Source organism: Anopheles ziemanni, chromosome 3 (assembly GCF_943734765.1).
Source record: "Anopheles ziemanni chromosome 3, idAnoZiCoDA_A2_x.2, whole genome shotgun sequence".
Classification (NCBI taxonomy): domain Eukaryota; kingdom Metazoa; phylum Arthropoda; class Insecta; order Diptera; family Culicidae; genus Anopheles; species Anopheles ziemanni.
Genome location: NC_080706.1, coordinates 40,044,982 through 40,331,955, shown reverse-complemented (window position 1 = coordinate 40,331,955; position 286,974 = coordinate 40,044,982). Strand labels below are relative to the sequence as shown.

Sequence of the window (286,974 nt, the reverse complement as noted above, 5' to 3'; positions counted from 1 at the left end):
CCGGTGGAGATGGCTTCCGAATTGGGGGATTTTCAGGCATTACAACCTAGCGTTCCGCAAAGGCATTACGAAGCCCAACTGCTCCCGTGGCGTCCTCGTGGACCACGGTAGTATTTACTACTCTGCTGAACACCGCTGACCGTATGGCATTTCGTCATTTATCTGTTCGAACGGTTTTCCGACGAAAGTGCTCGCTCGTAAATCACTACCGAGGATCACATAAATTTGACAGCGACTGCGGATTTCGGCGAATCGCTTCTGCCATTAAATTTATAAGCCACTTTCGAGCCTTGGTGCCCTGGTGGTTGGTATATTTCCTTCCTTTTTTGGTCTATCCTCGTTTCTTCTCGGGGTCGCTTTTTTGTCCTGCTGTTGTGATTCCATTTTTTTCCCCCAACAAGTATCTTGTTTTGTTTGCTTTCGAGGCCTCTGCCGACGAGCCGCTTAGTTGGATCTTTGAGGCCGTTCTCTTCTCGTGCCGTTGGTTGTTGCGGTGCTCCTGCGGTTCGGGTACTTTGCGGTGGTCCTTGGAAGATTATCGATGAAACTGGCCGATGGATGCTTTGGTCGATTGGAGGACCGGCGGACCGTGCGTGGTTGGTGCAGCGCAGACTAATGTGTTTTCCCCTCAACGGAGGATAAACTAATAAAAAATCCTATTTCCTGCCGGATGTCAATGCAAGCGCGTTCACTTCACCCATCGAAGGGTCTTTGGAGGCACAAGAGCGGGCGGTGTGAAGTGGGGGTTGGAGGCGATGGCAGAGTATAGGATTTATTTTATGTGTTATCGTTGGACAAAGACAAAGTTGAAAGTTACACAATGGAAATGCAACTGAACCGCGGGGATCCAAGAATGATTAACATTTTTATTAGGTTGTGATGAAACCGATTATAGGTTGGAGCACGTCGTGACAGAGTTTTAAGTCCATCAAATTGGATTTTGCATCAAATGAGTTGCATATTGATAGTTGTGTTGATTTTTAATCATTTGAAACCTTTGTACAAACTGCAAACATAAATAAATGAACTTATTTCGCAGCATAAATAGAAGTTCGATGTAGAGAGTGCAACCCTGGCTATTTTTGTAGTTGATTTATTTTAACTTAAAAAGTAATGGGTCTCGTCATTTTCCCTTCTTCATTCGAGTTAAGTTTCGATTTTACGAACTTAGACGCCATAGTGTCGAGGGTTGACTTGACCATTATCCCTGGTAATATCCGGATCCACTGGCCGTACACACTTGATGGGAGGTCATGAAGAAGAACAGCGGCACCCGCACATTTCGTGAAAGAAAATAAAACAAACACATTGTTTTGCCTTTTTTAACGGCAATCGAATCGACATCGGCGGACAAAAAGCCCCGAATGGAAAAGATGTTTAATAGTGTTTACAGGCCATAAACCAGGACACGAGGCCAATAAATCGCACTCGAATTGATGGGCTTCTGGTTTCATGAGTTCTCGATCTCCGGTCCGGGTGCCGGTGAAAGTGGGAATTTTTATGCGTGTTTTAGCCGGTTTCGGTGAGTACCACGGTTCACATGTGCTTATAGCTAGTGTCCTGTACCCATCCGCCACCGTCCGGTTTTTCCAAGATATGCGTCGGGTTTCGAGGACACTAGCAAAACCACGGGGATGGTAGGCAAGCGCGGTGTAATGTTTGGCAAACCCTCTTCCCCGCCGAGTCCTTGGAAACCGATGTCCGGGAGGGAGGATGGGGGCAGGGCCTTGACGATGTTCCGTGGTCTTTGGACGCCGAAGGCGTCTCATCAAATCACCAGCGGTCATAATCGAATTTTTCTGTTTATTCAGCACTTTTTCGCCCCATTCCGAACCCAACGGGAACTGTAAAGCCCATCAACCTTCAGCCCATCAACCAAAAAAAAAAAAAAGAATTCACATTCGAAGGGAAGTAGAAGCACACACCACCGAGGGAGAGGAAGGGAGAGAGAAGAAAAAAAAATCCCCAATAAGCCAGGCCCCAGCAAAACGCTAACGATCTTTAAATCCCACTTACTTCAGTCCACGGCTTTGCGTAGTGGGGAATGGCCAGTTTCCCGCAACCACGGTTGGATGGGTTTCATTTTAAGCGTTTCGTTGCGGGAACAGGAGCCTACTGGTGCTGACTTTGGGCCAATTCGTTTTTCCCCTTACCGAAAGTTGACCACTTCCGGGAAAAACGTGAAATCCTTGCCGGTGGCATTATAGATGAAGGACGTAGATGCTAGCAGTTTTAGAAGCATTTACAACCGTGTACTATTTAGCTGCTGGTGGGGTCTAAGGCTGTTACTTACCATCGGTTTTGTAGCTTAGAATTCTACGGGATCAAACTTGAAACAGGATTTTCAAAACACTATTTACCTAATTTTATTAGATATGAATAATTGAATGAATTTTGACGGGATATAATTTTTCCAAGAACAGACATATGGCACTACTAATGAAAAAATTTTTGTAAAATTTATACTACAATTCAGAAAAAAACGCAGAATTGTGCATTCAAATCATTAGGAGATTTTGGAGTGCAAACTATCCAGACTATGAATAACTCACCAGAACTTTTCATCAATGGTTGTTGAAATAAAAAAATATTTTACACTGTAAAATAGCCACAAGACATTGGATAATTACGTTATTTTAATGCTTGTATAACTTCATTCTTTTCAATCAACAATGGTTCTTTTTGGTTTCTAAAAGTAGAAATTATGTCCTAGACGTTCATCAGTCTTTTTCATTACTTGTCTGTTTCAATATTGATGATTGTAATAGTTTGCCTTTTAGTTGGAAAATAATATCCAGCCTAATTTTTAATATGATGTTGTATCCCATCGATGTGCTACTTGTGGTTTTGTTGCTCACCTTTTGGGCATTTAAACACAACTACACATTTCTTTATATATATATATTCATAATTCCATCAAATATAACACCGTTTTCAACACCTTATTGACTCACTCCACCCTCTTTATATCATCGCTTGGGCGCGATAAATGTAAAAAGTCGACCAAGGAAAAGCCTCCGTCAGTCAAGGATGGAAAAGACTGCTGCTGTGGACATCCCAAATGGAAGCATATGGTCAGCGGCGTGTTGATGGCGATCCGATGGGAAAATTTTCGGGTAGCCCGAAATCGACAACGCTATTTTGATGGAGCATCCGGGCTCGGCCTTTCGCTTCCGGATGAGCTCGAGTTCAAGATGAATGGCCCGCCCGAGAAGACGTTTATCGACCCATGGTACTTCGATTCGTCATCGGATGGCTCCGCACCAGCGCCGGACGGCCATGTCTTTCACGATTGATGGATATGGTGATGACTGGGAAAAATGTATCGTCCACATTAGGCGGCATGTTGCTCGATCGTTTTTATTTACTTTTGCTTTTCTTTTTTTTCATAAAAATATTGCCAAACCAAACATAACGGTTGTTCGGGCGCACGATGTTATAGAATAATTATTGACACTAATTTGTGTGGTTACACAATTACTTGAGTGGGGTCGTTCGTGGGGATTACGTGTGATGATAGTAGTTTGCAACATGAATGAAATTTAAATTAAAATCAACTAACGTAATGTTGATGCAATCAACTAACGTAATGAAAATATTATTCAACAGTTCGAAACGATATGAAGAAGCAAACACAGGGATCAAGTAATAATTACAGGTCCTGGTCAACCTAACGGACCACAAAAACAAATTCATTTAATTGGTACAGCTGCGGTTTCGTTATAAAAAAAACACAATTAAAATGGTTGGTTTTCACAATAGGAGAACTACGTTATTCATCGAAACGGTTTGACGTTTTGTGGAAGATGAATAAAAAGTATTTTTGGCCATCGATAAGCGTAATATGTTTTCGACATGAAGATTGTGAATTTTCTCTCAGTTTTAACGTAAATTGTTGCGGGTGGCATTACATGGAACGTGTAGTTAGCTCAAATCAAATATTTACGTTTGATTATGGAAAGTAGCCGCCGGTAAAGTGCGCTGGTGAGCGTGACACGGGGCGCTGGTTTAAACGACCGTTACCCGTGGCCAAAGGGTCCGACCCGTATCTCGGAGAGGACAACCCTGGTTTCTGTGGTCGCCATATGAGGTTGCCGTGGGTTGGTGAGGCGGCCTGTAATTAACTTGGCACGGTGCAACAAGGCGTACTAGAACTACTATGTGGTGTGTTTTCGTTCCCGAGACCGAGTGGCCGTGCCAGCAGCTCGGACCTGGTCCAGAAACCCGACACAGTACGCTGTGACTCTTTTCGTGTGCGTCATAAATCTGACTAATCCCAAACACCATTAAGCATCGTCATTAAGCTGAGGGCTCGTATGTGAGCAGTTTTAGAAAAGGATCTAGCTTCATCCGATGTGTTTTTCGTGCCAGAACTGTAAGAGTGTTCGCCACACGGCATGGTCGTAGCGGATGAGATTGAGCCAGAGTTCAACAAATCAGGGACTTAATCGTGGTAAAGTAGTGAACAACAAAGCAGCAACGCTTTGCACTCCTTTGCGCTTTACCAGTTATCCCACGGTTGGCCTTATGCAGTGCAAGAAATTATTGCAAATGTGTGTGGTAGTCCGTCTGGTCGAATCATACAGTATCGGTAATTTGATGTAACATTCCGGGGGAACGGCTACAACCCGTTCTACAAACAATTGTGTTGAAGCTAAACACAGAAATACAATCTTGACAATTTGAAAACATTAAAAATTAAACAAATTTGACCAAGCGCAAGGACACCAGAAGAAATACATTCACTAATCTACTTTAGTCAGAAAAAAGGCATAGATTGCCGATGGTATTAAGATACGAATATGGAATATTTGTATTTAAATCATTTTAATACCCCCCAAAAAAAAAAAAATAAGGTAGTGGACTTACGAAACTATAAAAGAACGACAACCTACCTACAAGCGGTACGGTAATACGGTACAAGTCACCTATTTAATAAACCTGGATTGTTTTCTGGCCTGAGAAACAAATGTAAGCCGTTTTTGGATTCATCATTTCACTTTTAGGAATAAAATATGAAATATGAAAAAAATATCATTGCCAGGAAGTGGTATATTTCATAGTTACATTTTTGGTAAATTTTTACCCGTTTTTATTTTTCGATGTTTTGTCGAATATTGCTGAATTATATTAAACATGATATCGTACCAATATTCGCATAGAACAATCCAACCAGGGAAATGAAACTCAAGCTTGGTTTGCCACGTAAATTTATCGGACCAGCTTCATCGTTTCCGATGGGAGGCTTTGATTGCAGTCTGATGACTTCATGTTTTGCCAGCGCCCACAGTCTGAGGGTGCATCGGAATCGTTTGCCATTTTGCTATCGCCGTTATGGTAGCTGCGTTCCTCCTGCGCGCACGTGTGTACGTGTGCGTTGCGCATATTTCCACTGACATATTGCGTGCCCATTTGCGATGGATCGTGTGTGACTTCCGGATTGTTTTACGTTTTTACCGTTCACTAATGGAACTCTTGTGTTTGTGTGTTTTGCAGGTTTGCAGCAGCGGCAAGTTCGTCCTCGCAAGCAAAAAGGAAATCGTTCACTCCTGTTTTGATGTGGCTGCAGATCGCTGGGTGGCGATTGTTTTATCACGATTAAACCATCCCACAATCCGGCCACGATACCACGGGGCCACGGCGGCGTCAAACCACACAGCCTGGCCGGCTGAGGGTGGTGTGATGATGGGTGCCGATTGCAGCAACCGGGCTCGATACCCCCGGTGTCCATCACCCAGACCGGTGGGAGAGAGGAAGGTTTGGGTGTTTCGGGTTCTTCCTTTCTTCCTTCGACGATATCCGTTTGGGGAGAATGTTTTTTTTTCTTCTGCCACGCCATTTCGCGCATTTTTCTCCACCACAACTACTCCCGAGAGTGGCATCGGTGGTGGTGAGAAAAATGTGCCGATATGATTTACGCTCCATCGCTCATCGTGTTTTATGACCGTGTCGGAGATTTTTGCTTTTCAGCTTTGTCCAAAATGGTGTAACGTTTGTCATTTGCTCCATTCGTTCGGGGTTCCGACTTTTTTTTTTTTGCTGCACCGAATACGGGTGAAAGGCTGGCGCAACTTGGCACTTTGATATTTCCGTTCCGATGGCATGGTATGAATTTGTTTATGAGATTCACACAGCTACAGTGATGACTAAGAATATTGTTTTGTATCGCTTTTTATTCTGTGGCTTTCTGATATCATGGTTCATAGTGTAGTTTATTTGTTACGTAACTCGTCAGTTTTATTTGCACTTTGAATGTGTTTAGGGTGTTATACACAATTTTGGTTCATAAACATGGAAACTGTTAAATGTGATATTAAATTTTCCGAATTTCTTTGATTCTTCACAAATATTCTCTATCTATTGTTGTACAACGACGATTTCAATTGTTTTCCTTGTGTGCGAATCGTAAGAGACTGGGGAAAAAGTAGAACACTCAATAACTCGTCAGAGGCAATATGGTAACCTAATTCTAATAATCTATTGGGCTCGTATACGTGTTCGTTTTTTCTTCGGTGATCGTTTCCGATCCTTTTCTGTCGCGAAAGTTACATTTACCATTACCGGGCGCTCCGTACCATACTCCGTCCGTCGCCGGATGGAATTGCAAAGAAATCGAGGGTATCACACTATCTCCCTGCGATGGAAAACCCTTCAGGGAGGAGTGGGAGTTGGAAAAAAATGGAATCATATTTATTATCAAACTGTCCCACTAAATTCGAGAACAAGCGTGCAGCCGTGTAGGAGCGCCAGAAGTGAAGGATCGTGAGGATGAGGGCTTCCGCTGGCTGAATGGGTCCGGGGCAAGTGACAGATCGGATATGGGAATACTTCTTCACCGTCCGTTCGATCATTGAATCTGGTACGATTTAAATATTAATGAAAAATTTTCGACATCTTTCCCGTTTCGGCTCGATACGGATTCGCTTCCATTCTGCGGCAGGGCTTGCCTTGTTCTCTGCCACCGTTTTTACTCTGATTGCATGGCAAATGGTAAAAAGATTTTCGTGGGGAAGGTGGAAGAGAAAGCCCGAAAGAGAAGGAAGACGCCACATAGAGAAAGGATGCGTTCGAGATGAGCACCAAAATGGTAGTCGTTGCCATTTTCTCTTTTCCTGCGTGGCGGCGTCGGCTTTAAATGACGCTGTTGGAACACTGGCTAGGAGCGGCTGTGGGAGGGTAGAGGTTTGTTGCGTGAAAAATTTATTGCGATTTCAGAAGTAAATTGGAAAAGCAATCGTGCGAATAAATTACGCTATCAAAGAGAAAATAGACAGCATGCTGCGTGGCCCAGTTCCATTGTGCGTATGCATAAATTGGTGGCGAACAGTCTGTGGTGGAACGTTGTTCGACGAGAAGCGCGGGTTAGTGGGTGGGTACACTTTTCATTGGGAAAAGTTGTAGCAAGGACGGCTACATGTTTACCGAAAGGAGAATGAGCTCGACAAACTAGTTTGCATCAATTGCACTTCAGTTTTCACACGTGATTAACAAGCAGTGCGTCGATTTAGTGAGTTACATGGACGGTCAGTTGAAATTTAATTTCCATGTAACACGTTTCTTTTTTAAGTTGCTTGCGATTATAATTTATTTTGCATTCTAATTAAAAAATCGAAACTTTCTATTGTAAATGAATGAAAAAAACACAACAACTAAAATGATCCGGTAGCTTACGTTGTTCAAAAGATTGCAAAATTTTGAATAATTTTATTCCGTAACCAAGCGGCTTAGAAATTCAAATTGAAATGCTATGTTATGTTTTTGTTCAATTTTCATGATAAACTTTATAATCAACAGGTCATTAGTAATAAATTATACATCAACTGTATTACTTACAACAGCTATAAGAGTGCTGAATAAGTATGCGGCTGTTACGTATAACATTGGTAAAGTGCTTTATTTTTGCACTTACGTGCTAAATAAGTTCTTTTTTCAAATGCCGCTACAGCTTGTATGCACCCAAATTGATTTCCGTCCCCTTTGCCATTCCTTAATTGTCACGTTTTACGTGCAGAGTGTTCCAAAGCGCTCTGGATATCAATTTGGTGGTACCAATCAATTTGCAGCTCATTTGTCACACTATATCGCAAGGATTTAATCTGGTGAATCATTCTGAATGCGCTCTTTCTTCGCCTCCCAAATGAGCCGCAAACAGGATCGGTGATCGACGAGCACATATTGAAAATAAAAAAAACTTTTGGTCCAGGGTAGCCAACAGACACCCAAAGAAAGGGTGGAAGAGAGAGTGAGAAGGTATGAAATTTTTGCAGAACTTTCGTGGGACGGTTCGATAGTGTGATCGGGTGCATATTGAGAGGACGACTTGAAAACCTCCCACGTAACTTCATTGAGTTTTCTGCACTCGCCCGGTCGTCGGGAAAGCGCTGCGTCGTGTCACAGATGGCGCGTTGGTGGGGACCGTTTTTCTTTAATGATATTTTAATTGCCTTCATTTTGTACGGTCTGTGCAGCAATCCTGTGGCAATCAGTGATGCTTCCTAGCGCTTCTTTTTCCCCCAGCCACAGACCGTAGGGTGGGCGAATGAGGATCCCCTCATTGGCACCGAACACACCCGCAAACCATCACGAACCACAGCTGGCAGTCGACTACGTACAGCACGATGAAGAAAGTCTCTCCGAACGGCATTAGATAGAACGGTAGGAATAACCGTTCGTGGTGACGTATTTGCTTACCAAATCCGGATGTCGAATGAACCGATGGTACCCAACTTGGCCGGAGCAAGCGGACGGCAACGATTGGCAAGATAACTTATCGGTGCAATCGGACGAAAACGTGCGTTCTTGTGGACCTGCCGGCATGAATAACGAACGGGTTGGCTAATTTTCCCTCCGAGAAGTTAATTGAGTTAATTGATTGAAATAAGAATTAGCGAGAAGAACCGGGTACGGTTCATTTCCTTTTTTATACATTTTGACCTATTTCCATTTTCCGTAGGTAACTTATTGGATCAGAATTGTCTTTGAAAAACAAATTTTCGACTTTATGTACAGTAAGATGTTAGCAGAATAAGAAGCGTGTTTAAAATTGGAACTGTACGAAATATCTGGCCTAAAAACTTATCCGAGATAATGTTAACGAATCCAACCACTTTTTGTATCTTTCAATAGCCATTCATGTAGAAATGTGAATGTTCCTTTGCTGTTGAAACAATGCAAAAATAGAGTGTTGCCTGGCGAGCGGCCCCGTTCGTTCAGTGCATTGCATATTGCACTGTATGATTAAATTAAATTATTTATCTTCCAAACATGCAAGCGATGTCAATGAGCGTAAGAAAAGGGGAATGTGTTTTAGTGGCGCACCATGCCAATTGGTTTTTTCATCATGGATATTTTTTTCTCTATTCCATGCATTCTTTTGCACCAACATTTTCTCTCCACCACAGTGGCATAATGTCGTGCGGGAAAGCGCATCACAAAAGAACAAAAAACAGAAACGCAGACTCTACTCTTGGTGAAAATGTATGTCAAATTTATGAACAAAACGCTGCTGATATTTGCTATCTGCACCGAACGTTCGTTGTGCTCGGCGGGGAAAATAGAACGAGTCGGTGGTTGAGCATTTGCAAGTATTTGCATTTGCAGGAATCGAATTGGAGAAGGCGTTTTGCAAATTTGGGCGTGTGAGTATGCGTCGGTTGCGGTACGTCATTACCATTTCTACCTGGGAAAATGTAGCAGTTTACTGCAATGAGTGCGTTTTTTTGGGACAATTAATTTTTCAGTTTTTATGCGCTTTATGGGGAATTTTGCTTTTTTTTAGTGTTTAGAAGTCAAACTGTTGCGCAAAGATGCATGCAAAGTAATTACAATTGAAGCTAACGATGTTAATAAAATTATCTGATAACTGTTTTTCGGTACTCCACTTTTTTCTCGAGCAATATCAATTATGCGCCAGTGGGGCAAAATATAATTACCAAACTTTTTTTATCAAATGGTTTCAGTATTTATAATCTTACATTGGTTCTGGTTAGATTTGGAGTCGAGAACCATTTGAAATGAATATTTGTTGTTATCATGAAAAATATTCTTAACATATTGTAGATATTGTTAATATAGAAAAACGTTATTAAACGCGTATGTTGCATTGAAAAATCTTGGTTTTGTTTATATATTTTTTCATATTAAAAAAACTATTTGTTTTAGTTCATCAAGAGGCAGCTTTACTTCGATACATATGTGAAATTTATGAATATATTTCATGTTGTGTTACTGACGGACGATATGTTTTGTTCGTGATACCAACGGATAGAAAAATTTTACCCCTGACCGCGAGTAGAAAAACAAAGTATAAGAAAGTAAAGAAAATAGGAAATTTTATGGGACAAAATTCTTCCATCACAAGACGAGAAAAGTTAGAACAAAGAAAAATGGGACAAAGAACGAAGGAGCGAGAATGACGCAATCTAGGAAAACCCGAAATATTTGATGTTTTCCAGATGGAAAACTATGCGTGCATAGCAAGTAGGAATACAATCGTGAGCATTGAAGCCACGTGAGATCTTTTAGGAATAAGCGACAATGCATGATGTCGCAAGAGAACGAGCATGCATGCGCTCGAGAGACCAAAAAAGGTCAATTATTAACCAAAATGTTTCACTCGATTGATAAACTTACGAACCCCAGCATAGCCACGCCAGCGTGACGATAACCAGACGCCCCACGCGATGAAGGGTTAAAATCTTAGCGCGATCAACGTGATCGAGCGACGAAGCGTCAAGTGGGTCGATATCGATCGACGCTGCGACCCCTCGTTTTCTCATTAGGAGAAAGTGAGACGTTTAGGAAAAAAGGACGCGTGACAGGAACAGAACACCGCGTAACTTTCTCACGATGCGCAGGGGGCAATCTGGAATTAGAGCGAGATCTTCTATCTTGTTTACACTTATTGATCAAATGTAACCGAAATAGTTTATAAGCGCTCGAAAATTTGAATAAACTAGTTATCTTCACCAGGACGCCTACGAGTAAAGTACCTGAAATTCCTTACTCAAGTTCATCCGAAATCAGTTCTCGAAGTACCCAAACCCTTCCGAACTTACGCTAGATTCTGCTCTGTTCAGCGGCACGTCACGCTGCAGACCGGCTTCTCGTAAACCCTTCCAAATACTTAGAGAAAATTCTGAAGGCTTCTCTCCGACGTCGGCAAGTCACGGCTCGGACGGAACTTTAGAAGATTCAATAAGTTTCCCGCTTCTGCGTGGTCCTCTCCGCTGCCGGCAAGTCACGGCTCGGACCGGTCACGCTGCCAAGCATTCCCAACTCCTCGTCCGAAAAGAGTTAAGGACAACTCGCGGAACACCTCTCCGTTCAGCGGCACGTCACGCTGCGGACCGGGTTCTCGGTTTCCCTTAATTTTAGATCAAGGTATCACACGCTGTTTGCACCGTTGTTGGCACGTCACAACACGGGCCGAACACGTTGATACCGAAATCGACGGACCTCCAAATCCGGTGAAGATTCTCGCGTTAGAACGACGACGCACTCAGTTGAGTTTACCTTCGCGCTCGGCTGGACAATCCGCTTCGTTACATGTTGTTTTCGAATCTTTCTATTTTTTCAAGTTTTCAAGAAAACGATACTGCTCTGAATCCATTCTTTATAGTTATAAAGTAATTCAACTCGTTGTGAGACAAAATAGGATCTCCATTATTATTTAACTTTTCTTAACCGAAGTTCTTTATTCATTCAAGTTGCGGCCAGTTAGTAAGGAAAGTTTCCCCCTAATTTTGAATCGGTACAAATAATTTTACTTCATATTTTGTTCATGATCCTTTCCAGTGTGAGTTTCGACATAAATTTATGGGGGAAAGGGAAATCATAGGTTTTTGTTTGTTGAGTAATTGCCACCACACATTTTGCACAGTCACATTTATTCGGACTCAGGGAAAACGGGCAAAGTTCGAGAAATTCCCAAAATTGAACGTGATTCCTAATTATACAAAAGTTTCGATCGATGTTGGACGATAATAATTTTCAGAAAACAACCACCCCCCTCCCCATCGTTTATCCTTTTCGAAGCCGAAACAGTAGTTCAGATAACGCTGATTTGTACGAAAAGCTACGTTGCACATGGAATGTTTCAGTTTATAGACTCTTTCACATTCCCGCGCCCGTGTGCGGGCGTTCGAACGGGAAGGAAAAAGGATCGTTCAAACATTAACTGAACCGACTTGTAGAACATTTCTCTCCTTGCTGCTCAGAGCCGCCCGCTTGGTGGTAGGATGCATCGCTTCGGATCTAACTGTTGCACCCGTGTTCGAACGGGGAACAGAATGGTATTATGCTAACCAGCTCCTTTTTCTCCTCCCAGTGCATTCATTTGCATTAAGTGTTGCAACATTGCTTACGTTACCCGACGGTGGAAAAGAAAAGTGGTCCGAGAGGATAGGGGGAGAAGCGCAAGCGGGAGAGAAAAGATAGCAAAAAGATGGAGTAGCCAGCTAAATTGAAGAAAAACGTTTTTCACAGCCGTAACACGAAACCACCGGCGAATGCCAGTTCCCCGCGGAAACTACTGGGCGATCCTGTTTGTGGGTGAAATCTATTTTGTATTTGTCTGACGCCATTGTCTGAAGAAGCGTGCAGTTGGCCGATCTCGGGACGGTCGTGGTAGTGGTTCGCTCCTTGAAGAACGTACCCAGCCGGGCGGTAAGGATAATGAAACGAACGAAAAGTGGTGATAAAAACAGGTTCCTCCTTGAGTTTTTCCTTGTTCCCGCTAGCGCACTTACTCAGCGACCGCCCACTCTTACGCTTCAGCGTATCGGTCGCCTGGTCCTCCTCATCCTCCTCTCCCTCGCACCCCTCGAATGGCCATAACAGTTTTCTAGCCTCATTTAGGAGTTTTCATTTTCAGAATTTATTTTTGTCGGCTAGCATCGGCCACCAGCTCGCGCAGCGATACAAGCGCTATTTACGGCGGAAATGAAAGGGAACGAAACGAAACGGTAGTTTGGTGGAAAACACTGAAACAGACAACCGAGGACCTGTGAATTGATAAACTGAGTGCCTTAAACCACCCGCGCGCCGGAACGATTGGACCGGGGGAGGGGGGGGGGGGGAGGGGCGGGGTTTGCTTCGTCGCCCGTTCTGCTCCGAGTGAAGCTTTTTATTCTATCATTCCGTATGTATTCCGCATTTTTCATTGGGTTTGTCAATGTGCGGCCATATTTCCGTGGAACAAACTGCTTCACGTTCCACCACCCCGGGTGTTTCTTAATGCTGCTGGAGCGAGGAAAAGGGAAAAACGTACCCGCCCGCCCGAGTGGGAGTGTACTTTGGCCGACAATTTTGTGCTCGACTTTATCTCGTGAAGTGGTGCCACAGTTTTGGTTCACGTTCGCGGCACTTTCGGTCCCTCATTTTTCCGGTGTGTTTTGGTTGGTTTGTGTTCGGTATTTTATTTTCTCCTGTCTCATTGCACTCGCTACCGACGTGGCGCGCAAATGATGTTGCTTTTGCCCGATCATCAACATCTTCTCACCATTGTCATCATCGTTAGTTGGTATCGAGTGTTTCGACCGCGACTATTGTTTGTGTCTTCTCGATGTCGGGCGAGCGCAACGAGTCTCCGTTGGTTTCCTTTTTCAGTGCCATTGGCTGTGGCCTTTGTTTTGCAAATGGGTTTTGCGCCTGGTGCCGCCGTCCTGCGGGAAGATAAGAAAACGGCTGAGGTGTTTTGGTCAGCACGAGCCGAGGCGGGTGTGTGAGGAGGATGGGTCGGTGAAGGTGAAAATTCACTTTTGAGTGGAAAATTATGACAACTGAGAAAATAGAGACGGGTAGCGGGTGCTGCCGGTTTGGTGTGCCAGCATCTTTTGGGCCGCTTTCAGGTTGGGCGCTCTTCAGCTTTGCCAGTGGCAGTTTTTCGCTTGGCAATCTAGCATCAAGATGGTGCTGGGGGCTTGCAAATATGCCTAACCCAAGGAGCATGTCCCCGGGGAGGGGGGACAGCGAGCGTGGAGAGTTCACGGGGTTGTTCCAGCAAATTAATTTTCATAATTTCATTTTATGTGCACAGGCTGCCCGGTTGACGGTACTTTTGTTCGGGTTCGTTTCGTTCGGATGTTTCACCGGTGCTGAATGCAATGCATGCAAGAAATAAATGCCAACGAAACAGACAAGGATAATGCGCTTGGAGCCGGAGCAGCACGTCATAAAGAAGATGGTGGCGGTGGTTCGACTTTTCGCAGCACGATGCTCACGTCGGAGAGTGGGCTACTTAGGGCTGAGTGCGCTCGGCGTGCTTTGCTGACCGCCTTACGTATCTCGTGCAATCGAGAAAACCCATGTCGAACCCGCTTGCCCAGCGTTTTTCACCCCGCAACATAATCCAGCACTCGAGAGTACTCTGGACTAGTTTAATAAATGCAATTGCTATGGGGTCATAATTTTTATAAGGGTAAATTTTAACCGAGCTATCAGGTGAGGAAAATGCTGTGAACCATGAGAAGAGCAACGAAGATAGGGGTGAAGATTCGTACCAGGGTCGTCAATACATCGAGTGCCGTTGAACGTGGTCCTTCAATGTTGTGTAGAAAAATTATGTACCACTCAGTGGAATGTGATTGGCTCCTTTATTATTTGTTTTATGGGGTCTTGAACCGAAGAGCTTCCCGCAAACTGTCGATAGATACTGGAAATAACTGTAAATAACATAGAAAAAATAAATTATTGTTAGACCAGCACAAGCGCCAAGAAGCTGTTGCATTAACATGAAATTAAAACTGGTCTTTGGGTGTTTTCCAACTTCTTCTCAACTTTATTGAATCTGATTTAATGTGAATAAAAATGCAATACAAAAACAAAAATCCGTAATCCCTGTCAATTTCTGCATTGAAATTGTTTAGATCAATTTAACTACCACGTTGGGTATTGCTTTTGTTTATTTAATTATTTCTGAATGCCACCATGTGAAACAAAAGAATTTGTTTGATGTTCAACTTCGCCAGTGGCACATAAACGACGGACGCAAGGTGTTAGTTATCACGCTACGTAATCTTAAACTGCGCGAAAAGTTGATGGAAACTTCCCGGTGCATTGTTCGGGCTTAAGGTGTTGTTCTTAGAAACGATCTAAAATTGCGAGCACATGCCAAAGGTGTCGCTTGTCTGTCATTAAAATTAATTAATCGATGTTGATTCTGCCTCTTACCACGGTTAAAGTGCTGCTTAGCGCATCGTGTAAAACGATAGCATTTTAATGGCGAGCAAAGTAATCAATGCTGAGTTCGAAGATGGCCACCGACAGATAACCGCGGGGTGCGATGGTGGAGGGGGGAGGGCTTCTCAGGGGTGAGAGAAGTAATAAAACATGGCTGGGGAGCATACAAGATGGGAAAAAATGAGTCATCGTAAAGCATTGAGTTTGATTGATGGACGAAAATGAGAATCAATCTTAACGACGGAACCCGGAAAATGGCGGCTGGATACCACGTGGCATGAGGTTTGAGGATGAGGTCCTTCAACGGATGGTCTCCTTGGCAACTATCCTGTTTGCCCCCCTCCCCCTCCCCCCACCCCATCCCACCGATGACCATTCACAATCCTACGTTGTGCGTTGCGGGTGATTGAGAATAATTTTTCACTTAAACACCCATTTCGGTGCCCCTCGCCAGACCCCCTTCGGGGTCTTCCGCCTCGGTGTTCGTTGACAGAATGGTTCGTGGGTGGCGGTTTGCAAGCAATACGCGCCTCGAATGCGCTGCCACTATCGCAATGGGCGGTCAGGCATCATCGGCAGTTTAATCGCGCCGAAAAGCGGCGAATCAACCATCGATTTGTGATCGATGAGGGACCGAACGAAGCCTATCGTTAGCCCGCCCGGGGGGCCGGAGAACGTCGACTGCCATTAGACAGTCTGTCATTGCGTGACGATCGATGGTGCAATCTTTTTCGATGGCAGCTTTTACGGGTGTTTTTTTTTTGGGTGAAAGCTCGTCTTAGCTGACGGAAGAGGTCAAGATTAATTGGTTCGCAATGGTGGAAGTATGATAAATGGTTATTTGTTTCAAACGCAGAATCTGATTTATCACATTGTGTTTGTTAATTTGCCCTTAATCGAGCGTACGACGAGCGGGGAAGTGATTGAAGGGACATCTCTGCTGTTCGGTTTGGGAGCCCACTCCGACAGTAGATTTCTTCTTGTTTGCATATTAAGTGTTGTTAGTGGATAAGGATATTGTGGTATATCGCACAGTCGAAAAGCAGTTGTATAAACAGAGTAGTTGATGAAGAATATACTTATTTTTAATGACTGGATCTTATTGGTTTATGGGAAAAGGTTAGGAAACCGTACAGTAAATTCTGTAAGTGTCAGTGAACGAACGATCGTCTCCCATAGAAATTCCAGAACGCTTCTTTGAAATCGACGCATTTGAAAAGGGAACGGAAAATTTAGATGGCAGTCGAAAAATAAAACAAAAGACTGCAGAGTGCTACTTGTTTTGCATGCGAGCTTAGGAAAACCAAGTTTTAAAACGCTGGACGCTACCCCCGTAACCAAATTTGCATCGTACAAGTGGATGTGCTTTGCATGCCTGAGGTAAGGTAGTACCATTGACATACGAGACCCGGTGACCAGTGCACGATGCACTTCATGATTTATCGTCCTGTCAGGTGGAACGAACCGTATGGAAGTTTTAAGTGTACCAGCTAACTGACGGAGTCACTGCACAAAGACGTGAAGGGAAATTTAATTTTCGTAATGGAAAATGGTTGTATGATGACGGCTCGCTTTCCTGTGTTTTGCTGGAGCTTTGCTGGATGGACAAAACGGACGTTTCGTCTTGTTGGAGTGAACGTTTTCCGCGTAATTTAAGTGTGCGTTTTAGAAGCTGAGATTTTATTTGTTTGTCTTAAGAACCACTGTTTGATTTAAAAGGGGTTAAAAAATAGCGTTCACATGTTCTTTGTTTAAATTTTAATAATTTGCATTAAATAATTTGGTGCAAAAGCAATACAATATTTATATTTTCCATAGTCTTGCGTATAACACAGTTGTTTGTTTATTTTACTTCTACCGTTTTATTGAAATTTTTCTATTCTGTTTCTGTCAAAAGCAAAACATCCTGGACCACTATGAATACCAATGAGCCAAAACTAGATCCCCGATTATGCCCTTTTAGCCGAATTGTGTTGTATCGTTCAAACCACCAACATTGTGCGTTGCCCCTTTTGGTTACCCACAATTACCTCCACCTGGGTCTCGGACGGGCAAAAAAGGATTCATTCATTTGAATTCGTTTTCTTATCTTTTCACCAGCAACCGTTTAAGCCTCCACGGTGGAGGTCACATGCGAACTGGCACGTGCGTAAGCGAAACGGAAAGCGGCCTCGAAATCCATTAACTCCCGGCCGGAAGATAGCCAGGGCACGGATTGGAAGATTGAATTAAAATTCAAACGCCCTAAGCCTAACGATTATGGTGGAGGTCTCCGCTGCCTGCCTGGGGCCCGTTCATGCAAGACCACGGGGAAGGAAAAGAAACCAATAAGGCAGCCAGTGAGGCAGGAAAGGGTTCCGGTGGTCTTTTCGATGGGCGTTCCGTTTCGATGATCATAAAAATGGGTTAAGCGATTGGGCAGTTATGCCGCCGTTTAGGAAAAAGCCCGCTTCCGGTTACAAGAGGAACGCGAACGCGTTGTCTTATGGGTTTTACAATTTCCAGCTGTCCTTTGGATATGGCTTTGGCGGGAAGCGATGGCGACGCGGGGTATGCCGGTGTTTACACTAACCATCATCATTCGAGGGCCTATGGGGTTTGGTCGGAAGGCAAACCTTTTTCAACCGAGTTTACTGCACGCGAATATTCGATGAAAATGTACAGAGGCACGTTGAACGGCCACTAGAGTACGAGGCATCAAAAATGGACGACGCATTTCTTTCGGTTTTATTGCGATCGCGTCTTGTCTTTATGTTAACTACACCAAATTCATCGGAATTGGCATTGATTGTTGTGGTGTCTGTACTATCGTTAAGACGCAGTTGCGTTAAAGGCGTCGTTACCGATTCAGGAACATCCATTGTTGTCTTATCGCGGAAAAGATTTTAACGGTTATTAGTAGTGGCAGTTTACTGGCGATTTATTTTACGGATGGTTCGAAAACTAAGAACGAAACATAGGGACGAGTGAACATGGCCGTTAGTTTAAGAATAAGTATTTTTATGGTAGCTGTATCCAAGATAACTTGGAGTATAACAAAAAAAAATACTAGCAATAGTACTTGAAACAATTAAATTACGGTCCTTTTTTCATAGTTTTTCGAAATAAAAGTTAATATTCCATTACTGTTTGTCAGCACAATCGAATGCCGTATGTTTCAAGAATCAAACGAATTATTGATACATTAAAAGAAATCCCATTGCGATGAGACGCAAAGCAAAATCTTTCGTTCTTTGTTGCTGATCCGTTTCAATGGTCAACTGATGGACACTCAAAGTCACCACCGTCCAGCGTCCAGCAGATTTATGTGATTTTTGTGGAATTTACTTTCCCAGGCTGGACCATGTAATCCTGGTCGCTCTTGTCGCCCTTCCACCACCCGTGGTGAAGCAGAAGTTTTCATAGTTCGGCTTTTCATTGGACATTGGAGACGCACACGTAAGCCCGGAGCTGGAAATTTCAAACGCCCGCTTTCTTCGCTACCGGCAGGCAGACAACATTCAATATTTTCATAGCGTGTGGGCTTGAATTATTTTCCTTACGACTTGAAACCTCCGTGCGTCAAGGCGGGTGATGGACTTACGGCAACACGTATCTCGAATAAATATACACGACGGTCCGGCAGTTTCTTTTCGTAATCATGTTTTTTTTGCGCTCTGTATTCCGCCGCACGTTTAATGGCTGAGTAAGGGGTTTTTGCTCTTCTTTCGCTTCGGTTTACCTTCGTTTTATTTCCCCTCGCCAAAGGAGGCAAAAGGAAAACCATTCTTCCCATCGCCGAGTGCTTTTTGGGACAATAATTTTGTGGATATTATGGCTTCTTTATGGTAAATGACGGATACGGGGGACTTTAATAAGACACCATTCAGCCGAAGGAGCCCTTTTTTCGGGGTTTTCGCATTTATCCGTATGCGCCTCGGCCGTCCTTGCACGATTCTTGCCTGGCACAGAAATTGATGACAAAATAAGCTTAAGATTGCCGGCACGCTGTACGAAAAATGCTACCTTCTGAGGTAAATAAAGTGGGATTAATCATGGGGTTCCGAGTGGCTTCTTTTAAATGACTATGACGAAGGGTAGCTAGATTACGAAAATTGATTTTCATTCGGTATACAGCATACAAATCGGAAATCGGTTGCGACGGGAGGGTTCCGTTTTTTTTCCTATTTTCTGTTTCTTTGCTGGTACCTGCGTGGCTAACTCGAATGGATGCAGCATTGGAGTGAGAGCGCTTTTAAATGCTGCAGGATTTGGAAATACTTTTGAAGTGGTTGGCTGCGACATCTTTTGGATATCCCTGCAGAGTGTTCGATTCATTTGTCTGGGACATTTCGTTTTAAGTTTTGAAAGGGAATGATTTTTAACTCCTTATTGAAAGGCTGTTGCATTATGTTAAATAAAAGCAAATAGTTTGCATATGTGTCTAGACTCTTGATTTACATTTGTTGATTTATGATTTTTTAGATAATACTTCAAAACGATTTATAGTAAACTGATTAGATAATTGTGCAATATCCCGTGCATTATAATTTTGATGTCTATACAATAAAATTATTTTTCACATAACAAGTTATGCTGAGTTGTATTTTTAGTTTAATAATTTCATTGTAAATAGTATCAACTAACACGTAACGTAACAAAAAATGACGTTGATCCAGTTCATTTAATTTCATATGAGAAATGGAAATCTTATCAATCATTCCACATGTAGAAACTTCCCCTAAATTCTATTGATTCATGTAACAAATTTTCAAGCAAATGTAAATGTTTCGAAGAGATCGTTTAACACAAACTCAATAACGTGATGTCTATTGTAGGTCGTATGAGCTCTAGAATGAAAGACTGAATGTAAGCAAGAGAACGTGTCACATGGTATGGAACTTTTGCGGAAAATTTAATAATCGACAACGTAGCCAGCACGTACTTAGCAAAATAAACATTGACTGCAGATTGTAGTCACCTACACGCTAGTAAGAAAAGTGGAAAAACAGTCAACGACGTCATGTAATAACGCACTTGCACCACTGCATAGTTTCCCCGAATAAGTGCATGTCGTACACTTGTAAGTTAAATTATGCGGTGTTGGTGCTTAATCTTACCCAGACCACTCAGGAAATATGCTTCCATGGCAGATTGCTTCCGGGTGAAATTTCGAAACAAAACGGCGCCTGGGGTGAACACTGGAGAGGGCAAAGGTAAACACATGCCTAGCATACGGTTCACTTCCTGACGAGAGGCTCACAATGGATGTTATGATCACCGGTGCAAAATTCATTGTCGCTGAAAGCTGTTTGGGAGGGTCTTTGATATGTTGAATAAAACATTGATTGCATTTGGCACTTCCAGGATGTCCTGACTTTGATCCTTTCAGAGGCCATTTCAATGTTTGGTATGGGTTGGTTTGAGCGACTTAAAAAATTAAGGAGTTGAGAGTCGAGGACCAGGGAACGAATACTGTTGGTAATACTGCGGGGGTTTCGTATAAAGAAGGCATGTAAAAGTTGCTTGAGGGTTCTAGAGGTGACTTCTTCTTCTTCTTCTTGGCGTAACGACCTCTTGGTCATGCCTGCCCGTTAAGGGCTTACGAGACTTGTTTCCCTGTTGTACGTGGATAGTCAGTCCTCTCGTACAGGGGAGGGTCCGGTCTCGGTTGGGATTCGAACCCACGCCGTCGAGGTGGTGGTGGTGAGCCCCGGCGCTCATGGGCCGATTTTCTAACCGGCGCTACCGCTCGGCTGTCGCGGACCCCCCCTCTAGAGGTGACATACACTTGATATTGACTTCAATGAGATTTCGTAGTTTGTTATAAGATGTCGAACGATTTGGTGTGCTTTCGAACAATATAGTCTGTTTGTTTTCAGAGTTGTTTTTCTCCCTAGAATAGTGTTGTCCACTTTATTTAGTGGGTACGTAGTTTATAAGTTATCGGTGGTTTATCTAGTTCATAGCTTTTTCAGTCTTGTAGCATGTACACCGATGAACGAGTAAAATTTAAATAGAGAAATAATTGAATTTGATTTAGCATTTGCGAATTAGGAATGCTACATTTCAAATGACTTGAGTTTATTTTCATTCGATTTAATTCACCGTCAGTTCCATGCACAGTGTGTTGTGTTAATGCTTCCCAGGAGCCAAAGGTCACCCCAGGGAATGCTTGAAATGAGCGAAACAAAAAGGATGTCGAAACGAACCATCAAAGCATGGGCATGGAAAAGCATAACGCCACTCGAACGGTAGCTAAAAAGACGTGCGGTGAAAGACGGGAATTAAAGGCCAAAGGTCCGTAGTGGCAGATAAAGACACTCCGAACGAGCATAAATCAGAGCATAAAAGCTGAAAACGCGCTGCACCGACAGCATTCCAAGTTGCCCATTCGTTGTCGTGTAAAATTCAGCCCATCTCCAGCCTTCCCAACCCCCTCACCGGAACTTGTCTTGGAAGGTGCTGCTCATGGCCGTGGACCGAGCGCAGAACAGCTGATTAAAAATCTTCTTTCGGGCTGTTAACCACCGCATCATCCTTTTCGCTACTGCTTCGTCGTCCCGTGGGTCTCCGCCTGCCTCCACTGGACGTGCGTCCGGTGCCGGAAACTTAAGCCGGCTTTTACGATCGAGACCTCTGCCGTTCGGTTTCATCGTTGTGAGCCCAGTTTTAATGAATTCGTAATTGATATGAGACTGAACTCGTGCATGAATGATGATTAACAACTCTTTCACCTTTGCCGCCTGCCGCCTTCTGCCAGTATGAAGGCTGGTGGGGAACATTATTCAGAAAATTATCAAATCCCACCACGCAGGCGGGAGCACGGGTGGAGGCAACGATGGACGCAACGGTGAACCGAGCTCGGCGAACAAGACGCTCCGCTGAGGGATGGGTTTTTCATCTGTTCGACTTCTCATCTGCGAATGGATTTCGCAGTATGTCTTGAAGCAAGCGAGTCTATCGTGTTCTCTCCACCAGTTCCACTATTATTCCATTCCTCTGCTTTGCTCTTCTTCCTTCCTTCTTCTACCTGCAGCCGGCTCAACATGAGGTGAGTGATTTAATATTTCATTAAACCAGTTCCTGTAGCACAGGGCCCGGTAGAGAACCGGGACGCTGGGGAGATTTTACGGTAGAACACAACGAGCTTCAGGAGAGCGGAACCTTCAACAATTACCTAGCAAGGCGATAAGGAATTTGACGGGAGGCCGCAACGGGCCGGAAAGCATCCTGGAAGGAAGTAAAATGTTTATTTTAATTAATCTGTATGCAAAGATAAAGCAACACAGTTGCCGATGCCGTCGGTTTTACGCCGGCTCTCCCAAACGGTACGGTTGGTCCGGGGTGGTCGGATTTTGTAATTCCCACCAATGATCGGTGTTTGATGTTCCTAACCTCAGCCCTGGTCATGACTTGATGGCGTCTTGCAGCAAGTCAGCCTTAAACGCCACAGCTATGGCAGGAGTTTCCACAAAACTGACGTTACCTAGTTTGCCGAATTCGGTGCAACTTTGGCTGGCATACGGCATTCGAGTGACTTTCGCAGTGCATCTGGGATCACTTGAGCAGCACGCGTCCGGATGAGCTTATGAGCGCTCCTGCGGACTGCTCCGGGGGGTAAAGTTTTGTTATGCAAATTATCAAGTGGTTCGAATTTTCACTCCCTGGAACTACAACGCCCCTTTTCCGGTGGAACAATGGCCATTTACGACGGCAAACGACACGCGCGCCTAGGCGTTGCGCTTTTGGCGAAGAACATTGTCTTCCGGGTTCGGTCGGTTGGTGTTTGCTCGAGCAAGCGCACGAATGGATCAAAAGTCATGACATTGAATGCGAGCTGAGGTTGGGATTCGGTAGCGTGAAGAGTTTGAATAATTTAGTGGCAGCAAGCGTTCCCCAATTCAATGTAAACGTCGGTTCGGGAATGCGTCTCCCGCCAGCAGGGAACGATAGGGGTGAATTGAATTTACATTGGAAACACACCAACACCGAAGTGGTACGCGATTTTCCGCTCCCAAAAGTGATAAGGATATGGAGAAAGGTTAAGCGCACGAGGTTCTCGGAGGTGGAATGTAGATATCCATTTGCTCTACACTGACCACCGATTCCGTGGAACACAGGTTCCCAGATGTAAAACTATGGCTGGAGCTGTTAAACGTAAATGTTATTACATTCATTGTGGGACCTTTTTGCTCACCAGGTTGAAATTGAATTTAATGTGAACAGTAATTAAGTTTAATTGTTCGTCCAATTATCGATGGCACTAATCGTTGCTCGATCATTGGTTTTCAGCTGTAATTGATAAGTTTGCCGCGTTTGTTATGATATCCGTGAAGCCGGCTAATTATTGATTGTTTTCAACTTTCATAATAAACGTATCAGGAAGCTAAAACATTATTTGGGGTTTCGTCGACCGCAAATATGCATTGTGTTTCGTAATTCTTCGAAAAAAACTATTTTCTAAGTTCCATGTTTGTTGAGGAAAATGTTTCACGGAAAACGGTAAAACATAATTCTAAACGATGAAGCAATGCTAAGCTTAAATCACTATAGATCAATGAAAGATTTCAATGAAATGTGAAAATGTTTTAGAACTGGTGGTTTTTATTCCTGTAATATCCTGTCCTGTCACATAATCCTAAATAAAATATTATGGTAAGAGAATTACACTGTTTTCAGGGCCAATTCGTCGGCATCAAGCTGCTCTTTGTTGGTAGTAGGCAGTCAATTGCACGCGCACGGTTTTTGTTTGGCATCGTTAGGAAACACTTTGGGCTTGTTAAGTTTAACTTTGCCATTATCGGTAGCAACATTGACGCGACGAGAAAAGGTCGCGTTGTTGTCGCGTCAATGTTGCTACCGATAATGGCAAAGTTAAACTTAACAAGCCCAAAGTGTTTCCTAACGATGCCAAACAAAAACCGTGCGCGTGCAATTGACTGCCTACTACCAACAAAAAACAGCTTGATACCGACGAATTGGCCCTGAAAACAGTGTAACATAACCATTTTTAAAGAGACTTGTGTTATAAATGCGTTATTTGAATTATTTTTCATCCAGTTTATCTTTTTTATTGAATAAACATTTGTTATTCTATTTAAATTTTCATTACTTTTTTTCGAATGTTTAAGTCAATTTATTTATGCTTTTAATGCGGTGCGTCGAACAAAACTATGTATGTTGTTGAAATTTCGCAAAGTTTCAAAATTTTTTACTGAAAGTTATTCACTTCACAAACATCGGCCAAAGTTTGTGCGGCCACGACGGGTGGTACGATCGTATCTGCTTCTTTTATCTTTTAGTTTACGACACTTTCTTCCATTAATTAATATAAGCTTTATTTATTAATACATGCGCCCATCGAATACCGAGCAGCACCGATGTAGCATTCCTAGCGGTCCGCCGGGCAAAGGTTATTGGTCAACAATAAATTTGTGGTGTGTTCGTGTAGCGAAATATAATTACTTTGCTTTATCGCTCGTGGAGCAGAATCGTCTCCGCCAGGTCCGGTGGGAAGGTGGTTTGGAAAAATGCTTACTTTTCACCGTTTCCCTTTTTAACTCCGGCAGTGGAAACAAACAGTCAAACGCACCGGAGCCGCTTTCTTTTCGTTTCTCATTAAGTTTGGAATGCGAAGTGCATCGGGAGAAGTGCAATTCGCATGCAGTGGAATAAATTTCTCCGTTTGTATCGCCATCTTCGAACTTCGTTCTCGCTAAGAAATGCTAAAGTAAATGGGGCGAATACGATCTTTCGCTGCTCGGTTTAGGGGTTTGCAATGTCCGCTTCTGGCCATATGTTGCGGGTTTGCGTGAGGGAAATAGTTCGTTGGTTTTTCGTAGGGCACGCTCGGATGGAGCAATGGCCGGATTTTTTTGTTAGTTAGCTTATTGAAAACTATCAATTATACCTTATGGAAGTGGTCAATTTGGAGGCTACACAGGTTCGTAGGTGCACTGCTGTGACGGAAAGCGTGCAACAGATCTGCCAATTGAAAAAAAGTCTGCCACTGTTGTGGTTGCATTGGCGAAAAGTGAAATTTAAATTCAGAGGCTTTGCGTATGCAATAGGAGTTCCTAAATGTTCGACGCAAAGCAAAACAAAAGTTAAAATCTATATAAAAAGGTTCAACGCACGATCCGTGCAAATCCAATAACGCCGATCCGGCTGTCCCTAATCTGGATGGCTTAGTTCGGTTGGAGCATGGATGCTGTTGGGGTTTTTTAGATCGAATTTTATCACTTTCGGATGACGGGCATGGTATCGGCATCAAACATGGCCGATGCAGATTGGGTAGAATGAGGTACGTCCATGTTTCATTCCTCCTACATCGGCTACGTCTCGGTTCCGGCGAAGAACCATCACAGAGAGTGAGTGAGTGAGGGAGAGAGGGAGAGAACGGTTGCAGGACGATATAGGGAGGGTTCATAAAAATGTTTGATTTATATCCAGATTGCATCAATCCTTGCGGCCCCGTTATCGCCCCGGCACATTGCGTTATGTTTTGTGTCCCTTACCCCCGGCGTCAGTGGGAATCAATTCCGATTCGTTCCAAAATTTTCTCCTGCTCCATTTTCCACCATCCTACCACGCTCCCTTCGCCGCCATCGAGTGCGTTATCGAAGCGGTAACGAGATGCAACTGTTACGAGCCCGAAATAGTTCGACCACGATTCATTTCGCGGTGGGATCCGATGTTCCGGTGCTAAACGGTGGGAAAAATGACAAACAAAAAGGCAGGTTGCCACCAACGGCGGTTGCGCTCGCAACACAAACACACACACATACGCACGCGGCTGTCGCTTTCCATTGGAGGAGGCGAAGTGCAGCCACCCGTAAATAGCACACGCTATCGTCAAAATCGCATTTGGAGCTAGTCAATTTTTTTACGTTCCACAATCATCATAAATTTGCCTTTAGCGGGGTCGAACACACGGGGATTATCGGGGAGTTTGTTTTCGCCGGGCTGCGTTACTACACTTTTCGAACTGCTTTCGAATGCTCGACGTTTTCACCGTTCGATTCGACCCGCACGACGATGGTGCAGTAGTGGAAATCGAACAGAAGTCTAGTGCGAGAAGCGGGCCACAACTGCGGGCGAGAACTCTTAAAAAAAGGGGCCGCCACGTGGCATCGCGGTGCCCGATCGGAGTTGGGCGTAACTCCTTTTCCCATCCTTTGGGAGGAGTTTTCTTCACTGGAAAGCACGCTAGAAGAAGCAAAACTTGCGAAAGCCGGAAAGTTGGATCAATAGTAACCACATGCACACCGCAACCAATCGTACGGAATCGTTTGTCCTCGACCTTTTGTGGAAGGTATGGAATGGGACCTTAGAAAACTCTTTTTGTTCAACACTTCCCCAACTCCTTTCTGCTTGACCAGTGTCAGTGTACCATCTGCCAACGCTTGTGCCATTGCATAACATGAAACGATGGGGTGATCAGCACTTTTTTTTGCTCCCTACCAATTGCAGGCGGATGCAACAGTGGAACGGAACGAGGAATAATTTGCACGAGGGTTTCAGTAATAGCAGCACTAACATGTTCTCGCAGTATTCATGGGAAGCTCGCTCGCTCGTTGCACTCGCAAACATTTATTTTGCAATTTTAACTTCGTGTCGACCCACGCGATCAGAAGAAGTGGACTTTTTTTTTCTCCAACTCGTTTACTTTTAAGGTAAAGTGAGGCAATATGCACCTCCATAAAACAAGATTATTAATATGACTCACCCCGTTCATAATTATTAAAATAGAGCTCCTTGTCTGATTTTGATATTTTTTGAGCATCAATAGCAAAACAAAAGGTACACATTTATAAAAAATTAGGTAAATTTGGTTCAAACTTTAAATAAAAATTTATTGAAATCCAAATGAAAATTTAAAAAGAAATCAAAATTGAAGTTTTCGTGAGATACGGATAAGGAAATATCTACATTTTCGAGTAAATTTAGATAAATAAAATTTGGAAAACTGGTCTGGTTTCTCTAACATTTACACGGGAGCATTCAGGCACACATAGGGCAGGCATTTTTTCTGTAAAATTTTAAAAAGAATCATAAAATACAGATGTAGGATATGTAAGACACGCAAATTAACATAATTCATTTGTTAATATATTCTGAAGTTGCTTGATTCAACTTAAACCACGCCGATGAATTTTCAAGGGTGTTCCTGTTTCTTGCAGGTGTTTCCTTTACTTTTCCATCGCTATTTCATTCAGGAATTGACTGATTTGTAATAGTTTATTTAGCTTCATTCGGCCCGTGTCGCCATTCTGCCTATGACTAAGTATATAAGTTCATGTTAAACTTGTGTTAGTTTTAAGATATATTTGTATAGCCGTAGAAGAAAGCTATTTGTTACTAATAAAACATTAAATAATTAAATAATTTCACCCCAACGGTTTATCTTGCCCCGAGTTCACCCTAATACGTTCATTCTGCGAGAACCTTTCTTGCACAACGTCAGCGGTAGGACGGTATCATTATCGAATTTTACTAACGCATGCAATGGTTCTATACAGCTTTTTTGTGTATGTATTTCACTTCTCACAAATTTTGTGCTTGGTCGACGTCAGCTAGCGCATGGTGGTGCACTGAGAAGATGCACACTTTTGATATTATCGGTTAAATTATTTTTCGCTCACAAAACCAACCGCTGGAGGGGAAAACTGTGGTTGAAACGCGATGCACGATAAAATAAAAACAAATGAAAAGGCAACCGGGCGGGAAAAAAAATGCCAAAAAGGTTTGCTGAATGATATGAAGAGATCCCGAAAGGCACACGAAAGGCTCCCCGAGAGGTGCCACATGTGTTCTACGGGATCCTGCGGGATGTAAGGAATTCGTCCCATAAAGTTTGTTCCAAAGAATAACGCCAACCGTGCTGGTTTGCTGTGGCGTTTCCTTTGCTGGTGTTGTTTTTGTCGGTGTAGATTTTCTTCGCCCTGCTTGGGCATTGGCGCAAAAATTCTAGCTTTCTGTAGAAATTTTGTTCGATGGGAGTTTTATAAGAGGTTTTTAGTGACGTTCACATGTGGATGAGCAAGGTTGCCAAAAAGTTAGTTCGTTTCACCGTCCGTTCTACACAGATCAGTTTTGATCCGATAGCGTAGGACAGTTTACTGCACCGTTGTGATTTTAAGCTAGTGATTATGTTTTATTTTTTTTACCGATATCCTCTTTTCGATAAAAATGCTCCTCAACTAAGAAATCTTGCGGATATATTTAAAAATTAAATCATTATTTTTCGAAACAAAGGTGTACGAAGCACATGTTCGTAGAATGAAATATGCGAAAATCATGTATTACTAACAAGGACCCATAAATTGTCCATCGAGTCCATCCCCAGCCCCAACCGGGCCTGTCGCTGGCAACACTGGCGTCGGTCCAAAGCCATTTCTCAATTCCCACTCGCTGGTTCCCCGGTGGAATCCGTGCGGTCATGCATGAGCGTTTTGCGGGCAGTAGCAGCTTTTTAGCGACCAAATCAAATACGAATGAATTTACGTCGTGCCGGGTTTCCACCCCAAACCTACCTCCTCCTCCCAGAAGGATATTTCCTCCAGTTCGCTACCTTCACACTCTCAGCCCTAACTGGCAACATTATTTGGCAGCAACGTCGTGGCAGCAGTTGTAGTGGACCGGTGCGATATTGTGTGCCGGCAAGATGGAAGTAAGCGGAACGAAACCGTACGCTTTTAGCTGCAGCAGACGCTGCGACTCCACAGCACTGGTTGTAGGCAAAAGAATGGCAACAAAAAAAAAAGGATGAAAAGCAGACAGGATCCAACAACATCCCCATCAGATGACAGTGGAGAATGTTGGGAGCCAAAGAAAAACGCACACACACACACACACACAGTCATTGGGAACAGTTTCTGGAAGCCCGCGCGGACAAAGCCCGGTAACCCGGTCAACACTTCGCGTTCTTCGGTGGGTTTCAGGTTTCCGGGCGGTGTAATGTGGCGGAGGTTTCGGTGTTCGGTGTCGTCATGTGTTTCGCCAAAAACCACCGAAACAGATGTGACACCGTTCGGGATGAAAATGAATGAGATTTCTGGAGGTTGGGCATGTGGGAGATTTTTCCCCCCCCTCCCTACCACCGCCCGTTTGACTAAAACGCATAAAGGACACACACACACGACGTTTTGCAGACATGCGAGAGAAACTTCAAATTTTCTTTCTGTGGTTGTGTGGATTTTTTCCCATGGTCTTCTTCTGCTAACCTTCTCGAACGGACGCGGTACCATCCAGCTTCGGTGTTGGAAGAATTATGAGCTAATGTTACATCCATCCGCCAGCGGACGCGGTATCATTACTCTGGTTCGCCGGATGCCAGAACCAGCTGCTTCGCTGCTCAACTGCTCAGCTCACCGCCTCGGCGTCGCCCGCTAAGCCCACGCTGCCTGGGTGTTTATCTTTGCTGAGTAACTCGTACGACACGCAGCGGGCACGTTTTCCTTCGCGTCTGGTGAAGGTCCCGGAAGGAGAAGAAGAGTTAAAAAGAGTCATATCTTCACCACTATCACCACCGTAATGTGTCTTCCGCTGTGCAGCATCCACCGTGTCGTGGAAGAGAGAATTGGAACGAATCCGTGGAATCCTTCCTGCCAAAGTCTCGCCTCGGAATGGGCGGTGGATACGGAAAGATAGTTTAATTCGTGCAAAGTGATGTCTCTCGCAGTACGAGCGCGTCACAGCGTTCGGGCTGTCGATCGAGGTGTAGGATAAAGTTTTTAATAGTCTAAATCGCACACCAATTTTGCGAGTGCATGTTTGCCGTATTCTAACCGGCAAGTTCAAGTTGGCACCAAACGTCGATGGTTGAAACGGTGATGGTTAGGTTGGTTGGGGAAATGGGAATGCGGATGCGTGGATGGACCGGCAAGAGAACATGACACCGACCACACTTGCCGACTGTCCGCCTGGTGCTGGTCGAGCTGGGGAGCGTCCTGGGGGGGCTGTGTGGGTGCTTGTTGCTCTCGTCAGTACCCGAGTGCCAATGAACACGACCAAACCGTCAATTGACACCACCGTGCGAGACCGGGGTTGGTTGTTTGTGGGGTAAAAGTTTTCCCACTTGTAATTAGCATGTTCTGTATGGTTCCCACCATTCCTTCATCACTGGGCGGACGTGAGCCCTGCAGGGGCGCTGGTGTTGCTGGATGGAAGTGATGGAAGGAGAATTAACCCTTTTCGCCGTGCGCTCACCGTGAAGGGATCCGTAAGACTCGTAAGACGGCCGCAGACGATCGCACCACAACCGGCCCGGGTCGCTCCAGCGCCACTCCGGCCACGTTGATGGCGATGGCGTGGGCTTCCGTGCAGCTGTTGTTCTGGATTGAAGATTTTGCCCGCGCTCGAGTAGATAATCCAACGCTTTGGGTGTGAAAAATGTATTTTCACGCCGGAGTTCATTTGGCGTTGTTGTGCGCCGAGAGTTTCGTCCGCCAGGTGAAGCGCCACGGTTAACTGGTTAACTGGCGGCAGTGTGTTGGCTTAACGTTCCCCGCAATCCGGCACATGTTTGGTCGGTCCGTTGGGCAAAATGGGAGGCAAATATGGTGGAACATTTGAGGATAATTCAACGGGCGACGTAATTACTGCCAGAAGGTAGGGAGTGGTTGAAGCTGCCTCGGCAATTAAATGGTGAACATGGTCGCTTTAGCAAAACGCAGAGAAACACGAGTGGAAAATTATTTTCGCCATAGTTGAAATGAATTGATTTTGAAGCGACTTTCAAAGCATTTCTTTCAACAGCTACAGAAAATGGGTTTTAAGGTTATTACTGTTTTACTTTTTAAGAACTTGGCGTGGAGGAAATTTTATATTATTAACTCAAAAAATAAGTTTGAAACCATGTTAGGTTGGGTTTCATATCCAAAAAGTGTGTAGACCACGCACAGGGTACCAGGCGCCTCCATCTACAAACTTTGTTTATCAACCTTTACATACAATTTGAAGCAATTTATTTCATTTGATCAACCTTGTTTCTAAAATCAGTTTTTTAAAAGCGAGTTTTTTTTCTTTCCCGTATTTATTGTTAAAATAGTTTCAATACGATTCTATATTCAAATTGGATACGAGTATTATATTGTTCTATGCGGTTTGAATATTTTTTATAGCTTGTCATCTTTCAAATAGGCATGCTTGATACTTAGAGAAGTTGTTCATTTTAATTTGATCATTGAAAATTTAAGCAATGTTTTTGCTTGCTTTAACGAATTGTAAAGCTTACACTGGACTTTAAGTTACCATTTGAGCCAATTAATACATAGTTAGTACAATCATAAAGATAAACATGTTCGATTAATTTGGAACAATCTAGAAAGGCTCTACTATATCAAAATATTCCTACGGAACCTGAATCTCATAGCCAGTATTGAGGTTAGGTGGATAAAAATGGGAAAAATCACTGACGGTAAAATTAGATAGAGTGTTAAAGGATCTTGGAATGAATATAAACATTTCACTATGTTATACTTAGTGTTATATAATAAGTTTCAAACGAACGTAGTTGTAGATGATTTGATGTAGTTAAAGTATTATTTCAACACCATCACTTGAAATAGGGTGTTATTAGATATTGAGTTTATCGTGTTACAATGCAATTATAATAAAATGAACTTCCATAATCAGATCGCTGTGAAAAAATAACACATCAACGTTTTCCGTGACGTTTTTAACATGAATTTAGAGGAGGAACACTCATTGACTGCAAATTAAAGCAAAAGCAACTGTTCAATCAACAATCAATAAAGCATTTAAAGTTTAATTTAATGATATCTTTCGTCGGTGTGCAAGGGAGGTCAATTTATGTCAGTGTTTCTTCTTTCATTCAAGTGGTTAAACTGGAATGGAATGGAATACCGTACCATACATTTATAGAATACTGGTAAATTTATTGAACTTTATGTAAAAGAAAAATGAGCAGAAAACGTCATCACAGTTTATGCTAGCCTCAAGAACAAATCTTAGCTCAAATAGCATCTTTTCGATATTGCTCCATAAAAGGCTCGGATTTGTATGAGCAATCATTCAGCAAAACAACTTCAACGTACGTAATCACCCTCAACAATGGAAACTAATAAAACAAAACATTTCATTGTGCAACGATGCAATTGGGCCATCGAACGAGGCGCTCGTTGGCGTTTGGCATGGCGAACAAAACAATAATTAATTAAATGGTTTATGACCGGTGCAGTCGTTTCGAGGGGGAGCGTTTGGCGGCGCAGAAATTCCATTCCATTTGCGATCCATTGCGGCCCGATGGAAGCAATCGCTTTCCCCGTGGTACACTCGAGATGTCGGGCATACGGCACGGTCGAAGGCTGCAAATGGCCCCTGGCAACCGCACCCGTCCGGCCCCTTTCCACCGTCGTAAGGATATTCTTCACCGAGGCGTCCTATATTTGAACAGCGATCTGCGTGTTATGGATACACCAGACGAATTACGTGGCTGTTTGTCTATTTTCGTTTCTGCTCGATTTATTTTTGACCGTTTTTCGGAGAAGACCGCAAAAAAAAAACCACTTGAACTTTGCAGGCGTCAGAAGGCAGAAAAATTCGGGCGCGGGTTCCTTCTTTCCTGCGCTCCGTCTTTCTTTCTACCAAGATGATTGCTTCTGTTCATGAGCGGTGGTCACCTTGAGGGTGAAATCCTTCAACGAAAATCCCTCCTGGTTTCGGAAAACGGTTTTCAAAGCAAACTGGAAACCGGCTGTGATTGTTTTGCATCCAGAATGGGGAGGGCATGTGCCTGTGTGCTCGGTCAGTCGCCGTCACCGCACGACGGTTATTGATTTGTGCTCCACCAACAAACGGGCCGCTCGTCAGACTCGAGGCATTTGTGTGTGTTTGTGTGTGTGCAAGTTTGGCTTGTTTTATTTTTTCCTCGCTTTGTTGGCAAGATCGTTGAACATGATTGTATTTTTGGTGCATCTTCCCGACGTAAGCTATTTTGTTTGCCAGAAATAGACGACACCGATTTTATTATGAGTTCGTGATACATCCATATGGGGTATTTTTCTACGGCGAAACAGATGTTTATCGAAAGTGGCCTGCGTGCTCGAAAAGATTTATTTGTTTGCCCCCTGGGCAAAAGGATGACTTCCCGAGGAGAATGTTTGGATTTTCCTGTACTCGCGTTTGTCAGCGGAGTGCAATTTATTTTTATTTTTAATCTAAAATATTGTAAATTAAATTTATCATTGTTGTGTTTTACATGGTTTAGGTTTGTGTAATTCTATTTACACGTTGTAAGGCTTTTAAATATCGATTCAATTTAATATAGAAGTAAACATCGCAATAAAAGTGTACATAATGGTAAAAACATAAAGCAGATCTATGATGGTTTATTGTTGAATTCTGGCAAAAAAAAATGTCCTTCAAACTTTTAGGACTGTTTGAAGGACTGTCGAGTTTCAAGTTAAGTTATAAATATAATATTCCTCGATATAGACACAACCAGAAGCAGGATAGTGAGTGCCAGAAAACGGTAACGGTCAAACATCTAGTTGATCTAATTGTGCACGGTTTAGGCTCGATGGTGGCTCGGAAAATCTGCCACGATCAGCGCAAAATGTGTGCCCTAGTTGGAAGCTCCTGCGAAAATGGTTAACGACGCACAACAAGCCGTACTATCCACGACACGGAAGCGGGAAAAAGTCTGCCCTCGTTAACGATGTCCAGTCCCCCGTCCGTGTTACACCTGTGTGCAGTTGTGTTAGTGGGCGCTGAAGGCTCGCCCAGCGTATTGGCCGAGTTCCGTCAATAGAAATATGATCGTGTGAAAAGCGCTTACACGTCTCCAGATTTAGTCACGAACTCTCGAGTCAGTCTTTTCGTTTATGGCCCTCCGGTTGCCATTTTGTCGTGGTGCAACTGTGGCCGGCGACCGGATTCGGGCGACCGATGCCTACGTCAGTTTGCACGGGGTTTCCGGCTAGCACGTCGCTAGCACATACCGGTCCACCGGGACCAGAGCACGGCGACGGGGCAAGTGTTTTACAATCTCGGAAGCATAAATTTTAATGACGGCAAACATTTGCCGTTACCGCCCGGAGTTTCCCGGAGCTATCAGCCTGGGAAGGGGTGGGGTCTCCCGAGAACGGAAACGCCACGATACAAGGGTTGCAGCGGATCTTTGTTCGCCTGGTTTGTGTTTCTGTTTGTCATCGGGCGAGAGCGTAACGGGGAAGCCGTGTGTTTCAGTGTGTCAGTGGGTGGATGCCGTGTATCGACAGTCATGTTTCTTTTCGGTGAAGCAGGAGCTGTCTGGTGGAACCATTGGTACCGTCTTCTCATCCGGCTATTGCCGAAAATTCCATCGGAATCAAAGGTATCCTCGTGCACATCGGGCCGGAGAAGTGTGCTGGAAGCTCTCGGGACCTCCCCGACGTCCTTGACTTCCCTGTTTCTTCATAAATAAGGAGTAGGTTGCTCTCTACAGGGACAAATTACGACGCGTGTAAATTACGAGTAAAACCACTTTTATCCCAAACCGTGAGCATGCATATGGCGTATAAACAGTACAGTCATCGTTGGCCAATCCGCACCGTAGATGTCGTCGACGAACGCGGTGATGCCAAAGTTGACTACCAGGGGGAAATTATTGCTCGGTCAGGGAAATGTGCGCGCTGCCTTCTTCAGTGGACGCGTAAAACATGGTAACAATTTTCCCCAAGCACAAAGGGTGGAAAGCGTGTTCAGATTGGCAGGTCTTATTAGACAAGCTAAGAGAATGCGAGGAGTACAAACAGTAAAACAAATCGAAAAAAGGACGCCTTTTTATCTGGAACAATATTGAAAATTATAAAAAGTTGTGTCGTATTGCTTTGTTTTAATAAAATAATTAATTTATCTATGTATATTTGTTTCATATTTAAATACATTATCAAAATTATTTTCAATAAACATGCCGCTTCAAATCAAATTTTTAACATCGTTTATGTTTCATTTGTAAACAAAAAAGTTCTGACAATTTATCTCTCGATCTATGCGACATATATTCACCGTTGAATGGTGAGTAATACAAATACTTTTTTCCCTAATAAAACAATATACTTTCTCAATAAAAAAATATACTTTCCTAACATATAATACCTTTCCTTTTTGTTGCGTTTTGTAGCAAAATTCCGTTCGTGTATTTCATATCTTGCTTTTTGTTTTGTACGCGAAGGAAGGATTTATTTGAAAACAAGATAAGAACTCAATTAATGCTATCCGAAATGGTTCTGGATGGGATGTTAGCTGTCCATTTTAGTATGCATATTTATTTGGACGTTTATAATATAATGCAAAACTTGCAAACATATTCTGTAGATTGTGGTTATATTTATTTCTTAATACTACTCAACTCTATTTAAGCTTTTATAGCTTGAACTAATATTTATGTGATCCATTTTATTTGTTCACGTTTGTCTTATAAATATCCAAATATATTCTAAATGTGTAACTTAGAACTGTTTCTGATCAATGAACATTTTAGTCCAACAAACCGTTTGAACACTTCTGAAATACACGGTTGGAGCATCTCTTTGCTGAGTGTTCTATTGTACTTCATTTTCAATCCCGCTCATATGAAGCACAGCGCAGATGGAGTGCAATGGTCGTTAAAAGTAAATTAGAAAACATTACTTTGCTTTCTTTGCAATTAACTCATCCCTATCCACTGACCCAGATGGTTTAAAACCAATCCTCGTCTCGACATACTAGGACACGCTTGACCAGCGCCCTTCGGTGGGAAGTTTCAGTTTCTGCAGTGTAATAGAAAAATTCACCAGATGTACCACTACCCGCCCAGCGGCGATAATAATTCGCCAGACAACTGCGCTGTAAGCTCCGCTGTTGGTTTGCAATGTTAATTAATGTTAACAATGGCAATTTGGTTAACGTGTTCATGAGTGAAATGTGACGTTTAGGAGCATTAAACCAATTTCGAAACAATTTCAATAAAGCGCAGCAATGAAAAAGTTAGATCCATTATGACGAACCATAAATTCACAAGTGTTGCGCTCGTAAATTATTGGCAGCAGAATCGAGGTGGATCTGATGATACCATGAGTAAATTAGCTTAAAAACTGGTGTTCGTTTTACAGATCAAAATCATTTGGACTACTTCACGATTCAACTTAAAAAAATTAAAAATCTCGAAACAAACACGTTCAGAACGACTTACCGGTTTTAAAAAACCCATGGAAAAGTTCTTACCATGTTTTAAAAGTTGAAAATAAATATTTTTAATATTTTTTTATGGTTATGTTGAGGTCGTTGTACAGGTTTAAGGTGTCAACGAATAACAAATTTGTTTTCAAATTCAAATATACATTTATTACCATCAACTAACTTCGATGAATGAGAAAGGAGTTGAGCATCATGATGCATTATTTTTGCAGCGTATTTTTCTTTATTGTTATGTGTACGAATTGCAAGATACAAAGACTAGCCGCCCTGAAGAACGGCCGTGAAGATTCGGAGCGTGTCCTCCCGACACTCGGTGCAACCTTGAAATTCGACGCCAGTAATTGGCAAACAGGTTGGTACGGTGGTTTTTGCAGCAAGTGGTAGTAAACAAGGGAGTTGTACATTACGGTGCGTTACCCACCTAAACGAATGCTACTATTTTTCAACCTCATTCCATCCGGTTTCGATCGTTTGCGTTCCGGAACGGTACTACCGAACGCCACACAAACGGGGACGAGCAGCAGCGGAGTGAACGATGCAACCGGAACTCGGAATGGAAGTAATTTACTTCACGGTCCCTTTTGGCTTCGGCCCGCTGCTGCGGGGTTGCGCTGCTGGTTGTTATTTTCCTTTTCCGTACACATGCTTCCGCCATCCTTCGTCCATCGTGGTCTGCCTTGCGTGTCCAGAAGCTCCGTTCCGGTACATCATTCAGCAGCAGCGACTTCGTATCGCAGCGAACGGTTTCCCAGGCCACGCCGGTTCGGCAGCTGGTCGGTGCGTTTGGCGCTCGATTGAACGCAGGACGGCGGAAATATCGAGCGGCGGTTATGCCGGTACCGGTAGTGTAAGATTGCGTTGCTCCTTTGAAAGTTGATTCCTTATCATTTTGTCAGGTACTCCATTTTCCTCGTGGCCGGGTGCGGCACGATGGCCATGGGTACGCTGGCAAAAGGGGAAATGAAGTGAGTGAATCAGTAACATCAGCTCGAGCAGTGCCGACGGTCACGAGGATAGGAATATTGCGCCGCGGCGACAGGTAAAGTATTCGGAATCCAATGAATAACCACTTTTTCCGTGTTCGGTGTTCCTGCACGGTAAGGGAAGCAAGAAGAAGCCGATGGGAAATTGATAGTTCGCTTTCGTTGCGAGCGAGCAGATACTTCGCTGCAAAAGTCATCGAAGCTATGCTAGCGCAGGAAGAGTGGATCACGGTGACCAGCCGGTTTTTCGCTTGCCTCGAAAGGAAAACAGCGTCCCGAATTTCAAATTAACTGCACCACCTTGGATCCTCGGAGCTCGGCAGCTAGCGCGTGGAGTCGCTTGATTGGACTGCGGCGTCGGCCCGTAGCGCGGTCGATTCTAATGAAGCATGATAGTTAAGTGATCGATGGATCTTTGATTAGTTTCTTGCGGCGTGAACGACGGCCCGGCCAGACGGGTGGGCGGGCTAATGGGATGCAATCTGGTGTAAGTCGCAGACTAAGGAACTATTTCAATTACGCCAGCAGTAGGGATGCACAATCATGCGCCGCGCGTTTTGATTAATATGCATTGGAATGGAAGCGCAACGTTGATGCTGACGGGTAGAATTTTCATTTTGAACATCCATGTAATGAATGTTCGTTTGCGAGTGTACAAAACAATACTAGGGAATCAGTCAATGATTGAGTTGATGAGTGCAAAACAGGTGAGCAATTTTTACAAACACATTCTTGGAGGATATTTTTAAAAAGCAAGCCAAAGCCAGAAATGCCAGAAATGCTTATGTTCTTCATAGAAATTAGATTAAAGTTTGATTCGTTGATGTAAACTTGTAATCGTCTCTTGTCCACTGTTTCCTAATCCTTTTCCTCGGCCCCTATCCCGTACCCATTATTTTTCCTTTCGTCCATGTTTGCCCATCTGTTATGTTTTAAGTATTCGTACTTTGTATAGCCAATATGGCAAACAATTTTATAATAAAAATAACAAATAACAAAACTATTTTATTAAACTGCGTTTTAACAACTTTATGATCCTTCTCTGGGTTGTTGATCAAGGATCGTTTTGCCATTTTAAGGTAGGTACTGTTGCAATCAATTTGTTTTGGTTATAGAAATTAATATCATTTTGCTTTGCAGTAGGATGTGCCCTTATTGTTTGAATTGCAATCACGTAAGTCTTTTAAATGAAACTATATCAGCTTTGAAAATATTAGTAAAATATTAAAAGACAGAATCGAAATGTAAAATTATAATTCCTACTCATTCAAATGCAAGATCAACATACATATTAGTTTTTGTTTCATTTTATTTTCCTGATTGTCGTGTCTTGCCGTTAGAAAGTTTTGAAATTCTCGATTACATGCATGAACATTGCTCAAGGCCGCTCTTTTGAAAAACGGTTTGCCAACCTCTGCTTCCGATACGGATGCTGCTCCAAAATGTTACCATCCTATAAATCCTGGAGAACGAAACGCACATTTCCCGGCGCTACGTCAGAACGCTATGATTTGATCGTTAATGATTCAATCGACACTCTGTGCGCACATCGCTGAACGAAACCAATCCGAACCGCAGTAGGATTCTGCTTTCCGCTTTCCAAAACTTTGGGCTAACGTTGTCCGAGGGAATATTGGCAAGGGAAGGTGAGAGAGGTGGGGATGGACCAACGCTACCATGCCATTATTGGTGCGCTTACGCACCCACGGTGATGATGATACTCATTTCCCCATTCGAATACAAAAAGAACGCTTATGAAAGCATGAAATTATGTGTGCATATTTTCCGTGTGCTTTTCCCACGGCCCTTTCCCTAGCATGTCCCCGTGTATCCGCTGGACCGTTTTCGCGTGTTTCGTGAGTTTCTTTGTAGTGAAATGGCACGAGAGGGCGTTTTGTAAGCCACGTGATGTTTGCTGGTATCGTAACGCAAACGCAAGCGAGTAAGTACCTGAGGGGGGAGAGAGAGAGAGGGAGAGAGAGAACGTGAACAGGACGTCTTTTTGACCGCAAGTGTGAACAAATGGCCAAATAGGCAGTGGAACCATCCGGTCCGGGTTGTATCCGGATGCAGGAATAATGATGTATTATTTCGAATATGTTGATGGCAAATTTCGTATAAATCATCCCATCCGCACACCGTTCGCAAATCGAGCCTCACCCGGGAGGATGACTCAAGCAAGAACTGCCAGTAGATGCGCTATGGGAGACGCATTAGAGATCCTGAAGCGGCCTTTTGGGTAGGACAATGCTGAGTAAATGGTGTGCCTTTGATGCGCGTTGCGTACGGGTGTGGAGAGACATTCTTCTCATTTGACAGGAATGCATCTGTTTGGGGAAACGCAGCAGGATGGGCGGAAACAGGAACGCTGGGGATAGGCGTAATGCGCGCGATGACGAGGAATTTTCACACGGCACAAGCAACATCAGCTTTCTACTGACGAGAAATCAAAAGTGAGCCAATCGCAGAGTTGACACGTTGTAATGTTGGTACATACATATTTCGTTGATTTTCAGAATTAATTTTGCATTCGATTGAATTTTCATTAATATTTTAACGTAAATTGTTTAATAAGAACATTTTAACATATTTTCTAACATCTCTAGACCAAATTCACTGACCACCACTGTACCGAAAACTCCAAGGTTCGAGCGAAAACAATGAGCGAACAGTAAGCGAGTTTGGGTAAGGGCGCGTGTCAATCGCAGCGACAGCAATAACCGGATGTAGCTACCAGGAAGTCACGGTTCCGCTTTGAGACCATTTGTGCGGAAACAAAGCCGCGAACAAGGACGAACACGGGCAGCACCCTGACCACGACAGCCGGCGGCTTTGTAGTGTGGCAGCAAGTGAAATATGATTAAATTTGGCAGTAAATTATTAACAATTTATTGATTCTTTCGACCGCCGGGGAAACAAAGTAGAGCATTGTCGGGGCAACGGCTTGGTTGCAAAAACGAATGTCTCGCTCGGGGCGTTCGGGTTTCTTACATCTGGACAGAACCGAGTGGCAACATAATGATGGATTCGTCGTACAAGTGTGCTTTGCGTTATACAGCTTTAACAAAAGAAGCTAACGAAAAGAGCAAAATGTTGTGCAAACTATTAGTTTATGACAGTGATATTTATAAAGTCCCCTCGAAAAAAAAAAAAAGAAATACGCATTAGCATTTTAATGTATAATGTTTTCTAAAAAAAAAGACACATAAAATTTATTGCTTTTTCTTTATTCAGGATCAGACTTCAAGTTATTTAAATTATCAGTATTCAACAGTATGGATACCTACACTCAGTAAAGATAGAAGCGCACCGCTATCCGAATTTCGATACTAATTGTGCTCTTCCAGTTTGGAATGTTATAACATTCAATATTAGTGGAACTTCGTATTAGTGATGTTATTTTTATTTCGCTTTCCTTTTTCACGAATTATTCGGTTTGAATATTGGTATGTACCGAAACTGATTGCAGTAACGTTATCGAAAGTATTTCCAATAAAAAGGCCGTGCTATTTGCACTTCGATGGTTCTATTACTCATATGGTTTGGTGCTAAAGAGTTTATCATAAACGTTTCTTTAATCAAATATTGGATCATTTTTTTTATTCAGTTTTCAGATTGATTTAAAATTTACCTATTGAGATTTTAACTACGGGCAAACTATCTCCAATTATTGTTGGTTTTAAATGATTTCGTGATCTAGTAATTTGGTTTCAACAATTACGAAGTAGAGAAGCTTTTGTGTTTAGAAAACTCGCGATCTTTTTGTCTTTTCTGTTTTTTTATAAATAAAAAGAAAATCAATATAAAATAAGGCTAATCAATTTCAGTTCAAAACTACAAAAACTGCTGAATATTTTTTAACTATTCTTCCGGTTCTTCAACTACTTAGGCAACTCCTTGGTCCTCTTCGAATCATTTGACGTTCTGCTTCTCTCCATTCATTTGCTATGCGGCTTACTGTTCCAGTGACACATCACATTCGGATGAAACGGAACGGGCGCTTCGCATTCCCATGGAATGGGTCCAATCGCTTTGCTTGCCCTTCATGCATTTTTCTTTCCACCCGACTTCGCGTCTCACTAGCGTCTAGACAATTTGATTACTTATGTAGATTAGAGCCTCTGGTGCGCTGAGGGGTTTCGTTTCACATTCGATCTCGAGCGCACCAAAAAATGGAAACCAATTTTGTGTGTGTTTTCCCTGCCTCGTGCCGTAGCCTCCCGGTTCGTGGTGGCCTTACAAGCTCTCGAGTGAACTGCTCAAACTAGCAGCACGCCATGGTCGAATAGTCACAGTGTCACTACATCGATGCTTTCCAAATGCCGCTGCCCACTGTATGTTCATTGACTCTGGTGAACTTGACATTTGTCTTACATTCATTTTTTTCTAGTCTGCCTCGTTCAAATATTCACCCAAGTCGGCTTTCTACAGTTAGCTGCGGGTAGCACCATTTTGGTTGAGAGTGAGCATAAAAAACAGACACATAAACTCACTTCGTCACGGTTAACGATGCATGTTTCAATTAAATTTGAATATTAACAGTGGGCAATGTTTTGGGCTCCACAAGAACGCCAGAACCGGTGGCGCCAAAGATAAAAAAGGCTTATTGATCACCATGTTGCCCCTTTATTGGTAAGTGTTTTGCATAGATTATCTTGGAAGCATTTACAATGGTTTAAACATTTTCACGTTTTGTATCTTTTATCAATCCTAATATCGGTGAATTTCACGACATCAAATATAGACAAAAATTAGCCGAAGCAATTCGCATTCCGTAACAAGGTAAAAAAAAGTGTCAAAAGCAAAAGCATTTTTTTCACTTTATGCGTAACTTGCTCGTTACAACTTAAGCGAGACAATCGCGAAGCAAAACATAAACGATACATTGGAAAAAGGTCAACTAGACGCAAAGAAAACAGTATGATAAGAAAGTAAGAACTTCCGGATAAGTGTGGAAACCGGACTAAAACACCTGCTGGAAGAAAACGACACCGTGGAGGTGGAATGGAAAACTGGGTGAGCAAAACTTTCAAGCTCTACTCAACCCCAACCATTTCACGGTTTCCTACCGTGCGCGCCCTTCGAGCTTGGTACCGGTTTTATTAAATTACAATGTAACAAACTATTTTAATCAATTTTCCTACCTGTTAGCAACCGCTTTCGGGGGCAAAAAACTCCCACCAGAGATTGTTTTACGAGCTTCCAAGTTTGTCTAACAGCGGCAAGAGAGAAAAAAATGGAAGACGATCAGAAAAAGATTCAGGTTGAAGTCTCCGGTTTCTGGTCGGGTTGCACCGACCTGATGGTTTTGATGTTTCTTATCAACCCTTGGCTCGGCGTGGTGTGATTCCGTGGCGAACTGAGAAAAAATACGACGGTGTGAACCATCACACACACACAAACACAAACATACATACAACTTTCCCATACGTACACTAGATAACGAACCAACGTTGGACGAGATCATCGCGAAACTCCGTCAGGAAGGTAGAGAAATGAATCACGGAAATGAAGAGAAGATTGGCCGGTAGTGGTGGCAACCCCCGGGGGGTTTAGCGTCAGGTAAAGGAAACCCTTCGGCCGCCTTTGGCAGAAGCGCCGACGTCAACCGAACGCCATGGAAATCCATATCTGGAGTTTTTCCTAGCTTGAATCGCCTCTATTTACCGGAATGCAATGTTGCGCGCGACCGTGTGCGATGGATGGAAAAGTTTCGCCTTTCGAAGCTAATAACTCCTGGGATATTTCAATTAAAAGGGATGGAAATTCTTCTTCCCGCTCCCTCGCTCCCTGCAGATCGAAAAGTAATCCACACGATCGATTCATGCGGAAGCACCAGTGGGAACCCGCGGGTGATCTGCTCCCATCTTGCATGTTCGTGTTGGAGTGAAATTCCGTGTGCGAGGAGTCTTTTCGGTGAAAGGTGTAAGTTTTGAGCCCGGTGCTTAAAGTGCAGCGGTACGCTGGAGTCTCCCGGAACCTGGGACAAAATACGGTGCACAAGATGTGTGCGGGTGGAAACGGGCAGCTGAAGGGATAAAATCTGGCCACCAGTCAACAGTCGAGCCGAGGGGATGAAGCTTAGCATGTTTAAGCGAGGGTTTTGACAGGGAATGCAAAAGTGAATTTGTCACACCAGCGATTACCTCGGTGAAAAAGGGTTACGATCTTACGATTACCAACGTGACACCCGACGTGGTTGCGTGCACGACGACGATGGCGCCCGGGGCCGGGGAACGGTGGCGAAGTTGAGGCGAGCGTCGGTGCACACTAATGGTATGGAAAAGTCTTTCCATTGGCCCAGATGGACGACAGCCGACTGTCGGCTGACAGTCGTTTTTCTTTCTCCGGGGATTACATTTTATGTATAATAAATGTATGCAGATTACATGCGAATAGCGCGGCCCGAGTGCGCCCGACCCGGCCGGCGGTTGTCGTAGACGATGGCACGAAAAGCAACGTAGCTGCTGGCCGCCGTTTCGTCGGATGCGCCAGCCAGTGGACAGTCGCGAGATGGGAACTGTCAGCAGGGCTTCGCCGATGGATGGGCAGAATAAAACGCTCATTGTAATATGGCGTCGCTTCGGCAGCGGCCAATCAATATCGATGCGCGGGTGCCATGAGCTGGCAATAAAAATGCTACAGTAACGGTAATGGACCCAATTGCGATTGACAGCCATGCTGGAAATATGTTTCTATGTATGAATAGGCTTTCGAAGGAGCTTATCGATGTGCTTTTATTGAATTGTAGTGTGTGGCACTAATTCCTTGCTGAATGCAAATTGCGTTGCGGCTGTTGATTGTTTTCATGATTATCATTTTACAAAAAAAATCGACATATGTACACAGGTTTAAAAGAAAATTAATTAAATTAGCCGCTTTTTCTCAAATTTGTGTTGTTTTATACCTTTAATTATATTGCCCACTGTCTCCAATATTTTAAATAAAAAAATCGGGCTATAAATTTAAAATTCTTTTATCTGGCTCATAAGAAATTCTATTAAGAAACTAACTTTTTTTACAAACTGTCTTCAATGCACTTCTACGAGATAACATGACATTTGGCTTAAAGTTTATGGTTTGTCATTAAGAAACACAAAGGATTTCATTTATGTTTCACTTTTATTGTATGTCTCACTTTGTATTGACCAAATGTTTTATGCGCCCATGTTAACAGCGATAAAGTATGTATAAGTAAACTGTTTGATTAGGATCTAAAATATGTCGATAACAAATCACGATTTTCACAATCATAACATTCCTGCAAGAATAAAATTGATAAAAAATTTGAAAAATGATAAAAGTAAGTAAGTCATTCTAAATTTCGTAAAATTTCGTTAAGAATTTTGCTTTGATTTTATTTGTATGTTCAAACACTTTTTAAATACTTTGTCCATATGGCGTCTGATGTATTTTGTATGCACGAGTGCCACTGTGATATGTGCTGAGTTTGTGGCAACTATTGTTGCCAATAATATAAACTGTGAGATTGGCTCTCTTGTGCACTATTTTTCTTCAAAACAATCGTTTTAGGAACTTCACAATTGCTGTGATGATTACCACTGCGCCAAGCGTAACCAAGACAAACACTTTCCGCTTGTCGTCCTCTATTCCGCCCTTGCTGACTGTTTGAATGGGGACGGTGTATTCCTTGGAGCAGCTGCAGCGATGATCTCCAACCGAAACACTCGTCATGGTGAAGTTCATCCAGAGATACACGGAATCGGGAAATTTTGCAGTGATAATTTGGCGGAAGTACGCCTCGTCTTGTGCCGGTTGCCATGGTCCACGGTGGAGCACGAGCACACCGTAGGTGTCGGGCGTGCTGGAACAGCTGACCAGTACCACGATTTCTTTCGTAAGCCGCAAAACGTTCACCACTCGAAAATCGGACACTTCGTGCGGGAACTGCCTCTTGGTAACGTACTCCCCGTCGACACGAGTTAGCAGGACATACGAGTGCAGTGTTTGCGCCCCGAGGCACATAAATTCCAGTAAAATCACCCCAAACTGAGTGGACAACACGTAGCTGTAGCAGTTCCGGTTTGCCACGAGGTCCTTCGGCAGGTGGTACATGGTGCGGTATGGAAGCCGGGGTTCCTCGAACGCTAACACGTACCAGAAGTAGCTTCCCTGTTCATCAACCATGTAGTTCAGATCCGTGTAGAATTTTTCGTGAAAATTGTGCAGTATACAAATCGATCCGTGGCTTCTCGTTGGAAGAAGCGCTAACAGCACTGAAACTGAGGCGCACAGGGCAATCATCACTCGATTAGCGTTCAGATACAACTGACTGCTTCTGTTTGAATGGAAGTATCAAAATGGGTTGATGATGTTTACCACATTGGGTAATTGGTCGCACATAATGGTCTAAACAATATCTAGGCTTGTTGCACAACACCTTATACAGCATTTTTTGAGTGGAACTCGTTCCATTGACAAAATAAATCGCTTGTATTTTCCTTCTAAAAGATGGTTCATGTCGTTACAAATTTTTCTTGTTTTCATCATTACCAGGAAGTGAATAAGAAATTTATCTTCAGTATCTCGTTGTGATTTTTATATCAAGATAATCTAACGTTTTATCAAAATTTCATGTCCAGTTATGTGCTGGTATTTTTTATTAAATTTAAACAGGAAAAGAACATAGCATGTGGAATATGAGTGTTTCAAATTGAAATTAATTTTTGCAAACAAAAATCAAAGGTACATACGTACAGGAATCAATAATAATCTAATCTTTTTTGGCTGCTTCAGAGATACTAGGCGTCTCCATCGCGGGAAGTGACAATCACATTCATGTTATTGACTCGTTTTTAAATCATTTGTATCCACCCTTGGCATGGCCAAATCATTGTTTAGAAAAAGAACGTCTTTTTTGCAGGTTGAGAAATTTTCAACTTGTTATTTTTACGGACCCGATAATTTCTCAGCGTTTGGCCCACACTACGCTATCAAAATAAATATTTTATTTCCAAATTAGGTACAAATATACAAGAAATGTCAGCAGAAAAGATGAAAGAAGAATTAGCATCTAAACTTAAATCGTGATATCGGCGAGTTTATCAATTTAATTTTTTTAATATTATTTATTCTTCACAAACACGTGCTGTTAAACGTTATGTTATAAAACTGAAAGTTTAAAGCTTTATGGTTTCAAGATTGCTGGTAGTCTTTAAGAGTTGTTAACCCTTCGTTTTGATGCAGCGTTTGTGAGGTGAGTATCTAATAGTTCTGTAAATTAATTTTCGAAATTTGATCGGAATAGTAGATGTATTTATTATGGATTTGAAACGTTGAAGTATATAAAATGAATACTTCTCAGAAATATTGGTTTTCATGCGTGTTTGGTACTTGCAGGTTGACTAGCACTTGTTTTGTTGATAAATTTACTTTATATTTCTATTGTTAAGAACTTTTGTCGAAAATTTCTGATTTTATTTATTTATGAAGCAATCAAATTTCCAACAATCTACAGAGTTAATCTCACACTTTATAAATTTTCAATGCCAAGTAAACGAACCGTTTACTTAAAATTTATACTTTTTAACGTTTACGTTAAATTCAATAAATTCAGAACCGAAATACATTTGCACACATCTCTGTGTTTCATATGCTCACCTCTACTTATTACGGATGCAAACCACCGTCCACAGGATAGCGAGCAAGATAAAAAAAACTTGTCTACGTGCAATCTGCTTCATGCAAATATTCGATAAGCTTTGGAAAATTTTAATCAATTTATATTATGCTTCATACGTTATCTCCGAGCGTAAAGTCTTGGGCCGTGCTTCGTGCTCAAAATTCCATTAACATCATCTGTTTCTAATCGCCTGCTCCGTACAATGCAATCGCGCTTCCGATACTTCCTCCGGCGATCCACGCATTCGGCATCGTCCAACGTGATCGAGAGTGCCTCTAAAACTTAGGCACGTACCGGCGGGGAAATTATTTTCCTATCAACGGAACGGAAGTCATGTCACATACAGCAATGAAATTAATGCTGATTAATCCACTTGTACCGAGCGTTCGCTGATTGAATGCACATTTTGAGTGAAAGCGGAACGTGTACCGAAAACGTTCGCATCTTCCCGCGTGGCGCTTGCATGACTTGTGCATCGGTAGCGGGTGTCGAATTTCCTCGCGCTGCTCCTCGCCACTGGTGCTGGCAGCATCACTCCATTGGCTCTCCGATGGTAATTTAATTACCCACCATTAACGGTCTTCACATTCGTGTACATTTCGTCGGGAGTGTTCTGTGTGACCACGAATGTCGGTAGGCAACATATCGTTCAATAATCACTCGATCTTGATATACCACCTCCCGGCGGGAGGTTGGCGAGTCCGGTCGCTCGGACCGGTTTCCAGAGGCCCACCGGAGACACATTACGCCCAGGTACCACCCGGCGATCCCGAAGATATATTTGCATAATTGTCAAATAATGTATCTTCATAAATCCATGTTGTGCCTCCGCCGGACCGACAGAAAACTCGCGCCGGGATGGGGACAATCTGCTCGAAACGGGCAGCCATGCTCGCCCACAACAACGACAACTAGCAACAGCAAATGAGAAAAATAAATAGTTTTAATGGATTCCTCCCCTGGATTGCCACCTCGAGCGGCCTGGCCATTGCAGCCGTACGCTCCCGGGCAGAACTCCTTCCGGGCCGCGACCACCGGAAGCAAACGTAACAAACTGTGACGACAACTTTGTTTTATCTCGCTGCGAACAAACAACGATTTTCCGCTGGGACTCGCAATTGTGTATTGGTGTGTGTATGTGTATGTGTGTGTGTGTGTGTGTTGGGAAACGAAACGCGGGCTGGTGTTCACAAAAATTGCCCAGGATTCCGATGCCACCCGTGTGAAGACCGTTGCATCGTGGCAGGGGGTTTTCCGAAAATTCTCATTCAACAACGTCGTTGTTTCCGGCGTGGTTCGGTTTGTTAATAGGTATTTATTTACTGCTACCGGCTGCCGGTGCTAATACTGTTCCGTCTTTGACCGCCGGCCATCGGGGGGGGACCCCTTTCTGGACAGCAAACTTTTGAAGCTTCGTTTCAGTTGTTATCGCTGCATTTCCTGCTGGTTGGTACCGGGCGTATGTGTGTGTGGGTGGTGAATCGTTTTGCACTTAGACGTCAGCCACCGGGCGCCTCCATTTCGGGCAGAAATATTCGCGGACGGAAGCGCTCCGGACTGCGCGCTACCGGAAAAGCAAGCCCGAACTGTTGCACCGTTGGCTTGGAGGAGAGGGCTGTGGAGCAGGGGAAAGATGTTTGCATGCTTCGGGGGCGTACGGATGCAATAAGTTTTAGAATCCGCAACGGTAGCGGGCGCACGTGGGAAGAACCGGAAGCGAACAGATGCGTTGGCTGTTGATTGTAGATATTGGAGCGCAGGAACTATGGGTTCATTGTAACTAGCAGTTGTGAAATGTATCGGGTTTCCGTGGGGGTGTTTTATGTGGCGAGCTAACCGCGGTTTTGGTTTTTGTTATGCCCATGATTGCGTATAAACTACAGCGGCAGCAAATTTCCCTCCGTCAAAATAGTGCTTCGTAGGTCAGTTTTATTTAAAACATAGCAGAAATCTCACGTGTCAAATTTGTTTAAGAGCAAACATACAACGGTATAATTGCGTGCCGAAAAACTCTGTATAACAAAGCGTCCTTGTACATCAGTTTGTGAATACAGATCATATATTCTCCGTTAGTCATCAGAACTAGTTCAGGCTAGTTTGGGAAGCGTAAAAACTGTCTTTTAAAAATATTCTTAGAGAAGAAATTTAAAATAATAATTGTGATTCGTTTAGTTTTATGTGAATACTGTTTTTCCTTAAGCTTACACCTTTGAATTATTTGTTAATTAGATTAACCGTGACATCAATTAGCACAATGTGGTAATTGTCAACTTTTGAGAAGTACCAATGATTGTAGATTCTTTTCGAAGCTTACAAATGTTTGAATTTCTCTGCTACGAACTGAATAATGCTGTTTTGTTTTCATGATTCAGTCTTACTAAAAAAATTTATTTTGTTTGAAATTAAATTAGTGTGATTTAAATTTTTTTTAAATCTTTAGAAAAGCCAATTTCGCAAACTTTATTGAAATGACAATTTTAGATTTGGTATGTAAGATTGCAAGAAAGTTTCAAAGGATAGTTGCATTTATAGGCCGCTTAACGGAAATATTAATGTAGGAAAATAATTGAAATTATTGACTGGAAATAAATAAATAATTAAAATTAACTGGAAGGTTAGGACCATTTTTTCTGTTTCAACATCAACTGTTTTCGAATGTACCAAAATCAGCTACAGTGAAATATACTTTTCAAACCTAGTATTAGTTTCTTTGCCTCGTGCAGTTGTCCAAAGCTGGTGAACATTCATTATCTGTCCCAACCGGTAGAAATGTGTGTTCACCCGTTTCTGCTCAGGTTTTTGTCTAATGCTGCCCGCGTGGACAGCAAAGCATGGCAAATGCATTTGGATGGAATAGAATTTCAGCTGCACCGCGTTGCATTTACCCGGGCGGCGGGAAGGGGTAGGCGGTGGGAAGGTCCTTACCCACAGTTCCACGAATGCAGCGGTTTACACCTATTAATGGCCGTGTGTACTTTCCACCGTTTCCACGAAAAAGTGTTTGCGACGGTTGTGAAATATTTCTTCGTCGCCTTAGCGCGCGCGGCACAAGTGCACCCTCTGAAGTGGTGAGTTCTTTGCCGAAGGGTAGTCTCGTGCTTGCTACCTGTCGTTTCGGAACCGGTACGGCTAGGGAAGGTGGACGGGTAACGACCAGAGGCGGTCCCGGTTGTGGTATGCTCTTATAAAATTATAAATGACTGATGGGGTCTAGTGTGGCGAGGCTCTCAGCGGGTGCTGTTCGTTCGTCGTGTAGGGGATGCACAGTGGATTTTCCTTGGTTAATTTTTTTTGCTTCGGTCATCCGTTTGCCGGAACCTGCATTTGCTGCAGGACGTCCCAGCAAGGTGGGAAAGTGTGGCGATGTTTTAGTGGCCAGACTCGAAGTCGTTTCAATTAGACCCACAAGCATAAAAAACCACGGCCGGAATCGGGCGAGCTTAGGAAAATTGTCTCTCTGGCGTGTGTTTGGTTCCTTCTTTAATGAGTAGACTTTATTGCGTGCTGCTTTTTTGTCCCATTTTTCCGCACACGGGGCACATTCTGGAAACTTGCGAAATGAATGAGCCCAACATTTGCACCAGTGACAGCCGCCGGGAGATGGATGACGAAACTGATGGCAGTTGAGCTCATTAAAGTAAAAGGTAAACCAAAAAAATTGGAAAAAAAAACAATAAAATGGGTTGTGAAACAGAAACCGCTGCACATCTGTGTGATTAAAGTTCTAAATGATCTACATCTGAAACAAACAAACCGCTGGTTAACTATAATTGAAGATATTTGTGTTTTGTTTTACGAAACAAGCCTGGAATGGAATGTGTCTCATTTGTGATGTCAGCAAACGTAGTTTTCTATAGAACGAGGAATGCATCAACGCAGAAACGGTGCATAATGAATGCCATGATTAATTTATTTGAGTGGAACGGTGAACAGTAAAATCTTTCGAACAATCAGACAACTATTTAGTTGATATTGCGAAATGGAACAAATATGGCGTGGTTAATGTTTGGAGATAAAGATTCTGGTTTAAAATATGCTTTTGTTGTATAATAGCATGCAATCGGATAAACACCAGATCTGTTTTATCGTTTATACTTTCCTGCAAATTTATATAATTATCTGTTTCCTCCTTTTGTGACAATGTTCCGTTCACAGGTGAGTGATTTTAGTTTATACTAGTGTCGTCCTAAGTTTTCGAGTTTTCAAACTTTAATTTTTTGTTGCAGTAATTTTTGAATACTTTTTTATATTGTTTTTTTTGTTGGACGATTTAATATATCAACTGGATTACTTTATACTCAAGTCTATGGACTTGAAATGCGAATAAAACATAAAACATAATCCAAAATTAGCAAAATAATCGATATTCATTCATGATATTTATATTTCTTCTTTCGATTAACTTTTCAATGGGGTACCTCTTGTTTGTGTAGGTTTTATATGAATTCTGTGGAAATGTACAACTTTATGGTGATGGTTTTAAAAAATTTCCATTGCTTCATAAATAAACAAAATTACTGGATATACGAATGATGGCCGCCTCTTCAGAAAGTTTGTCCATGTTTTTTTTCAGTTCTAATATTTTATTGGTTGGATTCTCTGAATGTGTTTAAGCTAAGTTTGCTAGTATGTTAGTTTGTTAGTGTTTGTCTTATTATATACGGGAGGTTGCTTTTTTAAAAAAGTATTTTCAAAATTACTATAGTTTTAACGAAAAAGAACTGTTCCTGTTTAAGGATATTCTTTATTTTTTTAAACAAATTTTCAAGAACAAATTCTAGTTATTTAAATTACTAATTAAGTCATTACCGAATCGGCTTCGCACTCTAGCACTGCGGCTCACGGACGCTCGATGCTGTTTGGTTACGGCGGCTAAGAACAATTCGGCCGCCATGTACGATATGCTCTCCGTTATGTTGCGTTCCGTGTCTATGCTCGCACCGTCTGTTTGCTCTGTGAAAATTTGAGCTATTTTCGAATGCAACCCCCACATTCGTACTCCACCACCCATTTTTCGAAAACCGCCCCCTCGTGGTACGCGTGTATACCCCGAATGAGTGTTCGACTCTTACTCAACTTCTGAGTGTTATCGCTTCGCACGGAACGTGGTCTCGGTTTTATCGCGTCGGGCCGGCAGCTTCAGTTAGTCAGCGTGCGTCCCCGAGCGGGTTCGAGTATGGTTTCGGAGAGCATTTTGTGTGCATCCGTCAGGCAAAACAGGGAAACCCATGTCGTGAGCATCACCTCGTGCGTGAGATGAGTGACGAGGACGGGCACTTCTGATAACAGCTGTTGGCATGCGCGCACTGGTACACGTTTCTGCACACGGTGTGATGGCACGCGCTTCGTACAGGATCTTTTTCCCCGGAGCGGCCGTCGGAGATGAGCGCCGGCCGGAGTGAGCGAGTGCATCAGGTAAAAGCGAGTGATCGGGGGAAAATTTAAAGGGCACCCAAACTCACCGACCAATTTCGAGCTCGCTCACCCGCGTGAGCGTGAGAGCGAACGCTTTTCCCCGAGTGCCCGGGGGAAAATCGGTCGATGGCTGAAAAGTGCCACGGCAGGCGCCACGAGTGACCAGACGCGTTTCGAGTGTGAACAGAACCGCACGGGAGAGCCATTTTCGCGTGTGTGGTGCGTACGTTCAAGGTGCTACCGGAAGGCGACTTGTGCGGTGCAGGTGGAAAACTCGCACACCACAGTCCGTGGAGTTTTCATCGCGCTCAAGCTCGCCATCAGCAACTTATTCGTCGATATAACCGCCGTACCGTCAAAACCGTAGTGGCACATGCAATCGCTAGCTCGCTGTAAGTGGTTCGTAGAGATACTAATTGCGCTGACATTTCAATACAGCCAGGCCGGCCTGGCTCCGTGTGACATATGCGAGGTGTATGCGATATCCGGAGCACTCGGACCCATACAACCGTCGAGATTAGCCGTGTGCGAGCTGCCGTTGTTGTAGCTGGGGGATGGGGATGGTGATGATGCTTTGGGGAAAAAGTATGTGCAACGAGGCGGTCTCGCTGTGTTGGTGGCGCGTATTGTTGTACGCAGACCGGAGCGCTCGGTCGCTGGTTCAAGGTTCCGTACGTCAGTGGCAGCATAGGCGCAGGGAGTGGGCTAGCGAGTACGAGCGAGACTAGTGCGGAGTACAACAAGCCCCTGGCTCAAGCTGTTTTCACGGAGACCATTGTCCATCGGTGCGCGTAGGGTTGGACGTGCTTTTCTATACGGTTATTTTTGTAGTGAAAAACACTTGTGTGCAGCCAGTGTTGTAATTCGAAGACGAAAAAGCAATAATCTCTGCCGATGAATATCGCCATAAAAGTGCCAACCTCCGGAATTGAGTGTATGTGAAAACGAGCCTACACTGTGTTGGACTGTATGGGTGTTTCAAGTCCTGGCTGGCAAATCCTGACTGTTGCTCAAAACTGCACCTAATCAAACGACCAGGTGAAACTTTTGACTGTCGCAAAACCTATCGTATGTCGGATGGAAAAGTGTTCGAAATAGCGGCCACAGTTTTGCCACAGTCTCTCTGGTCGCTTATCAGTTTGGCCTGGTGACGTTCGGCCTTGTGCGGTGGTGTGCGTTCCGCGTCGTGTCCGATATGCGTAGCCAGTGTGCTCGGTTGTTGACAGACGAAATGTGTATGCTTGGTGGCGTTTAGGCAATCTCCACTGGGTGGCCCCTCCGGTCGAGAACCGGGATAGCTAACGGGTCCACGACCATGTCCAATACGCCCGTTTTCTCGGTAGTTTTGCTACGCGCACGGTGACGACACTTCTCGGCGCTGCTTATCTGCCGCCGATAACGATTCAGGCGGCGTGTTCGCCATTGGAAGTGGGTTAGTGCGTCAAGCTGAAAGTGGTTGTACCGAGGGGCACGTGAATATTGTGACTGCACTGCTGCAGCACCCGTCGAACCATACGAAATACGGCGATCACCTTGCGTGCGTGGCATTTGGGTGGAAATATCAAGCGAAAAAAAAAAACGAAGAACGAAAAGTCATTCGGAAAAGTGCCCCCATTTTGCGTACCTACGGGACCACCGTACAGTGCAACCCCGTATTGATTTGTGTTCGGGGTGAATCGGTGACGTACGAAACCATTCAGCACACAAAAATAGCTCACTGTTTTGACAGTTTTCCTTTCCGAAATCAACATTCCGTGTAGTTTTCTCGTGCCAGGACGCGCGCGTGAGCGGAAAAGTGTTCATTCACACGAGCTGCTGAGCTGGGAGAGCGTTTCTTAGGAGCACCCTCCAAGGGTGGGATCGAGATGGAGTATCCGAGTGGGGCAAAGAAGGAAAAGGATGGCAACAACGGGGGGACAATAAGAGACATGCTCTACTACGTCTTCGAGACGATGCACAAGAGTCAGTGCCCATTACGGGGGGGATGTCAACGATCGTCGGGAGGCATTGAATGGACAACCGAAACAGGACGGGTGTAAGCAAACCCAGAAGAAAAACTAACAAGAAAAACGGAGTGAGACGGCATCAAAATAGATCCGATTGCGATAAAAAAGGCTCAAAGAAACAGGCTAACCTACAGTCGAGGCAAGTTTTCCGATTGATTTTTCACGCCGCAATGTTGGCATCGCTGAAGTTTGGCAACCGACGCGGTTCTCTGTCGCACGTCCATTTTCCATCCCTTTCCCTGTGTTTATATCTAATGGCCGTCTGCTCTTTGGCTGCCGTTTCGCTGCCAAATGAATGAGGTGGAAAATTTACTCACGGGATACCGTTCGAACTGCGCACACATACTCATTCGCTGGGAAATATCAAACCCCTTTCGTGAGATGCTCACTCCATGGTGAGGGGTCCGATTTTCCCGAGGTGAGCTCTCACGCACTCACCCTTTGTAACGCTCTCCTTCTTTCACACACTGTTTCATACAATTTTCATCCCTTTTGAGCTGCCGCATGACACGCAACGGGTAAAGTTTTCCATCCTAAATGCTCTTGTATACGCGTAGCGATATAATGTTTCCGATTGGTGCATCGGTGTGTGTGTGCGCGCTTGTGGAAAATCCGGTGCTGCTCTCCGGTTCTCGGTTGGCATGGGAAAAACTCTGGCGGCGTCGTCACTCGTGATAGTGTATGTCCCAGAAAGGACGTTGCGATTTCATTCTTGGTAATGGTACTGGCCCGTATGTATGTACGTGTGAACTGTTTACAGATTATTTGACATTTGGCGATGGCCGGATTGAGCAGGTCCTTCCTATGGAACCGGTGCCTGCCTAGTGGGTTTAGACTCGTGGCTCTATGTGAATACATTTGAAACAAGTTTTAATGGATTTAGACACAGTTTCAGTTTTTTTCTGTTAGGGAATTTGTCTGTATGTCTCTAGCATAGGATGAAGTTTATGTCTCTTTTAAATAATCTAATATAAGATGAAAATTTCCTAATTCCTTTTTATACAAGTTTATTCATAAACTTGTACAAGTAAGGAATCACAAAGTTATATTAAATTTTAATTATCCATTGCTGTCCACTAACTTTAAAAGAAAAAACATTCTGGATAGCATATCGTAGGCACATAAGAAGACACTTACAACACCAACTTGGAATGTATTATTAATAAGTCAGTAAATACGTTTTGTTTTACATTACTAGGACAAGTACTTTGTTTTTAGTGCCCATGACGATAATAATAAAAACAGTTGCTTGTAACATTCAGAATTAATGGCAAGGCGAAGATTCTAGTGCTCCACCAGGGAACGATCGTTATTAACCAGCTCGGCTACATATTTTAACGGTACCGGGCCAATGTTTGCTTGCATGTTTTCTAATGCTGCCAATGATTTCATCATTGCCTATAGCTTTGGACAAACCGTGGACAACACGCCGATATCCTGCCCCTAATGACGCGCGGGCGAGCGTCCTGGTTGGACTAGAACATTTTTTTCTCATCCTCCCACGCTTTCCTATGCTTCTAATTTCGATTTACCCCATCCCCAACACTCAACCGAGCGTTCCGGAACGCATCAATCATAGTGGAAAATTTCCTATCATTACGTTCCCGTTCCGGTCGCCTCTTGACGGCAGGGCCTGCGACTGCACAGCTCGTAGGACAGAACCATCAGCACGGTATCCTAGAGTCTCCGTCCAAAATAACCGAATTGTCGTCCCTGCGTGTGTGTGTACGTGTTTTCCTTCTTTTTTTTTTAAGCTGCCGTCATTAAGACGATGAGTATACGGGCCACAAAAACGCTTGTCAATGGACGGTGAGGGGGTAAGGGTGGTACGAGGCTCGATCGGTGGCACAATTCGGTTCAGCCAACATTTCACTGACGTCAGTAGGCTTCACAGTTGGGCGAGCGACCGAGCTCAATTAGACCACCGTCTAGACGCATCCATATAGTCTGTGTCGCAATGGCACGCACGTACACCCGGACACAACTGCGTGTAGACGCGGGTCTCTGCAGGCCGGACACTTTATGTTCCTTTACAAACACACAAACACCGAACGGTATCCTGCCCTTCCGGTCCTTTTGGTGAGACGAGAACTCCAAAACTCGTCCCCAATTTCTCGAACCTCTCACTCAAGAGTGTTCGCTCACTGTTGGGGTGTTGGGGTGCCGGGAGGGAAAACTCGCCAGAGAACTTTCCTCTCGAAGCGTTCCTTGTGGGGTACCGAAGTGATCCGAGCACTCCCACGCAAGGGCTCATGAGGAGTAGCAAAGGGCGCATGTCAGCGCGTGGCGTACACGCAATGTGCTGCCATTTGGGGGCCGACACTCATGATGGTACTCGCGGCCGGTCTAGGTTTGTCGGTCGGTCGCACGCTCGCCTGTCCCAACACCGAACCCGAGTTCACTAGGGTACGGTGCCACTGGGGTAAATGTGCGTTTGTTTACTCTCTCCCCGAGCAGCGTTACGGGGGTGGGTGGCCCAAAGGATCCACCGTGTGTGTGGGGGGGGGGGGGGTACGACCTTTCTCTCGACTGAGTGCCCGAGCATCGCTGTCGTGACGTCGCTGAGCATCCTGGTAGCATCCTGGTTCGGGTCGATCGGTGGATGGCGAAGCCTACCATCCCTTCGGAGCCGTCGGGTGCAGGATAGCGAATAAAACGGAGCCAGCGCCACCAGTTTGTGGTCAATTCGTGTCGCTTCGTTTCAGAACAAGTTGATCGCTGTAGCTCGACGGAGCGTTTTATAGGCCGGGCGCGCGCTGTACGTAACAGAGGAGCACGGTTTGAGCAATCTCGCCGTTACGCCAAGCCGAGTGTTCCCCTCGTGGTTCGCTGGAGCGATACACACAGCCAACCGACACACAGCACAGGGTGCAGTCGGGAGACGCGTTTTCCCAAAACTTTTAGAGCACGATTTTACCTGATACCGTTTAGCGAAACCTATGAGTGTTAAGTTTAAAGAGCGCCTACAGCTACTACTTTGCCCAGAGTCTATCGATGTGTGCTTGTCTTCGTCTTTCTCGCGTGTGTTAGCAAGCTGTGAACTGTTGAAAGTGTTACACCTAGGACTATTTTCTATCGTCGTTACTTAGCAACCGTTTCGCCAACCGTCGGGATGTACTGATCTTGGGACAGACTACATCCCGAGGCTCAGTGTAGTTCATATCGCGTTTCTATCGATGCTGGTTGTTAATTCTGATTGATTCTACTTTCGTGCTCAGATACTTTATCAACGCTGGTGACGACCGTGGTGCTGGTAAAGGACCTCTTTGCCGTACAATCGTGTGTGTTTGTGTGTAGTGTAACAATGCCAGTGCAGAGGTGAAGTGGCACAACTTACCAGCTTTCAAAGGTGTACATCGCAAGGCTGTGTGTTTGAGGAAAGTTAGAAAATTAAACGTTCTTGTTCTGTGGTACGTGTGAAGCTGGGCATCAGCATCGAAGGAAGCATCCGATGGATTTCTCGACCGGTGATTGTTTGCGAAAAGTTTAACGTCTAACTGATTGACACTGTTCGGGAGGAAGAAGTTATAGAAGATAGAAGAGAAAAATAAACCGTACTTGGGAAAAGTTCCGTGCTTCGCGGTCGGTAGTTGTGAGTTGTGGTTTGTGATTTGTGCGTGCGTTCGTGCGGGTTTCGCGGGTTTTTGGTGAGCAGGCAGGAGGTCGACACCACCAGCCAGGTGCGTCAGTGTGTGCCTCCGCAAGTCCCGCAAGTAACGGCTGGGGAGGGTCACAAACGTCGCGGCACCAGCAGAGGAATCGGCGGGGGACGGCGTTGCGATGGGTGACTTTCTGTACTCGAGCTCGGTCCTGGCGAACGAGTCGTGCGTGACCAACCCGTCGCTGCTCGACACGCTCAGCATCAACAATCTGCTGAACATCAAGCATCTGACGGCCGGCGGCGGGGCGGACATTGGCGCCGGGACCGGAGTGTCCGACAGTCTCGGCACGATCGGCGAATCGTCGTCCTCGTCGTCGTCGGTGTCCGGGCTCGGTGAGCGCAGCAAGAACAACAACGCCAGCACGATCTCAAAGATGGCCAGCGGTGGCGGTGGTGTTGGTGGACCCGTCGGTGGTGGCCTGTCACTCGGTCCGAACGGGGCCGATGTGGACGGCCAGGGGCTGCTGATGACGTCGAGCGTGGCCGCGTCCAGCTGCGGCGTGGGAGGGCTGTCGTCGGTGTCGAGTATCATCACGACGGCGATGTCCTCGGAAGGTTGTTCACTTTCGCTGGCGCTGGGCTCGGGCGGCGGTGGGGCGGACCACGATGGGACGGTCACGTCGTCCCTGCTGAACGGTGGGAGCATTACGTCGCCATCGATTGGCGTCAATATGGGCAACGCGAACGGCAACAACAACAGCACCGGCCATAGTCACAGCAATAACGGCAGCAGCAGTAACGGCAGTAACGCCAATAGCAATGGCAACGGGGCCGGCGGCACGGGAGGCAATCCGAACAACGCCAACAACAATCTGCTGCTGGACAGTGCCGCCGACCAGCTGCAGCTGCAGTCGGTCGCCGAGGAGCTCAGCCTCAAGGCGTCGGATTTGGGCTGCCTCAGCGTCACGTCCAACCTGATGAATGGCTCGTCGCACATCGGCTCGTGTTTGGCGCCGAGTGGGCTCGGCTTCGGGGCGACACCGGACCATTCCAGCCCGTGGTCTACGGGCCCGGACGAGGCAGGACAGGGCGGCACGGCCGGGGGTCACCTTTCGATGAACGGATTGGGCGGGTTCCAGAACTTTTCAAGCAATCTCTACAACGGTGCCGTCGTGGCGGCGGCGGCGGCGGCTGCAGCAGCCGCTGCCCAGCAGCAACAGCAGCAGCAACAGCAGCAACAGCATCAGCAACAGCAGCAGCAGCAGCAACAACATCAGCAACGCCGCGCCATTACAGCATCACACGGTGGCTTCCCGAGCCACCATCATGGCATCTCGCCCAATGGTTTATCTGCCCATAGCAATGCGATGCTGCAGCAACAGCAACAACAGCAGCAGCAACAACAACAACAGCAGCAGCAGCAGCAGCAGCAACAGCAGAATCAGTATAAGAACTCGTACCCATCGTGGTCCAATCCGGGACCATGGTCGCAGCAGCAATCTAGTCAGCAACAGCATCACCAACAACAGGTGCACCAACATCAGCAGCAACAGCAGCAGCAGCAGCAAAGTGCTCTGTCTTCCTGGAACAGAGGTCGCTCCGTGCCGAGCCTCAACGCGTCCAGCCTCGGTCCGAACGGGTTGCACTCCCGCAAGCCGCCACACTCCGGCAACCAGTCCCTGTCGCCGTACGGACTCGGTAACGGTGGTCATCTGCAGCAACAGCAGAGCTCGCACCACCATCAGCAGTCCCAGCAGCAGCAACATTCGCACCAGAGCATGCAGCAGCAGCAGCAGCACCATCACCACCATCAGTCGCACCACCAGTCGAACGCACTGCAGCCACTCCAGTCGAATCTGGCCAACTCGCCCTCGCGCTATCGCCGCAGTACGTCGTCGGCTCAATTCCCGAACAAGACGGGCTCCCTGTCACTGTCCTCTGGCGGTGGCAGCGGCAGCAGTGGCGGTGGTGGAGGTGGTGGTGGTGGCATCGGTGGCATGGGGGGCGGTTTTCCGGGCCCGCTCGACATGGACGAGAACCGCGATCCGTTCCTGTCCTCCTATCAGGTAAGCGACTAAGTTTGCCGAGTTTGCCTTTGCATCTCTGTTTTGAACCGTAGCGTAACGTAACGTAACGCGTGACGATTGAGTAATGTACAACAACAAGGCGGGCCAATACACGCGCGCGCTCTTGATGAATGGAGGAGGAGGAGGGGATGGGGAGGGCGGGGGGGGGGGGGGGGGGGGTGTAGGGAGAAAGCAATGGCCAATTTTAGACCAATCGGTACGACTGACCTTGAAACATTACGCTACCTGCGATGGTTGAACCACACGACCAATACCGAGCGCATCGTCCACAAACGAGTAAGAAGGAAAATCCGGCGACAATTTTCCGAGTTCCGCACCCTTCGTCCGTTTCGTGTACAATGTGGCTCGCGATGAACGCGCGGAGATGGGATGCACGTTGTTTGACTTTATTTGTGCCGGCCCCAGGAAGGTAGAACAAAGAAATGTCATAGAGAAAGAGGAGTATGATCGGATAATAACAACGTGCTTTGGGAGATGCGATCTTGGCTTGGCTGCCAAAAAGATGCTTCGCGGCAATGTTGGTTTTTGCCACAGTGTATGCGTCACAGGTGTAGGGGCTTTCTTCCTTTGTTTGGCCGTTTGATGACCACAAGCTTCGATTTGGGAAAAATCTGGATGTTGGCTTCGAATTGGCAGCATAAAAAGGAAGAACGGATTCGAGCACTTCGAATGGCACCTTTTATTTGCTCGTTAAGCAAAAACGAAATGGTTAGCTGTGAATCATGCAGTAAATAGTCATGGACGAAAACCACCGCAGAAAACTACAAGAGCAACGAGCAGAAAGTAAATTGTTCCGTAAACGGTTTAGTGGGCGCCAGCTGCGAGCAAAAAGAAAACTTCTCTGCGAACATGTGCTACGGCGACGGTGGTTTAATTTCACTTTTCACCATCTACGTCCCTCGTCACTATCGATTTCGGTGCAGTTGAGACGGTGGGGGTGGTGGTCGATGGTGGCTACCGTCACCACCACCACCCCCACCATCGCCCCAAGTGCTAAGAAGACGCCACAGAAGGAAAAATTACTGCATCCGGACGTAGCGTCGGCGAAGACTGTATGGCTTTCCTTTTGTTGGCGGCGACGGTGGCCACTGGTTGTTGTGCGGTTTTGTGGTACGGCTGTGTGCGTCGCGTACCGAAGCAGATGCTAGTTGGTAGCAATTTTCCCCAACTGGCTGTACGGTTTATTTTTATGCTCGATAAAGAAAACGAAAACTCAGCTAAAGGTTTCGGTGAACCTATGGAACCTTATGTAACTGCTGTACCATTGTGGGGAAACAGGAGTTTTTCCGTTGCTGTTGGTGTGAATGTGTGTGCGTGTGTGTGTGCTTGTATGGGTGTGCAGGTGCTCCGTTTGCGCTAGCCAATGATGTTGTTTCCCGCTTTGGGGAATGGTTGACTCAATGGTGCTAGAAGGTAAATTGTATTTAAAATGTGGAAAAAAGAAACACCACTCAGCTGGGAAGGGTATCGTTTAGTTCGGAGAATGGCAAAATTGTCAGATGGTTTTGTTTCTAATTAATTGAAAATGGTTTTATGTTATTTGATATTTATTCAGCTATATTGGCCATGTCAATGAGTTTTCTACTTAAATTGTTCATGCCATTTTTGTGGATAGTTGTTTAAACTCAATGCATACATCGTGGTTGAAGGGAACGGAAACTTTGAAAATTTTGAAATAATTATACTAACTGATGAAAAATACAAAAAAAATTGTTTAGTCTTGTTTGTGATCATCTCTTCTGATCAAAATCTGTTGCGTTTTTATGTTTAAAAAACAAACTTGATGAAATGCCATCCAATTGATCTCAACATAATTTGTGAAAGTTAATAACTCAAAGAATAGTAAACGAACAATGGTGACTGCTAACTTTTTTGTCACCAAGCAGTTTTGTTTTGACAGGTTCATTCTGACATGATTCAAATATTGCAGTGCTAAAAAAATTCATATAATTGTTGTAAGTTTTTTATCATCCATCTCAACCCCAAACAGTTATAAGTTGAAGGCCCCAAAAACATGTAATACATTCACCATTCAGATTTATGTTACAAAATTTAAAAAATTTCAATTTCGATTCAACCACATTTTTTTGATAAGGAATCGAATTTAAATTGAAATACAAATTTCCTAAATAAAATTCAATTGCAAAGTTTTCATTGCCAAAAGTCTGATTACTAAGCCTTATTTCATGAGAATCCATAAATAACTTAGTAAGAGAATTATTTTCCACGATGATATTCGTATATTTCTGTATATATTAAATTGACAAGTAATTTGTTAACTCACCTTAAATGACTGTTTTAGGTGATTTTTAAATTTTCATTCGTGAAGTTTTTGAAAAAGTAACAGCACAAATAAGATAAAGTAAAATTACTATTCTTGCAAATGTGCTGGATATTACTTTTGCTAATCCATGTTCATTATCCTTAAACTATTCTGAGAACTTTCCTCCTCTTTAATCAAATCTTTGCTCTGGTCTCTTTAATTTACGTCAGTGCATTAACTTCATATTTAAACCAAAAAACACAGCACCTGTTCTGCATCAAAACATAACTCATATAGGTTGGATCATCCTAACATTTTTGTTTGGAAGAAGCTCTTCGGTATAAGTTTTTTCTAAACTTTACTCTTCCGGTAGTTCAACTCGTTAATGTACCAAAGAGACGTTTACTGTCCAAGTTTTAAGGATGAGTGAATTAAGACAATTTTACAGCATAAATCCCAGCCAAAATCCACACAGTTTACAAATTAACTTCCCATCGCCTTCAGACGTGCCGAGCTGAGCTTACTCAATGCAGTGCGTGTCATGGCACTCCTACTCGAACGCATTAAATCTAGCAATCCCAGCACGATGCAAATCCGGCCAACTTTTCTGCACATTAAGCAAACACCTGGAGCGGTCGGGTTTGACCAGCTGGGGCTGTTCCCAACCATCCAGCTGCCCGATTCAGACCACTTACATGAAGCTCCGGGAGCGCTGGGCCCACAATCCCGGCGACACACTGTTGCACCGTTTGCCCGGGGGCGTGCGGGCGTTAATGAAATGCATCTGCCATTAATCGCAACCGGTGCCAGTGCATCCATCCTGAAAGCAGACCGATAACGGCACCCCGTAATGAGGAAGCTTCCTGCGAGCCCTGGCAGGTAGAGTGCACTTTTCGCTTCCGGGGCTCTGTTGGAGTGTTGCAGAATTTATAGCACTCGTGCTGGCTGCCGGAACCGGGATGGGTTCGAAGGATTTTCGTGTGAAAAGGGGATAAGCCATGAGGATTTTTGCGCACCGTAGCTCCAGGGATGAGAGAGGGCGGATGAGGGAGGAGGAGGGATGGCAGAGGTTATATTTGGAAAAAGTTCCGTAAGCTTCCGAGATGAGGTGCACCGGATGGATGGAGTGGTTCTGAATCGGTGATGAAGCCTAAGATGGACAAGTGTTAGTAAATCTGTATTACGCACTTACTAAATGCAGGCTCTACTTGTGAGTCCTGCTTTCGCCCAAGGACGGCCTGCGCGCAATCGGACTTCATTGGGAGGACATTGCAAGTTTATTTTTTAGTTGCTTTTCAGAGTGACAGTAACGACGCCAAACATGACGACTCCGTGATGGCAAGGATTCGTGATATTCGCTCATGAAACCAACCAGAATGGCTCGAGGCGATTGATGGTTAAGTTTTACTTTTGCTTCCATTTGAAGTCTACATTCGAGCCTTACTTACACTGTGTGTGTGTGTGTATATCTCTACCACCTTCAGTTGTGTGGAGCGGATGAAGAAGATAAAAAAGTAACGAATCGTTTGAAATCGGGAAAAACACCCACCAAGGAGGCCCGCTCGCGGAAGGCGCATAATGGAGCGTGGGAAGGAACAAGCGTATTCATCGTTTGCCACATCATCGTCAACGTCACGGCCGGGCGCAGGATGGCTTGATGCCGGATGGAAAACCTGGTGGACGGGATGATACGGGCGGGAATTAAGGGCCGAACCGGGCGGCCCTGAACATGAAAGCCTTGCTGCTGGGCGACGCCAGCGCCAGTAGGGTTTACATTTTCCGAGACGGAGAGAGGCAGAAAGCGAAACAAAAGCGAGTATGGTGGAGGTGAAAAATAAAAGAAACGCCAAATAAAACCTCGGGATGATGAGGCAGGCATATTCCTCAGTAGGTGTGCGTGTGCGGGAGCGGGGTGTATTTCGCAAAAGCTCATATACACATTGCAGGCTTCACATTTTCCACCATCATCATCGCCGTCGACGTGCCTCCCGCTCGCCACTCGCCGGGAAATGGAACGCTTCGGCCCTCGTGAGGTTATTTTCTTATGATGAATGCTCCGGTTAGCGAAACGCCGCATTTAACCGGCTTCGTACGGTGGATGAATTTAGATATAGGAAAACAACAATGGCACAAGATGGAAGGCATAAACAAAAAAAAAGAAAGAAACCAACACATAGACCACGTTGCCCGGACGGAGAGCAGGATAATGTGGGCCTAGGATAATGACGTCATTAAAAAGCATCATTCTGACCTACTTTTCATTCGAATCGCATCGAAATCCACCCGGACAACAACACTTTTGCGTTCGGGTTGGGGTAGGAAAGTGAAATAAAAAGAAAAAAAACGGGATAGCCGATTGTGCCAATGGCATCGTGTGCCACAGCAACAAAAGGCCTCAATCATTCGCAAAGCCCACGCAGGATTAATTTCGTTGCGCGAGATGCGCCCCACACGCGTTTTTTTCTTTTTTGGGAAGCCGTCGCACAGAAAGTTCTTACGACGTGCGACGTCGTGGGCGGATTTTGTGGAAATGGTGGTTCCGATTTCCCAACGGTTCTGGCTGTGGCTTTGAGCGTGACTTTTCCCTTTTCTCGGTGTTGCCTTGTCGACGGGTTTTTGGCTTAAATGGTGCCAAGAGAACTCAGCAAAAAAAAAAAAACAACGGTGTGAAAGATGCGGAGGCGAAACATGTGGTCCTTTTTTTCCTCAATGTGTGTGCTCAATGGAAAGCTTTCACGCTGGCAGGGGGGGTTACATGTATGGTCCGGCGAAGCGATTTAAGCCTCCTTTCGTCAGATGTTTGTGGGCAGAGTTATCGAATGCGATTGCGAAACGAAATACCATCGACCGTGAGATACACAGTACATAACAATTGAAGGAAATGTAATCTGGAATCAAAATTCGTACGAAAGTGAAGGATAAGATTGCTGTATTAGCTTTTTCTTAAATTTTCGGGGTATATCGGTCATATGTTCACTTGTATTAGACCGTTTATTCCATCTACTATTATTGCTTCAAAAAGAACTGGTGGTCTTACGCACAGGAATTAGTGTTACAGGCACTTTTAACGAGGAAAATTTCTAATGTAGACCATCATCAACAAGGCAGGAGGGCTACTTACAGTTTAAATGGATTTATAGGAAAGTAACAAATAGGACACAGAAACTCTATTAAATTAAAGTTAATTATTTCGCCATAATGAGCTTAGAATCACATTAGATAAAATAGTTTTGTTTATCATTAAAGATTTTCAACTAGCAAAAGAAGTCGAAAAAATTAGGAACAATGCTCTGAAGCTGAGTATGAACTCGGTACAATTTACTTTTGGCGACTGCAGGGAAAAACGAATGAATCGTTTCTTCCGAGAACAATACAGGAAAAACGGAGCGAAAAGTAAAAATTAGCCCAAAAGCTAATACGTGGGCGAACGGGGTTTTCCCGTACCGTACATTGATTCTCAACCGGTATAGGAAACGTGCGGGCCATAGGCCAATAGTGTTGGACCCCGGGGCTCACGAAGGAAAGGAAGGACAGATTTTGAGTCACAAAAAATAAAGCGAAACAAAAAAAACACAAAGTCAAAAACAGAACCGGATCGCACGCGAAATGCAGAAGGAATCGGTTTCGGTCGGTCTGGATGAAAAATATGTCCTACGTGGGATGATTATGGAAATTTTTCGTCCAGGAGCGTTTTTTTTGTTGTGCGGGGTTCTTTTGGGGAAAATGTTTTTCGTTTCCCATTTCCCTTTTCGAAGGAGGGACTTTGTTTGAGCTGGAGCTGGTTTTCACCGTCGTTTTCTTGCACCGTTTGCAACATGCCATACTGGTCCTGACCCCATTCCACCATGTTGGCCACCTTTTCGAAGCCGGTCGCTTCGCCCACGGTTCAACCCTTGTGACCTTTGATTAGTTAACTTCCGCTCGGTTGGAGCGGCAGCGGAAGGACTTGCTCCCTGGGAGTGGGGGGAAACAAAACGTAGGGTAACACGGGGCCGAAACTAATGCACCGTAGAATTAGATAATCATGTCGGAACACATTCCTCTTTGCAACGCGTTGCTGGAACAACACATTCGAATGATAAAGGACGCATGTTCCAATTTGAATGATCAATAATTTTTAAAAAGAAAAGGAACTAATTGCGAAGAACATCAAAATGACTTGGGAAGAAAAGGAATTCATTTTGCCTTTCAAAGGCCTTGCGAATCTTTAACCCGTTTTTTCGGTCGATTCCGAAACACTAGCACGCTTTCCGTAGTTGTCGTAAATTTTAGAACATCAAAAGAAAGGACAACTATGTAGAAAAAGCAGCAAAGATTTAAAATAAAATCGTGCACGAGGCTTGGTCTTCTGTTTTAACCGGTTCGGTTACAACATTTTACTCACTCCTTCGGAGGCCAAGTTACCAAGTTTGTCGTGCACGAGGCGCTTAGGAATGTCATGTCGTTCGAATGTATGTGTGTGTGTGTGTGTGCGCTGACGATGGAGCCATCCTTGCCTCGTATTCTGGTGTTTGCCAGATCGCACAACCGTCGGCTTCACGTCGCCAGAGGTCTCTGCCTTTTCCAGTCGCTGGTTGTAATTTATTCACTATGTTTTTCTGTCGGGTGAATGTTACACTGGTCGATTTGGTTGGTTCGCTTTTCCCATTTCCCAGCCCTCCCTTTGGTAGCCGATCCGTTACAGAAAAACATCGAGTTCCCTTGAACCGCAGCACAGTCCCCGCTGTTGGTGCAGGGAGTATGGAGAAAATCGATGATGGGCCGATGTTACTCGTTTGGAAAAGCGAACTATGCTTGTTCGATGACAGGAAAAACGCCTCGATTGTGTTGAAATCGTTTAGAAAATTCGCAACACCGAAATGGAGTTGCCTGGCCGTGTTCTGCCGCTCGGAAAGCGCTTGTTCGGCTGACCGTTGCATAATGAGAGCCGGATGGAAGCATTGCGTCGTCGGTGAGCCAGTCGGTTTCTGGCCTGGGTTTGCGTTCGCAAGGCGGCGAAACATCGAGCAACACGATCGGCTACGAAAGTTTCGATGGCAAACTTTGCCTAGCGCCATAATTTAGCGTTCCATTTTCCAGCATCGGACTTTGATACAATATTTACGTTTTTCAACTAGGTTCATTAAGGCCAGGATCGCCAACGGCTGGCGAGACTGATCTGGTAATGACACGGCGTTTGCGGTTAAGTTCCTGCGTTTCTTCGTTCTTAAGTTTGCTTTTTTGTTTTGCAGAAAACTTCTTTCCAGTTTCTTATATTTGTTTTGTTAAGCGTTATTTTATTTACACCAAATTTATTCGCTCAGTTTCCAGGCGAACGAAACAATCGTCAAAACCGAAAGTAAACTCCGTTGGTAGTTCAAGTTTATCTTGCTCTCCCCGGTCTAGGTTCGATTCGATTCCCGTGTTTTCGCAATCTTTTGCGTGAATCATGCAAATGGCTCACTTTGAAAGTTTTCTCTGCCCGCTTTTCCGCCCGAATTGCCGTGCCTGCGGTGGGATCTATTGCAGAAAAAATTCTACAGATTGATTCGATTGTTTATCGAGACCGGTTTCCATCGGTGCCTTTTTCACAACGAATCTGGATCACGTTTATTTTCTTTCTGAACAAAATAGATAAACAAAATTGACTTTACCGATGAATCATCGGGTTTTAGCAATGAAATTTACACAAGATTGTTTTTTTTTGAAACTGATCTGCCTTCGTTTTATCTTTCCAATTGTGGTACATGTTTCAATCAATTCGATATGTTTTGCAGTTGGTTTAGTTTTTGTGGAAATGATTTGCATTATTTACGCCAGAAAAAGCTATTTATCTTTCATTGTGAGGTTTCGATAAATAATTGAACATCCGCTTGTTTGCGGATTGAAAATGTTGCCACCTTTCGTGGCTTCCAGATGGAGTTTCTCAACGCCGCGCACCACATGTTTACATGTATCCCTTTCCGTCGATCCTAGGATGGGGACTGGTCCATATCTCGTCGATGGGGCTTCTGTTTCGACAGTAGGCGTGATTGATTATCACTTGCAGGCGTCTTATGTTCGCCCGGCAGAGGAGACTTGAAAAGAGCACAAACTTTGTAGCTTCAGTTACACCACCACCCGCTCCCCGCATGAACTAGAGAACTGTGAGCTCCTTTCAACTCTGCGCTGTGTGTTCACCCACACTGCGTTACCACTGCAGGCGTCAAACGAATCGATCAGTTCGGTTGATCCTTATCATGGCTCGCCCTTCCCCCAACGTGCTTCTCCCGGAGCGGCCCAGATCGTTGTCTGGCACGGATCGAAGTAAAAACGAGAACGAGAACTGCACCATCCCATCCCGGCCAGCCACCCAAGCGCCACCCAATGTTCAAAGCTTTCGCTTCACCGTTCGTCGCTCGATGGCCGGCGGGAATGACGGGACGGTATTTGGTTATGTAAATTTCCCTCCCTCCTCACCTTTTCCCTTCCTTTCCATCCGGACCCGGAGTGGTTCCTGTGAGAAAAGCCACCCGGTTTCGCCGGTCGGAAGCTTTCGACGTTTGTTCTTGCGCCAGTCGAAACAGATGCGTTACTCGCAGGCGCACTTTCAGGTTCGTCCTTCCCGGTTCGCTCGGTTTCCCGGGTGGCCTTGCATGCCACGTTCCCGACAGTGTTGTTTCTGTGCGGGAGCGGGATTTCCACACTGACTCATGGAGTGCCGTTAGTTACATTCTCCCCACACTCCACATATACACACACATCGGTTGGCTTAGTGACGTCGTCACTCTTTTGACATAATGGTGATGGCTTAGCTTTCTGTTTCTATTCTCATCCTACATCGGGTTCCGAATGGCTTCACTGCCTTCCTTTCGCTGTGAAACGGTATAGTTTTTTGTTGTTGTTGCTGTATTAGTTAGAGGTTTGCTTTCGTTACACTACAAACACCAAAAACCAACGCCTCGAGGAGGGAAAAAAAACACTAAGCTCACAACCACGTTGGCGAATGCCAAACGATTAATGATTGCATTACGGTGCCCCTAATAGCTTGCGGGGCCGTCCCTTCCCTCTGCACGGACCCTGTCCTTACACGGGAAGGTATTTTTTGTTACGAAATCATAAGTAACGTTTCTATCCCCTAGCCCACCAGTCAGTCCTCCCTCTCCGCGTTCGGTTTAGTTTCCAAGAAAGGAAGCCTTGAATATTGCATCCACGCTTGACACATTACGTTCACGCCTAATCCAAACTGATGGAGGAACTTTCTTTGTGCTGGCTAAGTTTAAGGCACGACCGGGTTCGGTTGCTTCCTCCGGCCCGGGGAGTTACTTGGCCGTGGCCAAAGATGAGGGAAGGGGCTCCGGGCTCGAATGACGAAGACACTTTTATGGCCCATTTGGAAGTGTCACTTTTTCGGCAAAGTTTGCCTTTCATGCGTTTGTGATCGGTTTTTGCTTTCATCCGAGTGCCAACGGGATAGATTAAAGTTAGCGAGAGGGAAGCTGTTGGAGCTGGGATGACCGGTGGATACCGACGTATTCCCCCATCCGATCCGATCGCATCCCAAATCGAGGACCGATAATGTCCCCGGGTCTCAGGGGTAGCTGGAGTGAAGTTGCCACCACCAGCCTAACTACTACTACTACTACCACTACTGCTACTATCGAAATGTGCTAAATGAGTCACGTTTCGGTAATTTAGCGAGCGACGCATTTTACGCGTCCGACTTCTTCTTCGGGGGCACGGGTTTGGCGCAAGACTCGATGTCTCCGCCGATCGAAGGCGTTAAGCATCTTTGCGCTTTGATGTCGACGCGTTCCGAGAACCTTTCCACCGGCCGCGTGGCGGGGAAACATTTCACTTTCTTTCCCAGTTCATTCACAACGCATTCTGCTCGGCTCGATTCCTTTGTCTCCGAGCCAGATCCTTTCGATTTAGCTTCGGTTAACTGTAACGCGCGTTCGAGCTTTTTCGTTCCTACTCTGCCTAATTTATACTTTTCTCTTGGCAACGTTTCAACGGCTTACGGCGCGGCAGGGATAAAGAAAACACATCCCATGATGGAGAGCAAGCGACAAAGAGAGGACATTTTACCGCCAGCATCCTTCCCCTTTCCGTCTCCCGGCCAAAACCGTTTAGTATTCCAGGAGGATACGTTGGCAACGTGTTTTTTTTTTCTTTCTGTTAAGGGACTTAGTAGAATCTCCTATTGTTTATTACTATTTTATTAGGGATTCCAAACACGGGAACACGGGATGCCTGCCGGGTGGCGGGGAGCTGGCCCCGCCACACCGGAGGGTAGCCAATGCCACTCCGAAGAAAACCACGCTTATGAGGCAAGTTTCTTAAAGCATGTTTCATCTTCCACTTCTTGCCAACCCTCCGATCCCTTTGAGAATTTTGAGTGCCGGGAAAAAGCGGGAAATTGTTTGCTCTGTTTTTTCCCGGTGTGAGATGTCTGCCTGTATGTATCCGTGTGTGTGTGTGTATATGTTCGTGCGCTCCGTGTGAGAGAATATTTGTTTATTTTCCATTCCTTATTCCGTTTCTTGTCAGCCCTCCGCCCTCGGGGCCGGGTTTTGGGGCAAAAGTTTACCCGCTTTGCGCCTGGCTTTGGCAACAAGAAAGAAGAAAATTCTGCCAAAAGTGTCCACCGCAAAACTTTGCCCCGACTGTTGCGGGGCTAACGTTGACAAATGTCTGACGGGAATGCTAATTGGCTTCTGGTAAGCTTAAGACTGGAGAAGGTTTTTTTTTTCTTGTTGTTACCGCTTGTGCGCACAACTCCTTACCAGTTTTTCGCATTGATTTGTCTTTATTCTTTGAGCTATATAGGATGAAATTGATATCGTTGTTTTGTGTATCGATAAGGAGCATTGATAGTAATTAAAGAATTTAGAACATTCTCCAGGCAAACAAAAACCTTATCCTATTGTTTGATGTGATTGCTTTATGGTTCTTTTTAGTCGCGCATAGATTTGCACAAACTGATTTTTCTGCACGATCTATAGTGAATTATCTTATGTAGATAAAAATAGCTTTAACAACACTTGTTTAGAAAAAAGCGTGTCGGTAGATCATTTTATTTTTACGGATCAGGCAGTTGAGGTTTGTACGATGTGCGGTTTTGCCCAAAATTTTACATTATCTCGTTACCAACCATAACCCAAGAAATACTAACCGAACGTTAGAGACCACTTCCCGAAAACTACCCGTAACTACCATTCGCGGTTCTTTTGGGTACAGGAAGATAAAGCTAACGCAGCCCCTGGGCATACTTCCTGTTCATTTTACCTTGACACATATGGTTTCCGACACTTTCCGGGACTTGTATGGTATGGCCGCCGGGGAAAAACTACATGGAGCTGCGTTGCATGTTGTTTTTACTCCACAGGTAAACCTGTATTTTGTTTTTACTCTATCAACCGGACTGTGCTATCTTCAGCGTAATCGAATAGTTTCCATTGCTTCACTTTGCTTCCCCTCTGTGCTGCGGTAAAACGTTGCTGTGAATTTACCCTACGCTGGGGCGGAAAAAACAAGTAGATTTGTTTCAATTCACTCCAACAAATTCTCTCTCACACACACACACACACACACACTCACCCACCTATGCGCACATTTGTACGATGATTGGCTACTGTCGATGGTCCTCCGGTTACGTACCGAAAGGGCGCATTTCGGTAGAGAATCAAGCGTGAAAAAGCGTTAGGTGAATTCCCCGGTCCATTGAAGGTGGTGCCAATTTGTGAAGCCCGAACCACTGGCGATCCAAGTAGTCGGCTCCTCCAGTGCAAGCTCTCGCACCCGTTTTTGCTTCGCCTTTGAGAAAGACCCCGGGTAAAGGTTCGGTACCGGATGTACCTGGCGCTGGTCTCGCCGGTTTTCGGTTTCATCCGTAGAGGGCTATAAATTTTGATAGATATGAACGGAAAGGAAATCGATTGGAAAAGCGTCCGAGGTCAAGTTATGCGATCATGATTTTCCAGCCAGCTGATTATTGGAGAGCACTCGAGGGGGGGACAAACATCACCTTCCGAGGGTAAAGGTAAGGTGCTCAGCGAGAGCGGAAAATATAGTTCCGGTTGATTGTTTGCAATTAAGTAGGGTTGAATATAACCGTGTATTTTAAATGCGTTTACTTCGTACGATTACGACTGAGGCATATTTGTAGGTAACATGATTACTTTAGAATGAAATAGAAAATCATGTTACGTGGGGATATACCATGAACTTTGACCACGTTAGTGCAACATCGTTAACATAAAGTTTGTTTCAATTACCGACTATGGCAAGGCAAACAATTTGTAGATCAATTACAATGCAAAGAGTTGTTAAAATCAATTATAATGTGTCTTTTTCCTAGTTTGATTGACTTTATAAATTTTTGAATGTATGAAGTATGTTTTAAATTTAGACTTTCCTTGAGCCATCAATATGTAGGCTAATTTATTTTATAGACGACCAAATTTATGTACTGTAGTAGTGAATAAAGTTTGCATAGCTTCAAAAAGATTTAACATTTCAGATTACTACATTACATGTTACGTTAAATATTTTACTTATTTTAGGATATAACGTTTGGCATAGATCATTATGAAAAAAGCAGCTGAAAAGAGAAAAAAATTGATTATTTTTTTGTTTGTTCAATTGCCTTAAATATTACTTATCGGAAGAAGTTTTTACATTGGCTGCATCCATTATATTGGATGTTTTTAAATAAAAAGGAAAACAAATACAGATTTTTTCAAACAACCGAGCAACTTCGTTTCATATTAATTGATATGAAACGTGCAACAACTACAAATGCTCGCAACACTTTTTAACATTTGCTAGCTTATATTTTTTATTTATTTGTTATATTATGTCATTTTGTTTGCTGATAAAATTGTTGTTTATGTGTTATTGAAATGAACCCATGAACGATGCTTAATTAAATTATGAACAACTTATGGAACGCATTGATTATTTGAAATTTAATTCGCAAAAGGGGAATTTTATCGCCATCCCAAAGCCTTGTGGAATTATTGATTCAATGTGTTAAGTGGAAGGTAAGATTTCCATTTGATTGTCATATGTGAAATTGCAATTTATTCTAACTCTTGTAAATATTCTAAATGTTTAACCACGAAGGAAAACAATTGAAATGTTAAATTTGCAACTAAAACCTCTATTACAACCGCTACTATAACATGTCTTCTAATCTCAATAAATGGTAGTTATCAAAGCAAGATTCCAGGGACCCATCGTCTAAACGCCGGGCTCTTAGAGTCCAACGTTTGGTATTAGCATTGCGAGAATCGGAAAATTTAATTAAAACTTTTCCTCCCTATCGTGCGATGGAAAAAAATCAAGCTCCTCCTAAGTGTCGTTATTGAGACGCTGAACTTCACGGTGGCCACAGCCAAGGAATGGGCAAAGTGCTGCCAGCTGTGCAAAAACGGCTTTTTGATAGGAGCCCTGGAGACGGGTACGGGTTGGCTTGCAACGTTGCCAAAACAGCATCGCAGATGGAAATGCATAAGAACGGGTTCACCCAGCACCAGGAACCATCCGCCCGGAATATCTGCCACGGACGGAGCTATAAGTGTATCTTTGGCCACGAACTTTGCTACGTAGTTCGCGTGGTATTTCTTGCCGCGGGACGAGATCGACCCATGGAACAAACAATCGACCGATGGGGGGAAGTGGAACGGCTGGGAAACCTCCAAAAAGCAATCTCGAATTTAATGCTTATGCCAGTGCAAATAATTGAGATTCTTTTCTACGTTTGAGCCGGAGGTTTTAATCATACCAACAACGTCGGTACTCGTGCTTGGGCCGGGGTCTTTCTCTCTCTCTCTCGCTTCCATTATCACCTTCGCTCGAGCCATTACCAGCCAAATTTCGATGCACTGTTTACAGCAACGATACAACGCCAGGGACACCGAGATTGTACCGTTTCCATTACGCTAGGGAAGCGCTGCGGTAGTGCCGGGGTGGTGGTGGTGAAACGCCCGCGATGCACTAAGTTTAAGCTGGCTGCACACAAAAATATGCACACTCTGGCCAAGGCAGAGAGCAAGGCACGGCGGGGTGGCGGCGCACGAAGGCACACTATCGCTATTATTTATTCAAAATACTTTCCAACCATACAGCTTCTTCGACATCGGTTCGGTGGGAATGCATTGCCGCGCGAACGCCCGCGGGCCGTTCCGGTTTGGATGGTGGTGGTGGGTTTGTCTAAGGATATGTGTTTTGTTTGTTCTCCTAAGCCGCCGAGAACGGCTTACTCCACACAAAATCGTGCACTTTTCCGTCGCTTTCTTGCCGCCTATTTTACGGTAGCTTTAGCGCAAAGTTTGCTCCATCTCTTTTGGATCCCCTTTTCCAGACCTCATCCCAATGGCGCTGTCTTTTTCTGTTCGCGTTACTCACCTCGGCGCATTCGAATGTACATGCCTACTCAGTTCGCGTCGTCCGGGCGTTCGGGACGGAAAGTTGATTGTACACCCATTGCAGCCCCGTTCGAGTTCGCCCGTTCGCCGCTAGGGAAATCACACACACACTCCCCCTGCTCACAATGGGGATGGTTTTCCAAAGTCGGCAAATGTTTCTACTTTTCGTCGCCTCGAGCCATCGACCGGCGCTCCAGAAAGGTGGAGAGTGTGAAAAACCGCACGAAAACTAAAAGCTTTCCACTGCTTGCACTGGTTGCGGCCGGTGGCAACGCGGTGAACGCTGGTGCGCTCCGGGGACCAACTGGGTAAAGAATTCCCGTCCCTCCCCTCCCCCTGTTCGTCCGTCTCCTCATGAGCCTCCATAGGACGTACCATTACGGCCTCGCGAGCGAGTATGAAAACAGTCATTAGGGATGTTTCGCAACAGTATTTCTGCTAATAGTTTCGCAAGGTTTGAGCTTTAATTCATACAACATTCTCTTGTCGGTGGCTGCTGTTCCAACTCCCCTCCCCTTCCCACGGTATCATCCAACCGAGAGAAAGCAGCTTTCCTCCTGGCCCCAGCAGGGGACGAGGTATTGGCGAGGAACTAAGTTTCTCGCTGGCTGCAAATTATGGCCACCGTTGGAGTGTCAGTTTCATTTCCCTGTGGCTCTTTTTCAATTCTCCAGTGGGTGAAACTGTCCCGGCAATGGTTTTTATGGAGGTCAACAGGCGAAATACGGTTTTCAGCTGTAGGTCACCGGAACACGTGCATCTGTTTTAAAGCGGTCTGTGGTGAAAGTGAGGGGAATATTTGCATTGGCCTGGTTGTTCATACCAGGTTCATTGAGCAGAAACAGTAGTTAACATAGCAATAAGTAGTTTGAGGTTCAATAACTAGTGTTTTTAAGCAGTATATATGTCTCCTGAAGATATTTACATAATATTTATACAGAAATTTTTTAGTTACTTGCTTTGAATATATTTTTACTATTTTGAACAATAATTAAACACAAGATAAGAATCAGTCATATATATTTCAATTGTGTTAGAATTTGTTTTCCAAATCTTGCATAGGCATCACTTAACGTGTCTTTGATAAATTATTATTTCGTTTTCGTAGCTTTTGTACTTCGAGGTGCAAATTAATGCTTGTTACCACTAATCGTAGGGATTTAATAGTGCTTGTGTGTTTTCTACAATACCTCATCATCAAAATAAAATTTTTGATAAAACCTCGTTTTTCGAGGAGCACAACATTTCTTGTAAAAATTTTGATTGACTATTAATTGCTTATTAAAACGTGGCTATCCGTGGAATTGAAACAAGTTTTATTCCTGCGTTTTGTTTTATCAGCAGGTTTTTATTGCTTACTGAGAAATTGTAAACGGATCGTACGTAATACAAATGGTTTCTCGTTGGAATTTTAAATGCCCTTGACGAAAAAAATTACTCGAAATTGTTTGCTGGTGGATGTTGGGTTTCATATGATGCTATTGTACTTGATTCGCTTTCAAGTATTCCTGGTAATATTGTCATTAACTGAATGCAATCAAATGGAATATGATTGTTGTTTAAGAATGTTGTTATTGAAAATTCATAGCAAATGTGATGCATTTTCCAGCAGTGAATGGACAAATTTTGCAAAATAAATTACATATTCCTTATTATTTGGAGCGGGTATGCACAAGATTTTGAACTGTGTCCTTATTTTGCGGCACGTATTCTGGTTTACTGAACGGTTTATAAAAAAAAAAAAATGGCAACGATCTGGCACAAACATCACGGATGCGGTATAGAAGGAGATTAATTTCTTCCACCGTTCTGTGACTTTAAAGCAGCACACAAAAGACAGCGATCAAGGCTGAACATTCTCGTCCCGGCACCGACGACGAAAGCGCACATAAAAGCAGCTCCGGCTCCGGCGCCCGCACACAATTGAACAAAGTGATGTGGTATTACTTAATTCCCGTAATGGAACCGATAAGCTGCGTCTGTCTTTTGCCTCCATGAAACCTATCCATTCGTCAACCGTGGAGTGTTGGGCGACGCTTACCACCGATGCCGGCGCACGTGGGGGGGGAGGGGGGGGGGGCGAAAACAAAATGTCTCGGATATTGCGCCACCTCGGTAGCAGCGAGCGTCAGGCACCAGGCGCCTCCATTCGCATTCGGCGGAAGGCACGATGGCGGTGCGGCATGCCCGGCTCGTCCATCATTCAAACCGCTGGGGGTGTCGGTGCCGGCTTCCGGTGCTTCGGTCGTCGATCGGTCCCGGGCAGGAAATGGTGCCCATGGTGGATAACGAAGCTGTTTAAACTTTACTTTGACGTAGGAAGTAAATTGATTGGCTCCCCCGGTCACCCGTTGGCCCCCCTTGCCTGAGTCGAACGGAAGGCTGGTGGTGGCAGGGGATGGATATGGCTGCATCATCACGGATAACGAATCGAAGCGAATCGGATGATTCTGGGCACGGGTCGGCGGGGTTCCGGGGCAGTCAAAGATTTGGCATGGCGACCGCATGTGCCATGTTGTGGAAGCGGATGGAAAAGAAATGGCGCACGTCTGCCGCGCTCGCGTCGTACGTGCGGACCGTCGCAGTGTGTTGGGTGGCTGGCTGGCTGGCTGACTGGTTTTTGGGGTGTAATTTTCTTTCAAGATTTCCTCTTCGTTCTTGCGCTCGCTGCGCTTTCACCGGCTCACCCTGCGGCGAAGCAGACTGGCGACAAAATTTGCGACTGCCAGCCCTGGAATGGTGTGCTGGCTGGCTGGCTGGCTGGCTGGCTGGCTGAAATGGTGGCTAAATATATATTTTACTGCTTATGAACTGTCGCCACATAGCGATTTGCCTTTTTTTTGGACGAAGCACACGGTGGCGCTGCAGGGTGATGATGCCAGCGAACATTCGGCACCGATTGGGTCAAAGGCGAATTTATTACCGATGGAGTGTAACGTTACAGCGTTACTTGGAAAGAACAAAAAAACCAACGGCCCGGTAAAGTGAGTTTCAACTAGCTTAAAGTTCTCTTTTGAGCCAATTCCAAAGCTGAAATGTAAACCCTTTTCTTGGTCAAAGGATTATCGTGGCTTTTTCTCGTGGTTTAAAAAATAGCTCAAAAAGTCTAATCTTGATTTGTTGGTCCGATTGTGTGGGCGAAAGGTCGCTGAATTCTCGTACCTTACCCTTTTATTTAATTATTCTTTTTTGCATTAAAGCTGGCTCACCTTGGCTTTAACATTTGCCTCTGTCTTTATTATGCAACGACCCGTATCTAAAAAAAACCAGAAATTTTCAGATCTGCAAAGCGCTTTTACCTCGATGCACCGAACCGGTGCAATTCTGCTGAATAATTCAGTGTGCTTTCTTGCGAGCTATGATGAGCAGCAACAATGCAACTTATTAGCGACAAAATAAGTTTTTCCCAGAAACCTCCAGGGGGCTGGCACAGATTCTTGCATTTGCCAATTCTTTCCCACGATGCGGCCCCGCAGTGCACTGGAAGGTAGCGGGGCGGTGGGGAAGGCGAAAAGTGTGTTTCTTGCTGGGTGATTTTGTTTTTTCGCTTTTTACAACATGCTAGAAAAATGTAACGAATTTTCGCTCCGCAGTCAAAACATGAAAAAGTGGGGCGCAATTCCCAAGCTCATCCGGTACGGATACATAACAAAACAGGAAAGGAAGCCATGTTTTTCTCATGGCTATCCTTTCCGTTAGTTTCAATGGGAACCCAAACCGGTTCTCGTCCGTACAAAATGCAACTACTAGCTGTGGTGAGATTTTTGGAAACTTTAATTTCGTACATCAGTTTAGTTTAGTGTCAGTTCAGTTAAAGTAACCAAAGGGCTATTTAATAACCGATTTGCAATTTTACAAGCAAATTTTTATGTTTTATTTTCATGAAAGGCAATTTTTCATAATTGTTTATGACTTTTTATATTATTTTATGCAAATTCAAAGAAAAGCGAATATGACCGAATTAATAATATTATATCAAGTTTGATCACAAATATGTCACAAAACCTTGTTCTTTTACTGTTGCTAGGGCTTCCGTTACTTATAGCTTACTTTTTATCAATCAGAACAAATTACAGAAACACCTTAAAACAAATTGCCGGAAGAGAAAACGTAAGCGAGACGTAATATGTAAATCTATCGAAGAATTCTCTAACTGTAAATTGGGTATATAATTATTATTTAGTTTGTAATATATGAGCGTTAGTTTAACCTTTAAACCGTTTTCTTCGTACCTAATCATATTTTGTTTTTGTTTTCACAGCTTTTAAAAGGTTTACGTAATTTAAAGTAAACCGTATTTTTTCATGAGTGAAAACATGAGACAAGCATTGAAACGAAAGGATTGCAAATTCCAAACCGCGTACACACTTAAAAAAAATGAAATAAACATTACCGGGAAAGTAAGCAATAGTGGGAAGCAATATGTAAATCCCTTCGATGAATTTGCTCAATTGTCGATCGGGTAGATAATTAGTTTACCGTTTATGAGCGTCGGCTTGGCCAAACTATTAGTTCTTCGAAACAGATTATGAATGGTAGCACTAATAACTTTTGCAATAGAATCAGCTGCGCGTTGGTGGTACTGACGTTGTTCTGACAGCCGGAAAATGATACCAACCACGAAGGGAGCAGGAAGTGGCCTCTCAGCCGATGTGACAGCTCTGCAATAGCTGCAAATGCATTTGCCGCATCCTGCTTTTGTGCCAGCCTCGCATTCGAGCGGTATATTAGCTTGACGTATCATACTTTGTCCGTCACAGGACTCCTTTGACGCAGTGTATGACTGAAGCAGAAGCGAACTAAAAGCCGTGACACCATTTTTCCCGTTCACCACACGTCAAACCGGGAAACGGCAAAACCGTGCCACGACTGATGATAATAATAGTAATGATGATGATGATGATGATGATGATCATGATTAAGGTAACAATGTCTGGCCGGGCGATCATGCACATCTACATTAGAGAACGAGCGAACACAGGAAGGAAATGAAAATAAAAGAAAGCTACTGGGGAACCGGTGACAATACTTGTGGCACTGTTCCTTGGGCAAGTTTTTTGTTCTTTCCTCAAAGCAAAATGAAAGCACCTCAAAAATATGTTTCCCAAGTGCCACCGCGTCCCGTGCGGTGCGCCAAACAACTACTTCAAGCCATCCTCATGGTCCGGTCGGTAAGCGCCTTCAGAGAGAGAGAGAGGGCGACTAGAGCACAAATCGTTGGTTCCGTTGAAGAGTTGTTTAGGAACGGTTGGACAGAGGGTGGAAAAAAGCGCGAAACGTAAAAAAAAACAAAATGTCCAAGTGTAGTCGGGTGGGCCAATCGTTGAAGTCTCGGGTACCGGGAGCTGTTATAAAGCAATTCATTTGGAGTGCACGGACTGAAGAAAGGTAGCAGTGAGGGGGAAATTTGGAGTTAGGTACCACCGACTGATGTAACGGAAGAGTGGAAAACAAAAACCATAGAAGGGAGCATTCCCCGCCATGGAAGGATGTACTGGAGATAAAGTAAAGAATAAACGTCCGCCGTGTGTAGCGTGAAATCAGAGCCAAGTCCTTTGGGGTGGAAATGGTTCAAAAGTGAATTGCTTACGTGGGGGGGACCCGTTGGAGGAAGAAAGCAATTCCGCGCACACATACACACATACACAAACACACACACATACACATATGAACCCCTGCAATGGCTCGGCACGGGTTTTGAGTCACTGAACGAAGAAGGACAAAACCGGTTTTCCTAGAACTCCGGCGTAGACCTGAACGTAGGTGCATCTCAATCACAAGACGGCCGTTGGGTGGGTTTTTGGGGGCAAGTGAGACAGTGGGGGTAGGGGGTGGTGATGAGGAGGGCTCGCAAGCTTTGTTGGTAACAAGATAGCGATTGTTTGAGCTACAGTAACAAGAGTCCCCTTGGGGAGGATGCCGGAAACACTGTAGGGATCTTCTCCTGTTTGTGAATGGGAAAAACCCCGTGCCGGAAACGCTTGTTCTTAGCACCGGGGTTCCCTCGTTCCCGGGGTTCGGGTCGTGAGAGATGGAGTGGGCGGGAATGGAGAGGGTATGCCTCTAGCGCGAGGAGCAGTAATAAAAGCTGGTTGCGGTAACCTCGATAGCTCGAGGTGAAAATCGAAATTTTATGAAACTCCACTGAACCGTTACGTTACGTCGAACGGTTATTGAAATGTGAAGATGGGTTGGAATTGCATTGATACTGCACTTGCACCCGGTTCTGCTCGGGCGTGGTGGGTGTTAGGGTGTCGCCTCGATGGTTAGCTTTAATGAACTACACGATCATCGACGCGTTGACAGAGCGTGTAAAACAATATAAGATTTCATCTTGGCTGTGAGGGGCACTTTATCGTATTGAACATCGTTACAGAAAATTGCAGATTCGTTCTTAAAGAGATTTACTCGTATTGAAGTTGCAAGGTGTAAGATTTATTTTAACTGAAAGTTGAAGCTTTTGATTGAACTAATATTTAAAACAAAATTCAAATGCTGCAGTTATTTTCAAAAACTTGTCGGAAATATTGTTAACAACAACAAATATACGTATACACTCGAAGAGAAAACAAATACGGGTCAATGCTGTTTCATTGAAATTTGGAACAGGAAATTTGAAAACAAATTGCATTGCATTGTTTGATCTGCTGGCAAGCCGAAAAACTAACCTTTAAACCTTTTTTCTTTCTTTGTTCTCTCGCGCAGGTGAGTTTGTCGTCTCATAGTGTTGGAAAATGTGTGCCATTAGCGTAAGTACCGCAAATAATACATTCGCCCGGAAAATCCGACCACATGAACAAACCGCATTATTTGAACGTTTTTCCTTGCCTTTCGCTGTCGTTCTTGGGGAGGCTTTCCACTGAATCTTTGCACAACACAGCAAACCCAAACACTCGTCCACATTCTTCTGAATGCAGAACTAATGGCTTTCCCGAAAGGGATGCTGCACCCTTGTCCTGTATGCAACGAAAGAATGTTGGGTAGAAAATTAATTAAAATTGTATGATGTCCTCCACGGTCGCATCGTGCTTTTCGGTTGAGCTTTGTTTTTTGAAAGCTCTGAATGGTATGAAACATACATCATCACTTCGGCTGGCCTTGATTTTTGTTTTGCAAACTGTTTGCTGGTAAGTTTCTAAATTATTCATTATTTCAGAGATCTCGACGTCTTTGTGTGAGTACTTGAGTATGTTTTGGTTTTTTGTTAGATCTGCGCTCTTTCCTCCTCTTTCTGCGATCAAAGAAAATGCGAAAGTGTAAACAGAGGGGAGTTTTTTTTAAATTATACCCGCACTCCAGTGCTGCTTTCCTTCCGCTATTTGAAAGACAAGGAAACCCAAACAAAGAGGCGGGATTTTTTTTCCCTAATTTTACGCACCATTTTAGCCCCAACGACGGCAACACGTAAACCTTCCAGGTACCGGGGCATTATCAAACACGATGCTAGACTGATGATCTTTTCCTGACAAGGGTATAATCATGTCTTGAATGCAGCGGATGTTCATTTTGCCGACAGTGAGCTGAATTTTGACGCTCGCTGTCTTATTCGTTTTGAGACGGCCGGACGCGGCCAAGTGTTGATGTTAATGTAGCTGCCTGTTTCGGAGAAAATGTTTCATCATCAAATTACATTGTGTTTTTTTGTGCTGTTTTCTACTTGATGCCGTACACTTACCCGTATAATCGCTTCGGATGTGCACTGTGACGTTGATGTACGCAAAGGTTTTTGAAGAGTCTCTCTCCGTTTCGAAACTTTGATACTAAAGCGATTAAAAGAAGTAATGGGAGAAGGTTTTGTTATTTTTGCAAAGCAATATTTAATTAATTTTAATTTAATTGTACAATGCCTTATAATTTGAAACTGTTCCAGTTCCTTTGATTTTTATTGTGATATTATTTTATTTAAAAAGAATTTTCCGTCCAGAAAAAAAGACAGATAATTGGAAAAATGTTTACGTCAAATATCATCAATTACATTTTCATTTGTTTGGCACACCATCAAACCGATTTCCCCCCAAAGGTTCTTTTTTACCTTCCGCATGGCTGCGAAAATCAAATTTACCTTATCCAAACCCATCCGACAGTTTCACGTCTACGTGAAAATCGGCCGCAAGCGATCAACATGTGAAGGTCGGAAAAACCAATGCACAGGAAACGCTGATGATTGCGGGTCGGCCTTGCGTGCGTGTTGCATGTCAATGAGCTCGATTTGCCCAAGCCACAATAAACATTATTCTAATACCGGAATTGATTGCCGTGCGGCACCGTGCTACCGTGCGGCTTCTCCCATCCTCCTCCATCCTCCGCCAGCTCCGTTTTGCTTTCATTTGCAGCCGTCCGCAAAGTGCCAAATAAAAACCGTGCAAAAGAAATTGAAATCACCACCTGTTACTGGCGCACCTGAGCCCGAGGGGATGGGGTGAGGCTGAGGTGGCCAATTTGCTACCCATGAGCAGCCTAATATTTGTATTCGGTTCGGTCGCGGAAGGGGTGATGCCCGAACTGACTGCAGGCACTTTTCGAAAAGAGGAAACGACACGAAAAGGTGGGCATATTCTGGCCGGTTGAAGATTCATTGCTTCTTGCGCATCTTGCTGGCCCCCCTCCCCCCTCGAAACCATCTGCATGTTCATGCATATTAATGTCATTTACCATATCCTACCTTTGACACCTGGCCCCGACCATCACGCTGATGATGAGGCTGATGATCACCGCCCATCGTCAACGCCGTCATCGTCACCCTTCAGTGGGCTTGCCTTTTTCCGAGCCGCCGCGCTGGCTCGAGGGCCAATTTTTGCCACTTTCGGTTCAGGCGTTTTTCCTTCCCTCGAGCCATTTGCATCACGCTGTTTGCGACCGTCCCTTCCCCTTGGGCGGTGGAAAAAAAAAGAAAAACCTGAAGCCCATCAGGATACTCCCCGGGGGCGGCCAAAAACCGTGCGCGAGTGATATTAATGTTGATGTGATTTGTTCCTGCGGGTGCCACTTCGCGCCATTGCCAATTTGGTGGCCGCGGTGGCCGCCGACCGAGCGAGCGCGTCCTGTCAATTCTCTTTTTCGCTCGCTTGAACCGAAACCGGAGCACGGAAGCGGTCGGACGGAAGCTACTTTGAGTGACTTTGAGCGAGGGCCCACCAGGGACGTAACGTTCGCGCGTAGTTCGGGGAAATTCATGCGCCGTTGGAGAAAGAGGTTTGCGTGAAGGGTGGGAAATAGACCAGGAGAGTGTGTGTGTGTGGGTGTGTGTGAGTATTGAGTTAACACGGCACGTCAGCTCCCCTTTGGGACGTTGGTTGGCGTTTGGTGGTTTCCACGCTGGTGCCGAGCTCGGGGGTGGATCGAACCGATACTTTCAGCGGTGGACGAGGGGCAGGCTGAACCAGAACGGGAGACGGCGGCAGGTCCCCGAGCGTCCATTTCCGACGCCACGGTAAAACCCAACGCGTGTCGGTGGGTCGGAATAATTTGAGTTGATTTGATTTATGTTTTTCGTGTCAGTGTCATATTTAGCATTTTCAGCTGTCGTGATCTCTGCTCACAAGCGGACTCACGCCCACACCAAACAACTCCCCCTCCCCCCCCTCGCCCTCCTTGTCCGCGCAGCCCAAAACAACACTCCGCGGGGCCAAGGCTTGAGTGCAGGACAACACACAACACTTGTGACGTTTCGTTTTTCGACACCGAGAGGTGCTGATGTTGGACACTGGAACATTTGTTTTCCAGTTTGGTTTGGGAGGGAGGGAAAAGGTGGTTTGAGTATGAGTGTGTGCTTTTTTTGCTGAATTACCGACCTCACTCAGAAAAGGCCGAATGTAATTAGGTGGTTTACCGACTTGTAGAAAAAATTAAAAAAAAAAACGCATGGGAAGCTTCCAGCAGATCCAAAGGATGGATTAGGGTTTGAACGGTGCTTTTATTTTTCGTTCGGTTTACGTCATTTGGTGTTACGGGGGAAAAAGTGACCCGTATCATTGGTTCCGCTGGCTGGTGGCTGGTTTTTCCTGCAAGGTGGTTGGTACAATCGTATCGCTCTTTCACCTACCAACCGAGCGTGTGTTGGCCAAAGCTGTGTGACAAGTAGTTAGGCGTCGGATAACACTAATTTTCCCTCTCCTATGCTGCGGGGCGTTTGCCGATTCCCCGGACCTCCCTCCCCCCCCAACCCCTTTAGGACCGCTAATGTTTGGTCCGCAGCAGTTCCAGCGCTAAGTGTTTGCGTTCTGGTGATGATGTTTAATATGATTTACTTGCATCGTCCTGTTCGGTATGTTCGCTACAGTGCTCTCGGTGCGGTTTGTGACCGGGAACTAGGGTACGTAGGGTTCGTCGGTTAAGCAGGGCTCGAGGGTTACGTAATCGTTGTGGCCCCAACCGCCTGTGCCAATGGTGATAGCCAATTAGGGACGCTTTTACAGCTGAAGTTTTGCAAATAGGGTTTCTGTTTGGACTGCACTCGTTTTTTATGCACGAGCTGAGGGATTTAGATTGATATTTCATTGAAAAATCCTACGCAGCGTAGATAAAACTGCGTTATTTTTTATGGTAATAAGTCAGGAGAGAAGCTGTATTACACATTCAATTAAACATGGCATTGATCTACTTTAAAAAAAAAATCCTTGTGTATGGAACTTTAACATTCAATTAAAACTAATTATGGAAATCACGAACGTAAATTGTTTAAATAGGGGAATTAGACTTAAATCAACGGTTTCATGTTTTAGAAGCTAAAATTTGCAAAGAGACATTAGGAATGTTCGTTGTAGTTAAGATTTTCTTCTTTTATTCGAATCGATTAATTTGAGTAAAACCATGGGCGATATTTCTAAAAGTGAATATTGTTTTGGTTAATTAGAATGAAAACTAAATTTACAAAAAAACCCATGTTTGGGATTCACAAGTTGCGTTAGGGAATGTGTTTTAGTGCTTATATATTAAATTATTAAATGTTTTATACATGCTTTCATGTATATAGCATACAAGTTGAACATTTTGCTTAGCTTCGTCAAGAATTCGATCGAAATTATTAAGCTACAACGTGTTTTAAATTGACTTTCTTGTCAACAGCAGCTGGTAAATAGGTAGCAGAAAACGTAAAGAAAAACCATCCGGTACTTTTTGACTGTTGAATCGACTTGTAACGTTTTTTGCGGTTTAGTTACAAAAGCGAAAAGAAAAAAAAAATACATCGCATCGCCATTAAGCGAATGAACAATTTCGAGCTGGCGTTTACTGTCTGCAGCCGATTCTATCGTTTCATAAACATCGCTTTCCGATGGCATTACTGTGCAAATAATGGGAACGAGTGGGCAAAAGTGGCGCGATGGCAGCCTGGGACGGTATTTTCCAAGCGGAGCGACGAAACGAAAAGTACGAACCCTCATGCTCAAGTGGAAAGCCAAAAAAGTTCCCTTTGCGAGCTCCACTCAATATGGGCGAAATAAGTTCGGTTTATTTGATCGTGTTGTTTTTTTTTTTTTATTTTGCTCCTGTCCACATCGAAGTTTTCCTACCACCCACACCACGCTCGATGGCTCGACGTGAGTGCGTGCAGGTGTGTCGCTCGCTCTGTCACTCTCGGCTCGCTAGCCCCATCTGCCCCATGTTGGCTGACAGTAAAGTTCGTCGCGTCTAATGATACCAACTACACTTGCTAAACAACCAAAAACCTCATCGTTTGTGGTATTGCGAGTTTTATTTTGAGTTTTACCGAACTTTTCCACCCGCGAGTTGGAAGGGTGGGTGGTGGTTGTGCCCTTTGCGTTTTGCTTTGGATGTCGAAAGCTGTTACAACGGTGAATGGATTATAGTCTTCAGGAAGCAACAGGGAAGCAGTGACGGTAAGACAAACAAAAGAAAAGGAAAAAGTAAAAAAAAATATCCAAGAAGAGAATCGTGAAAACCCAATTGTCATCACAACGCTGGTAACGACGGTAATGTTGTGCTGCGAAAAGCCTGCGTGGAAATGGTGCGGCAGCATGGGGGGTGGAGGGGATTATGCCATGCGGCCATGGAAAATCAATAACTTGTGCCGCTTTACACACTCTACCACGCTACCAATCATGCTTCCCCGCGACCCGGGGGCGAAACCTCGTCAGCCGGCTTGGCACTGATTGATGAGAAACACGAGCGGGGTTTACGTTGTGAAGGACGAAACCACCCTTTAAACGTACCCTTCGCACACCCGATTGCTTCCCAGCATGCTCGCGATATTTCCTCCACCCTATTCCTCCGGGCTGTGGTTATGGTGAAGTTTTCGCTCCGGCATCGTCATGAATCATTCTTGTTTCTTCACTCGATTCGGATTCTGTCGTACCTATAATCGCTGTTCGGAGCGCAAGCTCGGGGTAGTTTTAGGTTTACGCGGCTTTGAATGCTTATGGTCTTCGGTGTACATAGCGTTTCCGAAGAATAACAATAACGAACGGATATGATTGCTTGGTACAAAATGGAAACCTTAGGTCCTGAAGGTTTGATGTACTTAATACATGTGAATTTATGTGTTGGTTGAGGTTTCAATTGGTGAAAATGCTTCAATTTAACCAGGAATAACTAAAATTCCTTGATCGCAAGCAGAAGGCTAGCCACAAATCCATCTCTATTATGTCAATAAATAAGTTTGCGGGCTGACTTTGCCCATTTCCACTACGCGCGGCACTGGAAATTAGTCGAAACGGTAAATCGTTCGTAGCAAAGCTCGCGATTAAAGCCACTCCACTGGAATCGGATGGGTAAAGCTTCATAAAACCCGCACTAATTCGCTCGCCTATGTTTGCATGTTAAATGTGTGGTGTTTTATGATTGCTGCTCGAAAGCTCACCCCTCACTGGCCAACGGGCACACGTGCCGCACGGGCGGGAGTTTATTTCTGGCTCATCAAAACCTTCCGCCCGCCAAGTGAACGACCAGGCGTCTCCATTCGGCGAATCCCCCTTTTTTCCCTCCATGGAATCGCAACCGACAAGGGGTTTGTCGGGTTGGCCACGAAGTCGGATGGGCGCAACAAACGCATGAAATCTATTCTTGGCGTACGTGCCCACCCGGGGCCCGGCGCGGGAAGGGTGGAAGGGTGGGAAACTTTGGCGAACATCGGTACTCCGGTTCGGTTAGAAAAGCATACACATAAAATCGAATGATAACGAGCTCCGATTTTCTTGTCCCACTTCGCAAGCAGCGTACCTACCCCCCAATGAGACCTGGGCGGCCTGAATGCAACGGAAACGGAAGCAAAATCACGGTACGTGCGCGCACACAAGCAAGCATACAACATGCAGGCAACGTGTTCACATACGCCTTCTTTCATCTCGCATCCTGCCAACGGCCCCTCGGTAGCCCCGTTTCCGCATGAAGAAGAAAGAAAACGCACACACAACCTCACACATACACACACGCAGTATAGTGGGTTCATAACGAAGGCACGTGGAGGGAGAAAAGCTTGCTGCTAAATAAAGCATGCACAATACGAGCGATGAGGATGCATTAAATTATCTATGGATTCTACTTGCGTCTTCGCTTCCGTCCCGGGTGAATAGTGTACCCGCGTGTTTCGGTGTGTTTGTGTGAGAGGGGGTAGTGATATTTTTTCCCCCACATAGATATAGCTCCACCGCACACGTTTATTTGCAGAGCATTTCACATCGATTGCAATCACGACGAAGTCGTGACTGTTTAAAGCTGTGATAACGGTTGTGGAAGCACTTGCGTTTTAAAGGAACACCTCAGGATTTAGCTCGTGTTCTGGAATGTAGCTTATGCTTCTGTCGCCTCGGTTAAACAATCCAAAATATGTAAACACTGTGCTTTGCTATGTTTTCATCCGATAAATGTCAACAATCACTTTTAGCGAACAACTCGAAACTTGATTGGTTGTTTTGAGTTGGGTCGAATTCCTAACGAATAATAAATGAGAAGGAAAATAACTTACTAGAGCAGTATAATGTTAAGCAAAAGGTCGATCGACTTAAGTTCCCCCCTATGAAAAAAACCCATGTCATTTCTTACACTTGCGTTGGCCAATTCATCTTAAGAAACATTGTTTTGGTGGATTAACATTCCTGGTTAGCGATTTAATGAAGCTGGAATATGGCATCCATTTGTGATAGTGTTTCTAATTTAAAAATATTTAAAACGATACAGTTTGGATATCCTTTTGTCAAATTTATACATATTGTATCTGTTTTTTCCGCTGACACTTTATAAAGGCGACTCGATTTGAATAACTTAAGTGTAGCTGAGAGATAACTTGTTCAAATCATATTTTTAGCTGAGAAGATCGAAATAATTTGTCCGCTGTGTACTTTTATTAATTTTAATATTTTACTACCTCACAGGGAATTTTTAAGGTTCACCGTAGATTCTATCACACTTTTACCTTTTTAAGTGATTTTTCCGTGGCGAAAGATGATAATAGTTATCGTCCTGTTTTTTGTTACTTAAGCATGCAATTACTCAAACATCCCTCTCTAAAGCGTAGTGCTTCTAGCTGTATAAAAATTTACTCTCGTAAAGATTTCGCAGATTAAGCATGAATGGCGCAAAGGCGAGGAATTATTTTAATCACTAAACTTACGACCGGTTAGTGTTCTTCACAGTGCCCTCCCGCCCGCTCGCCCACCAGGACGTCGTTACGTCCGGTAGGTTGGCCTGTTCCGTCACGAAAGCGCCTGGAATGTTGCTGCAGCGAGCTCCACCAGGAAGGGTGATGAGTCTCGTTACTAGCGGAGGGGCTGTAGGGCTCGTCGACGACCATTCAGGAAAAGATAACAATCTATTTGATTAGGCTTTTAATTATTTTCTACATGCCAGTTTATGGCGCACAAAATGGATCGGGGCCCGGGTACATCGGCACATCGTGCGCTGTTTGTAGCCGGGAGAGTCCCGGGCAGCACTTGAAGCGGCAGGAGTCCCGGAACGGACTGGAAGCCACAATGTTAACACCAACGATGGGTACGCTTTATGAGCGCTTTCCCTTCCCCTCCCCAAGGCACTCTCTTCCGCCCGTTTTTGCTGCCACCCTTTCCACCCGGGAAAGAATGTTCCGTTCGGGCAGGCGAAGACACATTCTAGTGCGGTGCAGCAATAGTGGCGAGTGGGGACAACGCTGTTTTCACGACACAACCATAACTTGTGCGCCGAATGGATCTCTATCATCGCCGACCCGGTGCCAAATGCTTTCAATCTCCGTGGTCCCACGTTCGACGGCATGGTGTCCTTGCGATGGTCTGGGGCTGGTGATTTTTTGTTTTCGCTCTTCACCGTTGTTTCCTTCTCTGGCCCCTCATTTATCTTCCACCAAAGTGTCGAGTGGAAGATTTCGGCAAGTTTATGAGTACATAAAAAAATCTGTAAACCCTTTGCTTTCTAATAACTACGGCCGAAGGGAACGTGGTCGCTCTCGGCTCGCTGTCACCAACCATGCGCTGTAAGGCCGTCGGGTAAATGATGGCTTTTAACCGACCACTTTTCACTTTTACCAACAATGCCACTAGCTGCCGCTTTGGTAGCTTTGCTAGCCGGCGTTAACCCGAACTGGCCCGTTTGTGGTGAGTATAATTGCGGGAAGATAAATTTCACTCCAACCAGTCCCTATTAGCTCTAAATATCGTTTGCGAGTTTGCGACTACTCGTTCACTTTTGCGCGAAATATTTGCGAAACGATACAATACAAGTTGTTTTCCATCGCATGGTGGTGATGGTGGTGGGTGCTGCTTGATACAGTTATTATTAATAAATGTTTAATTATGCGCTGGATTTTGTGCTCTCGGAAAGTTTATCCAGCCAGCAGCATTGACGCCACCATTCCGGCGACGGTTTGTGGCGGTCTATGCAAAGTCAAAGAATCACCCGAGTCCGGTCACGCAGCACACTTTCAGCAGCCATCCGATGGTCGGTGGCGGCGCTAGGAAGCACCAGGCATCGCAACCACGTTCCGTTGGATTCAATAAATTTTGCAATTAAAGTTACCCCACGTTCACGGCAATAAACTTCAATCGTTCGGCCTGAGGACGCCTAGTGATCGGCCGTTAGTAAGTTGCAACCGTGGGTTTTTGCGCGCTGCTCCCTGTCTGGTTGTACTCTGGGGTTGGGAAGGAAAGGATAGTAGAACATGAAATAATATTCCTCCGGGTTGGGTGTGGAGGTTGACAACTATTAATATTTTTTAAATGAAACAGTTTCGCAATTTGTTTGATTACATTCTCGTTCTCACTCATTTTCATTTCACTTTTTTTCTGTTTGGGTTGTAGTAAAAAATTATTTGACGATGAACGTGTGCTTTGATCAAAACTGTAAGTAAATGGTAAAAGTACTGCATCAAAATGAAATACAGGCTTAAAAACTGAAACACAGGAAAAATACAAAAGCATTCACCTGCGTGGGCTGAAAAACATTAATAACTGCCGATCAAATAAGTAGTGTCAAATGTGGAAATCACTCGTGTCTGCAACAATCGGGCATATCAACAAATTATTGCGTGAGACCATACGTGCGAATATATTTCACTTAAATCAACTTTGCTTTGATTCATCAAACATTGCATACAAAATGAAGTAAAGGGTTATATAAAATGCTGTCTCCATAGCTTCAATCGAACTTTCAATTCACCAATCCAAAGAACCGTGGTTTTCAGCACAAACTTCTAATGATATTCAATTAAAATGGAATGATTTACGGAATGAAGCTGTTTAAAAGGCGGCGAATAGTAGCGCACCGGATCCTCCTGTTTATGAAAACAGCTATAGAAATATTATTGTATGGATCCCTGATTCGGTTAGAGTCATATAAACGTCTCGTTTTCTATTTCAACATCCTATTAATAAATATTTATGTCTGTTAAGGTCGAAGGAAAAAAAGTTCAATTTCATTTCTCCAACAGCGAACCATTAGACGCTGCTGCAACCGTGCAGCCAGGAAGTGCTGGGCTGGTGTTGGAAGAAAACGTTCCTGACGGCAAATTTTCACACCTGCCTTTTTAAAATCTTTACCACCACATTCTGCAAAGGAGGGCCGTCCCGTTGCTCGCCATTACACCTTTCGTCCACGTTGTACGTTTTGCGTGCCCTGCAAGCCCGGCGAAACTCCTTTCACTCGTAGTAAATGCTGCACTCTGCTTGAGGATGGAGTGTAAAAAAAAGTTTGCCAGTAAAAGTTCCACCCACCCGGAGGGCGCTCGGGGTGGGCACGTAGAACTAGTTGGCCCAATGAAACCGGTGTCGGGTAGAACGTGGCGTGCGTAGAGCCCGGGATCGTATACTTCAGCAGCATTTCAACAACAATGGGAAAAGGGATGTATTCCGTAAGAAACATAAAGAGGAGATAAAAAATACCTTCTATAAAAGGGCTACGAGCAAGGAAGAGGAATAACTCGTCAGCTGAAACTGCCGGTAGTGGAAGTGGGGAAAAGGCCCACCAGGTCCGCCGGTATCGCCCGAAAACTGAAGGCACAGAACTAACGTGTACTAGGAACCGCAGCGCAACGTCTTCGAGGGTTCCCAGCCGAATCGTTACGCGAATGGCGGGTACGAGGCTGAAAGAAAACAAGAGCTATAACGCTTAGCAAAAGTTGGTTTTGGAGAGACGTGCACATAAATTCATCCATAAAACGCGCAAAGAACGCCTCTTGGATGGCTGGAGTGCAATGGTTGGAGGTTTTTTTTTTTGCATTCGAGGGAGCGCTTCGTTGTGAGCCAGCCAAGGTGGAAAAGAAACCATCCTTTGCTTCGAATGCATTCGCCAACGGAGCGTTATTTAAAGGAATACACTTTTTGATGACCATCGCTCCTCGTGGGGCAGAGTTTTCCGCAAAGATTCCATCATCGATCCATCCTTCACGCTTTTCCTTGCTGCCTTCGAACATTTAAGTGCGAAACTTGTTATAAGCGCGCTAGTGGACGGGTAGGGTGGAAAGGGTAGTCATCGGGATGGAAGAATAAACGAAGCATTTAACCCGTCTGGTGGAAGCCTACGGATTTCTGGATGTTTGCCCGTCCCAAGGCTTCAGAGGAATGCAACGCGAACTGGTGGATCCTCGAAGCAGCCTCAGAGTTGAAACTCTAGACTGCTTTTCCCCGAACGCTCTCCGCCTCACAGTCTTTGAACTTCCCTTTCCCTAGTAGTGGGCTGTAAACCCTAGTGGAACACCCATTTGTCCGGAACGAAGAAACTCGTTTCTGGTTTACGGTTATGTGCAACGAGGCAAGTCTTTTCCACCCGCGTTATAGTTGAAGCTGCAGTTGCTTCCGGGAAAGTACCACCACCGGGGAAATACCGGCTACACTACCAAACGGGGAGCAATAGTACTTTGGCCGATTGTTTCAAGTCATGCTCACAAGTCTGGCCGTTTAGAGAGCCCTGCGAAGTGATAAGGAAGACGAACGCCATCACACAGCGTAGGAGACCGGATACTCTACCTGGAATCGTGGGAGCGTCGGGAAAGGGCAAAGAGAAACCATGGAACCAGTGCATAAGTGCATAGCATGAAAATGGGAGCAAACGTTAGAGCTTCCATTCACACCCTCGCACGCTCCAAAGGGTTTCTTACGCCCCCGGCTTAAGACCACAGACGGATGGATCACTCGGTGCCGAAGGCCGTTCTTGATGTTGCACTCGAACTTCGCTCCCGATTGACTGCATGCGTTCTTAAAAGTTTTGATTAAATTCCGTTCGTGGCGGTAAGAGTGGGTTCGATATTGCATATGGCTTCCGATGCACCAACGGGGTTGTTGGAATTCCTCGTACGGTACGTCGTGACGATTGGTTAGCGCCTTGGTGTGTGGATAATGTTGTTGCAGATAATAATCGTAGCGGTAGGTTTCCGTGCAGGATGGCAAGTGTTTTATTAACAATCACATTCTGTTTTTACTAGACAGTGAAGACTCTCCGTTTTCTGTTTTGAGTGTGTAAAGACATCACAGTGAATGGAGGTTTAGTTGGTTATAAAAACTTTTTCGGTAATAATTAGTAAAAAATTTATATGTTTATTAGAATATTTTAGCATCACTAACATATTTCCCATGCTGTATGATGTCCTTATGTCCTTAAAATGATATCATAAATAAAACTCAAAAAGAAAAATTTTAGTTTCAACTGTGGTTTCCTTTAGGATAAAATCATGTATTATACATGTATTCATGATAATTTTCTATAGAGCACACAAATCTTGCAGTGTATGTTGAGTAAATTTTGATTTAAAATGAATAGAGGTTGACAAAAGTAAACGGAAATTATTTGTTTCTTTTTGTGATCGTTTGATAAATGTTTTAAGAATAGTTTTAGTTCATAAGTCTCTTCTCATAAGAGTCTTCTTTTTTCAATAAGATTTCTTATTATTTCTTGTGTTGTGGTCCTACATGAGTGATGAAAACGAACGAATTCAGGTTGTTAGTTCGTAATTTTGCGAAATTACACATCTGATAATAGATTCTTTCGTTATAGTTTGAAGGATATAAAAACCGTTAAGCCATTTTCATATTTATTATTGAATTTATTAGTTAAAATTAATTACTTAATAATAAAATTAAGGATATGTATGTACTTAAACGAACAAGCTCATTCGTTGTGCAAAATTTTGTTAGTCTTCAACAAACGTTTTGAATGAGGTAAAAACGCATGACTGAAACATGGACTTGAGATTCTATGAAAATATGGAAAAAGTTTCTTAAAAGCAGCTAATAATTTCTTTTGAAATTGGGTACTTGATGTTTAGCAGCTTAAATGCACTTGATGCATAATCTGTTCAAGTCAAATTGTTTCGTTTCAATCGTTTGACAGTTGAATTCAAACACCCGGCACACCGTCTGAGATAAATCAAAACGGCTCAGTAACGTTTAGCCTCTGCGTACTTCCAATACCCGATCGGTGTACAACAAATTGGTACCATCACGGTGAAGGCCTTTGGGTTATGAGTGTACCCTCGTCAACGGCCGGAACCCCGGTCGTCGGTAGCAGCGGCAAAAGATGGTGACAGAGCCAAATAGCTACAATAACAGTGCCAATAATCTAACAGGCGAGCTCGTACGTCTAAACTCTGCCAATGACCGATAGCATCATATCCAGATAATGCCAACACGGACGAACGGGATGGATTGCGAAGGCAGGCTGGGTTATGATTTGCCGTGTCGCAGGACTGAGGATGAAATCGGTAACTGAGGATGACAGTTACCGACCCGCGATAGGCATGACGCTCTTATGCTGCTTTTGGCCATGCTAAGCATATGAGGGAAAACAACGGATGTACCGCGAAATTAGGCCGTAGTTTCACTGGTACAAAACCAGCCGAGTTTCAGCCTAGTGCGGGGGCATCTCTCACCCATCCGGTTCCCGTTCCGGAATCGAATGAAAATATCAACTGTCCAATTTTCGGTGCACCTTGCACCGTCTGATTGAGTGGGTTATAGAATTTTAATGGTTTTATGAATTTTTCCTGAGCCGCGCCAGCGTTTGGTACGGTTCCAGAAACCTTCGCCAGGCGGGAGGTAGTCCGAAGCCATCGAACACCGTAGCGTTGGTGGCAATCAGCTATACGTAGGTGAGCCTCCTCCGTAGGGTGGTCCGGTTCGCTATCAGGAACTGCTAAACAAACCGTTGCTACGACCCCTTCTATCCCGCACAAATCGATTCTACTACGGCTGGTTGGACCATCGGTGGTCCATTGCCTCTGGTGTGTGTGATTTCCGCACAAAATTCCACAAACTCAACATATCCACCGCTAGGTGGCGCCGCACGAGGGAAGCCCGTGCCGTAAAACTTCGGATCGGTTATCCACATTCCGGGGCGGGTGAGTTGAAAAAGCGAATTGAATCGTTCATAATTGATCAGCCCCCAGCTACCCGAGGGACCTCGGCGTGGCTTGCCTTTGGTTCGCCGGCTGCCAATTTTGGGTCAGCAGCGCTAGTTCTCTGGCCCCCCAGGCAGGCGGTGCTAGTGTTGGTTCATTCGTCGAAATGTGGTCGAAATTCTACCCTACCTACGGCACGGTAAAATGAAAATCCACGTGGAATGAATCCGTGCTGATAAGGTTGTGACGGGCTGTCGTGAATTTTGGGATGCGTGTAGCAGTGAGCGATCGCGTTGAGTTCAGAATTTTGCCTAACCCGCTCCAGGACACCAACACTGTACTGAACTGTATTTGGTGGAGTTTTTTCGTTTAAGAGGAACGAAACATTTCTGGCCTAGGATGGCTTTTGGCGTGTAGCTTTTCGTTTTTGACGCCATCGGGATTGATTGAGTTAAGATTTTTGAGAGGTTTTCTATCGACTTCAAACAAATGATTTTCAGATGAAGTTTGGAAGTAGAGTGAAAGTTTTTGTGAATTTCAATTGCAATGGATATGAAATATCGCGAAATTGATAAATTTCCTTTATAGACGAATTGAATTTATTCTGCTGGTAACTCGAGCATCTACACTTGAGAAAATTTCCTGGTACTCTCTAATATCATAAGTTCTACACACATTTTTTTTTTTTTTTAATTTTAGAGATTTTGACCTATTCGGTCATTCATCTCTATGTTCTACACACATATCTCCATCAAATACGTATGCCCCCGTAGATGGCTTCGGTGACAGTCGTTGACACAGATATTTCCGGCACGGTCCAAAGTGTCAGACCTTGAGTGTATCGATTTTAATCAATTACGCCCCTTAGTCAAACATCAATCGAAAACGCAACGCAAACGGGAGAAGCTGTCGTTCGGCACCTGTACGATATTTGTTTTTCTCCGCCCTCCAGCAAGTAGGGAAACATCGGTTCTACCGGGCGAAAGAACGCACAAACGTTCAGTTATTATGAGAACCTTGACGAACCAGCTGCCTGATCCAATCAGCCCGTCAGCACACTGCGTTGTAGCGGTGCCTGGCGCCCTTAGTGGCGGCCCCAAATGGAACGAAAGCAAACGCAAACAACATGACCTACCTGCTAGGCGCGCCCGCGAGTAACGTGCCAAGATTGGATTCGTTTGACATTCGATCTTTGGTCGAGCCCAAATACCCTGGTTCCCGGAATTATTTCCGTATGTATTTCTCCCGGTTTGTTTTTCTACGATTTTGCTCCCAGTTAGTGGCCATGGTTCGTCTTTTCTGTTCCATTTATATTTGGTTTATCAACTTTTCCACTGGCTTTTTTTTAGCGAGGCGTGGAAAACAAATAGAAATGAATCGAATGTACTCTTCGCGATTGCCATTGTGGGATTGGTTTGGTTTTGCTTGCGATGTTCATTCGTGGTGTTGACTTTTACTTGTTGGTATTTAGTTAAAAATATTTACCAAATACTAGATTGAATTCAAGTCGGCTTGCAGAAGATTTATTTGTTTTTACCAAAAAGAAGAACATCTTCAATAAAAACATCGTATGTCGTTAGGTGTACTCTATGCTTACAATTTTTCAATTTGTTTTATAAAATTTATGAAAAGTCTCTTGTTTTCACACGGCAAGCAATAATAAAGAAATGCTCAAAGTATGGAATTCGGAAAAAAGGTCCAGAAAATAATAATCGTACCACCACACAGAGCTCCAAGCCACATGCTACGTTTATTCTGCAAATTCCCATCCGCGGGAAAACTGATCATTTACTTCGATCCACTCATGTTGGCAGTACGAGTCATGGAAATAAAATCCGGCATCAAATGCATTCCACATGCAGGAGCTCCCGCGGTTTCGGGGCGTATTCTAGCAGCATGTGTGATGGCCAAGCAGTCATTGCCCAGGAACCGGCAGGGAAATCTATTTACTTTTCCCCAACCTGGACAAAACCGAGTGCAATCGATGGGACATTTTCCTGCTAGTTCTCGCATGTAAGGAATTCTTTGGGCGAATGAATCGGAAGGTTTCCCGATCCGGGTTCCAAGTTGGAGAAGATGGGAAAGTAGGTTTCGTAAAATCCGACATGCAACAGATAAAAGGACGAGGGAAAATTGAAAAGTGCAAGAGTTGATGCAGAAAAGGAGCAGAGGACAACTGGAACTTTCGCCATCTCTTCGCATTCGTATGGTTTCGATCGGTGCTGGATCGCTTCGGGAGATTGATAAACTCATGGCCCGACCTTCGGATCCTGGAATGGAGGAATTGCACAGGCCTCATACCTAAGCCTTTTACCGGCTGGCGACACATTTTAAATCTCATGGAAAAAAACACATAACGACATGCACATTGGCAGGCGCACAGGAAGCTGTCTTGACTGGCACCGCACATCGTCATTGACTGCCGCCATCTTTCTGGCACTGAACGGCTGAACTTAGCTCGATTTTCACAGCTTTCCCGAAGTGCGCGAACGGTGGTGGCACATACGGACAAAGCGGCCACGGTAGGACCGTCTGACATTGGCTTAGGATCGGCAGGAGAAGCAGTGGACAGACACACACACACACACACACTCGCGGAGCACAGACTGGGAAGTACCGGGCGGAAATATTTCATTTAAAATCCAATAAGAAAATATTTATACGACCCAGTTTTGCCATTCCGTGGATGGTTGCATGGCTAGCGAGCGAGCGTTGGTATTATGGCAGTGTCCTGATGCTGCCCGTGGCGTCCTGTGTGTTTTTTGCTCCACCTCCGAAACGGATTTCCCCATCTTGTGTCATATTTGCTGCTGGAAATATTTGCAGCAAAAAAAAAACACACACACACACACATTCAAAAATGCCGTGCAGCGGGAAAGTCACCCGGCGCACAGTGGTATCGTTCGATCCAATTTAGTGATTTGACGACTTTCGGAAGGCATCCGTTTTGCGTCCGCTTTAGCCCATACGGGGCGCAGTTTTCTGAGCGCAAGTGAAATTTCGTGTTTAATATTTTGTTCGGGGGCATTCCGCACGGGAAACATTCGATCCTTGAATCGATGTCTCGAATGTGGGCGCTAGTGATCCATGTGGATGCGGGAATCACAGATTCCATACGCTTGCAAGCGTTAGATATTTCTTTTATTCAATTGCCTTTTTGGTGCGAAATTTCTGATTGCCGACACCTTCTTTGTCCCGGCGTGTACGATTCATGACGGAAAAAGGCGGATACTTCTGGCAAGTATCAGCAAAATCAGCACAAACATGTTTTATCCTTTCTTGTACTTTAATGAGAAGAGCAAGCAATGGAAAAATGATGATAAAAATCTGCGCAAACAGTGATACTTTTTCGTTTTTTATAGGCGATTTTCTTCTATCGCTATTGATATTATTTACATTATTATTCTACTTAAATTTATTTCTACGTTGAAGTTTATTAATATTTTAACTTTAAAACTGATTATCCAACACCTCATTTCACGCTCTGATTCGAGAGGTTGCTCATAAACGAGAAGTAAACAATGGGCAAAAACGTTTAAAATGTAAAAATTTCGATACAAACAGTGTAGACACGTGACATTAAAATGTATGCTGCCTTACTTATGCCACTACAAACTAAACGTCATTTACTTCGCTTGTTTGAGTTGGTTTTTGTAAAATCATGCCGATCGACCCAAATCATTTTGACCGATGTAAGCGTTACCTTGAACTATTTCTTCGCGCATCTAGCTTTCACAACTGAGTTTTTGCGCAAAACTTTGCTTTAAACAGGTACGACGTGATAAAGGATCAAACTGGTTTCACTTATGAGAGCAAGGAAAACATAAACTATTATGACGTTTCCACTCAACCTGGTTCTAGCAGGCCGTAGACAAAACATGACGGCATAGGTTCATCCTCTTTTCATACCTCGAACCCGGTAGAATGTAAAGTAAATAGACAACTTTTCAAGGGCTCCCAGCTAGAGAACTTTAGCGAGCAAATACCGTTGCGCAGTGGTATTTTATTTCCCCAGCATTTTCCTCTACGGGCTGAACGACTCGCTCGAGCGTGAATGGTGTATGAAAGTGAAACTTATCTTGGCTAACCTTTTTCGAAATTAGTTTCTTCTACCTGTCGCTTCCTCCCACCCACCGGCCCGGCCCCAGCTATTAGACGCTAGGTACTGGTCCAACGACCGATCCGAGTCGGTTGGTATCTTCCACGGCCGAGACGGTACCAATTTGCCATTTGGGACTAAATTAACATACACGAACTTATGAATGGGTTCTCCCCCCCCGTTTCCAATGGTTGACCTTAGGCGAAAGACACTCATTTGGTGAGGACCAAGGGTGGAGGAGAAATTCTGGTCTGGGCGAAGGCCGGTGGGTAGGCAAGGCAGATTGCACTGGCTTAATGGCGTTGTCGCTCGGAGGATGTGCTCTCGGTTCGCGGCTTGAGATGGAGGGTAATGCTGAAAAACTTGGCCACAAAATCCATTAATTACCGTCGCAATCTTAACTTCACAGTGTTTGGACCGGATTTTCTAACAACTTTATTTCGTTTTTTTTCCCTTTTCTCTTCTCTCCCCCATTCCGTCACACCACTTCGTCACCCGGCGCCAGGATCGGACGGGGCTGAGCAATGGTTTGGACATGCGCTCGCTGGAGCACTGCCTCAGTGACATCATGCGGAACGTGGGTGAGGCCTCGCAGCCGGATCATCTGAAAGGTAAGTCCGCTCATCCGTGAGCCCCACAATTGAATCACCGCTCGTCGGCACCGAGCGTTCGCAAAGTTTCACCGGCCCGGGTAATAGTGCTGTCATAGGAAACTTTTATGCTTTTCACACTTTGATTCACAATTATTTCGTGAAGACCGTTTAAGAAGCGGCCGGCACCTGCGCCGGTTTTGCGGAGGCACACACATTTCCCAGTAATCTTCAATCGTTTCGCATTGCGAGGTATGTTTGCCATCCAGTTTGAGGGCCATTACCATAGGATACTTGACGCTAACCCTGCTCAAACTTAACCACCTTCCGGCGTGCTGACCCGAGCCTGTGGCAAACGTGGGCGGACGGGTAGGGTTTTCGGGTTCGCGTTGCCCGTACGGTTGTGGGTACTTTTTTTTATGAGCGAAAAATTTAATTAAGATTGGATAGGCCTTTATGACAGGGACTGTCGGGGAAAGAAAACGGAACCCTTGTGCCGTATCGATCGTGCGTCATACACTCCGCTCGGCCTCAGTCATCCGTGAGCTTTTTCATTTCTTTTTTCCCGCCCTTTCCCGTCGATGATATGTTGGGACGAGTTCTGAGAGACGGTTCTTTATTTTTCTTTCACTCGGAACCTTTCCTCACTCCATACATCAGCCATTTCCCTTCCCCAAGGGGGCTTGGGCCATCTTTGCTGCCTCCATCCCCAGCCAAGAGCTAGTGGAGACGGTCTGCTTACTGGCCGGGCATGCCGGGCTACGATGTCCTGCGAGGAAGATTTATGGTTCGCCCATCGGCAGATCGAGCAGATGGACGAAGAGAGAGAGAGAGAGAAAGAGCCTTGTAAGAGATTATTGAAATTTCTTAACGATCGGAACGTAGAACATTTTTAATCATCTGGTTTTTGGTGAGGTTTTAGCTATTTTCACTGCCGCCTTTATTTTGAGGGGAAGCAAAACTAACACGACAAGGGAAGGGAAACCAAAAAAAAACAGCGGTTGCAACGAAAGAACCAAGAAGCGCTGAGTTTGGGGATGTTAATCTGTGGAGCGGTTTGGAATGTTAATCATCTAATATTTTATGGCTTTGCTCTTTGGCCGCACGACCGATCTATTGGTTGGTAGTATGAATCAAGTGTGAGTTCCAGCGATCTGAAAACGTGTATGGTACACACTTGTGTGATGAAAAATGGTTCACCGATGGACAAGGTTGTGGAATTCAAATTAAGGAATTTTTGTTTTAATTTACTTCGAATTCCTCTGAGGTTTTTTTCAAAGTTGTGTGAGGCTTGACTGGATATTGAATTTGATATTTCTTGCCGGAAATCAATTAATATTCGGAGCTTACAGCAATTATTTTTTCTTATTTAAACTTGTAACCGTTTGGCAGTAACTTACTACTATCGTTTATAGCTACACGGTAATATGTGTGGCCGCATCTCAATGTAATAAGGAGCAAGGAATAACGGATGGTGCTACAAACTTGCAGCATTCTTGGCTCCCGTTAAAACAATCCCAGCACGCATCCAACGTTTCCCGATTGGCTCTACCTTGCACGAACCGTCGCTAGTAGGGGCAAGTTCAGGGCCTAGCCTCAACGGAAGCCGGCTTGTGTTGCCACTGCCAAAACATACATCATGCCGGAGTGCGAACAGTTGGAGGCAACATTTCCCGCAACACGCGTACTTCGACACTTCCGCTTACAATCGTCCTAATTTGTGCTCGCGCTCGCCTCTTCGGTGTGCAAGGTCTGCAAATGCATGCCGCTCGCCAACTCTGCATTGCGGTGGCTCCGTTAACGACGTCTAGTGTGCCGGCGAAAATGACGAACGTGTGCACAGTGTGCAGCTGACATGGTATGGGACAGTGGAAATTTACACCAGACTGTCGTTGGAAGCGGCATTGAGAACGGTTTCTGATGTGTGCTACGATGGTAGTTTTGCTTCCACGTTCGCTCTTAGATGTAAACCCTTTTACTTAAGCGATTTATAGAGAAAGAATATAATTTAAATGATGTTTTAAGCTAGTAATTAGCACAAGATCTGATGGAAAATGATGTAGTCTCTTTGTGCGTTTAAAAGAAAACAGAAAACTGGTTTATTTTGTAAGGATTTTTGAACCAAAGAATACATATTTTGACCTATTTCACTTAAGCACTTGACATGGAGCATACATAAATCCCAGAAGAAAAAGCGGGAGAGAATGCATAAATAAGACGCCACGGGTGGCATTGTTTTTTCCGTTGAGATTTACTAATAAGCTCATTTTATAAAGTTGCATTTGAACTTGCTAGTTCAAACAATCCTAAGTTCACTATTTTGTATTGTATTAAGTGTCGTGTTGTGTTAAGATTTGAATCCAATAAATGCAACAAAACGCAACACATGATTTAAAATCCTTCTAAATATTCATTCAAATCAAAATCAATTCAAAAATCATTCAAATCATATTCTAAAATAAAACGGTTCCTAATTATTGTAAATAAATGGAAAAGCACAAAAATTGTTCTGGATAAACTACTAGCCTCAAGTCGTAGAAAGAAGTACTGTGAAAAATCCGGGTTTCAGCATTCATATTTCTTTTTACAATCTATGAATCGGATATCCAAGAAATAATCAACTTTAAAACAAGGGAATGATTTAACATTTGAAAACATTTGAAAATTACTAAGCTTTTGTGGCTTATTTTATGATGTAGGTTTAAACGAAACAACTCCATTAGAAAATCGCAGCCTTACTTCAAAGGTTTTCTAGCTGCAAAGAGCAATGGGAAATGTGAAGCTTACATCGTTGCCTCTGAACACGTGCTAGAAGAATTTGAATAAAAAAATTGACACTTAAGTAGGCACACCGTACACGGTATGCTGCCAGTTTCCTGATCCACCGTGTCTGGAAATGGCAGAACAAAAATAAACGGTTTAAAATCAAAGAACATCCTATTAATATGCATGGGAAATTTTTTCACTCAGCATCAAAGTGACGGAGACTCCCGTGTGGCATTTCCGCCACCTAGGGTAGGGAGGAATGCTCCAATCCTACGACTACGAACATCGCCGTTTGGCCGTGCTTGGCCACCGTCTTCCGAACTCGATTCAGCTTCGATTTTCCACCAGCTCAGACGGTAGAGATTGAATTCCGTATCACACCGGCTGTCTTTGGGGATTTGGATGCCGTTTGGCTCGACGGTGTACGTCGTTCGCACTGTCCCGCCGGCGTCTATGTGGCCGTAGGCTGCGTTACGATTTTCTCTTTTGGGGAAAATTTGAATTATTCCACACGTCGTCATCGACGACGTCGTCGCTGGAGCTGTCATCGTGGGGACGCCATCAAGGCCACTTTTCGCACGGCGGCGTCCGATGGCGAGATGGAACGAGAAAAAACGAAAAATAAAAAAGTCCATCCTCGCGCATGATGCCACTGCGATGTGCGTGAGGAAAATCTATCACCCGAGCCGAGTGCGCTATCTGTTCGCCATTTCCACCGACGAACCGACACATTTGGCCGAGACGCTGATGGACACGGAAGACGCATCGTTCAGTAATAACCTTTTGCCGATGAATCTGTGATTGAGTGTGAGTTGATCGAATTTCGACACTAACATGGTCGGGCGTGACGCCGGACGTGCCTCGAAGTCGGCGCTGTTGACGAGACGAGATGGTGGACGAATGTGAAACGCTTTCCATATATTTCCGTACTATTGTCGTGTGAATTTCCGGGAGCATGAATGGCACGCGAGGGGGCATGATAAGGAGTGAAGGAAATTATGTTTTCTTTCCCGGGCAAAATCCGTACCCCACTTGGGTTGCATTTGTCTTGCATGTGTGTGTGTATGGGTGGGTTTTTTTTCGTTCAGTTCTTTACATCTTCCCTCCACTAGCGCCCGATTGGGATAAATGGTTACCGAGCACCAATGGTCGGGAGGTGCGATAAATTTTCCAAAACTAATCGAAACCTTCACTGTTGGGGCCCGGTTCGCCCGGAGTGCCATTGTGTGGCCCACGACGCCGAAGTTACAAATAACCCCCAATGAAATGATACCCATAACTAGTGCGCCGAAATGAACTTTGTCGGTTTTCGGTCGGAGTGTATTGTGGCCGGACACGCCATGTTTCCTGCCAGCCGCCCGAAGCTGTCCCGCAGCCGATCCGATCCGGGTGCCGGTTTTGGTGGTTTTTCCTCAGCACAACCAACCGCTGCGTGCTTCACGGGTTCGTTGGTGGAGATGCATTCAGCTCGTAGCCCTCCACCCGAAATATGCAGCCCGGAAGTCCGGCTGGAAGGTTTGCGGGGGTTGACTACGTGCACCAGGAGGAAGGGGGAAGGGAGACAATGCATTCAATGCAGCGCCGTTATTGCCGCTGCACCGCTGGAACCATTAATCATCTTTTCCGTGCGACGGAAAAGACCATCCAGCAATGCGAAGGAAGTGGAATTTCGTCGTTTTGCGAAAAACTTTTGGCAAACGGTGGTCTCGCGTGCTGGCGGTCGTGGTCGTGGTGGAAGAGCGGTTTGATTTTCCCATGGCGCAGCGGTTCGGCACATAAGGCGGTTGCACTTGCTATAGCCCGCTCGGGAAGAAAACGCGGAAAGCGCAATGGGATTGAGAAAAATGGCACGAAATAAGAACTGCGCCTTTCTCTAACCCTCAAAACGATCCCGAAGAGTGGCTTCCGGTTTGAGGTTTTTCGTGGAAAACTTTCTTTCGTAACTGGCAGTACGAAGAGGTGGCAAGTAAACTGGACCACACACACGCCCACGTACAAACATACACGGAGGGGCACGCGTGCCCTCACATGCCACGTTCGTATCGTTCGTGTGTAGGTAATTGTGAACACTTCGGAACGGAACAGCTTGGTAAACGTTTGGTTGTTGTGGCCTGGGTTGCATCACGGGTCCTTCAAGTCGTGTGACAATGGCCACGGCACGCACTTCGCAAAAACTTTCCCGTTGCGGGCTTGCACTCGGGAGGTTTTCCTGGTTTTCAGATATGCACTTTGCTTCGATACAAACGCCTTTGGTTGGTGGTGGTGGTGGTGGCGGTGTAGTGAAAGTTATCCCAAAGAGAGATATCCTTCGGGAGTTTGTAGAAACGAGGGAGAGAAAAGGGAATGAATGCTTTAATGGAAGTCGGAAGGATGCCTTTCGGTTGGAGTGGTTTGGGTTGTATTAAAATTTCCCTCTAGGAACGAAGTTATTTTTATCTGTCACAAAACTTCGATCGAATTCGTGCTGGAGTACGCTTTGAATAAGTTTCTTTTTATACTACCTAACCCTAACTTTTCAAACATTTTGAAATATGCAACAGAACGTTGATTCAATTTACATTGTCTCATAAGCAGGTGTCTGAAAATCTAAACAACTGTTTCTTCAACTATTTAAAATTTTCGCATTGATTTATCCTGCATATAGATTAAATGTCCTGTTCCATCCATCATGGAGACGCCTGGTGGCTGATAACGGTGTAAAAAACTGGAAATCCGGATCGATGGTTACGAAATGTAGGGATATTTTCATTATGATATAATAAAGTTGAGAACAATTCTTAAACAAGTACCACAGAAGCGTTGCCATCGAACGGCAAACAAGGGTAAACGTTGGAATGATAAATAACGATAATTTATCTTTTCAGAACTGAGAATTCAAAAATAGAGTATTCCTTCACAACACTGGAATGGTTTTTAAATAACTAAATGTGTTTCCCTTCTTTATTTACCATTAAAATTGCTGTATGAATTCTTATTAGTTTTGTTTTGTCTGCAGCAATCAACATAAGCAACATTTTTAAGCAAAGAGCTTTGTTAGCCTTCTTTGTTGTAGAACTTTTGTACATTGACTGCGGCTCTGGTTTAGCAGAGCCAGTGTGTGATTTGTACTTTCTTTAGTTTTTTCAAATGACTTCAACCCAAAGGTGCACACAGCAAGGTAAAAGGAAATTAAATATAAGCTGGCATACGTCATTATGAAACAATTCGGCTCTGACCCAGGCACTGAAACTTTTTCTAATCTTCATTCAACGAAATTATTCTTAGATTTTAGTAATGTTCAATGCATATACATCCAAGTGAGAGCTGAAGAAGAAAATTCGTTTTGTTACGTGAACTACCTGCTTTTTTAGTAATCGATACAAAGTCATATTGATTTACTACTCCTTATTAAACTAAACAGTTTTAATTCATATAATTCATGTTGTAGCCTTGGTTTTGTTGCAACACTTTTGGAAATGATTTTGAAAGCAATTACAATAAATGGAGAATGAAGAAATGTGCAAATTAAAACAAGCGAACATAATTATTCTTTGAAACAAATTTAAACAAAAACCAAGCAGAAAAGGTGGAACAAGAAAATGACGGTTAAAGTAGCATGAAATGTGCGTCCTGCTGCATGATTATGCAAATTTATTCGTTTGTTTGTTCTTGCCTACCTTTCCGAAGGAACTGTAACGCACCGCTGGGAACAGTTGGGCAGGCAGGCAGTCTGCTGTATTAAGGCTCAGCAGTAGGTATAAAACACGAACGAAAAACATCGTCGAGAAAATCCGTTTCTTCCGACACCAGGGAAAAAACTTCCGATTGCTAGCTTCCGATAGATTGCAATTAATTAGCAGCCAAGCATGGGCAGCGAAAAGGTCACCTGTCCGAATTACGAGACAGGATAGCGAGCAGCTTGAGACGATGCAAATGAGTTTGCCTCCTGTTTGGACGTATTACTGAGACGACGCGTCCTCGGTCGGCGCTCGTTTGGTTTTCCTGCTCCAAGGGGGGCAAACATCGTGTCACGCTTTTCCGTGGTGGCCAGATTCTGAATCTCTGTATTGCTTGCGGGCAACGTAGCTGAGATTGCGTGCAGCCGAGCAGGAAATTACAATAATTTCGATTTAAATGTTTCGTTGCGTGCCCACCCTGTAACTTGATGAATGCACATCTTGTAGCTTCAAAGAAAGAAGAGACGAAATAAATAAGATGCGTTAGTCTGTTAAAAAAATACAACAATTTTAATTGAATTATAATAACGAATGGTTTCCTTAAAAAACCACGGTTAGAAACTTATAGCTAATTTTTTTCGTACATTTTTCAATAAGAATTATTGAAACGTTACGTATACAAGTTTACAACTGTATACATTACTAACAAAAAACCTGATCCATCAAAACAGATGACAAAACGTACACACTTCTCAGCTGTGATAGCCGAAGTATCCGTTAGCAAGAAAAGTGCAAGAGGGCGGCCAAATTTGCTAAGCCAATCGTCAAGAAATCGATCGACCAACCGACGAGGAAACTTTTCCCTTCTCGTGTTGTTACAGTCGAACGAAGAGAAATGGCGCATGAGGAACAAATTTGAGGCAATTTTCCCGAGCTTTCGCGGCCGAATTCACTGCGCGCATTCCAAGAAGGATCGCCAAACTTTGTAAACTGTTTTTTGACACTGGCTGACTATTGATCGGATTGAGTTCGAACTTTTCGCATTAAGGGTGCGAAAGTGCTTTGGCTTAAGCGATTTCACGGCGGCGTAACAACAAGTTTTACCGATTCAAACTGGTGGAGATGACAGTCGTTCGCTCAGTTAGTTATTCATCGAAAGTGTGTGGATATGAAAGCAGGAGAATATTTGAAAATTAAAATGACAGTCGAATAAGTTTATTCGTATGATCGAAACTTTCTAAAGGTTTTGTTTGGCTTTTCAACCATTGCGGAACCTTCAGTCGTAAAATCCTACTATAGCAACATTGATTAATTATTTCTTTTTCTGCTTCCAGGTACGTGTATCCTATTTATGAGCATTACCCATGAACATACCCAGCACATACTGGATTTGTGAGTTTTTGTATGCTTTAATGTATATTTTCTCTGAAATTATATCGTTGTATACCGAACCTTTTCATTAGATCAACAATTTCTTCTCAACACTGATGATTTCAATGAAAACTATCGAAAACTTGAAACGAACTTCCCAGTTCTGCAGATGAGTCAGACAAAAGTGTGGACCTGGCATAAAACTAATTACCGTCCAATTAGTTGTTTTGCCTCCGTCGTCGATGTCGCCCGAGCATTCGGCACAATCATCTCTTCGTCTGCTACGGCAGTCGAAACGCATCTTTGCTTTCGCATTCGTGCCCGGTTCCCCGATGACAAATGAAAAGCAATCCACTTGATGTTGCATCTGGGTCGCACACCTCTCGTACCCACCTTTCCAGCGTTTGCAGCTGCTCTTCAGCACAAAAGTTGCCGGTATGACGCACCGGAACAAAAAGATGGTTCCCGAAGCGCTCGGCATCATCTTGAAGCATGGTTTGTGGAACTGAAGAAAGCCCATCCCTTGCATTCACACCTGGGAGCCGCCGTTTTTGTTAAGTTGTTTTTAGCAAGCCATGGTTTTCAATGGGGATACTATTTTGATCACACTTTTTCCTCCTCCCAATTTTTGAGGAGCGTTTGGGTAATTTTTTCTTTTCGTTCCGCTCGAACCGAGTGTTACCTGTAGCCGGAAGGGAGAGGGACTCTTTGAAACCGGGTGGGAAAGAGTGTTTAATTTTGTGGAGTGCTTTGTGACCTTGTTTTTCTCACTCTCCAAGATGAGGTGCGCCAATTCGTGAGGCTATGGATGGCGGGCGAAGCTTGATTGTATTTCCGGGTTTTTCTTCTTCAAATCGAGCATTATTAGTAGCAGAGAAAAGACGGTGACCATAGCCCATTCTTCCAAAAATACCTAACCAACATTTGTCCAGCGACACTTTGTTTTTGGTTCTTCCAGCTTCCAGCCATATTTAGCGATGGTCTACGGCGTTCCGGAAACAGATGCTCCATGCAAGATGTGATTGCTACTTTTCCTGTGATTAATAATGATTTCTTGCTACGGTCACTAACAAACGTCAGTGTGGTGCTTTTTTGTTGATAAAATTCGCAAAACTGTTTGCTCGGCAAGAGTATCCCGGCAGGAGGGGGTGAAAAAAAGCTTAATCAAAAGTTCCATCGCTTTTGTCCAGATGTTTACCATAAAGAAGTGCTAGTTGTAGTCGTCCCGGGTTCGGGGAAGTCCTTACTTCGTGCTGTGTGCAATTTATGATGCTAGCAATAAGCTACAGTCATCTTCCGTTTCCACTTCGTGCTGCAGAAAATACGGGAAAGAATTTACACATGCTCCGGTAATCCTCCAACATCAAAAGAAACCAATATCTTCGAAGACCCTATCAGAAGATTACGACGACAATCTGGTAAACAAAACAGATCGAACAAGCTTGGGCCAGATTACCGGGGGCTCGGGGACCGGAAATGAACTGTCTCCGGTTTTTGCACCGGGTGAAATTTCATTACAAATTCACGGATTAATCACCGTGACATGCTTGTTTCGGAGTTTTCCCTCCCGTCGGTAATCCGCTTAGGGCTGTGTAGGGCTGCGAAACGAACGGGTAGGACGAATCGAAACGCCGCGAAGCATTGTCACCTGCGATGGGAGCAGCATCAAACGTCTCGTTCACTAAAGGACTTTGGCCGATCCGAACAAAATGTGGCTGATGGCAGGGAAAGGGTTCCGGAAAAGCGAAAGGAAGTAGCAGCACAAAGCCGCTTGCTTGACGATAAGCCGCCGATAGTGACGGGAGAATAATTCTATGTGATTTATAATTGGACAACCATCGTTCGGAGGTTTTATCGGTAGGATAATCTTTCTTCGATCTTCAAATGGCACTTGCCAACAAAGAACAAGAGTATTTACGAGGCGTCGTGTGGGAAAAAGTGTTCCAAAGCGTTGTTGCGAGTAGTTGAACTTTGTTTTTAAATATCATACTCAACATTACCAGAAACTAATCCGATTATCAACCAACGCCATGTGTGAGAAAGTTGATTTGTTTGCGGATTGGACTTAAAAGTCGCAATAGTTGAAGGTACAAATACATGAAATGAAATTGAAAAATATTGTAGAAACTATACCTTCTTTTTAATCCTTAAATTACCAGTAACGAATTGGCAGTTTTTAAATGGAAAATACTACAAGTTGACCGTAACTAGTTTTTACGAATCAATACCCAGTTGCTGATTCTTCGTTGGTTCCACAGTTGATATGTTTGTTGATTCATTAATGGAGCTCATCATCAGATAAAACCGGGCACAATCGGCGACAAATGAACGTGATGAATGAAAATATTGAAAGTATCTCCCGGATTACTTTCATTATCGCATCCATCAAGCTTTTGAACAGGAAGCCGCACAGGAGTTGTAAAATCGTTGTATCACATTCGATACATTCATTCCCGGTGCAGCTTTCGGTGTGGCATCAAAGTGAATCGGAACGAAAATGAAATTCACCGTAGTGCACGCGACTCGAAATTACTCAACCCGATAGCGGTGATAATCGAGACTACAATTCATTAGGTTGCCCGTTGGTTCGTTGCTTCGGGCGCTGCTTTGATGCGTGCCCGGGAAAACCTTGGGCAACGGTGGATGCTGGCGTGCCCTCGGAGTCGCAATCGAACCCGGGAATCGGTTTCAGTAAATCACAATTATCCCGTTCATCCACCCCAATTTACATTCGACGAATCGGTTCGATTGGGGTTTGCGTCGCTATCGGGATTTACTGCTCCGCTCCTTTGTGCTGACGGTGGAGTTTTTTCTTGCTCGTTGCACTCCACTATCATCCGCTCTATTTATCTTGGATTCTAGCAAGCTCGCTTCGGTATGGTGTTTGCAATGTTCCAGTGGTTCTGGTAGCTCCGTATGACCTAAAGCCACACGTTACCTACTACGAAGCTACGGAGGGGTTTGCAACAAACGGACATGTACTTTATTTTCATGTAAAATTTTCCCGGTCGGTGGACACGTTCATTGGTTTGTATTTATCAGTGGCACGATTACACGTTGCCATGCTTTGTTATGTGATCGGGGTTTTGGTTTGTCGAACTGCTTTCTCGCAATTTATTTGCTTTTGTTTCGCCCATTTAAGTGTTTCCTTTATCCGTTTTACTACCACCGCTGGACCATTTTCCAATCTCACTATCAAGATCGTTTCTTGTTTTGGTTTTCCTGGCCCTTTTTTCTTAACCTCCACATCGATCGTGCTTTTATCGAGAAGAGAGCAGCTCGCATTGGCGCTGGTTGATTTTTCCTCTTTTGAACACAGAACAACACAGGAAACCATCATAATGCCAGTAAAGCTGCCATTTAAATCCTCCAGCCTGGACGTATTGCTTTTATCATTTCCAGCTCATCGAACAGCGTTTCGGGCCGAAATCCATTGCGAGCTAATGTTTGAGTTCAGCCAAACAAATCGATTGATTAAGTGCGAATATCTTCCGGCTCAAATCAAAATGTTGGCCCACTAGTTCTATGCCAGCACGCTGCTGCTCGCAGGCGGCAACTTGGGCTCCACCATCCCCTCCATCCAACGATGTTGGTGCAGAGGAAGCCGGAAAGTTTCTGCCATACCCGATGGCGCTGGACAAAGTTACTTTCTCTGGCAGTTTCTTTGGATGAACGTGTCTGCGTTGGTTTGTCCGCATTCCGGAAATCGAAACACTAATCTCATTGCCAAAGCCTATTTACGCGCTTCGGTGCCTGATGGCTTGACTTTTCCGTTGCGTGCCCACACATGCGAGTGTCGGCAACAGTTGGAACGCAATGGACTTTATGAAGCTCGTAATCGGCCAACTCTTAGCCCGTTGGATGTTCTTCCCTTTCACCGGAAAGTAGAAAGGGGAACGAAAATCCGGGTTGGAACGCGGGCGGGATCTTTTGCAAACTCGCAATCGGACTTCGACGGAAGATGGCTGCGCGAAATTCGGACAGTTGAAAGAGGGAATATAGGAGAAAACTGAACGTAGGATGATTTTTTTTTCCTAGAGTTTCCTGCGCATGTAGGAGTGTTACGACGAAATAAACGAGCTTTTCCACGCCGACGTGAAAGAAACGAACAAACCGACTCGTAACGGAGCCCAACACTGGGGAAGTTTATTGAGATTTATTGGAAATTGAATTGCAAACACACATCACCATTCAACCGATTAGGGAGCAGGAAAACGGTCTTCCCTAAAACGGGAACGCGTCGGTGCTGGATGAGTTGGAAAAACAAATAGCGGGGGAAAAAAAGCGAAACTAAATCGGAGCCGCAGATAAATACACACACACTCGCGCGGCCAGTGCGCCAGCTGGTGGGTTATTTGGGGAGCCATACGTCAACAAGTGAGCGGCTGAGAAGCAAGTAGCGTGAAAACCGGCATCAAACCGTCAACAGACAGCGGAAAACAGATCCTCGTTGCATGTTTCGACCGCACCCTTGTTCGAGGGTTTCCTTTACCGTTTCTCTTGACTCGTGTGGGTGAGCTTTTTTTTTTGTCCCTCCATCGTCCCCCGCTCGTCTGTCAAAATCGGGATGATTTGGCTGGTTTACTTAAGACGTTGGTGAAAACATTCGAACAACCTGGTCCTGGGTTTTTTTCCCTCATTCAATTCGTTCGTATTTTTGCTTCACCTCCCACCTTCGCGATTCCTTCGCTGAGCGGCGGTAATGCTGCAGTACTTACAGCAAAATTCATTCTGACAAGGAAGGATTTGTGGCTGTTGCTTTTCAGCGCCATGCGCCGGCCAATTTTTTTCCACTTCCGCGCCCAGCTTCGCGTATCTGAGCGACTGTAACGGTACGGTCCAGGAACGGGGCTACATCTGTTGCAGATTTATTTACACAACAGGTGCTATGGGAATCATTTCGAAGTGGATTGTGCAACCTTATCTCGACGGATTGCTAGAGCTGTAGAGTAATTCTTCGCAGATATGCGGCCTGGATTGGTTATTTATTTACAATATGAATTCGTTTTTCATCCCATTTCTAAAAGAAATATAAATCCGGGTATATGATTGCCACAAGTAGTCGAAGAAATGATAAACTAAATACAGTGGGATATGCAGTAGGACCAGGATGAAGCAATATTAAATGAAAAAGACATATGTATGCGTTATTTAAGTTTATCTTACCGAATTTCTTTCTCGTACTCATATGGTTCATCTCGATAATCGGACGAATATTGAACTTTTGAAAAGGGTTTACAATGATTATACTAAAATTACAAATTCTAAATACTAAAATTTTTAGTATGCCTTGCATTTTTCGTTTCTTTTTTCACGACCAGAGCTATCTTATTTCAAAGGATTGTCTCGGGTTTTCAAGTTTTTAAAATGGACGAGTACTGTCAGCTTTACGTGAATTTTCAAAACAAGATATGTTGTTTAATATATACACACAACTATTGATGGAGTATCGATTCTACACTAATCGCTTTGCGTGTAAAGGATCAAACATTTACATTTGCAACATTTTTATTCGCTAGTGAAAAACTTTATGCTTCTCTAGCTTCGTTCCTTCGCGCTAATAGATTTGTATGTTTCCAGCAGGTGTTTTTCAATGAATCTAATAATGGTTAAATAGTTTGTAGGTTGATTGTTTTAACTTCTTGATATTTTCTCACAGTTGTTTTCTATAGGTGATAGCAGTATTGAATTGAATTTCACATGCTTTGCTTTGTTTCAGAACACTCCGAAATATTCGTTCACTCGTGTTTGAAAAAAAAGCTAGCCTTAGCAGTAATACCATGATGCAACGTAGAAAGGGATTTTTGATATTGCTTTCTTTTTCGTTAAATTTATTGAATGCTCGTAATAAGCTCTTCCAATGCACCACTGATCGATCTACCGGAAAAAATGCTATGTGCATAATGTGCTTTGCTGGAGCAACACTTCAAAGCACCACTTAGTTATTAAATTTGCTGGCTTAAACTTTCACACTAAATTGCACAACATACGGTGTAAATACGTTTAACACCTTTCGCCTGTCCCTGTTCCGAAGTGTACACGTTGGGCGAGTTAATTGACCAATGAACCGTAAAACATGACGCCGTACGCCGGATTTGTCCATGGTGAAACCAACCTTCGTCACCGGACTTTCCTCAAACCGAAACTCGGGAAGAGTTTCAAATTGCTGCTGCTGGTTTCCCTTTTCCACACCTGCTGCAGCGGGGTTTTCCAAAAATAAAGCCACACTCCTTGTGCCTCCAGTGCATGTGCATGGGTAGAGTTTTCGGGGACCGTTTCGCCCTTATCAGCGCCACTCTACCATCGTCAGCACTGCGCCGCACGGAGATACACAACATGTGGGCTCATTTGTGGCATGGACGAAGTGCAAAGTTGCCAAAGTGCTAATAGAATGAGAATTAGTAGAAACTTTGTAATTTGCCAGCAGTGGTGCGATTAATGGAGATATTTTCTGGACCATAGGCACGCGTTAGGCACTCTTCAAAGCCAACACTCCAACATGCTCCTTTTGATGCAGATTAATGAGCATTTGGGAGTGGTGATCCACAGAGTACGGGTGTGCGTGTGTCGACTGTTTAGAGTTTCTATGATGTTGATTCGAATGTTGCTGCATCAACAAAGAGAGAAAAAAAACCCTACTTGCTAGCCAACTCGCGTACGTCGTCTCTCGGTGGGATGGTAAAACTTTTCCTACTAACACCGCTCGTGTGGTCCGACAAGACCCCAAACCGCGTTCGACGGCGCTGTCTTTCCCCTCCTCTGTGCGAACGCCGTACCGATTCGACGGAAAAGTTGTAGATGATGACGAGCTTGATGCGCTTTTTCGGTGAAAGACGGCCGGAAAATTGGTCGGATGTGTGGCACTCGTGTGCGGATAGCACGCACCAGGCGCCTCCATTGGATGTGCCTGTGTGCCTGTGTGGGTGCGTGGTGTGGGGATTATTTCGTAGCTTTTCACCGCTTTAAGGTACTTTCGATGTCGAATGCACGAGTGACGAGTCCCCCCCCCCCCCCACCCTTCGTTCCTACTCCCTAAGAGCACTTTGTTTTTCCCGGTACCATCGGCCCATTTGGCCATTCGTCGGCGAACCGCAGTTGCATGGGTTTTTCCTTTTGATTCTACTTGTGCTTATTTTGTGTTTGTTTTTCGCTTTGCTGTTATTGTGCTTTCCCGCTGGCTGAGTGCACGGCGTTACCAGCGAAGGCTGCCCGTGGACGTGATTTTACTGCTAATGAAGTCACAGCGGAAATTCGGTAACGGTAATGAAATACGAAAATGCAACAGGATTACTTCCGATGGAAAAAGAAACGCAAAAGCTGACCCGCGACCACCTAGCACCAACGTCCTCACCGTCTCCCCCCCAGAAGCCCCTGAGGGAATGCCGAACGTGAAGGCGATTTGTTTTCCCGCGCGCGCGTAAAGTAAAAACCCAACCACAAAACTACATTTGCTCCACGCTGCTGCTGGCGCGGAACGGACGGTGGGTTTTCTTTTCCACTCTCCGCGATTTCCCAAACAAGCGCCCAGCACCTCACTAGCGGGAGCTGTGTGCGTGTGGTTTGTGGCCCCGGGCATGGGGGGGTGGAGGTTTTTCCTTTTATCCTCCCGATACCTTTCGGCCCGTCGGTTTTTCGGGCGAGATTCATTTCGTGGTTGATGATGGTAATTTTATTGGGGATTAGTAAAGATTTTCTGCCACACCGTTATGGGAGGAGTGGTTTGGTGTTTTTTTTTCTGTTTTTGTTGGTTTTGCTCTCCGGGATTTAATCTTTCCCGCCTGTAGTTTCGTGCTTCACCAGGCGCCAGCAGCAATAAGCCGAGAGGGCATCATTTAAAATTGATTGCCAAAGTGCATAAAACCGAACCGGGGCTTTCGTTGAAGTTGTTGTAAAGTGGAAAGCCTTCATTTTATTATGCATTAGTTTCTCAAGATGAAACTTTAGCAGGCAATTTCATTTAAAATAACAAATTCAAATTTCCCCATTCAAAATTGCTCCTTGGAAAACCGTCCTTATTTCATCTCATTAAAAGGTTTATTTACGCTCAATCAAACTTTTTTTGCAACTCGGCATTGATTTATTTGAACGCAGCTTACCATTTCAAATCAAACATGTTTCTAAAGAAGATCAACTGCAAAAAAAAAAATCCCAAATCTCGTACAACCACCAAGCCGGCCAATAAACATACACCTCGGGCGGTTCATCATCTTTTCCGGCCCCAATCAAGAGTGGTTTGGCAGCGAAAGGTCGACTATAAACTTAAGAAAATTAACTGCAGTTAGGAATATCCATCCAAGGCGAGTGGTTAATTCCGGCGTACTACAAGTCACTTGCTCGTGGTGGAAAGAGGAAGATTTGCTCTCAGGGGGGTTTTTTTTTGGAAGGATAAATGTGCGGGATTTGATTTCCGGTCGGTGGGAGGGGGGAGCCAGGATGGAGGTTGGAAAATCTTCACCGTAGAATAAAGAGCCGGCTCGTAGATCGCTCCGATGGCCGTCGGGGCCAGCCGGTAGTAGGTAGCATTGATTTACGGTCACCGCAAGACGTATTTCATGCTTTAATTTATTTATGAGCCCCTGGCCATTGGCTTTGACCCTACCATCACACCTACACCCCTTATCTACCGTTACCTTCCAGCATCCTTCAAGAGCGTTTCGGGCTTCGACCGTTTGGGGGGACGAGAAATTTATCAACCATAACCGGCGATACCCCTCCCGATGAAAATGGCCCCCTCGAAAAAGATGAAAATGGCTACTATTTATGGGATCGGGTGATGCCAGCGGGTGGGTGGGTGTGTACGAGTCCGTGAGTGAGTGTCGGGATTTGTGCCGCTATCATCCGCCGTCTTCGGGCGGTGGCGTCGTCTTTCATCTTCATGTGGTACGCGTGTGTGTGTATGTGTGCTGCGTGCCATTACCGCCTTAACAGCGCCATCAGCATCATCACCACCCGGCAGCGTGTACTCGACGCCCTCGACGGCCCACTCCGAGCGGAGGGTCTGGGTGGGCAGAAGAGTGAAAGCAAAACCTGTCGTCAGCAAAAGTTGCCACGCTTCGGCCTCAGATTATCGGGGGGCGCGCGATGTGCGAACCGTGGATGTTACTACAATCGCATCTCCAGTTCCGTGCGCGGTATCGTGCGCTCGTGACTATAAAGAAAATCAATTCACCCATTAACACCCCGTTATTGCCACCAAGCGTCCTAGGCTGCACGCGCCCCGATGGGCGACTCGGGAGGAAACCAATCGAACGGACCCGCGGGTTGCTCAACATGCCTTCACCCCATTCGGTTGTACTCATCGTTTCTAAGCTTGCCACTACTTCCCGGACACCACTAGACACCACCTCCCGGGCGGGGTGACATTTTTCATCCAACTTCGATTGCTCAAAGGATGGAGTAATTTACCATCGACCGCTCATAACTTTCGGCTTGAACGCGAGCGCAATGGAGCTCGTCGATCTGGGGCATCAGATGTCTCCCGGCACTTGTGATTGTGTCCCATAACGAGGATCTTTTTCTTTCCCTCACCATTCCCCACAAGGTGCGGGGGGCTGGTTGGGCCATATAGCCGCGAGGTGTACGGAAAAAGTGCGCAGGGAAATTATTTGATTTGATATATTTACCGATAAAATCTGCCGCTCAAGGATTGTGCGGGGGGCTTAGGGTTTCCATTTGCCGTATGCAGCCAACACGATTGCCTTTGGTCTCTTTACTTTCCTGCAAATAAAAAAAACCAACGATGGAGAAGCCACGTAGAACGTCCTATGTCAACGGCGACGCTCGGAGATGGCAGAGCAAAAACCGACACTGTTTATATCGATATCCTCGACGCGTGTACCATATACAGCCGTCTATTTATTATCCCCGCCTGGGCGCTTCGGTTCGATCGGGTTGAGAAAACGGAACGAACCGGAGCGCGATCTGGTTGATAGGGAGAAAACCCAAACCCCGAAGGCAATGTAACATTCGGTGGCGCTTTTGCTTCTTTCTCCACACGGGAGAAAAGGCATCATTTTTCACACGATTTCAATGAATACGTATTGGTTCATTCGTTTTCGAGGCTAATGGAAAAAATAAATACATCTCGGTTGTAGGGGAAGTAGGGTGATACGGACCACTTAAGTAAATACAATATTTTTTCCAATCCAAAAAAATATCCCAAATTATCACATTATATTTTTTACACACTTGCATATAAAAAAGACACCCCAGTACGCTTTATCAAAACTTTTAATTTATAAAATCATAGAAATTAATGAATTTTATGTGTAATAGCACAGTGTCGTAGAACAAAAACTTTAAATAATGATTTCAAAGTAATGTCGAGGATCACAAGAATTTAGAATCAAAATGTTGTCCATACCAACAAAATAAAACAACATGATTTTGCAATAAATGTTTCAGTACAAATGTAGAACCAAAATCATTAAACAATTTAAGGATTTTAATATAATAATTTTATTACCAGAATTTACATAAGTTGCGTTGGTTTTGTAATGAAATTTACTCGTAATAAACTTCATAGGTACAGAGACAGGGAGAATGATATGGAAGATTGCATTATGCATTCATATTACTCGTTTGTAACATCTTATCTTAAAACATCATAATATAATACTTTTTTCCTTGTTTGCTCTATTCATGCAATAATAATAAGCCCTGCTAGATTCTTGAAGAATTGAAGGATTGAAGCTAGAAATGAAGCTTGAGCCCCCCTTAATTTCAAAAAATTTAAAAAAGGAATACGTTTTAATCTGTTGCATTCAAATTATTGTCAGATTTTGGAACCAGAAACATCGTGAAATTTTTGTTGATGATTGTTTTTTCGTTGATTTTAGTTTTGGTTGATCTTACGGATAAGTTAATTTTTAAGACCTAGAAGGGATTTAATTTACATATTAAGTTATTGTGCTTTACCGGTGCAACTAAAAATATTGTGCTCTCCCGGTGCATCACAACCCACCTTCCCCTACCTTATTTGAATACAGCATTTTGCGGGACCAGCATAAATGTGCCAGCATGGCAGCAAAATCCACGAAATGAATATTGAACAAATGTTTGAACGGTTTCCCAACCTTCATTGTGTGTTTTTCCGTGAAACAACTTAGTTATATCCACAATTTCACAGCCTCACAACAGATGGTAGGATAAAAAAGGGTACACGCTTTGATCGTTGCTTTTATTAAGCAAATTTTAAATTATTGGATCATGGAAAGGTCACCATTAGTGGACTTAAATGTCATGTTTCTATTTTTGAGACCGGCTTTCCCGGCCGTAGGAAGCCGAACCGATACAAACACGCAGCCTTATTGTACGCCCAACCTCCCACGGACAACATCAACTGCAAAACGAAGGCCTCGCGGTATAAAAAGCTTCGTCAGCCGGCATTTTCTCCCACCCTACGGCTGGATGGAGAATATTTCAGGCCGACGGGCAAGCTTTAACGATTTTGATTCCATTGACAGGCTGCGCATGGAAATGAGTTTCTGCCGGGGCGCACCCTTTAAACGAAGGGGACGAAAGAAAAAAAAAACGAACCCAAGGCGGCGTTGGATCGGTTTGCGAAAAGAAGGAAAATCGAGCAAGTTATCGATCAGAGACGGGTCGAGTAACGCACAAGGGTCCTGGTTTTTCTTTCCACGTGCAGTGTAGATGTGCGCGTTGGTATGTGTGCCTGTGCGTGTGCCTGAAAACGGTGAATGATGTAGCATTCCACTGTCACGTCTGTCTTCTCTCCGTAGCGTTCGAAAGCGGAAAATGGCGCGCCGGATCAAGTAAGATTGATGTTTATTCGTATAGTTTTATATCTTTGCTTGCCGATAAAATCATTCGCACTGTTTGGCTGTTAAATGTATGATAAAGTGTTATTACTACTTTGCTGGTCATAACTTTTGTGATACGATTTTCTTTCTCTTTTACTATCCAGTGGTGAACTGAAGTACTGTTTTCAGTGTCATTCAAATTTGTTCTCTACGTTATTTTAATTTTGGTTAAAATTAGCTACCTCCTTTTGAATAACTTTCCAATAATAATATTATCCCTTCTACGTGCACCCAATCCCTCTGTGGGATAAATCATTTCATATTATTGCTTTAGGAAAGTTGCAAACTGCTTTCCCGTCGCTTACGCACCAAAACAACCCAGGCTCTAGGCGAGCGAGTTCCCGCGTGTGATAACAATAAACGAACAAATTTCCCTGCCAACTAGATTTCCCAGGTCGCAACATCAATTGCCAGCACGGATCGCACCTCGGATGGTGCTAGAGCACCGTCTCATCTCAAGAAGTTCTATCGTAAGCCCCGCTTTATCTACACTTCCATCATAATTTCAACCGTTCTTGGGACAAAACTTTGATACACACACACACACACACACCGTTACTGCCACTAAATCCAGCTATCGTCTAGCTGGAAAGAACCGACCGCTTTCTCGTTGGTGAAAATGAAAACTGTCCCAAGACCCAAGAGTTTTCCTAGTCCCGATCCCACCGACCAGGCCCTGTAAACGGTGAGCTTGTCAAACCTTCGGCCGAACGATGGATGGTGTACCCGGGGCCCGAAACAAACCTGACATTTATCAGCACCATCTGTTATCATCCCGTTCGTGTCAATTCAACTTTCTGCTAAATAAAACTTTATCCCTCAACTCTTGTGTGCGTGTGTGTATAGGTGTGTGTGTGTCCTGGGCCGTGGAAGGAGTTTGAACAGATCGGCCGGGACCGGGGAGATCGAGGAAATATTTCTTCACCGTCCGTAATCTTCATTCCGAGAAGGAGAAACGCAAGACCGGTCGGTTTTTGCAATCTACGTTTCTATCACACCCACCCCGAACCACCGCGGCTCTTCCTTGCCATCTTCTTCTCGGCCGGTCCCCCCCCCCCCCCCCCCCCACCTTGGACCAAACTGCACGTCATCAGTACCGGGCGGAGAAATTGATCTACGAGCACGTGGCAAGTTATTATCCCTCGCACCGGTAACCCTTCCGATGGGCGGCCAACCTGAACGGACGGTTATTACTTTTTCCTCGACAATCTGCAGCCTCATTCCAGGCGCAAGTTTTGCCCACGAGTGAGCTGACTTTCGGATTGGAAGAGGCTGCCGAGACTGCCGATGGAATCGGTTACATCTGATTTTCTTGGGTGTTTCGTTTCGCTTTTTTTCACTCCTTCGGCGCGGGACCTTCGTCCACTGGAAGGAGGGGGAGATTCTCCCACCAGTTGTATTGTGCTCCGTAAAGTAATTTATCTTCTAGCAACGGAACGCAATTCGGCTCTGGCTTTCATCAGTTTTCTATCACTCAGCAAAGGTGTGGAGATGGGGGCGCGCACGGAAAAAAGGGCCCAAAGAAATGATCTGCCGAAAATAGACGTCAGCAAATAACGGGACGGGGATGTGAGAAGCAAGCGGATAAGTTGTGGAGGCTAACAAGGTGAATAAAAATACCAGGAAGATAAAGAAAAATAGGAAAAAGGAACAACAGCAAATGATTAGCAAATATGTGATCTTATATTTCATGTTCAAAGAAGGGCTCTTTGTTCTGCATGCTGGTGCTATGACAATCCCCGGACAGCCGATGATGTTCACCCCTACGCCTAGGTCTGAAACTTAGGTTTGGACCTAGGTGGCAGATTAACAACAGTAAAGTACCGCCTGTCTGACGCCGGATGTTGTCCCCAACCGGAGTGGACCGAAAAAACAGCCAAGAGCCATGGAAACAAAAGGATGGCTCGAAAATCAACACTATCTTGTGCCTAATAATAGATCTAAATGGTGAACAAATGTAGTTTCCCGGATAGTTGCTGATGAAATTCGGAAGTTTGCACTTCCTGGGGCCGGGCGTGCCATGGATAAACGGAGACTGACCGGTTGGAAGCGGGGGTTTCATGGGTCACTTTAACGGACTCGGGATGGCTTCCACTGTACTAGCTTCCAGAAAGGATAGTGCCAAGCGTGCCAGCAACACGATGGCTTATCGCATCTAATCATCTCCAGCGCAGGGCCAATCCCTCCTGGGTTGCTGGTGGGGATCGCTCGGAAAACTTGGTGCACCGGATTGGGCGGGGGATCAACTTGTCCGGCCCTTTTTTCGGAGCCCTGATCCTTCAGGAAACACGTTCAAACGGGCACGCGTGCGGACCGAAGCATCCGGAAGCGGATTACCGGAAACGACGTTACGTTTCGGGCACTTCCGGTCACTGTACCCAATAGGGGTAGCAACCAGAACAAAGAAGACAAAGAGGAGTTTGAAGCAGCAAAATGCCACAAAAAACTCCCTCCCTTCCACCTGAAAAGTAAATTATCACAGGAACCAACAAAAAAATGTATGCATACTTGCACAAAATCACCTCCTGTCCAGCTGACGCAGGGATTTTCCGTCAACGAATGCCAGGAGCGGAAATTTTAACCTTCCAGCCGGCATAAAGGGCTGTCGATTGTCATACCACCCGTCGTTTTATATCGGGGTACAAAATGAAAACAAAAAAGAAAACCCGGAACTCTTCACCGAAGGATGTTACATTTTTAATGCTTAACGTTAAAAATGTGGGATTTAATCAACCACAAACAAAAGCGTACGTGACGATGGTGATGATGAAAAGTTGCTGGAGAAAAAAGTGGCCTCTTCGCTCGTTCGTGTTTGGGAAAGCAAGGGAAAGGATAAAATAAAAAAGAAGAAGGAAAAAGAAACACCAAAAAGGTTAAGTCGCAACCTTTTTCGCAGTGGTCTAACAAGCTGCAGCTAGTCGAATTGCAAATTTTTATTCACAAAAATATGGTTCTAGCCAGCGGATTAGGATTTGCAAGCGGGATGAGACTGTTCTTTTGTGCTGAGCAAGCTAACGTGGATAGTAACATTTCATTACAAGCTCGTTTTATGGAAGAGGTTTTACGCAAGTAGAATATGACCTTCAGTGAAAATCACATTTTGCGCGAAGGAAAATGGACGTTACATAGCTTATTTTTGATTAACCAAAAGGATAAATACGATTGTTTCAATTGGGGGAAAATGTAATTTTCGTTCAAAACATCCAATTTATTATGAATCTATTTCACAGAAGGATGAACAAATGGGGAATAATTCAATTGAGGGTTATAATGTTGCTCTTACAAAATGTACGACTACATAATTTGCGATTGTAATAAATTAAATAAGAAAATCATATTACGAAAAAGCGGCTTATATCCTGAACAACTTTTAAATGCCACTTCCTATGGGTGCGATACCTCCGGATTTATTCCAGTCCGCTACACTGCACCTTTTTGATCTGAAATATCTGTGTGGCTGAGCATTTACTCCCTCGCTTCCCGCTCCGCTGGAATGGCTACTTTTGGGTCATCAGCACCCTATTACCCACCGAAACGTGGGCGAGATTTGGAAAATCGAGCGATGCCGGGAAGCAATTTAAAAATCCACCGACCGGCCAGCGATAATTTGCTAAAGGCCATGTTAGCCAGTGAACCCTTTAATTGGACCCGTAATAGTTTGCTTATAAATTTTATCACACACAGGCAATCAGGCCGACGGAGTGCGGCACGGTCGGTACGATGGACCGGAAGATACCACCGCGGCCGGGATGGAGCAAGCCCCGGGTTGGGATTCCGGAAGAAAAATAAACAAAATCAAACTTCAGAAGGTATTCGGGCTCGGCCGGGGGAAATAAAGTTCGAAGAAATTGATAAGGGCCGTGGCCCTGCGGATGTTTCCGAAATAAGGGTCAGCCGGGGCTTGGAAAGGTTTACAGCTCGGCCGAATTGTTACGGAATCGGTATGTTTTATTTTTATATTTTATTTTTTTTTTTTTACTGTCGGGTTCCCTCATTTACACCATGCCGTGGATTTGTTGGGAATTGTGGAAAACGGCAAAAGTACGGTTAGTATTTTGCTGAATTCTTTTTCTTGGCGGTCCTTCTTTTTTTTTGGGTTGTCCCATCCCTTCACCGTCCACTCCAGGCCAGTGCTCTGAAATATCACCAGCAAAGGTATGCAATTTGGTTGATCCAAGCGAAAATGGAGTCCGAGATTGCGTACCCGCAAAAGGCCGACGCGGTACGGGGGGAATTTTAAGGTCCACCAAAAGGTTGTCACCCCCGATCGGTGCTTTAAAACGATGGGGTAAAAAATGTAATCCACCACCAAGACACAAGTTATGCGCTTTAGGGTCAACAAAACTGAGCTCGGCCCGACTAAGCAAAAAAGACACCCGCATCGGGGTTGGCAGAGCGGCGCACTGCACATAAAGCAACGGTCCTGTAACAACCGAAATTGGGTTTGTATTTTCATCGCTTTGCCTTTCGACTTGGTGTGCCTCACAGCGGTTCATTTTCCGAGTCGCTTCCAAAAGGCCCCCTCGGAACCGAGGGAAAATGAGTCTGGGGAGAAATTTGTGTTTTATGTTGCACTCGGGGGACACCCGAACGGAAAAAGGAAATTCGTAAATCAATCCGACCGGATGTCAAGTGCCCGTTTTCCAATCACAGAGCTTGCACAGTTGATGGGTTTAGTGAAACTACAGTTCGTACCGGGGCGATGTTAATTTTCCACACATACTACAAGCGATGGAAGTTCGGAAAAAACAATTCGATAGTACATGTTTCCAACCATACTGAGTTACTAGAATATATTTTTATCTCAACTAAAATTGACTCCAGTGGAAGAACATTGAAGTGCTTTAATTTTTACGTACATTCTTAAAGCTAAAATTCATGTACAACGAAAATTGACAAGCAAGAAAGAGTAAAAGACCCATTTATGAATTTCAATATTTTAAATTGCATCTTGCACCGTCCGGTGCTGGAAGTTATTAATTCCGTTCCGTAGAATCGCGGCGATGGCGGCTAATTATGAGCGATTGAATAAATCCCGTTCCCCTTTCTCGTTCGGTTCTTGCCTCCGGTTCGGAGCGTATTCGCCATCACGGCACCGCTATTGTGTCGCCCGATGTTGCAGATTGGTGTTAATTTTTAATCACTCGCAAAAACCCGTACCCCGCCCATCCGCCGGCGATCCCCGGGTACCTGGCGCGAAGGAACAGGGCATTGGGTCAATTATGTCGACCGAACACGACTTCGAAATCGGTTCCCGGTGCGAGGACATTACCGGTGATTTAAATTTTTTCGGTGTTTTTGTTTTGCATTTTGCTCCATATGATACGCTCTCGTTTTTCCACGCGTCTCTCTCGCCGCTACCTGTCCCACTCTTTGTCAATCTCGACGAATGCAACGGTGCTGTTTGGTGAAAATGGTTCAATATTTTACGATCGATTTCTACATTTCCACGATAGCGTTTGACGCATGGCACAAAAGTTTGTCAACAACTATATGCCTCTGCAGGAAAACGGAATGGACGCGAGGGAAAAGTGAGAAAGCGAGTGTGAGAAAGGGGCCTGGAATCCTCCGAGGGGTGTTTTAATTCCAAGCTGAACTGAACTGAACTCGCTGGTAACTCCCACTGCGAGCAGAAATATGGCTGATTTATTCCTGCATTCACACTAGCGCGGCACTGGTTTTGCCAATGGAATAAAAATGCCATGTTTATTGAACTCATTTCGTATCATTTATGTGAAGTGCATGCTCAATATGGGAGGGTTCCGAGAGCGGGTGTCTGAAATATGTCCCTTAATTAAAACATCGCCATAAGCAGAAACATCAATCAGAATGTGATTTCCCCACCCGGGTGTGTTTGTGCTATTTAGCGCGGTTTGCTGTGAATAGCAAAGCACAACCCATAAGCTTGTGGGGTGGCTTCAGGGTGTTTTTTTTTAAATCGAGGGCGCCTAGCATTGGGAGCATTTCATAGAAGTGGTGAAGAATATTCGCTCGAAAGGCGCATACAACCATAATTTACCAATTTTGCGAAACGAAAATTAACGCATTCATTTGTGCGCAAATATGTTGGAGAAAAAAATAAAGCGCACCAAACTCATTTTCTTCCACCCCCCGGGCGAAGGTGTCAATGCCAAATGGCGTTGCATTGCCAGACGGTGCGGCGGATCCGGCTGGTGTTGTGATTATATTTTTATGCTTTTCTTTTATCTGATTGTGTGGGTGTGTATGTGAGTTGCACGACTGCAGGGACAAATTCGATGAATAAATTAAAATCAGCAATCGTTGATTGATTCTGAAGCGAGCCGTATGGGCAAATGTCGATCGGGAAACCAACAAGCGCACCGGAACCCTTCTTCTCCGTACAAGTGTGCCGAACATGGTTGGGATAAATCAATGCCCCTGCTGGACAAGAAGGTTTTCCTGCAGTGTTTTTCCCATTTTTCCAATATTTGTTTGGCACAACCTCTTTATCTCGCATTGTGTTACGTCAACTCACACGTGTTTCTGCCAACGAACGGCAGTGATTGCGCCACATCGTCGGAATGGGAAAAATCAAATCCATTTTATTTCTGTTTCATATATGATACACCTCATTGAGCCTGTTCATTCTTTTGCAAATTTCCTCAACGAGTAGGAATTATGAACAGACGGCTGCAAGAGCACACGCTCTGTACGCTTTTCAATTTGCATTTGCTGTAGCCATTTTGATCGATGATAATTTTATTTTAAATTGACCTACAAAAACGTTTCGACCTTGTTGGAAACGCAGCCACCGACAAGAGGCATTCTCACGCAAGCATTATAATGGATTGTCAAGATTTTCCCATTATGCTTATTACAGCGTGCACCGGTTCCGCCTTTTGATCTTTTCCATCGAAGAAGGAACGGACATGCGAAGACACGTCACGGAAGCGCGCTCTCTCACCGCCTGTCACTCTGCGGTGTCAAATATGTTAATATTGATTTTATGGTAATTGAATTTATACGTCATCGTCTTCATTAACCTTGCCCCGACCGACCGTGTCTAGCCAGATTAGGGAGTCTCCGTTTTCGCTACGCCTATCATCACATCAGCTTATCGGCTGATTGGACGAGGAAAATAACTTCAGGAGTTGGCGGATGTTTTTTTCCACCTCTTCTGCTTCACCGTTCTTCACTTGGTGACGCTCGCCTATTGCCGTTCAACCGATCGGCCACGGAGAGGGAATATCCTCTCGAGTCACGTTTTTCGCCGTGCAAGGACGTACTTATGGAGGCGCACGGTACATTGGGGTTGGGCACTAGGGAAAGCTAAACATTGGCAGCGGATAGAGCGTTCGTGAAGCGGTCCCGGGCTCCGAGACAATTGAACCGCTGGCTTAGGTGATAGAATCGATGATTGTGCTCGAATCGCGCAAAGCGATCGTTAGGAGGCAAATGAGCACCATTTAGTTTTCGATACAATTTTCCTCTCGATTTGAAGAAGCTCAACGTTATGAGGGCTTAGTCGGTCTATATTATTTTTTTTAATATCGTCAGCCATTCGGCAGATGTTTTTCGCTGCAAAAATAGAAAATACCGTTTTTTATATTTATATTTAACAGGATTAACCTAAGAACAGAAGGTTTAAGGCTGAAAATAGAATGTTCAATTTAAAAATTGATGGTCATTTCTTTTTTATTTAATGGTATCAAGATTTAAATAAAACGCATTAACTCCAACAGCTCACTATTTACGATTGATGAATTCAATGATATTTTATGGTTCATTTTCAATCATCCTTCGCTTAATATCAGTTTTGAATTATGCTCCTAAAGAATGCCACACACAAGTATCCATTTCTTATCATAAATATAGGGTAAAAAAGTGGCTTGGCAACCGAAATTTATGCTCAAAATTCTGTTAAACTTGCACCTTCTCCGTACAGGAGTCCTTTCGAAAGATTGTCTTACGCCTGCCAGTGACACTCTCATCTGACGAGCAGATTAAGACCGATCAACGATGAGCCTTGCTTTCAAAAGGAAGTTGAAAGGATGGAAAATATTGAAAATCTGTCACTTGCTGATAAATGGGATCATGTTGACGTCTGTCTGACCAATCGTGTTTTCCGGCTTTATTCGAGCTATAATCTTTTACCGTCCGAGCGAACCGAAACGCGTGTACCGATTTATCATCTTTATTAATCCGAAACGGAAGAGACGCTTAACTAGTTTTGCTGAAACTTGATGATTGCATAACGCGTTGGTATCGAGTCTTTTTGCTTTTGCTTCTGCTCGCTTGATCGATCGGTCTACCCACTTCACCTGAACGAAGGGATGTGATTAATTAAATCAAGGTGTGCGAATCCGGCAGGCAAGCAGTTGAATTTAAATCCTCATGAACGGCGCAGCACAGCAGCGCACGAATGAAGCTTCCCCAAATGAACCTTTAAAAACAGCGGCAATCGATGCCAGGATGCCGGTCTGCGCTACCGAAATGAAAGGAAAACAATGAAAATCAACAACGGAAGCTCATTTTTCCTAAATCGAAAAATAACATTCGATCATCCGACGTCGGTGTGCGGACGACGCAAAGCGTTCCGGAAAGGAAGAAAATAAAATGAGAAACGATCCGTTCAAAGGCATGAATCGTTCACCTTCTACGGGGTTGTTCGAGCTTGTATTTTAAGGGAGTTTATCTTCCTTTTCTGAGGTAAAGAAAGAGCAGGAATTTCAGGGTGAAAAACATTTCCCGAAAAAAAAACGGGCTACACAAGGAAGCCCTCCAAGAGTGTATGGGTGCGAATTTATTTGCTCCGGTAATGGTGCCAAAATACGGCCGCCGGTTTCGTGGTACTCTTTTGGTACGGAGTTTCAAGCAAAGAATACCATCTCTATCATTTGAGTACCATGAACTCGGGGCTGTCACGAATCTTCACAGGAAGCTAAACCGGGCGTTCCAGTTGGAGCGTAACGTCGTTGTTCCCATTATCATCGCCATCAGCACAAGGGCGGCCGGCATCGCCATCGACGATATTCAGCATCCAGCATTCTTTGTCCGCTGTACGCCGGTCAACCGTGGAGCCTGGTCGGTTCAGCTACTTCGACGCGATCCGAGGGCGCTAAAAGAGAACGGAATAATAATACGGAGCTACGAGCTGGACGTCGACATCCTCCCAGCCATTGGCCTTGGGCCACCAACCAACCACCCAACGCCAACGCGCGGGCTGCCAAGTGTTGCGGAAAAGTTTTCAATTAGTTCTCAAGCCTAATTTGAGCGTCGAGTAGCGCGTCGACGACGGCGTGCGTCGGTCCGGCCGCCAACTGGGTGGAGTAAATCGAATCAATTAGGTTAATATTCTTCCGTGGGCTGGAGCGGAAGGATCGGCTCGGAAGGGAGAGGACAGGCGAAAGGAAACATCGGACCAATCAATGATGGGCAGGATGAATAGGATTCGGGGATTCCAATTAAGTTTACATGCGGATTTGATTATTTTAAGGCTCCCTCTCCTTGCGCACCCGCGGTATTTGCGGGAAGATAAACTTTGTTTCAATCAGTTCCGTTACGCCTTTACTAAACTTACCGTTAAAGCCATTTGTATAATAGTCCACTGTCGGTCACTTGTAGGAACTTACCGACAACGTTATTCTTCCTGTTGTACTGTTAATGTTTTATATAATTTTTCTTAATATCATTTCACACTTCACAAATTATTATACCGTGTTTTGTAAAAAATATTAAATATTTGTTCTAGTTAAATCTTAATTGTTATTTAGTTCTAGTTCAATATAAATTGCCAATTTGCTTTTATAGGATAGTTTATATTCTATTAAAATTAATTGATTTTGTATTTCAATTTAATGAAAAGTATTGGTTGTTTCCACTGTGGGTATATTTGGTATATTAATTTAAAATAATATAGAATGGATGGAAATGTAGAATGCTGTGTAGACAACAAATTTCATCTTAACTTAGAACAATTTTAAAAACATATTCATTTATAATAATGTATCTTTTTATATTTTAAAACATAACATAAAACCGATAAAATATATCACTATAATTATGCTTATATTATAAATGGGATTGCGTAGTGAACTAACCTAACTAAATAAGATTTCCCCAAAGCTTCACCACAATGTTTTGGTAAATTGAGTAGATTTCATTCAAGACCATGCATGGTCGTTCGCTTACAAAAAACACAGATTGCAAATTGTTGCTTAATTTGCGGTAGCTGGTTCACGGAAAGCGAACACAGAAGATAAAATGAAACGAGATAATAAGAAGGAGCAGAAGAGAAAATATGCTTGACGGGTGTATAATTAGCGAGGGCAATTAGCAGAGCAGGATGCATGGCAAACATAATTGATGTTATCATCCGATCGTTACAATGAGTGCGCTTGCATGTACACCTACGAGTACAACCGGGTTCCGTTGGCCTACGTTAACAAAGATATGTTATCAGCAGGATACGGGAGTGATTGTTCCGATATTCTTGAAAACTACAGGTTCGCATTCAACCTGCATTGCTATTGATATTACCATTCGAAGGCCGAACGCTTCCGTTTACAACAGTCTCTGTAGGATTTAGTTTAATCGGGTAAACTGTTGAACGAGCACCCTGTTGGTCAGGGTCGGAGTACTACCGATACGTACGATGACCGGCGTAGGAGCAAGATGCAGTTGGTTGATCCCTGCAATGAGTAACGAACTCGCTCCTAGGGTTCGTTCTAATCTCACTACAAACCTGAACCACGTGCTTCACTGCTGCCGTTCTCCAGGGTACACCAGCTGTTGGGAATGGGTGGGAATGGCTTTGCGGTTACTTTGAAGCAGGCATAACTGGGCACCGGATGAATGCGGGATGCATCCAATCGAACTGTAGCCCCCATCCTTGGGCTTGGGGAAACATTGCCTCCACCAATGGAGAGATTCCTGGTTGCAAAGGTTGTGCATCTCCTACTGACGACTCCACCAGGAACTGTTCATGCAATGTGACCTCGTGCATTTTCATTCTACCCAATGATCGTTTTAAATCCGGATTAGGAATAAGATAGTTCCGTTTGCAAAGCGGTAGCATCGAGTGAAGCGGCGTCTTCCAGAACGGTTGTTTGTTATTTGAAAGAAGTGTACTTTAAGGGACACTTGTCCGATTGAACAACGTACCCCGAGCCCCCCCCGTACGGAAAAATATTATACCGGCTGTCGTTCGTAAATATGCTTCTACGTACATCTGACGAACGCTACCATTTAGTCCGATAGATAACTGGGATGATAAATGTCATTGTGTGCTCCGGGAATATTGTTGATGTTTCAAGCTTGACAGTACAAGCTGACAATTAGCGTCCACTCGGGTGGCAAGCTGGTGTGGAAGCGTTCCACAAGACCGTGCTCGGCTCGGCTTGTGAAATGTGTTCCATATTTCATCGCCCTTGGCAGGGGCTTCTCCATCATTTGCTCACCTGAACCGGCTAACTCGAGCTGCCCGCACGAGGGCCCTCTTGTGGCTCACATGGGCACCCCGTACGGGTGCGGGTGTTGACAACGGCCAATGCATTTGCTCGATGACCTACTTTCGCAAGTAATAATTTATCTTCCCTTCTGACTACACTGAATGGCGCGGGCTACGGGTTCTACACCGAACTTTCGAAGGTGGCACGACGGGCCGGTTACGTCGGTGAAAAGTTGTCGGCTAAGACGACGGTTTCCAACGGCACCGGAAACAAAACAAACCGGAACCTGCAGGCTGTGGTCTCCGGGGTGGTGGTGGTGATAGTAGTGGTGGTTTTGTGTGAGTGGTTGAGTTGTGGTTCACCCGGCCGAGGATGCAGTTACCGATGCAACAGCATTTAACCATGATCGACCCATAATATCCTGCATGCCATTTAGAGCTGAAAATAGATCGGAAAAGTGCGTTGGTAGGATGAAAAAAAAAACGATGAACCTCAAGTATAGCACAATTGCATTGCATGAATTGCATCCAATACGAAATACGTTTCCATATATTTCCTGGATCAATTTGAACCGGTACAAAACGATAAGCATTCTGCTTAATGCCAATTATCAGAAAAATGCAACTACAACCTTTTGCAAGTACAAAGAATGCATGCAGACATACCTATGGTCATGAACCATTGAATAGTCTGTTCAATTATGTATTGTTATCCAACATGTTGTTCTGATGGGATATTGGATGTTTTTATAACAAAAAATTTCAATTAATGATGTTTTGAATTTTATTGTCACTGTTGTTTAAAACTTCGTTTCGATTGTTGTCTGGGACAGTTAAAAAAGTTGTTGTAGTACTTTTAACTTTTATTCCATATTTGGTGTGATTTGACTTACCATTTAAGCCAGTGGTCGGTGAAGTTTCAATCCACGGAATTAACGATAACGTTTAGAAATAGTACAAAATTAAACTATCAAAATTGATTAAACTAAAACAAATCCCTATCAAAATTGGAGGTTAAATTTAAAGCTTATTATTAGAGTTATTTTATCTAATTATTATGTTACATTACGAATTAGAAAATAAGTAATCAATTGAAAAATAGTTTAATATCATCTACTAAGCATTAAAACATCGATTAGTTTACTTTGCTTGCGGTTTTGAGCTCTTTTCATCATCTGGAAAGTTCTCTTGCAGGCAACGAACAAATACAATCGTAATCGAACTTGAAATAAAATAATGTTTCTAATCATATTCGTTTTGTTTCGTTACAGGTAATGGCCACTTCCAAGAGCTAACTACTCTATTCAAACTTAAGTACAAGTACAAAAGCTGATATTTTACATAGAGTTTTACGTTACGTACATCTTCCCATGAATGTTTGTTTTTGCAAACAACTACAATTTCCAATTCGTCAGTTATATTATTTGCTTTTAATGAGAAAAAGAATAACAGATTTAAGGTTCAGTGTGTAATTTGTTCTGTAAAGGAGCAGTGTAGCGTTTAAAGTTATAGTAAAATTCAGCACAGTGTAGCGGTTGTGGCTGATCCGCCTCTCCAATTGAATAGATGCACTTGACAAATGTATATAAGCGAGCTTGCCGAACAATGCAACTCATATCAAACTGAAACTTGTAAGAGCTATGCAAACAATTCTGTAGCATTATTGCAACATTGCAACCGCTTAGGATTGGTTATGCGCACGAGGTATTTACTTGAATGCTGTTCTGGTTATCCTATAGTGTGCACATTTCTTAGATAATGGGTGGTGTCCCTCTACATATACTTTTTACTATTGTCGAAAACATTCTTCGGCTATTTTGAATGATAACAGTGTTTGTTTCCCTTTGTTTACTTTACTTGGCATAATTATCGTAATTCCATTTCAGGAAGAAATAAACATTTTAAACAGGTTTAACTGCACTCGAATAAAACTTTGTTTGCCTCCGATTATTATTTCATACCAGCAAAACACGAGGTTGATTTTTGAAAACTTTTTGTTGGTTGCACCATTCCTTAGAGATTAGAGGTTTGAATGTGGTCGAACAGGAAATCCCTCGCGGATGACCTCCAACTGCAATCGCTGCAGCCTATCAAAAGAAAAGATTCACACAATATTTATCCCGGTATCCGGCGGTTTGCCGTTTGCGACACGTACTCGGCCACATTTTGATTTCAGCTCGTTTCGTGCGCAACCTGTCCGTTTCATAATTTTCAGCACATTTCCAATGGCACGAAACATCTTCCTCCCCTTGTTTGGCCCGGTTCCCCTTTGGCTACGGGTTTCCCTTTGGCTACGGGTTCCCTGGGAAAACCTTGCAACTTGCGAGAAACGTTGGCCGGGGCTTTGGGCGCAAATGACATTCGACGATTGCTCTGCCTCCGGCAACCCCCGAGGGACGCTCTTACTATAAACTGTCACGTTTCGGAATGGCGACGTGCGTGTTCGTACTGCGCTCTCTCGCACTGCTTGACGCCAGCTTGACCCAGTCCGGGGGCCAGCGAGAATGTGCCGGTACCGGTTGACTGCAACATTTTATAGCGAACCCCATCGCACACCCCGGCCATTATTCTGAAAGGAAGAAACGACGCTGCACTGAATGCTGCGAGCTGCAAATAAATCGAGACAGTCGCGTCCGTTGAACGTGGAGAAAACGTGGAGAATTGCTCGTAGGAGTCGTTGTGTCGCGTGGAATGAAGTGATTACGAGCCGGGAAGAAGTTGATTTCAATTTCCGACAAAAGCTAAGCCGCTGGGAGACATTCTATCACCCCGCAACTTCCGGGCAAAAATAACCCGTTTGGCAATCAGGAGCAAATGTGCGTTTGGGTTTGATGGTAGAGGGTGGGCGTGGTTTTTTTTCTTTCTTTCTTGAACCCCGGGAAGGCGCCATTATTGGAGCCTGGTACGTGGTAGTGAGGACTTGTAATTGAATTTTTCTCTTCTCCACTGAAACCCGGCCTCGGCAACCTCATTTGTCACTCTGTTTTAAGACTTTCGAAGCATCCGTGGCTTGTCGAGAGTGACAGTGTAACAGTTTACCGAACAGCCTATCGCATGGTAAAACTTACTAACGCCGGTGGTGATAATGAGCGAAATATTTGGCATATTTACCGATTTCTTCCACCGGCTTCACCGAGCGTCTCGCCGGGTGGGCGCTCACTATGCCGGCAGGAATGTGCCGCTGGATTGAGAAAATTATGTGATCATCATCGGGCTAAGCATTGGGCAGAGTGAATTGTTTCTGGAAGTTTATGAATTCCAATTACAAGCCTGCCGTCGCCCGGAGAGTAGATGTTTCATTTTATTAAAAAGGCACCGTCACTCTATCTTTAGTTTTGGCCAGAGTTTCATTTAAAGTCTGACGATGTGAAAATTCATGGATTAGAAACTTAGGTAACATTTCCAAGATAGTTTTAAAGGTGCAGTGCAGTTCGTTCCCAACTTAAGGAGAAAACTATTTACTAAACTAGTAATTCGATGCGATTAAAGCAGGGTAGAAAATAAAAGATAACAAGTAAAGACAAATTTAGGAGAACAATATAGAATAGCTTTAGCTTTAATGATTAAAATACATTTTATTACTTATTTTTGTTTTTTTAATTCTTGCAAACAAGGTTTGAAGGTTTTTAAAAACAATTGAAAAATTAAATTTAAATATCACATTTACAAAGTTTCTTCTAGTCAGTTTCAATGGTTCAAGCTAGTAAAGCATGGTTAATTATGTGCTGTGCCCAAACAAACCTGTATCCATTATGAAAGAACAAAAATTACTTTTTCCATGTTTTCCATGTTACTGTATTGTAATCAAATTACTTTTCCAAAGTTTAAAAAAAATGTTTTAAGTTACTTTGGAAACGATCATGGTAAAGATCAATATAATAATTGGTGAAGTAATGAACTTCTCATACATCTTCAAGTTCCTATGGTCATGAGAGCTTGAAATTAACATTTGAAATACGTTTGAACAAGATAGGTTTATATTTTAACATAAGTTTAATAGTTTTTAGAATCTACATAATTTTTGTTAAAAAAATAAATATCGATGTCTGGTTACAGTATCACCTGATAGAAAATATTCCACTCCAAACACCCTGAACAACTGTGCAGATAAATGGGAACGTATTTTCCCCGTTTGGGTGTATTCTTTTCATCAATATTCAACGCTAGACAACCTTGCACTTGTCAGGCAAAGGTCTGTATTTTTCTTCGCCCCGCAAGTGTGATGCATAATTTAAGGGAAACAAATTTTCCCGATACTCATAACCATGTCGTGCACCTCGAGTTAACCTCTATCCCACCAGCAAACGCCAGATAACGCCCCTTTAGCGACTCATCCACCTGGTCGGGATTACGTTCTTCTCCATCTTGGTTGACTCCGGCACCGGATTAGCCGTCGCCGAAAGCCACCGTCGCGCAAGTGACGGTTGCAAATTACTTTCAATTCATTTCATTTGCAAACTTCAGCCGATCCGATCGGCTCCCGGGACCGTGCGGCGGATCGCACGCTGTTGCACCGTTCGTTTGCATAGCGCTCGTTATCGCATCGGGTGCATTTGCATCAGAACCTCGCGGAACCTGCGATAGTAGGGCACGGGCCGGGGTGAAACTTGCCATACCGTTCGTTAGCCAAAGTACTGGCGAAACGTCACGCCAGACCATGGCTGCTTTAGACCGGGACATGGCTATGACACTTCGCCCGACGACGTTACGTAGCACGTAAGCGCATGGGTTAGAATTGGAAGTAGAGAAAATAAATTCTCCACGTCGCGGCACCTCCGTTCCTTACCTACTTCGTACACGTTTCGGCTAACCTTCGTTTAGTTCCGACGGAACTTACGGCGGAGCGCGGAAATTGAACACATACCGACGCACGGTGACAATGTGCAATATGACATCGGACTTCATCGCACGCTCGAGTTGCATCATCGTTGCCTCTAATGACCCTTCCATACCGCTTCACCGCCTCTCCGACGCGTTGACCAGTTCGATTCGTTTGTCCCAATGTCAAACGCTACACGTGAGACGGGATGTAAACACGGCGTCGACGGATGGCCACCCGGATGGCAGGGTGTGCGTGAGGGCGGCCCCGTTACACCGGTATATGCATTCGGGTTGGCCTTCCCATATCCATGATGGCAGCTCCCAACAGCAGTAAGCTTTCATCCCCCATCCACCCTTGTTCAAGGAAACTGTCCCACGTGGACCGAGAAGTAGAAACCTGAACCCTCTCGGGGGAAGGTGGTGACAGGGGCAGGGCAGGGTTGAAATTGATACCATCACACATACACCCGACACGCACTACCTGTTTCTCAGTTCCGGCGATGTTCAGATTAGTTTTTCGGTTCGCCATTGCGCAGCGACCATTTTTCCGCCCGCTCTCCCCCCGGGGGAATTGCAGGACGGATGGACGGACGAGTTCCATCGGGAACTCGTTACTGTGACCTACTTAGGGTTGGAAAAGGGCATCCGGCAGAACATCACTTAGTGCGATTACTGCCGGTAATTTGTAACCCACAGAGCGGGCGGGTCAAATCGGGGGTTCACTCGAGGGAGCTTGAGGGAGTGGGAAAAAGGGCCGTTTTTCTTCCTCCCGTAAAGTACCCTGTTTATAGCCCCTGCTATGGTGACACTAGTTATGATGGTCTTTTTTCTATTTTGTTTTTCGGCATGAAGGTTCTTCTTTGACAAATTATGTAATAGAATTCATTCTTTGAATGTTCTGCACATGTCCTCGAAATTGGGGTTGAAATAGAAACAGGTTTTTGGAGATGCCAGAAATCTTTCTCCACTATTCAGCTATGCACGTTGGGCGACGTTGGTTGCTACACCGGTACATCTGAGACAAGGCTGATGATCTTGAAATATGACTCCCCAAAACATACCAACCTTGCCAGCAACAAGATTTTGTAGACAAATCAAGTCCAGAACTCTAGTGGTAATTTATTTGTAACAATTGAAACCGTAAAATTAAGCTAGAGCCAACCGTATGATTGAAGGCCACTTGGAGGTGGCCGGATGGAGATCCTTCCGTGACTCAGATTCGGTCCATTCTTCCTACGGATTGGTGTCACGGACCACTGGCACTGGTGAAAGTGTCTGTCAGTGTCAGTCGGATGACGGTATCCGTTTCCACACGGTGGGTTCCTCCACTTGAAACGGACGATTTTAAAGTTCGCAGGGGCAAGTAAGAACCGGTGCAAAGCTTGGGGAAAAAGTAAATAAAACAAGGCAAGTTTTAGTAAGGCATAAATTTGACATATACTATGAACCCACATGTGACAGCTGTCAGCCGTACGTAAAGCTCACAATTCCGGGGGAAGTTTTGCTAGATTTTGTTGGTTTCTGAAGGAAACCGCTCAAACAAAGTGGCACATGAATAAGGGAATATGTGTACTACAATCGGTTTCACGTAGATGAATTGTTAAAGTTTTGTTCGTCGACATGCATGAAACTTCTTTCCTCGTAAAGGAACTATCAAAAATATAATAGTAACAAAATGGTTTTCTTACAACGGAATTTCAGCAAATTTCAAGTCTTAGACTTTAATATCCCCCGTTCAGACTAATGGTAAAAAAAACCAGCTATCACAACCTATTTTCAACCCCTATGTCGAACCTCTTAACTGAGCACTCGTACACGAGATAACCTGAGCGGTGCCAAATTAACACCTGAGCGCAAATCTTTACAACGGAACGCGAAACGGAGCAACCCATGAAAGTGGCGTAGGGTTTTCCACCGTAGCTGTCGTCGTCGTTGTTGTTGTTGTTGTTGTTGTTGTTGTTGCTTTATTTTATCTTTTTCCATTTTAAACCCGTTGCCAGCCCCGGGTCTGATTGTTTGTGTCAACGTCTTCGGGGCGACAAAATGACAACGCCAATCCGTTGCTGGCCGAACGTGTGATAATTTGCCAACAGTGTCGGGCAGAAGCGGGAACTTGAAATTGGATACGTGAAATAGATTTCCACACATCGCCAACGGGTGCGCGCGTAAGTTAACGAGGGTTACTATCTGGCACGGTGGTAGCATTGAAACAGAACTACAAACTAGTGACATTTTGTTGCTTTTGCGGGGTGTAGCGAACAAGGAAGAAGAATCAGTACTGTTCGATGTACTAATTGAACGGTAAATTACACAGGTAGAACTAATGTTTGGAACAATAAAATCTCAGTATTTACATTACGCTAAAAATTATTTCAACATTTTATTTAATATTGAAGTCTGCATTTTGTTTTGCTAACAGCTTCAAACCGCTGATTAATGAAACTAAAATGAAAACATCGTTAACGCGTACCTCAAAACATTTCAACATGCAATACGACAACCACCCCTTCTTGACACCATATGTGTTCTTGAACCTCCAAAAACATAGTACCCCCCTCGCTCCACCAACCTTCAAAATGGCCGCTAACGATGTTTTGATCGTACTTGATCGATATTAGTGCCATGCTAAGTACCGAAACCGTTGATCTTGACCCATATGCACGGGGGCTGGTGGCGGCGAACGGCTCCGTCTGCGCTTACACAGTCACATTAGCGCACACACTCGCCGAGCTTATCGTGGGCTCATCGCCGAAAGCTTCCGTAGCGCTTAGTTCGCCGTGTCGTGGCGGGGACTTTCCGCACCAGTAACTTTTCACCCTGCTCCCGGTGTGGCGTAACAGCTTCTCCCCGGTGATATCTTGTCAACGCGGGCGCACATCCATACACACACACACATGCTGAATAGGGGGGGTTTTTGGATGATAAACGAAAACAATGTGTCCGACCGTGCGCACCGGTGACGTTCCACCATCGCACCGGCGCTACGATATCGAGCCCATCAGGGCAGCCCGCGTGTTGTTGTAGCTGTTTAGAGGGGGGCTTGTACCATACCGCCTCGATCAAGACCAGGGGTCGGCACACGATTTCCAAAACGGGCCAAATGATCAAAGAGCCCTTACCTTAAACAATGATTACTACACAAAGTAATACTAAATCCCCTTGAATAGAGTATCAACTTTCAAAATAGTAAGGTTACATAAAAAGTAATATAAGCTAAAATATTTGAAATTTTGTCATTGAACTTTTTTAAACATTTGCGTACTTATTTTCGTTGAATTTTGATCAACATATACATTTTAGTTTATTGTACTGTTCATTGCTTTTTTAAATTTGTACTTGAAATTAATCCTGTGCACAAAATATTTTAAAATATCTTAGTTTTACTAGCATAGTCTCTGAATATTTAAAATATGGGGCTTCTATTTTGGATGAAAATAAACGATTTTTTGCCGTCAGATGTTGGAGACTCACGACACTAGGAAATTTAAAAACGATTAAAGAAAAAGTCTAACAAAAAGTATAAGAGAAAGTTATGTGGTACATAGCAACTCGTCCAACAATTTTAATCTTAATTTTAGGAAAAAACAAACCTGATATCGTGAGCAAATCGGATTAGATTCGGAGATCGATTTTTTGTATGAAGCACTTGAATTTTATTACGGGCCGGACAAAATCAGTAAGCGGGCTGGACTTTACCGACCCCTGATGTAGACGATGTATGGCACACTGTCACAAATAGGGCCGCAAGAAAGAGGGAGCCAGATACCGTCGCGATGTTTGTGCTTGTGTGCTGACCCTCAGCCACACCGGTATGGAGCACGTACGTATATCGTAGTTTACGTCCCGCGGTTCGCGTCCGCCACCCCGACTGCCGTTACTGTCAACGTCGTGGTCGTGGTATATGTCTCTCGTCACCATCTCCACGGGTTGGACGACGCCGTACGATGCGGAGCTTCACCGCTTGCGTGTGATGATTAGTGGTGTCGCACATCTTCGCGTACGGTTTCCCCGTTTCGCGCAATCGCTCCAAAGTGATCGCGTGCTGTATGACAGTTCCAAGCCCCCGTTACCCGCGCCCCGTCGTCTATGGGGTGGCCCACTATACTCGCAGCTGTTTGCCGTTGCCGTGAGTATGGCGAGTCCCCTGCAGGCGATAGTCACACGGGAACTATTCACCCATTAACTGGTGTGCTCTCCGGGGCGGCTTTTCCCTTGCAGTTCTTAGACTCCGAAATCCGTTCCACTTGTGCGTTGCTGGTGCACTATTCCTTCTTCGTCCACTTTCATTCCACGTGATAGGTGATCCTCTGATCTGCTTACAGAATACGGTAGAATTCTACACAGGTTGGGTCAGCGATGTTATGCAACTTACTGCAACGAGATAGTGCCAAGTGTTTCCGTTATCGGTGATCGCCATCCGTTCTTTTCCAATAACGTGTTTTCCGTATACTTTCGTGGCCAAGGGTGTGTGTGTGTTTCGGGCCACCGTTCGGTCTGTGTGTGTAATCGATATTAGGTTGAAAAATTGATCACCCCTTTCGCAAAAGTGCAACTGTTGTTGAGCGTTGTTGTTGTGTGAAAACGTTATTTCAAAATTGTATATCCAGTAGGAGCCGAAAGAAGGCCAAACTTTGCCCTGAAAAGAAACGAACGCCAGCGAACCAACATGTTCCGCGCGTATGGTTCACTTCCGCCGAGCGAATGCACCTCGCCGCTGATGGCATCAGCTGTCACCGGCGAACCGACGAGGCTCGGTCCGTTCGATGTTCCGGATTGGCCACAAGCGCTCGATCCGATGGCGCTGGATCCGGCGGTGAGCCAGTGCGAGAATGCAGGCGGTGCCATCGGCACTAAGCCGCTCGTGCGTCGCTCCATTTCACTGTTCGACAGTGACTCCCAGCGTGATGTTCACGGTTCGATTGCTTCGGCCTACGGCCACCAACGGCATCAACATCAGCCACAGCGCTACCACGAACCGGTGCGCCATCGTTCCAAGTACCGGTCGGACAATCATCTACCACCGGACACACGGACGCTGACCGGGATGCTGCTGTCGGACGAGCATCTTTTCCACGCCGACCACGGCGCGCTCGAAGGTAAGCAAATAAGCGCTCCGGTTCACATTCATACCAGATTAGGGAAGCAAAACTAGGGTACAACAAAATGAAACTAACCATCGGTAGGCACAGATTCGTTAAGGTAGCACTGCGTCAGAAGACGAAACGGCATACACGGACCACCGGACGGAACTAGGGCGAGTGTGCGCTCATGTGCTCCAACAACACTGACTTCCACGTAGGGCGCGGGGAAAATATCAAAATCTGCCAAGTTGTCATATCAGATATTTGCCGGCACATTGGATTCGTAAGCTTGGGATTAAAGTGCTTTCTCGAGATCCCAGATATAGATATGACATCCGAATGCACCGCTCTACCGGGCTGAAGGCTTGTTACCTCCTATGCCCTAGATAGGAACAAGCTTGCACTAGCAAAAATAAGTTCGGAGCAGTTTTGAAACTTCTTCTTGGCGTAAACGACCTCTTGGTCATGCCTGCCCGTTAAGGGCTTACTAGACTTGTTTCCCTGTTGTACGTGGATAGTCAGTCCTCTCGTACAGGGGAGGGTCCGGTCTCGGTTGGGATTCGAACCCACGCCGTCGAGGTGGTGAGCCCCGGCGCTCATGGGCCGATTTTCTAACCGGCGCTACCGCTCGGCTGTCGCGGACCCCCAGTTTTGAAACTATTTGATTTAAAATGTTGATAAGGTAGAATGGTCCATCGGCCACGTCTTTTTTACCATCAGCCGTACCGATGTAAATCTCCAAATTCCAACTTTTCCAACAGACAGTTAACAAACAAATTTCTAGTGATTTGAAAATTTTGGGATTTTTGCAATGTGAGAAAACTAGAGAACCAAAACTAGAAAAAGTTTAAGCACAAACAGACTCGTTACCGAACTAGAGAAGACAATGTAATAACTTTTTACTTATGGTAAGCTCTGGAAACTATTACTTTTTCTTCAACAAGATTTGTTCTTTGATACAAATATTGGCTCGTTAATGGTCAATTTAACGTGTACTTCATGCTAAAGAGTTTTAAAACGTTGTCATATTGTATTCCTGTATTTAATTTACCTTTACCTCGTTAACTGCCATTAGTTCTGAAAAGTTTTTATCCCATGAGTAAATTAAAATTCAATATAACAATTATATTAGTATAAAACACTTATTGATTTGGAATCTAAGTCTTTGCTTTAGCCCTACAAAACCGTCGATTTTATACATTACATAAACAAATTTCATAAACAACGAGTGTACCAAAAAAGTGTGGCAAACCGTTTTGCGATACTTTCTAAAACTCTATGTTCACCCTTATTCTTTGTTTATTTAAAAAAAAATTAATGGAAGTAAATCCAAAATATCATATGCACCTTTCAATGGATAGCACATAACAAATCTCACATTTTAATACTTTATACCAGGGATGTCAAACATACGGCCCGCGGGCCACATGCGGCCCGCAAGAACATCGCATCCGGCCCGCGATCCCTTTGAAGCAATACATCAAAAGTTTGGATCTTTGAGTATTAGCTTTTGTTTGAATAGCAAAATTTGTTTTGTTGAATTCAATGAATTGCAAGAGAACTGAACGAACGTCAATTTCAACAATTTCTGTAAGAAAGTGATACACAACTTTGATCCACATCACGCCGATATATTGCGGTTGACAAGAGCAAAGATTTCACACAGATTTTCGAGACAAGCGAATAAATAGTGTTCATACAAAACAAACGTCGTGAACTACAAGAGCATTCTAAATAAAATAATAGATGTGGAGCAATAAGTTAGCTGTAGTAATAACGCTCATTTACTTTTTTTTAATCTTTACCAAAATGCACAGTAGTGTTAAAGAAAATTTATATTTTGCTGAAAATTGTAAATTTTATAAGAAGTAATATAATATTTAAAAAATTTGAAGGTGTTAAACACGATTGACTGTTTAGATCAAACCACACTGATAAGAACATATTTTTATCAAACCAATCAATTTTACGTTTTGGCCCGCGAACCTATTTTGGGGCGAAATGTGGCCCGCGAGGTCAAACGAGTTTGACACCACTGCTTTATACAATAACTGACTGTTTCAGTTTTAAGCAGTGGAATGGAATTGAATCTAACCTTTCTTGAATTGATTTTAAAATGCACCCCGAAACCAAACTGCTCCTGCTTGTGCATTATTAAACGTGCACGACTAGCTGAAGGCTTTTGGTCGCCCCATGAGAAGCAGCAGAAAACAAAACAACAGCCACGACCATTTTCCTCTTTCACGTCACGTTTCATCTCGTTACGGTTTGTTATCAAAATTAGCACTCCACCGATTACGCCACAGCACGGCCCGCCTTGTGTCCGAGAATATGTGCTGGCCACGTTTTCGGCCGGTCACTCGGTATTCCATCTTGGGTTTGGATTTTACAACCTTTGGTATTGGTTTTTGTTTTCACCGTTGAGGTTGACCATCCGCTTTTTTTTTTCTCCCAGTTCGCCCTGATGCGTCCTCTTGCCTTCTTAGTAGGAGGCCAAGTTGCAATTCGATGTCATCAGCTGTACGCCGCTGATACGCCGTCAGTGCCACTTGGCCGGCAATCACTTGAACAAACAACTAGACCACTACCCTCCCCCAAGCTGCCTCATTTTCCCCACGTACACCCCGCTACAGGGGTGTTCGGCAACTTTGCATTCACACTAGAAAAGCTGCATCCGCCTCTGCCTTCGATTGCAAGGATTTGCTGGGAGTGGTTTTGGCCGGTGGGCGGACAAGTGAACCACCGAATCAGTGGATGGATGTCGGCAAGCAGTCGGAAATTCGCTAACAAACTTGCACAAAAATCACCACCAATTCGGGCGGAGTTTTTCCCGTCCTATTTCGATTAAACTTTCGCTCGTTACGTGAAGTCGTCATTGCCACCGCGGTAACGGTGCCGTTTGCGAATTCAATATTAGATTAGCATCTTGCGCTTGTTTTCCGCTTTGCTTCTTTTTTTTCTTCGACACGAAATCTAAACGGCGGGGGCGAAGGACAGCGAACATCTTTCACCCGGTCCCGGTTGAGAAACTTCGAATTGAGAAGATAAACATTCGCGACTCAGGGCTCGTACGGGAGGAGGCCTCTGCTGAGTCTAGCGATTCGATGGAGCTGGCCTTGACGCGTGACTCATGCGTTACGTATCGGATTACGCGTGCACTTGTCTCCGTGCACGTTGGTTGGATTGAACTTTAGCAACGGAAGCCGCTAGATGGAACCTTCCGTCTGATCTAACATTTGCATCGGCGTTATTATCCGTCGACTTGCTGCCTCGCTTCTGCTCTGATCCGTACCTTTGTCAAGCCATGATAGACACAAACGTTCCACGTATTATTTTCAAATCAAAATTCGTAAGGTTATTTATTTTCAAAAACAAAAATAGAAATAATAAATACTGTACAAATAAAGGAATCAAGCAGACCTTTTTCTTGCTTTTTTAGCAAATTTTGTTGAGCTCAGATCCACGAATTTACAATATACTGACATCTTTATTTCTTGTCGTCAAGTTTGATTGATTTAAACTTTTTGAGAAAACATATAGAATGTGACCTGGTTTGCGTAACTGTCCTTGAAATGTTTCTACCTAGTGTATGTCACTCGCTTTTTATTCGTTATCATTCTTGGTACCATATAAATATGAAGATAATCAATGAACCTGGATGGCTTTCTGAGTAGAAAGAATATTTCTGCTTCTATCTCGTAATTTAAAATTTCTCACAAGCCATTACGCTTCCATGAACAGAACAAACGTCAGCAAGGCTTATGGAGAAATGCTAACATTCATGGTTCATATTCAAATTTCTGAACAAATCGCCCAGTTCTACCGATCGTTAGGGAATGATCCTTTCATTACTTTTGTTCCATGGCGATTACAGCAAATGGAAAACGATACCCGCACACAGATGGAAGAAAATTATCCTCGGCACAAAAACACCTTTTTTGCGCATTTCGATTGTACGTAGATCGAGTTTCGCTCGGAGCTCAGCTTGTCATTCCGCTCATGATTTCATTGCTACGTGCTTATACAATCAATATTTCTGCCCAGCCCTCGGTCCAAAGTTTGATCGCACGGAAGCATTCCTTCCCTTGATAACCGAAACCCCTGGGGGTCCCTACCTTCAACCCCACCCCCTCTTCGCCTTCTGCTATGCCTATTCCCGGCCAGAGTTTGCCGGGTTGGGAAACAAACAAACGATGCGATATGATCCCTCCCCAAACAACAACGAACACACACAAAGCCTGGTGGAGAAAAGAAAATCAACCTCACCCTAAAACAAGAGCAACCAAAAAAAAAAGCTTCCAAGAACAACGCGCCGCAACGGAAAAGTAAAACCGGAGTGCATAGTGTACGCTGCCTTGGCTCCGTGGCTACCGTTTCACCGTCCCTCGCCATCGAATCTAAAGCATCTTCATCAAAATTCCGATCAACATTCCGTTCATTCGTCCAGCCAGCCGTCCATCCGACGCTGCTGATGATGATGACGACGACGACGACGACGACGACGACGGAAAACTTGCCGTTCGACCACGGCCCGGTCGGCTTTCCCTGGAGGAGGTCGTTGGCCGGCCGCGGGGTTCACAGTGGGTGGTATGAAAAACACAGTTTTTATAAAAATTCCTCCCGCGTAAGGGTACGGGACGGTGCGCAGGGTGAGGGTAGACCGGCGAGCCGCAAACCCGTGGAAGGACCAAATTTGGTGGCATTTCGTTCGACGGAAACGGGGGGAAGGTTATCGGAGAACTTTTGGGACTCGGAAGGCAGGCGTAGCGGTAAAGGCAAAAAGTTATTATAAATATTCAAAAACTCAGATTTATGAGCGCGTGTGTATGGGAATATTAGAGCACCGATTGGTTCAGCCGGACGGGGCGAGTGGGTGACGGGGAAACGGATCGGAAAATTGTGGGGTGGAGGTTGGCGATCGGTCGATTTCCCAAAACAACTGTGCTTGGGTGCTGCCCGGTTTTGCCTGTGGGATTTGGACGGTGTTGTCGATTCTCGTATCCGAAAGTTGGGTTCACGCGATGGAGCTGGAATTTGGCATCTTCTTAAAAATATGCAAACAGGGGACGAGATGCTCCGTTAAATGAATGAATAACTCAAGAGAGCCATTTGGGGGGAAAAAAGATATCCGGTAACGAGGATACACTTACGAACTTAATTTCATTTCATCATTTGAACCATCTGTAGACGAACTGGTCGTATTCGGTTTCTTTCATCTTCAGCTCAAATTGTGTTCAAATAATCAACTTATTTTCAGTTGCGTAGTACGTGCGTTTTACGCTCAAATATGTTTCAACAAGTTGAAGTAATTCGAATGATATCTTGTTTAAAGACTTGTGCAGCTGAAGAAACTTAATTAGCTACTTCAGCATGTTTTATGAGGCTGCTTAATAGAAGAGTTACGAAAGTTATGTTAGACAAATTTAAACATCGTTTTATCGTTTGAAAGCCTAGGCAGTGGGTTATCTGTTCAATCAGATAACTAGATCAGATAAGAATTATGAAAATAGGAGTATGAAAAGAAGGAAGAATTGAAAGACAGATTGAGAACACTCAATGTGCTACAAAATAAATTGTACACGTTGATAAATCATTCGGAAAGTATAGATAGGAATAAAATACTGAAAAGCAAAAATTGTTTTGGACATTGCAGTTTGTTACTCTAACATTGAAAAAGTGACATTCCTTTACAACATTTCTTTAACAAGAACAACAGTTTTTAACAAGAAAAGCAACAACCTGTACGATCTCAATACAATTGTTTTTTTTAAAGAAATGTTGAGAAAGTTCATTTTAAAGGAAATGAAAATATAATTTGTAAATTAAAAATTCGGTGTAATTTTGATGATATTGGATATTGGCTTACCCCAAATTACTAAACATGGATTGCTATCCCATTTAATTGTGTTTCACCATAAATTGCTTTATGAAAACTTGATGTATATTTTTATAAGTAAAGCTTTCTTTTGTTCACCGACGCATTTGAACATGAATACACTTAATCTAGCTCAGTGCGTTTGTTTAGTAAGAGAAGTGACTTAAAACAACATAGATTCTGTCTTATCCGAATTACGTTTATTTAACCCCAAACTTTTGTAAATACGAATACTTGTGTAATTCCTTAGCTTAAGTCCTGCTTAACGATAATATTTATGTTCGAGACTCCTGATACCATTGTTAGCCATCTCCGCTTGTAACATAAATCGTCATATCCTTCACATGGAGCATTTATCTACGCTCGAGTACAATTTTCCCAAGGAAGGTACTACAGTCGTCTCTACTGGTATTATTTCCCTTACCAGGCCTTGTTTTAACAACAGTTTGATGGCTTTCCACACATTGCGAGGGTGCTCGTGTGTGTTTGTGGGTGTAGGGATGATGTTTTATGTCATAAGATGATAGATGGTCTCTTCTGAGGCGCAAGTAATTCCCGCACTGTGATGGTAGAACACTTTAAATTGATCCACAAACCTCATCTCAGTTTTCCTTCGGCGTGTGCGTTAGGCTCATGGGCTCGACGTGGTGAAGGCCATCGTAAGCAGCAAAAACGAGAGACGTAAAGAAACTGAAGCGGTGAAACAATGCAAACGAAACCGCCTGCCATGGGTTGGGTTGTGCCACAAGGCCACATTGAGGAAAAAGGCAGTGCTTGTGCGGAGTGCCTTTCCATTAGCTTTCCTTCATCGGCAGTGGTTTGGAGAAACAAGTCAATCGTGGCTCGTGTGGGGGTTCCACAAATCTGTGTTTTTTCTGCTTTTCCTTTCCCCCGTTTTTTCTGTAAAGTTGTGTGTAATGTATCCGGTGAACCGAACGCAAGATGCGCGTCAGAAGCAGCGCGTTTCTAAAAAGCATCATCGTTTGCGAAGGAAACCAAACAAGCATAATCATCCCGCGTTCGCCATTATCATCAACACTAACACTGTCGCAATCAGGCCGTTGCCGAAGCTTTTAAATCTGCATTCACCTTACCAGCCCGGGGTGTGTATCCTTCTGCTCGGCGGATAATCCTGCGCCTGGGACAGTAACATTCTCCCCGCCTGTCGCTTGCAATACGCTTCTGCGCTTCGTCCCCCAACCCAACCACTGGGGGGAGCCTACGAACAAAACCTGCCATCTCCAGGGAACATTAGCTCTCCGTAAGCATATGCGCCGTACGACATAATTCACGCATTAAGGTTATAAATAAACGAACAGGCCGGCGGAAACCGGAAGCCGAGCGACGCACGAATCTTCCGTTCCACCCTCGGAAGCGATCCGCCGGAACGTTCGCAGCCATTTCCCGCGAGAGTTCCTCGCACCGGTGCGGCCAATCGCCTCGTTCGGCCCGAGAGGGAACACTGCGCCGATCTGGGAGACGCCGACCGAGCCTACTGAAACAATCATAGGACATTTCATCATGACGTCCGCCGGTTTTTCTTCTCCATCATCATCATCATCGTCGTCGTCGTCGTCGTCGTTTCCCTGCATGCCACTACATCAAATTTTAATGATGATTGATCTTAATAACACACACTCACACGTCGTGCCATCGGCTCAAGACAGATGCGAAGGCGGACCCTTTTGTGGTCCATTTGTGGCCGAACCCGAACCCTCCGTGGGGCGCCTCCGGGCTATATGGAACACAAATGTACTGGCCAATCATTCATTTCCTGCTTCCCGGACGCGTCGAGTACGGCAGATGCGCTTCTAAATGGGCCATTCTTTTTCCTTGTCCTGATGGGACATGATTTCTTATGTGAGAACAGAATGTTTTACTTTCAAGCGCTCTTATGAAATCAAATTTGTGAAACATCTTCTATTGGTTATTAGTTTGATTTCACATTCTTTATTTGTTTTGACATTCATAAAAACCAGGTTAAAGTTTAAGTCTCACACTGCGAAGAAACACTGTGTGCTTCCTCAACACACGTTCCGAAATCCTTGCCTGTCCTCTGCTTTTTGGATACATAATTTTCCGCTCTCGGCGACTAGTTCCTATTTGCTTTCGGTTTTCTTTGGGCACTCGCCCAATGCCTTCGATGCCAAAAGGCTTGGAGCTTTGTCAATCCAACCTGGTGTAAATACATACGTGCGAATTTAATAACAAGCCAAGGCGGAACCTAACCCTCATCCGAACCCATGCCAACCTGCTGAAGCCGCTCCCCGGCATTAGTGAGGACGCAGCCCTTGCTTCGGCAGCGATGAAAGTTTGAACAGGAAGCCTCCGCACGAATGACGCCTCACGCCGGTGAAAGCAAGTAATTTAATCTGATGGATTAAGGCTCCCGTCGCTCCCCCACCTTTCCCCGTGTTTACCTACACCTCGCCACCAGCGAACGGAGCACCTGGGATCCGGATCCCATCCTGCAGCACGTAACGTTGAAGCCCGGCGCCTTGGCACGGGATGACTTTCAGTTTCGCCCGGCAAATCGACGTTCCTGCATGGGGCATTTTCCGAGCGCCCGAATCCTTTTCATCTCCTTCCAGTTTCGCGCTAGGACGGTGCTCCAATGCTGGGGAGACTTTGCTGGGCCGAACGTCTTTCAGTTTCGTGGCTTTGGCCTTTACCTTTACGGGGGAAAAGGGGTGGAAAAGTGCTACCCCAAGGGGCATGGGAGGACCGGCGTGGAAAGTGACTTTTGCGAACACAATTAAAATCAACCTCAACTAATCGATCAGAAACCGAAGGAGGTAAACCTCGCCGCAAGGGATTAACGGCTTCGGAATCGATTGGAGAAGGGGTTGAAAAAAGACGGGGAACGATGGGCCGGGCTGGGTGATTGTAGGGTAATGCTGACGTCAAAGCAAAGGAAATACAGAAGCAGGCGGAGGAGGGGAAGAAATAGGATTGATCGTAGAATGATTATGCTCAAACGCCGGGTGGATGATGATGATGATGAGATTTTGAGCAATCGTGTTTAAAACTGCGGCCTACCGTGGTTTTGTAACCCATTTGGTGGGCGAATGTTTAATCAGCTCTTAATTATTATGCTTTTCCACCATCATCAAAAGCAAAACTGGGTTGTTTGTCATTCGTTTTTGGTTGTTGTTTGGGTGTGTGTGTAGAGTGATGTTTTTAATCAATTACAATCGTTTGCTCAATGTTGAACATAAGCACCGTGAAAGGCTCTTTCGAGGACGTCGTATTGGAAAAGCATGAGCTATGAAACAATGGAACAATTTACTCATTAGGCTGACAGGGACATTGCTTTACGTGTCGGGGCAAAAAAATACACCACTCATTGAATGCTGATTCCATCCCGGGCATCGAGCGTAACGGACAAGCGTGTCGGAACCGCAATGATCAAAAGGTGATTAACGTTCACGTGGTGGTGAAGGTGTCGAAGGTGATGCGTTTTTCCACAAATATCACTGCACCCACATTCTATTACCTTCTGCGGTGAGCGGTGGGTGCGGTGGAAGGTGTGAAAATAAAGGATTTCCCCAAATTGCACCAAAAACCACGCGGTGGGACGTGAGACGATATCCGCAAGCACGCTCGCCAACGATAGGGTTTGGTCACGCGACAGCGATAACCGGGAGCTTCTCCGTTGTCAACCATACGTACTGGCCGGTGCTGAACGCATTCCCATTTTTCCGGTGCGGTTAAACATCAAACTCTCACACACATATAAATGATCGTTTTGGAAGGACCAGCAAATGAAGAAGGACGCGATGGCGTGCGAGCCGTCTCGTTCGCACCGTCGATCGTAATCGTAATCGTGGCACTCAATTTGATTACGAAACAGAATTTCCTCCTCAACGGCTTTACAGCCGTACGTACGCTCTGCTATCCTTTTACACACACACAAACCGGATTCGTGTCACAAGGCCCGTGAAGAATGGCCACGCATTCGCACGAATTCAATTCACTCACGACAAACGCGACACAAACCGTCGGCAAAGCGGATGAATGAAACTAACGTACGCAAATGGCGTCGTTCACCGCGCCGGAATCGGAAGCGAGTAATTATTTGGCATCGTTTCTTCTCATTTCGCGGAAATCACGCATCGGAATGGATGGCAGATGAAAGAGGGAGTGAAAAACAACGCTTTGGAACGGAAAGAAACCATTACTAATGGGCCATGATGGGCTTTTTTCCCATCGCACTTTGCCCGTGGGTGGTGGAAGTTGCTTCCGGGTTCAGACACTTTTTCACCAATTCTCTGTGGTGGTATTCAAAGGGAGGAATATTTTTTAAATAAAACTTCTGTTTCATTTTGAAATCAAATTTTTAGTACTTTGGGTGTTTGAACTACCATGTAATTAATTAGTTGATACGGGTTTTTTTAACATTAAACTTTTCATGATTTCGCTTAGGCAAATATAATAATGTCAATTGCTATTTATTTTACCTAATATGTCGAATTTGCAGAAATCTGCACATTTACGAACCGTTTGTACAAATAGGGCTCTTTTTGAAATTTACTACATCAAAAGGAGTATTCAATTAGAATTCTAAACAACTGTTATGTATTTGTGGGTTTTTTGATTGCATAATGTTTTGTTAAAGTTCAATCGAAAACATCATGACCCATTTAGCTATACCTATGTGTGAATTCTTAGAGAGTGTCTTCTATTTGAATCAAAATTCGGAGCTGCAACTGTTACATGATGCTAACGACTAAATAAGTAACGCATAAATTGTTTCTATCAAATTAGTAATAATGTTGGTGTGTTTGTTCATGCGAACCTTGTTGGATGCAAAAAACAAAAAAAAAGATCAAATACTTACAAAATATTATTGCCATTAACTGATCATTCATGACATAAGCTTAAATTCAATACTTTAGACTAGCTCACCATCAACATCAATCAATAAAGAAACACCTTTGAAAAGCTCGTTAAAAAATGTGCAGTTAATTAAGCTTGCTAAATATTCCTTTCAATAATTTAACACTTCATAAAATGGTTATTTTTATCTATTTGAAAGTTATTATATTACGAAGAACAGCTTGACGGTGTAAAATGGATAAAAATGCCACTGACTTTTATATGATTGCTTCATTTTGTTCATCTCTAATGGCTTGGCACTTCATTGCTTCGAAGAAAATTGCCGAAAGACCACTCAAAGCAGTTCAATATTCAACTCAAACTGAGCTCACTTAATCGTGTTTGCAGTTCATAAAACTTGTTTTAATTGCATCGACTACTCGCGAGTTCATTGCCAGATAGCGGTGTATCGCTTTTCCCCGCCCATCCAGTCGTACGTCGGCCACGTGCCAGCCGACCGACTTGATTAACACTTTTGAATTAGTGCCAAATTATGCAGCTGCAAATTTAAACCAGTCCTTCTGGCACGTCCTTCCCGCAATTGGAATTGCATTCTGCGCCCGTCCCGCAAAAAGAAGCCCAATGGGAGTGGGTGTTCGAAATGCAAATAAAAAAAGGAGGAACAACAACATGCGTTACTAATGTTCCACCGGTGAAATGGTGAACGTATTTTCGAGCGTAAGCCGCCGTGGATAATGCTTGCGCACTTGAGCGTTTGCCTGCCGGACTGAGCCCGGGTTCTCGGGGATTTAATTGATATTCATTCGTCAATGATCCTTTCGGAGGGGCGATGAGCACGATGGCAGGCAATTGAAGTTGGACCTGGACCGGGCACCTCACCGCAGTGTTGCGTCGATAATTAGTTGAGCGTGTAACTGCGAACGGTTATTGCTGTTTTGCAAATAAATAATTAGGAATTAATTAATAATAATGTATTCAGCGGCTTGCGAGCGAAGGGGAGTACTTGTTTATTTATTTATTTTGTGCCCCACATGCGCTGATGTACGCGTCCGAAGCGAATTTCCCTCGGTTATCCCTCGCGCGAGCAAATGACGCTCGTTTGGTGTTGTTTTTCGCAATCGAGAATCATTTATTAATGGTGATACTTTTCGGGTCATTCGGTTGCGATTTTGCTGGACGTTTACGAATGATAAAATCACGAATCAGGCCAGCCCGCTTCTGCTCGCTACCGCCATTTCACTTTCCCTCATGCTCCTCCCACCCATGACTATCGGTTGTGGTAATTATTGTTCAATTATTTCTGCCCCGAAACGGAGGCGATCCTCGGACCGGCTCAAAAGTTCCCCCGAAAACGGTGGCGAAGAGATTAAAACGACACAAATAAGTTTGTTTCCCCGGGTAGCCGGTGGGTGCTCTAGGGAAAGACAGTGGTTCAGGTCCACCAGGTCCTACCACCGGCCGGGCCCGGAAGCCGGGGTTGATTTATTTCGGACGCCATTACCACGGGGAGTTACAGGCCCGACGGCGGTCCGCTTATCGGTCCGCCATCCGGAAGCGCCTCTCCCGTGGGGCTATTAGGTGGCGCAAGTGATAAAACGAGTGGAGGAAACGCTGCCAGCGGACAGGGCAAAAAAAAAGGAAGAATTTAAACACACGCACACACACACAAACACCGACCGCACACCTTGTGGCCCGCGGGGTTGGGGAAGTTTCTCTGCTGATCATTAGTTTATTGGGGTCGGTGCGCGATAGTATCAGTCGCGGTTGTAAATTGTAATTAACTATCGCTGTTACACCATTTTATGGGCAATCATCGTTGACTAACGTTTGTTTTCGTTTTTGCATACTGATGTCCTCGTTGTTTTTTTTTTGGTTTTACTTTCGTCTGTTTAGCTCCTTCTTTTTCCCACCAAAACATTCATTTGTTAATGTCCTTTGACATACCTTTGGGTTTCTGTCGGGGATTTGGTTGCAATTTTTTCGACAAAATTTATTTTTTCCCAAGCCCACAGCACCGGTTTTCCGAATTGCACGATTACATGGCCACCATCTTTCCCGGTAATGTTTGTTTATGGCTTGTTTTTTGTTCGGCGCGATAATTGAAGGTGATTTTTCTCTCTTGAAGGATAATTTGAATTCATTGAAGTGGCACTGGTTCCAGCAAAGCCTGGGCGTTGGTGTTCATGCCGACGCCAATGGTGATGTTGGTGATGATGATGATGATGATGATGTTTTGCCGAACGATAGTATTTGGAATAGCCCAATTAATTCTTGCCGCAGTTGATGGCAGAATTGGTGGAGGGAATCGCTGGCAGGAGCTTTTGATGCCAACGGACCAGATTAACTTGTTATTTCTGGTCTTCGAGTTTCAGCGGAAGTTTACATCACAATACCTGAAAGTGCTTTACAGTCCGCTTTTTTTTTTTGTTTCTATTTATTTTGCTTATTGATTCATTTCAAAATCGATCAACCGTTTCGGGGATGCTAAAGAAGTTTGATCATCTTCTTCAAACTTATGAATGACCATCGACATTTTCCAAATTTATTTAGAAATGTTGCAACTTTAATGATTTATAAAGCGACATTTACTAGGGGTATAAACTCATCATCATTGTATAATAAAACTAAACTGTTTAATCATTGTACCTTGGATATATCTGTGATTAAAACAATTCAAACGAACAAATAACTACACTCACTAATTATTCAGTATTTCACAATATGACTATTGTATTGATTCAGTATTAGGTACATACTTTACCACCATTAACGTGATTGTCCATAGTGAGCTGTTAGACGATGAACCAGTTTCTAGTTCATTAAAGAAACTCTGAATCCAGAGAAAAGTTGACGATATTTATGCAGCTGGTTTCGTTCCTTTCTTTTGATCATCAATCCTCCCAACAATCGATTTGAAAACGGAGCATTTCCCAGAACGTTCCAGTGTGGCACGTGCACTGGATATCAATTTGACGCATTCTGGATGTGCAACCCGAACGAGTGGGCGTTTTGTAAAATATTGAATAAAACTCATCGACCTCAAGTTGAAATTTTGTGGAACACACCGTTCCTAATGCGAACGGAATCGATTCTCTAACGATTTCTACCGACGTTCGGTTCGGCGAAATTTAATTACGGGGAACGACCATAACTACCCAATTCGACCGGCGAGCAACGCCTTCCACCGATGTTTGTTTTAAGAGTCCATTTTGTGTCTGCCAGCTTCCCTTCTTCGCCCTTCCGCCCTGCTCGGTTCGCCTCGGTGCAAATTTGTTTCCGGCCCGACCGCTCCAGAAAGGACCGACCCCAAGGGATGAATTATAACAGAAGTCAATAACGAATTCGAAATGAACGACAAACGAAACAGACGACGGTCATTATAGAGAAGTGTCTTGGAGAAGTTTACCCGGCCACGTTGGGCATCGCAGATTTATTTGTCTGTGACAGCAGTTTTCTGAGTGGTTGTGCGAAATTCATGTCAACTAGATAAGGGCAACGGGGTGGTAGGAGTGTTTTACAGCGAACGGAATTAAACGAACTCCGAATCACTTTAAGCTGAATGTTTCTTGAAATGACACACAAGTTTTGTGCGCTCTTAAAATATTATCAAGACAGAAAACGTGGCGCACAGACAATGGAATGAAAGGAGAGATCCATTCCTGAAGGGAAAGTAGGAGCCATAAAATAGACCCGGGGAAGGATTTACCAGGCGGCCAATCGCCGATAATGAGGGACACGCCATTTATTTCAGTTTGAACCCTGCAGAACGGCGCCTCAAGCTAATGCCCGGCCACAACTTTATCAAATATGGATAAATCAATTATCATAATGGCGTGCTCTGGAAGCTTTTCAATTAACTCTATGAATTTTCAAACTCGATAAGGTCCGCCCGATTAGGGATGGGTTTTACGAGGAGCCCTGAACCTGAACCTAGGGATTTGTGTAGTGCATGTGTGCATGATTCATACCACAGTCGGTTTCAATATTTTAGACGATATTGCATCCGGCCATGCGTGGTTACGAGGTGATTAAGATTGACATGGCGCCATGGACGTATTGAAATAAAAAAAGACGGGGAAACACAACTGTTGCTAAAAATACATCAAATGCTAAGACTTGTAGAGCTGTATACATATTGCCTTTAAAATGGTACTTTGTAAAAAAGATGAGCTGTCCCAAAAAAGAAGCTTCAAAGAGATCAAATTAAACTAAATACTTGAAGTATTTTAACTAAATTACACTAATTTTTATAACAGTTTCAAACGAGCCGTTAAGCAAAAGCGTTCACAATGCGCCTAAACAGCTGAAATCCAACGCCCCTGAACTAATGTACCTCTTAGCGATAGGCACCAATTATCATAATTTAGTGCTTCTACCGATAAAGTTATTAGACGCGTCGCTACCATATCCCCCCACTACCCAACGAGCTCGAAAATGTATCATTTCAGCAATAGATAATGAACTCTTTTCCTACACAAATAATCCGTTGTATGCGTGTGTCCTTTCAAGGTTACCCCGGTTACGCGGTGCCAGCGATTATCCTTCCAGCACGCACACACGTGTCCACCATCCTAACCTGCCTTTCCCCATTACATACAAGCTAGCCGCATAACGTTTAAAGTTGCCTTCCTAATTATCCTGGCATGGGCCATAAACGAGCTTGTCTCACGGTTTAACGCGCCCCAGCGCCATGCACAACAAATTCCGCAGACCTTCAGACGCAGGATGTGTGAAGTCACGTTCGGGACTGTCATTGGGTGAAGGGCGAGCGGAGAAAAAACGTAGAAAACTTTTCTACACGAATATTTGAAATTTAAATTTCAACCGTTATTCACCCTCCCTAAAGCTCGTCCCTCTATTACGCCCAATTCCGAAGATTCTGGAGGCTTCCTGGAGCTGGTTTCCGCTAAACGCCAGTCTATGGAGCTGCATTTTAAGCGGGATGAGCACTTTATCGCCGCTGCGCCGAGCAAAAATTTAATTAAACTCATAAATTAAACATACCATAAATATAAAATACGCACATAAATTATTAATGCATAAAGTTGGGCGGGACGACCGAATCCCGAGATCGGAACGGCAATAATGACAAACTCGGAGACATTTTGAATCAATACATGTGCGGTGCATGAGCAAGCGCGAACAAAGAAGTTCTTAATTTCTGGGTTTTATTAATAGGCTCGGAAGTGTGCTTGTATGATAAATTAATGTTTGATGAATCAGTGCATTCTTAAAGTTACGTAACTAGAGATAGTAATAGTTTTCAAATTGAAGAATATAACTTATCGATTCTGTATTTTATCCGAGATTCGTGTCCCATTACATAACTAAGTAAACAGTTCAATTTACAGAACTATTTTTGTTTAAATACATAAATGATCTAGTTTACATTTAGTAAAAGACCTTTTAAAATATCATACAACATATAAAACAGGCATATTTGATCGTCCAGATGTGTCTTTTTTGGGATGCTTTGTTTGATGTCTTGTGTTCCGTTGTTATTCTCATTGAATAGTAGAATCGACGAAATAATCATCAAATCAAAAAACATGTTTGAAGACGGCATGAGACCATTTCATTTGAAGAACCAAGAGACGTTTAGTTATCAGACAGCTATAAGAATGTCATAAAACACAAAAAATATGTATCTTTCTGTTGATGAATCACTCATCATGTTGAAGATTGTTTGAAGAAGACATTAGTCCACTTTAATTAAATAATCAAGAGACAATCAAGCTTACACATAAATAATTATATTAATGGAACTATAATACCGTTTCTCGACAGTACTAACATCAATGTTCATTCAATGCAATGATCAGACAGTAAAACAAAACCTTTAAAAAAAATCTCTAAAACTTGTCTATTGTTAACGTGAGAAAGCTGAATGCCTTCAAACATTGTTGCGCTGGTTTCTGCCGTTTTTTGTTGGAAGGAGTTACAGCAACAGCCGTAAATGGAAACACAAAATAAGTGCAAAGTATGTGCTGAGCGTAGTACTAGGTTTTCAGTAATGGAAGGGAATTGTATGGTTTTAGAGAAAAAAGAAAATCTTGCTTCTGTCCCGCTGACGCCACTGTATTTTCGAGTGCATCCTTTGTCAAGCACTCCATTAACTGCATTTGGTCATTAACAATCGTCCGCCAGGACAACGAGCTGCCAACTGTCAGTTCAGGAAGCGACCACCGCGAAGTTAGTTTCGCGGTTTTCACACTTTCCGTGCGCTTCATTTTTCATTCCTTCCTTTGACATCGTTCAGCGCTGGCCAAAAGGTGTTTGCCCAGATTGACCTCTCCGGGCGCGGGGCGAGGATCGGTACCGTAACGGGGGCAGGGGTAACGATGAAACAAATGAACACCTTAAGAATTGCTGAAATTCTCATGGCCCTCGACCCTTCCGGGGCCCGTTTCCGGACCCGGATTGCGCATCGCCACCCTTTTCATCCGCTTCCGAAGGCCACGGCTGACGTCAGCCCTTGCCGGTTGCCAACCGGAAGCTCCGGAAGCGCCATCCGCAACCTTCGCACCGGTCGGTCATGAAACGAATTACACAATAGAAATTCGCTTCCTTCCATTTGGTGGCCTGGCACCAAGCAACATGGACGGGTGGACGCCTATAGCATGACTGCTAGCGCTGATCGGTTGATGGTGTCCACCCGTCACCTCTCCAGGGCCGGTGGGCAGCCGGGGTTTTTCCGTTTTCCGGCACCGTCCGAACATCTCGAGTGTAATTAATCACATCGGTTACCTTTTCATATTGGGCTGGCGTGAGGATGGCGTGAAACGTACTCGGCATACCCGATGCCCTTCCCAGCGACACCTTTTTCTGCAACCTGGGATTTGGAGGAAGCAAACGGTGCGCTGGGAAGGGAACATACAAAAGAAAAAAAAAACGCAAGAGCACGAAAAACCAAACCATGAACAAAGATTTTGTACCAGATTTCCCGGTACGATGAATCTCCTGACCTCTGCCCTGGTACGGTAAAAGGATCCTCAAAATTGAATACTCACGTAAGCAGAAATTAATGAATTCCATTTCTCTTCCATCCAGTTTCATTTTTCCGTAGAAGCATTTGCCAAGCAAAAGTCCCACGAGTTAACAACTTCCTGTGTTCTTGGTTTTCATCGTTTTTCATTCGAAATGATAATCATTTTCTATGATGGTAAATTTAGTTATTCCTGTTTACAAAGGTGTATTAGGTGCAATATGCTAAGGAAACAGTATTAATGATTTAAGTTGGCATGATTTACTTTATCAAAAGCATTTTGTATTTTTTCATTCCAAACACACAACTAACAAATCCTTTATTACCAACAAAGAGAATGCTTCTTTTTTCAAAGTATGTTTGTTTCAAGTTATTGCAATTGGATTTATGTTCATGTTTGAACACCTAGTTATGTTATAAAGTTTGAATAACTAGGTGTTCTGAAGTTTCACCAGTTACCAGCTTGAGTTCAAACAACGATATTTCGTTTGAAATATCGAATTTGTTATTGTAAACCTCTCGTCTCTGTGTCCTCTTCTTCCATCCTCAACGGGTACCTTTAGGAAATATGATACTTTCGAAATGTGTCACTGGTGTGAACAACAACTTCCAACCGAGTGCAATCATTTGCAATGCGATAACAGCTTCACGCAAAAACACAGAATGTGAAACACAGAAGGACACAAACCCGACCAATCGCTCGAAAGCTGTTGAATACCCGGCGGGAATACAACCTTAGTGGCACGGCACCGTGTTCGAATCAAAGCGAAAATGCAAAACAGAACCAACGAGTATCCAACGAGTGGAGGAAAAATTACTTTCCACCAAAGGGAGGACACACACACACACAAACCACGCCACCTAGATGAAAAGCGGGGAACGAAAATAGAAAAGTTTTAGCGTGTAGCACGAGCGATAAGAGTATTGCAGCTGTCACCTGCCACCGGGGCGGGTGCGGGTGGACAACTGAAACGATACTTATCGTCCGCCCGGAAGTATGCAATTATCAGCAACGAGTCACCGGAGATAACTCGAAGAAAATTTTCACCATTTTCCCAAGCAACACCGAGGAAGGGGGGGAGGGTTGAACGAAATCCGGAACCCTAGCTTATCGCTTAGTTTCCTTTCCCTCGACGCACGAGAGCGAGTTGAAGTTTTGAAAAAAAAAATATAAATAACGAACACGAACTGTACAGAAACTTTTGGAAAAAGGATGGAAAAGAAACGGCGCACAATTTATCGGGGCGCAGGACACTTCCGTACACATATTTTCTTGTGATACGAACCAAACCGAAAAAAAAGAAGAGTGGTCACAAACGAACAGTGATTAGAATACAAACACTGGCATCTATGTTTCTTTCCCACCGGGGGAGATTGCTAAGCGATTGCATCTCAATCGAAAACTTTACGGCGACCGAAACTCTCGATATCTGGCTGAGAGAAACGAAAAAGTAGGAAATCCTTTTTTCCCTCTTTCCCAGGGGGATTTCAGCTCGCTAGCAATATTTCGGGAATTGTGACCAGTATATTTAGATACAACGAGAAACTTCACTCCGCCCTCCGTACGTAAGATGGCCCATTTGAGGCCATTTTCAACGTTCTTTTCAAATGCATTAAAAAACTGAAGCTAGTTTTGAACCTTTTTTTGGCGTTCCCTTTCTTTCCTACACGATGAAAAGGGTTTGGAATCGTTGGAAAGCCGATAAACGTAACTTCCGACGCGGTGCCGATAAACTCTAACGCTGTTTAAGATCCCGCTGAAACAAATGGGCAATCGGGGTTGCGTCCATTAATTATAGCGAAGGGATTTATCCCGAGCTAGGGCGCGCCGAATGAATCGAACGGACGTCACCAGCCCGTCCAAGATGGCCGATTAGCCATCAGGGACGCCGATTGTCGTCGTGTCACATCGTCGAGTTTCCTTCTCCTAATTGGCGGCGTGGAAAAGTCTCTCGCCGGCCGACGGTACTCCCGATAAACGGTGTGTCCTCGAGGCCACCGCTCAGTGAGTTTTCATCGAAACCGTTGGGAAAGGATCCCGAATTGTCTCGCCTGGTGGACATCCAGTCCTGATTGGATGCTGTGATTTCGTTTTTTCTCTACCGTAAGCTGTTATACAGCTCGTTCTCATTCCGTTTATCCATTGTGTTATGGTGAAAACACATTTTTCAAAATGAGCCCACCCTCGCCCAAACGGATCGGCTCACCCGGGAGAAGAAAAGCAACTTTCGGTAATTAGCGATACTCGAGTATCAATCAGTTGGGTTCGCTTCTGTCGGGCGTCTACTACACAAACAAGGGGGGGGCCCTAAATAATACGCACACAAATAATGCGCCTGCGGGCCACACAGTTCGCTATTTTCGTCCCCCCTTCACCACCTTCCCGGGGTCGCCACTCGGGGGAACAATAGAATTCGTTCACCGGGGAGGGTTCAGTTCTCGACAATCAATCAATTGACAAAAGGCGATGATTTTTGGCCGTTCGCTTATTCGTACGATGGGGAGAGGCGGGGAAGGAAACGATGGCAACCGATGAAGAAACTCTTTTGTGTCGGGGCTTTGGGGCGGTTCCAGGGTAGAGGTTGCTACCTACCCTGGGAAGTTGGACAGCCCGACCCCCGGTTAGCTTCAGTGGGTGCTTGGGAGTTGTTGGTCGTGTACGTTGTTTCTGTTGTTCGATTGATGGTTCTGATTTCGCTTGCTTCCTTTCAGCATGCGGGAAGGTGATAATTGATTGGAGCTAGTTTCTATTGTTCGATCGTTTTTTTGGGAGACTTCTTCGTGGATTTGTATAAAGCTTCAAACACTTCAGAGAACAGGAATTTCTTAAATCAGTTTTAAGGAACTACTTTTTATAAACTTCAATAAATATTGTTTAAAACATAACAGTTTGGAATGTTTGGATAAGTTACCAAATCAATCGATAGCTGTGTAATTTTGTGATAGCTGGGTCAAAAAACGGATTCCGTTATTTGCCATTGCATCAAAAGCTACTTTTTTTTTTTTTATGTGGCACGACATCCCCAAGTGGGACAAGGCCTCTCTCCGAAGAGAGTTTGTGTGATCGAAAGACGGTATATTATAGATCGGTGGTCAGCCGTTCGTAATACCGGAGGATGCCAGACTCGAGATTCGATCCCACACCTGTGGTGTGGTGTTTCTTCGCGCTACCGCTGCGCCATGGGCACCCCCCATGGCTCAAAAGCTACTCCTAGATGGAAAAAACATATTAATCATACTTTTCCGATTAGATAGTTACAAAGTAGTTTCATCAGTAAAGCGACTAAATTTGATTACATTTTATATAGTATAATTGCTGTATATTAAACTTATTTTCGCTCAATCTTACAGAAAGCATAATTTTGGATGCCTGCAAAAATTTGTATATTGAAACCTATAATAAATGTCTTGACTGTTAGTAATTATTTAAATTTGTCATTTTCTATGTTTTCTTGTTCGAAAGTCTAAGTTTTGAAACATTTTCATACAGAATAGGAAGCTATTTTCAACTGTTAAATTTATGTGAGATTTCGAAGTTGTTTCATCTTTCCGGCTTCCCATAAAGGGCTTCCATTTAAAGCATTTTATTTCTTAAATATATTAACTTTCTTGCCTTTTAAAACTGCTAATAAAATAGTGTAGAAGTGTTTCATTATCATCAGGTTATTTGCAGACAAAATTTATATTTTCTAAAATTTTACTAGTAACAAAATTTGTATAGAAAAAAGTGTTGATTCTTGTATTGTTTATATTTTTAAATACACCTTAAAACTGGCAAAATTGAATCAGGAGCAAAGGTATATTATAAACAGTTGAAGGTACTATGTCATGTTTAGATATTCCCTCAAGCTTTATTGTGTAATATTGTATGTTGGCGGGTTGAACTGAAAAGGTGTAACTTATGTTTTATATGCATTAAATTGGGTAATTTTTGCCTACAGCTGATGTCAAACTTAAAATACACGTTTGAATATTTCTGTAGTACCGAGAAGCCCATGGATGATTGGCTTTTCTGCGCCATTCTCGGAAAGTTGTCCTCCTGCTAATGCTTTTCCCCGATCAACGGCGCAACCTTCAACTCTCTTCGCGACGCTACATTTAATAGGCGGTCGACACAAAGAATCCATCACCGGGGATTCCCTGTCGTAAAAATAATCCTTGACGGATTAACGGTCAATAGCGTTTTGGGGCGGAGCGGGGAGACGAAAGTGAAAAGAAAAATTGTGCAAATAAAACGCATAATACGTGCGCGGCCCGCACGAAGGCTACGGCGTAGAATAAATTGTTACACCCAGCGCGTGCCCTTTCTTTCCTCCTTGTTGGTGAAAATCTGGACAGAAAAAGAGAGAGAAAGAGAGAGATAAAAAAGAGAGAAAGAAAGAGTTGTTCAGCGTGAAACCAAAAAATTAAAACCCAACCGGGCGCGGGTTTAGCTGGCGTTTTTCCAGGCGAAAGAAGTGTCCGCCCGCGATTAGATGCCGTTTTCGCCGAAATTGATGGAACGAACAAAGCTTAGTCAACTTTTTTCCCCCTCCTTACCCTCCTCCCGCACTCTCTCTCTCCATTAAAGTGTCCAGGCAAAGTTCGTGAACCATTTAATAATGCGCGAAGAAATCACCCAAGATTCGCCCAAGACCACAGGACGCACACTTTCGACAGCCTTTTGCACTTCGATCGAAACCACGATCGGGAGTCGGGTGTCATAAAAAAGCTTCTTTGCCTTTTTCCTCGTGATTCACGCGCCCGTTACTCGCCCGTGCGCCTTTTTCCAAGATTGCTGTTTTCATCCCATCCTGATCCAGAGGTGGTTGTAAATAATTACATTTTCATGTTCCATTCAACCTGTTTTGACCATTAAGCGAATCTTAAGTAGGGTCGGCCCTCAGGTTTTTCCAATTTTTTTAAGCACACACACACACACACACACACACAAACAGATGCAGGCAGACAACCACGGGGAAACGTCTTTAAAAGGGTTTTTACGCAAGAATTCGGTGGTTTCTTTTAATGATGTTGTTCTCATCAAGGTCCTTTTCTCCCTTCTGCTTGTTATTCTCGTTACAGGATTTTTAAACTGCAACACCAACACCCTCCAATCGCTGGCGCAGCTACACGGTGAGTAGACAAATATCCTTTTTGAGGCCGAATCTTTTCTACATCGTAAAACCCGTCTCGTCATCGCGTGAGTTCTCGTCTTTTCGCTCCAAAGGCCTAATGATTCCAGCGGGTTCCCGGTTGTGCGTCGGAGCGCAAAATAATTTTCCCATTTCGAATCGTTTATTAACCACGAATTGCACAAGCACACCGTTAATCGGTCCGAAGTTTCTTTGATGGTCAATAAATGTTAACACACGGCCGACGACGTGGGTCGTAAAAACGTACCGCTTCATAATTACGTCCATGCAAACGGTACGGTTTCATCTTTGCATTTCACAGGGCGGGTGGAACTGGTGTGGATAGGTGTGGTGATGGAAAAACCGGCAACATATCTGACGTGTGTCGATTCGTATGGCATTTCCAACTTTGCCGAAGCGAGTGTGAAACCGTGCGTGGTCGCGCGCGTTCATGTTCGCTTCTTTTCGCTTCCTCCAACCACCCGTCCGTCAACGTGTATTTGTGTGTGCGGTAGTGAGCGAGTGCCAGTGCAAGGAGCACTTAGTGAAACGGTAGGTCCCTCGGCAACCATGTTAAAAGTATGCAAATTAGTCCATTAACACACCTTCCCGTGCCGTGTAGCTAACGTCGGAAACAGTCGTGCGTAGAAAGTCACCATGGGTTTAGGGAAGAAGGAGGAGGTTGGTTCGAAGCGGGTGGGGTAATCCTGCAGACGGGGCAACTGGGGCACGAATGCTTGAGGAAAAACTCGCTACCATCACCGAAAGCCAATCAGTGCCGCCATACCATTGCACCTCGAGTCGAGCAGTCTTCTGCCGGTCCAGGGGACAGGTGAAGAAAATGTTCGATAAACTTAATTAAAAGTCGACTAACGTTTGTAAAGCCGTTTCCGAAACACTCACCCAAGCTCAAGGAAAGAGGGTGAGGGGAAAAAGAAACAAGTCCAAAAGAAACGCCCAAACGCCTCGGAAAAGTCACATAAAAAGGGATACTGCAAAATAAACACTTTTTGACGACTGCGGCTGTTTGGCTAACGATGCAGTGTCGAAATGCTTACGGAACCGTAATCGGGAGGTTGGAAAAATTAAAAATCATCCACCCCCCCCCCCCCCCCCTCCTCTCCTTCTTCACTCCACACCATCATGCTACACTTCCTTGCAGTTTCCGACCCAGTGAATGCGAGGTGGGAGCGGAAAACAGAACAGAAAAAAACCCTCCCCCGACTCCACGGCTAAACCCCGTTCGTCGTGGTAACATTTTCAATTCCGCAAATTGCCCATCACGTTCAGGCGGGTGAGTTTGGTTAAAGTTAGAAACAGGCACACGGACACTCTTTACCGAACCCGTCGTTTCGCCTTTCCTCATCCACATCCCACACCGGGGGAACACGGCCGAGCCCAGGGACAGGGCAAGTCGATGTTACCCGGAATGAATATGTTCGGCAAAAGTATGGGAAGTATTTTCCAGCACGACAAAAAAAAAGATGGTAAATATTTTAAAAAAACCCACGGGCCCGAAATAAGCTAACTCCGTCCAACCCTCGGCCCCCGGTTGTCATTCGGAACGATGCTGAATTGGTTGGTGTTAAATGGCGCAACCGGGGACAGGTCGTCAAAGCGAGCCGCGGCTGAGGAAGACCAGGAGACCAGATGAACCATTTACATGTGCATAATTTTTATTGTTATTGTTACTGTTATTGCACACCTGCCCGCCCTTTCGGGTTTTGGGTGAGCAGCAATAAAAGAAAAGTACATTTAAATTATGATGCTACACGAACACGTGTACGAAGTTTCACGAAACCCTTCCACCCCATAGTCTCACCGCAAAACGAACGCATTCGTTGTGTTGTCGATCTATTGCCGGCTCTTCCTGGTATCGCTTTCGCCAGAAGCGCTGATGTTTCGACTTTCGACAATCGAGTAATTTCATACCAAACACACTTTATGCAAACGGGAGTATTACATGAAGATGGTTGTAGGTGGGTAAGTGTTTTCTCGTTTTACTGCTGCTTGGGTCCGTGTCAACATTATTTTGTATTGTACTCGTTGAATTTGACACTCAATAGTTTACTTTACTCCACAGAATTGGTAGAATTTATGAAGTTTCTTTTCTCAGTTTTTCTTTTTTTTTCTTCACGGGTTCTTTCACGTTGAACACATGAACTGCTATCGGTTTCATGACAGGATGTCTTAGTTATTATTTTTGTTATTTTATTTCAGTTTTAACAATTACCTTTTGGTTGATGAAAGATCCCTAAAACTAACATAGAAGCCCGAACCAAAAGCTGCACGGATGAATATGCATCAACAGATGTTTCTCCTGATCCTGATCGTGACAGTAGAAATATCCCCTCTTTATGTGCATCAATATGTTATAACTTACTTAGTATTTATTACCATACGCGAACATCGTTTTCATAAAACCAGTCTGCTAAAATTTCACTGGAAACAATTCTTACTGCTATGATTAGTTAGAAATATATCATTGCTATCTATGTGCAGATTAAATGCATATTTTAGTAAGAGTCAGAGCAATAACCAATTCAAATATTAAAGGAATCACATTTTCTAGGAAATGCAGAAAACAAATTCTATCTTAATATTGATCGATTCTTATAACTTACAACGCTCTCTAGCAAACCTCATCCGTCTGTTTTGTTACTGATCCAGCCAATTTGATTACTTTTTGTGTCAATTGCTCCCACTGGGACAAACTGATGTTGTTTGTGGGATAACCCTAACGTCTACAACATAACCGAGTTTGGTTTGTAATTTTTAGCATTAATAGTTCTGTTTCCATGAGTCCCAGCTTCCTGGAACTCTTTCCACGCATGATATGCTTTCATATACATGATTATTTTCTCTGAAATGGAAAAAAAAGTTGAGCACATTTTTATGTTTGCTATAACATACTCTGGTTTTCCATACTTTTTGCATGGGGATCGATGGATTTTTGTGGTACATACAATTTTAACACAATTTTTTTTCATATCCCAAAACATTTTGTCGATAGTGTTGATTTTTGTACAGATCGGTTCTCAAGTCAAATTAATTCTAATGACCTTCTTCAACAAATATGTTTTGGTCTACGGTCCAACTTGTCTCCTACTTAATTGAGTCTATTTTGCAGAAGAATATATCTATCATGCATTCATGCGTACACAGATAACTGGTCTCACTGAATTATGCAATACCAATCTGAGAATATTTGATTCCAAACCGGCCTCTGAAACCACCTTCCTTTGCGTTGGTGCTTTGGCCGGGTGTGTTTTATTATTTTTTATTTGATTCCTGCTGGACCTTGATGGACCCGGCACGTACAACATCTTTGTTTCGAGTAAGCCAAACGACAAATCAATAGCATTTTTTTTTCGTTCCTGCCAATGTCTCGTCAGAGAACAACGCCACGAACGGGAAGTTATAAACGAATGGGAAAAATCTGCGTGCAGTCCCGGAGGGACTCCCCCGGCTGCCCGGAAGAGGCAATAAAATCAACGATTAAAAAGCCATTACCGGGAGAACAGGTAGCCGGGAGGTTGTGACGTCCGAACAAAGTACGCCATCCATGTGCGGCACTCAATCTTGTGGCCGTTGGAACCTCCCCCTCCGACCCATCCACTTGTTCTTCGTGTATCGCAACCATTCTTCGCAGCCAAACGTACCGGTCTCCTAGAACAGCAAAAGGCTTGCGTCAAATGTTGCCCGGAAGAGGCCAACCGATGGCTTCGTTCAATTGTTATTGACCGCACGTGTTTGGAATGCTACGCAAGAGGATGTAAATCTTGGCATACCACACCGTTGCGTGACAACCTTCTTCCAGCCTTTGGGAGGCTTTTTGCCGGCGCTCAATTTGAACCATCTCATGGCGTTTTCCGAGTCTACCTTGGAACTCTCTGGGATCCGAAGCGACGTTAGGTACCAAAACCGTAATTAAATTCGCTTCAGTGGGCAAAATTTGGGACGTAAGTTGCGAATGCGTACGAGTTGCGCCCCAACCGGACGTAGCATGTGGAAATACATTCATCGAAACATCCTGACTCAGTTCCTGCAGCACACCACTGCACAAGTCTCGTCGTTACAAGACATAACATAGTTTCTTCAGCTCTAAATGCCACCATATGGTAAGATATGGAGTTTAAAGCTTCCAAAGGACCTTCCAAACCGACCAGCATGGTCGTAATGATTTCACGGATAATTAACCTTAAGATGCCATAATCCCTGCCATTCCACGATGGTCTTCTATATGACCAGCAGCGTCGACGCCTCCGTGAGGATAAACAGGCTCATAAAGGTATCGACGGTCGATCGATACGCTTTCTGATATTTACTTTCCCACCGGAAACACTGCGTCCCGATACAACCGCGGACAAACTCTCGGAAGTATTTTTCGCACCGGACAGATTGCTACAGTTTTAACAAACCGGTAAGAAAAAAGTTCACTTCAAACGAGCTACTTCTGCCCTTTCACTGCTAGCCATTGAGAAGAAGCATTAAAAAACGAGACACCATTTCGAGAGCATTATAAAAACCCGAATTCCACCGTCCGTCCATCCGTTCGTCCCGGTTTCGATTTCCGCTTCGGCTGCGGGATGTTTCTATCCGTGACATTTGCTGACCGAGTGTCGCAATAAAAAGAATTTCCGATTTTTCTCAGATTATGAACCGGAGCTCCGGAGTGGCTTCGGTGACAACCATCCGACCCGGACGCCGTTCACCAATTCGCCTGTGTATCATTTCTCAAGTTGAAGGCAATCGATTGAAGCGTCGTACTTTTTGGGTCGTTCGGACAGGGGTTTTTCCTTTCTTCCTATTTTTACTCGTGTCTCTTGGTTGTTGGCTTGGGCAGGAAAGTTACGAAAAAAAAAACAGATAAAGCTTTGAATCTCCGACGAGCTGGGACTTGTTAAGCTTACCGGGGGGCGGATATGAAATCGGGAATTGAAGACCATCTGCTGTTATTCGCCTTTTATTACACCGGGTTACTTTTTGTTTTTTTGAGTTGTCGAATCTAGTTTGGTGTAAGGAAGTGTTCCCTGGGAAAGATTATTGGTTACAAACGGTGTTTCGTTGGTTTCGGAAAAAAACAAGGCACCAACAAGATTGATATCTTTAAGTGGTACATCCGATTGGCTTGTTGTTTTTAGCAGATGCTGTCATTCGTTGGAAGCTCAGTGAATATAGTAAGTGGATAACGAACTTTTCATGGAATGATGCATCTTTACTAATTTTCGAAATGTATGACTTGTTTCAACAAACGAAAATTTTACTTATATGGTTTATTACGGTGCTTTTGGCAAAGCAATCTCAAATAAAATAATTGGACATATTTTGAGTACTATGTAGCATTGTGAATGCCCAGCTTGAACATTTAACGAGATGGATATACAGCCTTTTCGCTTGTGTAATACCTTATTATTCATACTACAACGCTTTTACTGTAGCTTTCATGCAGCAATTTCTGTCAGTTCATTCCTGTCAGTCTCTATTCCTCTAAGTTGAACCTCATATTTTTGAGTGATGTTTTTTAATGTTTATTGATTGGATCAAAATATTTAATGGATGAAATAATTTTAAAAATCTTTCAAAATATTGAAAAAAGTTAAATAACAATGTTGGAACTGAAGTAGATTTTGTACATTCAAAATTAGCAAAACCGAACTATTGATCAACTGGGACAAAATTAGAGACGAAAACAAGAACAATGATTGGTCACATAGCATGGATAATAATTAAAAAAAACTTGTTTGTCCAAACAAATTCCAAAACTACTAAGCCCAATGCAACTATTAAACTAAAGAAATGTTTCAAATACATTAGCTTTTGTTCAAACAGGTGTAACTTCAGAACTTAATTATCTGTTCTATGGTAACATCAATCAAAAATATTTGCTAATACGAAAATCAGCTTACTCGTCATGACCAATCAAAATGAAATCTCCGTGGAGATACACCAGGTGCTCATACTATACTATAAAGAGAAAAAATCTTCCTTCCCATGAGAGAAATTGTACGATATTGGAAGCTCCACCAACCCTTACATCCACAACAGGCCATCCGTTCGTCGCTCGCTCATTACCAGTGCAAGCGACAGACAGTCGAAGGCCTGTAACACTAATTTCCATCACCAACGAGGCTTCTCCCAAGAGGCCACGAATGGCCCATTCGGACACACAGTGTCCTTCCGTTGTCATCCTCCTCCTTCCGGGCCAGTGCCAGTAAAATAAATGGTTCATGAATCACGATCGTTCACGAGCAGCGAGAATAAATCCATCACATTTGCTAACTGCCATTAATCATTCCCCCAGTTGGCGGGAACCCGGCGGCCTGCGATGGCCAGTGTTGGCCGGAGACCACGCATCCCGTAACTAGGCCACTGCAATCGGGCTCGTACATTGGCGAGATAAAATGTGTGCACACCGGAGGCCACGTCAAAAGTGACACATGTAAAACAGTTCAACCCTCCCTCTCGAGCTCGCTAAATAGCGAGTCCCTTTTTCAAGCTTCCTTCTTGGTATGCATCCTTTTTTCCTGTTTCCTGTTGTTTTCCAAAAAAACTTCCGGCTTATTGCTGAATTTGATGTGCTTCCTAGAATGTTTCTCAAAACAAATCGAATGCCTTTCGTACGCCATAACAACGCCTGTATACCTCGAACTCGAACTTTGTGTTGTTTGAGAAAAACTCGGATCGTTGGAAAATTCTCCGATCGATGTAAATTCCCAAAATGGAGCTAACCAAACCAAACAACCACCATTCGATTCGCCGCCAAACGCGCCCATCACAAACGGCCCTAGGATAGCTCTAATTTATGCTTCCCACCCCAAAGCACGAGTTCCCCGGAACCAACGTTTGCTCCCGCAACCAACAATCGATTGCCTTTCCAGCTTAAAGGCGGCGTTCATTATTTATCAGCCTCAGGGAGCCGAAGAAGCCCGAGCGAAAAAGGGGTTTAAAGGGCTGCATCTTTGAAAACTACTTAAATATTCATGATCCAAACTTATTCAATTACTTCTTCGGCGGACTAAGTGAAGGCGGTAGGCGGCTAGCCGATGGCCTTTTCCGGGGGTGCCGGATGTGGCCAAACTAGTGCCAATGAAAAAGTAAAGCGTGAGAAAGCAAACACACCGGACAGTGAAGAAACAAATATAATTTCGAAAGCAAAGGTTCCGTAGTACAATGGGCAGCGAAAAACGGTGAAAGATGAACGAGAGGAATCCGTGCAAGGGCCACGCTTACCCCTTAGGTGGGGGAAAAAAATGTCCACTTCACCTCTCCGCCGCAGGCGCCACTGGCACGGGCCGGTTTGTAGTAGCAAAACTTGTTCCTAATTAATGCGATAATAAAATTGAATGGAATTAAATTCGTAAGCATTAGCTGCTCCCTTGACTCCCGCTACGGGAAGTGGTCGGAAAGAGGGTGCCAGTTTCGTTGCTCCAGAAACGAAAGTTTCACCATTCCTCTGAGGTCATTCCGGTTCTTTGCTGTATTTTATTTTTTGCTCATTTTTGTTTGCTTCTTTTGTCGTACAACTTCTCAGCAACTGGATTTGTAAGATGCTACCATTGCTGTACAGTGCGAAGTGTTTTCAGACTCCACTTAGCCATTGGACTTAGGAAAGTATTCGAACAGAAAAGAAACACACAAAAAGGGAAACAAGACACAGCAAAAAAAAAAGTGAAGCTTCCCCTTTTGTTGGGACCAAAGTAGGCTAAACGATGAAAGTGAAACTGGCGGCAAACAACAGCACCGACAACAACACCAACATCAACATCACAACAACAACAACAAAGAAAAAACATACTTTCAACTTACAGTCGGACTGGGGGCGAGTAATTTGAAGGTAAAATGGTGACCAGTACCATCCACAAGACTATTCAAATGAGTTGAGTGTTTGCTGTTTACTCCGCACTGGAAAGTCCGGTTGCCTTTGACCTTTGGGAAACTCATACACAGGAGTGAACAGGAAGCGAAGAAGAGAGAGAGACGAAGAAAATGGGTGACCCGGGAGGTTCGGGGAGTTGATTCAAAACACTCCAACAGCGCTTCCCTTTCTCGGTCGGCTTCATTCCCTTTCCCGGTTTACGTCGAACGCTTTCGAGTGGATGAAAAACACAACATAAAAGCGGGAGGAAATTTCCACCGAAACCAACTCGACTCAAATGTGGCCATTCGGGGAGTGCCCTACGGAAAACCTTTAACCGGTAATCCTCGGGCGGATAATAACCATTAACGCGAATCTTCACCGGGCGGGAAGAAACTCCGGACCAAACTAAACCGACCGAGGGGTCACTTTTCCTCCACGCGTTCCGTTTTTTGTCCCTTCTGCTGTCCGTTCAGACAAAACAATTTATCCCCACTCTCATGCCCACTTTCGGGCCAGCAAAAGCGCCATCCGGTGGGAGTGTTTTGCCCTAGGGTGGGAACACTGTCCGGGAAACTGTCTCGCTGCGGTTTCGAAGATGGTCCAAGGAAATCTGACAAAAACAAACATGTTTATTATGGTAACTTTGGACACTTTTCTCCGACGCCACGAGGGTAGCTGCGGCAAACCAGGCGCTATTGCTGGGGGACGAATGGTAATGCGAAAGTTTAAAGAGCAATCATAGCTTGCCTAATGAGTATTTGGCTCCCAAATGAAGACGCATCGGTTGGGAAGGGTCCGCTAGTGGCCACAATTTTGGGTGACTGCGTTGGTTGACTCTTTAAAACGATGAAGACTTCAAAGGTTCTTATTGTTTGGCCACAAAAGGATTGTTCAAGCAATTTTGAAGTGTGAACTGTGATTATAACTCAAAAGATGTACACATTTTGTGAGAAAAAATAAAATATCACTCAATAACATGAATTATCGAGACTCTCCTGTGTGTTTAATTTGACAACTTGAAGAACATAAATTCAAGTCAGCTTAATTTAGGTTTAAAATTAATTTTCAATAAACTATCATCATATCAATCACAGTATTTAGAAATGATAACCGTATTTCTTTACTTGGAATACACAATTTTTTAGTGCATCTATTCTTTTGTCAAGAATTTAGCCAACAACAGTTGTCTTCAATTGTTTGCAAATACTCAACCTTAATCGGTTTAAAACTGTTTTCGATGGATAGAAAAAACTAGAAATATTCAAAAAATAAATTCCACGCATTTAATTGATAAAATAGATTGTAGTATGATTCCAATATTGAACGCTTACGTTGTGTTTGTGTCGTACGACTGAATTTCAGCGGTTGGATCTAATAAATAATATGTAAATACCATATGGGTTAGTTGTGGTTAAAGAATTTTAAAATTTTTACCTTTTTTTCAATATGATACCTATGATTTTTGCAATATGAAACATACTTCAGATAAAGTTTTCAATTAAAAATCTCTTCACACTGTTGATGGAGACGCCTGGTACTTACAAATATGTTCAATGCTAATGGAGGCGCCTGGTTCCTGTTATTAAAGCTGCGAGAAACCGTTGTCTGGTTCATAGCGTAGGCTTGGAAATTCATCTACTTTCTGTTGGTGTTGGCCAATTATAATATACATCGTATGACAGGCATATGAACATGCCATGAAACGGGTCACACAGCCTGAAACGGGTTAGGCGAAGCAGATTGTGTGGGAAAAAACCCATGAACATGTTCAATTCATGCCTACCACCATGGGGATTCTTTTCGAATGGAACATTTTCCTGGTTCCCATAGAGTATCAACCATCTAACGTGGGTCAGTAAGACCTTCTAGTTCTACTACACTGACACGAGCGAGTGATGTGACATGCAGGCTTTGTGGAAATTTTTGACAAGCTCGCACAAAAGACCACCAGGAGCAGGACGTATGCAAATTGTTACCTTCGGTCATTATTCGGTCCAACCCCGTTTGGTTGTTGAGCTTGAAAAACAACCCGAAAACGACATAATGACACCGACAGATAACGACGCCGACTTTACACGAACCTCATTCCCCAATGAAGATATCTCCAACGCCCGCTACCCGTGACGATGATGATGATGATGATGGTGGTGGTGGTGGTCTTGCCGGTGATGGTGGCACCTGATAATAAGCAAATCGGACGACACTCTACACCTCGGGATCGCAGCGACGGGGCCACCCTCGGAGTGAACCTCGTTTCGCACCCAAAATCAAACAAATCCCTTGGGTGGTCGTCCATTTTTTGACTGAAATGTCGCCATTCCGTTTCGGAAAGGATAAAAGGAGACATTCTACGAACACTGTGCTTTATTTGCCCTCTCGGTATCTTTGAAACTCTCATCCCGCAAAGAAAACGGGCGTTGCCTTTTTTTCTCCCTTCACAAGCCTTCACCTTCACTTTTGTTCACACCAACGCGGGGGTGAGAGCTTTCGTTCAATTGGTCGGTGACATTTCGTTTCTAAATAGGAACCTTCGCAGAAGAAACCCCGTCACCACCTTGTCAGTCCCCGGTCTCCCTTTCAATTCGATCGAAGCGGTGCGCTTTGTCGAATGGCAAGTGAAAGAGTTAAGCAAGCATAAAATTGGACTGTCACTTTTCAATTTCAAAGCACAAACCGTCGTCGTCGTTTTTCACCATCACTACAAACACCCTCCCCCACCATGTCTTCCACTTTGTTTTCAAACACTCGAGGAAGATGATTTTCTCTATAATCAAATGCCGGTGGGGGGAAAACCATGGTTGCATAAATGAGCTACCGATTCTGTGCCGATTTGAACTATGGGTGGGATGGAAAAAGAAACCCTTGACAGTTGGCAGCGCTCTCGGCTGCCGTTCAATTGAATTTGTCAGTTGTTTTCATCAAACATGACATCCGAAGAGGCGTCTCCATTGAACGGTGGAGTGAAAGTGAATCAAAGCCGCAGCCCGAAGCTTGATCGATTTTTCACGTTTATGTCTCTGTTTCTACTCCTTTTTTTCGGCTTTTCCTCAAACACTCCACCAATCGCCGACGAAGCGTTGGTTTCGCCTCGGTTGGCTAGAGAAATCAAAACCAGTCGGTCATCAACCGCAGAGTGTGTGCTCTGGCTGACCTTTTACGGCGCTCACCCCACAACAACAGCCCAACAGGGTTGCCTTGGCGATAAAATCTGAACAGTTTTCTGGCAGCAGCAACGAATTTGCTACGAATTGCTAGGATCGAATTTTCGTTTCATTTCGGGCAGTTTTTTCGCTTTATTTCCCGTAGAAAACGGTTACCTCGGCACAAACAGATGCTTTGATACATTTCATACACGAATTACGATGCCCCTTGCGAGTCCGAAGCGGAGGCCTCTGGTTCATTTTATGAACTCACAATTAATCGCAAAACCACATGCTTTTGATTGCATAGAGGTAATTTTATTTTATTCATCCATTTATTTATTTGTTAGTCTAAAAAGCTAAACATATTCCACACTTTTCCCAAAGTTATTGTACAAATGAACATAAATAGATGTTGTGCTATTGAAGATTTATGTTTAAACATTCCCCGTATTATTCGTTCGGCTAACAAATATTAGAAAGATGAAATTACACTTGTTTCAGAAGCATTAAGTTTGTAGCGTTTTACATAGTTATAGGTCATAAAAACGAGCGTAGCTTCCTTTTATAATATAAAATATCTATTTCAAAATTTGAATCAGCCAAATGTTCAATCTAAATAGTGATGTATGTACGTCGGAAATCTAATTCAAACCCTACTTTCGTGAAAATAATTCTTCTGCAAAGTGGTTTCACACTCAAATTACGATATAGATTTTCATGTGATTCCATACGTCATTATGTATTGTTAACGAGTTATCGAAAATTATTTATATGGCTTAGCGCAATTTTCGATAAATATAACGATAACGACAAATAAAAAATATTCCGACGTGTTTCTTGTACTTTTTTTTTAAAATAATAATTTTCCATGCCAGTTTTTGACTTAAAAACCTGAAATTGAAGGTTGAAAATAATTTTCTGTTTACTTGTTATACATCCCAAAAAGAATTAGATCACACTGGTACATTTATTCCGGTCGCTAGAATTTATTCCTTTTCAACCTAGATAGTTTTTTTTTCGCAGTTCTTACCCGTGGGACATTCAAATGGCGGCCAATAAGAGGCACCCTCTATTGAGTTTAGAAAATTAGACTATGCAACGGAAACAAATTAAAAACGACTAGTCAGTCGACGTCCTGACGGACTGGCCGTATTACCAATCCTTCCTCCACATTTTCCCCTCCCGCGCTCTTCCTTTATTCCCCCGTCTTTGGCAGGGTTCAGTGTTTGGCAAAGCTGAGCATCTCACGTTTCACTCGAACTCGGTAAGCCCCTCTTTACGGCTGATGATGCCTGTCTAAATGCCACTAAGCTAGCAGAGGCCAAAGTGTGGTAGAAGAAAAAAGTACAGCATCCCAATCGCGTAAAAAAAACCAACTTGGCATGTGGAGTATCTTGCAAAAAAAGCGAAATTCAATTCGATCCTTCAGGATCCCCAGTGGGCTTATTCTACAACGCTACGGGCAGCCACAAGCCGTGTAAGAGCGTCCCGATTGTGCCTCCCTGCAACACATAAACCCACAGGCACACATACACCGTGAGCCAACCGATGTTTCCCAATTTGGGTCGATTGAATGGTTTCAGGGCGAAGCGCGTACCCCACTCCCGCGGCCCTGTCTTCCCGTGGCTACAATCGACTATTGATCACATTTCCACTTTTCCTGCTCGTACAGCAAATAAATAAAATGAATAATGAACCCATGCCAACCGTATGCCTGGCCAGCGGGAATGCACTGCCGTCCGTGGTGTCTCTTGATGGAGTGCATTTTTGTTGGAAATTCCTGTGCCGAAATTCGAGATTCTTATCGCACGGCACAGTCTCGCTGAGTGCAGTGTCGGATCGTATGTAGCCGGGCTAAATGAACTGTTCATGACCATGGTTTCCCTCCTGGTGGGCGAGTGTTTGCAAGTATGCTGTGCATTTCGGAGGGAGGTGCAATTCGGCGGGAGGATTTTCAATAGTGAAACTATAATTGAACTTACTTCCTTCCACAACCCGTGTCTGTCCTGGTGAGGGAAAAAAAACATCGCCCCAAGCTCCTCCAACCTCTTTCTACCATCTGCTTTCGGGTACCGAGCTTTTATTTTCCATCCCAGTTTTCTCTTCTGCGCCCGGCAGGGCAGGGACAGGATTGTAGCAATTTCCTGCAGGCACTCACTGGCCCGGTAAATGGGTATCGATATTGATTGGAAATCATCAAGTTACACGAAAGATCCTGCTGATCGATGGAAGCAGTGGAAACACGTGAAAATAGGACAAAATATCGTGATTCGGCAGCGGGAGATATTGAAAAAGAAGAGCAGAATAAGCAGCAAATTGTAGGAGATTTGGAAGCGATTGGGAAGTTAAAAAATTGAATTATCGACTGTCAGCGCGAGGAATACGAGCATCCTACAACTGGTGGGCTTTTTGCCCGCTAGCAAGCCGATACAGGGAACATTAGATGTTATTCCTGAATGCACAAGGTAGTTTTAAAATTAAAAACCGTTATCTGCTAGTTATACCTGCTTTTAATTGTTAAGTAAAATACGATTGTATTGTACAAAAACTATGACGATTACAAAATAGGGGTTTCTTGAATAATAAAGTCTTTCTCTAGAAATTTATAAGAAATAGTGTTGATCAATAACAACACATCATTGTAATTCTGTTTGAATTTAGTTATCAATGGATGAGATAAAATACACGAAATATTAATTCAACAATTTTTACGTAAGAAGTTTCGCCTTGACTGTATCTGTAATTTACTACATTAACTAGTGAACAACATCTCTCATATTTCAAATTAATATTAGTCCAATATTAAATAAATCGGATAAATCCTAAAATTTAGAGTATGGCATCAATAATAATAAAAAACATTGGTAAATTTATGTTTTATTCAACTGGGAACCATTTGCTTCCGCAAGTTTAATCGTGACTTTAAGAAAATAAACAATTTAAGATGTGCTTCAAATCAAGAATTGCACACCAGAAAAAAACGACTGTTCATAAAAAAACAAACGTTAGCTCAAACAGTAGTATCCTTTAAATTGCTACCATACCCTTAATTAATTCGAACAAATGTGGAACAATCAACTAGAGAGATATATTGGGTATTAACAAGTGCTTTAGAAGCACCACGATTTTTTATGAGAACGAATAATCTTTTCAATGTATGTACGCGCAAAAAAATAACATATACAGCTCTAAAAATATTACAATTCTTTTTACATTTCGTTAGATTTGCTGGATCAGGAAAGAATCGAAACTGATGTTTATTATCAAATGGCGTGATTTATGACGGCACCCATTCTTTCTGCCTTCTATTTCGAAGATGATTTATGCCAAGAGCTGTGGAAAATCCGATCGCTCTTTAACCCTAACTAGGCTATATGGCTTGAAGCTAATCTGGAATCGAGCTGCCATCACTTAAATTATCATACGAATTTATGATCGGTTCATCCGCTGTACGCTGTTTACTATCATTTTGAACCCCGCTACCGAACGTTCGACGCTCCGTGCGGTTCCAAATCTGATAAAACAAGTTGGGGGGGATTTTTGTAACCATTTTCTACGTCGTTAGCTTTGCTTTATACCTTCCAGATCCGGGCAACAGTTGCGTGATTTAAAACTCAGCCCGTGGCCCGGGACCGCGTGGCAGATAATTACTATTAGCTAGCTTAATAATAAACGTCCAAACCGACCGTCCATCGGCACGATAGAAATCTTAATTAAAATCCAATCCAGCACCGACAGTCCGGGTCCCCCCCGCTCTCCCCATGCGCAGCCGGTGTTGTCGGCCATGTTTGCAAAACGGCATCATTTTCACCCTTCCCGGATCAAGTCTCTCACTGTGGCGCTTTCTCTCACTCGCACTCGTGGATGCTTTTCACGCGCGTACGGTTCAGGTAGTAACGTTTGCAAACGAAAACGGAAGCTCTGCCCGGTTCATTCGCCAACGGATGCCACTGGATGGAGCAGCGCGTATCGCAAAAGTTTTAACGACCAACCATCCTTCCCTTTTCCAGCTCTCAAAACCTCCCAGCGCTCGGAACCGCACCGATCTGTTTGAAAAAGCGCCATAAATTAAACATTCAAAAACCGGAAGACAACAAAACAGAAAAGGCCCATCGCGAAGCGAAAGCTGGCTCGTCGGAGTCGACCCGGGCCGCAAAGGTCCGGGGGTTGGTTTCGTTTATCTTTTTACCCTTTTCTGTACCTGTGCACGATCCGTGATGCTTTGGGAAAAGAGTGGTCGAGTGTGGAGGGGGTAGGGGAGAGGAAGAGAAATTGAGGTGCGTTAGAACAATCCGCCCACTGCATTTCCTACACCACCCCACACGTCGAGATAACTTTCTCGGTGTTGCCTCCAACCACGTCAACTGAGCAGGCTCCGAGCTGAGGCTGCCAGATGAAGATAAATATTTTTTTATTGTTTTTCGCTCCATCCCCCAACACATCCCCTACCACCCCCCTGCCAGCCAGTTGATGATTTCTGGGCTTTCTTTATAAAATCTATCAACATTTCAACTTCCAGCGCAGCAGAAGTGGTGCGGCGTTTAGAAGAAAGGAAAACTCTTGATAGCGTACTTTATGCAAGAGAAAACAATGGCCTCCAAGAACTCGACCGTCTTGATCGGTTGTTGGCCCGTGTCTAGGTTCATGGTGGAAAAGGATGCAAGAGGATGGCAAAAGTGAAGTTAGTGGACCGTATCGCACTACGCAATACTGGCAAGTGGCTACCACATTTCCAGCCTTTACAAAAACAATCATCAAGGGTTGTGACTTTAGTAAATGGGAAAACGTTATCCGACTGCACTCGTCGTATTTCTCACTTTGATGTTCCAAGAAAGCCATGTTGGTTAGTTGGTTTATTGATTTTAATTTTGAACCAAACCTCAAAAACCAAAGGTAAAAAAAGCAACGTTTATCAGTAAACACAACACTTCAACGCTTCAATTATGTTTCAGTCGAACAACTTGCATTTCAAAATGAAGCTGAACATTTCAAAAGCTGAAGTTAATTACACTCCAACTTCTAGTCGTTATACTCGCCTACAATAACTGGGTAATATAAGGCCTACAATAACTGGGCCTCCCAATTCAGTGGTGGAGAATCATTTTACCATGAAATTTCTGGAAGGTTCTTAAATTACGAGCATTGGATTCTTACTTGACGGTTCGAAAAACCCCTTTGGATTCATTTCAAAGTGAAAGCACTGTTTTCAAGTGGACATTTCTCTCAATTCCGTGTAGCAAAATGCTTTGTTTGAATAAAATGTTTTTCTTTCGAGTTCTTCTGCTCTATTTTACTCAACAGTAATCTAGAAAATTGTAATAAATTTCATCCATACGAAAAATTGTAAGAATTTACCATCTTTTGTTATCAAATTGATCTATTTTGCTTTATAACCAATGTAAAATTGAAACACATGAAAATCATATTATTATTTCATCGAGGTACTCACAAATTAAAAATACTACACCAATTTAGAAAAAAAAACATCCAAGAATTATTTCACATCCATTAGCTGTACGGTTGATTGGATTGGTTTTATGAAATCAAATTCCAATAGCAAATTTCGCAAACTAGGAAATTCCTATGTTTTCAATGATATTTCACTACGTTTTAACATAAAATTCCCTTTTTTACTGCAGTCGCAATTTCTAACATATAGCTTTTGTTTTTTTCTTTTCCAGGAAAACTCGACTTCCACGAATTCATACCAGGTAGGTGTAAGAACGCACAGTTTCATTGGTTTCCCAAATATTGCCCAGAAAATAAATGTTCACATTCTTACAACTGCACTCCGGTTACATGGTTTCGGCATTCCGGAGTCATTGTGCTTTCTTCAATCAACGGCTGTGTCGCTCGGCAGAACCACACCTGATCTGTCTAAATGGTACTTGTGTAGAAGTTTTTCCCGTCCCATCCCCTGGTTTGGCCCGTTTTGTTCGTGTACCCTGCGCCAAAGGGCACCGTCGGCACGAAATTCTTTGCCATTTCTTTACCGAGGCTCCAGTTTCCAGTCACTGAAAAAGACATAGTAACAGACGAAATAGAACAGTTGAATGATGCGACCCTCGCGGAATCGAGCGTCAAAACTTGATCCCTACTACCGTCGAGTGAAAGAATGAGGGAGAGGGGACTCGCTGGGGGAGGCGCAAACGAGTGAAGGTAGGGTAAAAAATGTCAACAATTTCCACACTTTCCCGCACTCGCGAACGATTTCCTCTCCTGCCAATGACATTTTCGACACGTACACACGGTGAAGGTGCGGAAACCGATTTCTCAAATCGTTTCTTATCGAGCAGGTGTTTGTTTCTTTGTTCCTGTAATGTTCGCATTCATTTTGGAAAACATCTAACGAAAAAAAAGCAAACACAAGCAACACCGCAAGCGCCCGTGTTTTTGGCATGAGGCTGGAAAGCGAATTCCCCACCGCCAACCAAGCGAGAGAAAGAATTCGTTGTCTTTCGATTCGGCTATGGCGCGAAAGAAGGAAAGTAAATTCTCTTTCAAATATTTGTTTATGAATAAAACATGTACCTGTAGCGTAGGTACCACGGACGATTTTTCATGGTGAGGGATGGAGCCAGGCTAAACGAGGAAAAGCCAGCGGACTGTTCATCCCTCTTGCTCTCCTATCGCTTTCCGTTGTTTACTGGGCCTTGTGTGCTGGAGAAAATGGCAGATGGATCGACCTACGGCAACAAAGTTTGCTAAAACTAGGCGTCTCCATCAATAAAAATGGATTCCACAATCAAGAAGGACAAACCTAGGATCTATAACATATGCAAAGACCAAATTAAATACTCTTAAGCAATTCTTTACCTAGCTTCACTTGTTCGCATGGAATATATTCAACATAAGAGAATATTTTTCTAGATTTGATAAAATATTTCAATTTTCTTAAGATAAATATGTTCACATTTTACGCTACAGTAGTTCTTACATATGGAGTTAAAAAAATCGATCCAATTGTGTGAAACAAAGGCGAAAATGCTACAGAGTTTGGTTAAATTAACGGAATAAAACTTCGTGTTATTGTTTTTTGTAGTGAAATCACTATTCCTTACTTTTGATTGCATATTTCTATTACCACATAAAACAATATCCACCACCCTTTCATCACACATTAAGCAAATCATTTAAACTAGCATATTTGTAACATGTTTCGTTCAATCCATATTTATCTACGTGTATCATTCTATGTGAAATAGAAATTCAAAGAATCAAAGTTATAGCATTAGCAGACTGAATGATTATTTCATTTCTCAAATACAACTTTGAGTTCCATGATTTTACCGATTTCCAACATATCTTGATTTTGTGCTTTTTCTGTAGTCTAATATCAATTACTAGTAGTAACCTTCATAGTTCATCAATTTTCAATCAGTTTTTATGGCAATTATATGTGAGCATTGGTTACAACTTTCGCTCAGTCTTTTATACGAGTACCGGTCTATGAGAAATTCAAAGTCAAGCTTTCATTAGCACACTGAACGATTATTTAATTTTCAAAACACTTCCCAGCAATCACAATACTTGCCAGCGCTTTGCACAACTTTGAGCTCAACTTTCCTTATTTACGTATCACATTTTATTGCCTAGCATTATCCACCACGGAAAACATTCCTGTTCCGAATCGTAAATTCGCTAGATTGCCGTGGAATATTGGATTTAAAGTTGAAATCTTTTCCTTCCCGGTAAAACTCTAAGCAAGAGAACCAACAACAACACACACAAAAAAAAGCCGACACAGTATGACCTGTGAATTTGATTGCAAAGTACCTACGCACTGCTCGTAGGCGGGGGCCTCTCATAAAATGGCAAAAATATGGACAAACTTTTCCGACGCTTCATCGGGACGCCAAGTCATTTGCCGAGAGATGGCGAGGAGGAGATGCAGGAGGTGCTTGAGTGAAAGTGAGAGCAAGGCAAACAGTACCCGCGGGAAGATCTCTCACATGCTTCACAATTGGCCGCACGCACTTGAAGTGCGTGAGTGCGTTGGAGGATGAGGCAAACGCGTCTGACCAAAGTTTCAAACCGGTGGACCACCCTAACGATTGGAACGAGTGGGAAAAAATAAACATCGAGACTTTCCACCCCGCCACCTCCTTCCCACGGTGTGAGAAATGGCTCCCCGAATAACTAATGTACGCCCGAGAGAAAGAAAAAAATGGTGCCGGAAAAGAAGGGACCAGATTTTATCGGAAGCGGAAATTTATGGCTTCCAAGCAATCGAAAAGACGCACGCGGATTTGCCGACAATGTGGGATTTATTCGTGGACTAACTCCACGCAACAATTCACTACCGCCGCCAACCCACCGAACATCGTCCCACCCGGGAAAGTATGGTGTTGTTGCTTTTCTTTTGCGGATCCACCCAACATTTTGCGAACGCTCGGAACGAGGGGCTCAAACTCAAGCAGTTTGGCGTAGCCGTGAGCTTGCGTGAATTTTAAATAAACAACACACTTTACCAGAGCAGCAGAGGCGGCGTTTGTGAACACGCACGATCCTGCCGTTAGCTGAGCAAACACACATACGCATATGGACACCGGAGGAAGGATAGCGCCGCCAGCGCAAAGTGTGTCTCAAGTGTTTGCGCTGCTCGGGGGCGCTTCAAGCTTCGCTACAAAAAAGAAGTTCTTTCTCCCGGAAAAGCGGTTGGCCGCTGAGGTTACGGAGCATTTGATGTAATCACATTTGATGCCGTGGGCACGCATCGGTATAGCATTTTGTTTCGTTATTTTAACGTTCTCCTACACCATCGACTTTATGTTTGCGCCTTATTGCAAAAGCTTGGCATCCTCTGTGCAAACATTATAAATTCACCAAAGCTCCATTTGCAAGTGCACCACGTTGTTGATTTGCTTTGCTTAGGACGTTTAGGTGTTTGTGTGTTTGTGTGTGTGTTTGTTTGTGCCCTCATTTCGAAAGTGAACCTCCCCATTCATCGACAGTCTTCTGCGAAGGTAAAAATAACGGCCGGAAAATTAAGTAAAGCCTTGCACCGCGAACGTTGTTTGCCTGATCGTCATATTGGAAGGTACGGGGAAGAAAGAGGGTAGGAGAAAGAGAATAAAAACGAACACAACGATACGTTCCGTTTTAAGAAAAGCGATTAATTTGGGAGGAGATTTACGATTTGCCACCGGGCTAGAAAGAAAACCCGCGTAGAAGACGGTTCCTTCCAAGATACCTTCCGAATGGCGCCTGAAAACGGGCGGAAAATGGCAAGCAGATGAATGGGCCAACCCCGTGGGTCGGGTTTTGTTGATGAAAACAAATCATACCGCGCGTTACGGTATTTTCTTGCTTTCATCATCTTCACCATCAGCGTCATCGTTAGGTGAATGAAGCGTGAAAAAAAAGGTCACCACGTGGCACATGGTGCTTGAGGGGAATAGATTTGGCAAATTTGCCCACCCTCCCCCCGCGCCCAGCCCGTGCCCATTCGTTTGTGCTTTTTTCTCATTTTCTGTAGTGGCACTTTTCAGTTCGAGCGAAAATTGAAGTGAAAAAAAAACATCATTCCAGCATCAACATAATGGAGCAAACGACTCACTGCGGATGGGCATGGTTTGCAAATTACAAAATGGAACCGAACCCGAACGAATCCGGATTTCGAATAATTCTGTCTAGCTTTACGCGAATGGATGAGCCCGGCGAAACAGGGTCGGAATTATATGCTCCAAATGCTTCTGCGGCAGCGTTTAGTGGAATTGATTTCTTAGATTTTTTACTGGCTCCCCTTTACAGTGAAATTAATTCCGAAGGAAATTCCAATCGATGGAAATTGAAGTTGATTGGATCTCTTTAAAAATGCATTAAGTGTTTGTGAGGAAGTAGATTAAATATATGGCTGGACTCGTTTATTTCAAGATAAAGGCTAATACAATATTATTTTTTTCAGGTACTATTTGACAGACATTATTTTCAGGCGATTGATTTAGAATTCTGAAAAAAAAACTTTTTATGTGAATGTTTCTTAGAGTAGTGTTTTAAAATGAACTGTTTTTACCACTTTAGTTTAGCTAAATAACAAGAAATTTTGTTAAATGTATTAAACACAATCAAGTGGAACTGATGGAATATAATTTAAAATTTTAATGAAATGCTTAAGATAAACTCTTCAATTACCAAATAAACAAGAACAGCTATTTTTTGATGAAAAAGTGATAATCTAATCGAACTTGATTACCTAACTCGAAAACACATACCACAATAAACCTTACAGGTTAAATGATTTTTCAGAGATACAAATTTGGATCATATTGCCAACTTTTATGATATTTCTACCAAACCAATCATGAAACAGTTTGTTTCTGTTAAATAATTTGAACAGTAGTCAGCAAAGGTCTTTACTATTATGGTTTTGATACGTTGCCGGCTTTTGATTTGCGCGTTTTTATTCTTCTATTTAAGTATTTAGAAATATTCTATGAAGCACAAAACAGCTCTTCAATTCATTATGCGAAAAGTATTTAAAATTGTCTGTATGCGAAAGGTTTATCATTATAATATAATACCGCTCTAACGGATCAGCATTACAAATATCGGTAAGAGGCACTTTGGTTATTTTGTCCAGTTATTCTAGCTGTCTGTATTTAGTGTGTGTGCGTGTTTTTTTTTTTTTTTTTTGTAAAATGCCAGTTAAAATTTCTGAACCCGAAAAGCTTCAACGTCGAGCATTTCACGCAAACCAAAAGGCCATCCTCCATCCCCTAAACCCCGGCACCCCCTTTACCGTAAAACGCAGCCGAGAGTGCACTCATCTTGACACTAAAAATAGGTGACCACTTCGAATTATTGATGAGCGTTCGAGTGCCCTCGGTATCGATTGGACAACATCTCCATCGTGCACAACGGAAATACCGACTGCCGCCGTACGTGTGGACACTTTCGTGCGGCTCCATTTCCGCTGAACCACTTCGGGTCCGCCCGCCAATTGGTTGACCGGTCGGTTTGCTGCGCTGCCGAGATTTCCCGTGCGCCATACGCTTGCTAGAACGAATGTGGCAGTAGAGCAAGTCCTTCGACATTGCACTCGACACGGGAAGCACTAATCAACAAATGAAACCCCTCGATGGTGGCGAACCGGGTCCTCCGGAAACACCGGTAATTCAGCCGAAGTGCTCAACCACCCTTGGACGGGATTGATGTCGGATGTCGAATGCGTCTTTTTCTGCTCCACCAGGTTTCCTTCCCCCGCAGTAACACTTTTCCGGCTCGTGGGACTTTGCCGTCAATTTTGGAAGGAAATCCGTTGATTTGAACCGTTTTTTCCCTACATTTTCTTGCCGTAAATTGAACGCACCACAAGCAGATTTTACTGCCCGGAGCTTCGGAACCCGAAAATTTTCTTTGAATCCGGGGGTCAGAACCCCGTTTGTAGCACTTTCGGTTCAAGAATTACCAATCTAACGATTCTGTTTTCCGTATCGCCTCGAGGAACACTGCCCTGTTGGAACACCCCGTTTCGGATGAGCTGTGTGATTGCTTGTTAGCGCATGCATAATTTCTATCGTTGTCCTTTAGGGTGGGGTGATAATTTTTGCCAGAATTTGACTGTTCTTAGTTCTTATACCCCTCGAAGAATATGGACAAACAGGTATCCTACAGTAAACGATCGTATCAATAATACAATGTTGGGTTGAATTCTGCATCAATTTTACAATTAAAAACAATAAATAATTCCTCATGAAAGAATATTACTTTTTACTCTATTCTTAACAAGTATTTAATAGTAACCGTTGGACTTTAAAAAATCGTTTTTAAAACATAGCTTTTGATATGAAAATCAGTAAGAGCATTGTAACAGAATTGTTAGGTCGCCGTTGTTTAACATTTTTCGAAATAATACCCACACTACAACTTCAAAGTACATTATTTCAAAGCAGGTGCTACTTGAATTTAACTCAAGAGATCTAAACAATATACATTTCATTGTTTATATGAAGTTTAACATTACTCCTGTGCGGAGCTCATTGGCATGGTATTCCAGCTAAGGGATTTTACAATTAAGTTACATTGTGTAGCTCGGTTTTGACAATGTTAGCTGCCCGGGCTAGGGTTCTACATTAATCCAATTTTCAAGCACTCCCTCGAAACGGGGCCGAACTTGCTCTACATCAGTTGCCCCCCCACCCTCCACGCATCTGACAACTACATCGTTCGCAAGTCACGCGCGGATATCCAGGTGAAGGGGGAGGGGGGGAGAGAAGAGGGGAAATTTCCCTTCGTTTGAAATCGTTCGCGCCGAAACGGTTCAAGACGGCTAGCGAAGACGCTCCGTTGTCTTCGGCAGCGGCTTCATCCGGTCCCTCGGCAGCCGGCGGAAGTAAGTTATACTAGGACGGAGTAATTTATGGGCACGTTTTAAATTTCCTCATTAAAATTCCACAACGAAAATTCACCACTCGCCAATCAGCACACCAGCGAAGCTAGTACGGCGCCAACTAGTGGTCTGTTTTTTTTTGTTTCACTCCCTTTTTTGCAACTTCCGAAGCTGGTAAATAAGTCGAAAACGTAAAAGCCACACTGTAGGCCTTTAGCTTTCGGGCAAGGTGCTTGAAGGGAAGTTACGATGGGCTGTAGCTTGTCTGACTTGGTCCAGTGTTCGTTTCAGCGTGATTTAGTTCCGGAAATATGGGTCAGGAAGAGGTCCTGTAGGGTAATCGGAAGCGGTATACTACCATGCAGATCCGGAACTATATGTTTTTCTGGGCGTACTTGAAGAGCTAATGATAAAACATTCATCAATCTAATGGGTACTAGCATAGTGGACTTATTTCGTTTTCACTCATGCAATACAACAAAAGTGACTTGTATGAAATACAACTTAAAACTAACAGTTTCATCATTTTATAAAATGTATTTCCGTATTAAATGTATTTTTTTAGTGCAAACCTATTTACATCGAACAATAAGGGTTTTTATGATTACCAACAAGATTCAGGCCACCAAAAGAATGCAATAACGGAATAAAAAGTCATAATTCTAACCAGAGCCATAATAAATTTAAAAGAAAAGGATGTTCCATGACACTTTTAAAATCAACATCGTGTGCCTATGTTGCCTGTACGCGCAATCCACAAAAACGTCTCAATATGTCTTCGCGCACCCTTTTTCGGCCAACTTTCGCAACACGTTCCGCAAACTGTGTCATCCCACGTGTCACATACATCATCGGATTTGCCCAACTCGACAAAGTAGGCCAAATGATAAAGTTTTTAGGAAAATTTACATGTTTCCAGCATATCTTTTTACTCGCTTACTTTTTGGCAAGTGGTTGAACGGCTGCTTCAGCTTGTTGTATTTCATTTTCTCTAACCCCCCCGAACTGAGGGTCCAATATAAAACACGAAAGAAACAGTTGCCCCGGCTGAGGCTGACACTTTCCGTGGCAGAAAAAGTGGAAAATTATCGCCCCCGTCACTCGCGCGCCAGGGGTCACACAGCTAATCATATGCGCGACGAAAATCAGGCAAAAAGTTTTGGGTTTTCGAGCTGTCAGTCGGCGCAGCAGCAGCAGCAGCAGGCACAGCGGCGTAAATCTTCTTCCCCCTGCCGACTCGCTTTGGGATTCGTGCGAACTTTTCCGGACCACGGACCAGGTGTCAAAGTTATTTTTTCCTTCCCCTATTTGGCGAGGAATGCGATGGAGTAGCACTTTCCCTCACGCATAATCCGCTCCGAGTGCTTCCAGATTCCAGAGTGTTCAAATGTGTAGAAATGTATCTTGTGTACTTAATGATTATCTATGCATGAAAGCCTATACCTTTTTATTATCTGTTCTCTGATTATTCACAATTCGTGTTGTGAATTCATTTCAACATTTTGGAATCATTGTAATATGTATGGAGCTTAGATTAAAAATTGATCAAAATCCAATACAACAATTTTATCTTTTATCACAAAAATTTTGACTTAAGTTTCATTCTCAATTATTTTCAATTTTTTATTCCTGCACTGCAATTACGATCAATTTAAGAGTCAGAGAAATACTCTTTACAAGTGAAACCCAATTAACGCCAGTGGCAATGTTCATTTGGATATCAATTACCGTATCAATATTTAAACAACCAATCTTAATCGTACCTACACATTGATATTTTTATATAACTGAGTTGATACTCGAGCAAAATAATTTCAGTAAATTTGTATTCAGTAAAAAGTTTCTATTCAGTAATTTTTTAAATTATTAATAACTTCAATCCAGTTTGTGTGATAAACTGGATGCAGGTTTACGTTTTAGGATTAGAAGCTTAGCTGTTTCAAGCCAGTAGTCTTATTTTCGATCCGTCGTCCACGCTTTATCATTGAGTGGTTTTCTATCGTTGTTAAGCTAATGTTAGTGAATGTGATGGGGACACCGACCCGGGTAATCATTTGTAATCATTCTCGCATCGTCAGCTCCCTTGTCGGTTGGACGTAAAGGTTCGTTTCTTGTTCTCTTTATGTAATTAGCTAAGTAGGCACTTATTTACTAAAATAATGGTCATGAAAGTACAAAAACCAGCGTAGGAGTATTCTTCAACACAGCTTATTTTCTAGTGTCTACACCTTTATGATGAACAATAAACCTGTTGATGGATTAAAAATCTCACCTCACTCGAGGCGCGCCATAAACTTTGCAAAAGCCAGCTGTCGGATTTGCTTAACATTTCGCCAACTAGTTGTGCTCAGTTTGCCAAACTTTGGCTCGGTGAAACTGACACCGCTGCGTCAGTGCGGAAATTACTGGAGAGTCAAGAAGCCGCCCCATGGGTGAGCGAATCGCGCGCGAACTTTGTTGCACCCGTTGACGCAAGGCGAGAGGACCTTTGGCAGTGCACGGCAGTCAAAAGATCGCGCCCCTTCGCGCCACCACTCGCCAGGGGGAAGGAAAATGAAAGCCCCGATAAGGAGCGATCCGTTTGATTCGCCTGCACTGTGAGTACCGTAACGGCAGTTGCGCGAAACTTCACTTAGATGCCCTCTGCCTGTCGGAAACAATGGAAAACCGTTGGAATTGCATGAAAATGCCGGTGCACCGGTTGAACCCGGCGTTACAAAACAATGGCGTTGGCGTTCGTGCTGATGGCAGAGGACGAGCTTGGAAGGGTTCGGAAAAGTGAACGTAACCTAAGCTTTTGTTTTAAATTGTTTGCTCACTCACACCTGGTAACCCTTGAAAATGTTAGTACGCCATGCCCCATCTCTTCAGGGCTTACTATAAGCTCGCATTAAGAGGAGCGTATTCATCGGAATGATATGATGTAGCACTGGATTAAGAGAACACACGCTTCACTTTGCCACCAATGAAAGCTCCTCGAAGAGGGCTAAGTTTGTTTAAGTATGGATTTACGTTGGAGTGCACTAGAGCCGCACACATTTTCGGGTGAATATTGTTTTGTATTTTATAGATTTCCCAAACTCATCAAAAGCCTCATAAATGGATACATGATACTCGTATTCTAATTTAACTCAATTTTACATCAATCTCATACTCCATGCACCAGCCGTTCTTTCGCATAACCGTCCTCGAAATGTCATAGTAGATTGAAATTATATCCTGCAACATAACAATAATGGACTCTCAAGTTCCTCAAAATTAATGCCCTTTGCTAATGATCTCGTTGCTGGAAAACATCAAACAGGTTACAGCCTAGCGTTAATAACAGTTTCTGGACAAATATTTGAATAACTTTTAACACCAGTTGTAAAATATTTTGCAGAAACCAATTTTATCTTGACTAAGGATTGTCCTTGATTTATACTTTGACAGTAGTGTAAAGCTAATATTTCTCATTAATTAGAATACATTATATTATAGAAACTATTAGTGACGCTTATAGAGTGTACCTACTATGTTTGAATAAATTATTAACTATTATTTTAGATTTCAAACAGCTTATTTAGCTTTAAGAAAGCTATTCCGTGCAAAATATAAATTAATAACGAACGAATAAATCATGAACATGTTCTTATAAACCTTCATACCAGTTAATTTAACAGCTGTTATGTTATTTTGAATGATTTCTAAAGGCATATGAATAGTAAATTGGGTGATAAATGTGATGAAAATGAATTTTGATGTGTAAAAGTGATACTATATAATATTCTTTACAACTGCTTAAAATGTAGGAAAAAGTATGCATTCTGTCACAATGGAAAATGCATTGTGTTTCAACTAAACTATTATATACCACTACACATATATACAAAACCACAAAAAAAAAATTAAGAAACCTAGCTTGGCTTGTATCGATACCCAGCAAATCAGCTTCTAATGGACGTGAGCCGCAGATTGCCATCGCTTGAAATCACGAGCACGAACTTCCTCCGGCACTAATGTGACTCCCTCGAGACAGCATCGATCTCCACTTTGCCTACTTTTTCCTTCCGTATCGACCACATCATCCGAAGCATCTGTCGGCTTCGGGGACGCTTTTTAGAGGCTTATTTCCAATCGATCCATAAATCTTTTCGCCGAACCAGAGCGAACGTCCGAGAACGGCTGGCGGAAGCGGTCACGATCGTCAGCGGTAATATCCGAAACATTTACCATTTTGTGGTTCTTCCACCACCAGTCACCAGCCACCAGCCAGGCGGTTGTCTGGGTCGGTGGATCACACATACGTAGATCCATACATTAGGACATTCAAGACGGAGACATGTTTATCTTCCTCCTGGCTAGACGTGCGAGGGCGGCAGGAAAGGCATTGATGGACGAACATAAGGAAATCAGAGCGTTACCGCTGCCCCGATTTCTCTTTCTCCCTGTTCGTTGGCTTCTTCCGCATCCGGCTTTATTACATTTTCATATCCTGAAGCCCTTTAGGACCAGAGACCGCCAATATTGGTGCCCAATAGCCGCTTCATGACGCCGATCGTAAAAACGATGAAGATTACGTCCTACCATACGGCGCTGGGACGGTTTCGTTGGGGGTTTTCCGGTGCGCTGGGTGGCACCGAAAGTGGGACGAGAATCGACCACTCACCTCGCGTGTTGAGCTTGTCATCTTGGGACAGCATTTCCGGTGCCCATCGGACCTCATCACAGACCCCAGTTACCCCTTCCGTTGGCACAATTCGTTGCATTCTTATTTGCGCAAAAAGAAAACTCATGTTCTCGGTACACTTCACGTGCATAACCAGATTTCTTATGCACTGGGGAAAAAGTGCTCGGCAACAGTGAGTGCTTCATCATAATCATCAGTCAGACCTTCGTGGGCTGTCTCGTTTGCATCCCCGAGATGGTGACGTTCCGCCGCGCCAGGTTCGTGATTCACTTCATCTTTGTCGGGGCCAGTCAGCACCGCCGCGTGCACCGGGGTATATTTTAAAGCGAAGTGAACAAGGACATGAGATAAAAAACAAGAAACCGGCTGCCATCGGAACCGGCGACACCGAAAGGAAGGAAACAATTTTCTTTTCTTCGCCCGCCTTCGGAGAGTTAAACGTTGTTCACAGGAAGCAGATGCGCGAAGTCAGTGATGGCAAACGCCAAATGTTGTTGGTTTTCCCACAAAATCTACCAAAGCTGTCCTTATTCTGAGTTAAATACAGAAGTTATTTCATTATTGAAATTACTTCAAGATGACATGAGTACAAATGTTTACTGAAACTGTTGTCGAATTACAAATGCTAAATGATATGAAATTTAAGTATAACGGCATATTAAGCTATGTATAAAAATACATAGCATCATTCTCGACTCATTTCATTATCCATTTCACATGGATAAGAGGTTTTAAAAAGGAATAGTGTTACCCCCTATAATTGAATTTCGAAACGTACATTTAAAATCACGAACGTTTTTGTTTTTAAAACTGTATCGAAGTAAAAGTGTCAAATATTTATCGGTTTCCATTTACTAAACCGATTGAATATATTTTACTATATACTAAATTTGTTAAGCGACGGATTTATTGGGATTTGGTAAGTGAAAAATTGTGTATTCAAATTCCATGTGTTTGAAAATGCACGGACATTGTTTTTAAATAAACCGACCGTTTCCGGTTCGTCACCACTGCACCGGAGTTTGTTCTTCCTGCGGCCAAGTCAACTAAGAGGCTAGCCGAAGCGAACGAGGAAATGATGGCTCCCTTGTGATATCCTGAGCATGTCGACTACACACGCTCCGGGGTGTTGTAATCGGAGTCGTAGCATGACACACTGCAACCGGAAAAGGAAAAAAACGGAACCTCAGCGTGGTGTGTCCTAAGTGTGTCCTCCAGCGTGTTACGACCTCCGGCCCCGAAACACTTACTCACACACCGTCACGCACTTCAAGTGCAGCTGTGTGTCAAAACATTGCAAAACAAAAAAGCAGCTAACACACGTCGCCATGCATCTCGAACTTCTTTGGCCCGAAAATGTTGCACCCAATTACATGAGGGTGGCCTCGTGTGTGTCTGTGAAGCATGCTCTCGCCTGCTGCCGGAAAATGAGCATCAGCCCCATTGATCAAAACCGGCACCCGTCCGAACCGTCCCGGCAGAGCAGTGTGACACCTTTACATCCCTTCCGGTCATCGCCAGCCGTCCGATCCCGATGTTCGAGTAAACACTTTTTTTACGACTGATTGGAAAAGTTTCGTAGGTTAAATTAATAAATTTCTGTCAGAATGTGAACCCCCGTCTCCCGAAGGAAAACATACCGGAGCCTCTATCTCCGTACCGTCCGATTCGATTGATTTCCCCCAACCCTGCATCTCCTCTCCAGGAAACCATCGTTCAATTAGAAAAGTTTCCTCCGGACAAAAATGTATGGTGTTACCGAAAACACTTTGACACAAGGTGACACATTAGTACCGAACGTAGGCAAGTTCACGTATTTTGAACACTTTTACGCTTCGATGGAAAAGTTGTCCCACTTGCCACTACCTAGCGGCCAATACGGCTGTACTCCCAGTTAGTGTTTCATGTAACTGAAAACTTGACGATAGAAAGTAATTGAGTGTCAAAACTGGATGAAGATAGGTGCAAATTCAATTGCTGTTTTGATATTGCCTTCACCTACAGGTTATTGATTGGAGATTGTTTACACATACTCTGAAACCCATGTTTAAAATAGAACAGTTCACATGTCAATCTTTAAAATGTTATGGACAACTGAAAACCCCTTTCGAAACAGTAGAAAAAAAGGGGAAAACACTTACGTCCAATACTTTACATTTTGAACCACTTTATGGTCCCATTTTATCACTGAACCAATAAACTTTACGCGTGCAGTGAATTAAATGTTCACAGCGCATTCATAATACCAAAAGGATCATGAAAAAAAACGGTTGTAACAAGATGCTGAAAATGCAATACTTCAAATGCACCCTCCATAACTTTCGCTTATAACGTGAATTGTCTTATCCACCCATAAAACTCATGGTTGTTTGGCATTTATTGTACCAATATGGCCACCTTTTCGTTTTGGAACAAAAGCCCACAGCCTTTTTAACGATGCACCAACGAGGAGAAGAATGCGCTATGAAAAAGTAACAGTGGGGATCATCATTGATGGAACCGTCCTCTATCGAAAATTGAGCGTGGCCAAGAGTTATTTGTATTATTCAAGAGATAGAATTTTAATTATACACATAATAAATAATAGAATAATAATTTATATAAAACATAGGAGTTGCTTTAAGGCTTTTACACAAAGTCTTGTTTTGCTTACGGTAATAATTCTTCCAGAACAGTTTAAAAAGAATTTAATAATTAATCTAATAAATAGTTATATTGAAAGCTGGGTCGGTAGTGCTCAGTTTCAATGCGATTTGTGTTTAAATCCAAACCAAAACCATATCCCTCAACAACTCACCAAACATTTTGCAGAATTTGCTACTTTTTAGTTTTGCTGATTGACTGAATTGAAATTTTCTTTAAAAATTAAATACCAACAAGGCACAAAAATAACGCCCAATATTTTCCAGACATTGTGATAAGTTGGAAAATATGAGAAGGTTGAAGGGATGAACTAAACTCCAAAAATAATTATTTTTATACCAATTTCCATTGAATCCGTATAAAATTCTCAAGAAGTTTAGCTAATGCCCTTGATTATACCATTGAGGAGGAGGAAGTAATTAAAAGCGTAAATAACTTCGAAGGACTCTCCCTTTTTTCTACGCGAGGTAAACCTTCCAACACTCCAATGCCCAACTAAACCATCGGTTAGAGCGTCGCACACACAACGTATCCGCTGGTGCCCTCTCCCACTGGTTCGAGCAACATTATTGGACAAGTTGTGTGCTTTCCCGGCTTTGTCCAACCAGAAACAATGATAAACGATCTACAGCTAACCCCGCCGCAAGCACGAACAGAGGATGGAAAAACTTCCGAAAAGCGAGTTTTCGGGGGACGCGGACCCACTCGGAAAAACATGGGGACAAATTTTCCAACCTCCACCATTTGCATGCTGCATTCAGGCGCCCGGGCATGGGGCGTTGCGCCCACGCAACGGTGATAGTTTCAAACACACATTTTATTAATGCACTTGCAAATGTGTCTTTTGCACTAACGGCTCGCTCCCTTTCCCCTTTCGACTCTGCGCGAACCGAAAACCAATGTCGAAGTGATGAAGTGCTGCCGGTCGGATTTACCAACAAACAAACGATACAACATTACATACCAAGCGGAGCTAGAGCTTAACCCCTCCTCGCCCCCGTCTCTTCCACCCCTAGAGCCCAATGGTGGGGAGGTGAGCATTTAAAATCGCTCATAAATCTTGGCCGCTCTTCCGGCGAACGGCTGTGACAGTTTTGCACTTGGCCGGACCCTGTTCACACAGCTTCAAGTGCACGTGGGTTGGCAGCATCAGTTTCAGTATTTTTGCGAATCACCCCTCGAACGAAAGCTGTTCCACTTCGAGTCGAAAATATAGAGCGGCAAAAAGAGAGAGTGAGTGAAAAGGGGCTTTAAATGAGAGCTTAAGCTTGCTTATGATATTCCTTTAAAAAATACCAAAAAACCCGAGGCAGGTCGCTCAAAGGCGGTTTAGCGTGGATTATGCCCTTCAATAAGGATGGTTTTGGATGGCGCACATTTTCCGACGGTATCGCATTCGCTCGCTTGGCAGCAACATTCACATCGGTTTGATGATGTGCGACAGTAACCGGTGGCAACCGGAAGCTGTCGTACGCAAAAGCGAGCCAAAGCGAGACGGCTTCCTTTCGCACCGAAACCGTTCGGCCTGCTCGCTCGCACGGTTGCTGCGGCTTCAATCCCGTCTGTCGGCCCTTTTTCCTACGCCTAGAGCTACGCTGATTTGCACACACATCCGGGCACGCGTGGGACCACGAGCTTAATACCCCTCCTCCTGCTAGTACCGGGCCGGGCTCGAGGCCGCCGGAACCGAGGTCCATAATTTTACGATGTAATTGAGAAACTGATTTCGGTAACTTCCGCCAGCGAGCCGCACTTTCAGCAGACCCTTAAAACTTTGAAGTAACTTTCCGCCTCGGAACTTCAACTCTAATTCTCACTGCTACTCACGACTTGCTCCCCCGCGGCGCTCCTTATCTCCCCCCTCCTTTCCCCGGTCACCCGGCCGGTGAGGTTCACTCTCGATCTTTCCGCCTCCCTCACTCCCTATCTTAATGAGGCTTTTGGGGTTTAGGCGATAAATTAAGGTCGTTCCGGGGTTTTTACGGTTAGGACGTTGGTAAAATATCTAAACTCGACGTACGGCGAAAGTGGATGTGCCCGGATGGCGCCGACACAATACAAACTCTGCTCCATGCTCGTGGGTGTATTTAGTTGTGTATGTGTGCTGTGTGAGTTGTTGGAAGAAATTGCAAAACTTAATTTAATTCTTTCTTTTCCCGTGTTCATTTTCCGTTACAGGTAAATGCAGCCGATTTTGGGACCGCCGGGCCATACGTACATTGTTGCAGTGAGTACGAAATGCTTATCGTGGGTTCGCTTATACTATCCCAAACCCATTCCCAGCCGAGGTAATTTTCCTTCCAAACTTTCCCAATGTTTCGTGTAGCTTGTACGGTGTAAGTTTAAAAACCATCGACACGGCGCACGACCGGCTGGCAAAGCATTCCATTGCCGTCCGACCTCCGGTCGCATAAATTTTGTCTCAAAAATCCCTCTCATTTGTACCGTTAAGATACGCCCAAGCGCCTCGCACTTTTACGATCGGCCAAAAAACTCAACGCCGAGCGATCGTAATAAGAGTTATGGATTCGGTTTTATTGCTGCCCACCGCTATCTTTGCCCCGTTCCGTATCGCGCGCACTATAAATCACGAGACCAAATACCATCCCGGTAAGCCATTCGGGAGCCATCCGTCATAAAGCTAACCAACAATCCCCCCTCATCCATCGCTCCTCGTCCTCCATCCTCCGGGCGAGCATTTCTTGTGCGCATCGGGACATTTCAACCGGGCTCGGCCGGAAGAACCCGTCAAGAAATGTTAATGATTGTTTTTGCGACACCAGGGGACTCACTCAACCTGACGCTATATATTTTTCCAACATTCGCTCGCGCTGCGAACACTGGGAAATAATAGGTAATTTCCAGACGTTTGCTATCACGCCGCTTAAAACCTGTGCGTAACAAATGGCTTGCAGTGGGGGTTTGCAAAGATAATGTTCAATATTTTCTTGCACACCGACGGAAAGCCTCCGGAAAGCTTGTTAGTATCCTTATGGCAACGGAAGCAAAGAACTGCGGCTTAAGTCTCGAATGCATTGTTAGGCACGGGCACCAACAATACGGTACTCCCAAGCCGTAAGACGCTCGTGCACACAATGGAGGAAACCTTTTCCGATTGTTCCCGTGAAAATATTGTCCCGCGGCAGAGCCGATCAAAAGCTGCCGAAATTGCCAATCGGTTAGCGACGATAACGAACAGCCGCGGTATTAGTGATGTTTTCAATGTAACTCCATTGTAACTTCCTCGATAGTGACGCAACGAAACCTGACGTACAACCTGAGCCGAAGCCACCCACTTGAGCTCCTAGGCGTGCTCCTAAGCGTTTCGGTTCCTACCGGGGAATGAGTAGGCAATTTACAATCGGTCGCCTTTTCGGGGCCCTTGTTGCCCGGTAACCCCGTGATTGTTTTAAGGGTTTCGATACGAGCCCGGTGCCAAAGGCACGAGTACGTTCGATAACGCCCAACCTCATAAATAGCGGTCTGTACACGCGGCACTACATTTGGCGATAGCATAGCGCGCCGTATCGATCGCTGATACAGTTCGGGAGTAGTTTTACCGTCTACCGTCAATTTGTTGATCTGTGTAGTGCCACTTTTGCACCATGAAGACTTCCATCGTGCTGGTCGTCGCGCTGGCCCTCGTTGGCATTGCACTCGGATCGAGTGTCCTTGAGCTGCAGCAGGAACTGAACGAGCTGAGCAACGAAATCGAACGGGCCGTGCAGCAGAAGCGTGAGGAGAATGGTGACGCCATCCTGGCCACCAACAACTATGTCCTCTCGATCATGGGCAACAACACGGCGGCGTTGCGTCAAGTTGTCGCCTTGAAGCGCGAACAGCTTGAGCTCGACCAGTGGGAGCGGGAGGAAGACGCAAGCGTTTGTTTCGACGAAGCGTTCAACCTGTGGAATACGTACGCGTATCTGACCGGCTGGGACATCAGCTGGTGCGCTGTGGTGGCCTACGAGGAAACGAACGCCGACGCACAGTACACGTTCCATTCGCACGCGCAAACCATCGTCCGTGAGGCGGCCCGGGCACTCATCCTGGCCACCGAGGCGTACAGCACTCACCAGACGTTGGAGGAGCAGCTGGAGTACCTGGAGCTGGAATTGGACTACCTGCGATACCTGTGGGGCAACTACCAGAACGTGCTGCAGTCCGAAATCGATGGACACGCCGTGGTGGCCGAGGAGATTGTCAGTACATTGAGGGTGTGCTTTGACGGTGTGTTCGACGATGTCGACTACTGGTTCAACTACTTGGACAACGCGTTGGAGACTTGCCTAGATGCTCTGGACTAATCAGTACGTGAATGAGTACCGCTTGCAGAAGAATAAAGTAACAAGAAGCCTTGTGATAGGATCTACACGAAAGATAGTTTTATTTCTACTAGCCTAAACGCAGAAGAACTCCGCGTACCGAACCGTGTACTCCACGTCCTCCTGACTGGTGTTGATCGTCCGGTCGATGCACTCACGCATATAAGCCTCGATGGCTTCCTGTCGTTCGTTGTGCCGCTCGAGTTCCTCCTCCAAATCCTGCAGCCCATCGATCCACATCTCGTTGAAGTGATCCAAGCTAGCGTCGAGCCGACTTTCCACTTCCGTGGCATCCGTGACCGGGTCGTCCTCGGAAACCACTCCGACGATCGCGTTGACTACCTCACTGCTAACCCGGTGCAACTCGAGCGCCCTCGGATAGAACCGCTCCCGGGCATCGTCCCTCATCCACTGCGAGTAACCACCGTACGCACAATCCTGCAGATCCCACTGGGGCAGCAGTGTGTACACGTACACGAGCGATTCAACCGTCTCCCAACACGCACCAGCACCTTCCGTACCGTTCGGACGAAGGTTGGCGATCCGCTCGATCAAATCCTGATTCGCGCTCCGGATGGCGATCGTGCCCTCGGCCAACACCGGCAGCAGCTCCTGCTCGATCAGGCCAGCGTTCAGCACACTGTTCTGCCGGAACCGCTGGCCAATTTCCGTCTTCATCAGCTTGTGCAGCTCCGCCAGCTGGTTCTGGTACGTCAGCAGGAAGGTACCGTGCACCAGGGCGGGTCCGAGGCACGCGAGCGTACAGATGACCGCAAGCTTCCACGATGGCAGTTCCATGTTGATGGCGCGTTGATAGCTTCTTAACGGCTCACTGAAGGCGTATCAATGCGTAGCGATTATTAAATATCCACCCGAAGGGGCCGTTCCGGCGATAAGATTAGGCCGCCACCGCGACGCGGGGTTATGGTTGCTGGCATCCCTGTACCCGTCGAGGGGCTTATCGCCTTCTGGGGATTGTGTTCGACGACGGCGACGATGTCGTAAACGACGTCGTTTTATGACCATCAATTCCCGTGTGACCCCGGTACCTCCCTGGTGGCCTCCACCCAGGGTACGAAAGCATCGCTTCCGTCCGTAATCCGAGGCCCACGATGGTCGCATGGTCGCATATCGGCGCTGACCGGATGATCGCGCTTCGCCCCAAACGTGATGGCGCGATGATGTGGCCCAGTATGATTGCAGTGCCATAAAACTCCATCGGCCTCCGGTGGTATTCCAATGCGCTGCGTTGTTGTGTTTCTTCGTTTTCGCATTATATTTTTCAACGAGGGAAGCAGCAAATCGAACGAACGAACGAACGAAAGGCGGTTCGGTAGTAAAACAATTTCGGCGGAACGGGAACGCTCGATTATCATCTACCTGATTGCGCGCTATGAATCCCGTGCCGGCTGTTGGAGAAGCCCCCTTCGCGAGGGGAAAAGGGGGAAGATTTGCTTCCAGAAAATTTAACATACGCGAATGTACCACAACCGCTCGTCAGCAGCGTTGGAACGATCCGCTTATCGAAGCGGAAGTGAATCAACTATAAAACCTTTCTCGATTCGCACAAGCGTTTGTTATTGGCAGAATGGGTACGGAGAGAGCGGAAGGGGAAAATGAAGGAAAGGCAATGATTCGTCAAGATTTGTCCGGATCATCCTATCCGCTTGAAATCATGGCATTTGTTTGCGAAGCAACTTAAACGACTCCCGAAGAGACGATTCAGGCCATGGTGCGTAGGTAAATGTAAACAATTCTCGTGACCTCACAGAAATCCCAGTTTTATGATGCCCTGCAATCCCTCCAAATGCTTCTCGTAATGCAAAACTAGCTAATCCCTTCGTATTTGCTCATTCCCATGCCATTACAAGGAACCGCTTAAGAGCCGGGAAATCTTTACCACCAAATTCCCGCTATTCCTTCCCCGATAGCTCATTTGCTGCTCACCTTTCCGCACCTGTATACTAGGGAAAGCTGTACAAGATGTTCCCTTGGGACACAATCCTGTGCACCGCGAGAACACGAAGACATCATTGATTAATTAGTTTGCGGGTGTTGAAATTTTAAGCCTCTTATCGAGCACAAAGCAAACAAACGCGAACCGTCTTCCTATCGCATAGTCATCTGCGTCCCAGTTTTCTTCTGTCACTTAAAACCAAATGGTGGAATGTTTTGGTGGCTTTGAAGTGTTGCGCATTCCGCAACGCAATATCATACAAATTCTACCAATAGTAAATTATAAAATTAAACTGAATAATTTTCCTTGTTTTACACATATTAAGCTGTATTTCTTATAATTGCTGCAGAAAATTTAAATGCAGGAAAAAAATAAATGCAGCATAAAAGCAGTACACATTTTTCATTAATCGAGTACTTTAAGTGAAGTAAAAATAAACTACTTTTAACAATGTCAGAACTCTGATTGTCGTTTCTCATCGTCTATATTATGCTTTTTTTATAGTTTATTTGAAGTACCATCTTGACATTTATTTGACATACCAAATTTTAGAAAACAAAATGAAACTGATACAAAATAAATCATAGTGAACTAATTCCATGGCACGAAAGTTATTGTAACAAGACGTATTCATTTTTCATTAAAGGCTCTTTCTGATGAATATTGTGACCATTTAATTCAACCTCTTTCAAATCGTGTAGGAATTATTGGATTTAGTGTAGGTAGGGTATCTAATCCGGTGCTGGAAAATTAAAAATTCATATTCTCTATGTGCTGAAGGATTGACACGTGGCGCGTTTACTAAAACTGTTAACAACAGGTATATTCAACAAATTTATACACTGTTATCCCTGAAATACTTACGGGACGTATTTTGGCACGGACAAGCTCACAACTGAACATTTCATTTTACCAGCTAGCGATATCTTCATAGATTCTGTGAAATGGTTGTAACAGCACTTGAGCGTCTATCAAGACTCTTTATTTTGTAGCCGGAGTATGTTCTGTAAAAATTTTGACAAATTGTCACACTTCACACTTAAGTAATGTTATCATGGAAATATTTCTGGCATAACAATATATACATAATTTCCTGTAGTCAGTTCTTCATGTTGCTATCGATGTTTCTATTGCGAAATAACACATTATTCTAAAAAATTTCGTAATGCAATTATAGCCTTTAGTAAGAAACCATTTATTTAATACTCTCTGCATTCAAAGTTGGGTCCTATGCATATTTTATGGAACGGTAGTTTATTTCAAAATAGCATACACATCCGTTACTCGGCACATCGAAATGTTTGTAATATTTGCATTGTGTGTACCACAGACGGTACAAATTGCATCAGACCCTTCACACATGGGAAGCGAGAATTTGCGAACAACGGTCTAATTTACTCTACGCCCGCATCCCGACACGCGATCAGTATCCGGTGCAGCGAAATAACTTCACCAACAGAAGAATAAGCTCATGAACATGCAATCCAGTTACTTACTAGCTGTCCACCGGACACCAAACGCACCCAACATGGTTCGCTTCACTGGAGAAGATTTGTGGGCTCGTTCGAGCGCGGCGCTACTTTGTTGCATTGCAATTAAAACACATTATTCTCTCGAAAACACACTTCACCGTGCAGTGGGTTCTGCTGGCAAATGGGTGTTACTCCCGGTGTCCTGGCAACACTCACTCATTGTGCACCGTGTTCAATTGCTCCAGCTCGGGCTCGGGTAGCTGAGCTAGCTGAAGTGTGAAATTGTGTACGGCCATGGTTTCAAAACTAAACCTCCACGTGTGTTGCTCCCCGTGCAGCGATCGCCTGTCGGTTGTGCGGTATGCTAACGATCCTGCTCCATTTTCCTGTCGTTCACACTGCTTTTTTCTGGCTTGACTCCAGCTCCGCGCTTTCCCACGCTTATCCACCGAGTCCGAGTGTGTAGTTCGAGTGCGTGAGAAATATTTTCAAACATTTACAGTTTGCCAAAACCATGTTCAACCAACCTACCTCCGCACCGCACAGCCAACCAGCCAGCCTGCAGCCCCGCAGAGCAAATAAAATATTAAATTTAATTAAATTAGGAGGCAAATAAAATGAAACTCAAATATGCTTTCGGGCCGGGCGGTGTTTTATCCACTCGCTCGTCACCTGTCTCGGGCACCTCCGCACGTTGAAGCGATTCTTCTAAATGGGTACACGTGTCCTAGGCGTGCATTCAACCTCTCTTCATACTCTCCCTCTCTCTCTCTCCCTCTTCCACCGTCACTCCCTTTCTCTACAACTCTGACAGAGTAAAGCCACGGTTTCGTGTGGCAGGGAAAAGACATTGAATAAACAATAATGGCTGCATACAGGGGGAGGCTGGGGTGCCTTTTTCCTAAGCGAAAGAGTGGGCAGAGGGGGTAGAAGCAATAAAGCGTTTGCCATACTTTTTTATCGACTTCATATTCGTTCTCCATAAACATGCTTTAACACTGTGTTTATGCAGTGCAGTTCGCTATTCCTTTGCTCTTGCAGGACGAACACAATTTATTCCACTTGCGCACACTTTTCTACATGTGTGAGTTTTTTTTATTAAACCATATTTTCACTCCACTCACACTCCACTTGTTTTATTGTACTTTTTTCTTGCTTTACTTTCTATTGTTTTCGGTTTATGGTAATGCATGATAATCTCAAAATACGTCTGCCTGCGCCACATTCTGACCAGCAAACAATGAAACCGATGAAGCAATAGACGAGAAGCTGCCTCCAGAATCCGTTTGATGATTCACGTGTATGTGTGTGTATATTTTTTTATACGAGACGGATGTGTGCACTGCGCTGGAAATTATTGCGCGTAATTTTATTATTCATCCTTTGCTGTGTTTTTTTTCTTCACCCCCGAACGACGCGTAAAACGGGACTCGGCGCAACCCCGTGCGTCATGTAATAGCTTTTGGTTTTCGTACGCCCCGTCGGGCGGAAAAGCTGGCGTGAGGTGAAGGGTTAATTGTTACAATACAACCACGGTCCAACCGGGTGGTCGGATTCCCGGGCCCTACACCCCAAAAGAGTCGACCGATGGTTACGGTAGGCTTGAATTTATAGTCACGCTTGATTAATCTTCAAACCATACGTTATCGCTTTGTCATGTGGTGGTGATGTAACTGTTCGCGTGTGTTGTTGCATTTGCGAGCAGATGTTTTTATTACATTCGTTTTTGACACATTTTTCCTACACGTTTCATTACGGAGTCCCCCTCCAATTGCTGTTTTTTTTTAACTTCGCACATAGTGTGTGTCTCGCATAAAGCGCTTAAAAACGAAAACCCGAAACGATCACGCAAGGAAATAAAACACGATTCTTCCTTCCCCGCCACCAGCGTCCCCACGGTGAATTGCACGTCCACAAACCGGTGGCAATAAAATGATTCAAAATCTAAATGGTTGGGGCGCCAGACCATAAAACACAGTCCCTGTCAAGTGCTCAAATGGGACCCGGAGAAGATTACTGGGCCAAGCAATTGGCAGTTTGTTAAAGCCACTAATTTTGGCGACAATTACTCTTGTGGCAGCTTTCGTGAGTGAGGCTGACCGTGGGGGCACGCGTATGTGCATGACGATGGAGGCGCATGGTTGTCGGTGTGTGACGTACCATGCGCCTCCATCAACGTTCGAGCGAAGGCAAATAAATAACCGAACGGTGCCGAAACGGAATGAAACCCCGCGTCGAGCGTCATGAATGTTGGAAATCAGTTTTATTTCCCATAAACCCCTCCAGTGCCACCAGTTTAAGAAGTGGAAAAGGGGTTGAGAGTCCGTCGGCTTAATGAATAAATCATATGTTAAGCAGGAGTTCGGGGGAAGAACATACTTTCAAGTGAATCGGTTGTCGACAAGGAGGATATACATAATATTTCTGCTCGTGGCATCCGTGTGCAGAGCATCATAAATGAGAAACCAATAAAAGCAAATCTCTCATTGTCAAATATAATGTTTCCGCTAATCAATCATATCGATAACGTAACAACTGCCAGCAAAACGTGTCAGAATAAAACCACACTGCTACCTCGTCGCCCTTCTCACTCACTGGTGCGATTGCACGAAGGAACCCCACTCCCCTCATCATTACATAAGTTACATCTGCTTCGCCGTGCCCCACAATCCGGATCCAGCAATCGTAAACGGACGGAACAGAGCGAATATTTTTCCGCTACTGCCACCGTGCTGGACGATTTTGAGTTTCTGCCACTTTTTGCTCCTCCCTCCCCCGATCGCGTTTTCTGCCTTCTTCGTGGCATCACTTTTCACTTTATCGCGAAACTCCACTGGCTTGCAAGACGAATCGGTAACGGAAATTGAGTGATAAGGGAACCGCACGGAACCCTCCGTCCGATCGGCGTACGCAGACGCGAGGAGAATGGTGAAACCAATCGCCGCCCTCTGGCTCGGTGAGGAAATGTAAATTTAAATTATTCACTCGCTTTCCTTCCTTCCGGTGCAGCACGTTCGCCCGGCATACCCGGCGCATCGTTTACTTTTCTTTTTTTTTGCGAAGGCAATACCACGGGGGAAATCGAAGAACGCCAGCGATGAAACTTTGCTTTGGGAATCGCTTCCACCCCAGACCTGTCGATTTTTTGTTTCTCAATCGATCAACCACGTTGGGTTTGTCGAGGGAAACCGCACTCTATCTTCGGCTGCAAAGGGGATGGTTTACTACTGCAACGATTTTCTCCGTCTTTTCACCAGCTAGCTGCAATGTTTACAAACAGGATCGAAACGATACGAACGGCACGTCAAATACTGCGAAGTGAGGCAAAAATAGAACCGAAGCATGCCACGATGCCGCCGGCTAATAAGCCACCCGCCCACCGCTTCAGCCGGTCGGAAGGAAATCGTTTTTGACAGCTTCGATTGACAGTAGCTATTAGTGCCCTCTATCGGTACCCAGGCAGGCCTCGGGACGGGGTTTATCATCGGTCGGCGTGAGGAAAACAACCCGTGGCATGAGATAAACAATTAAATGCACAGATATTTTATGTACTACATGGTTGTGTATGTGCGTTTGTGTGCATTGAATGTGGGAAATCCATTCACAGCACGAACAAACGATGGCCAACACCGGGGATGCCGTATACTCACACACACCGTCTGCATATGACAGCTGATCATTAGTTCCCGTGAAGATATCGACCACACGCTGTGGGCACAAAAAATATATGTACATCACCGTAAAGCACACACATACACAGGATATCGTTAGTCAAAAGCTATCTTTACCCTTGGCTGGCCAGAAGGAAATTACTGGCTGGGAAAGATGGATACCGAGGGCGCTAAGTTGGCTTTTTGAACGATCATCTTTTGGGGTGGCTTATTGTGTATGATGTAAGAAAAAATGATGGCGTATCCCTTCCGCTAATGAGATGCTGGATGGAGCAGACATCGTCACGTCTACGATGCGGCCCACGTGCAGAAATCAACTTTATATCTTCCCGCTCGGAGTGGTTTGTCATACACCCCACAATGTTCTCGCAGATAGTAGCACATTTTCTTTAATACCACAAACAAGCATAGATTATGTATACAATCAACATTGTTCAAGGAGATCAAAAAGAAAACTCGTTACAGAAGAATTAGAAAACTTATTTGTTATGTATTTTTCAACCCAGTGTGATTTTTAATGTACTAGTTCCGAAACACATGAGAAAATTTTAAGCGATCGAAAATCCTGTACATTATCAATATATACACAACAGTGAAATAGCTTTGAAGAACAAAACTTGCCAAGCATTAATCCTTGTCCACAACTACGACAACCTTACCATTCTTTTGCAAATTGTTTTCTTTTATTTTTTATTTATAACATGTAATGTTTGCCAACTCGTAGATTGTTGTGAACACTTCTTTAAACACCGAATATTCAGCTCCAGTAATCTCAACAATTGACATACGAAACGAATGCAAGGAAAAAAGGCCTGGTTTAGGATTCCATAGCTTCATGTAAGAAACCGGATCAGTTTACGGATCAAATTATTTACAGCTTGCTCAAATTGTGTTGAATAAAAAAAATAAAAATTTGATTGTTGTTTGAATATTTTCCCCAGCTTTACCTTGTTTACTGCCTTGTAGCTACTCTTAATGGGATTACCAAAGTTTGCTATTCTTTCTCAATCGTTTTACCCAATTAATATTGTCAACGGTTTAAGTATTATTTATAAAAGTTGTCCATTTCATGCCTGATTGCTCAAGGAGAGCTAAAAAATCCTATCCTTTTCCATAATGCTAAACATCGCTGCAGGACACAATTTACATTGCGTTTCAACAGTAAAACGAATAACTTTAAACTTACTATCCTAAGCAATTATTATCATGTTTTTGACTTAAAGGAAACATAGCAAATCCTTGTGATTATCATCTGTATACCACGTATTCTTATACCGAAATCTTGAAGCTGCTCAAAACTAATTCCACAGTGAATTTTATATTTCAATTGTGAATTCATAAGTATCAAATAGAACTGGATCGCCTTAAAGCGCCATCGACCTCAGCGCAAACGTTGAACTTTTGATCAATAAAAACAGATAATCGGACGAACGTTATTCGAATGCACGTTATTCGTACGATGACGTCCAAGCTTTTGCATAAAACTGTAACAAAAACTGAAAACAAATCATTCAAACTGTTGCATTATTCCAGCCCGTTACGCATTCCGTTCGACGTTCACATTGACGTCAATCATACTTGACGTTCCGGGCTTCAGCTTTAACTTCACGATGGACAACTGAGCGGTCGATTGAAAGAGCATCGACTTTGTAGAAGCTATTGGCTTGTGAACTTTTTGCTTCTCCTTGCCACGAGTAAACATGCTGTTTAAAGAAACATCTCACAACGCAAATGTTGCCCGAAGAGAAATTGAAAGCGAGTTTTTGATTTCTGCATAACTCTCACTTTACTTGGACAATCTGTATCGTGTATAGATTGAGAACCGTGAGTAAAGTTGCGGATCAAATCTTGTGTCCTCTGTGCGTGTTGAAGGTAAATAATAAAGTCAACCAAAATATTACAAATGTTACGTTATCTACACAAACACTAACAAACGGTAACAGCCACGTCGTAAGACAAAGACGCTGGAGGGAATGGAGAGGCGTTTTTTCTTCGGTCGCAAAAGGGCTTGATTCCCTTAACACGACTCGGTCGTCCCTTTGGCGTGTCACGTAAATCCATTCGCCGGAAAACACATTCCGACATTCTCGAAGGTCGTTGTTGATGAAGGTTCCTCCCAAACGCGTACGCCCACTCGAAGACGCAGGGAAAACGTTTCGGGTAGGAATGGCCACCGAAATTTATGAACCTCTCCCCCCGACGTGGCTAACCCCGGGGTGTTTGGGTTGGGGTAGAAGCCTCCCGAACCGAGCCGCCGGGTTGACAAGGCCTGCCGGTGATCATGACGTGCGAGACAAAACCGACAGTCGACGGGTTTTGCTCAGATCCTACCCCGTTACTTCCCAAGACCAGAACGGACCCACCCAACCGCCAACGCCCGCCCGGCGCTGCAAGCGGAAAACAAATTAGAAGATTTATGAATGTGTCATAATTTGTCTGCCGTTTTTCTTCCCGGACGCCTTCCCTCAGTCCTAACGGTGACCCGCGGTGGGCCGAGCGCGTATGTGCGAGGGGTTGGGCCCGCCGTGGAGCGTTCGACGGAAGAGCGGATTCCTAGCCATTTTCCGGGTGGAAAGATAATTAATTGCTGACCGAACGGAACGCACGAACTAGACGGCTGAATTGTTCCAAAAGCTTCCCAAATTGGCGCTGGTGGTTAGCTAATCGGTTGGAAATATCAACTGAAAGAAACATTAAGGATGAGTTTACTGAACTTTCGTGATGTTTCTACCTAATAAAAGTTGATCGGCTTAAAGTACATGTAAAAAAGTTCTACAATACAAGACTTGTAGTCGCTTAATAAAATCGTCGACTTCGGTATCATTTTTTAAATTGTGTTGTGAATTCTGTCTGGTATAATTTCAATAGCACATCGATATGGATAGCTTGGAAAAGTTGATTTTCCAAACAACGGAGGAACTGTTGACCTCCGTTTCCCTAGTCATTCTGAAAAACAAGCGCTCTGTTAGATAAGCTTCGCAAAACGTTTACTCCTTTGGTCAAAGAATCGGTTTTGTTTCTGGTCGTTGGTCATTTTGCACTAAACTTCTTCTGCTTCTCCTCACACCCTCACCCAATCCATTTTTCCATTTAATGTTATTTTTGTTTAAATGATACTTGTTGTAAAGTGTAGGTTTGGGACTAACAGAAAGCAAAGATAAATTATGCACAATTTGAGCGAACTTAGTTCTGCAGACTTTTCATCAAAACTTTTCTTGTTTGACCACATATTGAGAAAAGTTTAAATTTGTTTTGATTGAATTGATGTAGAATGGGCAAACATTGTAAGTATAAATGTAATGCAACGAGTCCTAATAATTTTCGAAACGAAACTGAAAATGGCAAAAACGATTAAAATTACACTTCAGCGTTCAAATTAGGTATGGTACCCTAAAACCCGATACTTTCCTTTCATGTGGCAGCAGATGTCGTGGACCAAATAATTTATTTCAACGCCTATTTTGAGATGTTTTGAGAATAAACAATAATAAATAAACTTTTTTATTCAATTTTCTACTACTGTTCTCATTTGGACCCAACTCGATGGACTGTTTGTTTTCAAGTTTTGAGTAGTTATGCTTTTTTGTCAAATATATTGAAATTTATTCCGCAGCGTCTGTTGACTCGAGCGTCATATTATTTATTTGTCTTTAAATTTACAAAAAAAAAAACAAAAACCATGATAATTACAGAAATAAAAACTATCCCTGCTAAATATTCATGAGTGAAAACCCGACAAAAACCTTTTCCTATTCATCTCAAAACACGAAAATCCACTGCCTGGATTATGACCCAGTTTTATCACGCTGGAAACGTCGAACATAAAGGTAATTAGGATACTCCGTCAATTTATGCCATTTCCGTCGCGTGTCAAGATTTAATGGCGCTAATTTCGATTCCGAACCCGACCCACAGTACTCATCAAAATCAATAACAGCTGCTAAATATTCCGTTCATTTCCCATGTTGTTTGACAAACGAAAACAAAAAAAGGCCCGGCCGAACTGGCAACATACACACACACTAAGCTCCCGAACGTGTTCCACTAAATCGTCCCCGTGGAGCAGCTTTTACGGCGTAATTCTATTACCCAAAACTAGCAAATAATAAATCATCGAACTATGCCGATTGCGTGTAACTGCGAACCGTGGCTGCTGTTGTGTACGCACAAACAAGAACCCACACACACAAAAACACAAACACACATAAACTGAACGATACTGAGCAAACTTTCCGCAGTTTGCCGGCGAAACTTTGGCCCATTTTCGATTATCCGAGTGTTGGGGCAAGTTTTACCACGGGAGCATTGCAACCACCCAAGAGATCGTATGGGAACGGTCGAGGGGTAGCAGCTGAATGGGGTGGTTTTTACACTCCACACTCCATCCATCCGGTGAGAGTGGGTTGGGGGGGAGTGATGGAGCCCTTACTGCAACGGCACGGAACATCCTCCGGCACCGAAAACTAAACACATATCTCATAATTTATTTTCATTTCATTTCGATTCACTTAGGAGATTTGGGATTTTCGTGGTCCTTTTTCCACTCCAACATTCTGGCGAGCGGTCCGAAAATGGCCAACATTCCAAGCAACGAACGGTTGTTCGGTTATGTTTGTAAGGAAGGCCGTTGAATTTGTGGGTATTTTTTTTTTTTGCCTCGTTCGCCCAGGACTATTGAATCCTTCGGCTGGGTACGACTAAAACTTTTCACGTCGTGGCCATGACCATGATTGTCCATACCCGAATCATGGGAAAATATATGTGTAAGTGTGTGTATGTGTTTGGTTTTTTGTGACTCTCGACAAGTACACAGATAACGGAACTTATTTTTTTTCGGAAAGTAGCAACAGCTCTTGCGGCGCAACTGGAGTCGTCTGCGACTTGGGAAAACCTGTTCACAGAGCATTCGGCAGGTCGTAGGTAAACAGTTTTCACCGCCATCACACCACAGGCAGGTACACGCACACTCACACACACCTGGCCAACCGTTTCAGGGTCGATGCGGTCGATGTTGGCAGTCTCCCAAAAACCGAAAAACCGCTCCGAGCCACGCAACAGAACTTAAGGTGTGCTCCGTCGGGTCCGTTCCAGATCCGGCAGCATTTGCGTGCTGTTCGAAATTTGGCGAAGGGGCTGTTCGTGGCGGTGGTGAAGCAGATTGGATACATTTATCGCCGCTCGCCGCCATCGCCATTCCCCCCCGGGAGGTCCTGGCGTATCCGCACGGAAAGCGAGAAAGCGGACCGAGTCCGTCCGCCGGAAGGTTTTTAATCTATCCGCGAAAAAGTTGGATCGCTTTTTCCCACACCCACGCCGTACGCCGTGCGTTCCGAGCCGGATCGGGTGTTGTGGCCTCGAAGCGGGTGCCTCATGGCCTCTGTCTATTTTTAGCCCACGAACACTTTCCTACGCTGCTGAGCTTGCTGCCGAAGCCCGAATGCCTGCTTCATGCTTCCTTCCGTCGGCACAACAATGGCCAGAGAGGGTGGTGAAAATTCTGGAATGATGGGATTGGAAAAATGAAAACATCGAATCATTCCTCATTCGACAGGCAGCGCGTTTCGAAAGGCTGCATTGTGTTCCATTCGTTGGCCATAATCGCAAATATAGAGATTGCAGAAAAGTGTTGACTTCCTGTAGTTACAATTGTATTGTCAAGTTATTTAAAAAATAGAAAATAATTGGTCCTGACTATCCCAGAAGATACTATCATAATAACTTCCCTGTTAATCAAGTTCATCAAAATTGCTTCAAAGATTAATGAAATGGTATGACGATACTGTCAAAATCAATGTTAAAAATATCTAATTTGATTTGGTTTCTCTCGTCTTAGCCATATATTTAAAAAATATTTAAATTAACAACTTACAAGACCAGTCTACGTGCAAGTTACAAATAATTTTTCTTATCAAATATTTACTTTCCCTACATATTAAACACGTTCCTTTTAATTTCAATAGTGTAACAAACTCTTTCAAATATAGCTCTCAGTGTTCTCACTTAGCTAACTAACTTAGTTTAACTCAAACTAAGTAATAACCCATAACATAAGGGAAGCTTTTTAAATTTCTTCCAAAACCAAACAATTTCAAATACAAACACTCGTTATGTTAAGTTAGAGCCATTCACTGATTTGCAAACGAGTCAAGTAAGTATAGCCCACTATCTGTGGATTTGAGACGCCTTAGGAGCGTGAGTGTTTGTGTTTTTTACTCCTTCCGTGCAGAAGAACCCAACCCCGTTCCGTCCAACCCAAGGCCGAAACCACAATCGCTGAATGTTTACCTTCCGTTCGGTGCACACGTGTCTATTAGCAAGCCATTCTTTCGAGTGCGCACTTCAAACACGGACTGACCGGGAACCGGGTGTTTACTTTGGATTCGCTCGATTACTCCACCCCACACGGCCACAAACTCCGAAGCCCCATCGGGCAAACGCGCCATAACAAACGAAAAAGACTTCTCGCGATCAGAGAAGCACTGCGCAGCCGAAATGTACACTGATAGCGATAGATAAAACACGCAAAATGGGGAAGAGTGGACTGCAGGCATCACCAGCATGTCAAGGAATGTCGTCCAACCGTCCCGAGGCAGAACCGGCCCCGGTGACGATGCCAACGGTTACCGAATCGGCACGAAATAATCTCACCCACTGTGAGCGAGAGTTTTGCTCGAAACTTTCGAAATCGGTTGATTGATGGTCCTATCTTTTCGTGGCGATCGGCTTTGGTCCAACTCCAAGGACAACGTGGTTCGAAGCTTTCGGACGCGTCGCAATAATCAACTCACCGAATGTGACGAGCGACTGGCCCACTAGCACTGGGACAACCGAAAAGGCAAAACAAAAAAGGTCGGAAAACCTCCTCCACAGTGAAAGCAAAAAAAAAACTAACCAATTCGAACCGGAATTATATCTCAACCGGGCGATCGTTTGCGTTTTTCCTGCTCGCAAAACTCGGTCAAGCGGTTTAGCGACGGTCCATGTTTGCCCAACGTCTCACCAAAGAGGATTTACTCGCACAAGCCGGTCGGGGAGGCCCGAAAAAGCGGGTGGTGTCTGAAATTGAAACCAGTGCTTTTCCGGCCGCCCGCTATTCTCGGAAAAACCCGGGGTCCCTAGTTTACCTAAAATCGGAGCAGAGCATACATAATAAACACCCTCTTGCTTCCGTGCGACAAACCCGCCGGTCCTGCCCTGCCTTGCCACCACCACCCTTCAACGTTCCCGGCATTGTTTACGTTCACGATTTTCCGCATGCACACACTCGTGCTCCATCTTTGAAGGATTGAAGTTGAATGTGTGCGTTCGCAGTGGGCAGCTTTCGTCTGCTTTTCGCTGGCGCAGAGTGACGGGTTCGTTCGAAAGACAAACGATGATGGATGCCATTTTTGTTGGTCCGGCTGGACAACAACAAACTCCTTCCAACGGCGTCGTGCGCCGAAACTTGCACCGCCGAAAGCTGCCCACCCACCGGTAGGCACCATTTTCCCAAGCCAAACACAATCACAGAGGCGCATACCGAGCAGCATAAGTATTCATCCGTCTTTTTCATGCTTTTCCTTTTTTTTAATTTTCATTTACCTATTCCTACGCTCTCTTTTCCTCTAGCTTGTGGAGCGTCTCGTTCGAGCACACCATTTAAACTTTCCCTTTGTTTCCACCGCTTCAGTCTGAATAATGAATGTACACACCCATGAATATTTGATGGTACTTCTTTTTAATGCTACGAATCTCGCATTGGCCAGTCCATTTTCAAACTTGCTCACAGAACTCGTTGTTCATTTCGTGGGCTCACTGTTTGCGGCCAGCGCACTGGAATGAGTTAAACCTTGTTGGTGGCCGGTGTTCGATCCTTCGGTACCGGGAAATGGCCAGCGGTGCTCAGTTCTGAGTGGGAAACCTAGAATGCACGTGCTTGTGTGGGTAAATAGGGCAACACTTTATGGAGGGATTTTTATTTATTACGCCTAACCCTTTCGCCAGTGAAAGGAACTCTACAAGCATGAAAGGTTAACATAGGCAGTAGAAAGGTGCAATGATTTTTCAGCTGCTTGATTATGTTTATGCAATAAAAATGATTGTGTTGTAGTTTGTTAAACTGTTTCAATTGGTTTTTAATTTGATTTTAATATTAAAAGAAATGAAATAAAAACATATTATTCAGCCCAAATGAACACAACAATTATTCTGGCGTCAACTCCAAAGCTAAACAATATGAACAAAATAATAAAATGTGAACCCTTGTCTGCCGCAAAGAAAACACAGCGAGCTCCAAATATGGTAGGATGCAGGGAGAAAAAAGCCTGTTTATTGTTAACAAACCCTTTGGAAAAACACAACGGTAATGGAACAAATTCCCACACGAAAGAAATATCATACCAGTGATGGCTTTCCGGGTGGGGGAAAGTGACCAAAAGAAAACAACACTCCAAACTTTCCCGCCCTCCCAACAGGCAAACAAAAATTGAATACACAGCCCTACGGTCGGTACATTTCCAAAACCCGATTAAAACTAACTATTAGCCAGCTTGCAGGCGATCGACCGGACCAGCATGATGGTTTAAGTTTGCAATGCAACGACTAACACATAAACACAAACTGACTGAAAAAAGGAACTGCATTTCCCCGGGCTGCGTATTTATTTCTCTGGTGTGAACGGCCAAACGGGTAGATTGTATCCTCAGCCCCGGCCTACACAAACACACACACACATGAGCAAAGCGACGTGCGGGGGAGGGAAAAATACGAAACCATCCCGCAGTTCCACCAATAGAGTTGTCTCCCGGCCGAACGAAGGATAGACTATTCGAAAGGCTTATCAGTTCCACCGGCAGGGGAGGAGAGCTAAAAAAAAGAGGAATCCGACAGAAAATGCACCAATTCTGGCCAGGCATACCGTACGGCCTCGTGCATCGTTTCCCCGGGACGATTGCTGCTGATGCTGTTATGGCGTATTAGATTTTTTTTCGTCTCCCAGTTTTCGATTTTTCCGAAACGAAACCCACCCGAAACGTCCCGGGGACGGATTTGGGAACCGGTGAAAAAAAAACACCCCACGACGAACGGGGGAAAACTAGCTCACCCCTAATGCATTCAAACACGCTACAACAACGCCAAACGTTGTCAAACGAAGCCAAACCGAACCACAAATCCGGCGGGCCCTCGATCCCCGAGCAAAACGAATTCCAAAATCCCAAACTAAACTGAACCCAAACGTGTACGGTACGGGTTTGTGCGGTGCGGCAACAAGAGCAGAGAAAACATACGAACCGCAAAATGCACGATGCAATAAATCCATACGAAAACATATTCCAACCAGATGGACCATTTTAATAAATCCACCAGAGGTTTTTTTTTATTCGATCAGGTGGTACACATAACTCTTACGAAAACGGTCTTTCAGTCGGTTTATTTTGCTGGCGTAGAATTATTCACGAACGATTTCCGAAACGTCATCCGAATGGCAAATGAGGACGGAAAATCACGTCAAATGTTGAGCTTGTATTTATGAGTTCAATTTTAAAATGATAGAGCAATGCGTTTTCCGCAGTTGATTAGTATGGGAATCTATCCGATTTTGGGGTTTTTCGCTTCGAAAATTGTTTTCTTCTCTACATTATGATGATGTTGATATGAGCATCAACGAAAAGCTAGAGACTTTAGCTAACTTTTCGCCGAAGTAACTCTATTATTTCAGACTAATGGAAAGGTTGGTTTTTTTTTTGTCACAAATTTCCAATTTTTGAAAACTTATTAGTTTTATAAGCTTTTTTGAGCTGTAAAGTATTTTTTGACGCAATTTGGACAAAGAAAGTGGCATTGTGGTTCGAAAAAATAATATTTTACCGACTAATGGCCAAACCCAACTTAACTTTTAAACCCAAGAAAACAGGTACAACTAGGAACATTCAGTGGCCAACTACATTTGAACTTGACATCACGTTAGAAAGTATACTTGATGCACTAAATTATAAAGTACGATAACTGACTTTTCCAACGGTTAGCTTTCAATTATCTTCCTTGGGAAATTTGTGCAATTTAAAACATAAACTTCTTTTAACGAAAAAAATCGTTTTTGTAATTCACAGAAAAGACCAAATGTAAGTACGCTTGGTATTAGGTCTCATTATGTGTTGGGTTGAACTACAAGTTTGACAGTATTTAAAACAGTCGCATCTGTTAAGGTTCAACAGTTATTAAGTGTGACCCAAAACCGTGCACACTCCCTTACACATTGTTTTATTTTTTAAACCGAACTGTCTTATTCCTAAACCAGCTCTTGATCTGTCGCTTTTTATTACCCTCAACATGGGTGTACGAAAATAGTTCCACCCATTTTCCTCCGTTATCCTCGAAGCACACGCATAAGTACAACCCCTCAGCACAACGATATAAGCAAATTGCCATACGCTTCGGTCGCATAATAGTCAACTGATGTGAACGTTTTGTTTTTCTTTCTCTTCTTTATCTACTTTCAGGTAAGTGGATCGTTCAAGCGAACTAGTTTCACCGGAATCCCGCCCCCACCGCCTCTTCCCCCCCGAGGGCACTTTCCCTTTCCAAAGGGCAAGATGTGCGACACGAAGCTGGAAAAGGATTTACTTGACCGTCGACGGGATAAGCCATTTTTCCTAGTTACACCGCTTTGGGATCGTCGTGTAGGTGTCCAATGTGTGTGTGTGTGCGTATACACTAAGTGAAATATGACACCGAGCAAATATCCTGCGGTCGTATTTTGATTAAAAAAAAAAGAGAGTACCACCTAAACGACGCCACCGACGCACGGGAAAATTCGTTCCTTTTTCCCGGGGCGGGTGATTTTCCCGACTCGTCGACTAAACCAGCCCCCCCCCCCCCTCCCGCGACACATCGGGACCAGATTCACACCGAACACCGGTCGCAATAATGATGTCGGCCAGTAATGGTCGTAATCATGGGACATTATTATCCTCGCATCGTTACGTCCAAAGTTAAGCCAGCGCTGATCCTTGATGACACACGCTTCACTGAGTAGATCCCGCCCATGGATTTCCCATTTTAACGTCACCGGGACTGCCCAGAGACAAGCACACACACACACTCACACACAAACACATGCCTGGGCTGGAGGGTGTCCGTTGGTTGGTTGGCCATCGGGGCGAACCGGCTTCCAAACGATGCGAATGGAAATCAGCTTTGTAATCGTCTTTGAATGCGTGACCTCAATGCCGTCGTCCGTCCCACCGGGGATTCCGCACTCCCCCGGGCGAGGCGGGCCGGCCGAACCAATAAAAGGGAAAAAGTTGGGAAGATTTTGTTTGCGGAAGTTTTTTCCCCACACCCCCCATCCGTCCGTCCCTCTTAGCCATTTTGCCGTCTCGATCTCTTCCCACGAGCGGCTACATTTTGCAATTCAAACTTTCGCTCACACTCCCGGCCCCGTGTGAGCGGGCGATCCGGAGTGATCCGGAATACGGCTTCCGAGCGGCTACCGAGTCTCTTTTTACTGCCGACAGCGAAGAATTGTTACAAAAAAAAGGCAAAACCAAAACCGAAAAAAGCCTTCGCCACAAGAAACCTTTGGAAGATCCACCATAGAAAAGTCGGCAGCGCTTCTGCGTTTGGCGATGTGAGTCGTTAGCGTTACCTTCCGGGCGTAAGCTTTAAAAAAAATTAAATAGAGAGAAAGAGAGAGTGAGAGAGTGTGAGAGAATGGCACAATTTAAAATGAAAGCCATGCAAAGGACTGGTCGAAAAAAACATGGGAGTTTACCATACTTCAGCTTATCAAACCGACCACGTTGTCACGTCCAAACGAACATACCGTTGGATGGTGCGCCACTGCTCGGGACGGTATCTTTAGGTTCTGTTCCCGTTTTTTTTATCACCTAGTTCCGGACAGCCGGAGAAGGTTTTTCTTGTTTCAGTATCACTGGGCAAGACCGGAAAGAAATCATTCATCGAAAGCGCGCCGAGGACATTTTAAGATACATTTATAAAAGAACGAAGATGATTTTTCTTTGCTTACCAAGCGTTGTTCGACAGACTAGAGTTTTACATTTCAAACATACTCCCGTTGGAGCCGGAATACCGGGAAATGGAAAATGTGAAACGTCAAAAGTAGTTCACGCCCATGTCCCGGGTGGATAAACGGATCGGACGACGCGAACGGCTGAACCGTCCCACGTGCAACCACGCTCATTTCGGGTTGCAACAGTTTGACCGGCTCGTTAGGATGCTGCCCTCGGTGAGCTCGAAGGTTCATTCACCATTCCCAGGAACCGTACGCGTGGCTGTAAAGGTTAATGACGACCAAATTCGGACGCGGTGGCGTGGAAATCGAATCGAGCAATCGAACCCGGTCGGTCGCAACCGACGCGACGATGCAACTGACAGTGCATTCAGTTGCAAATGCTGCAAACCGTCCGTTTACATTGCACTGCGCCGCCCACCGGAAACGGCACCGGAATCGGACACATGATGGGAAAATAGATTTTTTCGCCCCTTTTCCCCCCGAAAGGACCCCGGGAAAGGTGTGCTATCTAGCACAACCGGACAAGAACGGGCACCAGGCACCCGGCCGATGGCCACATACGGACACATTGTTGCACATCGGGTTGTGGCGTTGGTGTATGTCCGGCAGGACGAGTGTGGGTGGGTTCGTAAAATGACAGTCGTTCTTCTTATTTCCGGTGTGCTGCAGGTGGGAGGGAAGCTATGAAAAGCAACACAATTACGTTTATTGCACGCTGGTACGCTCGTCCCGGCCCCACAACCTTGGCTGGACAGTTCCTCCCATCACCCCTTGGTATAGACACACACACATCCCTTGGTGGGGTTAGCTGCAATTGTGCCAAAGGTCAGCCGTATGATGCCGGGGATCGATACGGATTGGAATCGAACGAATCGAACGACTGTTTGCTTCCTTCGATGAAGGATTGCCACCTCGAACCTCGAACCAATCAATGCCGTTGCGTCTTCCAACCTGAAAACTCTGCGCCTGAATGAAGAAGAGTTGATTCCATTCAGCAAACCGCCGAGAACGACGCATCTTAACGAACGAATCAGTACCATTGATTTATCGCAAGCGGTGCAACACTGGCTGAGGGACATTTTCCAAGCGACTGTTAGCTTTACAAGTAAGGTCCGTACCGTACGTTTGGTCTCAGGATATACCATCACGATCGCCTCTGTGTCGTACAACATTGTGGTTGTTTTAAGCACCAAGAGCAATTCTGTTTTGAGTTGTGGTAACTTGAACAAATATTACGCAAGTGACGTTCGTGTTAAAATCAACATCAAAGAAAATTCCGTTTTTCACAAGATAAATAAACGGAATGTACCTTAATTTTTGTTACATTCATTTGACTTGTTTTTACGGCATTTTTCACAAATAAGTTTCTAAATTTGATACGACAGCAACATTAGCTGAAATACAGCTGAAATAGCTAAACTTTCACAACGTTCGGTCCAATCAAAGTGGTTCAGATGTTTATAATCTACTATAAGTTATAACCAACAAGCTTTACTTTCGTGCAAATGGTTTCTATTCAAACGTTTGAAATCCACATCGAAATAATTGCTAACTCTGCACTATTGTATAAATGTCTATTGTATAAACGTTCTTTTTTTTGAGAATTCGAAATTATTCAGAAAAAATTACAAAACAATCAATGTGTATTTTTGCTTTGCAATTAACGTTCTATTTATCAAAAAAGCAATATTCTAGCCTCTGGAACATACTATGCTGTCAAATATAATTTATTATGTGTCTTTATATTAACACTTCTATATTTTCTCGTTATACCAATATAATTATAAATACACTGCCGGTATAAATCCTAAAGCACATATGACCGTAAAATATTGCAAATTGATCCTTAATTTCAAATAATTACGAAGCAATCGTGAGTATTCAACCTGGTTTCGAATCCAAACCAAAGTAGCAGTGGACATCTTGTCATCATTTCATGTTGATATGACTGATTAGGGTCTGTAGACCGACAGTACGGCCTATGGAAATACGTGGAAAAAGACACTGATACAGGTAATTAAGCGGACAAAATCAATAGTGACTTGGTTACAAGGAAGAATCAGGCAACAATTCAGAACTGTAATATGCAATCAAAGCTGACAAAGGCTTTGATCATTCTAATGAAACAGTCCTTTAATGTTTATATTGACCCTTTATTGCATTTTTTCAAAACCAGTGCTAGTTTTAGAATTGCACAGCATCTTTCTAGATATGTGACCAGAATTTCAGTGTTGTTTGTGAGGAATGGTCCTGATATCAATCAGTTTAGTGTGCATTTCCATCGAACTGTTAACGAAAAGCCATCAAGCGTGAACAAACAAAAGCCTGTAAGCCAGATGATGTATCCGATTACTCCGTCGATAACACGTGATCGCTTGTTTCATAAAGGCAGCAGCATTATACGCCCCCAGTTCCGCAAAACCGCGTGCCACTTTTGGGGCGCACACTAATTGAACGCTCCTTTCCGGTACGATTTGCAATCATTATGATGATACCCGAGTTCGAGCCAAGCGTGCGGGAGCTAAGATATCGGGCGCGCTGATGAGCATTCATTTGCGGGGGCATTACGAAGCCATATTTAATTCCATCAATTATGCTCAAGTACCCAAAATGTATTACCCTGGCGAGGCCATTATCGCGCTCGCCACCGTGCTCCACCCCGCGGTCGTGCGAACGGGCCAATTCTTGGCGTTCTGCGGCGTACATTATAACACAACTCCTCCAACGCTCCAACGAAACGCGCGAATCGCAAGCACCTGCAAATGCGCTCATTCGCTTCTTGGCGGCGTAGGAGGGTTGGAGAAATCCCTAACCAAGCAACGTCCTTTCACCCCGTACCCCCGCTCGCTTCGGCCACACTCCATTTATCGATTTACCAACCATCATTATCTTTAATGGGGCAGCATTTCATCGAAACGAAAGTGAAAAACCACAACCACCGGCGGCGGGCTTGCGTACTCTTGCGGGCTGATGATGTTGCCTTGCCGGGGTTGGACAAATCAACCCGGACCACTCACCCTCGGTGAAACCCCCCCCCCACACACACACACCCTTGGGGGTGGCCCATGGTAGACATGCTACGAAAATTGATACTCCTTTCAATCCTCATTATCATACCGAGCGGGAGAAGCACACCGGCAGCATCGATAGCAGATAGCGGTGTACCCCAAGCCGGAACCACCCGCACCGGGACCGCAATCCGTTTCGCTTCCCTTCCCGCACACTACCAATCTTTGCTCCCAAAAACGTGAAAAAGAGGCCATCGACCATCGGGCGGCCCTCTCCCCCCGGGCAAAGTAGAACGAACGAACCAAGCCCGGGATATTGTCTTCTGGTTTACCGAGTTGTGAGTGCTGAATACTACGCTTGTGTACCTGCGTACCGATACTACCGTCCCACTCGCGGTACACCTTAAGATGGCTCCAGGGTAGGATCGAATCCGGATCTCCCGGTTCGAAACCGTTCTCCATCTGGTTTTGGTGCTGGGGGGAAAAAAAATAACTGCCTGACCCTTCGAACTCATCCGTCCGGCTGTGGGCTTACGGTGGCAAACGGCCACTTGAATTACGCCGAGATTTAGAGACTCGCCCCATCCCTCGTACATCCCATCCCGGGATGATGAAAAGGGCTCGTCCTTCAAGTGAAGTACGGTTCTGCCCCGGATGGGATGCAATGTTTTTCCCCCGCAGCGAAGGACGAAAGGTTAACCGTTGGTAACCCTCGGACATACCCTTGGACCCGGGGGAGAGATCGAATGCTTATTTGTCTGCCGGAGTTGTGGACTCTTCTAACGCTTTCGCCGAGCACACTCTTGACGTTCGGCGGGCTCCTTCAGGTGTGCGCTGCAGTAAATAAGTTATGATTTGATTCGGACTTATGAACATAAACACAAATTATAATGCATGCCATGGCATCGTGGAAAGGTTAAAGCGTTTTTTTCCCATCCCGAAGGAGAGGAAAAAAAGGGAGGCTACCCTCTTTCGGACGAGAGCCGAATGAGCGGTCGCTGGAGATGAGATCGTTAATGCTTGAAAGATTGAACGGACTAAGTGAGTGCTGTATAAGCGGTGAATTGTGTTGTTGCTTTTATTTTTGCTGTGGTGTTCTTTTGCTGTCTGTTGAAACCTGATTACGGTCGACACCATACCAGGGAAATTGGTAGGATATTGCCACGTGTTTTGGTACGATCTTGTGTAAAATAAACCGTTGACAAGTGACTGACTTCCCTGCTTTCCATCGTTTCAAAGAAACCTTTAGTAAATGGGAACCATCTTCACCGGTGTTTGCAAGACTCTCTCCCGGTAATTTGTCCCGAAACTATGCAACCCGAGAAGAAAATGGGACATTTCCCGTACCATCGATAAATGCACTTTCATTAAGCCTAATTGTGGCAGTGTCTTTCCACCGCGAAAGGTGGTGCAGCCTTTGCGCCCGTTCCTACATACACATTATTATATACATGCAGCGTTCCCGGCTAACATTGACTCAGCGGTCCCGGGACACGAGATTTTCACCCGGGCGAACCTCCGGACGCTGCCGGAGTTGAATTATTCATAGGACCGGGCCCGGGATGAGCAATACGCATCGTTCCCCGTTATCGCCGACATTCTCGGGCGCATTTGAATAACTGTCTGCGATATGAAAACTTTTCCCGTCCCCCGTTGCCCAGTTCCCGGCTGCACCGTTTTCCCCATTTGAGGGGAACCCGGGTTGAGAAAATAGGGATCTTGAACCCCGGCTGGAAAAGGCGCATCTCCGTTGTGGCTAGAATGGTTCACACAGTGGGGAAACTCGGGTTGGAATCCGCACCACCGGACTCAGCGGGATCTCCGTTTCCCTTTCGCCCCGGCGGAAGGTAGTTGAAATGACAACCACTTTCATTTGAATAAAAATTTGTTACTCTTGTCGTTGCCACCGCACGCCCCACCCGGGCCTCCGTTGGCCTGTTTTCGCACGCACTTGCGAAAAAAACGGTCGGTTGGTCTGCTCTCATCGCCTCATCAGCCGGAACTCATCATCATTGGTTTGAAATGCTTGTCGTCATCTATTGAACTAACGAACAGCGGTGAGGATAACGTAGGGAGAGGACAGTGACGTCACACGAGACGTGAAACGATGACATAACTCCGCCTGTTGGAGAAATTTCCCCCTTCCCGGGTAATTGAATTAATTTATCGGTACATTTTTCTTCACCCTCCGGCTTTTTTTTCTTTTTTTTTGGGATGAACCATTCCGTCCATTGTCACCGGTGCCACATTATGCTGATCCACCGGGATTCGTGTGGAGGGGTTTTGTGAGGAGTTTTCGCGGTTAAAAGAAACCCCTCTCATGTGAAGGAAGCTAACCAAACCGTGAAGCCGAAGCACGCGAGCCGACTTCACGAACGCTCCTCGATTCCGTCGGTGCGTCGTTGTAAGCAGAAAAATTACGGGACCCCCGAAAAAAGAGGCACTGGAAAATCCCGCCGGAACCGGAAGCCATCGCACCACCACTGTGCCAACTGGTAGGCACGGGACGGGGCGGCAAAATGATGATGATGGTACCGGCGCGCGGGCGGGTACACGCGGGAGCAAGAAAGATTACATTATCTGATAACAGCGAAATGATCGGACAACGAGTAATGCCAACCGTAATGGCAAGGCAGGGCAAGAGGGTGGAAGAGAAACGAAAAGCGGAAGAAAAGGAGCCTAAGGAAAGAGTGTGGTGTGGTGGGGGCGGGGGAAAGGACGAACGCCCTGGAACACCCCGGAATGCGATCCTCGGGGCCCCGGGCTCGGGCGAGGTAAAAGCATTTGCCAGCCGGTCCGGACGGATCAAAAGTTAATAGGATGACATTTACATATTATGCTCCGGCTGCCGGTGTTGGCCGTCCTTTGGCGGTGGATTCCGAGATTGCTCACGTCATCGGCGACGCGGGGAACGGCGGTTTTTTTTTCGCTTCCGTTTTTTTTCCTGTTTTGCCGCGGCGCGAATTAAAATTTCGAGCCCCTGCGTGCTTCCAGCGTTAGGGAGCTGTTCGGGGAGGGCAGGATGGAAAAAATTAGCAGGAAAAACGAACCGGCACGAATCTTCAAGCGTCCTTCCTGGAGGGTAGAGGTTGTAGAAAGTCCCAAAAAAAAGAACGACAAGCTCCGAGGCTTGTCCATTGCCTGCGCGCCGAAACGCGTCAAATGGCAGCGCGGGCCACGCGAGCCATCCTGCCAGTGTGCCTTCCATGAGGACACAGGATCAGAAGAGCGAGCTGTCACGGTGATGTTTGGCGAGTTGGACGAATTCACACCGAACGCAAGCCACAGAGGCCAGTAATTCTCAACCGTTGGGTTGCTTAAGGTACAAATGTTAAAGATGGCTTAACATCTCGTAATCGAAAACATCGGTGAACAATCAGGAAGAAACTTTTCCTACAGCTGAAGTTAGAAACTATGGTATTGAAGAAAAAAAGCCCGAGTTATTTTAACAATGTGTCAGAGTCAGAGAATATTTTGCAGAAAAGTTTTCCAAATGACGAGAATTATTCTCTTAATATTTAAATAAATAGAGAGAAGTCAACTCACAAATCTCATAGTGGGAAGGTGTGCCATTAAAAACAAGCTTTGGGATGATCTTAAATCTATAAATTCACAATTTAGCAAATAAAACATTGGGAACTCTGTAATTTAATTTTAAATAGCAATATAGCATTCTACCCATTGTTAATTTGGCAATAAGTAATGAAAAGACATAGATTTAAAAGTAGTGTGCTCTGCAAGTTTTATTCCTAGGTTAACAAAGAAAATTTAGCAGTTTAAACAATTGGAAGATGCAATCTTAAACAATGTTTATTACATTTTGTTTCGCTTGTTATACTTTTATGTCCTTTTAAGTTCTATATTTTCGTCAATTTCCAAATGAGTTTTGAATTGTTTCTTTGGATAAAATATACTGCTTTAATTCAGATAGGGTAACTGTACCAATAGTGGTGCACTTAGTACTGTTAATACCAAATAGGTGTAATTTATGAGTGTTAAGAACACAATATTCTACAAATTTGAATCAATTATGATCGAAACATGACTTTTCTTCTGAAAAACATCCATTTTCACCGTAAACCATACAAAATACACGAAAAAAGGCGTATTTTTCTTCCTAGTCGGTCGCTCCTATTATGGTGGTATGGTTCCTATAGTTGTGGTATCGTGTTCCTATAGTGGTGGTAGTACGAAAAACTTGAATATATTTTGACTATTACTTATTTTTGAAGCATATTTCAAACAGAACGGTAAAATACTCCTTGACCAATGCGTTGTCATCAAAAAGACTGTATTGTTTTACCGAAATATGTCCAATTTTAATTCATAAAAAATGCTCTGAATATTAAAGCTAAAGCTATAGTATATGCTTTATAGGGTATCCTTCGCTCGCTTTCTTTTTTCTTTCTTCTGCTACTTCTGCTGAGCCTTCTCTCCAGTTCCGCTTTGTTTATTTTGTAGAAACAGAATAAAATCTCTAAATTTACCTGATCATATTGGCCAAAACCGGAATAAAACTAAAATATACTTGTGGAAAAATCTATGGCTACTATAGGAACAACTTGGCTTTTTGTGCCTATAGTGGCACTATAGTAAAAACTATAAAAATATAATAATATTATGGTAAAATGCACTAAGTTCGTATAAATCAATTATATTGGAGTATGTAAGTAGCGAAATCATATGGTTTTAATGATTTTGTAGTGATTTATAGCCTTAAGGAAATCATGATATTCGTTATAGATTCTTAAGGAATGCAGCATGTTGGGACAACCTGTTTAGAAAATATGAATATTGGAGCTTATATATTACGGAATGAGATGGTTCATCTTTTTAACACTCCGCAGAAGATCAAAGAACATTTCATAGAACAACAAATAACTCCATTGTATATATATCGGCGTAGAGCTAGGATTTTATTCCACTACAACCACTATTGGTACTAGCTCCACTATGGGTGCACTTACCCTACATTGAGAAACTCTGCAATCCGATTTAAGCCTGCGCTTGCGGACGTGAAGCAGCTAGCGAGCGTAGCTTTGAAGTCAGATACAGTTTTTATTTTTGGACCGCCTGTGCTGCACACATCCTCCACCACGCCCGACGCACCCGATGGCCCAAAAGATGGCCAAAAAGTGTGGCGGCCTGAACAAAAAAATTATCACTGACGGATACTGGAAAATTGCGTCAACGCAAACAACGACAGACACCCGGGTGCCAGAAGAACAGCAGAAAAAAGGAGGGAAATGCCAAAAACAAAAACCCTACAACACATTCCCACCACCTGGTGCCAGCCGTTCGGCAGGCGACATGGCCGGATAATGTCACGCTGGTAGATATCTTTTTATATTAGTGTTATTATTTTTGCTGATTCGAAAACGAGCAGCAATCACGGGGCGATCCTTTCTTTCCCCGGCCACCACCGGTTGGCGATTCCGTTTGTTTCTCCAGCGAATTTTGCTGATTTGGGTGAATTTAAACGGGACCTTCTCGTGGGGCATTTTCTTTCAATTGGTCGCGTTCGTTTCAGCGTCCGAAAGTGCCCGTTTTGGTTCATTCCAGCCAACCCGCGTGGTTGGTCATGAGGCAATGGCATTGTTTGGCCGATTGAATCCGGCGTCTGAGTGTGAATAAATGTACTACATGGTTCGAAATTTTTCTTCACCCACGATGAGTACTGTTAAAACACATTTTGTGTATGCTCCCGTGTCCTGCCAAAGAAAAGGACATATTTATCTATTTCTTCCCGCATCCGGCCCCCTCATCCGCCCGCCAAGGAAGCGAGGTGATTCAGTGTAACAGCATGAAAAATGGCTGCCATCAGTCAGAGCGTGGAACGGTAGCATTCCCATGCACTCTTCCGTGGCTCGATGGACCGTCAAGGGGCAGGAGGGGACTGGGCCATGAATCAAACGTCGCGGTACAAATCTAATGGCAATCCAGTGTACGAACATCAATTACAAAAGCCCGTCACACACGTGTGCAGTGTTCTCTGGTCTCGCATTGCCCCGTCCCGAAAGCATTGCCCACATCCAAACTCACACTCACACGGTTCAACACCCGTGCACAAAAGGCTCTGCGGTGCGGTCGTTGAAAAGGGCCAAACAAATGTTGGAAAAATCTGCAAATCAACAGCACCCGCCCGAACAATCCCGAAAAAAAAATGGGAAATTCTTACCAACGCCACATTTTCCCAGGAGGTGTCCCAGTAATGGCAATTTTCCACCTTCACCGAGCTGCTAAGCCAGAGGAGAACCATGTGTTTTTTTTTTTCTTGGCGCAAAGAAAACCCACACCTACACGACGTCGTCGCTAACGCAACCGCGCGAGCACGGATCTCACTTTTATGTTCCCAATCAATTTCCGGAAACAGCGCTACGATGACGCCATTTTGCTAGCGCCCAGGACGTAGGACGTGGGGGAGGGTTTGGAAGGTTTTTCGGCTCGATAAAAGAGTCATTGCTTTCAATCAGATGTCGTTTGGAAGGGAATTTACATTGGCTCGGCTGGTGCGGATCGAGGAAATTGAGGTTATTTCACGTACCGGGCCGTTCCCGTGTTGCCGCGAGCGTACTAAAGCTTTATCGCTGCCATCGCGTGGAAACGGCCATCGCCCCAGCTTTTGTTGTGGATCGCTGTTCAATCAGCCAAGGTAAAGGATGACGATGTGAGGAGATTTTGTGCCGGTGTGTACCTTGGGTAAAGGTGATAAATGATTGTTTTGTTTGCTTTCAATTGTGCATCGTAAGCGCATTTATGGGCCACCGTGAGCGTATAGGTTTCGTTGCATAACCCACTGCTGCTAGGAAGGATATCAATTTAACGCATTGGTCCATTATTCGTAAAACTCAAAACCAATTCAACGGTTTTGGAAAATGCCAACTGTGTGACAATAATCCACATTTAAACTACGTATGAGTTAGAAAAAGTGGAATATACTACCAGTTTGGGTTTTACTACATAAATTCAGCCAGGATCAGTCACAGCCCTAGAAAAAAAGTAGATTATTCCGATCAAAGATTTTACACATTTTATTAACTTTCTTATTTGTGAACGAAAGTGGGAGTTGAATTTGACAATTATTAACCTTGCTGCAATAGAGTAAAAAATTCAAACAAGCTATGGTAAATTAATTTTATGTGAACTCTAAAGCAGTGATGTCAAACTCGTTTCACCTTGCGGGCCGCATTTCCTCCCAAAATAGGCTCGCGGGCCAAACCATATAATTGATTGGAGTGATGAAAATATGTTCTTATCAATGTGGTTTTATCTTAACAGTTTTACATTTTCACATTTTTTCATATTATATTACTTCTTATAAAATTTACCAATTTTGAGTAAAAGAGAGGGTTTGTTGCTCAATCGTTTTCCAAATTTTAACGAATTCAAATCAAGTTTATTGAAATATATGTTGCAGTTCAACACTATTGTGTATTTTGGTAAAGATTTTAGAAAAGTAAAGGTATATAATTACAATAGCTAACTTATTGCTCCGCATTTGTTATCTTCTTTCTTTCGATATAATGTTTCAAAGGGGTCGCGGGCCGCACCCAATGTTCTTGCGGGCCGCATGTGGCCCGCGGGCCGCATGTTTGACATCCCTGCTCTAAAGATTCTCAAAAGCTGTAGAACTTAAATAAAAATACAATTAAAAACGAAAAATAAAAGCAGTACGGATTTTAAATTATTTTATTTACTTCTTTAAAAAACTTCTTAAACAAACTGTATAGGAAACATCAAGGCTGTGTAGGACTTAAAAACATGAAATAGCAATGTATATGATAAATTAAACAAAACAATATTCATTCATTTTGTTTTACAATTCAGGTTATGTGGGACAACGGGGCCAGGCATCTTAAATCAATAAAATATAAAATATAAATACAACATTGAATATCAGTTTTAATTTACATATGTTTCTTTACGCTGCTTCTAGGAGAGTTAATTTGACGAAATTGGAATCAAAGAACTTGCGCATTTTATTTTTGATGCCTGAAGAAATATTTGCGCTCGTAACTTTTCATAGTTCCAAAAACTGGAGCGCAAATTGTGCTCCAAAGTACCTTCACCTAGGAAATACGTCCGGAATGCGAGATTTTCTTGAGGCGCAATGCCGCGACGCCGAAGTCACGGAAATAGTCAACCCCACGTTCGTAGCTAAGCTGGGAGTTTCTAGCGAACGACACAAGGAAAAAACACAAGACGAACAATCTCCCCAACCCCGCACACACGCACAACGCTGCAGAAATGGCTGCGGGGCGCAAAAAGCTGCCTGCAGTAACTTTTATGAACCATTTCTCGAGCCCGCGGGTGGAAAATAAAAAGATTTGCCCCGAAAATATTATCATTATCATATTTCACCGCTCCCGTCTGGCGTCGTGGTGGTTCGTTCGCATTTCGTTTTAACGTCTTCGGCTTGCCAGCCGACGCGGCCAGCACCAGAGATTGCGTTTTGCTGGCTGGTTGGATGCTGAAGGGATGGTGAAAACGCTTGACATTCCGACATCCGACCGAACAGCATACGCGAACCGTTCGCCAAACCCGCGAAGCTCACGGAGCAAGCGTGTGTTGGAACGGATTGCATAACCCCCCTCCAGGGCGGTTGACGTCACCCTCGGGCGGTACATATGGGGAAGCGAAGAAAAAGAAAAAAAGGACGATCCCCAATCCCGGTGCAACAACGCCTTTCCCGTGGTAAAAGGAGGCAATTCCGTTCGAAGGCTTCGTGGTACTATGTTTTCCAATACATCTTTTTCAGTTTGTCCCTAACCCAGCCCTCGTTCTCTATTCGTTTTTCTTATATCTTTCTTTCCCTCGCTCAGTACGGTATGCTAATAAGTGAACTTCCTGCCGTTAGGCACCACCAGCTGGTCCTCTCCCACCCCATTTTTGCCGGCAACCCCTTCTCCGGACAATAGTTTGCCAGCCACGGACCAACGCGGGCCACGCCGTTAGCCTGTTCATGAACCGTCCGAACTAAACGAGCGAATGAATGAGAGCGCCGGGGCCAAAGAAAAGCGGTGTAAAATATCACCCCTATAATCATATTTTCTCTTCCGACCACGCGCACCTGTCGCCCACCGCGGGGGTGAATGTGGACACACATTCACATGGACCGAGCGATCTGGCCACGGCTGTTCAGGCTGCCAGGAGGAATTTCCTCCTAAGGTGTCTAGCGGAAGCGACGGCACAAGACGACGACATGCTGAAACCATAATCTAGCCTGCCAGCTCCCATCCACCTCGGTCTCGGTTACCGTCCGCACGTCGTCGGGCGTAGAATCATTAACAGTGTCATCCGTCGGACCCCGTACGCCGGCCCCGTATGCTCCGAGTGCGGGACTGCCTGGGATGCGATTTTTCCTTCCGCTGCATCCGCACCGGAGGGGAGGGTTGATTTTATTTTCCTTCACACTTCTGGGCCAAAACTTGCGCTCCAAAAACGTCCCGCACGAAAAACACCGCGGAAAAACGGAATGAAAAGTTATGGAAAATTTGCACTAAAAGATGCCATAATTTCAGTAATAAAATTTCGCCAACCATTTGCCGGCTTCCTTCCTTCCTGCTCGTGCACTCGTTAATGCGAACGTTTATATGTACTTTGTTCCTTGTTTTCCGCGTTCCCTTCGCTCCCCTCCCGGAGGTGTGGAAAAGTTTGTTACGGAATTCGGTTCCGATGCTTGCGGCTCCTCGCGTCTTCAATACGGCAGCCCCGGTAACTCTGGTAGGATTTTTTGGGGGGAGGTTTATCGCCCTCGATTTCGGTGCTCGTTTCCCCGAGCGCTCCGGGTTCGCTTCTTCTGGAGTGTCAAAAGGGCAGAGCAAACACGCAAACACGGACCACGGGAGCAGTGTGGCGGAAGTGTAAAATGTATGAGGCACACACAAACCCCATACACTCATACACACCTACAAGCATCCCTGCACGCGACATCCCCTCGGCGTGAAGGGAAAGCAAACTTGGCGAGGCAACTCGGGCGAAAACAACGGCTACGACGATGGTATACGAGTTTCTATCCTATTTTGATTATGTTATTTCGGTAATCTTTCACCGCATCGAGGCAGAAAGAATGCGCTTAAGTGGAAAAATGGAGCAAAGCGGCACCACTTCAGCCTCCGCCATCGGTCTCTTTAATGATCACAATTCAATTTAAACGTGCCCGAGGTTTCTTCCGTGCTGTGCCAATGCTCTGTCTCACTTTGCCACCGCGGCAAAGCTGGTTCGGCAAGAGGAAAACACTCCCCACGGCCAGCGTCGGGCCAAAGCGATCCATCGGGAGCCCATAAAGCGCCAAGCGGGGCGCACGAAGGCACAGCAGAGGGTTGAAGCTGATGTTGATTAAAAATTTGCTGCTCCACTGAATTTTGAACAGCCGGATTTTTACTTTGCGCGCCTCGCACGATAACTTACCTCAGCCCCGGGCAGGCATTAAAAGCTACAGCCGACCGAATCGTGCCGCCTTCTCTCTCTCTGCGCGCGAAGGAAAAAGCCCAATCCCACCCGTAACCCAGTTTTTCCGGGAGCTTTCCAACCCCGGACCGTGTGGAAAACAAACGGAATCGTGTGCGATACGTGCACATTTACGTCCGTCCCTCCCGAGAGACGGATAAGGCGAGAGAGACACAGAGAGAGAGAGACAGAGACAGAGAGAGAGAGAGAGAGAGAGAGAGAGAGAGAGAGAGAGAGAGAGAGAGAGAGAATGAGACACTGGCCCATACTGGGGAGACAATTTCTGCCAGTCGATTTCAATCAATGTAAGACGATCCGCGTGGGAGCGATGAAAATGTTTACTACCGAATCCATCCGTTTTGCTACTACGGCGCCGAGTGGGTGTACGCATTCCAAACCCGAGGGTGGGCTCGGGTGCGATGGAGGAAATATTTCACTACGCCTACACACAGAACAGACACAAGTGGCGAGCACTTCATTTAAACACTCGTTAGGGTTTATTAGCTCAACTTTTAAATGTTTCAATCCGTTGTAAATAATTGCTTCAACATGTAACTACCACCAGGCAGCATTACACTGGCGGAGGTTAATAACGTAGCAATTAAATCTTCAATTGTAGTACTCTACAATCTACTCCATATTATGTGCCTCAAGATGATAGGCAAATAAAAAACTTTGACATATTCTATCTAAATTACTTTTAGTTTATATTCCTGTGTAATGGTGAGTTAATTGGAGAAAAGCCAACAGATATATTTCATCGCATTTTAAAGCACAATGGTTGCACCCTCTTTTCATGTAAATATTGGAGTTAGCGTTGCTTTAGCACTAATTAAATCACCACATCATTATGACAAAATTTATTTTTTTTTTTAATCTTCGTTTCAATTGTCATAAAAGTCGTGATGGTGGTCAAGCTTTATATTTTGCACCTTGGACATAATTTCAAAAGATACACACCTTCTTCTAAGAACCAGTAACAAATCACCTATTTATACCATGCACGCCAAATTTGAAGGCACTATGTTGTCTTTTGTATCTTTTTTCCTTATAAGGATATTTTCAACTTTGGAAAAGGTCGGATTGGAGAGAACTTTATTTTCTGAAAATACAAAATAACAAAACAACCATGTTTACCCCAAGAAAATCGAGTAATTAATTTAGCTGTTCTTGATACCATCGACGTGGGTGAAAATTGTTTGGAACTTCAACACCGTTCCAAACTGATGAATACTTTCAAAAAAAGAGACCATTCTGAAAATTGGAAACTGTTGTGAAAAAATAATTTTAAAACTTTCCTGATATGCTGTTTTGATCAATAAGTTTAATTTTGACGATTAGCAAAACGCTGAAACTTTGCCGTTTATGACAACACGTTCTTTGTTTAGTTCGTCGTCGGAGATATCATGAAATTGTATGAAGTTCATGATGATGTAAAGTGATACCACCTAGCAAATAAGAGAAGTTTATGTATCGTCAATAAGGATGAAGTTACATATTGTTGAAAATTCTAAAATCGAAATCTTTGTGATACATACAACGTCCGCGAACGATTATGTGATATTAAGGCAAATTATTTGTTTTCTTAAATTAAAACAAAATCACCAAGAGGGCTCAAAAGAACTCGATCCTATTGAACAACTGGAAAAACTAACGCACGTTGAATCGATCGTTTAAACTCGTCGTGAAAATACCGTACTTGGATTCCACCCTTAATCTCTTCCATCGAATGTGAATAATTTAAAAACACTTTCATCAAATCACGCCAGATTTTACCCAAGTCATACCATCAGGAAACATTTCAAACTCGTCGCTCATTATTAATCGATTTTAGAATGCCATAACTCGTCTCCCATCAAAAACCGTCGGGACGTCGGGACCGTGATGCGTTCGTTCCTCCCCTTGCGTTCGTTTAACGCTCGCTAGAAACTGCATATAATCAAAGCATATTCAACGGGGTCAGCGGTTGCAATGTACAAAAACAAAACGAACAAAAAAAGAATCCACTGCACAGACATGAAAATAATTGAATTTCGTTCCCATCGGTGGGAATTTGCTCACGAAACTATGCATTGCCCGAACCGAAAATGACGCAGCGCCCAGAATGATGCCCGTGGGTTGTGGGAGGGGTGGGGGGGGGGGGGGGGTAGCGTACAAAATATGTATTTATTTAAATTGAATGTACATGAATAAATTGCGGATGAAAATGAAAATAACAAATAATAGCGATATGCTTCGGTCGTGGATATGATTTTAATTTTCTTCTTTGCGGCTGATCGTACGCGGTCTCATTCTCGATATTGCGCTACATATAGCTACATTAGCATACCAATTGGCCGATGGTTTGGCGGAGGGAGAAAAGGTGAAGACGCACTGAAGCGATTCACGTAAGGGTGCATACAACATTCGCATCGATTTTTATCTCGCCCCCCAATGCCTATGGCAGCCCAGTCGGCTTATTCTTATCGTTTGAAATTCAGTGCCAATCAGTTCCGTACGTTCGAACGGTGGGCAATCGGTAGACATTCACTCAACAGTTAGTTGGTGTTGTTGCATGTTTTTCTTTCCCCATTCTTTGGGATTGTGTCTTGTAAAACCACGATCGAGAGCGTCTTCCCGGCGGCATTTTACGCTTAACAACGCCATCGACATGCTAACACGTGCGGTAATAACGCGGGCGCTGATAGGACCCAATGTTCCCGAGTATAACGCGTTCCCCCACACACACCCGGCTGGAGCTGGGAAATGGAATATCAAATTATTTCACTTCGCCGCATCGTGCGGCAATGTCAATCGGATGCAAATGTGGCCCCACTGCTTGTTTCGAGGGCTGCGAAATAGGTCAATCCTCGCCATGGGATGAGTGCATGTGTGTGTGTGTGTGTCTTTCCAAGGGCCCCCTTAACGTGCACGTAGGCTCCCTTCGAACACGGTGATCGTTAAACAATAAATAACGCGAATAATTAGACCTTAGACCTACGAGGGTTTCCCTGGGCAGCAGCGGGGAGGTAAACTAATTCCGAAAGCACTGATTACAGAAAAGCGATAACGGCTCGTAGCTGTGGGGCTAGTTTGGCATGGAAAAACATGCTCGGGATTTCCATTGCGCACTCTGCATACGAGGGAGTAAGTGTATTTCAAAGTGTTCGTACTTCAAGCAATATATGCCACGCACCACTAAAACTTTAGCCATTGTGTGTCTGATTCGGAAATCTGTATTCGCGGAAAAACCAAGGGAATAATAGTTCCTCCGATAACATTGTAATATATCTCTCGGAATAAAGATGTAAAGAATAATACAAACTATTCCATGTTGGCAATGGACAAACTATAATCTCTCCATGCACATTGAAATTGCGAGATAAGTTAATGAATTTAATTGTATCTCCTCACCAGAAGCTTTAACACAATAGTTTGGGATGAACGGCAATAGATATATGGCCGCAATAAAGATAGAGGAATTTGATGAAATTCCAAAAACCAATTTATTCCAACGACAACCTTTACATTCCAGCGTGGCACGATTAGGGCTAACTGAATTGTGGTGGAACGTTTGATTTCGACACGTCCCTTTTATCACTGAGCGCGCAAGCTGAACCGTGCGACCAACCCCACAAAACCCCAGCGCAAGAATTCGTTCGATTTCGATAGTGGAATTTTGCGGCAAATGAAACTAATTACTGCTGATGGATGGGTTCGATTGATATCGGTGCGCTATCCGATGGGAAAACTTTCCTATTGCTGGTGCCTCGGTGCTGTCTTAATTAGTGCCCTGTGGTTTGTGGCTCATCGTGCCTTTCCGGAGCTTACAGTGACTTATGTCGCATGATTTGAGAGCACTACAATTCCGTCTCACCGGAGCAAAGGACAGCCCTCGTTAGGATATCTATTTCGGCGAGTCTTTGCTGTCAAGTGTGACTTCGAAAGGGATAGATGTGAGAAGCGAATTGTTTCGGGGTTTGACGGTTGTCGTTTCGTATCATGTTTTAAATAGCAGTGTTGATGCAAATCAAAGTTTCTAGTCTCTTCACGCTGTATCTTCGGTGAATGTAAAATCAACCTTTGTTACGCGTTTTTTGGCATGATAAATGTTCACTAAGCTACACTATGTAGTACAAATTAGTCATGTCTCGAAATGGATCTCAAATTTTGCGGACGTGGTTTATTGGAACAAAATATTTTATAGAACACATTTCCTAATAACAATAGTTTATTAAAAACGATTTAGAGAATCGAATCAAAAACATCAATCTCGTCAGCGAATCAGTTATGGTGGATCAGTACAATCTTGATGCTCTTGAGTATTGCATTCGGGTTATTATGACATTTAAGGTTTGATCAAGATATTTATTAAATTTCCATTCAATTTCCAAGCTCCTGTTGTTTCTCACAGAAAGTAAAAAGCAACCCTTTTAAAACACTTTTATCTAGGTAGCTTCACTTCCTTATAATGTACTCACCTTCACTGAACTTCAACCTTCACTGAAAGAAACTTTTTTATCAAAACCAGCAAGAAAAATAATTTTCTGATTATACTTTGCCAACATTAAACACGTAACCGTTTACATGGCTGCTATCATTAACTCTCCTCGTGCACGCATCATCGTGTAGATTGCGTAGGCCAAGATGAGTCGAAAACAAAACGCATGTATGCCCACTCATCTACCAACGTGCCACAACTGGCTTTTCCCCCGGGTACATAAGAAAAACGATCACCATCACGGCCCGTCATCAAACGAATCGCTGTTTTGCAAATAACAGACCGGACTTTGATTTGGTTAACAACATTGTAAACAGTGCCGGAAGGCTCTGCCCATGCCAACACGCGATGTAAGTGGGGTGGAAATGAAATCGTTTAGGATCGATACCGGTATAATTGCAAATTTGCGTGCTGAATCCCATTCCCGGTGCGTGGCTGGTGCTCGAAACTTCCCTTTCGCCAGCTCCATGGGGCTGCGTGTGCGCCAGGTTTGCCAGAGCGTTTGGTGGATGGATCATGTTTACTTGTTACGACCACCAAAGGAAGGGACGCCGGTTTCGGTCGAAAGCCCCATGGGTAACTTTTTTGCTTTTTATATTTACGCGGATTTTTTTCCACTTTTGATGATTGGCAAATCCTAGGGCAGCGAATCGGTCAGTCGAGAAAAAACTGTAACAGAAACAAAAGGAAAATTCTGGAGAAAAAAAGGAAAAGATTTATAACAACCTCGCATCCGCATCCGGTTGCATACCGTTCCGGGTTGCGCTGGTGAAGATAAACCGGACCGTTTCCATAAACACGCCGTTTATTTACGTGTCAAATCCAATACAATAGCGGAAGAAGCACCCCTCGCGCCAAACACAACCCCCGGCGTGTCCGGTCGATTGGACCCGTATCGGATGTGGCATAAATTCCGAGCAGGTTCGAACTCAGCCTCTACGTGTTTCACTAAGGGAGGAAGCGATTTTTTTCATGAATTTCTTGTTTAATGCTAGTAACTTCCTTTTTCCGTTCACCGGTTCGTGATTAACCAGGAACTTTTTATGGAAAACCGACAGGATCCACAATAGCGTTGTGCAAGAGAGAGAAACTGTGTTCATACTTTGCATGCTTTTCATCAACCTCATGAAGTTTTTTGCTTGTTATGATATTTGCTCGAACAGTATCAACTCTTTTGTAAATAATAAAAAAGTTTCAGTTAGTTGATGTAAAAGAAATAGGAAACAACTTCATATTTCTTTTCCCGTTGCGTTGTAGCAGAACGATACGGGATAAGTTTGGGCGACACAGAACATTCATATGATCCAGTGATTTGTTTTGAATGCAATCATCATTAAATATGTTTTAGATTTGATATGTTGAAGTAAATCAGTTTCTTTAAAAAATAAATAAATTGATTTAAAATACAACACTGCTTTTGTTGACGATTTCACCAGACTTGTTCATAAAAATTAACATTAGTTCATCTTGGAGTTATATAAAACTGAAAACACAATACACCATTCGGTGATTTCGTTTAGCAATGGGGTATCCTTTGGCATGGTAATAAACTTCCACCATTACTTTTTAATTGAGTATTTTTGTAAAGCTTCCCGGAGTGTCTTTTCCAACAAACCCATGTAACATTCAACTGAATTTTTCTTAAACACTATCTAACAATTTCCTCGTTTTCTCCTTTTCCAGGTAAGACCCAGGTACTATTTTCCAAAGGACCGAGGCAGGTAACTTTTCCCTGTAATTCAATTACACGTGTCAAAGGAAAACCGTCCCCCGATCGGCTCGTTCATCCGATCGTGGTGGCATATCATCGAAGGCACGAAATGGTTTCATGACTCTGGCATTAGACAATCCACACCCAACCTGACGGCGTGAAAAGAATAGCACTGTGGAGCTGAGGGGAATTTTAATTAAAGTTCACAAATCTTCAAAGCGTTTGTCGTTCGGTTAACCGCAAACGACGAGTCACCATCCCCGGTCGCATCATAGGGTTAAAAGAAAGGAGGGAAAAAAATGTGGCAATTCCTGCCAAACGCCATACGGCGGCGCAGTGAATAAACGAAGCGCCAAAGCAACCGCAAGCCCCAGTGCTAACGAATGCCGAAGAAAAAATCGCTGCTCCCGATGGTTAAGGGAGCAGAAACTCTTTTCGTTGACCGCATGCCGACGGACTGTACATATTCACCTATTAGCAAATGACCACCTCTGCCAATGGCAACTTAAAGGGAATCAGTTAAAGTCGTGTGTTAGAGGACAACATAGTTGTTGGTGTTAGAGGACAACATAGGACAACCAAGGGGGAGATGAAAATATTGACGAGTGTTTCTATTTTGCTTTCACCTACAATATCACGGTGTTTTTGAATGAAAAAAACCAAATCAAAGGATTACTCGTTGCTGCAGCAGAATTTGTTCCGAATCGAACATGTCATGAAATACATTTTCACTGGAAGCCATCACAGTTATCTTATCTGGCTTCTAAATAACTCGCTATTTACTCACAAAGTAATAATAAATTATACACATATGCCATTCCCTTTCATATTGAATGGATTTTGTTTGAGTAATATTGATTTTTGAAGTTCGATCAGTCGTATTGATCGATCATGTAACCAAACGCTCAAAAAAGGAAATATTGTCAACTACTGCTGATAATTGTCAGTGGTGAAAATTACATCCTTTGATGATACTATCAACGTCGAATAAACCTACAACAAAAACGGGCGATTAAATAGATATTCATTTTGTTGAATACAGCACATGATAGCACCGTGTCTAGAAATCCTATAACGAAACACGTGTTGCTTCAAATTGTGTAGTAATACGCAAATCCTAACGTGTGAACATTTTTTGTAAAACTTTCATAAACAAATCGGATCGGTTGCGCCATAATCCGAAGGTTACGATTTTGAATCATGTCTTGCTTGGAATCTGGATTTAAAATCGAAATCAGCGGATTATGGCGTATTCCAAACCGATCCGATTATCTTGCTTATCACTTAAGCAAGAGGGCTAAGACTATGGGCCTGTCTAAATTAAACTTTCATGCGACGAATATTTCCAACAAGTCTTTCGAGTCGACCTATCGCCTATCGAGTCTGACGTGCCCCTTGCCCGAGCTGGTGCCCTATTCGGGAAGGCTGTAAAGTTTGAGTACTGCAATCGCAATTTTCATCACTCAAAAACTCTCGCTCGAAAAACCGTGCTGCAGCACCCATTTCCTCCCGGATGGGGCCCAGTCTTCCGCCAGTGTACGGCGAAAAATTTGCCTCATTACACTAGATAACGTCAGCATCCGTCGGATTTTTGGGGTTAAGTGTCTAATTAACGCCGAGCTAAGCGTCGCTCGGGCCATTTCCGTTCCGGTTGTTGGACCGGCAGCAGCAGCAAACCCGAGTGTCAAAACTCGGCTACAGCACGCGCCCTGTGCAGCGCAAGGTATTTCCGCGTAAAAGGGATCCTTCCTGATCTTGGATGGATTTTCTCCGTTGCATAACTTCCGGCTGCGTGCGTCATCATCTTAGTGGGTTGCCGGAGCAGAGGCCCCTCCGGGGTTCTTGGAAGGGTTGCCACTCCCGGTGCACCGCCGTTATCTTTTTAATTACACCCTTGCGAAGTAGCGTTGAATTTAATTTCTACTCCCATTTGGTGTGGGGTGAAAGTTTGGCACTTACTGCAATTAGTTTTGCATTCAATTATGGTAACGCAAACTCGGCATTATATTTTCAGTGGACGGTAGATCGAGACGCTTGCCAGAGGACGGGAAATTTATGTTCCCATTTTTTCTCGTGTACCTTATGTTTATGTGTACCTGAAAGGCTATGTTATGTAACACTGGAAATTGCCCTCAGTCGGTCTGAAGGTAAGCTCTTGCAAGTCCTGGACGATTTTGATAGTTTGCTCTACAAATAGGAGTAGACAACTCCGTACCAAGAGGTTTACACCCTGAAGAACTCCACTTTGTCATACGGGTGACAAACCTACCTTTTCTTCCTCTGCACCTAAGGTCCTAGCAAAGTTATTCATCCATCAGTGGTGCGCTCACAACGACAGGCAGTACATTTATGAAAACATAAATCGTTACAGCAACCGTCTATGAAGAATGCTTCTGATTCTGTGGTAAGAACCACTAGCACACCTTAGGAAGTGCAAGAGGATGTTGTTACTGGTCCCAATCTAATGCCATCACTGGTGTGTCCCGGAATGCGATGACAACAGGATGCCGTTTCGAAACGCACACCCTCCCAACCATGCCACTTTGTCCACATCGTTCATCGAACACCATAAATCACGTCGCCCGACGTCTGATGTGTTGAGCTGGGGATGTAAACATTGGACACCTGCACCGTAAAAGAGGGGAAACGGTACGGTGGAGTGCCTGGTGCAGTTTGATCCTTTTGAATCGTAGAGCATCGCATCCAAAGTCATTGGCCAGGCAATATGATATGCGACGAGACGAGCCGCAGAAAACATGGCAAAGGGAAGCAAAAGGGGCAGGGGAAATGAGCAGCACACTTGGTCCCGGCCCGGTCCTGCCTTTGTGTTCATCATCAGCGATTGCCGGGCTTCTCCGTGTTGCCTTGCGGAGTGGTTAATGTATCCAACAAATCAGCTATCGAATAGGGAAGCTCCTAAATTGGCTGGCTTATAAGAGATCCGGTGCCATATTTCTCCCGCTCACCGGGAGTTTGGCTGAAGCCGCATCGATTTTATCATAAAGTTCAATTTCCCATCAGCGAACTACTGAGGTCGTGTAGAGGCTTTTCCTAATGGGTGACCCGACTGGATACCGTGTGGCGTGGGATCGAAACGTGAAACGATAATTACTGCTTCCACTCGCTGTTTGTTCTGCATAATTTCGATGTGATTGATGATAAATATCTAATTATTCGCCGATGCCAGGGCCGCGCTTTGACACGCGGGCGAGTTTTGTGATCCGTTAACCGCGATACAGTTTCACCGATGTTCACCACACGATAGGCCAAGACCGCAAGCGCTGAGACCACGAATGAAAGTTTAATTTAAACTATGAATTATACTCCAACTAATTATATTAGACTTTCTCATCCCCATTTCTCGCACCCCAATCCTTTCCGTTTAGTTAGATTTAACCGCTGAACATAACAGGAATAATAATTTAGGTTCCAACTTCTTTTAGTTTTGCAGATGGAAATTGTCGGCCAACAGTAATTTCAAATCACCTCAACTGATCGTTTTGCTATTTGACGTTTGGACTTGTTGACAGCTGTCGATCCCTACCGCGTTTTACACAAAAATGGTGATCATGTGTTGCAGACGTGAATTAAGAGTTTTGGTACAGTGCATTATTTTACGTGATTACTGATGTGATAATGATGAGTATGTCGTTCGAACTAATTGTGATCAAACGCTACGCTACCAGTGTTCATATAAATTCAATTGCTCAGCAGTAAGCAAACAAAATCACCGCATGAAAATCTAATTGATTATTGGACGATTCATATCGATCGAATGATACTTTGTGCAACAACCCGATAGTTCTTTGATAATTTTTGCTTACGATGATCTTCCCGATGTATCATATCATTTATAGGGAAGGAAATATACGATTGATGTGTAAATGGATTTTGGTGGAACGATCCTCAATGCTAGTAAATTTGCTGGTACTGCACACTGATCAGCAAAAGTGAGGTTAGGGAACAAGGATTCTTCAAGCAGAGGATCATTAGAAAACGGCATTGATTGCTAGTCCCTGTGACGATGCTGATCAAAATTATTGATACATATAATTGTTAGTTTGAAATGCGACAAAAACAAAAGCACGCATTCCGGATCCTCAACCATATAAAACTACCTTTTTTAGGAACGAACCTAAAAAGTCACACGTCATAACATTTTCGACAGAGCCAAATTTTCCTACGGTTGCAGAAAGTTGTTGCTACTGATTGAGAGGTATTGTAAGTCCTTTTTTGTCGACTAGCGCTCTGTCTGACTCGGTGTAGCTGAAGGACATTCCCGGCACCGGTGGTAAATTTTCCTCAAACCATGACCGAGTGGCCAAAGCACAGCTCAGGCTCGCCTCAGGCCAGACTCCGTGGGAAGGCAATTAGTCCAATTTATGCAACACATTTTCCGCTCTTCTTTCTAGCATTGGCCTTATGGGTTAAATCGCGAGGAGAAGGCTTGGTGTTGGGCATCAATTGACATCGTTGCGGTGTAATTTAATTAGAAATTCAATCGTTTCCTAATTATACCACCCACCACTTTTGCGCGTGTTTGGCCCAATCAATCTGTCCCATGAAGGTCGCTCCAAACGATGATCGTTCGATCGATCAATTCATGGATTAATTAAACGCTCGCTTTTAAAATGCTTTATTTCGTTTTCTTCCAACACCTGATTGTGGCTCTAAAAATTTTATTAATTTTGTAGGGGGATTTTTCTCAGAACTGAGGTTTTTTGGTTCTATTTGATTAATGTAGATATGATTGTAGACATGATATAAAAAGTTGGCTAGCAAAGTTCTGGTCATATTATGGACCAACCTTCGATAAATTAATATATTTTCTTTTAAATATGATATTTTCCATTTTAAACATGTATACTTAAATGCTGGTGTTGTACTGTAAGAGATGAATACATCTTCTAAAACCGCAATGTTTTACGTGGCACTTTACAATGTTTGCTAAAATTATAGCTGTAAAGTGTATATGAACAACTAATCTCAGAAAGATTGGGCGTACATACGCCACTTGACGTATACTAAGTGTACGCACAGCGAGAATTTGCTCTTTACTTAATTTTCGTAGAAAAATATTAAAACAGAAATTTCATCAATTCCAGAAACTAGATGTTTTAATAATTAAATAGTTAAAACTTAAATTATTTAGTAAGTAACTTTGTGCTATGCAACATAAACGATACCGAATGGTTTGATGTAAAACCAACCCTTCACTTGTAAATAACACATTCTAAAATTCAAACTGAGGTATTTTCGTTGAACTGAAAAATCAGTATTTTGGAATTTTCATCAAATTACCATTCGATTTTGTTTCAAGAAAATACGTGTGCCATTCACACTACCATACAATTCAATCAGCGTCGCGAGCTGCTCACGGAAAGGAAAGTCTTGATACATTCATGCACTGACCTTTTGCTTTATCAGTTTTTATTCTATCCGCTTCGCGTGTGCTTGTCTGGTTTTCAATCAAATTTCCCACTGACAGCAAAGTGAAAATCTGTTTTTGAGTAGAAGCATTTTTTTCCTTATCGTTTAAAATGTACTTTACCACCCCCACCCATTGTAAACTTTGCGATCGACGCGAACGAACGTGAATGCGGTGAATTGGCGAATGTACCCGAAAGTGTTTTTCTCCCGTTTGCAATGCTTGTTGTGTGTACATCGGACCCCGCGTGAGTATGAAAGTATCCCTGGCCGAAGGAGGAAAACAGCCAGCACCCTTTTTTCCGGGGCCGCACTGCTGCACAGGGTAAAGTTTTCACTCGTTAACCTTTAGCGGTCGATTGAGCCAATGCCGTCGACTTTCGGACAGATGGGAAAGTTCGAACGAAAATGAAGGAAAAACATTGTTACATCGACAGAATGAAAGGATCCTCACCATCGACCCCCCGTTGCCTCCAGCATCGGCTAAACGCGTTACATCGTCACGTTTGGGGCTTTAAAACACGAGCAAGCAACACAATCAACTTATTAAAGCAATAGCCACAACATCCCCGACCGGTAATGGAGACCTGCACGCCATTCGTTGAACATGTCGCGGTTCGTTTCTTGTTTTTTGTTGCACGCTTGTTCTATTCGCGCTTGTTTAAGCCATCATCTGACGCTGACCTTCGCTCTCGGCAGGGTTGTTTGATCGTTTGTTTCACGGCAAAAGGGGGACCACAGAAAATCCGTTCAAAAAATCATCATCGGAAATTTCTCCTTTTCTTGCGCTTCCCAAAAGCTCAGTTGGAAGACAAACGCAGCGTAATGGGAAACCCACGTTCTCTTCCGGAGCATAACACAGCGGATGGAATGTGTTTCCGTTGGTAGAATTCAAGCCCACGGTTCCCGGTGGGCGAACAATATTTGCTAACTGTTACTGCCGCGCAGTTTCTAATCAAAGCTGCTTAACCCGACTGTTTAAACTGTTTTTCCGCAGGTTTTTGGAGATCCTGTCTGTTCGTGGTTCAGGTTCGTTTTGGTACAAAACTTTCCGAAACGCCTACTGCGGCATCGGATGACTTTTGACAGGTTGCTTTCGTCGACGCATACACGGTCGAGAAAGTTGTTGGAAATATTTCCAGTCCAGTGCTCCTTTGGCTGCGCTCAATCAAACCGAGAATTCATGAAAGGAGAAAATGTTCTATATCCATCCCGCTGGCAGACCAATCGGAAAATGTAGCTGGAAAAGTATTCTCATCTTCAATGTAACAAAAATTCACCATCCATGTATGCTGTGCTGGTTTTGCATGACTCGTCCTGCGGATCCTGCGGATGCTGCGCACGGGTGAGAGGGATACGTTACGCTCCATACATCCCGAGTCGGGAACTTGGCCTAACGTCAGCGTTCCGGAGGCAACCGTTAAAACGACGCCAACCCGTGTGTACCGGGAGCTTTGCACTTGCGGCAATCCCGAAACAACCAGCCCGAACCACCCACCGGTTGCCGGTTTCTTTGCAGCGCGTGTGTGTTTTCCTTATTGCCTTTGTTTTTACAGTTTCACACCGGGAGCGTGGCCTCGAAAATGTTCACCGTTTTCCAGAAAACGCTGCACATACCCTGAGCCACCATCCAGGGGTTGGTGCTGGTTGGTTGGAGGACTTCGCTTCATCTTGTGGGCGTATTTGCCTGCCCAACCCAGCGAGACTTTTACGGACACCCGCGGCCCGATGTAACGCTACGCGTGTTTGGGGAGTCGATGCCAACCGATGCCCGGTTTGCTGCTGCCGCACTCCGAGGGATGGTCGGATACAACAGCCAACCCGTTGTGCCTTTCGCGTAGCAGGCTGGTTTTGTTTCGGTTCGGTTTTATGGGCCGGAAATAAGCAGAAACTGTTCTCAATTTCGGTTTCTGTCAGTTACGAACGAAAACACGACACACGGGAAAAGTTTAAATTAAAATTTCGTTGACAAAAAACGAACAAAAAACAGCTAGGAGAGAAACTCCACCAGCACCAGAGGAGCCAGCGAAGTTGGCAAGTACGGACGGAAGCCGCCTACAAAACACCGAATGTGCCATCGGAATTAATAGCCGCCGAGCACAACTGTGGAAGGCTTAGATTCTCGAAAGCGTCCTAGCCAGCTTGGGTGGTTTGTACAACGGCGTTTGTAATGGCGGTTTGTGAAGGGTGTGTAACGGGCCAGAATCATTTTTTGTAGCCATCTGTTGTTTCAGCTTCGCGTGACATTCGACGACTTTCGAGCTAAAGACTTTCACAACCGGACTAGCAACAGAATAAACAGTCATAGTATCGATCGCAGTTGAATTTACATTGTAAAAACAAAATGGTAAAATTGCAGAAAAGAACGAAGCCACCTTCCACCTAGTGAGTGCTCTTCGAGCACACGTTGATCGATATTTGGTACATATCCTTTTCAAAGGTGAACGTTTGGAATGTTTCATCATCAATGTGGAACAGTTTTCTTTAAGAATAATGCATCCATTGTTTTAGGAAATTTATCTGATACGCTTCGTGTCCCACGGTTCCAGGGACTCACCGGTACAATTCAACTTCACATAATGAAATTCCTGCCCGAACATGAACGCATACCACTGGAAGGAATTTGAGAAACATCATAAATCATTCCAAAATTGATAGTCCATGTGCAATATAAATTACGCCAATTCATTTCCTCCTGGCGGTATTGCAAAATGGCACAACGGTCCAATTGATGCATTACCATTCCACGTATCTCTAGATAATAGAAACACACACAAACGAAATCCACAAAAAAAACGACAGGACATAGACAACAATTTTCCCACTACCGTTCGAAAGGGTGGGAGAGAGCTTGTTGCTGGCTAGCTTAAAACAAGACCACCGCAAAATATCTGCCACCGTTCAATGTGTCAACAAAGGCAATACTTGCCTGAAGCTAATTGGTACAAGCCAAAGTTTCCGGATTATCTGTCCATCCTTTTGCCGTCCACCCAGCGTGTTCCGTTCCGCGCGTCTCGGCAAATCCCAAGGATTGTTATCAACGGTCGAACGGTAGTAACGGGTAGGAATGAAGCTTAATTGAGCGTTTACTGTTCATCACAATAATCTCAATGGTCCGATTTTTCCAGTAATCCATTTAAAATACAACTCCCCACCAATCGGCACCGAGCACGGGAATAAATGTACTTTTATGCAGTTCCGTTTTATGGTCATAAAAATATGCTGATCGCCATTTCAACTAGCCTGTTGGCGCTTTTCAGAATATGCCCCGGCCCAAGGTACAGGGTACTAAACTTCGCCTTATTACTTAGTTCAAAACGAGAAACCACCACCGGCAACCAACATCGGGAAAATGTTGCGTTCTATGATGATGTCGTAATGGTGCCTCTGCTCGCCCGTTGCCCTTACTTTGTGCCGAAAAGTTTCCGCTCCGTTGCCCACGGGCCATTACTGTTAATTCAACCACGTTTGAGATGTTTTGCAACTTTTAACATACACCTCATTGCCCTCCCGAAACGCGAGGCAGGACTAGATTGGGCGCGCGCGGACGGGGCGGTTCAATGTTGCGCGCTCGAACAATATTTTCATCCGATAACGAATGCATCTCTTGGCCAAAACTTTAGCCCAACCGCAAGCGCAACCATCCCAGCTTCGAACGGGTCAAAGTTTGCTCATGTCGTTAAACCGGCGAAGAGAAAGAATGTAAGCGAGCGTAGAACGGAGGGGCAAAACAAAACTCTGCCCCACCTAAGGGGGAAAAGCGAGCGTTTTCAAAAAATTACCACGACTAAAAAAAAGCCACAAAAATCTCGAATTTGCCATACGCTTGTTTGTCCTTAAAGCGCTTCACGAAAACTATACCACAGACACACACATATCTCGATTGTGCCAGTGGATTCCGATGCTTTACCTCTTACATTTTGTGTGTTCTCTGTCCGTAGGAGCATCCTGACAACCAGACGAATGTTTCGTCCACCCTAAAAAACGCTCAAGATCAGCGCGCCCGGCAGGCAGAGCGAATCCGGTAAACTTTGTTTCGCCAACATACGTCCACAGCATGTTGGCCATGCAATCTCGTCGCTTACTTTGTCACCACCGGAGCAGAAGTGAAAAACTGCTTCAAGCAGAAGAATTTTTATCGTTATTTTTCAAACCCTCCCATTTGGCGGGGAGGACACCTGCCACTAGAATGCCTCGGAGGGTTTTTCTTTTTTAGGTGCAACACCGCGGGTACTTTTCTCGCACGACGAAAAGCAATAGTTTGGTGGTGCACAACTATGCTTGACGCTTGTGCACGGTGGAAAATAAATCGCCCACGTCAAACCGAGCCACGTGTGTCGAAGTGCAAGTATCGAACCGCACGATAACGGACGGAAGTTTATACGCTCATGAAGCAGGATGGAGGGTTTCTACACTCAACTGAAACCCATATTCATCCCTCGAGCAAAAAACAAAATGATGCACATGGTTAATTTTACACCAATTTAAATGAATATCTTTATGTTTATTGGACCACCATTAATACGCGATAATTGCATCGGATGGCTTGAGGTCGGAAATGGAGGAATTAAATTATATTTGAATTAAGTATGTCCACGATAAATTGTTACACCCCACGCACGATTGAGGTAGCGGCCAGCTACAACTTCACACTGCTCATTTGGCCGTCGTCGTCCTGTTGCCAACCACTCAACAACACTCACTCACGACCGCCCAACTCGTTCACCTCACTCCGTGGGAAACGCTTTTTTAAAATATTTAGCAACGGAAGCGGACGATGGCCATTCAACAAAAGTGTAATTAAATTGTTGAAAAATAAATGGCAATTAATCTTCTCCTACTGAAGCAACCTACGAAACTTGTGTTGCGCAGCAGTACACAACCCATCGCTTCTCCCCCGCTCCGAACGTCATCATCGGTATCATCATCATCATCATCATCATCATCGGTGTCGTTGTCGTCGCAAAGAACAATGAAATTCATCGCAACAATCTCCCAAACCAGCAAAACTGTTTCCCGGATTTCCGCGGATTCCTGGTCCACGGACGTAGGCGGTGAATTGACAAACTCGATGATGGCCGCGTACGTCAAAAACCGGGCGAAGATCTAACAGCCCAGCCATCGGCGAAAGGGAGAAGATAACAGGGCAATATAATTTGATATTAAATTTATTAAAGTTATTTAATTACGATCTTCCAGCGATTGCTGCCCCATTTGTTCGTCGCCTTGGAGCCGCGTAACTCGGTATGGCATGGTGGCGATAGTAGATCGTTTCCTTCCTCTGTTGCGTTCCGGTGTTGGATGTCCCCAATCCACAGACCACCACTCCACCAGACATGCCTTCTTCTATTGGGCAATGGTCTCCGGTACCATTTTTAATCACACATTTTTCTCGTATTGCATTGCAGATGATGATGATTATGATGGCAGGGGTGATCCCCGTTTTCAGTGGCTTCATTCCGTGCATCGTATCACATCGCTGGACGTGTGGAGACAATCCCGAGGAAAGCAAACACAACCGCCACTTTCGTCTATGCTGGCGTATCCCTCCGTTGTGTATGCCCCTATTAACCGACATTCATGTTGACGGTCGGACGAAAAATCTCTCACCATTTGACTAATTCCGGAACCAGTGGACCGAAAAATACACAGCTTTTATTACTGTGAACCACACGACACACATGCGACGACGAATGGTCACCAAGCAGTAAGATAAAAACCAAACATCCATGCACACACACACATACACACACAGACAGTGGGAAACTTCCGGGTCAGTTCCCCGTCCCAGGGTCCCATGGGGCGGAAGTAAGCTGTACGAAAATAATTGTACACGGTGCTTTTCGGGAGCTCGCGGAAACCGACCGTCCCGACAAAACGAATCCCGCAATTTCGCTTTCGGTTGGAAAAGAGTTTAACGAACGCCAGGACACCATCCAACCCACCCCAAAACATCGCACTGAAACGCAAACCACACTCGGTCGGACCATATCAACCACAGCTCGGGCTAGACCCCCCGCTCAACCCGTAGATTGTTTCATACTTTGGTAAGGGTTGATTTTTTTTATTGTTTGGTTCGTACGTTCCGCCCTTCCGTGTTATCTTTTTTCCCTTTTCGCGCCAGGGTTCGTTCATGATGGCATGTGTGACACCTCCTCGCAACTCATCACACACACACATGACCCTCACCCGAAACCATGTCCGCGGGAGGAAAGTTTTCAGTTAAATTAAATTTAACGTGAAACATTGCCCCTGACCGCTTCCGGTTAAAAAAGGAGTTGTAATTTATCACTGTTGAAAGTTGAAACCGGAGAGCGGCCTTCCGCTCCGGCGTTCGGCGGTTGTCATTCTTTTTTCTTTCCCCCGTCCGGGTGTTGTTGGTTAAATTGGCAAGAAAATACCACACACACATGGAGAGAAGGAAAAAAAATCCACAACTCCACAGTTTAGTTCCGTCCGTGCTTGTTGTGTTTTGTGTCAGTCCATCTATTTTGCTCCCACTCATCTGCCATTTCGGATCCGTTCCGCCGACTGGTGGAAAACATTCCCAAACGGCGGATGCGATTAGGACACACGAAAGCACGAGAACCAAAAAGATTTTATCATGAGTGGTCATATATTTCGCAACCAGCACACCACCGCGCCGGAAATCGAAACATTCACGCCCGGCCCGGCCTCGGCGTACCAATGGACGCGGTTGCAAAATATTTATATACGACCAATCCTGTGTGTCGAGCGCTTGTGTCACGGGTGATGGTATCTTCCGCTTGTCCTCCAACCGACGCCCACCTCGACAAAGGGGGGTGTTCATAGATGTCACCGAAAGCTGTCGACGTTTGTGGCGGCGCTCGATGGTGCCAGATTAGACAGTGGTTAGGTTAGTTTATTGTTGCCTCCCCGCACGGTTGCGGTACGGATGGGGGGGGAGGGGTTGATGCGTTGTTTAGGTGCAGGCTCGTACACAATCCTTTTCGATCCCCCGGTGGGACCACTCAGCCGTAGCCGGTTTTACGAACGTGTCATGGTTTTCTCGTTTAGGATTTAGTTGGAAAGGACGAAGACAAAAACCACGCCGTCCCTCGTTCCCACAGTGAAGCAAAAACAGATACTCACTGTCAACATGCTTTATCCACTTCGCTACCTTTCAATGGCCAATAATTCATTTGCAGGCATTTTTGTCTTCTCTTTCGTTTACCAGGTCCCCGCCAACCGTGGATCAAAACGAAAAGGGTGGTAAAAAAGACCTAACCCATCCTTTGGAGCATCGATCACGTGGCGTGGACTGAAAAAAAAAATGGAAAAACGAAACAGATTTACGTACTTTCGTTAGGCAGATGTGGCTTTCGACGAATCGACCAACGATATCCTGACCTCACATCTCATGTGAAGCGTTTTTCAAATACTTATAAACCTTTCAACAATCTAGGGATTTTCTGTTTCAAAAGTCCCTTGCTGGTTTGGGGTAACTACTGGGAAACAGTTCAAAACGTGGCAACGTTGACCTATATTTGAATCGATTTGAAAAGACAAAATCCCCAACATGGGTGCGAGTTTACGACTGTCGAACGAAATATTACTTTCAAACTTGTTTCGGAACACCACCCTACAGCTGGGGGCTCCTCCCATTCGCAGGCCCTCCTCCTTATCTGGGTGGCCATTGTGATTGCAATAAAGATTTATGCCACCAGCACGTTTTCCATGTTCCGTGGCGTCGTGCCGTGCCGTTTGCCGTTGGCCATTACAGGGCCCAACGAGGACGACGACGACGACGACGACGATGACAACGGTGGCCAAGATCGTAAAGTGTTGATTTAATTTTGCCTGGTGTGTTTCTTCTGCGTCCTTGCGCACCATTCGCACCTTCCTCGGCTTGGCCCTTGGTGTCCGCTCCCCGGAAGCGGATTAAGCTTTCCTTGGGTACGTGTTTAGGATGATGGTGTGTCGCACGGGTACAGTGGGAACCATTTTTATTCTTCTCTCGCTTCCGAGGACCAATCGAGCATCATCTTCGCCACGTACCAGCGGTGTCGCGTACTGAGTAAAATTGGTATGAAAAATCTGACCCAGCGTGTGCTCGTTGACCACGTGTCGAGAGGGAGACAAAAAGGATCCGATTTAATAAAACTTCCCTCGCACGATCGTCTAAGTATTTCCATAAATTTGCCTACGCTTTAATTAAACCTTACATGTACGTCCAGTCGCGACCATCCGCTCCAATGGTCTGTAGATAAAATTTTATCTTGTCTATTGACAGCCACTCTCCGGATGATATTTGGCATGACATGTTTCACAAAACGCGCTAAAATAAAACAGTCCGCTCTCGGCCATTGCTGCCGTCGATAAAAGTCGATCGTAATGAAAAGAACATTGTCGAAAGCGCCAGGTGATGATCGCACAGTGTGTGCTCCCGGAAAGCCAGTCCCATACGGAACCGTCAATAAATGTGCTTCCCGAATCCTGGTTCGGTGTAATTTACCAACTATCCTTCGATACGCCACCGTCGCCGAAGCCGTTTACTACTGTTATTGCTTGCTCACCAGGCAACCAAACATCGGCATGCGACCCCCTACACACTCCATGAGGCCCGCCGTGGCGTCTTGCCGTCTAATTCCGGTGGCATCCGACGTGGTAGCGCATACGCCGGGACGCCAGACGATGATGGTTGTAAATATAAATATTAATTAAAACGGGATGCCACTGCGTGTGCGGTTGTTTTGAATGTAAATTACATTTTCATACCGATTATGACGGTGGTGGTGGTGCGCAAAGAGGTGAACACAGGCGAATTTCCTTCACCTCATGTACGCAACATATCGTGCCACGAACAACCACCACACACACACACACACAGGCGAGGCGCGTGAGCGATCCTTGATCCTCCAGTCCAGCATATTTGGGAAGGACTTCCTAGGGACACAATTGACTTTCTCGATTATGCGAACGTAATGGTTTTCCCGGTCGCAACTTTGATGGTGGAGAGAGAGAGGGTTGATGATATTTAACTCCACCGGTTCCACCAGCAATCAGGCCAGTTATGCCATCGGAACGCGGGACTGTTCGTAGGCCGGGGGCACCGGTGTAGGGGCAATTTAACTCTGTAAACGATGTTTGATGTGGGCTACATTCTTTTGTTTGTAATTGATTGTGGTGTACGACGTGTGGCTGGGATTGAATTAAATTGTTCCTCATCGACGCACAACGAGCTCGTTTCTTTCTCCAAGCACGTCACCATGTTGGAACCCGCCGGCTGATTCGGGAGGCAACATTCAGCGCAAACCGGAGGGCACCTTGCGGTTGAACGATTTCCCATATACATTTCAATAAACCTTTTCCCCTTTTCCACACACACACGCCGACATTCTGGAGTGTTTGCGCTTTAGTGCCCCATTGCACGCAGAGGGTAAGGTTGTTCACAAAACCAATAAAACTAGTTCCGAAGAACCCCTTGAGCGTTAGGGCGTTAGGTGGAAAGTGTTCCCAGCAATCAAATTTACCCGATGGGGCTTCCATCGTAGCGACAATTTGCCTCGTTGCGCTGCAAATCCAGCGCCATCATGATTTTGATAATCGTCATTCACCCTTGGCCTCTAATGGGTTAGTCAAACATAGAATGCGATTTCACCTTTCGCCATTAATGTATTCGCTGTTTTTTTTTTTCTTGTCCTACCCATTTAGCACTAGTCATGGCCTGGTAAAAGTTTCTCAACCGCCCAACCCCGTCCGTCACGTGGCCCGATGTATTTGTAGTTTCTCATTAAAGCTTCAAACCGGGACGACGGTGTTGCACGGGAAAACAGGGACCGAACATGTCAACAAGCTCTTGGCACGTAACTTCCGTTTTTTTCTGCCAAGTGTTGGGAAAGTCGTCTTCCGAACGGCCATAAAACAGCACTCTTCTTTCGCCCGTGCTGGAACGAAACGGTCCCGAGGGCTCAACACCGGGACACACAAACCCCGGGACCGAGATTAAATTAAATCATGCAATCTTACCGTTCGCCATGCGCGGTGGGTGGGTGTGCTTCGGAGCCATCGGAAAGGGACCATTGCTTGCCCTAATCGACGCTCCATCGTACACCAGCCTGCCCCGTCCCGATAGTAGGCGTTTCTAATAAATACAAATTACCGGCATAATTACAATCATTTTGATAATAATTTTTCTCGCACTCCCATCCTTTGCGCTCGCTACTACCACCGGCGAGCTTAAGTTAATCCCGGCAGTAATGTAGTACACCGAATGCACCGAGCGCCACACGCAATGGGGTTCGACATGGGGCGACCTTTTCCCCATGGGGAAAAGATATTAAGTACAAAACGCTGTGGGGCAAACGAAAAGAAAAAGGAGCATGCCATGCAAGTCAACTTCATACACACACACACACACACACACGAGTAGTTTTCTTAAACCACCAGTTAGGTTGAATTTTTCTTCCCTTAGAGAAAGGTTTCCCCTGTGTGCCTCCTGAACTTCGCTTCAAGCGTGCAAGGGAGTTAGAGTGTGTCTGTGTTTGTATGTGTGACTCGACTTGGTGGGAAAGTGGGAAAATTGTGAAAATCGTTTGATTATAGCCGTCGGAATGGGTGCTCGCACTACTGCGCACTCTAGTTTTATGCTGCACGTTGTGGCAATTGGATAAATACAGAACGTGGTCTCCCGCACGGGTTGGTAGGTATTTACAAACGTAAATATTGAGAACCCAACCCCATGCACGCGCTTGGCACGATTTAGGTCTTAATCGAGTTTGTTGATGATGCTAGTAACAGGCAATTTTGTAGCAAACAGCAAAGCAGTGGAACTGAAATTTCAATTAAAATCCTCCCCCGCTCAACGCGAGTGGAACGTTACCAGGATCCCTAAGGCTGGTTCATTGGGTTCGTAACAAGCGAATCTTGGCATCTGTGTTGACCCGTGCACCAGCTAAAATCTGCGTCATTTTCCAATCAGCTATTCAAACATGGTTCATGTGATTTTGAACGCGTCTGAACTAATAGGCTTGAAAGACAACCAAATGAAAAGTGTATGCACGATAACGCCGGAAGTCATTTTTTGGTGTGCAAACATCCAAGCGGTCGCTTCGGGGGCGAAAAGTCAATTGGATTGATTGATAATCTTTGGCAAACATTTGGTAAGCGCTTGCGGTCGTGTTTTTAATCTTCTTCTTCTTCTTCTTCTTCTTCTTCAGCGAGGATTTACTCCAGTACGGCTATTGAATCCAGCTTCCTGGGCCTTCGCAAGCTAACCTGGAGACATAGACCTCTATAGGTTAAGGACTGGCTGCTAAGGCCATATGTCCTGGTTTTCTGTATCTATCTTTACTGTCTGATAGTGGTCCTTTTTCTGTTCACTCCTGTTCTGACGCTCTATACATGTGTTGTGATGTTCGATCATTTGTTGTGACGTCTTGCTGCTGTCATTTCGTTCTGTTTACGGTCCCTGCTTAGGGATTCCAGACGACCATCCCGGTTGCCTGTCGAGCTGTCCAGCTATTTCCAACTGGAAGCTGAGGCTTTGCCCCTGGCCTTATACCGGGCTCACTCGGTGGTTGATCGTGCTGCAATGGGAAAGGTCGCTTTCATCCTCTTTGGTTTTTGTTGTTCTTTCTAGAACGTAATCCTATTTTCCACAATAAAATTATATGTGTCTTTCATGTACCTTGCGTCTTTTTTCTTGAAACTTGTTTCGAACTTGTCTATGCTAATATCACTTCTTTGTCTTTCTAGTTTGTATTTATCACAGTAAAAAACTTTATGCCTGCCAGTCTCAGGTACGTTACATATATCGCAGATTCCAGAATCTACGATGTTCATCTTGTTAAGCCAGAACTTGCTGTGATCATGTCCGGTCAAGAGTCTGTTAAGCCACTTAGTCGCTTTGGCCGGTAGCTTCAGCTTGTGGTGCCATAGCTTTTTTTCAATTGTGCTCTGCAGCTTGTATAAAGTTTTGCCTTTTGTGGAGCTCATCTGTGTGTACCACTCGTTTGCCTCAAGCATCATGGTTTGTTTCAGGTTGAGGATGGCGTCTTTTAATCGGCAATGGTTCGGAATGATGTTGCTGCTGTGGGCTCCCCTTTTTGCCAACGCGTCCGCTTTCTCATTTCCAACTAAGCCGACGTGACTGGGAATCCATTGAAAAGACGCCCTGACACATAGGCAGTTGCTCAGTATCCTAAGCACCATCTCCTCCACATAGGTTTCCCCGGGGGCCTTGCTCAGGATGCTGCATGCCACCATGCTGTCAGTAAGTATTATCGGTTGTGTCAGTCTTTCGGCTATGGCAATTTCCAAGGCTTTATCTATGGCGATTAGTTCGACGGTACTTATTGCTACATTGTGCGTCAGTTTATAAGCAAAATCTTTGGTTTCTTTTGTCTTTGGTATATGGAGGTAGATCCCGATGCCGCATCCTGCCTCTGTGATACTACCGTCTGTGTAAATTCTGGGTCGGGTTTGGTCACCCTTTTTCAGGTGGGCGATGCACAACTGTCTGATGACCATGGGGTTGGCCTCCTTTTTGCTGACTGTAAGTCCCGGTATCTGCTTCGTAATCCGAAGCTCACAGCCTTTCAGATCATTGTACATAATTTTTGGGATCGTTTTAACCATATCCGCGTTCTCCATAAACGCTTTTTCTTGTGCCGACCTCCGTTTCCGGATGCCCCTTCTTGTTGACTTCTCCAGCTGTTGCCGGTTTGGTTTGGAGTACGCTATTGTTTTCACCATCTCTTTTGCAACTAGGAATTTCCTTCGTATCGGGGAAGGGACTTCCGCTGCAATTGCCATCAGGGAATTGATTGGGGTTGTTTTTGTGCATCCTGTGGCTTTGCGCAGTGATTGGTGTAGTATTTTATCCACTTTAAAACAATCCTTCTTGGTGGCATTACTTGTCATTGCTACTCCAAGTTCCATAGACCCCCTTATGATTGCCCTATGAACTTGGACCGCCTTCTCCGGGCTTACGTTGTTCCGCCTGTTGCAGATCATTTTCATCACGTTGAGTTTGCCTTGTGCCTTTTGAATCTCATTCTCTATGTGGCGGTTGAATTTGAGTTTTTGGTCAATTGCTACTCCCAGGAATGAGTGTACTTTTGTTTTAATAATATTTATGCCATTATGTTTTACTACGATTGCGGCTTCATCCTTAGGAAAGGTCATCAGTCTTGTTTTCTCTGTGTTAATGTCTAGTTCAAGCCATTTTGTGTGCTCGATGAGGGCATTAAGCAGTCTTTGGAGCTCGGCTTTGACTGCTTGCGGGTTACCGGCCGAGATTATGGCAAAGTCATCGGCGTACTGAATTAGACTGATCTTTCCATCGCTATTAAGGGAATGGCACTGACTAGTATAAATATTAAATAGGGTTGGTGACATGACGTCACCCTGGGGGAGACCCTGTGACACAACTCTTTCGATCTTTTTATCGTTAACCACCATTTGCAGCCTTCTGTTTGTTAAGAAATCTCCAATCCATCTTATCACAGTCTCTGGGATCATGGAGGATTGCAGGATTTTCTTCAGTTTCAGGGTGTCTACACTGTTATAAGCATTTTTGACGTCCACAAAAATAATCCCAGTGGTTTTGCCTGCCCTGTTATTCTTATAGATTTCGTTTACGATCCAGTTGGTTGCGGTGGTGATCGATCTGTTTTTTCTGAAGCCGAAAGAGGTGCTTGGGATGGTGTGGAACTTCTCCAGCGTTTCCGTCAGCCTTTCCAGGACTGCCGTGTTGATTACTTTCATCAGGGTTGGTAGCATTGCTATTGGTCTATAGTTCTCTGGCTTAGTAGGGTCCTTACCTGGCTTGTTAATTGCCACGATTTTGGTTGTCTTGAGCTTGTTGCCCGCTTTGCCTTGATTATATTTTTTGTTCAGCTCTTCCACTATTCGCACAGCACACTCCTCATTTAGCATTTGCAACATTCTGTACGTAATACCGTCCACTCCTGGGGCCGTGTTTTTCTTTTTTGACAGAATGTTGCTCCACTTCTCCAGGTCCAAGATCTTGTCCTCGTAGATTACGCTTGGTGCTTTGACCGTCTTTGCTTTTTTCCCGGGAAAATTTTTGTTCATGAAACCCTTGGCAATCTCTATGTTGCTGTGTACCACGTTCTCCCTTATTCCACTCTTATTTCCTCCTGTGCATTTGGCTATTAATTGCCATAGTTTCCCGCAAGAGGTCTGACCATCCACCTTCTCCAGCCATTTTTCGAAGTTCTTGGAGCTATTTTGCTTTCTCAAATATCTGAAACGTGCCACTCGTTTTTTCAGTTCTATTTGGTTATTCAGGCTTTGGTCTTTATCATATATCCTCTGGGCCTTTTTTTTATCCTCCCAGGCCTTCTCCACCTCAGCGCTCCACCATGGTTTGGGATTGTACTTCGTTTTTTTGGTGTTACTATCTCTAATTCTAATGATATCTTTGGTGATTGACATGATGGTGGACTCCTGTGACACACTTATACTCTGCATCTGGGCGGCCATTTTTCTTATGTTTACTATCACAGTTTGGTTTTCTTTTACTGGTTCTTCCATTTTGATTAAAATTACCCTATGCCCACTAGCCCCAACGTGCAGGTCCGTGACCGTTCTTTGTATTCTTTGGTAAGCCGACGTCGGTATCACAGTTAGGTCAATGGCTGAATTTCTTTTCGCACGGTCTGGGCTTATAAACGTTTCCTCCCTGTTGTGCACTAGCATGAGGTTCGTTTCGTTTATCTCTTCCAGCAGGAATTTTCCCCTCGCGTCTGAGTATGTGTTGCCCCATGACGTATGGTGGGCATTAAAATCCCCGGTTAAAACTGTCTTGTGAGTTGTCTTGTCAACGTTGGCTATTATTTGTCGTACAGCTTGCTTAAATATTGCTATGGGGGTTTTGGGACTCACATACACGGACCAAACCACCATGTTTAGCTCCCTTACATAGACACTTGCTACTTGGACATACTTGTTGGAAGTTACTGCCCCTAGAGGTCTTCCCGTCTTGTAGCATTTTTTAATGGCTATGGCCGTTCCTCCATACCCGTCATCACGGTTCTCCGTTATTACCGAATATCCTGGCAGTGACACTCTGTCCTTTGGCTTTACCCATGTTTCTTGCAGGGTTATTATATCGGCCTGCTCTTGGATCGCTAGTTTTTGTATTTCCTCCTTGTTCTGCCTCCATCCCTGTATGTTGGCTTGCAGAATTATAAGCATCCCAAGTCTGCTCCCAGCTCCTCATCCGCGATGTGGATGTTCATGTCCTCCACATCCGTCATACGCGTCTCCTCAATTATACTCCCTTCTGGTGAGGAAGCTAGAAATTCTATGGTTACTGTTTCTTCTACTTGTATGATTGTTTCTTTATCGTTATCACTTTCGTGCTGTGTTTTTTCCTTCATTTTTTCTGTGTTTTTGTTTGTGTTTATTGTTTTCTGTGTTTGTGGTTCTCTATTGGCTGTGTGGCTATTTGTATCTGTTTTGAGCGTGTTGTAATTATTGTGTGTGTTAGTGTTCTCTGTACTTTGTGTTTGTAGTTCGATATTTACTGTTTGATTATTCTTGTTTTTTGTGTGCGTATTATCCTTTCTTTGTGTGTTATCATCCATGCTGTCTTTTTTTACCTCATTCGCGTAACTATTTACTTTTGTATAGGTCCTCGGGACCATGGGGCACCTTTCTCTCCTGATTTTTCTAGCTTCGGCATAAGAGACTTTTTTTTCCGTTTTTATCTTCTGGATTTCGCATTCATCTATAAAATCCGGACACTCTCTATCCAGTGTGTGGTGATTGCCACCACAGGTCACGCACTTTAGGTCCATGCATTCGTCGGTATGCGTCTTACGGCTGCATTTGGCACACGCTCTTTCTCCTCTGCACCATTTCTTAGTGTGGCCTAGCTTCATGCAGTTGGTGCATCGCATTGGTCTTGGTATATACAATTCCACCTTTACTGGATACAATCCAAAATCAACCTTCCTTGGTACTCGAGCAAGCTTGAACGTTAGGATGGCCGTTTTCGTGTTGACGATTTCACCTTCTCGGTTCCTTCTTTTCATTATGGTAACTTCCGTTACCATCTGTTTCGTTAAACCTTCCAAAACTTCCTCCTCACTCAAGAAGAGAAGATCTTCGCATCTGATAATTCCTTTAACTACGTTGAGCGTAGGGTGTTCCCTCACACTCACCGTGATGTTTTCATTACCATGCGGGATCGAGCTTATCTTCATCAGTTTGAGTGCTTGCCGCTTAGACTTTACCCTGATCAGCATTTTACCGTCTCTCAAACGTCGTGCTTCAATTGGTTTGTCGTCCAGAACTTTGTCGAATATTTTCGCCAGGATAAAAGGATTTGCGTTAGCCAGGTCCTTGCCAGGTGTCGTCGATTCCATCAGCATAAATTGTTCGTTTTCGTACACAGCCTCATCATCGCTGATATGCAATGCCTGTTTCCTTTTTTTCTTTTCTTTTGTTGGCTCTGCCAATAAGGCATAACCGTTTTTTAGGAGGGTCCCCCCTCCGGGGTCCTCCACCCCCATCTCCTTCCTCGTTCACCCACCGAGATCGTTCGCTCTACCTCTTATCTCTCGTACTTTCCTACTTTCCTACTTGTCCTCTCAACCCTCGTCCACGCGTCCAAAACGTCCTTTTGTCCTCTCGTCTAAAAAACAAAACCTTTGTCTACTAGTCGATAGCACTTTACACACGTCCGGTCGCTTTGAAACTCTCCTGTCGACTGTGTTTTTAATCAAATGATATTTATTAATTTGATCCCATGGGTTTGATATTTCGCCCTCAACATTTTAAACTTTTACATTTGTGTAAATAACTATGCAATAGAGAAAACGCCCTTAATCTTAATGGTATAATCAAAACTAAGTTATTAATTTATCTTTCATTAATTTCCAAAACTTGCAGCGTCCCTGAATCAGCATCCCACCTGTGCAATTGTGACAAATGCCATTGTTTACCTATTTCAAATTTGTCAATTACACCGTCCCGTCAGCGCCATCTGGTGGGGTCATCCGCGAAACTATCAATTAAATCGAGATGAATCAATCACGTCATTGGCTAGGCAACAAAGATGCCCCGCGGATAATCTACCGTTATACGAAAGAGACAACACGAGTTTCCTATGACTTGCAAAAATGCTAAAAAAGAGCGCCAAATATGTGTGTTCAGTTTAGATGCAGCATTCAGACGCGACAGAAGTGTTTAAGAACGATTGAACAAGTGCTTGTATAGTTTTCTGATTGCAGTTCACTTTTTGATTCAATGTACCGCGTAAATATGATGCAATTAAATCCATCCGGATTAAAACCGCCCAAAAGTAACTTTTCGCCTAGCAATGACGATTTAGGTCGAATACTGGTACCATACTTGCAAGCACTAAAGATTCGCGATTTACATGGTTTGTGCCGTTTTCTTATTTGTGTGATACAAAAATCCATCCCTGAAAACCCTACGCTAACGTGACTGCAAATATTTCACTTTTTGCGCTTTACCTCATCTGCAAATGGTCTCCTTTTCTTTCCAGGCAAACCATTCTTCTCCGGACTCGACGAGCAGCTGAACGATGACGATGGAAACGGTGGCGGAGGCTTCATCGGGAGTAACCAGCTGCAGTTGAATTCTCCGGCCCGCTCGTCCCCGCACTCCAATGGGTCCGAAACGACGGAACGTTTCTCTCGGAAGGTGTTCGTCGGTGGACTGCCGCCAGATATTGATGAAGGTAAGCTAGCTTGAAGACATGAAGGTTTTGGTTCCACCGAAATTTCATTTTCAATTAAACACAAACGTTGTGCATCGGTTTGTCCAAATTGCTTCTACTCGAAGGAGAGCGGTCTGTTTTGGAGGGGGGATATTAAAATTTCTCCAACACTAGAACTGTGAAACGTTGGTCGAATTAATATAGAATATTAAAATTTTTACTTGTTCAGCATCAAGCTTGACTATCAAGCAAAGGCAAAGGCCACTGCGTTTGGTACGCTCGTTCGAAAAGTGAAATGGACTGCGTTTTCTTCCATCGGCCGAACCCACCGCCTACTTCTTTTATGATGCTTGTGAAAGCTGCACACTGATTGCAATTTAGTAAACAGTTGTTCCGAATTGCTAGTACTGTTGAGGGTGATATGGATAAAGAAGCTGTTGCATTGTTCAAAAGCTAACCTAACAAATTGTGTCCCCCAATGCGTAGTAGTTGCGTTTATTGTGTCCTAAAAGAAAAAAAATGAAAACAGCACTGAGTAGGTTTTTTTAATAGTTGGAATCACTCGAGTATGAAAAGTGAATACGTGATTGCTAAATCTCGGCTACTAGATGGTTATCTTTTATTACTTTTCGTGAATGATGCCGGTTCGCTTGACGTCCAAGGAAAGCAAGTGTCGTCCTACGGCTACTGAAAGTATGTTCTACGAACCAACAATAGCGTATCCATCGTATGCAAGTGACACCCATTGAAACAGATAAAGCTTTTTGCTATTTACTGCAACTGGAAGTTGAGGGTCCACCTTGACAGTCTTTTAAAAAGCTATCATATCATTCAGTTTATTGCTTCGATTCAGAGATAACAAAAGGTGTCTCGGAATGAAATTTGTGGTCCACTTGGCAGTAGTGATGCACTTGCTGCATGAGCTCAAGCTTCCACAAAACATCCCACATATGGTCGTTATACCATTCGGCGAAGACGTCCGATGGGAAATGAAATTGTCGGATCTATGACCCGACAGAATATTTCCATCTGAGAGTTTCTGGACACTGCACACCTCCATACGGTCAAACAGTGGACACACAAGTGGTGGTTTATGGAGTTTCTTCAACACCAAAATTGAGCATACAAGACACACATACACACAGACGATTGCTTACGTTGAGAAAATAATTTCTCTACTCCAGCGCTACTGCAGCCATGAGTTTCCTTGCAAACCCCGGTACAAACATCCTTCAGAGAAATACTACAATGAACTGTCGGCTCCATTACATACTCCCGGGGTGCGGAATGTTTCCAATTGCAAGACTGCTGTTATTTATCGTTGCACTTCTGCGTCATTTACCGCCCAACCGTTCGCTTCATACGGCCTGCTTGGTCGGCGATGGATTCGGACGGACGAACGGGCACACGCTTCTCACACGGGGCAGGCCTTGGGAAAACAAGGAATGATTGCCATTTACCTTCCCGAATACTAACACTCTGCCGGCCCAGTGTCCTGCGGCGCTCGAGTATGTTTGCTCCCGGTTCTGGTTTAGTTTGTTCGCCCTAATGAATTACTGCGTCATCTGGGAACGGGCTCATGTCCAGCTGATACTGACTCGTGACCATCATCTCCAACGCTCAGACACACACCGCCCGAATACAAACACACATATGCACTGCTATCGGGCCAACTAAAGAGTAAAACGTATATGTTACCCCCGGGGGCAAACTACTGCTCCTTCACTGGGTCGAGTTTTCGGACGTTAGTGGGGTTAAGAAATTTACATCCTACACTTATCAATTCATTCCTAGAGCAGCTCCGACGAAATGACGAGACATGCGATGCGATGCCATGGACAAAGTTTGGCCGGGCGTCTTCTGGTAAACAAAAGCATGATTTACGGGGATGAACAACTTCGCAAACATCATAAATAACCGACATCATCTGCCTGCTGACCCGTGAGAGAAGTGTGAAATGGTAAACAATTTGTTTTCCTAGCACCAGAAGGGCACGGATGCACTTGAGGCGGGGTACGGAGCAAGAGGAGAAGGTTCGAAATAACATTCCCAGTGCCCTTCAAACAGATTCTGTGTAGGTCGTAAAGTACTCAAAAAAGATTTTAATTTTTCAGTAAACGCCGGAGAAAGTGTTTAAAGAGTGTAATTCTTTCAATTCCACCGTTTGGTCGTCGCGCACAGTGCTAAAACTAAATCAAATTTCTACGAATCGCGTCGAAGGATCTCTGCTGGATAGCGTTACGAGCTCGAAACAAAGAAACCATTAAAAAGCAAACCCCTGGCGTAACATCAAAGTATTGTTCGTTCGAGTTGTGCTGGAATTAAATTACCAACCAGACGCCGAGGCCCACATTTTCATCGCACACCACCGGTCTGTGGCTTCATTTTCTTCTACCGACGCGTGGATTCTATCATCTTGATGGTTTGATTAACTGATGAACTACGACGGACCCGAAGATGGGTGGTGGGAATTTTCGAGCACTCCCCAAATCCCCAAATTCATCAACAACTGGACAGACAACTCATTAGCTTTCCACGGCGCATCCCACGGTTTCGGCACTTTGAGAATAATTTTGTCGCTTATTTATCCTCAATTTTTCACATTCAACGAAGGATTTACTAATGATCCAAAGATACCGTTGCGCTCGCCGCCTTGTTGGTCCCTTGGAAAAGTGAAGTGCCACAAGCGAGAATAATCTTGGGTTGCTTGAAAGAAAGCGGATCCGTACGAAAGTACAAAGGAAAGTACGAGGGACGATTCGGTGCTAGTAAATTGAGACATTTTTATCTCTCAAGAAGAGGTGTAATGTTTCCTGCCTTCGTTCGATAATAGCCTTCTCGCCCGTTGCCCTACCCTTCGTTTCTACCACTCGCCTATGATGGATTGAAAGCAGCCGTGTGTTTCCTTTCCAAAAAATCGACCCAGTACCCATGGCACAGTGGCCACCTCAGCAACACGCGTTGGACCACCAAGCCGACAGAACAGTGGGTACCGCGTGTTGTTGCCGTTAATGCAAACGTACAAACGCAAACCTTGCAAATGCTACTTCTCTTTTCTACTTCCCACCACGCCCGCCGTTTCCCTGCGTCGTAGACAGTAAGCTTAGTGCAATTGAAGTGGAGAAAAATTATACCCTACGAAATATTTTTCATGTTTTCCTTCCGTCCTTCCGGTGATTTCGGACTCTTCTCCCGCCGTGCCGCCGCCATGCGAAAGCGGATCGTACAGAACCAATCGACCAAAATCCCTCTCCTTTCAACGGGCGCGCATTTTTCTCCATCAACGAAACTTGAAACTGCTCCACTAAAGTGCTCAACTTTCAACGTGCTTGCGCCAACTTTCCGGTTTCAGTGCTTTGCTTGTACTTTCCTTCCCCGGTGCCGGCCTTTGTTGGACCGAAACGACGACGACGACGGCAGAATGCGCCTTTCGGATCCACCTGACGATGCTCATTTTATGAAGACGTCAAATTTCCTCGTCCTCTCGTCCTGTGCGCCGAGAGTGGTTCCCGTTTTACTGCCCCATTGCGAGAGGCAAAATGCTTCAATAGGATGCTTTTTATTCATTGCCTTCTTCTGTGTTTGTCAGGGGCATTTTTCACTCGGATGAAAGGCAAAGATACACAGTTCCACAGGACGACTGGAAATATTAAAGTCATTTTTAGACATCCTGAATCGTGGGACGGGCGTTGAGCCTCAGGCGCCCCCCCGCCTGGTACGATGGAGAATTTTCAAACAACCGGTTTTACTACTCTCCACTGGGTCACACAATTAAAGTTTCTTTTGCTACTTTTCGCTTTCCCCCCCTCCCAGACCCCTCTGGTGCTGGTCACTTTGCCTCGAATTGTTTCCCGAGCCGACCTCCGGCGGAGGAAACTCCACCGAAGCCTCACTACGCGCTCGGTACACTATTCTTTCTTCCTTTTGCCATCCACTCATCGAGCGCAATAGACCTCTTTGTGTTGATACTCGTTTTTGTCGTCTGGGCACAGGACCACGCAGATTTTGATGCCCGTTGAGGACCACCACACCGACGATGGTGCGGTAGCTTTTTAATTAAATACCAGCTATCAAATAAACGACCATAAAAACTATCCTTCAATGAAAGGCACCACCCGATGGACACGATCGGTGCTCTCCTGTGCAAGGATCTGATACGGTAGTCCGCGTTCCCGGTAGCGGCAACGGCAACCCTTTGAACATTAGCAAAAGCTCAGGCAATTTGTCAGACTTCATCGTCATGTTGCCGGTTAGCGGCTCCTCATCGCGATGTTGCAACCTCCCTCCCCGCCCATAGTATGGCCAGTTACGGAACATCGCGTGGATGGACGATCTATTAAATACCGCTTAATGTCCAATTCAAACAACATTTACATTTTGTCACCAGTCGCTCCAAGGCAGTCACTTGGGTTGGTCGCTGGTCTGCACTCCGCGGTACTTTGGCCAGGGCTCAACGAGCGCCTTTGTCGTTTCCCAGATTGGTCGGTGACACCGTCGATACGAAGGCAGGCCACCGCAGCAACGGAAGAAGATACGATATTCTTAAATGAATTGCTTGGCCATCTCCTAAATCATGCCACCTCTCTGCATGGTTTGCATGGGCCTTGGAGTTCTCGGTGTGGATATGTGGTCATTCTAACGATATGTTCGTGGCGTTTGCCGTCGAAAACGGTTGTTGTTTGCTTGTTATTATCAAATTTGCCATCGAGCGCAGTAATTTTGCCCTGGATACAAAGTGTTGATTACGTTGGGTAATTAAAAGCAGCTTGGATATCGTGGAAGATTTCATATGATTTATTATTTCCACATACATAATAGTTAACAAAACATGTCTGTATGTGTAGATATCTGTTCTTAGCTATTGTAACTTTGCTTTACTTTTTCTTTGAACGTAATAGAACAAACATGATAACTATCTCAGATGTCAGCTAAGAACGCTGCTTTCCTCGAATTTGCTGCTCCGACGCAGAAGTTGAGAGAAACAGCGAGGGAGTTATTAAATGTTATATTCTACCAATTCATTAGTATTCAACAACAATTGAAAGTCAAAAGCCATTTGCCTCCTCCTTATACTCCTCCACTCCGCTTGCATAACCCGTGCGGCCATCGAGACGCCCGAACGAAATTGGATTGTAGTAATGCGATCCTTATCTTTTTAGCTCGTGACATCGTAAAGGCTGCATTCATTATGCCACGCCGGCCTGTAACCTTTTCCGTTGGCCTCGTCTTGAGCAGATCCCAACATTCTATACACATGCCCTGCTTGGAAGTATGCTGCTGTTGTCCCGTTGGTTGGTGCCCGCTCGTTGTCGCTGCTGGGAGCAAGCATGTCACCCGTCACCCGTTGTGTGTCCAACCAGCTGGAGCCAGTGGCACGCAAGCGGCGGGTTCTGTGGGTTCTGAGAAGGGTCGCCAGTCGTGGACATGGTCCACGGCTAATCGATGCATAGTTTTTCCACCGAGTGTAAAATAGATGAATAAGGGCTTTTCGAGTCCCTTTTCTCCGGCTCTCCTCCGGGTTTAATATGCTTGCATTATTTTGCCTCCCATGCATATGCACGAGCAGCAGGGTCAGCAGCCTGCTTCGACATTGACCGGGCAGAAAATCAACCCACCCTTGCACTAATGGTTGAAGCCGTTGTTGAACTGAATACGGTGTCGCTCTGATCCCCGGCTGTTGCTCGACACGCCATTCGGCCACTGAAGGGACGAAGTGCAAAGTGCTCGTAATTTCCTCCGAGTGCAGATAGCGGAGGACCACACAGTGCGAAGCATGGAAATGATGGAAAGACAGTGACCGGCACAATTCGCACTACGAAAATCCCTTTTCATTGCTCTCAACTACTTTGCGTTCGAGCAATTAATGCATGCTAGTAACGAGTAAAGTAGGTAAGTCGGTTGAAATGAAATGGCAAAATCCCTCCAAGTGTTATAATAAGTACTGGGTACGCTGGGCATAATGCACCCACGGAAACTTTCCGACACACGATCCATCCTCTATTGAAAAACTATGTATGGCAAACGTCCCTAGGCAAGGCAAACATGTCGGTTAAGGACACATATTCGAGCAAGGGTGGAAACCTGGGAATTGTGTCCTATTTGACACCGCCCTATTATCGTCATCACAGAATTCCATCACACTCGTGTGCCGCACTGGAAAGGAGGCACCACGTACAAAAGCCTCCATCGTTATCGGACGTCCATCGTCGTCTTGCCCTCCGATGGATGTTCTTCTTCTGCGCAAATTCTGTGAACGTGTAGTCGGTCCAGAAAATGGTTATTAAGGCAAATTAAGTTAGCAAATATGGCGCTGTGTATGTGTGTTGGGCGGAGTGCATGCCTGTCTTTGGTGCTAGCCGACGTTTCGTATGTGTTTTTGGTCGCACCGAATCTCCACATGATAGGCCATCCGGGCTCGATGTCGTCTGCCCCCGTGTGTCTCCTCAGGCATTAGGCGGATCCCAAGTCAACTTACTTTCTCGCCCGCGTTACACCATCGCCGCCTTCTGGTGACCGACCACAGGGACCACACCGTCGTCCCACACACACACACACCGGTGAAAGAAAATCATCTTCTCCCATTTATTCTAATTACATCGCTTTTGTGTTTCGCATCCCCGGAATAGTCTCTCCCTCTCAGCCAGCCCCTTGGGTATATTATGTCCCGTGGAAAGTCACCGTACCGGACACACTGTCGCACGCGTTGCCTTGGCTGAAAACGAGATGCGGCAACGTGATAGTTCAGCGCCGCCGTCCAGATCCTAAACCTCCCGGTAGCCCGCCGGAACCGTGGGTTCATTGATTTGACAGGTCGTTTCGGTGTACCAATTGATAACAGACGGTGCGTCTGGCGGTGTCGTCTAGCAGGAGAGATAAATGTTGTAATTATCCTATCTCATCAGAATGATGAAAGTCGAGCAATGCCCGCTCCTGCCACCAACCCACGCTGCGTCTTGCTGGTCTTTCCGCAAATGAGGTACTGTACGAAAACGTTCATATAAAACATAACTACCACAAAGTACGGTCGAGCGGTGATTCCGTACCTTTTTTGGGTTGATGGCGAAAAGGAATTTCTTTATTCGAAGCATACCCTTCCGACAAGAGCCCTTTTTTCTATCTTAATATAGCGTAGTTGAATCACTTTCCCCACGAAAAGAAAATTTGCTAGAAAATAATTAACTGTAGCAATCAGAATCTTTCCCGCACTGAAACATCCCTGAAAAAACATTTTAGTGTGCACTTTTGCCTTGCCTTACGACGGTCCATAAGTTATTCAACCAAAATACCGAATATTATCGTTCCAATGTTAGTGGCAGATGTGACTTAACAACGGATAACGATCCAATCCCGTCAAATTCGTCGTCGCTTCCATTCCCGTGGCTTTAAGCTCCCCCACTAACTTTCCCGAAACCATTACTATAAACAGAAGCTCAATATTTACTTCCGTGTAGGGCTCGTTGTGGGTGGCCTGGATAGAAATAACGTTAGAATCAAATAAACACATCATCACCTGTGGTCTAAATATTGTACGGATATTTTTTTTATGTCCGCAACCCTACACACAACAGGGAACGACCAAAAGGCTAACCACCACCAATGCTGCAACACGTCGCTTTATCATCCCACCCGGGGTAAAAAAGCGAACGAAACGAAATCCCAGCCATGTATGGGATTATGCCGTTATTATATAAACAGATTTATTACTATCATCTCGTTACACCTGTTGCTAGTATTGGTGTTTTCTATTGTTCCACACGGTTAGTCCCGTTGGTTCGCTCGTCGTTTCATGAGAACATTTTCCTTGTATCCTTGGAAGAGCGCTTGGCGAGCTGTATTTTGGTTTACTCTTTACATATTCCTCTTAGCCGTGCAACAGTTAAGCGGGAAAATCTCGAGTTTTACTGTCCAAGTTGTATATCTTAGCTGATAAAAAGTTTTCGTCTTTTGTTGTTTAACAAAATTGCTTCAAGATGCTCTACAGACATTTTAAAAATTGGTGTCATGTTAATTGTCTAATTTTCTAAAAATAAGCATCTTACCTGATTTAAAACAAACATTTATGAATGTAATATAATTCCATATACATATCTATCTTGGTGTGGACATCTGGTATCATCTAAATCCCCCATCGCTACATCAAGTTTATTTAAAACTCCTAATATTTTATCTTTTATTTCTTCTTTACAGAGGAAATAACTACATCCTTCAATCAGTACGGGGATCTCATCGTCGACTGGCCCCACAAAGCGGAGTCCAAATCGTACTTTCCTCCTAAGGGCTACGCTTTTCTACTGTTCCAGGTAAGTCTTCCGGAGTTAGATAAATTTTCACTTTATCTCAATTTGTGGCCGCTTACAAACCAGCTATTACTAGCAATAGAATTCCGAAGTTATAAGTTATAATAAGCTTGTGCTTCTGTTCGAGAAATTCAACAACGACCCTTAGTAGCGTGAACCGTGCCCGGGCGACATTGTTCCAAACTATAAGCCTCGCCAGCGGTCAACAAAAATGGCCACAAAGTGTGCTAATTGGATTACGGCAACGGCGTCAGCATCTCGTCAGTTCTGTGACAGGTTGAGCCGAGAGACAAATCACTAAAAATCACGTTCGTAGGATATCGTGGGAACATATCTTGGCCTAGCTCAAGCGCACAAGGAAACTGCATGTAAAAGCGGACGACGTTGCGTATCGTTTCAGATTGTCCCATCTCGTTGGCTTGTCCGTGGTAAGATGTCTGCCAGCTCCACACTCCAATGCCTGTTTGTGTGTCCAGTTTGAAAACTTCTCCTACACCTTCCTGCAGTTGTATGTTGGTCACTGGGAGCTGGAAGAGATGACAGGATTGATTGAATTATGAGTCACACCGATGGCGACTTCGGTCGGTAGATGAGGTTCCAAATCTAAGGAACGTGCTCGCCATCATGCCATCGGGTAATGCTTATACCACGAGTGAGAAATAAATCAATACACCTTAGCAAGGTGGAAAACATTTGATGAGTAAGGCTCAGGGCATTGCTTAAAAACATGTTGTTAAACAGTGAAACAGATAAAAAATAATAACCTTTACAAAATTAGCATTTCAAAACAGATACTGCCTTTACAATTAGAGATAGGGTGAAATAATGCCCAATTTATGTTTGTACATAACTCGGGTGTGCAATTTTTAAGACTTAAATATGTTTTTGATGAATTCAGTTACGTGATGTTTTTGATTTTATATCTGGTTTGATTTCATCATGAGATTCATTTCAACTCCAAAGTATCTTGACTAACAGGCTCATTTAGCTCAATTTAATGCCACTTTGAAGCATCCAATTTTTACCCGTTTATCGAGGGCGATTGATCCTCTACCTTAAAAATAATTACAAGAAAAACTTAGTGCCGGAAAAAAGTCACATGAAGTAATATATCAACTTATCACAATAGTCCCAAGCTAATTAATCACTATCACGCCCCAACAATCACCATTGCATACACCGCTTCGGAGCGAGTGAAGATTTATCCCCTAACGATTAATCTTAGCTTCGATGTTCGTGGATTCGCTACCAAGCCCAGAACCCTGGGAACTCGACAGCGCTTAGACCGGTGAGATTTTCTACTTTTTTATTGTTTACCACCATCGCCAACTTCTCGACCAACGGAGAAAGAAAGGCACACTTCCCAAGGGTACAGTTGCAAAAGCTATGGATCGTTTTCAGTCCTTTCATGTCCACTACCGTCGTGGAGCGTGTTCAACCTTTGTCTAGTGCCGGAAACATGCCCTTTGAAGGAAGTTTTTTTTTCGTCGCTATTTTTTGCCAACCCCAATTGTTCATGGACCGCCGAAACCTGGGGCGAGAATTTGGGAGAAAAACTGGTCCAACGAAATTCGGCAGGTTTTCCATTTCCCATTGGTACTAGTCAATTGGGCCGCAATACTTCGTTTAATCAATTGAGCTCTGTCAGATCGGACGGTCGGCCGGCCGGCCGGGTTTTGTTTCCTTTTGCCCACTCCTATTCCCAACACAGCTGGCCTATAAAAAGGTATTATCCGAATTGGATCAGTATCATCCTGCGATTAAATTTGAAGTCCAGATGTATTACATTTCGTTTTTCCCCTTTTTTCGTCTTATTTTTTGTTTTTTTTTATATTTCACCACTACTAAAATTTTCCATCCATCATACCATTCCGGAGTGTACTACGAAAGGCCATAATCACGCTGTCACTTTTGTTTCAACTTGGAATACAATTTGATTTGTTTATTTTTTATGGATGTTCATCACAGGTTAAACGATTTAAACAACTTTTTCCATTTCTTAGCTCTGTAGCTGCTCCCAGTCAGAGCGAATGAATGTTTTTTGTCTTACAACTTAAAAGTTTTCCTATTCGAAATAAATAAACTCAATATTCAGCGCGCTGGCTCTCATGTTCAACTCTTCCAAGATGGGCCAGGGTGTTAATATTGAAACTTGTCTCCCATAAGGGGGAAAGTTTGGAGCAAAGTAAAACGAGTATGGAAAACTTGATTCGCCCAACAATATTGGCCACTCGGAGGGTCGTTTGATGATTTCTGTTCGATTTAAAAAATTGACGGTCCTTCATTAACCCTGCTCTATTTCTTCCCACGTTTGCTGTAACAAAAAAAAATTACAACATAAAATACAACTAAAAACAACCTGGATTTTTTTTTATACGACCATCCTGAAAGCGAAACGGGTTGGAGTCGGGGTTCTATCGCTGGCATTTTATCATGACACCCGATGGCGTTGTTGCAGCGGATGGGTGGAGGAAAACGAAAAATACCACCGGAATCGTTGTATGATATTACCTTACACAGCACATGCCAATGTCCCTGCCGCTCGCTAACCTGCTTTTATTCGATCGAGAGAATTGCCAAAAACCGGCCAACATCATCGACCGTCAAACGGTTCCTTTGTGCACCATAAATGCCTACCATTCGTCGTACTTTACGGCCTAGTTCCGCCCAGTCGCAACCCTCTTTTACCGGCCGGAACACTAGCAGACCCGAAACGCGGCGCTCGGCCAGTCCAGTCATCACCTATTAGAACCTCCTCCCCTCGCGCTCGACCACCTCCCTTGTGACCATTTGTTATCTCACCCCCCCCCCCCCCCCCCCCCCCACTTTTAGCCATTGGAAGAACATCGTCTTTTATGTCATTGTTGACATTTGGCTCTTTGTTTTTTTTTTTTGGTTTTTTTTTTGGTCCATCCCTCCAGAATCTTGCCAGCCCCTTATCTCGTGCCATCTACTTTCACCGTGTTCGACACAGGCTCAATTGTGTTTCCGCCCCGATGGGTCACAATAGCACCGGGAGGAAACGGAAAATATAGCACCGATTTTCCAATCCTTGCGACCCGTTACCGTTAGCGTCACTCGTGATGGTTTGGGTAGGAAATCCGTAAAACAATACCGTGACCGCTTTGTGTGTGTGCGTGTGTTTTTGTGCCCGGTGCTGAAAAGGACATCTCAAATGGGGTGTGTATGCTTTGCAGGAAAGGAGCAAGAATCGGGAGCATAGCTTCTTTTGATTGCTTCCATTGTCTGCGCCCATACCTTTCAAACAATGTCCAGCAAACGGTCTGCTAACCTATTGCTGCGCGCCTGTCGTGGCTTTCGTTTTTCTTGGGGTACACTTTCTTTGTCAATCAGCACACGAAAAGCCCGGATTATTGGTTTCTTACTGGCCAGCTTACGGCTCGTTCCTGTGGCTAATTGTGAACCAGCAAAGTTGGTGCATCATATGGGCCCCGCAAGAAGTTCCTTGTAACATGTGTGTAATATGTGTCCGTTCACACAACACCCCGTGTAACGTACAAGAATCTAAAATTCAAAACAAACTCGCCCACAGTCTTGGTTCTTACAGTAGTAGTTGCAGCTTTGCAGTTTTCGCACCCACAAACTGCAGCACCAGTTTGGCGAACAAAGAAAATGCCATGCTCGAAGGGGCTTGACTTGTTGCAACCCGTTGCTTGCCACGCACGTGCACGACATATGGTCGCTGGAAACTTATCGCACGCCGCAAGCTATGGTAATCACTTTTCGAGCACTTTTTTGCCACAAAATTGAAAAGTTTTCACCGCCGTTTCGGGAACCGTTGCCCCCGAATGCAGCTTGTTGTCGTGTATACACGAAACACGTTTCCGGAAAGGAGAATTTGTCCCTCCAAGCGCATTATGTGGTGAAGATTTATGTTTTATAAGCATCAACAAAGTCAGGTGGTAACATCCGTTTTTGACAATGTTATGAGTTGCATGTGCGCGAGTAACGATTTGCACGATTTCTTATGTATTTATACATTAGTACAAATTCAAACATCAAATATTTCATTGCACGGAGTCCGATTTTCTTGGTCTTTATTTTTAATCGATGACTATATTTTTTAATTCGTATGTATTAGAATAATACTGCCACCAGTTTGTTTTAACGTTTTTTTTAAACCGTTGAATTCTGCACGCACAACAACCAACGCTATTTTCTCTCGCATTCCAAAGATTACGGCATTAAACTGAGTCAAAGTTTCAACAAAAAAGTTTCATCTTGTTAAAACCATGAAACTGTAGCAGGACAAGTAGATCTCATCGGTAAAGATAAACGCCCTTGCCAGCATGTGGCGAAAGCAGGCGAGTGAATGAAAGATTGGAAAACTTCATAAAATCCAACGGTTTTTGACAACTTTCTATCCCAGTTCTTGCATAAGTACTTTGTACGGAGCTCCAACGCCATTTAGATCTATTTTACGTACACAACTTTTTGATTTTCGTCTAGTCCGTTCCCTGACGCCTTCAACTAATTTATCGTGTTGCTCATCAAACTAGTAAATTTCACTGTACCTTCTAATGATTAGAGTGCATTCTTTCTATGATTTTTTCAACCCAACACGTACCTTTTTTTATATTTTTTCATGGATGAACGATGAATGGTAATAATACAACAAAACAAATGGCTTATATGAACACTGTGATTGTTGGACAAATATGTAAAAAGTATATTAATTGTAGCGTGTACATCTAATGATCATATTATTTATCCTATTTTATTCCAACTAGACTTTAATTTATTACACTTAAAGGGTGTCCCAGAAAGTATAAGCACGATTTCAAAATTAGGTAAAAAATAAAACCTGTTCCAGAAACTGAATTTTTGTTTCATAAATTGTGTTTGGGTTCTGTTCTGGACTATTTGCGAGAGATAAAATTTTTAAAAAATTAATCGTATTCTAATGACCGCACTTTTGATCTGTCGCCTCCGATATGGCTCAGCACATACTTGTCGTGAACGGTTTTACACTTTTTTTGAAAACTATTGATGTTTTCCGTAACTTTAACATGTTTTCTCAAGTGTGCCTTCATTAGCGCCCAAAATATCTCAATTGGTCTGGTCTTGGTCGACTCTTCGTCGAACTGATGCATGAGGGTTGACCACACAGCAGCTTGTCGTACAGTTTCCGGGCCCGATGTTTAATGCATGCAGCCTAACTTGCAGTCCGTTTCGATTTTTTTTTTGGATTTTGTACGATTTTAAATTCAATCTTGCCTTGTCTCATTGGACGTTACTTTTTAACGTACCCATTTGTTGAGGCACATCGCGAATGGAACTTTCCTATTTTTGCTTGATTGCTTTTGCTCTTTCCCGGTTCAACTGTTGGTCGATAGGACCTGGTTTTTAACCACTTTTAAGCGTATCCTCGAAGCTGGACTCCTCCCGAAACTTTTGGATGGCGGTTCGTACGGCTCCGATACTCACACCTACCGATTTCGCCAATTTCCTTAGCGAAATGTAAGGAGTCGAACACCATTTGTGCAGAACGCTTTTGCGCTTTTTGACGGAAATGCCTCGCATTTTAACAGAAACGGTTGAAAAAAAAGTTTGGATGCACTATCTAGTAGGTTTGAATGTAAACAATCAAACACCCGAAGAATCAACTGTTTGGCGTCATCCGTTTTCCAGAAACGTAATTTAGAAATCGTGCTTATACTTTCTGGGACACCCTTTATATACACTTCATAAATATGAACTTATGGGGTGCACCGGATCAATTATGCTGTCAAGAAGAAGGAGAAAAATTACCTTAAGCACTTCTAACTAGAATCTTCGCGAAGCAAGTAACGTAACGTAAACGGCTAAAATACATCTTATTTTAAACTGACGCGAAAGTCGCTGTGTGTCCTCAAGAGACGTTTTAATTAAATTAATTCGACGGTCCTGGCCCGGGCACACTCCCTCCCTGGCACTGCACACCCACACCCTGACGCGCGAGGGTAATGGTCCATTGGAACTCGCCTTCCGAAAGGAAACTGACCCGAGAAATAATCCCATTGACCAGCAAGCAGCGCGCCCCGCAGTTTGTTCGGTAGGAGAGGGCAACAAAAAAAAAGCGGCCAACACATCCTCACCGTGTAACGAGAGACAACATGAAAAGGAGAAGATTAATTGGAGGAAAAAATCTCATTATTTAAATGATCTTTCTCCGTCAGAAGAGCGGCGGAGGGAGCAGCAGAACTTCGCGTAGACAGTGTTGCGATGCGTTTGGGTAGAGGAAAAACTGAAACCGACTGCACGGTTCGTTGCGAGCGAACGACTAACCCACAACTGATGCGATGATAATTGAAGCAAAGTCCACCGGCAACAGGGCAAGATTGATGACAAGTATTTTTCGGGGTGATTTGATTCTTGCTCTGTTCTAGAGGATTGCCATAGAATGCTGCGTTTTTGTCCGCTTATTTTTCCGTGCGCAAGCAGCGACCTTTGGGATTTGTGTGAAGGGGGGCCACGGGAGCGACTGTCCCCACATAAGTGGCCAGCGCTCGTCCTAGGGAATGGAGCGATTTTTCAAACGATTAATCCTGGCAAATTGTTTTCTCTTACCTCTCTCTCTTTCTCTCTTTCTCTCGTCTCCCGCCTCTTCGTGTCCGCAGGAGGAACGCGGTGTCCAGAAGCTGATCGAAACGTGCGTCCCGGACGATGACAAGCTGTACATCACCGTATCGTCACCGACGATCAAGAACAAAGCCGTGCAGATACGCCCGTGGCGGCTGGCGGATGCGGACTACGTGCTGGACGCGTCGATGCCACTTGATCCGCGCAAGACCGTGTTCGTCGGAGGTGTACCGAGACCGCTGAAAGCTTGTAAGTATCCGTGACGGTGGCCTCCCGTCCACTCGACCGACCACAGTGGCTTCAAACCTCCCCTCAACCCGGACTCATCCTTTTCCGTCTCCCTCTCTAGTTGAGCTTGCCATGATTATGGACCGCCTGTACGGTGGCGTGTGCTACGCCGGCATCGATACCGATCCGGAGTTGAAATACCCAAAGGTAAGGGGCGGGCAATTGGCAATCGCGCACAACACACAACGGGGGAGAAAATTAAGTTCACCTCCATTTTCCAGGGTGCTGGTCGGGTAGCGTTCTCCAATCAGCAAAGCTACATTGCAGCCATCTCAGCCCGTTTCGTCCAGCTGCAGCATGGCGATATCGATAAGCGTGTCGAGGTGAAACCGTACGTTTTGGACGATCAGATGTGTGACGAGTGTCATGGTCAGCGTTGTGGTGGCAAGTTCGCCCCGTTCTTCTGTGCCAATGTCACCTGTCTGCAGGTCAGTTGTTGGTCCATTTAATCTGGGCCACCAAATTACGCTAAACTAACCGCATTTAACTCTGTCGAGCTCTGTGTTACTTGCAAGCGAATATAATCTCATGATGTTTGATGTCGTTCTCATTCTCGACAGTATTATTGCGAGCAATGCTGGAGTTTGATTCACTCGCGCGAAGGCCGCGAGTACCACAAGCCCCTCGTCAAGGAAGGCGCCGACCGGCCCCGGGCGGTGCCCTTTCGTTGGTGTTAACGCCAACAACCCCGATCAATTTCAACTGCAACTACTAGGACGCCGGCGTCGGCGCGGACGGGTGGTGGAACTGCCGGCCCTTCCCTCGGCCCTCTCGGGTGCGCCACCACCGGTAGCAGCGTCGCATCGATCGCCGGGAGCAGCGGTGCCCTTTCCACCGGACTCTATTATGGCGGCAATGGCTCTAATGGCGGATTTTCCGGATCCACCAGCTACGTACCACCACCGCCATCGTTTCCCTGGACTACCGGCGCTGGAGCCAGCGTCATCGGCGGTGGATCCGCCGTCGGCCTTCCCGGCGGCCTATCGAAACACGCGCGACACCATCAGCTAAGTCGCCCACCGCCCCTTCCGTCGGCGGTTTCGTCGTCGCTAGCGTCGACATCGAACTCCTCCTCGTCGGTTCTCGGTGGTGCGAGTGGGTATCACCATCATCACCACCAGCACCACCAGCACCACCAGCTGCAGGCACGGTTCGGGGCAGCCAGTGGCAACAGCTCACTGGGCCCACTCGTGCCACCCACGTCGTCGTCCTCCTTAAGTCGTTGCAGTTCCATTGATCAGTACCAACACGCTCCATTGGCCGTTGGCGGTAGCAGCAGTAGCAGCAGCATCGGTAGCGGCACCAACATGTTTGGCGTGAAGAAAGAGGACCTTCTCAAACAACGGCTTGCGAAGCTGCAATCCCTAACATCGTCAACGTCCAACGTGAGTCCGTAATCATCCTCTTCGTTATGGATGGGCCGATACAAGCTACCCGCCCTGCCCAAGTGCAATCGAAGTGAGCTCCTTCTTAATCTGGCCATCTGAGCCCATATCGCTTTCATGGCTGTACTTCTTTTTTTTTAATCGTTCGTCTCACTTCAAACCCAATTAGAAAATACGTTCGGACCTTGAACCGTGAACTTTTCTACTACATACTAGAAAGCACACAAAAAGCTGTTGCATATAGTATTTATTAGCAAATATTTAATAATTTTATTGCATGCGTTCGGCCGTTCGTTACAAAATATGTTATTTTTTTAAATAATTCATCACTCCCACGGATGAATATAGCTCTGTAAAATTTGAAACTAGAAATAAATACCTCGGGTTTCCCGGGTGAAATAAATCATAAGCAATCGATTAATGCAAGTGCGCTGCCGGTTCCACGGTGTTTCGTCCCATACGGTACGTTCCCCTTGGCGAACCGGTTCGCTACGACGAGCCCCCTGTGTAAATAGAGTCACCATAGGTCAGAAACAAACGTTTCCTTAAGTTTGCTATAACTTTTTCTTAAAAGCAAAAAGACCACAGCGCCCGTATCGGAATGGATGTGGAAAGCATTAATCCCTTTCGAACTATAGTAGAGACATTGTTTAAGAAAACGAACAAAGACAAAACATGTTAGCCAAGGGGTTTAATCGATTTTTGTGATACCAATGCCAGAAGAAGAAGAAGCGAGTGTTTTGTTTTTGGATAGTGTAGAATGTGCAATAAAGCGTCGAGGATATCTACCGAAGTCTGAAAGGCTGAGTCAATGATCCTTTTGACGCACGGCCAATTGGGGGTCCTGAGAACTATCTCGATATCGTGGTTACGCTGAAACCACTGCCCAAGTGTCTAGTGAATCGTTTTTGTATTGTTTAGCCCCTACACTTGTTTATAACGGGTAAATCTTTATGCAAATCAAACTCCCAAACCCATGTTATCACGGGAATGTTTCCTAACCATTTAGCTAGAGAGTAGTCTTCTTTACCCGTTACGTTAGGATAAACGCTATTGGCTGGATGTTTCGCGATGAGCGGTAGAATGATAGGAAATATTTTTATTTGCAACAATTTTTATGTTTAAGCGTTCGAAATCAGGCGCGCATGAAAATATCTTTAACGAAAGTGTGTGACCATGTCTGTTTAATGCTTACGCAAGTATTATGTTCTTTTCTGTTTTGAACCCATTCACCGTTGGGATAATCTATGCTAGGACATACACATACTTACCGCTTCGATCGGGCAATAAAATCTATAGCAGTGATCTGGGCTGGGGCCCCGACTTGTCCCCAATCTCATATCTACAATTGTCGCTAGACTAGAGGAGCAACACAAAACTAACCAGAAAAGGCAAGCTATTTTTGTAAATGTTACTTAGTTTACAGTAGTACACATTTAGTTTCTGCAATCCATTATATCTATGGAGCAAAGGCAACGTATGCCACTACAACGCGTATGGCTGCTAATCATCGTGTACATTATTGATATATACGTGGCAAACGTTCCGGGACGTTCCGTGTAGAATAGGTCGATAGTATAGAATAGGTAACAGATATCGAACAAGCAAGACATCCGGCGCTCGGAATACCTATTTCCATCGGTTGTAGGCTGGCGCCCGCTAAATGTCGTTGTGTGTTGCGATTATATTTTCTATTATCAACGCGCCCTCTAGTCCTTGGGGCGAAAAATTCCCGAACCAGTCAGCCGAGTTCGATATCGAGTGAAACGAGGAGACTACCGCTGTACCAAGAGTTCTGATGGCGGAGGGAAAACCAGATCGATCTGATTTAGGAAACCTTACATACATGTAGACATATATACCTAGACATATAACTGCATATATCTTGCGCTTGTAACAGCAGCAGACATTTAGACTGGTGTACATTTAAATCGTGTGCAATGATATGGGTAAATTAGCCATTTTTATTCCTACGTTACCAGCAATCAAACACACTTTAAAGGCCGTAGATAGAAGAATCTTTTAGTCAAATCAATCCGTCGACCTCCGGAAGGGTACGGCGATGGTAGTAATTCTTGATTACTTACCTGAATATTGGTTCATATTACTGACCAACCCTATCGTTTGCCCACGGGGAAGTTGCATATGTTTTGTACAAAAATTTAGTCCACTTAATTAATTTCGTTGGAGAAAGCCCTTTTTTATTCCTTGGTGTATACTGTTGGTATCGTTCGACGCGGCTCTACACAATCAGTGCTGACCGCGTGGGTGGGTAGCTTTCCGTTTGTTGGAAATGTATTGTATTCATAGGTAATTGGTAATAAATTAAGAGGAAGTCTGGAACGAATCACAAAACCTGTAGCGTGAGAACCGAATCGGTTGTTGTAATATAGAAACAAATTATTGCAATTCAGACGATCGCACCGCGTGTACCATATACTGTTTAACAGCGGGAGAAAGAAATAGAGAGAGAGAGAGATGGAGAGAAAGAGAGAAGGAGAGAAGGAGAGAGAGCGCAAAAGTTGCTGCACAAAGCGAAAGCAAACTGTGCATCACTTTTTTCGCCAGCTTTTGAAAAAACATTTCTAACAAAATCGAACACGTTTTTATAAAACATTAGAACTAAAACTAAGCATGTTAATCTGAGTACATTACCCCGGAGTCGAACGAGAGATCGAACGTACCATACCAGGACCAGCTTTATTGGTTGTGGCTAATAGTCGTAGGGTGTCCACTTTGAGGGAGGCTGGCTGGATCGGTCTGTAGCCAAGCCTGATGCTTCACATATTATGGTACGATCGGAAGCAGGCAAAAATTATAAACTAGCCAAACAAGAATACGGAATGTTTACGGTACGTTGTTGCTGCTTCTTCATGCGACTCCCGCGAGTTGTGTGTCTAGAGTAAAATAATTCTATAATAGGTCAACTAAGGTAATATACTCTTTGATAAAACAAAAGAATAAAATATCATTTTAAGAAAACCATAAGCAGTAAAAGAGTTGCAAAACGTATTAAACCAATTTTATATCGAAACAGAAGGCAAAAAAGACAAAAATACGACCGATTGCGATGAATACTAGGATGGACCCACTGAAGAAACGAGGGTTCGAAGTTTAAAGGATATCCCCCAAAACAATCCCAAATAGTAGACTATTAGCTAGAGAATTACTTCAAACTGCAAAAAAGAAGAAAAAAAAACTTGAGTCCAGCGCGGATGGACGCAAAACTTCGTTGATGTCTTGACTTCTTTTTTAAAGAGTTGTTGGATACCTTTTTAAGTAGTACAAACCAATCTTAGGAGCATGGTGCGAAAGCATGTTTCGCTGAAAATAGTTTTTATTTTTCGCAAAAGCCGATGAGCAGCAGACTATACGCAAGGGAAAGGAAAGTAGATTGACAGATTCACAGCGTCCAGCGTATCAACAAACGAAAGATAACGCTTCGTGTGAATGGCAGATGGTGGGAAGGATAATGTATCCAAAGATTGCTTAAATTTATCCGGTACGCTACAGTGGCGTGATTGTGGTGAAAATGGACTTAAAATTATAATAATGAACGGAACGATTACGTTCAACTGCACACAAACACACATACTGCATTGTAGAAGGTAGCGTAGACATTAGGGATTGACAATTTCTTATCGATCTTTCGAACAATGGAAACTTTATTTGGTAACACAGCAAAGAGCAGCAAATACTTTACTGTGTAGCCACATGGGACATGGAAAAATGTTTGTCTTGTGAAGATTGCATTAAAAAACGAAGATGTATTCGGGTTGTAAACGATATGCTATTGTATATCGAAACGCAGATTAACTTAATCAACCCTAAAGGCGTCGTGGAATAGGCGAAAATTGGATTTAAAACCCGTCATTTTCATCTTCCATAACTATGAAAAATGTCACATAAAAGAAAACAAATAACAAATGTAAACCAGGCATACTGAGATCCACCATAAACTTATCGTTATTAACATAGTTTTCTCTTCACACAAAACTAGACACCCCCTGGTTAGTGAAGAGAGTGAGAGAGAGACAACCGATGCGACCAAAGTGCATGGTTGATATTCACCACGTGTGCGAGTCGGTACGATGAAACAGTTAGTATATTTTTCTATCCGGTAGAGCATAAAAGCAAGTAGGTGAACACTTTTTAAAAACAACAAAACCCCTTCGATAATTCACGTGGGTATGTGCTAGGAGTTGCGAGCGGTATACATATATATTTTAATTTCGACATCCCCAAGTAGGCTTGTGACAAAAATGATGAGAGAATGCTACATCAAAATCACACAAATGTTCAACGAGGTTTCTAGCTCTGATTCTCCTTAGTAAACGGAGTAGGCATGCTTCCCTTCTGAGTTGTTACGGAAGAATTTTCTAACAGTGAACCGAGAGCGCGGCACAGTCCGGCAAAAGCCACACATTTCAATTTTCGATACAGTAGTGCAAGGGACGTAGGTATGGGTATTTTAAACGCGAGCCTCATTCTTGGGCAGTAGGACTTTGTTTCTAAATGGGGAAAAGAATAATTTTACGAAACCTGTGTGCAAGCGTCGTGATCAACAAACGAGCAGAAGTGCAACCGTTTAGCAACGCTCTGAAACGGTAAGGCAGCATTCGAACACAGCAGGCTCTGCGGTGGAACTAGTCAAAATAAATTACTAGTACTTTTCTAGTACAAATTAGCTAAAAATTCAAATTTGCGGTACCGCTCCAAAGCACACATACACACCCATCACTTCCCGGGGAGGATAATATCAGAATCAAGTGGACGAACTATAGCGGTGTTGGATAGGAATTTTAAACATGAAAATGTATCCCTCTACAAATGAAGAATCCTCCGTAGTAGAACATTCAAGCTCTTAAACGCGCTTTATATTGGGCTGGAAAGGTTTACTAACTTTTTGTTTTGTTCAGTCGATTGCAGTTGAAGCAGAAATCCTACTGGCAATAAGAGAAAAGTTTAAAGCTGTTGGCTTTTATTATCTTTCAAATGTGTATATTTTTCGTCAGGTTCAACTTCTTTTCACCTACTTCCCTAGCAGTCAAAGATTTTATCCAATAGTATTCCTTGATGCAGTATTGTTTTGATTGTAAGATTTCGTTGTAAACCGTTACGTTTGTTTTTGTTAATCGGAAAATTTGAGAAACCGAAAATATAATAATCCAGTCTAGTCAAACTATCACTGTGTTCATATTCGGCCAGGAAAGTGCAAAAATAATAGCAAGCATTAACAAGGAAACAGCGACCAAGCAAGATCCTCTAAGTGAAATCGCGTTATCCCGTGAATAACGCGAACGCAGAAACAACAAACCAACGCCGTGAAATGGTTGTACCTGATTCCTTGATTCCGTAGTATCACGGAAATCACCTCCGAGCACAGGCCCGCGATACAAAGCCGACCCCCCCCGGAGAACCACGAACGCAATTCAAGATCCATCACGCGGCCATCGAACGCACAGAACGATAAGGATGAGATAAAAATATATATTTTTGTACTGCTCCAATCTGTAACGAAACACTAAAACTTCCTGTACCTTTTCACGTCGGTTATCTGTAGTGTGAAACATTTACCATCTATATTATGTCGCTACACATCGGCAATGTACATTTTGCAACAAACGAAAAAAAAATCTCGTAAAACACTGGGAGGTTCGTACAGTGTCATACTAGTAAGATGCCAATATTGCTAGTTTATTACAAAACATTTTTAATTGGTTGTCCATTCAGTCCATTACAACGAAATGTACGTTAAGAAAAACTACAGAGCATATCTTTTTGTTTTTTTTTTTAGAAAAGCGAACATTATGACACGACATTTTACTAAATATTGCGTTAAATAAATTTATGACTGCACAGTACAACACAACGATTCATTTCGGAAGTATTTGTGTTTTTGTTAAATTTTTAAATGTAATATTTTTGACAGCACGAGACTTATAAAGTTCTTTCAAGAACAAATTTAACGCTGATACCGAATTATCATTCTTGTTCGACAAAACTGCTTTAAACTTATTACAACCATAAATTGTGTTATTTCACTTCCAAATAGCTCCCATGTCGGTCCCAGGGCAGTTGGCGTTTTGTTACAAATGCTTCTTTTCTAACTAACACGAAACGAAATAGGAGGCTCGGTAAAAGGAATAGCAAAAAGGGTATAGATGACTTAAAAGAAGAAACGTAACTTGATGATGAGCATTGTTTATTAGGCGTTGCGATTGTTTCTCTATTTTTTGTACTACTCATACAGAACCGTTATCTAGTTAAAAGCAAGCAAAACAAAATAGACCGAATCTCTCAATGCTACGAGCAATGCCGAAAATGGTACGCGTACGCGATCTAACTAGAAATACTTGTCCGCACGGTCGAAATGATACGTGTAACCAAACACTTTGCTCTAGGAAGATAGGAAGATAACAAACCATATGTACAACGGATGCGAATTACGGATGCTCGCTGGCAAAGGCGCACAGGCGCATAATGTATATTCTTACTCTCCCCGCTATCATCATAGTTACTTAACCATTAATCCGACAAACCAGCAAGAAACGGTTCGATATGGAAAGTCAAATTCCTAGCAAAACGAGAAACACATACCTTAAAAATGCATACAAATCGTTCTATCCCGACTGCGCACAGACGTACTCATATCCTGTTCCGGCAGCTACCGCAATACCATAAACCATAAACACAAAACCCACTGGCGAATGTTAAAGAGTAACTCGGAGAAGACATAAACAAACAACCTATGGCCATATGTGCGAACATTTCATGAATTCAAGTTAATAGAAAAATAACAGCAGCAGCAATGAGCGGGAAAAGCATGTTTGTCAGTGTATAGGCTCGCAAAATAAAAAAAAAAATAAAAACAACCGACATCATAAGTATAGCAATTATTATAGTTCACTGTTCCAACTACTCACTCCTACGGAAATTAATTCAGAAAAGCATGCAAAAATAACATAATGTTAGACAAAATAAAACGCAAGAGAAAACCGAACGTTATGCTTTTACGAAACCATCAACCAAAGCAGAAGCTAAACCAAAAACAGATTTACAAACATTACCCGTTGTGTGAGTTAAGATTGAAAAACGATGAAAGAGCCAAACCATACCAAATGGTGGTCAGCATGTATCGAAATAAAAAAGAGGAGTGTAAAACTCCGCCATAACTTGCTTGCATTACATCCACATCCTGTTAAGAGGAGAAACTTGACACTTACACACACACACACACGTTGTTAAAGACTTTCAAACGGACCCCACAATAGCTTTTCTAAGACAGTTTCATGATTCATATACCACCTATAAGCGTGACAAATGTGCTCGTTAAATTCGATTATAAACATAATTCGATAGCAACATAAAACGGGAAAAGAAAAATCAAAACACCTTAAGGAAGAACATGTTCGAGGTGAACAAACGAGGGCAGAAAAGTCGCAACTAGGGGGGGCTGTTGGTGAATATCTAATTATTGGCCGCTTTGGATAACTGGTCCCCCAACAACTGCCATGAATAGGGCAAACTTGACAAATGCAATAGAAACCACCATACCCAGCGGTGTTGTTTTTCGTACCGTTTTTCAAATGCTCAAATAACTTACTAGACGTCCCCAACAAGAACTAGCACTTCCGACGTTGCATTACTTTGACACCACCAAAACCAACCCCCGATTTACCCCGTGTAGACATGCCGGTCAGGGAAATTACCGGATCTTCCTTCGCTTTCGGGAGGCAAACCAAATCAATAAAAGTAAAAACTAAAAATTCGCGAAAAAGAATGTTCAAAGCGAAGCATAATTCGATTACTCTATAACAACAAGCATGAAGAAAAACTAGCGACAACTAAAAAAACAAAAATGCACATCGCTCAACAGAGTGACTAAAGGTAGTAAGGGTGGAAAAGAAAAAGAAAAAGGTGATGTACACGGTAAGCAAAATCAAGTAAAAACTTTTTAGTAGATTTTGGATTCTAATTTTAGAGCAGGTTTTTCACGAATATAAATGAAACGTTAAATACAGTTCAGCGCGAATGACTTTCTCCCCCCCCTAACCCCCTATCACCGGACATACACCTTTACGGTACGATACCGTTTGGCATTCGAAAAAAAATAAATAAAAAATAAGATGATGTCGCTATGAATCCAGACGAACCGAACGGAGAGATCATATATATACACACATATATATATTATATAAAATAAAATAAAAAGGAAAAAATGAACACTTCATGATAAAACCAATTGTACGATTTTGGCATTTCTAAGAGCAAACGTGAAAAAATAAACCACACTACCCATGATATATGGGTGGACAAAAAATCCCATTGGAGGAAAACAATCGAAAACAAACAACACTACACAAGCACACAATGGAAACGATACACAACGCTGGGTCACACACAGACACACACACACACGCACAGCGTGGTACGCGATCACCACAGAAATGCCCAACAGAAGCAAAATATTGCAAACACTTCCGGCATCGCGCGTCCAGGAGAGACACAATTGTAAAACTTTAGATCAAGATGAAATGTTTTTTATACTTGTAGCTGACATTTTTTAACAAAAACTAAATCATTCAAAAAATACAAACATAAAACTGGCGGATCAAAGTAATCGAGAGGAAAACAAAAAATACGAAAGACAGCGGAAGAGAAATGCGTACACGTGCTAAAACAGAAGATATATAACTCTTTCAACAAAGGAAATCCGGAGTGGAAAAAGGAACACGTCAAGCATCCATGACCCACGAGAAGTTGAAAAAATATGACAAATACACACAAAAACACACGCACACATACAAAGAAAAATAATAAGGCATAAATAACCGAATCGGAAGGAAAAGAAGCTGGAGCGAAATATTAACGAAATTCCACACATTTTCTTGCAAGTGGAAAAACAATTTGTATTCGTCTTACGTTACTTTAGAAACGTTTTGAAATCGGCCATTTGCAGTTGTGTTATTTTTCTAAAAATAAAATGAAACATCCTGTGCAATGTTTTTTGAGGTAAAACATGAAAACGAGGTACATCACAGTAAGCGGTATTTGTAAGGAATAGCGAAAGGAAACATTAATCCCACATCGGATCACGCAATCGGGAGACGGGATCTAGCATGAACATTGAAAACAACAAGCATGAAACATTAACACAACCACAACACAAAACCCCGCTGGCAGTCGTAAAACCTTAGCAAATACGTTTGGGACATACATGTTTGGACAGTATGTTGCCACTTTGCATGATAGAATAATTTTTTAAGCGTTGAAAACTATTTTTGTTATCTATTCTTAAGCATGCAGACGCGCTTTAGATTCCGGCTCACGCGTTCAAACGGAAATTGTTCTTGTGTGTTACAGTAGGATCTATTGGGAGTAAATTTTTTCTTTACTTTTTAACATTCGACGTCGTCAGATTCCAAAGTATTTGACATTCTAAACACTGTGGCTGTCTTTACTCCTTGTTATCGATATGTTTGCACGATGCATCGATTTGTTTGTTTGACTTTATTTGTATTTGTTATATTTTGAGACAAACACTTTTTCAACCTGCAAAACAGTTCGATATAGTTTTCTTTTATTAATGTTAAAAATTGGTTTGAACTTTGGATTTGACGATTACTACATTATGTTATCCTACAG

At 44.1% G+C, this 286,974-nt stretch overlaps 1 protein-coding gene across 1 annotated transcript; it reads left to right on the top strand.

Moving 5' to 3' along the window:
- Window positions 1-58,172: 58,172 nt before the first annotated feature.
- LOC131287469 (cytoplasmic polyadenylation element-binding protein 4-like) lies at window positions 58,173-276,618 on the top strand. Its single transcript, XM_058316518.1, has 10 exons — window positions 58,173-60,059; window positions 100,110-100,215; window positions 163,885-163,935; window positions 180,620-180,649; window positions 260,601-260,795; window positions 268,962-269,074; window positions 275,692-275,902; window positions 276,003-276,088; window positions 276,163-276,369; window positions 276,502-276,618. Exons 1-10 carry the CDS (start codon window positions 58,173-58,175, stop codon window positions 276,616-276,618), a joined length of 3,003 nt encoding a protein of 1,000 aa, XP_058172501.1.
- The last annotated feature ends 10,356 nt before the right edge of the window (window positions 276,619-286,974 follow it).

What these genes read in the sequence shown, in the direction of transcription:
- LOC131287469 (XM_058316518.1), top strand. Translation starts at nt 58,173, where the DNA reads ATGGGTGACTTTCTGTACTCGAGCTCGGTCCTGGCGAACGAGTCGTGC. An exon ending in GCCGCCAGATATTGATGAAG is followed by an intron (nt 260,796 to 268,961) that starts GTAAGCTAGCTT and finishes TCTTCTTTACAG; the next exon opens with AGGAAATAACTACATCCTTC. An exon ending in CCAATGTCACCTGTCTGCAG is followed by an intron (nt 276,370 to 276,501) that starts GTCAGTTGTTGG and finishes CATTCTCGACAG; the next exon opens with TATTATTGCGAGCAATGCTG.